A 262,057-nucleotide genomic window follows, 5' to 3' on the forward strand; every position below is an offset into this window, starting at 1 on the left:
ATAATCTAACTCCTGCCAGGTGTTTAAGAGCATCAACTTCATTATTAGACCTACACCTTCAATTTTTTTATTTTAAATCGTCCAAATCTCATACTTTCTTTTGTTACAACTTTTAATGAAATTTCAAGCAAAAAAGTTAGAGGAGTGATATCTGAGAGATCTAGCTGGCCATGCAGTCCGTACTTCATCAGATCTTACATCTGGGGAAGTGTTGCTCAGGAACATGGTAACATCTCAATATAATTGTGGTGGAGCACCATTTTGTTGGAAATGAATCCGGCAGCATCTGAGGAACCGGAAAATTCTGAAACAGGTGGACGTAAATCTGCCCTGTCACAGTGGGCTCCATGAAAATAATCAGTCTGATTACACTATTTTTGTTTCATCATAACTAGACATTGACTATGGGTGTGTCCCTTTCATTTTTGATTACTGCATGGGGTTTTAAGTACATTAAATTTGACAGTGTCTTTAACTATCCTGCACAAATGAAAAGTTGTCTCACCAATAAATAAGATATCTAACTATAAATAAGAGTTGTAACTTGTATTCTTGCAAACTGAGTGCTTATAGTAATGTTGTAAACAGTAGAAAGAGATATTTGCAGTCCATAACTAGGTCGCCTAATAAAGTTAATGGGACGGGCAGTGAATGCGTCGCTTACTTGATCCATAGCCTCATCACAACTGAAACCTTTGATGATTTCTGTCTCTTAAAGTCATACCTTGGAGGACATTACACTTTGACATAAAAGAATTGATATTCCATTCAGTTTGTACAAGCTGTTAAACATGTGTACATGATTGAAACTCCATTAACAAAAGCATGCACTGATTGGTTTTTGTGGAATCCACATCTTGATGGACTACAATCGCATTGGAGTCAGCTTGTCTGCACATTATACGCATATTCTACTGAATATTGAAAGTACACTGAACAATTCTTCGAGATTTATGCTATCATTTAGTACTAAGAAGTTAGGACTGATTTCCTAAATATAGGCCATTGTTTTTGGTTACCTTTAGCCCAGACAATCTCTAAAGTTTCAGCTATGTGTATAGATATGCAATAGGATTAGTAAAGTTTGTTATTACGTTAAACTTTACTTGTGAATCATTAAATAATATTCCAAACGATGTTTATTTTGAATATATGTTTAAAATATTCAGTTTTTTATCCATATTTTGCGGCTTTTTACAATAATGTTATTGTAATGGAAATAATTTTACATTAATTGATAATTACTTTTTAATTGTTGTTTTATTTTTACAGGTTATTATTGATAAATTAACCATCACTGCAAGTACTAACAATTGTAAGAGATGTGTAAATAATTCAGTATATGGTGGAATTATAATACAAAAAACCAGTGAATGCAAGTGTGCGAATGGCGATTTAAGAACAGAAAATTTAGTGAAGGATATAAGTAATGAAAATGAGTTACCTCAGCATAAAGGAAAGAAATTGGTTTGTGAATTTTGCAATCAAAGATTCAGATGTAAATGTTATTTAAAGAGGCATGTTAACTGTCATGCTAAAGAGAAAGAAGATAATTCTAACTCTTGTCAAAAGTCTCTTATTCTTGGAAAAAATAAGTTAAAAACACAACTTATTACGCACAAAGAAGAGAAAAATTATGTTTGTAACTTTTGTCAAAAGTCATTTAATCGCAAAAGCAATTTAGAAATACATCTTAATATTCATACAAAAGAGAAGAATTATATTTGTAACTTTTGTCAAAAGTCATTTAATCACAAAAGCAATTTAGAAATACATCTTAATATTCATACAAAAGAGAATAATTATATTTGTAACTTTTGTCAAAAGTCATTTAATCACAAAAGCAATTTAAAAATACATCTTAATATTCATACAAAAGACAAAAATTATATTTGTAACTTTTGTCAAAAGTCATTTAATCACAAAAGCAATTTAAAAATACATCTTAATATTCATACAAAAGAGAAGAATTATATTTGTAATTTTTGTCAAAAGTCATTTAATTGCAAAAGCAGTTTTAAATTACATCTTAATATTCATACCAAGGAGAAAAATTATGTTTGCAATTTCTGCCATAAGGTTTTTAATTGGCCTTCTAATTTAAAGCGACATCTTAATATTCATAACTAATGAGAAAAATTATATTTGTAACTTTTGTCAAAAGTCATTTAATTGCAAAAGCACTTTAAAATTACATCTTAATATTCATACCAAGGAGAAAAATTGTGTTTGCAATTTCTGCCATAAGGTTTTTAACTATAATTCTAATTTAAAGCAACATCTTAATATTCATACAAAAGACAAAAATTATATTTGTAAATTTTGTCAAAAGTCATTTAATTTTTAAAATATTTGTTAAGTTCACAAGTGAGATTTCTTATACAAATCACACGTTACATGTGTTTTTGTCAAATTCATTTTCACAAATAACGTTGATCTTGAATGAATCTAATACCTCATTCTGATTTTGTATTAAAGTTTACTTGCATATTTAAAACAAATAGGAGGATTCCTGCGCCTGTTGTTTGTATTGACCTCAAAAACCTTTTTTTTTAAATTTGTTATCAACATGTAAAAAAATGACTGCTTCTTTCATGTGTCAATTTCTTAAAAATGTTTTCTTATCTTATCTCCTGGTCGTGAGTTATTTTCCTCTTTTTGTTACACACTAACATTGTTAAAAGTTCTCATAAACTCTAATATGAACAGAAACTAACATTTTGAAATACATGTCTCAAACTGTTGTTATTATTGCTATTATATTCTCAAATATATTCTATTTACAATAGAAAAAGGTTTTGGAAAGTATAGGAGCTGCAAACTTAAACAATAGAGGGCAGAGACTTGAAATGCCAGGTCTCTTACCACACTCTGAAATTTGATCTACTTCTGTACCACTTTAACTCTTTACTGCTATTATTACATTAATGCTATCGTCGGTTCACAGCTGACCCACAAATTGAAATTCTCACAATCTTTCACAATATTAAATTTTTTTTTTTTTTGGTTGACAAAATTATTGACCATATTTGCAATGCAAAAACATACAAAGGTGGCTATTTTGTGGTTTTATATAAAATTTAATGAGATTACCTGATTGTAGCATGTAAAACATCATATTATTTAATATACATTATTTCAAATATCTATCATTGCATTTAAGAAATAAAATATTCACCATAATGTTTAGAATATATATAAATTAATAAAACTAATTTGATCTAAATATGTGATATATGTATGAAAATTACAAACATGTTTTTTGATAAAAAGATTAACATTTTTAATGATTTTTTTTCTAATTACCGACTACTAATGAAAGTCTTTTACACGTATTATAAAATAAACGAATTAATTAAAAATTTAAATAATCGATAAATCTTCTCTGTATCATGAAAGTTGAAGATGTCTGATTCTTGAATGAAATGTATTTGTAACAATAAATTGTGGTATTTCAAAACTAACTGGAGACAAATATGTATTGAAAAATTTTTAATGAAGAAAAAATTTAATAAATTTTATTCAAGATCTTCATTTTTGCAACCATTTCTTATGAAGTTATTTGTACTTGCATACATGGTCTCACACTCACTACAGACGTTGAGATGTTTGTTGCCATTGATTGATGGGCACATATGTCATCGCCTGTGGTTTTTCTATAGCAATTCAAGTTCGATTTTTCCTTTTTTAATTTTTAATACATTTCTAATAATAAAGTCAGCGATGTTGGAAGTCTGGATTCTTCAAGTCAACGTCTCATATGAGTTAAGGCAAGTGATTTTCTTAAATATATGTCCATATTTCCAGGGCTTATTTTTCATGAACATTCAAAAGGTGCATAGATCCTGAAAACTGATAAGCATCTTGTCTAAAATTAGATACTTGGTGGGAGAATAATTCGACCGTCAATTTGAGATTAACATTTTAATTAATTTGAAAATATGAGCGGTTTTGTCACCATCTAGTATACTGGAGTGTACTTTAGTGCCGTTAAAACTAACAGAAATAAAAACCGCTGAAGGGACATGGTTTCCCTGATTATAACACTTCCAGTTCCATCACTTTCTGTAGATTCCTCACATCTTCTTTACTAGAATTAAATATACCAAATAAATACAGTAGTCCATTAAAGCTTTTAATTCAATATTATCAATGTGATTAACAAAGGAAGTTGCGGAGCAGTAGTTTTAGTGATACTTTAATAATTTTATGTTCTAATATAATGTATAACATTTCATCAGTAAACAGTAATTCCCAATAATAAATTGAATTAATAGAGATTCAAGTTTTTAGCAGTTTCTTTTATTTGAGAAAGATGAGTCCTAATAACATTAGTTCAGTACTCCATTTATAACAATTTTTTTCATAAACAGACTTTTGTCTAATTTCCTCTTCAACAATTCATCTGATACACTCATCGAGTTTTTGTTTTTAATTTCACATACATTGTCAGGACTTTCTATGTCACATTCACTATCGCTATCATATTCACTAAATATAGGTTCACGGTCCTACAGATCATCAGTTCATTAAGATATCTTCAATTTCATTTTCATTCAAGCTTTTACTACATTCACAAGAGGTACTTATACTCAGTAAACTCATAATTTGTTAAAAATGTAAAAAATACAATGACGATTTTATTACCAAAAAAAAAGTAACATTGCTACTATCATCGGTTTGATTGTGAACTCTCGTAAAAAATAAACTAATAAGTTTTCTATGTACATGGCACATAGCTGGCCTTGAAACACCCTTGAATAGAGTGGACAATGAAATCGGGGAAGTAGCAACTGTCATTGCAACATAGCCAACAAAAATATACCTCTCAGGTTAAAAATGACCAGATGACAGCAATTAAGAGTTAAATGTGTATAACTTTGCAATTATTTTGAATTTATGCTTGTAAATTTACCAAAATATTTTTCAAAATATATAATATCAGGAAATATAAAAAAAATTACATTTTTTTTTAACACCTAAAAAAATTAAGAATCTTTAAGATTAGATGATACTTTGTTGCTACTGGTATATTCCGATACATCTATTTAAGAAATATTTCGTTATATATTTTAAGAAATATATTTCAGCAATTACATTTACCATTTCTATTTGAATCTTGCCCGATCTTTTGTAAAGGCAAAAAAATCTCTTTACTATTTATTTTTTCCACACAGAATCTTGCCTTTCTAAACCACCCTGGTATATTTCCCAATTTGTTTATTGATGTGCTCTTCTCTTCTTTGTATTCTCTACAAGTTTTATAACATTTTAAAGGTTACTGAAAGGAGAGACATTCCACTGTAAATTTTGTCTCCTCTTTTGTGTCAAGGATGAATTGGGGCAGAGTGGCCATTCTGGCAGGTTTTTTTTGTCTTCCAAATATTTTCTGTAATAGATCATTGATTAATTAGCTAATAATCATAATTTTAAAAATTACACAGTTATTGGGTCCTCACGCGGATGCTTTATTAATTTTTAGAGATCTGTTTATTCTTTATTTCTTGTTTATTCAGGGGACCGAGTTTTCTAGTTTAGTTACTGGTTACAAATAGTTGAGCTTTTTACTGGATTTTTTAGCAGATTCAACAGTTTTTCAAAATTATTGACTAAAATTTTACTATCGCAATATAATATTTTTTATTAAATTTTATATGTATTCAATTTTTTATAAAATAAATATCTTTATGAAATAGAGTATTTTATTGTAATAAAAAAATTAGTTTATTATATTTCAGTTTTAGAAATGTATAATATATAAATTGCGATTATTATGTGACGTTAAGAAATAATATTTTGTTCATAAATTAAAAGATTTCAGAATTATATAGTCTGATTTTACAATATGTATGTGAAATGAAAACTTAATCTTCCACTTAAATATTTAAGTGGATTTAACTATATTTATATACTCTTATTATTTAAAAATTATGTTTTTGATTAATTTTCATATGTACATTCAAAGTTATTTATTTTTTTAATCAAATAAAGTTCTACAAAAAACAGATTGCTTTTTTATTTAAAATGTACACGATTCCTTTTCGTAAGAACAGTTGGTTGTATTATATTATGACCAGATGCATTTATCCTGTACCAGTTAGATAATTAAAGCTAAATTAAAGCTACCCTCTTTGCCTGATCTACATTGTGAATCTGCATAGTCTTAACTTTTCCGTTTAAATTTTTCAGTGTCCCAGCCATGGGGGTTTAAATGTGGTGGCCTCATATAAAAAAGTAGATTGTTATGAGGTTTGTTTCATTTATAAAAATCTCGTTTTTCTACATTTAATGGTATGTCATTGTTATAATCTTAGGCATATATGGACAATGTTGTTAATGATAATTTTTTTTGTTTTTTTTTTTAACTCATTTTTTCTCTCTTCTCCAGTCTATTTCTTTCCAGACCATCTTCTTTTTCTGTTTTCCAACTCGTGATTGAAAATTAACTTTCTAAACAGATCTTGTTTTAAAAATGTTTCAACAATACCTACGTCTTGGAGAACCTTTTTAATCGCTTCAGTCTAATTAATTTATTTTGTTTTTCTTTCTGCAGAAATCTATTATTTTTTTTCAGTATTCTATTATTACTTTTTAAAAAGATGAGACAAAAGAAACAGTTGTGTACCCTTTTTAATTAAATTTTACTCTGGTTGGGTTTTTTTATAACTTTACTTGTTCCTATTTGGTTTAAGTTGTTTTGAATTTCTTGAACCTCTTTGTTTTATACTCTAAATTACAGCCTCTCCTAGTTTAGATCCTTCTAGGTTCTTGTTTAAATCCTACTAGGGTTTTTATAGAAGAACTCTTTACTGTTGTCTTCTTTATGGTGCTTTTGTGTACCCTTTTTAATTAAATTTTACTCTGTTAGATTTTCGTACAACTTTACTTGTTAAAAGTTCCTCTTCGGTTAAAATTGATTTTACTTTCTTCAACCTCTTTGTTTTTTACACTTAACGAGTTTTCTTTACCATGTAGTTTTTATTTTTTTTTACATATATATATAAACACACTTCACCACCAAATATCTGTAAGAAATCCAAAACAAATGTGTGTTATAAAGAAATCATAGTTAAACTCCCAATTAGATATTAAGAAAATTAACATATTTCCCCGAAAAATTTTTGAAGTCTATTTCTAAGCATTTTATGAAAGACATCCGTAAATTTCAAGGTAAGTTTTAGAGAGATTTAATAACAAAGCTACCCATTGTATTGGGTACCATGATTTTTCTTTCGGAAAATTTCGACACATCCGTCAGTATGAACATCGCGGCGATGCAGTAGAACACTACCGATAGTAACAACAATGCAATCATAACGTTCAGTGTATTGCTAGAGACAAGATGGTGTTTTCGCTACATGAACGTGTTTTCACTGTTGAGTCTTACTTCAGTACGAAATCAGCGGTTGCAGTGCAAGATTTCTTTCGCCATAAGTACCGAGATAAACCAGCTCCTAACAAAACATCAGTATTAAGGTTAGTCGCAAAATTTAGAGAGACCGGTTCTGTTAATAACAAGGAACACAAAAGATCTGGGTCAGTGTTGAATACAGATACAGTCGCTGAAATCAAAGACCGATTATTCGCCTCCCCAAATAAATCGATCAGACGTTTGTCTGCTGAAATTAATTTGTCAAAAATCGACTGTTCATCGGGCGACCAAACGATTACAATTACGACCTTATCGCATTAAAACGGTTCATCGACTTCATGATCCCGACAAAGAAAAACGGCTACAATATTGTCAACGGTTCCGTCGATTTCTGCGTGAGGGAATTAATGTTATGGATTTGTTATTTTTCACAGACGAAGCACGGTTTCATTTGGACGGCTACGTAAACAGCCAAAACAGTAGAATTTTGAGCGCTGAAAATCCCCACTTTTATCACGAAAAACAATTACACCCGCAGAAGTCGGGCGTGTGGCGCGCGATATCACGGAAGAAAATAATCGGTCCAATTCTTTTCTAGTACACCATTAATCCAGAACGATATCAGGATATTTTATTTCGGTTCATCGCACTCTTGGAAGAGGAACTCAGACACTGCCGGCTACAACATGACGGTGCGACATCGCACTACGCAGGTTCAACTTCTGATTTCGTCGAGGAATTCTTTGGTAATCGTGTTATCGGTCGAGGCTTGTGGCCACCAAGATCTCCAGATTTGACTGCGGTGGATTTTTTTCTACGGGGTTACCTCAAAGAAAAAGCCTACAGCAACAAACCACGAACACTTGAACGATTGAAAGTCAATATCGAACAAGCTGTATTAAATATCCAGCCACAAACTTTGAAAAAAGTTGCAAGAAACGCCGTATAAAGAATTGAAGCTTGTATTCAAGAAGATGGCGGCCACTTCGAATATTTATTCTAAATGTAAGGTAATGGATGGTAATAATAAAAATTACGTTTACATTTGCACATGCCTTTTTATTATTTCAATACCTACCAAAATAAGGTTGGGTTGCGTTTTATACGGGACACTCTGTATATTGTAGACTGGCTTAACCGTGAAATACGGTGGTCGGGTAGATATGAAATTTAGAAATAACACTAATCATTACCTCCTTACGTACCATTCGTGGTTTCTATAATTTGCATCATAAAAGATGTGGCTCTGTTATTTTCTTTAGAACTGATGACTATTGCAGCCATCAGAGACTGCGCTATTATAAATTTTCCAGATCCTAACCGGGTATCTAATACGGAACTTTTATTGTAGCAGGTAAGCAGCTGCTTCTCTAATAGCGTGGAGGTCATGCTGCATCTAAAAAAAAAAATAATTTTATTTCTTTTTAATCCCTGATTTAATATTTAAACTAATATAATAATACTTAATAACACAATTTTATGTGCGCGCGTGTCCGGGTCTGCATTTACATGTATTGTATTTTGAGCTTGATTACGTAATAAGTTGATTATTAGGTGTAATTAAATAAGCGTAAATTTTGTTATAACTCTTTCTTGTATAGGTTAAATGGAAATTTTTTCTCGTTCATATTTAATGTAATTATAAGTTCCGCAAGATTGATAATATCTTATTTGATATTAGACAACGTTTGATAAATGGACAACGTATAAAGCGAAAAAAATTTAAATGGAATAATATTGTTGTTTAAAAGTAACGGTAAAGATGTCGTGACATTCGTTGCCATAGTGGGGGATGACAGAGAAATATGTGTGTCCCGCAGTTGTGCTGTATAAGTGTACGGGAAAGTGTAGTACGTGTGTTCGTAGACTCAATTTGTAAGACTGTTACTGACTCGAGGGAACGTCATCCAGTTTACTTCTTTTTGTCGCGATATTACTGATTAAGGTGAGTTTTAATTACTTTTTTTTATTTTATTACAATTTTTGATACGATAATTTGCAGATGTTTTTTATTTTTATGTATCTATTCAAATAATTTATTAATTTAAAAATGTTACAACCCAGTTTACACTCATTAATTTAAAAAATAAAAAATAAATAATTATTTATTGTGTTTAAATTTTCTTCGTAACATTAAAAAAAATATTTACCGTTAATTTTTTTAATTGAATTTTTCTGTTTTAAAATTTATTATGAGGCACAAAAAATCACGTTGACTGTATCAAACAACCTACTAACATGAAGAAGGAATTATGCATCACAAATATACACGAAAATTTTTTTTTCATTTTTAGACATTCGAAGCGCATTGATTTTGTAGAAAAACTGGCAGAAGAGTAGTATTTTAAATAGAATAGAATGTAACGAAATTCTCATTGGTCTTTCACTCAGGAAGACATTTTTAAACAATGAAGGGTTATTTGAGATCGGCCCATTAGATCCTGAGATTATCCATGATAAACTAGCTGTGCCTTCATATAACTTACATAATAGTGTAAATGAAATATAGATCGACAATTAATATGGATTTTTAAATAATCTAACAGAAAAAATCACATTGGTAGTGGGTTCTATAACGATCGACTGTTGTACTGAAGATCCTGTGTTCGATTCAGAAATCGGGTTCGGCGTGTTTAAATGATTATCATTTCATTTCGTTCATTACGTGCAACTCTAACGGCGCGAAATAAAGAAATTCCAAAAAAACTTTCTTGTGATCAACGGATCTTCGAAATTTTTTAAAAATTTAAGTAATATAATTCAACTACGTACTCGTTTTTTCAAGATAAAATTTTATATTCTTAATTGTTTATAAAAATAAAAACGATTTTTTCCCTTTAAATGAATTCTAAACGAAAAGGATACAGCGGTATTATTTCATTAGGTGGAACAACCGACTAGTATATTGAAGGTCCTCGGTTCAATTTCGGGCATAAGTTTGTCTTCCTCAACATCTGATAAGTCTAAATATAACCCGATATACATAGCCCGTATCTAAACAATAACGCGTAATTAAACAATCGTGCAGGAGTTATAAATTAAAAATAAGTAATTTCATCAGAGGGTTAGATACCGGGATTTCGGTTCGATTCCCAGCTTGTGTTCATTTTTAGTTTTTTAGCTATTTATCACACTGTATCGTATTAACTAAAAAGAAATAAAGTCATTAAAAGATTTAAAAAAGTGTCGAAAATTGTTACGGTAAACTTAACAAAGGTTTTGTTAAAATGCATTTTGAGCAAGAAAATTAAAACAAAAAATACAAACATATAAATATCACGCCCGAGCGCGCACTCACACGCACACACGCAGAGAGAGCATGAGAGTGATTGAGTGGGCGATGTTGTGGAAGGGAATAGAAGTTGTTATAACTGAAAGTTACTTCAAATTTATTGTTAAAATAAATGTAATAATTTTTTTTAGTTTAATAGAAAGCTTAGAACTACGTAATTAAAATGCGCCTCGATTCTGTCGCATGCTAAAAATGAACGATTTGTTAAAACATTAAAATAAAAATATTCCTATATATAAATAATTCCCTTAGAATAAATTACTATTAAGAACCGGGTAATCGACTGTAACGTATATATAAATTTGAATGTTATAAATTTTTATTTAAATATTTAATGGCTATTTTAATTATTGCGAATTAAATATCTTTTCAACAAGTAAAGTAATGAAACATTAATTCTTTAATAGACAGCTTGGCACCGGATAATTGACGATGATAATGACTTTTTTTTTATAAAATGATTTTGGTCGTAATAAAATTCTTAGATGTTAGAAAAATTGAAAACGACACACAATGTTGGATAAATGATTATTAGAACAACCGGTTAATCGACTGCCGTTCAATTAGTTCTCACAAAAACGTTTTCCTGCATTTACACCCTCAGGCTGTTCCATCATAAAATTGAAGATTATAGGAAAGTAATTTGAAAGTCTAAATTTTTTTTAGCCGTTTTACAAAAAGCGAATCAAACTGTCAAACTTATAATCCGTCTCCATCGATAGTAATTTTTTTTACGGGGCCCGATGCATATGACTTTTTTTTTGGCGTCTTCTTACTCGATCTGTTGCAAGGAGGTCTTGTTAAATATAAATAGTTTGAATATTTAATGTTTCCTTTTTTTATACGTGAATGGAGCCAACCGGATGGAAATTCAAGCGACTTCGATTGTCGTTTAGTATTTTTATTTTATTTTACCTGTATGTAACGGTTTGATTACTTTTTTTTTAATCGATCCGTTTACGTAAGCTGCAAGGTAACATTTTTGAAAAATATTAAATCTGTAAAAGAATGCAACATAATAAAATGTCTTATGTGAATATATAAGAAACGGAAAACCGACTTGGTTACCCTGTTTACGCTTTTCTTATTTTACAATATCCAAGTTCGATATTTATTTTTTCGTTTAACGCCTAAAGGCTCATGCCCAAACTTAAATTTTTTTTTTTAATAATATGACGGTCTAGTAGATAAATATTTTCGTACGTAAAAAATTAACGGCATTTGGAACCAAAACGTTTCGGATATAAGTCGGTTACGCGATACATTTAATCTGAGAATGTAAAATGAAATGTACATCTTTTTTGTCAACCAGAACGGTAGTAGTAAAAATTATTTCCTTTTTCAATTGTAATACGTATTATATGTGTCGGCTGTTAGTTAAGGGTGTCAATTGACCTAACAATTTCTAATGGAGTAAATTTTCTGTGAAAAAAATACTCATCCCGTACATTTTATCGGTCGGTGAAATCAAAATAATGAATCCGCGATAAAAAAATATTTTGTTAAGTTTCGAAGTTTGTTGCGTAATTAAAAAATGGAGGAATCTCTTACTCGTACATATTTTTAAAGCAGTGAGGGTGACGTTGCGTCTGAAGTTCGTCAGAATTCCGTCCTTTTTGTACAGTAAATAATTCTGGGTTCGATTTCAGTTTAGACTTGGAATTATGTTATATTATTATCAAAATTCGTAAATAAAAAACCCTCTAGTAAAAAAAAAAAATGCGTGAATATTAAGCGACGGTTACCGGCCTCCGTGGCTTGTGGTAGCATCTCGCCCTTTTATCCGAAGGTCCCGGGTTCGATTGCGGTCAGGCAGTTCAGAATTCTCAATAAAATGTTATAACAATTTTTCATATTTTTCTCAACCGTATGCATCTAAATTGCTAGTAAAGAATTCAACAGTCGAACCGAGACCGTTAACAATACATCTTTTATCTCGTACTTAACGTTTTCATACGATTAATATTTTTAAAATACTATACTTACGACATATGTCGTCTATACTTACGACAATTTTCACTTACATTATACAATCGGATATAATGAAAACAATTTAAAACGTATTCGTAAATATTAATCAGATTTTATAAACGATTTAATACTTTATCTATTATAACGAAAAAATGTACGGTAAGAGGCCTCTAATTTGGTTAAATCTAATTCTGTCGAGACGTTTCCGAATTAATAGTTATATCTCTTATTTCAGCTGCTCGAAATGGATTCCTTTTAGGAATACGAAGGTTCTGCAAGAGAATTTAAATGCAAATTATTTTCTGTATTGGAGGATTTTTCTGTTGTATTTGGTTTAACCTTTCGTGGTCGTTAAATGTATTTTACTTGTTGTCGTGCTTCTATTTCTGCTGTTTTTCAGTGAATTAACTTTTCCTTTATCGTATTTATTTTTTGCTTTACTTCGTTTTTGGACAGTCTTTATATTATATAAACGTCAGGTGGGACATCCAGTAACTCTTTATTTATATTTAGTTTTTAGTTGAATTTTAAATTTCGTTTTTTTTCCATTAGTTTCTTTTACACGTTCGTACAAGCTGTATATCTGCTTCTAATGATGGATTTGGGTTATGACCGTAAAATATTTTAAACTGTTAATTTGTAACAGAATAAATGCTAAGCAATAACTGTATATTCTATTTTTAATACTTTTTTTTAACTTCTTGTCTGTTATTAATGATTCTAATATGTTCAATTAGCGTAGACGAAATCTTTCACGTAGGCGGTGGGATTTGTGTTTGTAAAATATATTTTAATTTTGTATACCTGCTTTAATTTTTAGTTATACTGCTATTAAATTCCGTACCGTTATATAAAGGATAATAGCCCCGTAAAAATCCCTTGTTATTTTCAAAGGGTGTACATATTGTTCTGCCGGATCTATTATAAACTTTTCTACACGTGCAAATAACGGAGAAATGTAATATAAAAATATGCCTGAAATTATTTGTTTCCGATTTACGACTGGTGAAGGGAAGTGAAAAGGTTTTTCTTTGTTCGATTCAACTAACAACAATGTTTCTTTTCTTCTTCAGAATACAATGCTTTAAAAGTTTTACCGGTTTATTATTCATTTATCAAAGTTATCGGAGGTCTTACCAAAAATACAGGGTTTTACCCCAGTTTATTGAATTTTATACCAGATTTCCGAATAAATACTGCAGATACGGTTCTCCGAACTATTTTATTGCTTTTTTCAGGTGAAAAACAAAACAATTCAATTTTGTCCCTTAAATCTAATTCTATTTTGCGGTAGTTCCACACCGAGTTGGGTCTCCCCAACTACATACAAACCAACCGTTTTTAATTGCAACAATTATATTTAACGTTAATTAAACCAGGTTAGCGAGCTAAGCGAGTGTAGGTTATTACTTTTTTTAGTACAGCCTTTTTTTTTACCAGGATATTTCGAAATCTGTTAACCTTAGAGATCGCTATCGGGTAATTTTCTATTTTAATTTTTAGTTATCGTTTCAATCCCCGCCACAGCTTATTTGTGTTTGTCGACATATACCGGTGAAATTCCGAATGTATCATAATGTCAGTGAATATTTAAATGTTTAACCCGAGGTATTTGGTATGTGTCTACATTCACCACAGAAATATCGGTCGACATTCTTAAATTTCGATCTTTCACGTTTACCTGTATATTACACGCGTGTAGTGCGAAATAACAAAACATTGTGTGCGGGTACTATGTGAATTATGAGGGATTTGATTAGGGTGAAAGGGGTTTCTGACGACAGATTTGTTTTATAACTCGTAACTTACGTCTTAAACAAAGCTAGATTATGTATCAGATTTAATGAAAATCAGAGGCGATTCCATACAGACAATTTAACTACGGTTACTTTTTTCGTGCAATTCTAAATCCGGTATGAAAATAATCCCGTTATTTAAAGGTCGTTCTGTCAAACGGGAATACAGATCTACGTGAGAATTAGGTTAATACATTAAAATACATTCAGTATTACACAAAGTGAAGCGTAGAAAAATGTTATTTGCAACAGAAATAATGAAAGAAGTTTGTAACATAAATTTTGCAAGCATATATAGTGTTTAGTTTACGTTCCTTTTCTATCTTCAACGGTTTTTATTTTCCTTAGCCTGATGACATTTCCATACGGAGTAAAATTAAAGTTTGGAAACTAGTTTTTATTTTGGAACCGTGGTGGAATATTAGAAGGTAGAAATAAAGATGGATCTTCGTAGTTCTGATGGATGAGTTTGAAATATTTTGTCAGCTGTCTTGGATCAGACATATTGAATCAATTTCTTTGTTTAAATAGGAAACGATACGTCATTTTAATGTAATGTTTTCCGGAAACAATGGCGAAAGTCAGTTATCATCAACGCTTTTTTTTTTTATTTATGAGCAATGAAAGTTGGAAGGACGGAAAAATCGCGATAGAAATAAAACGAGTTAAAACCCCTGTAGTAACTTTTTTGTTTCGTATACCCTTCAGAATTACATTTGATAACGAACTTAAAACAGTTAATGTTGGAATTATGGCCCAAACCCTAATAATAACAGCCTTCCGATAATTATAATAAAAAATAATTTGCAATACTACTAGAAATTAAACGGCCTGGTCAACTGAGGTATTGTTTACTTTAATTATCATATTTAATTTAAAAATTTACATTTAAATTTTCAGTTCTAAATCATTTAATACAACAAATTTAAACAATTTTGAAGTTCAAAAATTTATTACAGATTTAGAAGGAAAATCAGTTGTTATTTTAGTACAGTGCGAATTATTAACTAATATAATGATGTACACACTATAAAGGCAGAAGAAGAGGAGGAATTTTTACCAGGTCATGTAAGTATTTATAATTATTGGATATTGTAACATACATGATGAGGTTGGACAGAACCCTGAAAAAGGAACTAAATTATGAAATATAGGTAATAGGAACTATAGTAACTAAAGTACGCACGCCTTTGACAATGAAAAATGCATAACTTATTTCTTTGCAATGGCGGCAGAAATATTCAGTAATGAAGTAGAAGAATAAATCTATCTTTTCCTTAATGAATTTCTTTAGTTCACAACTTCACCCATCTTGGGAGTGAAGAAATAATGAATATTTTTAATATCTCAATGTTCAAGGGAGCTAGGGCCTCGGTTAATGGCTTAAAACCTTCTATGGGGTAACACATATGTATTCTGAAATTTGAAAGTAATCAGTCAGCTTCCTCTCGCATGATGCATGAGCAAACAGACAAACTATATATATATTCCCAGTTTAAATTTTCAAAATCGGATGATTGTTTTCTGATATAAGAGCACCTCCAAAAAAGTGGTCCAGGGGCACCCCGTTTGTTAATAGTTCATAGTAATGATTGGGCTAGCCTCCCATGAGGTGTTCGTATACCTCACCACTCTAGCCTCACATGCATACCCCAAGGGAAGGTCATTATTGTTAAACAGAAAGAAATTGTTCAAAATTTAATATTACACATTATTTTTGTAATATTTTCAGTCGACTGATATGATGCATTCAGTTCAACCTCACCCCACACAGTGATGACTCACAGTTCATTAAAGATTGTGCTTCAACCGGAAAATCTCCACTACTACAGATATATACTCATTTTTTTTTTTTGAGATTGAAAACATATCTAAAAACCTTCTCAGTTATGCTGAGAAATGTGGGTAAAAATTTGGTTGAAATTGATTAAGGAGTTTTTTTGTTTATCCCAAATAAACAAAAACCCTCTGCCTCTTTATATAATAGTATATATAGAGATTGAAGTATTATCAGCAAGTACTGCTTTGTTAAAGTGAAGCTTAATTCTAAGAATATATATTAAATTAATTTTAATTTCACCCAAAAAGATTTTTAATTTGAAAAAAAATTGTAGATTGCTGGCATGCAGAAATAAGAAAATGAGTGAACAATCTCATACACAACCCAGCAGCTGTTTTTAACATATGAATAGATGTTTTTAACAACTTTACGTATTCATTCAGAACAAATAAATTTTTCTGCTTTTCTAAAATAAATTCTAATTTTCTTATCATTAAACTTTAAAATCCAATATCTTCATTGTTTGCATACTATCTAATTCATAAACTGTTTACAATGGTAACTTCACTCATCGTAAAGTTCTTGTTCAGCTATTATAATTATTATTACTGTACATCCATTCTCAACATTGATTAATTTCTCGATGTATGGAAAATAGCTGAAACCAATCAAACTTGGTAAACTAACTGATGGTATAACATCATATCGGCAGCTTAGTATGAGAAGTGGGCAGCAGTAACTGACTCGCTAGACACAATCAATGTAATAGATGTCCTGTGGCTAGAGTTGTGAAGGACAGTTAAAGCCAGTCACTGTAATCTGTGCAGATGGGTGGCGTCTGTATAATTAGTTCATGTTGGATTTTAGAAATGAAATCTTACTGCTGGTTCATATAGTTTAATAATTTTTTGAAGTACGTCCTATATTTTTGCAATTGTCTTTGTTGTTAAGGCCTAATTTTCCATTTTTATTCTCAAGCAAAGGCTGGATAATTTGTATTTGGTATGTTTTTAAATTTTTGCATGTGGTAAATTTTTAATATTATTTATTTTTATATTTAATTTAATAGACATGCATGAGACCCATGAATGCAAATTCATAAGTACATATAAAATAGAAAATAGTGTTTTTTTTGTTTTACATCGGAATTGGGAAAACATGCCTAAACCAAACGCTCAGTAGCCTGTACATACTGAGTGTGAGGTTCACACTCAGTATGTAGGCTCAACTTCAGCACTACGTGCATCACAGGTACACCTCACATTCATGAAAATATTTACACACCACATTCACATGATATTTACAACTCAATATATACTATACAAGTAGATTCTTAACTCCACACAGCTATGCTGGCCTTAGATGGCAGGAATGCATTTCATGGGAGTCGTTGCTGATGGCAGTGTCAAGGCACACCTGTCACCTGCCCCCAAAGACTGGTGCCCAGCACTACCCTCAACTGACATCTTTGCTGCTCACCTCATGTTCTTCCTTTAGTAGTTTCTGGTGGTGCGCTTCACCAGAAACCACTGTGAACACATGGTCCAACTCTCACCCAACAAGAGCATCAACTGCATGACCCCCAAGCGAGTCCAAACCATCACATGCCAATTCTTCCTTCCACCTGGGACACATGAAAAAGATGTGCTCCAATGTGTTAGTTTCTTTACAATACTGACATTGATCCGTACACCTCCTTCCAATCCTGCAGACGTAGACCCCAAATGACCCTTGGTCTATTGACCAATACAGCAGCTACTTCTGGGATCAAAATATAGCTCTAATGTACTTTTGGATTCTTCCACCTCCTTTTTTTTTTCCTACTCTCCCCAATCGGATATCCAATTAAGTATACTCAGTCGGGGAGAGTGTCCTTTTACTCTCAAAGGAGGCGTCCCCCACCCGCCGGCTATACGTCCGGCACGGCAGGTTGGCTTCCCCGGTCTCGGATCTTTTGTTTTACAATGCCTGCCTCTAATCCCCCGCTTTAGAGCCAAGGTCCGGCTATGCCGTCCCCCAGCGACTCAGCAGGGAACCGGGACTCGGTCTTTACACCTTTGGCCTCTAATCGACAGCGCTGACCCCACAAAGAGCCTAGGCTCCCGCAGGGATGACCCGCCGACCGGGACTTGGTCTTTTATTTTAACCCAAACTCAAACTCCCCTGGAGTTCACTCCCTTCTCAGGTACCCGCACACTAAGGCGTACAGGCCCTCCATGGAGTGACTGTCCGCCCTACCCTACTGTGTATACGCCCATTCTTCTGTCTTCATCCTCTTTGGCCCGCAGGACCTCCCCGGCGAACCTCCGGAACCATTCCCAGTTCTCATTGTTGTACCCCAACCGGTTTATGAGATTTTCTGGTGTAAGACCATTAATTACTATTTAACCTCTGTTAACGGCCCATCTTGGACATATGAACAACGTATATTTACCCGCGGTCTATTTTCCCATCCTATACAGATACTGACCGAAAGAGCCGTGCCCCGACAGTAATTGTGTCATGTAAAAATTGACATCTCCGAGTCTATTGTTATTCCAGGTTTTAATATTAGGGATTAGGCGTCTGGTCCATTCTCCCACTCTGGACCCTGCGCACTCTTCTTGCCATTCTTGTTCTATAATCCCTTCCATCTCTTCTTTCGACATACCGCTGTGTCTGAGGGTTCTGGCTTTTATCTGAAGGTCTATGTGTAGGACCCCGGTCAGTACGCACAGCGCGTAATACGATACCGTACAGTAACTAGCAGCTACACGCGGCAATGCCAGTCTATGGACACTTCTCAACTTCTTTTTATTTCGCTGTATGTTCATTGCCGCCCCCCATATGGGAGCCGCATACAGTACCGCGTACCCGAGAGGCCCAGGCAACAGGATTTATTAGGAGCTATTTCTAATTTGTTATCCTCCATCCATTCATCTATTGTTCTAAGCGCTTGGTTTGCCTTGTTCTCCAGTTCATTAATATCTCTGTCTTCTACTAATATTGCGATATCATCCGCGTATCCTACTATCGATACCCCTTCGGGGTAGTTCAGCCTGAAGATTTTATCATAAAAACATTCCATAAGGTTGGGCCAAGGACAGATCTCTGCGGCACCCCTACGAATACCTGAAATATGTATTGTTCCGGATGTAGACATTGTTTTTCCTCTATTTCCTCTCTAAGTCTATTTTCTAACAACCTTTCAACTACTTTTCCCATATTATTTATGTGCGTAATCGGTCTATATGCTTTGTTCTCTTGAATTTGTCCTGCCTTTGGGAGGAAGACTGTTCTTGCTTCCTTCCAGCATTCAGGGAAGCTTCTACTTTGTAGGCCGTAGCTGGCTACATAGACTATTTCCCAAGGTACGATTCTAGCTATTATCTTAATGATGGCCGCTGGGATGCCATCTGGGACGGGCCTTTTCTTATTTTTCAATTTATTTATAGCTTCCATGACCTCTTTTTGTGTAAATCTTCCTCCCTGGCATTCTATCACCTCTCTATTATATTGCTCCTCCGTTCTGGGGAATAACTTTCTGATCTGCAACGCAGCCGTTTCTTCATTCAGTGTCGGAGCTTGTCTCCCAAGCCGCTTGGTTACTATTTTGAAAGCCTTTCCCCACGGATCAGCATTCAACTCCTCGCATAGTTCTAACCATTTCCTTCTTTTGGCCTGCTTTATGAGGAAGTTAAGCGTCTTTCTCGCTTGCCTATATTTCTCTGTCGCAATGTTACATCCTATTTCCGAACCAACTCTAGCTCGCAACCTCTGGGCCGTCCTCTTGTGTCTTTGCATAATTCTACGCTGTTCCTCTATCTCCCTGGACCACCAGTAGACCATATTATGTTTAATATTATTTCTCCTCGGTATGTTCGCCATCTCTTCTTTAACTATATTTTGGAATATTTCAGGTGTTATCTGAGTACTATTTCTAATTCTATTTGCCGCATTATTAGCCACTCTATATATCTGTTGATAAGACAGTCTGATATTGTTATTTACCTGTCTTATTTCTGGCCGTTGCTCTCTGAAGTTAACAATGATGGCTCTGTGAACGCTGGCTGTTTCGTCATTAAGAACCATGAAATCAGCTGCATCAATGCGCATCCTTCCATCAATTATAACTAAATCCAGGACCGATTGATGCCCTCTTGCTTGGTAGGTGGCTGTTCCGTCATTAATACATGTCATTCCTGTCGCTGCCAGAAATTCCTCCAGGAGTTTTCCTCTAGCGTTCGACGAGACCGCTCCAGCTAGAACAGTCCTGCAATTAAAGTCTCCAAGGACTACAATTCTCTTCCGAGTTCGTATAATGACTTGTTGGAGGTCAAGGAGTCTGTTCTTAAGAGATTCCCTGCTGCAGTTAGGGCTGATATATACACCTATTATAATCTTATCGCTTACTTCAACAGCAATGAGTCCGTCACCTCTACCATACAGATCATAATCCACATTTCCAACAATCTTTCTAATTACCACATCACCATTCCCATCGGTCAGCCACTGTTCTCTGGCCGCCGAATACACATTAGGTTCGGTGGCCACCAGGAAGTCCGCTTCGTATCTAGCTGCTATTTCGATACTCAAATCACTAGAGAGTAGGCTCCTGTTATTATTAACTAGTATTACTTTAGTCATGACCTTTGTTACAGCACGGGTTCCCGGTCCTATGTGAAGTGGCTCCACAGTCCAGGCATATGGTCGCCTCCTTGCAATCTTTAATTACATGGCTGGGTTTACCACAGTTGAAGCAGAGGTTTGAACGGTCCTGGCCTCTGCACTCTCTTGTGCTGTGACCGACATCCCAACATCGATAACATTTCTCTATATCCGTCCGGATGTAGGCCCTGCAACTCACCCACCCTACTCTCAGCCTTGCTGCAATTAATTTCGTTGCATTCCTTTGACTTGTGACCACAGGGGCATTTTTTGTGTTTCCAAATGCCTCCCTTAGTGATGTGACCTGAAAGTTTTCTCCTTGTCCTAGTACCTTCTCTACCACTTCCCTGACCTCTCGCTCAGTAGTGTCGCCTAGCATGTCTTTTACGGGACGACTGTTCTGCGGTCTCCTCTTGTCCTTATATCCACCTGGAGATCCTCTGCTCTGTTCTTCAGCAGGGAGGAAAACTCCCCCGCCTTCTGCGCCCCACTAATTCAGACCTCTAGTTGTTGATCCCTTCCCTGTTTAATTGACAGTATTTCGCCGGCCTCCTCAACCTTAACCTTTTCTTTCATGGTTTTCAACAGATCGGCATAAGATTTACCGGGGGCCCTTACTACGACCGTTTTACTTTCAACGACCGGGAGGGGTTCCCCTTCTTGTTGATACCGACCTCGGACTTGCCCTCCCTTGTTCGCTCAGGCTGGGGAGTAACATCCTCGGCAAGGTCTTACCCTTCCTCATCATGTATATTACTATTTTTCTCACCATGATGCCCGCTGGACCACTGGGAACCACAAAGACCGCTGACTCCAGATTACCTACAGCTCTTCGTAACGCCTTTATAATATGAGAGGCCATTGTCTTATCTCCTTCTCTAGAGTCATGGATTACCGTGTACCTAATTCCGGTATTTGTGATCTTTCCATCTTCGAGGATGGTGGAGTCTTGTAAAAAAAAACCGAAACTCAAAAAACTTTGCACTTGTGTCCATTAACCATACCACTATAATTTCCGATGTCCGTATCCAGTAAAAAATCAAAAAAACCCAATCAAAAAGTAAAATATCGCGGAGCTAGGAAACACGTCTGCACTCGGTGCCGTCCACAACTCTAATCGACTTCTTCCACCTCCTGCTATTCAATAAACATACGGGTCCTTCCCTTCTGTGATCCTATCCCTTTTTTCCTTGGCTATGAGGTCAAATGGTGGCATTCACACCACCACTAGTGAAGGATCCAAGGAAACTGTCCTATATAATTGGGCTACCCTGATTGCCAACTTCCTATACTTGCTGTTCAGTCTGAAGGCCTCCCACCTTACCGCCATCACATACAATATTCTATGTGATAGCAGTAGTATCGGCTATATATCCAACACCACCGTAGACGCTAATATCCTGAGTTTAGATGCCCTGGTACCTGCAACATTGGCCAATAGCCTCATCAGTGTTGAGAACATTCGCTCCGCCTTCGTGGCCACCTAAAATAGATTTATCATTGTTTTTGTTAGCTTATTTTAAAAACCTTTGGAATCATTAGATAAAGATTCGTCAACTTTAACAGTATAATTAAAAAATAAATCTTGACTAAGAGTATTACAAATATTTTGTTCTTAAATATATCTTAATAATAAGGTAGATCTATGTTGTTTTTGAAGCTTATGGAAGTTTTTCTCATTAATAATTGTGTAAATTCTCAGTAGAGAACTGCTTCAAAAATTACATTTTTTATAAATATTTTTGGTACATGAGTATCAACAATATTGTTAATATGATTCATTTTTTTGTTTTTATTACAGCAAGTAGATTTACTACAGCTGAAAGAGGAACTACTTGATATCGAAAAAGATCATTTAGCAATTGAAGACACCAACTTGAATAAGACAGAAAATTTAGAAGTTAAAAATGAAGTGGTAAGTAAGGATATTAGATTCTGCATACAGTGAAAACACCAAATGTCCAGATGAACCTTTGCAAGGCCAGATCTGGATAATTGGGTAAAAATTTACTTTAATAAGTTTTAATACATATATGTTTTTGCTAAATGAATTGAAAAAAGTTAAATTAAAAAAACCAGTAAAATTAAGATCGATAAAAAAAATCCCTATTGAAGTGAAGATTTATTTGAAAAAATTGAAATTATAAGTTAAACACAGAGAGAGAATTAGAGGATCTTCTCAGCGGGCCTACCTTTTTTGGAAATGACTATGATGAATTTCAACAATTTTCTGTCTGAATTGAACAGGATTGTACGTCTCACCACTTTTCTTATGTAAACTATGAGCATTGAATACAGTGATATTAAAAAGTTGGCAGAACTGCTTTTATATCACCCGTTTTGTCTTTTTCTTTTGCATGGATAAGCTCTCAGCATTTGATCCACCTTATCAACTCAGTCTATAAAAATATAATCGTTGACAACATTTGGAACTATTGTCTTCTTTCCTTTCCCAACTACTTCTACGCTCTATATGTTTATTCGTCAAACCCAAGACATCTCATTTATCTTCCCACTTCAACATCATTTTACCCTCCTTATCACACATTGAATGAATTTCATTTATATTTAATTTTAAAATAGATTTATATTGTGTTTGAAGCGTATGGTGTTTTCTTATTAACAATTGCGATAATAAGTTCACTAGAGGACTGCTTTGATAATTACATTTTTGCATAAGTATTTTTGGTATTTTTTAGTCAACAATATTATTAATACATAGTTGCGATTCATCAGCAAAAATTCCTATATCATGATCCATATCAAATCCTGGTCAGGCATGACATTTTTCATATGTTATAAAATTCCATTTCCATGCTCCACAAAAGCGTCATGCTTATGTGTTGATATAAAAAATAAATATTATTTGCAATCAGACTCGTATGATAAATGCTGAATATTACAGAATTAATATTTTTATTATGTGGTAAGTATTTATGAAAAATAAGATTAGAACTTCAAAATTTTATTTAATGTTTTCTCTCATGTTCATGATAAAAAATTTCAACAAAAGCAATATTGATACCGTCAGTAAGGTTAGAAAAAACTAAATCATAAGAATTACAGCAACAGATTAACAAATTCATTGTAAAAGATTACAATTTGTAAAAAACAATACCACCTTACAATTTGTGAATAGCAGCATTTTGGATAAAATTTAGCAAAAGAAACATTTTCTGGAATAAAACTTTGCACATTAAAGGCAACTAATAATAATAATTATTATTATTATGTGGCTATAATAAATTGTGGCTGCACTATTTATATGTGTGGTAAGCGAATTATATAAATAATTTTTTTTTATTTTATAAATTTTACAATAAATCATGAACATAATTACTTACAGCATTAATTTATTGTTTTTTTATTACAGCAAATAAATTTAGTAGAACTGAAAGAGGAGCTTGACATTATGAGTAGTGATAATGAAAAACGATCCCTATCAATTGAAGACACCAACCTAGTTAAATCAGAAAATTTAAAAGTTGAAAATGAAATGGTAAGTGTAAGATTTTGTATATAATGGCACACCAATTATCCAGATGGACCTTGCAAGGCCAAATCTGGATAATTAAAAAGGGTAATTTAAAAAAGATTTGTGGTATACAGTGCACATATCATTCTATATTTAATGAGTAACACACCAAGTAAAAAAAAAAACAAAAAATAAAAGTAAACATTTCAGTAAAATTAAGAAGAAATTTAGAGCATATGTACAATGTAAGGAAAGAAAGATTTAGTAATATGGTGCAACAAATACAGTGTGTAGAATGTAGAAAATTACTTTTACGAAGGCCAGTATATTTTATATATATATATGGTTTTGTTAAATGAATTCCAAAACTGTAGTTTAAAAACCCAGTATAATAAAGATTGATAAGAAAAATACCTATTTAAGCACAGATTGGTATGAATGGTTCAAATTTTTCAAATAATATACTAGTTTTTTTTTAGTTTCCTTGTCTGGATTTAAGCCGTCCAGCTTGTTAGACATTTAGAAAAATGGTGTCCCGCTGTATTATGTTGCAGATCATCTTGTGTTTCTTTCATTCAAATCGACTTTAATTTACTTACGTTGACAATGTTGGAAATTTTCTTAGCAAGTCTATCTTCACTCATCCTTTGTAAGTATCATATATATTTTTGCTAAATGAATTGCAAAAAGGTCGATTGAAAAACCCAGTAAAATAAACATAAATAAAAAATTTCCGGTTGAAGTGAAGATTTTTTTTTCCAAATAGTGTATTTTTTTTTTAATTTCTTAATTAGGATTTAAGCAGTGTAGTTTGTCAGATATCTTGAAAATCGGCATCTTACTGTATTGTTTTTTGTTATGTCCTTGCATGTAAATTTTGGATTCTATGCAGTTCATTTGTGAACTCGTATATATAAATTATTTAGCAGGTTAAACTTTTTATAGTCCATTTTTTTCTCTCTGTACATAAATGTCTATATGTACGATATAATATTCTATCAGCCTCTGCAAAGCACGGAATTAGAGAAACACTCTTGCCTCTAATTTCTTACTTCAATATGCTTTCAGGCCTAAGCTCATTCTCAGTGATAACTTTTATAAATTCTTTAACTATTCACAATTTATATAATAACCATTAGCTTTTTACATTGTGTAAAAATTGTTTGTTTAAAATAAAAATTAATAAAACAAATTTTAAACTTCTAAAAATATTCGAAATGTTTTTATGGATTTTTTATTTTTAACAAATATTTGTTTAGTCAATAATGAAAAAGTATTACAATAATTATTAATTTATTATATCTTATCTTTGGATACAAACTTAATTTTAATAAAAGTGTCTCAATCAAATTCTGTTTGCAGATTTATAAGGCTGAATTCACGTTTGTATATATATATATATATTCATCTTCAGTATTAATTTTTTCAACTATTTCCAAATTACCTTCTAAACTATATATCAGTTTTAAACTAAATAATATACAAAATTATTATAAAATTGTCAGCAACATTCGAGAAATTTTTTTTTTTTTTTTTTTTTTTTTTTTTTTTCTTTGGTTATTTTACCTCTGCAACTATAATTATTGCAGTACCAACAGGAATTAAAATCTTTAGATGAATAGCCACTATACAAGGAATAACAAAAAAAAAATCACCCCAAATAATTTGATCTATAGGATTTGTTTTTCTATTCACTATTGGAGGATTAACAGGAGTAATCCTAGCCAACTCTTCAATTGACGTAATTTTACATGATACATACTATGTTGTAGCCCACTTTCACTATGTATTATCAATAGGAGCAGTATTTGCCATTATAGCAAGAATTATTCACTGATTCCCACTAATAACAGGTATAAGAATAAATAAAAAATGATTAAAAATTCAATTCTCAACCATATTTTTAGGAGTAAATTTAACATTCTTTCCACAACACTTTTTAGGACTAGCCGGAATACCACGACGATACTCAGATTACCCTGACAACTATATAACATGAAACGCAATTTCATCAATGGGATCATTAATTTCAATAATCAGAATTATAATATTTATATTCATTATGTGAGAAGCAATAGCATTTAAACGTATTACAATCTTTAAAAACAATAAATCATCCTCAATTGAATGATTTTCAATTACACCACCCCCTGAACACTCTTTTAATGAATTACCACTAGTATCTAAGCCATTCTAAGAGTGGCAGAAAATTGCCATGAACTTAAAATTCATTAATAAATTAAAAAAAATTCCTTAGAAATATCATCATTAATAAAATTTAACATAATAAATAGAGCCAGACCAATTATAGAACAACTATTAAATTTCCATGATCATACCATAATAATTCTATTATCCATTACAGTAACAGTAACAATTATAATAGCAACAATAACAAAAAATAAATTATCAAATAATATATTAACAGAAAATCAATTAATAGAAACAATTTGAACAACAATACCAGCAATTATCTTAATTTTTATCGCCATCCCATCAATTAAAACCTTATACCTAATAGAAGAAGTAATTAAACCATCAATTACTATTAAAACAATTGGACATCAATGATATTGATCATATGAATATTCAGACTCTAAAAAAATAGAATTTGAATCATACATAAAACCACAAACCGAATTACCTTCATTTCGATTAATTGAAGTAGACAACCGAATAGTTATCCCATTCTCAACACAAATTCGAATAATTGTATCATCTTCCGACGTAATCCACTCTTGAACAATCCCATCAATAGGAGTGAAAATAGATGCAATCCCAGGACGACTTAATCAAATCAGACTAATAACTAAAAATCCAGGAGTATTCTTTGGACAATGTTCAGAAATCTGCGGAATAAATCACAGATTTATACCAATCACCATAGAAAGAATTAATATAAAATCATTCATTAAATGAATAAAAACATAAAATCAATAAACATTAAGTGACTGAAAGAAAGTAATGGTCTCTTAAACCAAAATATAGTAAACATCGAATACTCTTAATGAAAGAAGCTAGTTTAAAAAAAACATTTAACTGTCAAATAAAAAATACATTCTATGTGCATCTTGATTCCACAAATATCACCAATTATATGAAACATCATATTAATAATAACAACAGCCTCAATCATAATAAATATAACAAAATTATTCTTTATAACTAACCTAAATACAAATAAAAAAAATAAAAACAAAAAAAAAGAAAATTAAATATTAACTGAAAATGATAACCAGACTATTTTCAACATTTGATCCAATAACTAAACTTTTACAAAGAAATTGAATTATTATAATAATAACAACAGTAATTTTACCAAAATGATACTGAACCAAAAAATCTCGAATAAATATAATTATAAAAATAATAGAAAAAAAATTAATAAATGAATTTAAATTAATAACTCATCAAAAAGAAATTTTAATCATAGTAATATCAATCTTTATATTTATCATAATCAGAAATATAATAGGATTAATCCCTTATGTATTTACATCAACAAGTCACTTAGTAGTATCTATATCAATTGCATTACCAAGATGAATCATAATTACAATTTACAGATGAAAAAACTTCACAAATGAAATATTTAAACATATACTCCCAAAAGGAACACCCTCAGCTATTTCACCAATAATAATTATGATTGAAACCACAGGAAATTTAATTCGACCAATCTCACTAGCAGTCCGATTAACTGCCAATATAATTGCAGGACACCTATTAATAACCCTATTAGGAAATACATCATCTATTAAAATATTAGTATTCATTATACCAATTCAAATAACCTTAACAGCATTTGAAACAGCAATTTCAATAATTCAAGCATATGTATTTGCAACACTTGTAACTCTTTATTCTAGAGAAGTACCTTATGAAAAAAAATCACCCATTTCACATAGTAACAAAAAGACCATGACCAATTATACTATCCATAAACGTAATAACATTATTAACAGGAACTGTGAAATGAACTCAGACAAAAGAATACAGATTAATAATTTTAGGATTAACCTTATCAACAATAACAATAATATTATGATGACGAGACATTACACGAGAAGCAACATTTCAAGGAAACCATACAAACAAAGTAAAATCACTAATAAAAATAGGAATAATTATATTCATTATCTCAGAAATAATATTCTTTGCATCATTCTTCTGAATATTTTTTCACTCAAGACTATCACCATCAATTGAAATTGGAATAAATTGACCACCAAAATCTATTAAACCATTTAACCCTATAGAAGTTCCACTATTAAATACAATTATTTTAATCTCATCAGGAATTACAGTAACATGAGCACATCATAGAATCCTATTAAATAAATTATCAATATCAAATAAATCATTAATACTAACTATCATTTTAGGATTATACTTTACATTTTTACAAAAATGAGAATATCAACAATCAACATTCACAATAGCAGATTCAATTTATGGATCATCATTCTTCCTAACTACAGGATTCCACGGAATCCACGTAATCGTAGGAACAACCTTCATCATAGTATCAATAGTACGATGTATAAAAATACATTTTTCAGCCAGTCATCATCTAGGCCTAGAATCAGCAATCTGATATTGACATTTCGTAGACGTAATCTGATTATTCCTATACCTTTCAATTTACTGATGAGGAAAATAGTAATCTTTTTAGTACAAAAAGTATAATTAGCCTCCAACTAATAGATTAAATAAAATTAAAAAGATAATTAAAATTACAATAACAATAATTTCACTAAGATTAATCATTATTATAATAATAATATTTACAATACTAATTTCTAAAAAGAATAAAATAAGACGAGAAAAAAATTCACCATTTGAATGCGGATTCTCAAAAATATCATCCACACGAAAATCATTTTCTACTCACTTCTTTCTAATTGCAACAATCTTCCTAATCTTTGACATTGAAATTTCAATAATTATACCAATATTCTCAACAAAAATAATAATTATAGAAGAATGACTAATTTCATCAACAATTACAATCCTAATTCTAATTTTAGGACTTATACATGAATGGAAAATAGGAATACTAGAATGAAGAAATTAAGGAGAATAGTTAAATATAACATTTACTTTGCAAATAAAAATTATTGAATAATCAATTTCTCTTAACAGAGTAAAGAAGTAAAATTACAATTAATTTCGACTTAAATTTAAGGATAATCCTCATACTCAATTTAACTGAAGCTAAATAGAAGCTATTCACTGTTAATGAAAAAATTGATTATATCCAGTTAAAAGAATAAAAAGAAAAGGAGCCGCTAACTACCTTTCAAGTGTAATCACTTTATTCTTATTTATATAGTTTAAAAAAAACAATACACTTTCAATGTATAAATAAATAAATTTTATAAATGTCCAGAGAAAAAATTCATAATAACAATTTCAATGTTAGGCTTTTAATTAAGCTATCTAAACAAAAAAAAAATAAAAATAAAAAAAAAAATAAAAAAAAATAAAACTTAAGAATATTTAAAATAAACCTATCAAAAAAAAAAACCTAACCATCGAAAAAATCCAACTAAACCACCTGAAACAAAATATTCCATCCAACCAGAATCAACTAATCTATAACTAAAATAACAAAAACTAAAAAAACGATTTAAAAAAAAACCTGAAGAATAAAATCTTAAAAATCATATAGAACTAAAAAAATAAAAATAAATTAAACCAAAATAAAAATATAAAAAACTTAAAACATCATAAAACAAAAAAAAAAAAAAAAAAAAAAATAATAAAGGAATTAACTTAAAATCAAAAGACAAAACAAAAAAAAAATCATCCTCAAATAACCAAAATATAAAAGAACCAACAAATAAACAAGAAAAATATAAAAAAGAAGAGAAATATTTATAAAAAAACTGTAACAAAAATTAATATAAGGAAAAAAAAAGAATTAGAAGAAAATAAATAATAAATTAAACGCAAACTATAAATAAAAGTAACACCAAAAAAAAAAAAAAAAAAAAAAAAAAAATTCTATAATTAAATAAAAAAAAACTCTAAAATAAAATCCTTAGAGTAAAATCCAGAAAAAAAAGGAAACCCACATAAACAAATTAAAGAAACAAAAAATGCTGAACTTACATAAGGACATTGCCTTACCAATCCACCTATAAATCGAATATCTTGACTTCCTAAAAAACAATGAATAAAAATCCCAGAACACAAAAAAAGTAAAGACACAAAAAAAATTGATACAATTGCAGAGATACAATTTGATACAATTGACCTCAATTGCAAAAAATTGCAAAAAAATTAAAGAAACCCAAATAAGCAAATAATGTACCGTATAAAAAAAAATGACAGATAAAAAAAAAAAGGAAAAAAAACAATGGATTTTCATACTTAAGCAAGATGCCTGATTAAAGGATTACTTTGATGAAGTAAATTAAGTGAAACCTCACTCATGCTAAATTGTAAAATCCAGAATTAAACTGAAACTAAAGAAATCAAAATTCTTAATGCATCACACATCCTTTTACAAAAAGATAAGCTAAATTAAGCTTATGGGTTCATACCCCATCGATGAATAAATTCTCTTTTTAATTAAAATAAATTTATCAAAAATAATATTTATCATAACGATAACCATAAGAATTATCATAACAATATCCTCCAACAGAATAATATTCTCATGAATATCTATAGAAATTAATTTAATTTCTTTTCTACCCCTTTTAAAAAAAAGAAATAAAATAAATGAACAATCTATAAAATATTTAATTATTCAAAGAATATCCTCATCAATTATAATAACCTCAATAATTATTAACGCTATCATTAATTGCCCCATTAATGAAAGAATTTTAATAATAATGAGAATTTTAATAAAAATAGGTATAATCCCATTTCACCTATGAGTACCAAGAATCATACAAATAATAAGATGAGAAATGTGTATAGTAATAATAACTATACAAAAAATAATCCCCACAATTATTGCAACCCAAATAACCAGAATTAAACTAATAATAATATCAATAATTATGGCACCAATCTCAGGAATAAAACAAACATCACTTAAAAAATTAATAGCATACTCATCAATCTCAAATTCACCAGTAATAATTTTTTCATTAATAATTTCAAAACAACAATTTATTTTTCTATTAATTATATACACTACAATCAACTTAACTATAATAAACACATTTAAAAAAAATAACATCAATTTTTTAAACCAAATCAATAATCAAACAAATTTAACAAAAATATCCCTAATAATCTCATCATTATCAATAAGAGGCATACCTCCAACTATAGGATTTTTAATAAAATGAATAATTATGAAATCAACAATTTGTATAACACCCATAATCCCACTCATTATATTAACCTCATCAATTTTATCAACATTCATATACCTAAATATAATAATCCCTACAATAACCAAATCAAATAAATAAAAAATAAAAAAAATAATAAAAAAAGAATCAATTATCCCAATTATCTTAAATTTAATAGGAATTCCAATAATAATAATCTTTAAATTAAACTAAAGAAGGATTTAAGTTAAAAAAACTATTAACCTTCAAAGTTAAAATTATTATTGTAGATAAGCCTTAGCAAATAATGCACCTCTATATTTGCAATATAGAATCATAATTGAATACAAGACATAATGAGAGGTTTAAACCTTAAATAAATTTACAATTTATCGCCTAAATCAGCCATCCCATTCTTAATGAATAAATGAATATTTTCAACAAATCATAAAGATATCGGAACCCTTTATTTTATTTTTGGGCTATGATCTAGACTACTTGGAACAATAAGAAGAATAATTATTCGATTAGAACTAATACAACCAGGATCAATAATTAAAAATGACCAAATCTATAATACCATCGTAACATCTCATGCATTCATTATAATTTTCTTTATAGTTATACCTATTATAATTGGAGGATTTGGAAACTGATTAGTTCCTATAATAATCGGTGCACCAGACATGGCATTCCCACGAATAAATAATATAAGATTTTGATTACTACCACCATCAATTTCACTTTTAATCGCAAGATCAATCGTAGGGTCAGGATCAGGGACAGGATGAACTGTTTACCCCCCTCTCTCAGCCCAAATTGCACATTCAGGACCTTCAGTAGACCTGACTATTTTTTCACTTCACATCGCAGGTTTAAGATCAATCATAGAAGCAATCAATTTCATTTCAACAACAATAAATATACGGCCAAAAGGAATAACTATAGAAAAAATACCCCTTTTCTGTTGATCAGTCCTAATTACAGCAGTTTTACTACTAGTATCATTACCAGTATTAGCTGGAGCAATTACAATACTACTAACAGATCGAAACTTTAATACCTCATTTTTTGACCCCACGGGTGGAGGAGACCCAATTTTATATCAGCACTTATTCTGATTCTTTGGACATCCAGAAGTATATATTTTAATTTTACCAGGATTCGGATTAATCTCACATATTATTACAAATGAAAGAGGAAAAATAATAACATTCGGACATCTGGGAATAATCTATGCAATATTAGCAATCGGTATTTTAGGATTTATTGTATGAGCACACCACATATTTACTGTAGGTATAGATATTGACACACGAGCATATTTTACCTCTGCAACTATAATTATTGCAGTACCAACAGGAATTAAAATCTTTAGATGAATAGCCACTATACAAGGAATAACAAAAAAAAAATCACCCCAAATAATTTGATCTATAGGATTTGTTTTTCTATTCACTATTGGAGGATTAACAGGAGTAATCCTAGCCAACTCTTCAATTGACGTAATTTTACATGATACAATTGATACAATTGTGTCTTTCCGTTTAAAGAAACGGAAAGACCCAAGATAGGTACAAAAAAATAAATTAGATAATTTCCAAAAACAAGAAAATAAAACTCCCTTCTAAATAACTTTAAAGCATCTCTAAAAGGCTGTAATAAACCAAACAAACCAACCCTATTAGGACCCCTACGAAATTGAATATAACCCAAAATCCTACGTTCAAATAAAGTAAAAAAAGCAACACCCAAAAGAATAAAAATAAATTAAAAAAAAGAACTAAGAATAAACATTTACTAACTGTAAAAATACATTATTAAATTCTAAATTTAAAGCACTTAAATCTGCCAAATTAGTAAATAAATTATTATATTACCAAAAATCCTTTCGTACCAATCAGAATAAATTTAAAGAAGATAGAAACCAACCTGGCTCACGCCGGCTTGAACTCAGATCATGTAAAATTTTAAAGGTCGAACAGACCTAAAACTGTAAAACCTACCCCACAGAAACTTTTAATCCAACATCGAGGTCGCAAACAAATCTATCAATAAGAACTCTCCAGATTTATAACGCTGTTATCCCTAAGGTATCTTAATCTTTTAATCAAAATAAAGGATCAAATAGACATAAAAAAATGTAAAAAAAAAATAAAGATTAAAATTTTATTTGTCACCCCAACAAAATTTAATTCATAAAAATTTTAAAAATAAACTAAAAAAAAAAAAATTAAAAATAAAATAAAGATCTATAGGGTCTTATCGTCCCTCTTTTAAATTCAAGCTTTTTAACTTAAAAATAAAATTCAAATTAAATCACAAAAATAAAGTATAATTTTCGTCAAACCATTCATTCCAGACCTCAATTAAAAGACTAATTATTATGCTACCTTAGCACAGTCAAAATACTGCGGCTATTTAAATCATTGAGCAGGTCAAACCTTAAATAAATTACAAAAGGACATGTTTTTGATAAACAGGCGAAATTATTTCTTGCCTAATTCATAAATGAAATTTTTAAATCTACTAATTTAATCATAATTAAAAATAAAAAAATTAATTTAAATCCAGTAAAAAAATAAATATAAAAAAAAAAAATAATTTAATCTACAACGAACTTTAAATGATGAAAGATTCTAATCCAACAAGAAAAAGAAAAAAATAAATTATATATATATAAAAGAGCTTATCCACCTTAATATAAAATTTCAAAATGAAAAAAAAAAAATAAAATTAACAAAAAGAAATTCTCGATTGAATCAATTTACCAGATAACCAGATATAAAAAGAAATGAATTTCATATCAAAACAATCCCAAACTTATAAATAATTATTCCACAATAAAATACAGATTAAGATAGATCTTCACTATTCGGGAAAAAAAATAAATTTAAAAAATTAATTAACCCTGATACAAAAGGTACTAAAAAAAATTATTATTCTAAAATAAAATTTAATTATCCAACACTGTTCAATTAAGTAAATTAAAAAAATCAAATAAAAAAAAAGAAAGACACAAAAAAAATTTAAAAAAAAAAAAAAAAAAAAAAAAAAAACCTATCAGACTCAACTGAATTGAACAGTAATAAATCTTATTGTAAATAAGAATAAACCAAAGTCCGATTCTAGATACACTTTCCAGTACATCTACTTTGTTACGACTTATCTCAATTTATGAGAGTGACGGGCGATATGTACATAATTAAGAGCAAAATTCAAAAAATTTATTAAAAAAAATTACTATTAAATCCAAATTCAGATTTAATCAAATTAAAAAATCAAAAAACAAAAATTAACGTAACCCATAATAACCTTCTTATAACTGCATCTTGACCTAACATAAATCTTAAAAAAGAAAAAGAAAATAAACTTTCATTACACTCAACGACAGAGATATACAAGAAAAAAAAGGTACAAAAAATCGTGGAATATCATTTAAATTACAGGTTCCTCTAAAAAGATTTAAAAACCGCCAGATCTATTAAATTTCAATTATAAAAAATATACTACCTTAGAAAAAAATTACTAATTAGGAATAACAGGGTATCTAATCCTGGTTTAAACTCAAATTTACATAGAAAAAAAAAATTTATTATATAAATTTCACCTAAATACAAAATATTAAAACTAAATAAGACTAAATTCTAAAAAAAATTAACTTGAACCTGAGGAATAACCGCAAATGCTGGCACAACATTTTTTGGTTCTAAAAAATATAACTTAAATTAAAAAACCTTAACACTGAAAATAAAAATAAACCATTAAGGATATTTAACCTAACAAAAATTTACATGCGTTATAAATTTAAAGCCAAATTTTAAAACAAAAATCAATTTTTTTTTTAAACCATATTTTAAAGGAACCTTAAATAAAAATTTACAAACAAAAAACCAAATAAATTACATTTAAAAAAGGATCTCCTCCCTTGTGCAAATATAACTTCAAGCTACCCCTAACTGAAGTTAAATTAATTATAGCTTAAAACAGTAGATAAAATCATAAGCTAATAATTTTAAAAAAAATATTAGATAAAGCTACCCCTAACATTACCTAATCGAAATAAGAAACAGTAGTTAAATAAATAAAAAAGTGAACTTAAAAGTTGATATTCAAAAGCCACACAAATATTAGATAAAGCTACCCCTAACATTATCATAATTTTCTATAAAAATGTTTTAAATATACAAAAGTGAATGTAAAAATTTACATTCAAAAGCCACACAAACATAAATAATTAAACTAAAATGTCATAATTTTTTATAAAAAAAAAAACAACGGTTCTAAATACATAAAAATGAACTTAAATAAAAAATGATCTTAATATTGCTAATAAAAATATTATAATAATAAATTTGTTTTTAAAGGACCAAAATAAATATTTAAATAAAACATATGTAATTATCTTATTAAACTAAACCTCAAAATAAAAATTAGACCATGAGGTTTTTTTTTTTTTTTTTTTAATAATTATGTATTTTTATATATACTTATTATAATATAATTATATTCCTTAGGTTTTTTAAACTTTAAAATTTATTAAAATGAATAAAATTATTTTTAATAAAATCCTATTTAATTTAATTAAAAGTTGTTTTTAATTAGATCCTTATAAACTAATTATTTAATTAAAAATAAGAACGATTTTTATTAAATATCTAATTGATGCATTTAATTAAATAATTTATTTTAGATGATTATCTTTACAAAAACTATTTTACATTCAAATAAAAATCTATATTACATTAAAATTCTTAATTAAATATAAGAGGTTATTTATTATATAATAAATTTTTTAATTTATATAACTCTTATATATTAAAATATTATATTTTATAAGATTAAATATTAAAGGGAGAAATAGATATATTTAAATAAATATATTACTATATATAATATATATATTATAATATAACTATCTTTTTTCTTTTTTGTAATATAATAATTAATCAATTGAATGATATAATATAAATATCTTATTATAACGAAAAAATTTTTGTTGAATAATTAAACTTAAAAATCAAAATTTGCAAAAAATTGCAAAAAATTGCAAAAAATTAAAAAATTTTTAAATTTTTTTTTTTTATTTTTAAAAGATTTAAAATCTTCATTAAATCTATCTTTAAATGATCTATTTGTTTTATATATCTTTTCTTTTACTTCCTCTTTTTTCTATTACTTCCTCCTCCCAAATCTTTGAAATGGCTCATTGGACAAAGATTCATTTCTAATTATGCAAAGGTGAGAGAACTGCTTATTTCGCAGAGTTGGACAAATCACATCATACTGATAATATAAAAAGAGTTTGAAAATCTGGGTAAATGAATCAAATTGCAAGAGAATTAAGTTGAAAGTTAAAAAAAATTCTTCAAAACCTTCTTGAACAACCGCCATACTTGTTTTAAATTGACTTATAAAATTAATTTTCTCAGATTTAAATTTGTGATTAATGTGTTTGCTATTTTGTTATTTTTTGCAACATACACTTTGAGAAAATAAAGTGTATAATATATATATATATATATATATATATAAATAACAATTGTAATATTCTATTAATAGTGAATTCATATAAAAATAAAATTAAATCAGTTTTGTTCTTTTTTGGCTTAATTTTGACATAATATATGGATTTTTCTAAAATTTTTAGCAAGATAGATTTTAATGGTATTTACTACCAAAAATATTTATTTTTAGGATATGTGATTTGTATATAAGTGGTATTATTACTAAGTTCCAGTCAGAATAAAATTTAAAAAAAACATTTATTGGAAATTAATTAGTTTGTAATTTGGCTTTTTATCTTTTTTTTAAAAGGAATCTGATATCTTATTGAATGATGATGTTTCACCACAGGTTAATCTTAATATGAAAAGCAATGAACTTCGAATAAAAGATTTTCGCACAGTGAAGACAAAAGATGGGATGGTATTTTATCCATGTCGTGTAAGTATTGGCTATTGGAACAAACAAGATTTGTCTTCTTAATTTCATTACTATGTATATATTTCAATGTGTTCGTTTTTAACAAAATGTTTGTAACTGTATTTAGTTCTGTTTAATTAATATCGATTTATTGAGATGTTTGTGAATGATAAATGGTCAATGTGTGAGAGCAAAGTGTGTTTTTGAAATTCATTGATGACTGAAATATGTGCATTTTAACCTGTTGATGGAGTTGACATTTTGTAAGCTTTGGGTGATTTGTTTTTAATTGTATTCAGTGTTCATGTTTCAATATTATTCAGGTAGGCAGTTTAAAGCGGACCTGGTACAGACTAAACATGGTTGTGACATAAAATCTGTAAATGAAAAGAAAATAATATAAAATCTAATTTTGTGATTACATTAGGAAGACTCAACATATCTACCATATTTTGACAAAAGATATCCGAAGTGATCACCCTGCACAGCTGATGCATCAATGCTAAAGTACTCATATTGAGTGTCACCTGATGCAAACTGTTGTCAATGACTTCAGTTATTTATTGTGAACATTTGCCTTCAGTTATTGATAGTGTAGGACTTGCAACTAGACAAATCGTCTAGTCAGAATTGCACTAGACAAATCGTGTTGACAAGGAAAACCACTGTTCTCGAAAATTATTGCACTGAAGCATGAATAGTTTAGTGGATGCACCTTTTGTTGCTCTTCAGATGCCTGGAAAATAAACTAACTCCTGCCAGGTGTTTAAGAGCATCAACTTCATTATTAGACCTACACCTTCAATTTTTTTATTTTAAATCGTCCAAATCTCAAACTTTCTTTTGTTACAACTTTTAATGAAATTTCAAGCAAAAAAGTTAGAGGAGTGATATCTGAGAGATCTAGCTGGCCATGCAGTCCGTACTTCATCAGATCTTACATCTGGGGAAGTGTTGTTCAGGAACATGGTAACATCTCAATATAATTGTGGTGGAGCACCATTTTGTTGGAAATGAATCCGGCAGGATCTGAGGAACCGGAAAATTCTGAAACAGGTCGACGTAAATCTGCCCTGTCACAGTGGGTTCCATGAAAATAATCAGTCTGATTACACCATTTTTGTTTCATCATAACTAGACATTGACTATGGGTATGTCCCTTTCATTTTTGATTACTGTATGGAGTTTAAATTTGACAGAGTGTCTTTAACTATCCTGCACATATGAAAAGTTGTCTCACCACTAAATAAGATATCTAACTATAAATAAGAGTTGTAACTTGTATTCTTGCAAACTGAGTGCTTATGGTAATGTTGTGAACAGTAGAAAGAGATATTTGCAGTCCATAACTAGATCGCCTAATAAAGTTAATGGGACGGGCAGTGAATGCGTCGCTTACTTGATCCATAGCCTCATCACAACTGTAACCTTTGATGATTTCTGTTTCTTAAAGTCATACCTTTGAGGACGTTAAACTTTGACGTAAAAGAATTGAATTCCATTCAGTTTTTACAAGCTGTTAAACATATGTACATGATTGAAACTCCATTAACTAAAGCATGCAGTGAATGGTTTTTGTGGGATCCACATCTTGATGGACTACAATCGCATTGGAGTCAGCTTGTCTGCACATCATACGCATATTCTACTGACTATTGAATTTACCCTGAACAATTCTTGGAGATTTATGCTATCATTTGAGTCTACTAAGAAGTTAGGACTGATTTCCTAAATATAGGCCATTTGTTTAGGATACCTTTAGTCCAGACAATCTGTAAAGTTTCAGCTATGTGTATAGATATGCAATAGGATAAGTAAAGTTTGTTATTACATTAAACTTTACTTGTGAATCATTAAATAATATTCCAAACGATGTTTATTTTGAATATATGTTTAAAATACTCAGTTTCTTATCCATATTTTGCGACTTTTTACAAAATAGAATAATGTTATTGTAATGGAAATAATTTTATATTAATTCATAATTACCTTTTAATTGTTGGTTTAATTTTACAGGTTATTATTGATAAATTAACCATCAAAGGAAGTACCAAGAATAATTGTAAGAGTAGTGTAAATAATTCTAACTTTTGTCAAACGTCTGTTATTCCAGAAAATAATTTAAAAACACAACTTATTAAGCATAACGAAGAGAAGAATTATGTTTGTACCATTTGTCAGAAGACTTTTAATCAAAGTTCTGAATTAAAATCACATTTAAACGTTCATACGAAAGAGAAAATTTATTATGTTTGCTAAATCTGCCATAAGGTTTTTAACTGTAATTTTAATTTAAAGCAACATCTTAACATTCATACAAAAGAGAAGAATTATATTTGTAACTTTTGTCAAAAGTCATTTAATCACAAAACCAGTTTAAAAACACATCTTAATATTCATACAAAAGAGAAGAATTATATTTGTAACTTTTGTCAAAAGTCATTTAATCACAAAAGCAATTTAGAAATACATCTTAATATTCATACAAAGGAGAATAATTATATTTGTAACTTTTGTCAAAAGTCATTTAATCACAAAAGCAATTTTAAAAAACATATTAATATTCATACAAAAGAGAAGAATTATACTTGTAACTTTTGTCAAAAGTCATTTAATCGCAAAGACAGTTTAAAATTACATCTTAATATTCATACAAAAGAGAATAATTATATTTGTAACTTTTGTCAAAAGTCATTTAATCAGAAAGCCAGATTAAAATTACATCTTAATATTCATACAAAAGAGAATAATATTATATTTGTAACTTTTGTCAAAAGTCATTTAATCAGAAAGCCAGTTTAAAATTACATCTTAATATTCATACAAAAGAGAAGAATTATGTTTGTACCTTTTGTCAAAAGTCATTTAATCACAAAAGCAATTTTAAAAAACATCTTAATATTCATACAAAAGAGAAGAATTATATTTGTAACTTTTGCCAAAAGTCTTTTAATCTCAAAAGCAATTTAAAAATACATCTTAATATTCATACAAAAGAGAAGAATTATATTTGTAACTTTTGTCAAAAGTCATTTAATCGCAAAGACAGTTTAAAATTACATCTTAATATTCATACAAAAGAGAAGAATTATATTTGTAACTTTTGTCAAAAGTCATTTAATCACAAAAGCAATTTTAAAGAATATCTTAATATTCATACAAAAGAGAAGAATTATACTTGTAACTTTTGTCAAAAGTCATTTAATCGCAAAGAGAGTTTAAAATTACATCTTAATATTCATACAAAAGAGAAAAATTAGTTTTGTAAATTCTGCGAAAAGGATTTTTATTGTCTTTCTAGATTAAAGCGACATCTTAATATTCATAACTAATTTCAACTATTTCTTATGATGTTATTTGTACTTGCGTTGTCATTGATTGATGGGCACATATGACATCGCCTGTGTTTTTTCTGTAGCAATTCAGGTTCGATTTTTCCTTTTTTAATTTTTAATACATTTCTTATATTAAAGTCAGCGATGTTGGAAGTCTGGATTCTTCAAGTCGTCGTCTCATATGAGTTAAGGCAAATGATTTCCTTAAAGATGTGTCCATATTTTCAGGGCTTATTTTTCATGAACATTCAAAATGTGCATAGATCCTGAAAACTGATAAGCATCTTGTCTACAATTAGATACTTGGTGGGAGAATAATTCGACCGGCAATTTGAGATTAACATTTTAATTAATTTGAAAATATGAGCGGTTTTGTCACCATCTAGTATACTGGAGTGTACTTTAGTGCCGTTAAAACTAACAGAAATAAAAACCGCTGAAGGGACATGGTTTCCCTGATTATAACACTTCCAGTTCCATCACTTTCTGTAGATTCCTCACATCTTCTTTACTAGAATTAAATATACCAAATAAATACAGTAGTCCATTAAAGCTTTTAATTCAATATTATCAGTGTGATTAACAAAGGAAGTTGCGGAGCAGTAGTAGTTTTAGTGATAATTTAGTAATTTTATGTTCTAATTAAAACAGTAACTCCCAATAATAAATTGAATTAATAGAGATTCAAGTTTTTAGCAGTTTCTTTTATTTGAGAAAGATGAGTCCTAATAACATTAGTTCAGTACTCCATTTATAACAATTTTTTTCATAGACTGACTTTTGTCTAATTTCCTCTTCAACAATTCATCGGATACACTCATCGCGTTTTTGTTTTTAATTTCACATACATTGTCAGGACTTTCTATGTGACATTCACTATCGCTATCATATTCACTAAGTATAGATTCACGGTCCTACAGATCATCAGTTCATTAAGATATCTTCAATTTCATTTTCATTCAAGCTTTTACTACATTCACAAGAGGTACTTATACTCAGTAAACTCATAATTTGTTAAAAATGTAAAAAATACAATGACGATTTTATTACCAAAAAAAAAGTAACATTGCTACTATCATCGGTTTGATTGTGAACTCTTGTAAAAAATAAACTAATAAGTTTTCAATGTACATGGCACATAGCTGGCCTTGAAACACCCTTGAATAGAGTGGACAATGAAATCGGGGAAGTAGCAACTGTATAATATTAAAACATGAACACTGAATACAATTAACAACAAATCACCCAAAGCTTACTAAAATGTCAACTCCATCAACAGATTAAAATTCACATATTTCAGTCATCAATGAATTTCAAAAACACACTTTGCACTCACACATTGACCATTTATCATTCACAAACATCTCAATAAATCGATATTAATTAAAATTAACTAAATACGATTACAATCATTTTGTTAAAAACGAACACATTGAAATATATACATAGTAATGAAATTAAGAAGACAAATCTTGTTTGTTCCAATAGCCAATACTTACACGACATGGATAAAATACCATCCCATCTTTTGTCTTCACTGTGCGAAAATCTTTTATTCGAAGTTCATTGCTTTTCATATTAAGATTAACCTGTGGTGAAACATCATCATTCAATAAGATATCAGATTCCTTTTAAAAAAAAGATAAAAAGCCAAATTACAAACTAATTAATTTCCAATAAATGTTTTTTTTTAATTTTATTCTGACTGGAACTTAGTAATAATACCACTTATATACAAATCACATATCCTAAAAATAAATATTTTTGGTAGTAAATACCATTAAAATCTATCTTGCTAAAAATTTTAGAAAAATCCATATATTATGTCAAAATTAAGCCAAAAAAGAACAAAACTGATTTAATTTTATTTTTATATGAATTCACTATTAATAGAATATTACAATTGTTATTTATATATATATATATATATATATATATATATATATATATATATATATTATACACTTTATTTTCTCAAAGTGTATGTTGCAAAAAATAACAAAATAGCAAACACATTAATCACAAATTTAAATCTGAGAAAATTAATTTTATAAGTCAATTTAAAACAAGTATGGCGGTTGTTCAGGAAGGTTTTGAAGAATTTTTTTTAACTTTCAACTTAATTCTCTTGCAATTTGTTTCATTTACCCAGATTTTCCAACTTTTTTTATATTATCAGTATGATGTGATTTGTCCAACTCTACGAAATAAGCAGTTCTCTCACCTTTGCATCATTAGAAATAAATCTTTGTCCAATGAGCCATTTTTTCAGATTTGGGAGAAGGTAATAATTAATTGAAACCAAGTCAGGTGAATACAGCACATGCTTCCAGATGACTTTGTCAAAGTGTAGATTATCATTGAGTTTTGCAACTACTATCAGAGATATGTGTACCCGCACATTATTGTGGTAAAAGAACAGTATTTTTTTGGCCAATGTGGCAGTACATATCAATCAGGCTAGTAAAACATCAGAACTGTAATGATCCTCGTACTTGAAAGTTCATGTATTACTAAAGAATAAACCAAAACATGGTAAAAAAATGCAATGATGTCAAATTAAAAATCAACATTAAGTGCTTACATAAAGTTTCACTCATATAACTACTCCACTAAATACACTCTGAAAGGGCGAGTAAAACTAACTTACTGCTTCATGTTTGATTTTATGATCTTCTAATTTAATTAGGTTGGTCCCTTCAGTCACAAGAGGATCTGTCACTTTTTCAAAATTATCACACCGATTACTGATCGGCTCAAGAATGAAAGAGAAGAAGAGGTTTTGCAATATTTTCTTCATGCAACAAATATACACAAGTGTTACATAAACATGATATTACCACTGAAATAAAGGTGATAGTCAGCCACATACAAGTAGCTCAATTATTTATACTACAGAAATTTATGTACAATGGACATCAAAACTATCAGAGAACATTACCATGACTGTGCCCAGACGTACTTTAGTTCCTTCACATGAAACAAAATCAAACTTTAAAAAAAAACTAGGGAAAAAGTTTAAAGCAACCGACTAATGGTCTTTTAAACAGAAAATTATAAATTATATGTGACTCCATTCACTAAAAACATTAAAAACCTAGAGCTACAATTTTAATACATTTTTTTTAAACTTTACAGTCCAGTACACTCTTCTTCAATTCTGAGAAGCCCCTTATTGAACAAAATGTTGAAATTCATCAAAGTCACTCCAAAAATTGTAGGCTCTCTGTAGGAGATGATTCTCTCATACTCTGAGAATGACATTTCCTGTCGTATATTCCCGATACAGAATAAAAATTGCACCTAAAAGATGTATTGTTTGTTATGCAAACAACATAAGAAAGGAATCACAATATAACTGTTGGGAATGTGATGTTGGTATTTGACCTGCCCCTTGTTTTAGAAATTTCCACACTAAGAAGGAAAACATTTTCATATTTCAAAAACATTAAAATTCATTAAAAAAAAAAAAGTGTATGACTAGTATTAAACTGAAATATAGTAATAACTCTGTGAACTGGCAAACATGAATCTAAGTTATTATTCTGTGATCTTGAACTTTGAATGGCTAAATTCATAAATATTTATGAACTATTTCCATAGAAAATAATTAATTGTTTTCACAGTAAGAATAGAAATATATACATAGAAGATTCACAACATGTAAACTTATTTCACCATGGCTCAATGAGATAATGATATGTATCAGACTACACTTTGTTTAGTTTAGTAGAGACTCAGAAGATCCATTCCTGAGACATATGGTTAATTAAACCCCAACCACCAGAGTACACAGGTATTCACTGCTAAGTTTTTAAATCTGTATAAAAGCAACTGACTTTTACTAGGATTTGAACCTGAGAACTTTCGACTTTGAAAATCAGCTGTTAAAACAACTTTTTTGTGATGAGTTAAACACTAGATCAGCCTGGTGGGCTAAATATAAATATTATTATTATCTTTTATGACCGCATAGGATCATTTTAGTCAGTCTGTTATGCATGTCTCTTTGATGGGACTGTTTGGGCCTTGTGGTCCTCCCATTACTTTTTTATACATTTTGATTTTTGTGCCCTTTCTAGTGTTGAAATATTTTTGTTGTGAGGTTTTATCTTATGAGTGTTTTTGTTCGTGATTTTCTCATTTAATTTTATCGTACCTGTGGCGTCTACTGATGTAATGCCAATTTCCTTCAGATCCTATCTTATTTCTCCGAATCATCTGCATCCTGCCTTTGTATTTTCCGAGTCGAGATTGTACTGCATTAGCAGTTTCCGAAGTCTTGAATACTGCATCCTCATGATTATGTCGAAAGAATCCTAATCTCTTATGCATATCAGTAATGGGTTCTAACTCTTTGTACATGATTTTGTTTGGCACACTCCCACCACTGCCCATCTTTATGATACATTTTGTCCATGCAAGTTCTTCCAATTTTTTCTTTCCATCTTCTGGAATCTGTCTGTCATTGATTGTTCGTTCAGGTGGAAGAGTGTTTGCTGAATAAGTGGTTTATGGTTTTATAACTGTGTTTTAGTGTCTTATTTTTGTATTTTTTGATAGGCATTTTTATTTTAAGTGTACCAGGTTCATTTTTGTGCTTCAGCTAGTTTATTCTTCTTATTCAGATAAAGGATTTTTCATTTAGATTGTTTGTTACTATTTCTCCAAGGTATTTAAATTGGGTTACTAAATTTTGGGTCCAATTTTATTTGTAATATTTTGAAGTACTAATATCCGTGATTTAGTTTCATCAATGACATTTGCTACAAGTGCCAACTCGTCAGCAAAACTAGGACAGTTTGTTTCAATTTTTCCACCCATTTTAACTTTTGGGAGACACCTTTTTGAGAGCTTGAGCCATTCCCTAATTACAATTTCTAAAATACAGTTGAACAGTAGTCGTAAGAACTCATTCCCTTGGCGCAATCCTGTTTTGATCTCAAAAAGTTCTGAGAGCTCACCTCTGAATATTACCTTTGACACTGTTTGTAAGGGTCAGTTTTATCATGTTTATAATTTGATAAGTAGTTCAAAGTGTCTTAGAATTTTTAGTAGGGATGCAGTTAATTGTTAGGGTCTGTTTTGCCCCCATTTTTATGTAGTCAATGGATGAGGGCTATCGTCCACTGTTCTGGTAGTTCTTCTTTGATCTAGATGTTGACAAACTGATGAAGGACAATTTTTGCTGATCTTCATGCATATTTTCAGATCTTTCGAAAAGTCTGATCTTCTCCTGCTGCTTTGTAATTCTTCATCTCACCCAGTGGTTGGTAGATTACTTTTATTGTGGGAGGGTTGATGTTTTCTGGTGGTGTTGGTGAACCAACAAGTTTAAGAACTTGTTGGTTCTTCGCAATTTAGGATATCGTTAAAATATTTAACAAGGATTTCCACATTGTTTATATTTCTGTTAGCCAGTTTCTTATATTGACTTCAGTGTTTTTTTAATAATGTAGTCTCTTTATTCTCCTTAGGGGTCAGGTGGTTTCTTTTCTTTGTTTTACTAGATTTTGGTTCTGAGTTCTATCACTGCTATGAAGAATAGGAAAAATGTTTGAAGCGTTGCATGGCTTCCCATGGGAACTATTTTGAAGGTGATAAGACTCCATGTATAATTGGATTGCAAATAAAATGTTTTCTGAACCAATCTCATTACTTTATTTGTAGACCTCGTATGCGTAACATATATAACACTACATTAACATATAATACAGTACAATACAATAATTGTAATATAATACATTATATTAGCATTGCATACTACTCAAAATCATCTATTCTCATTTTATTTTCCTACTGTCTGTGTTTCACAACCTGAAGTGCTACAGTACAAATATATTTTTTTTAAATTTCTTTCTACTTATATTTATATTTGATACAGACTTCTTTTCTCCACAAAAGCTCTCTTTGCTTGTGCCAGCTTACTTTGTATGTGATTGTTTCTTTTACATAGTTTTGCTGTCTAAATAATAAAATTCTGCAAAATGTGGCATATAGTGTTCATCTATCTTTAATATTTACCATATTTAATTGTGTAGGATACAACCCTCATGTAAGATATATACCCAAAAAATAATGGTGTGTAGTTTTTGAGGAAAAAGTTAAGACATAAAATTTTCAATTGATTTTACTTATGTTTTGAGCAATAAAAATTAAATATTATAACATTTACTTAATTTATCATTAAATACTAGATTATATACAAAAATTATGGTACATTAATAAACACTAAAAAATATGGAAATACTGGTAGGCTAACAGACACATATGAAACAAAAAAGAACAAAGACCCTATTGTAGCAACATTGTACCATCATTTTAAAAGGCAAGCAAGTTGAAATACTAATATAGTAAATCTGAAGAAGGATTCTTTCCTATTTTTTAATCTTCATCACTGTGTGAATCTCCCAACTTAATTTGACAAGGGACAGATCATCTTCATCGTCCCATATGGCAGAATCTTCACTTCCATCTACGCTATTAGAAATACAGCATTTCTTGAAGCTCTTTACAACTAAATCATTTGAAGTAAGATCCCATGAAGCCAAGATCCATTCACATATTAATATCAAATTCAGCTTTTTCACTTTTCCTGTAGGAATCGTTTCATGCATTGTGTCACCATCCACTCTGAATAAAAATATTTCAAATGAGCTTTGAAAGGCTCATTAAACATATATTGGCTAGAGTAATAACATCATTCCAGTAGGAATTTAAACCTGCACTGTTTTACTTCATCAAAGTCTTTTTTTCACATTGTCTGTTACATGTTCACAGAAACTGTCCATCACTAACATTCTTTTCAGTTTTTTTTTAAATGAGCACCAGGCTCCCACACACATTTTATCTGTCACTCTTTTAGAGTTTTTCTTTTAAATTCAATAAGTGGTGGAAATTTTTTGCCATCTGCAAGTACTGTCAGCATGATTCTACATTGCTGTTTTTCATTATCACAAGTACACACGCATGAAAAAGCTATTTTCATGTCGTAACTGAATTACTTGTCTCTTGAAAGCCAATAATTTTTCCTCAAAAACATCTTACAAATAGATGTGTTTTCTTATTGATAATTCGTAACTATAGATAAAATGATAATACCATTCTCGGCTTGCTTTTAAATCAGTATTTTAAATTTCCTCGTGATTTAATTACCTCTTTTAATTGCACCATTTCTGTTAAAACAAAGTCCTTGCTCGCATAAGTCTTGAATGTAAGAAAACAAATTTTTCTTCTACTTGAGGAAACTTCTGAATTCTCCACAAAATACTCTTCTACTTTTACTGCTATCCATAAGCTTCTCTTTTTTCTTTCTCAAATCTGTTTTACATCATTCTGGAATATTGTATTTATGGCCTGCAGCATGATTACTGACTTCCTCAGCTAAGCAAGTAACTTTTAATTTTTCACTAACTGTATGCAAACGTTTGACAAAACTCATTACCTACTTGCTTAAAGTATAAACTGAACACAGAATTTGAGTATTGTTTTGTATTTAGTTGAGATAATTTGTGTTCTGTATAAAAATACAGGATGATGAATAACAACAATCTTATAATAACCAGAAATGAGATAAACAAAAATGCTTCTTTTAATAAGTACTATATTAAGACAGCATTATGATACTTATTATTAAGACAATATTACCGTATGCTTATGACAAGTAATAACAATACAGCCTATATTGTGAATATGACAACATTAAATTGCTGATATGGTAAATTGAATAAATACTCAATTTGTTTATATTACTATCGTATATTAGTATATTATATCACAATATGTAGCCCAATGGTAAATGCAGATATTGCACCCTCATTTAGAAATCCCCGCATATCACATGCACCCATAGGTTTTAAAAAAAAAGTGCATCACATGCAAGTAAATACAGTAATTCCTCATTACCTCCTTTCCATTGTATTTTGTTGTTTTTATTTAACTTTATTTATTTTCAGTCTAAATTTTCTTTTAGCATTAAATCCTTTTAGTATTTGGTTTCTACTATAAACCACATTGTGTCCTTGTTGCTTTTCATCCTCCGCACAGAAGAATCAGTATAGAAAACTAAAGGAAGAATTTTGAAGTAGGATAACTACCCAAGGAAAAAGAAATAAAGATGTTCTTAACTTACACTCAAATGTTTACTTTCAATTCCGTCTTCTTCTATATGCAAGTTGAAAAGCAACAAGGATAGCAGGCTACATCAATCTCACTCTTTTCTGAATCAGAGCTTGTCTCTTCATCTACTCTTAAATGCTCCCTGATCCATGTTCTGATTGGAAATAATTCTGTGTGTTTTTAACGTGGTTACTTTAGATAAAATCCATGCAATAATACTCAATTTATTCTTATGCATCCTGTTAAAATCATTTTGCAGGTCAGAATGACCTTTGTACCATACTCCTAAAACCAAACTTATATTCTCATGTATTGTACTCTCTAATCCATTAGACATTAAATTTTGCTTAAGCATTAATATTTTTTGATAATGCAGTAATTCTTACTTGCCTGCTCCAGCTTTCTTCCTTTGGTGTGAAAATAGCAATGGCATTTTATTTTTCTTATATTGAAAAACAGTTCTTTAGTAGTAAATTTTTCGTACTGGGTAAAGATTATTCAATAATATTTCATATTATTCAATTCTGCTTCTAGACAGCATAGTAATTCGGGTGATCAATTTCTACTCCTTTATTCATGAAGTACAGTTTGGAAAATCAGAGAATTTAAAATTGTTTAATCATTTGTATTATGCCAGAAGTCAGGGAAACGAGTGAGTATGTGTTTCTGTAGATATTCATGCATAGGTACAATATAAATCTGAGCTTCTTAAAAAACTAAAACATTAAAAAATGATAGATGATTCTGATGGTAATAAGCACTGCGTGAAAATTGATGTTTATGGTATTTATTGGTAAATGAAGCATTAAAATCTGGTTTAAGGCACTTAACCTTTACAGCTTTTTGTATAACAGTTGCTACTTTTTAATGATTCATCATTCCCATCATTTCATTTTATTGACTAGAGAAGTGTTCTGTCTCTTACAGACTATACTGTAGATAGAAAACAGGTTCTACATTCTGATAATTTTAATTATTTATGGGTGTGTGATAATCATATTTTCACTGATATTTAAAAGTCCAGGCTGTTTAAAAATGTTATGGACCAAACATTGGTGTGTTCATGAAATGAAGATTTGAATTTTCGATTATTTACCCTTTATGGGCGGAAACCCATATATGAGTATCTGAATGTGACTGGCTGTTTGTTTTCATGTAGTTACATATAAATTCCAAGATATTGCAGGAGATGTTCAGTTATCAGATGAGTTCAGTGACCGTGCATGTATAACAGGACATGTGCATTTTTTTGTTTTTCATTCATTTTTAAGTAATTTGTTTACAAACTGTTCCTTCCAAAACTTCATTTCTGGCTTGCTTCGTTTGAATTCAAACAAAATTTTCAAGACAAAAATTCAGAAGGAAACGATTAAAAATATTTTTATTATTATTATAGAATATTATACTATTCCCTGCCTAGGTGCACTACTTTTTTAAAATTGCTGTTTTTTTATTCAAATCAATGTTACTGTTATTACTCAGTGTCTTTTACATGAAAAGAACGTAACGTAAAACATAACCAAAATCATCACCTATAGTTTGCAAATTCTAGTGCGCTCAGTGAGACTTGTGTTGTTTTTGCATAAGCTTTTCCTCACAAGATAATTAAACAGTGTTCCTTAACCATATTGGTGGCAGAATTCAGCAAAAACACAATGTATATGTTGTTTTTATGCATGAATTCATGTTTTAAGTTACTTTAAATAGTTTTTGCAAGAACTTTTTTTTGAAAATATCTTCTGCCTACAGCCATAAATCATCGCCGCCCGCAGAGGGTTAAGAATGTAAAACATATTTTTAAGAACATTATCATTCTTCAAACCTACTTAATCCATTTACATGGTTCCCACAGACAGGAAAAGTCAGAAAATATAAACGTAGTCAGGAATTTTTAGAAAAAGAATTTAAAAAAAAAATAGTTAGGAATTTTTAGGAAAAATTGCAAGATTTCAGAGGTGGATTTTCCATTAACAAATCTCTTAAGGAGAATTTACACGAAGAGACAATAATTTATCAATGAAAAGCTTTTTTGTAATTGTAGATACTAGTGACAAGGAGAATATTTTCATTACCAAAAAATGCTCACTGCAGTGAGAAGCTTTAGAATATGATATGAAGAATGTCTTCTAGAAAAAATAAGAAATTCCTCTCAAGAACAAAATAGAGCCCTGAAAAGGAAAATGCAAGCAGAAATTAAAAAACTGGAAGAAGAAAGGAAAAAGTTGAGACCTACAATCTTGGCAGAAGAATAACATAGCTGCCAAAATTAAACTTTTAGAAAAGGGCAAACCATTAGGAATCTAAAGATATTGAAGTAAGGTTACTCTGTGTTTTATACGTTCATAATAGTATGTTTGTAATGTGATCTCATGTTATTATTTTAATTTTTTGGTATATGTTAAAATAATAATGACAAAATATTTTTCAAGTAAATGTTAATAATGTTTGTTTTCTGTACAAAATAAGGTGTTCTGTTCTAGTTTTCTTATCTGCATTACTTTTAGTCACAAGTTTTCCTTTAAGTTATCATATATATATATATATATATATATATATATATATATATATATATATATTCTTTGTTAAATTGATATCTGCATTTCTTAGCATTTTTATACAAACAAGTTGTTAAATATTGTTTTTTTATTTACTTTGCATAATAATGTAAGCTAGTTTTTGTGAAAAGTTTTTAAGCAATCTTAGATGCGAGCCAATTATTTTTAAAAATTGCTTTAGTTCATTTTTATGCAAGAAACTTATTAAATATTGTTTTTGTTTTTTTTTTGTTTGCAGTGTAATTTACTGGAACAATTTATCACAAAAAATAGCCTAATTTTAAATATATATTGTAAAGAAAAAAAATAATTAAAAAATAAAGTTTAAAAATCAATGTATAGTAAGTAATAAAAAAAGGCGTCAGTTGGGCAGCTATGGGGATGGTGTAGGCTGCAGTAAAATGAAATATATATTTTGCAGGCGGCAGTAACATAACATTATGAGTCAGGAAAGGTTTACTAAATTGGTGAGGAAAAATGAATCTTAAAATTCGGTGGAAACCCTTAGTTCTTATTTTCAGATTTGCAGTCCCATGTGTGAAATTTGATGGAGTAGTTGTCGACTCAAGTAAAATGCTTACTACTAGAGTGTCTTCTTGCCTTAGATCTTCATGACAGAAAATTTCATGAATAAAGAATATTGGTTTGTTGGATTTCATATAAAAAGAAATCTTCAAAGATGTTATTTCAAATGATGTTGATTTTCTTAAATTCAGTAAATATTATTTCTAGGTTTTAGTAATGACTAAAGAAGATTTGTTTTCAAAATATAAAAAAACTTTCATAGATGTTTTCATTGTTTTCTAGAATAATTGAACATTAGTCAGAACAGGGAAAATAAAGATTTAACATACTCTTAGAAGCATTCATTTTATAAAAAGTGAGAAATTTATAGATAGTTTAACAGAGAAGGCTAAGGCGCAGTACATTTTGCTTTGTATTAGAAATAACCATCAAAACATACATAGTAGCAAGTTATATTCAGGTCTGTGGCCAGTTGTCAAGTTAATTTTTTTATTTTATCATAGACATCCAACAGTAGTAAGTGGTTTTTCCATGAATAAAGTCCACCAAGTAGAAAATATTCATAAACAAGTCACATTGCATATAAGAATGGAAAAAGCAATTAGAATTTTGAGATCATTCAGATTGCAATAACATAGGAAAAATAATACATAAAAAGTTCTTTGAAAAGATATGGCAGTATCTATCTAGATTCATAGATAAATGCATAAAAGAAGGAAGAAAAAGGACTAAAAAATAAAACTCATTTTTAAAGATAAAGCAGTTTGAAAACAGAAGGAATATTCTATATAAGTACTAAGAGGTGGAGAAGGAAAATAAAATAGAGAATTTTATCTTATAAAAATTAATTATAGTGATATAAGTTATTGTTGAAATATCAATGAACATAAATTTAGAGAAAAATTCAGGCCAATGATTTGGATACTTTCTAAATTGATTTTATAAAAGAAAAAAAAAGGTAAAATGTAGATATTTATAAATGAATTTTTGTCTTAATTAATTAAAGCATGCGAGATTGTTATTCTAATTTATTCTATTTTAAATTTTGTAGACAAAACCCATTCTAATTCATGTGGAAACAAAAGCAGGTCATGGTGGGGGAAAGCCACCTGCTAAGGTGGTAAGTTATTTTGCTAAATCTTTTTTCAATATTGTTTTAGATATTCACTGAAAATATATTGTGTTAACAGATAATTTTTTAGTATTAAATGGGATTAAGTTTCTTATTTGTTACCGCTAACTGGTAAGTAAGTAAATCGTTTATCATACTAATTTATTAATTGGAATTAAAAAATAAGTTTATGGCATACGACTAGTTTCAGGTAATAAATGCAATATATCTTATATTACCATAATATTAATAATGTCATAAATGACATGATTAATTCTTCTAGGTATAACAATATATCAACATATTGTTTCAGAATTCTTTGATAAATTTTGATAGCAGGCTTACTTAGCAGTAATCTATTTAACAGTAAGATACCTATTTTATTTTCAAATTGATATAAACTATCTCAAACTGGCTGCAAGCCTAATTAAAATAAATGATTAAACAGTAGGTTTCATCTTTTCTTGAACCAACATTCATGTGACAATGCTACACAGTGATTTTTTAATCCTGTTACCCAATTTTAAATGTAATTTAAGAAAGGGAAATTTAGGTGGAATAAAAAAATGTATTTGTTACTTACAAAAGAGATTTAATAAAAAGCTATTACTTACATAATTGTTGAATATGCTCAAAATGCCCACCCCTTGCGGTTATATATGCACGGACTCTTTTTAGCATATTAGCAGAAACCTTTTTAAGAGTTGCATTGGAAATAGTCGTGATTAAGTCTGTAATATTGACTTTTAGTTCATCAATAGTGTGAGGATTGTTTTTGAAGGCCTCGGACTTAATATAGCCCTACAAAAAGTAGTCAGGAGATGTGAGGTCTGGGGACCTTGGAGGCCATGAGCCCTTGCTTATTATTCGATCATCAAAGAACTCTTGCAGAAAATCCATGGTTTCTTGAGACGTGTGGCATATAGCGCTGTCTTGCTGAAACCACCAATACTGTTCTTGAGGTTCCAGGAGGGACACAAATTTGCGCACAATATTCCTGTATACTTCACCATTTACTGTCTGTTCAAAGAATATGGGTCTGACTGTTCACACAACCATCGAGATGGATCCAAGCTTCTTCAATAAAGAAGAAGTTTTCTTCAAAAAACAGTGTGTTTAAAAATTTGATTCCGTTATAGTTTACAAGAGACCTAAACTAACAGCAATATTGCAATCGCTTATTTAAATCTGGAGGCTGAAGCTCTTGGGCTAATCTTACGCAATATGGATACAATTTCAATTTTTTAGCAGCTTTCTGAACACTCTAATATGACAATCAACTTGCTGGAAAGTTTTCGTAAACTTTTCCGTGGAGAATTGAGCAGTCTTGTTTTCACATTCTCTAAAATGTCATCTGTCAAGCGAGTTGGTCGACCACTACGTTTTCTGTTGCAAACACTACCTGTCTCTCGAAATCAGTTTGCTAGCTTAGAAATTGACATTTTTTCTGGCAGAGGAACACCAACAAATTTAATTTGAAATGATTCTTTTACACTCGCATACAATTTCGTAGCAAAATATTGTTCAAGAATGAAAACTCGTTCTATGGTAAAAGATATTCTGTTTGTAACACAACTGGAAACGGCACAAAAGTTTATACAGCTCAAGGAGAATCAACTCACACTGCTGTATCTATACTGGTTGGGTAGCGCTACCAACTTCATGTCACAAAACAAAATTTCCCTTTCTTAGAAAAAAATTACCAGACATTAACAATTGGGTAACAGGACTAAAAATCACCTTGTACTAATTATATATACAAGTACAGTTGACTCAAGTACACTAGTAACACAACTGTTCAATGATATTAGGAAAACATTCCTACTATTGAACTTTATTCAGAATCTTGCAACATCATAAAATACTTGTTATAGTAGCAAACTTAGTGACAGTAAAATTTAAATAAATAAACAGAATAAAGAAAGGTACGAATTCATTTTCTTTTCACATAATTTTTTATTAAGCATCAAGCAGATTTTCAAATAAATTTTGCTGTAATGCCTGTACTTCTTACAGGCTTTATATAGTCAACAAAACATTACGATGTATTGTTCTGTTTTTCACACATCTAAGGTATTGTTTAATCTTTCTTTTAGTTAAAAATACTTCTTAAATACTTTAAAATATGTATAAAAAATTATATATATATATATAAATTTCTTTTCACCAAAGAGTGCAATTTTTGTTTATTATTTATGTTTTGTTTCATATGCATAAGTGAATATTTTTTATAAACATTTAAAAGTTGAAATTAAGAAGGTTCAAATTTTAACCATATTGAATTTTATTTCACATCTTCCTAAGTATTTATAATCAGCTATCTCTTTTACAGATTGAGCAAAGTACTGATATCTTGTGCTTTTTATCAGAAACACTTGGTTTGCAGTTTGTTGATTGATAGTACATTGAGCAGAGAATTTTAAAATCATATTTCTATATTTGACTTGTCTCACTTACTTACCATACTATTTTATTGTAATAATATTTTGTAATATATTGTCAATTTTATTCTAACATTAAATAAACTAGAATGTATTTAAAACTGTCTACAATTTATTTACCCTTTTAGCCCTTGCTATTTATGTGTTTTACATACAAACAATAGCATATAAAAGTTTAATTTATTTTTTTTACTCTTAGCACTGTATGCCCGATGTCTAACAAGTAATTCTTTGGTGATGAAAAGTGAGATGAACTTACATTGTTAAATTTAAGTTTATATCATTTTCATTACTAGGGACTCTACTCTTTCAAATCTGAAGAAATTTTAAAAATAAATTTTCTTATTACCTATGATATTTTCGCTTGTTCATGGTTCGAGAGGTAGGTAGCACATGTAAAAATTCTCAGAAATACAATTTATTACTCCTAAATAATTTATAATGTATAAAATAGTAATTAAAATTAATACAAAATAACTTAGTAGCAATTAAATTTAAATACAAAGATACAATTCCATTTTTTAATAACCTATAGAAACTAATATTGAATAATTAGTAAAATAGCAATCAAAAAATCAATTCACTTAATGCAAGAATTATTCATTTTTTTTGTATGCTAAAAACTTGATCTCTGGATATTTACCTAAAAATGCCTAAGTGGGAAATCACACTTGTGACATTGGTTTTTCCATCTACTACCCAGGAAGGTTGCCTTTGTGTACCCCCTACTTCCAATCTTATTTTCAATTCCTATTTAGTTGTGCATTTGCCTTCTTAGATGATGCTGATTGTCTTCTATGGCTGTTGTTGGTGTCCTGCTTTCAATGGGCAGGAGTATTATTATTGCAAGAGACACAGAGTATGTTCTTATAATCATTGTGAGTAGATACTGGATAGCCAATTCCCAGTCAGTAGACAACTCAAAATTGAGGGAAACAGACTGGTTTCTTTTAACACTGCCTGCCTGCAATCTTTGCATCAACCCAAGGTCAAAGACTTCATTCTTGAGTTAATGCCTTCCATAGAACATCTAGGAGAGCCCAAAAATCTTACTTAACCCGATATTACAGCGCAGGCTGTTCTGCTATGCACATACCTAACAGAAGTATTACATTCTTTGTATAAACATTGACACAATGATGTCATTGGCAATATATTAGCTTGTATGTGGTTTTAGGTTTAGAGAGAACAGTTTATGATCTTAAGGCGACAAACTAAGCCATTGTTACTTGTAGGGAGACAATTTTGGTCATGGATGCCCAGGTAGTCTCTGGTTCAAACCAGATTTTCAGATCAAAATTGATAATCACAAGCAAGAGGTCAGAGATTGGGTACTCTTGTCACTTTCATGCAGATGTACAACTAACTCTATGTTACTTTATCATGGCGTGGAGCAAGAGAAGTACCATGGATGTTAGGAACCTTGATCTCTTGCTTCCATCATTACCAATTTGCTGCAGGGCAAACAAATTTCAGCCTTTTAGCACAATTCTCAACCTTTTTAGCTCCATGACCCCCCAAAACTAAAAAAAACATATGATGAATACTTTGCCAACCTCCAACCCAACCCAATGAAACAGAGTTAAAACTATTTAGCTGCACTGACAGCAACTGGTATGAACATGAATTTGACATATATAAACATGAGCAATCTATAGGTTCCAGCTTGATGTGTACATGCTCCTTGTATAATATTCGCTGTGAGAGCATCATGTTCAAACAACCATATGTTATGTTTGAACACATCATGCTCTCGGATGTATAAAAGAGGCATAAGGGATTACAGAACATCAGTTTAGTTTTATATGTGAAATGTGTGTACGGTGCCTTTAATTTCATTGAAAATAATTGAGGTTTCAGTATATTGTGCAGTCAAACTGTGTTACTGTTTTTTTTTTCAATTAGATCTCATGCAAAATGGATAAATCTATAAAAAATCAGGTGGGGCCTGTGTCAGAGCGCACAGCCATTGGTTTAATGTGAAACGTTACAGACTAGATGAAATCAACCAAACACTAATCAGGTCAGATGGTGGCAGGCCGTTTGGCTTCAGGAATATCAAAATCCATCTGAGCGCGACGGCATCAGGATTTTATTGACAGGTATTACATAAACGAAATGCCACTACATCTTCGCCAGGGAAATTAATCTGAAGAAGAGGAATTTTGTAAGCTTTCACCTGCTTTAAATCTCTATCAAACCAAAGTCAATCACAAACACTGCAGGATAGACCAAACCAATCATTTTCAAATACTGATTTTTGTTTGTCCGCTGCATACCAATGGTCCTGCATCACATCAATTTAACTGATGTTGATATCAATCAGCTCAGGGATGTATGGGTGTTATCTTTACTCATTCCATTAGTTTACGTTCAACAGCTCGGCATCATTCACTGAGTGTGCCATGCCAGCTTTGCAACGCTCCCAAAACAGTCTCAATCACTCAGCACCGGGCATTGGGGTACCTGTGCATGGCCCATAATCTCTCCTTTCTAACAATATTTGTAATTATATTTTCAGCTAGCTTTTGCATGGGCTGAGGCTGATATATTGAATTTTTTACATGTTTTTTAATTGTATATACATAAATATTGTCCAAAATACACTTATTACTTAAATTGATTTAAGTTGTGAGCTGCACTTAATGGAAATGAGTAAGAGTATCAGTTTTGACCGATCTGCGCTGTGCCTCCTCCCCACCAACCCGCTCACCAGTGATGCAAGCTCAAAGTCATATCACCGAGCTGACCATGTAAGTTATAATATGACACTGCAAATTTCTGTTCTGATACCCGTATGTTTCAGTGTGATTTTAAAGACGTTTCAAGTCAAAAACATAATGAGGCATCTGTATCAAGTGAATCGATTGGTAAAAAGACAAAATGTACAATGACAGTTATTTAAATTATGGTTTTACCTTATTGGATGGAAAGCCACAGTTCATGGTTTGCTTTCAAGTCCTTACCAATGAAAGCGTGAAGCCATCAAAATTAATTCAATACTACATTATAGATAGTACATTTGAAGAGTCTTATCTGGTAGCATTAAGAAGCTAAAATGCCCTAACCCTATATTGCCTGCTGCAATTGATATGTTTAGAATTTTAATAGGCATGAATGAAGAAAAAATTCAGCTTTCTAATGACAGTTTTAAAACGAATTGATGACATGCCTGCCAATACTTGCAATCAGATAATTCAGCAAGTGAATGTTTTAGTATTCCATCAGATGAATCAACAGATGTGGCAAGCATTTCTCAGTTCTTATGTATTGATATATATGAATGTGATACGTTGTTTTGTAAATCAATACCTGATCATGCAACAAGACTATACCTTTTTGATGTTTTTTATGAAGCTACTAAAAAACTATACATAGAATGGACAATATGTATTGCATTATGTATGTTGATGGTGCAAAGGCGATAACAGGCAGGAAAAGTGGATTTCTGAAAAAATTAAAAGATTGTCTTATACCAAGGGCAGAATGAACACACCTGCTTCCTTCACAGACATGCTCTTGCTATAAGAATAAGCTGGAAAATCTCAAAACAAATTCTTTGTAAAGCTGTAAAAATGGTTATTTTATATAAAGTCTACCATTACAAAATAGGTTGTTTGCTAAACTATGCTATGAAATGGGCAAAAAGAAAAAAAGTTCTTCCATACAGAAGTCAGATGGTTATCATGGGAGAAAGTGTAACCCACTGGAATTGCAAGATGAATTAATAATATTTTTTCAGGATAAACAAACAGCATTATCAGTGTTTTTACACAGTAATATATGTTGCTGTTAGCTTGCTTAATTGATGTATTATCATGTTTTAACAGGTTGAATATGAATTAACAAGGTTATGATAAAAACATTTTATTGACAAAGTTCACACTCTCATTAAGAAGCTTGATATCGATTATTCGCTTTCAAAACAAAACTTTTGATACAATTCCAATCACTTCTGATTATATCGAGAAAAATTTGAATGAAGACTATATTTATTCACGATAAAATACATTTGTGCGAGTTAAAAATTCAGTTGGTGGAGTATTTCCCAGAAGATAGATTTCTCAAAGAGATGGGTACTGAATCCATTGTTGCAGCTGCTAAGTTATCAATTGAGATCCATGACCAGCTCATCAAAATGTCTGCCAATAAAACATTACAACTTTAATTCACGCCTAAAAGTTAAGATATGTTTTGGTTTTCTCATCTAAGTGAATATGGAAATTTAGTGACAGAAGCATTGAAAATATTAATCCCTTTATTACAAAGTTTTCTGTTTATGGTCTTGCTACAAACTAAATATAGGAATCATCTTTTATCACTTGAAAACAATTTGCTTTTGTTTTTTTTAACATAGATCTCTGTATGGAAAAAAATTTAATTGAAAAACAAGCACAACCCATCTCATTAATTTATTTTGTTTACATGTGTGCTAACAAATGTAAGTAAAGTGATTTTTTTCTCATAAAATGATTTCACTATTTTTTGTAGTTTTAGACTAATTTCACGACCCCTTTCATATCACCATGATCCACAAGTTGGGAAAAACTGCTCTAAAATAATGCAAATAGAATCCAGTATATGATCAGACAAGGTGTCCTTGACTGAGCCCATCCAATGCAAATATCTTAAAATTAAATAGGCAAGAACGTTCAGTAGCTTAATAATAATCATCAGTATAAAAAGAATTCATTCTTGTTGCAATAGTCAGAAAACATTTGTACTTTCTGCAAAATAAGGTAAGCAAAAATATGGTTACTTATAGAAAATGACATCACTTTTTTTTAAAGTAACATAATTATTAACTTTTTTATCAATCTACAACTAATGACTTTTATGTGCTTTGTATAACTAATATTAAATTGTTTAATATAATTTTTACATTAAAAATCTATCACCACTGCCAACTCAAAAAAAGTCTAATCAATAATGAGCAAGTGTAGTGTTGCAACAATGAACTTTCAACAGACATTAAAGAAATTGTTACAGGTTGCCTGATGCATTATAGTGTACAAAAATGCCATAACTAGTAATACATTTTTTACTAGGCCATCAGTTTTTATTAAAAAAGCATTATATAATTCAGTTTCATTCTGAATTATGCTTGCTTAATTTTTAACCTTAACTCACGTATAAGTGGGAGGAAATTATTCACAAAAAAATACGATGTATATAAATAATAACTTAGTGTAAAGGTTATAGTTTGACAGAATAAACTGAACTCAAAATTGGCAGTTAAAAACAAAAAACATAATTCTTTTTAATTAAACTTAAATATTTGTCACTTTTTCATCATTTAATCTGTTTACTTGTGACTGGAAATGAGCAGGATGTTTTGTTTTCAATATATTGATCCAATGTAAAAATTGCTCTCTTATGAAAATGTTCAAGAGAAATATATAAAGCAGTTAAAAATCACAAGGTGAGCTTCTATGAAAAGAAATGGATCCATAAATATACACAAATGTAAAATTAATTTCTTCTTAAATCCACATCCACAAACAAGGAAAAACCTCCAGTAATAAAGATGTATGAACTAAAAAAAAATCTGAAAGGTAATACAGTATTATAAATCTATTGCTCTTACATAATCATAGGCTGAATTTTTGTAACTTAAAATAATTGAATTATTTTTCAAAATAAATATGACCGGAAGTTAGATTTCCCCTCAAAGCCCATTCATTATTCCCCCTTCAACTAAAAATATTCCGATGCGCAAGGCCAAGAATTAAATGTCCTAGAGTTTGAACCCTCCTTACCTAAAATGTCCATGTTCCCATTAAAATCTATAAAAAAATTGTGTTGTTAATTATCCTTCTTCAAAATACATTTTAACTCCAAGCTTCCACCTGGAAAGGGCAGAAAATTGTGACATTTAATCATTCATACCTCCTAAGCAAAAATCATGATATATCCAAAGTTCAGGCCACCACCAAACTCTTCATCCAACCCCCTCTATGTATTTTAGATGCCATAAAGATTTAAGTGAACTGGTTCTCTTGCCTTCACAGAGCTAAACATACAGTTGACATTTTGGCATACAAAGTTTATCAAATTAGTTTCACTTTGTTCACCACGGGAACTTGGCTAGATGGTTCACAAAAAAGCAGATGTATATAAATTACTCCTTCTAGATTCTATTGAGAAACTATGCATGTACTTTCTTTATTTCATACAGGTGTAAACCCACTATTATAACAAAAAAAAAAATACTGCGATCTTCAAAATCTTATCCTGTTTTACCTTCTAATAAAATAACAAAACTTTGGTGTTAACAATATTTTGTCTCCCTAACCCTTTCAATTAACAATAATTGAAAATTTATATTAAAAGGGTTTATTTTTTAATGCAAGTTATATTCAACTTTCAGGAGTTTAATACCCAATGCTAAATTGAAAAAGTTTTCTACAAGTAGAGAGCAAGCTCATCTTGACAGAATTTGGTTCCTTTTGCATCTTAACACTGGCTCCTCTCAATTATCAAAAATAGAAATATTTGAGCCTACTTTTTCAACTCATTTTACCTTTATTGCACTGTAGATGTCAGAGATCATACCTCTAGCCTGCCTTAATCAAATATTTAAATATTCAAAATGTTTTACTCTCAAAAAATTAATTTTTTATACTTAAACCCTCTTGCTTACCTTAAAAAATAAAAACTGAAGTATAGCTTAATTCATCAAAATTATTCTTGTTTGAAGGAGAAATATGGAAAAAATTATATCAAAAGTTCAAAATTCCTTGCCACTTCTGAATTCAAATTGCGTTACTTTGTACAAAAAAAGGCAGTTTTTGTCCAGAATGATCTAGATTACACTGCTATGAAAAACTCCTATGAGATCAGGCATCTCTTGTCACCATCAGCCTTTATTTAATTAAAATTACATCTTTTCCATCCTTCCGATTAGGGAAAAACAATCTTTAATTAGTCATTCCTAGAAACTATTTATTTTTTGAGCAGGTAAAAATTTCAATCATTTATAGGCTTGCCCATATAAACCTCATGATGATTAAAATAAGATTAATAATTATTGATAACTACTAACAAGGGCTATTCGGAAAGTAACAGATTTGAATAACCTTGTCAAACTCTGCCACTTGTGAATTAAGTATTTATTTTTCAACTCATCATTTTCAAGAAAACGTGATACGTCACAGAGAGGCAAATCAGAGCTGTATGGATGTTAAATTATTAACTACTATTTGGCACTGGTGCATTCTGTATTCATCCATATCCGCTATCGATCCCATATCAAAATTGTTCTTTTTTTTGTTATAGTCACAGATCTGTGGAAAGAAATTTTTGGAATTTTCCAATTGATTTTAGTTTTGATACACAATGAAGTCCATTACATTGAATGAAACTATAACATCATGATGATCCACTTTGAAACTGTGAACCTTATGTTCACAGGATGTTTTAACCATAAGTGTCTTAAATTTTTATTGGAATCTCAGTGCCATATTGTCGATTTTCTTGAACCCATTTCAACACTTCACTTTTTATTTCCACTCACTTGGCATGTTTCACTTACTTCCCACACAGTTTGTTCAAAATGTCCTTCTGACCACGCCATGTTCTAGTCATTTTTTCTGTTGGTGGTAGTCCAAATATTTCAGCATTCCTAATCCCACTCTCTTCTGCATATTTCCAACCGGCAATTTACAGTTTTCGGTATATGAACGTCGCCTGTACTAATTTCAAAGTTTAAATAATGATAAACAGATAAAACACTCGTAAACTCAACTCTATAAATGATTATTTCGGTGAGATTGCTTCAGCGGGATTCCGCTACTAACAGCCCATATTTTGTGAAAGTCACACATGTGATCTTGCAAATCAAAACAGCATGCAGGACTTTCATATTTTAAAAAAAAACACAATTTGTATCTTCATTATTTTTTATACACCAGAAAATACAGTATATAAGTTATTTATTTATTAGGTACTTCAGACCAATCTCCAACTACAACTAATCTACTTATTTATTATAAAGAAAAATTTATACCCCGTGAGAAATTCCGTGACTGATGAATTTGAATCCAGAACCTTCTGAATAAATTACAGAAGAACGAAGCTGGCAAATGAAGAGTTACATGAATATTTTCTTGAAAATTAATTCCAAATTTATAATAACTTAACATAATACGAGTATAGTGTTAAGCAAAACAGATAAAAATATGTTCTTGAACCAATCTGCCATTAGTTTTGTCCAAGATTCAAGATACTGATAACTCAATTTATGTTTACATTACCATTCAATCTATTAGAATACTTTCTTAATTTTGTCTTAATCTCTTTATAAAAATCACACCTCTGATAAGTAACAAAGAAAAAATAATCATAGGAAAGAAATTGTTAAATGTGCTATTAACATACCAAGTAGAAATACTAGCACATCATGGTCTCAATAGTAGGCGATTATAACCTCATAAAATATAAGTAACATTGTGAAATAATAAGTCTGTCCAGATTCAGGTATGTGATTTCATTTGGAATTTAAAGATTACTTTACAAATTCAGAAACTTGTGATCAATTAGCTGATCTCTCTGATTAAAAATCATTTTTACAATTCCATGACAGAAAAACAGTATAACAATGTTATCGAGCTAATGTTTTCAACTACAGGCAGAAGGAAAAAATTATATAAACACACACTTAAAATAATATGTATATATGTTCCAAAACATAAAAACTGTCAACTAAGTGTTTTCTTGTAAAAGTTGATTAAGAAATTTAAAAAATGGAAACTAAAGAGAATTAATTGTGAAAATGCACTTTTATTATTAACAATAATGATATACATTTTGATTATGAACAGAGAATCTTAAAGATGTGTCCATAAGATCTAGTTATTGAATTTGTACATTAAAGCTGAAAGTGAATTGATTAACATTTAAAATCATATTCTGTAGATAGCAAAAATGAGAAATTTTATGGATACAATAGCGACAGTCACCTTCTGTGAGGTAAATAGACATATGCAATTTGTCAGCTAATAGAAGGATATTTCATCTATATTTTGACAGGAAAAATCCAGTGGGCCGTGATTAAGGTCCTACACGATCCAGAATAAGCCCACAAACAGGATCTCTTATATCCTGGTAGTTCCACAATAACAGGAATACCACAGGAAACAAATCCTAGGAATTGAAGGCATAAAGTATGGATAAAATTCCAACAGCTGAAATCGCATTCAACAAATCGGCCCTTATCAATCAAGTCACACATTGTTGAGTGGTTTCACCGTACATTGCTGTTGGCACTTATCAATATCTGACAATCGCAATACTCAATGGTACATTATAATTTAAAGCTCCCCTGCATCAGTTTTTAACTTAAAATGCAGATAATTGTTGTAGACTGCATTCAACCATGTAAGTTTGCCGTATGGCTACAGCTAAAAAAAGGACAGAGGAATAAGGTTTCAACACTAACATATGTATAAATAACATACTCTATCGACTTCACATACGAGACGGATTTTTATTTTAACCCAATTTTTTCAGTAGCTGTTTATAACAAAATTTACCAAACAAAAATAATGTTTAATTGTGAGTAAATTATTACATAATTGAACTTGTCATTTATTTTTAATTATCGGTCATAGCAAGAATTATAAATTTGCACATACATACGTCATAACAGATAAATATGTAACATAATATCGTTTAAAACAAGCTGTAATATTACTTTATTATAATTAAAATATAACATTCCACTGAGCTCAGGCCCTAAGACACTTATCTCACTGCTGCTGGCATAATATGAAACGTTTTTCAGAAATACATCATATATATATATATAATATCCTACATTACAAAGCTCAGCCCCCTTCACCAGACAACACCATACCATAACAATATTAAAAATAACCAAAACATAACTTATAACCTCATTCAATAAAAAAAAATAAATAAAAGAAATAAAATTAAAAAAATAACGCAAGTAAAATAAAAGAACTACTGTATAATACAGAGTAAAATACACACACAGATTTAATAACAGAAAAAATTAATTACTATGGCGGGTCAGTAAAGCTTAGATTATTAAGGGAGTGAGAAGTGTTAGAGCCATGAGACTGATGAACACAGCTATATCGCTTTAACATATTGTTCGACTCTCCCTGTGCACGCTCCAAGTGTGTACGATATAAAGAGCGAGACAGCGGGACATTATGTATATAGAAAGTGAGATTAAATATATTTATAAATATATATATATATATATATATATATATATATAGACAGTGGTCAACAATATCTCCAAACGCCTTTCATTAGAAAACTAAATTTATTACATCCATGAAATTAAATTGCATTAAGTATTGAAATTCCCCTGCTCCCTCCCTCCCCCCAAATTAATAATGTTCTTCAAGAGTTTTCACCCTTGCGTTGCACTTAGCAAAACAGCCATTTAATAATCCTCAGTCCACAGCAGCCACTGAATCGCACAGTCAGCCATTATTTGTCCAAAGCAGTGTTGGTTTTGATGGCAATCACACATTCTTCACCACAAGACTTCAAAACAGTGCACTGAAAAAAAATTTCATTATAATTTTTTTATCTTTAATTAATTAAATTAAATAAAGTAATTACAAGCTAATCATCAATCACAACCATTATAACATGAAAATGTTTGTAGAATGTGAGAAATTCCTGGCCGGGTTCTCAAACAGAATCTTGTTTGCAGTTTTTATTAAAAGTTCCAATTAGTTGTATTTAGAGCATTTTTCAAGTCTGTTATGATGGCAGTTGTTATAGCTAGACGGGAAGGATATTTTACACAGCATTAATAAAAAAATTCCCTTTCGGCACACCAGAAGGTAGAGGTAGATTTCACCAGTGCTAAGTAGGGGATAAAAAAGATTTCAACTTAAAGTTCAGAAAAACTTCAAATTTACTCAATACAACAATCGTTCCATGTGAAAAAAATTCACATGTTTAGCATATGACAAGCCCCATCTTACAATTCAAGCAAAATTTTGGTCATCCCTTACCATAAGGGTTGGTCATATCAAAAATTGTTTCAGACAAAAGTTTTAAGTAATGTTTAGAGGACTAACAACAGCTTTAAACAGATTCGATACTGTGTCTATTATGATTTTTGGTATTTGGCTATCTGTATTTTTATGATTTTTGTGAGGGAGGTATGATTTTTTTTTATTTATTCGTAACCCCATTTTTTCCATTCCCTGAGACAATGGTTGGTGATATCAAAATCCTTTACTTAAATATATTTTTAGGCCCTTATCCAAAGAATAGTAGGAACTTTAAACAAATTTAATATTTTACTTAATAAGAAAGATACAGCGATATTTTTTTTGCAAAAGCCCCCATTTCCATCCCTATGGTCCGATTTTTCCCATTAACAAACTCAACCAATATTTTGGGTCGATATATTTTATGTATCAATTTGAAAGTGATTGGTGCAAAATTACGGCAGTAATCATGTCCTCAAGAAAGTGAAATATATATATATATAAACTTTTGAACTAACTATGGTTTTGGGGTCTTTTCTTTCTTTTTCCTGTTTAGCCTCCGGTAACTACCGCTCAGATAATACTTCAGAGGATGAATGAGGTTCTCAGTTCGACCATTTCTGAGATGTGTGGTTAATTGAAACCCAACCACCAAAGAACACCGGTATCCACGATCTAGTATTCAAGTATTCAACTGGCTTTACTAGGACTTGAATGCTGGAACTCTCGACTTCCAAATCAGCTGATTTGGGAAGACGCATTCACCACTACACCAACCCGGTGGTTTATGGTTTTGGGGGTCTAGGAGATCAGAAGTTAAATCATGGTACCCATTACAATAGCTAGCCATCTTATGAAATCTATCTAATAATGGTTATTCTAGTATTCATTTTAATTTAAACAAATAAGATAAAAAAGAATGTTCTACATAAAATATATCCTGACATTTTCCTGGTAAACTGCAATTTAGGACATGATTAAGGTAAATTGATTTTTGAAGTTGTCTGCAGTATGTCTTTGTCTATTCACCATAGCCTATTTTTGAAAAGGAAAAAGAACTTATCTTTTAGAAATAGCACAACATTTCTGGAAGCCATCTTTCAATTACTTCTTTTCTCTTCGCATAATTAATGGATGGCTTCCATGACTACTGTTTTATCTTTAAAAAAAATTGTGGATTACAAAATCTTACACTATTACAATTCTTTGGATGTAGATCCCTGAACTAAGACACTAAGCAAAATCCCAGTAGAAATATCAAATTATCCACCTTTAGCAGGTAAAACTAGGTAAGGCTAGGGACAATGAATGCTATTTTTAAATATAAATGTTAAAGTGACATTCCTTTTCACCTCAAAGGAAAGACAATGAGACTATAAAAGAAAACTACTCCAAACAGGATCAGTTATTAGTGAGAAAAAGTAAACTTGATTCAAAATAATCTGCTGTGGACTTACAGAATTAGCAGCTAGTTGAACAGATTTACAAATGTCAGACACAGACTTCTTGCAGCTGAACAGAAAGCTTGTCGATCTGCTAAAAAGCAACTTTTAACAACAGCAATGTGCAAAAACAAAGGTTCTTGTGGGCCAAAACAAATGTTTTACTGGATCACTTAACTTAAATGCCTAACTAGAAAAATGTTATGTTTTCAGACGAATTACATTTTAATGTTTAGGGACAAAGAGTTCCATACATTACAAAAGCATCAGATGAAAATAAGACTCTGGCTCATATCCAACAATCGGTTAAACAACCCCAGAAAAAATATTTTGGGATGACTGACAATGTTATTATTGTTCTCTACGCTGACCTAACCCAATTGAAACCATCAAATATTCATTGAAGGTAGCCACTAATTCTCAGCTTCCTTTTAAGTATAGCACTAAATGTTGATTACGAATTTGACAACAGATTAGGAAAAAATTTGAATCCTAATACAAAAACATTTCCAATCATTTACAAAAATAAATTGAATTAAAAAAAATAATAAGACAAAAAATGTAGATCTACATCATCAACAAAATTACACTGCTTATTTATTCATTTTCAAAGTCAACTTCCAAAAATGCAGAAGTGATTACAATGGAAGATGAAGAAATCCCGGCTGTTCCTTTAGATGCTTTAAATTGAATCAAATTAAAACAATTAGGTCATAATTTTGATAATAATAATATTGTTGACTTGCTTTATGAAGTTCAAAGTGTGTTAGAAAAGGAAGTGATTAAACAAAAGACAAAATCAAGCATTAAAGCTAACAAACAAAAAGTATTGAATACTGCATTTGGTATTTCCAATATTTTTCAAAGCACATTAAAATAAAAAATTAATTACCCTGTCGTTTACAGTATTTACTTACATATTCAACACTTATTTCAGTTTAACAAAATTTATTACGAGTTCTGAGAACCTGTTTCATCTTTTTATTAATGTTTATTTCTTCCCCATTATGTCTTACTATTAACAGTGTTATTACAGTAATACATATGTTGTTACTACATTTGTGTAATATTAATGAAATAAATTTCTTCTGTACTTCCCATGTTTTACTTTTATTAAAAACATTAATTTCCATACACCTTTAATGAGAATTATTATGATAAACTCACTTAGAATAACCAGAAATGGGGCTAAATTTGCTATCATTATTCAGAATTATTTTACTTTTCTTAATTCCTTTAAAGGCAAAATTTCAAAAAATCAAGTTGAGATCTTCATTTGTTCAGAGAAATTTAAAAAAATTGTAAATTTATTTGTTACTACATTTTAATCCTTTAAATTCATAATTTCAAAAAACCCTTCCACAGTGTACACTTACCTCAAAAGAAGAAAATAAAAATGTATGAACAAATTTTCATCAATTTAACTTCAGCAGCTTTTTGCTAAGCAAAACTGATTACAGGTAAAAAAAAAAAAAAATGGCACTAGATAAAAGTAGATAGTGAATTGGATTTTTTCTTCATCATCCTCAGATTTTTAGTTGACTTTTTAAAATACAGAGATACAAATTAAACAATTTATCTAAAGTATTTCAGTAAATTTTCATTTCTATTTCTATATACTGAAATTGAAGTATCCTTATTTAATAAATTCCATTTTTTAAGATGTGAACCTAGGAGTTCGACATGTTCTTTCGACAAACACAAGTCATGAATTAGGTTGCTCAGTTCTGTTCGTGATGAGGTGAGGATCAGTATTGGATTCTTCTGGAATATAATTAATATCTATTCAAGTTGAGGATTCATCGGTTGAGCCTTCTGGGGAATCAGAAGTTTCTTTCCAAGAAGTTTGAGTGATCAGAATCGGTAAATCAGCACCATGAATTACTGGTCTCAAAGCTGAACGAACATTTGGTATGCAATACTACTGCTTTTATTGTTTGAATTGAAACCAGTAACATTTGTTAAACAAAAATAGCAGTCATCATAATGGTTAGTAGGCTCTCGTGCCAAATCATAGGTACGCCAAAAGACAAATGTTCTTTTTTTCCTTTTAACCACTGGATTAGTTTAATGTAGCACTTGATGCATGTTACATGTGTAGCCCAGGATTTTTCTTAAGTCTCCCAAGGGACAGTCAAAATAATGTTTGTAAGCAGTTTTCAGCAGATTCGATATTGGTTTTTGTTGACTTTACATGGTGAATTCTCTGCAAATATAACAAAAAATATTTGGGGAATTTTTATTCATTGTAAAATTCAAAATGTTTATGTATGTAAATGAAAGTAAAACCGAAATAATTAAGTACTTCTGTAAATACTTAATTATAAAAATAATTAACTTTTATTTTATAAATACTTATTTAATCACTTAAAGTACTTTATAAAATTGTTTCACCATAAGGTGCAATAAAACAGTGAAACACACATACACAACTTAACAAATCTTGATGTAGAATACATCAAGTTTTTCTGTCATAAAAATCTTTTACTAAATTTATGGTATCACTTATGAAACAATCTTTATAATATATGTACAATAAAACCACTACCACAACTAAAGAACACAGCAAGTCATATCAAGAGCTGAACTCATACTGAAGAAAATTTCATCACATTGAATTCACATTACTTGACTCATTGACATGTCTGGCTTGACATGAAATGACACCATTTAACTGTTATGTATCAAATATAGGTCTACAGCATGAATAAGAAAACATAGACATAATAACTTATTTGTTCCACAAATTATGGAATAAATAAATTTAAGGGGTTGTAACTTAAGAATGTTATGCGATGGATTATTTTGGAATACATGTTCAGATTCAGCACAAATAATACTATATAGAATATCTACTTCCTTTTCATCAGTTCCAAACTTTATGTTGATCAGTGTTATAAATCACTCATAACATGTTCTTATATATATATATATATATATATGCATACACACACACAAATGTTCCAACATATTAGGCAATTGACTTATATGTATCAAATGAAACAAAAATAATAGGAGGCTCGGCTCCTAAGTGAATTGGGAATAAAAAATAATTTTTAAAATTACATAAATTCAGATACCAACTTAAAAATTAAAATGTGTTTTAATCTAATCATTACCTATGATGCAGCAATTCTGTATGCTAGTTTAAATTTGTACATTCAATACTGCATAAGGAACAGTAAAGAATGTTTTAGTCTATAAAACACACAAACAAAAAAGTTATTAAAGGGTATACTGGAGCATCACCAGATAACACATACTCTTTCTCAACTAAAAACAACATAGAGGGTCATGCCACAGCAACTAGTTTAAACTGATGGCCTTTGCCATGACAACAGAATGTAATTTTGCAATGGCTCAATTCATTGCCACAATTTTCAACCGACTTTCAGTGTATTAAATGATTAAGTGATTTATCAATCGGTCATATTATGACACAATTTAATTATATGGGATATTCTTGAATATCGTTTGAATATTCACTTTTAATGAATATTCACAATTTCCTTTTTATTATTACAATAAAAAGTTGTTCCCAAAAAATATTTAAATTGAGCTAAATTTAGTAAATATTAAAATTGCATAGTCTGATAAAATAGTGTGATTAATTCATAGTTGATAAAACATTGTTTCTTCAACAGGTACTGAAGCAAAGAAAACTCAGCTCCAGGCATAAGTGAAGAATATTAATTTATGAGCACTTTCAGCACTGGAAAACAATAAGTCAGTCAGAGACTCTAGGCTCAATGGGTTTAAATCCTTGTAAGGCACACATTTTATCATCTAACAAAGTACAGTCTATTACAATACAATTTAACAGATGGGACTGCTGTAATTGTTAATCACCATTCAAAAATTTGCAGCTTTGCAATAAAAATATATTCATTATTAAACATCTGCAGCGTGGTTTTAAGGAAATTTATTTTCTATAATACAGCAGAAATGCATTTAAATATACTGATGTGAAATTGTGAATAATTATGTATCCATTTACTCGTATTTTAAAGTTTAGAAACAAAATACTAATGGATTGTTAATTTTTGCAAAAATAACCATTTCAAATTTGTAAATGTACAAAATATTACTGATTATGTTTATGCTGCTTATAGTTTAATTGTTACAATATGAGTTGCCAAAGAAAAGTTTGTCACAGTTATAACCAATTGATAGAAAGGATTGAGTTTAACAATTAACCATTTGTTTTCTGTAATTGTTATAATTAGTTCAATTGAAAAAAAAAAAAAAAATCGGAGACATTTTGCAAAAATACATTATTTTTCATGTCTTCTTGGAAGTTAGAATTCTAACTTCCGAGGAAGGGGCAGTCGAAGAGGATGAAAGGGGAAAAACAATACTGATATCTGAATTTAAGAGAGCATTAAAAGATTTGAATAGCAGAAAGACTCCTGGAATAGATGGAATACCTGTATAATTACTGCGCAGTGTAGGCGAGGAAGCGATTGACACATACAAACTGGTGTGTAATATTTATGAAAAAGGGAAAGTTCCGTCAGACTTCAAAAAGAGTGTTATAGTCATGATACCACACAAGCAGGAGCAGATAAATGTGAAGAATACAGAACAAATAGCTTAACTAGCCATGCAAAAAAACCTAAATAGAATTCTGTACAGAAGAATTGAGAGGAGAGTGGAAAATGTGTTAGGAGAAGACCAATTTGATTTCAGAAAAAGTATAGGGACAAGAGAAGCAATTTTAGGCCTCAGATTAATAGTAGAAGGAAGATTAAAGGAAAACAAACCAACATTACTTGGCATTTGTAGATCTATAAAAGGCACTCAATAATGTAGACTGGAATAAAATGTTCAGCATTTTAAAAAAATTTGGGTTCAAATACAGATAGAAGAATGATTGCTAACATTTACAGGAACTAAACAGCAAAAGTAATAATTGAAGAACAGAAGAAAGAAGCCGTAATAGGAAAGAGAGTCTGACAAGGATGTTCCCTATCGCCGTTACTTTTTAATCTTTACATAGAACTAGCAGTTAATGATGTTAAAGAATAATTTAGATCCGGAGTAACAGTACAAGGTGAAAAGATAAAGATGCTACGATTTGCTGATGATACAGTAATTCTAGCCAAGAGTAAAATAGATTTAGAAGAAACAATGGACGGCATGGATGAAGTCCCACAGAAGAAATACAGCATGAAAATAAACTAGAACAAAACAAAAGTAATGAAATGTAGTAGAAATGATGAAGATGGACCACTGAATGTGAAAATAGGAAGATAATAGATTATGGAGGTAGAAGAATTTTGTTATATGGGAAGTAGAATTACTAAAGATGGACAAAGCAGGAGCAATTAAAATGCTGAATAGCACTGATGAAACGAGATTTCAGTCATAAATATAATTTATATCAAAAATTAATTTAAATGTCAGGAAAAGATTTTTCAAAGTATCTGTTTGTAGCGTTGCTTTATATGGAAGTGAAACTTGGACGATCAGAGTACCTGAGAAGAATAGATTAGAAGCTTTTGAAATGTGTTGCTATAAGAGAATGTTAAAAATCAGATTGGTGGATAAAGTGACAAATGAGGAGGTGTTTCCGCAAATCAATGAAGAAAGAAGCATTTGGAAAAATATAGTTAAAAGAAGAGACAGACTTATAGACCACATATTAAGGCATCCTGGAATAGTCGCTTTAATTTTAGAGGATCAGGTAGAAGGAAAAAATTGTGCAGGCTGGCAATGATTGAAATATGTAGAGCAAATTGTTAGGGATGTAGGATGTAGGGGTATACCAAAATGAAACAACTAGCACTAGATAGGGAATCTTGGAGAACTGCATCAAACCAGTCAAATGACTGAAGACATAAGACTTTTCTAGTTGGTGGTTTGTAACACAATTCTTCATAGATAATGTATTTTAAGATATAGATTGGTTTTTTGAACTTGAAATTATTGGTAAGCTTATTCTAGCATAAATCTGTATCATATGTACAATAATGCTTAAAATAAAAAAAAGTAAAATTAAAAAAAAAATTCTAAATTAAATGGTACTTCTTGAGCAACAATGCCTCTTATAAGATTGATATGAATTTTAATGTAGAACTTGAAATTTATTCTTCAAGATAATTTACAAACCTAGCCCAAGAAAAAAAAATCTGCTTCAAATGCAAGTGTAGCAGACACAAGAAAACATTTTGAAAACATTTTGTTTGTCTTGTGCATGAAATATTCGGTTTCATTATCATGAAAAATTAATATAACAGTCCAGAGGGAAACATCTATTAGTATCACTGCTCTTCTACCAGGCATTATTTTAAAGAAACTTAACATTGTACCAAACTGAAAAACTCATCATCAATAATGAAATTACTGCTAAGTAAAATGATATACATATTTTAAAACTACTTTAACAGCTATGAAATTACTTCTTTTACTTATACCTAAACTGCTAGAAACATTTGGCTTACTCTCAACCACAAATCACCTCTTTGGTGAAAGTAAACACAAAGTGCTATTAACTTACAATTCCCACAATTGAGAATAAAATCAGAATATTAAACAAAATCATAATTCTTTCTTACATATTAAAAATAATTTTAAAAATAAAAATGTTTCTCCGACAGGTACTGGGTTAAAGAGACAACTTTTCCCAGGCATAAGTGGAGAATTTACTTTTTGAGCACTTTCAGCACTGAAAAACAATTTTGTTTATCAGAGACTCTAGGCTCAACAAAATAATTTCTTTTAAACGTGTCTCTGTTTTAAATTTAGTCTGCAACAAACTAATGGAGTTCATTAACTGACACAAAGTCCCAATGTTGTCCAATTTTTGTCTAGTTTGCTCACAAATATTTCAATATATCAACAGAAGTTAGGGATACTGTTATGAATTTTGATTTTAGTTTTATTGCCTATACAAAATAATACTGATTGTTCCATTATTAGATTTCATCAAGTATGCATAATTTTTCTTAACATTTGACAAGACAATTTAGCTAATGATAAATTTAATATTGCAAAAGAGAATGTTTATCTTTAAGAAAGGCACAATAAAATAAATGAAAATTAAAGAATGAAGATTCACTGGAGTTTAAACAATACTATGTTCAATTTACTGATATAATATTACAGATGTTATAAATGCTGAATTTTAACAGTATGCATCACTTGGTAAAAAAAAAGATTGTTCATTCATGATAATTTTGCAAAGGTATTACTGTGAAAGAAGTGAGAAAATAGTAAAAAATATGAAATGGAACAGCAAAAAACACATGCAAAATGTACCAACACAAGCAGTTTCTAAATGTGTCATCATTAGATGGAACCACAATCCAGATTGACATTTAATCAGCTGCAGCAAGGTAGTAAAGTAGATATATGCTAAGATTAGAAATGGTAACTATGGTCATGTAATGTTTTAACAGCAGCATGCTGTAGTGGCTTTTTGTCCTAAAATGGATTTCCTGCAAAGGATACCCATAAGGAAATATTCTCAGTTTAGAGAAAAATAGTTTGTCATAAGTGGTGCATAACTGGAACAATAAATTAAGTCAAGAATTAAAATATTTTCTTTTGTTTAACTCAATCCCAAAGGTTTTTTCAAGTTTTTAATTTCATTTATATGTGTAAACAGTTCCATTTTAAGTGGCAACTTCTTTTATGTACTCCTCAAACTTTTAATTTATACTTTACATAATTTTTATTGTCCAAAAAATTACAAAATAAAACTACTTTTACAATTATATTTAACTTTTAATACAGAGATAAATGAAATAAGGTTGAAAGTTAGAGAAAGTGAAGTTGAAGTAAGATATGAAATTTAAGAAACTAAAAAAAATTAAGGGAAACCCCCAACAAAACTTAAAAAGAAAATATTTAAAAATAACCACATTATACTACCTAAAGCATCATAGACGAGAACTACATAATGATAGTACAGTTTTAGACAGTATATTACACACACGCTTATTATGTGTGTGGGCATATGCACATACACATACATATATATATGAAAATGCTTCATCCATCGATTAAAATTCTCATAATTTGGTTATATATTTGGCGTGATTGAAAGTTTACTATTACATTATTTTATTTTCCAAAGTGATTGGAGTGACAGCTTATGTACAAATAAAATAATTCTTTCATTTTTAATTCAAAATTTAACAAAGCTGTTTTAATATATAAATTTGTAACAAAAAATTCTGTTAAAATGCAGTTTTTAGTTAATCATGAGAAATTGAATCCAGCTTGTTCATAGAATTCAAACTTCTTTGGGCTAACTGCACGAAATCATCTTTAAATCACGTTAACTGTTTAAATATCAACCTCCTCCACCTGCTAATAGTACTTGCCCCCACTACTTAATCTACAACAAATTTTAATGTTTTAACAATAAATTTAATATTAAGAGACATATCATGAAAGAGAATTACTTCAATACAATTTTTATTACTAACCTAACCAATAAATATAATCCAAACAAGAACCAAGATGTGTTACTCTTATCAACAAAGATTTTCACATGACTTTGTAAGTAAATTTTCCTTATGCCAAATTCACTTAAATCATGGTTTAAGCTCAATAACTACTAACTGTGCTTTAGGTTTTCATAATTTATAAGATATAGATGCAAATACTTGACTATTCGTGATATTTGAAGTGCTAACAAAAAGTTAACAAAATTACAAAAATATGTACAAGTTGAGAAAACCTAACACATCCAGATTAAATATAAACTAAATATACTAATAAATATTTGAAGAGTTAAGTTTACAAAAATTAATAAGTATATTATTTACTCTTTACTCCACCTAAAACAGAATCTGAATATAACCAAAAAACAGTTACAAACATAAAAATTTAACTTTTCCTACCAAAAGCTCTTTTCCAGCTTCATATTCAGCTTTAAGTTGTGCTCCAATTTCTCCATCGGGTACTTTGAGATCTTCACGCAGATCACCATTGTCCGACATGAGGCACAAATAGCCATCATCAGAGATATCCGTTAACTGCAAAAAAAGAGCAGAATGGAATTAATACACTCACACATAACATTATTATCTTAATGTAGAAACACACTCCAAACAAATTACTTAAATTATTAAAACAGTATGTAACCACTGTGCTTAGTGTACAAGCAAATGTCTAATACTAATGAACTTGAGTGTGGAAAAGACTAAATGAGAAATTGTAAATTTGTTATGAGTAATATATATTCTAAAAATGAAACTTTATCTATTCATTTCTTTACTCAACACAGACCATCAGTTACTCAGAGCAGCTGAGAATGAATTCTCAATAGATAGAAAACAAGAAAATGTAAAAAAAAACAAAAACTTCCAATTAAACTATAACAAAAAAAAAAGTAAAATTATACAGGTAAAACAAAAAAGTACACGAGTTTATTTATTTTTGGATTTTATATACTCATATACAGTGTTTCCAAATTGCACAGCAACCTCTGTTGGAAGACGTTTTGATAGCCAAAAATATGAAAAAAATTCATATAAACTTAAGTCGGGAAACAATTTGTTAGTGCATTTTTCAGCTTGCATTTAGTCTGGCTGTTTTCTCCCTCTGTGAAATTAAATTGTGCTAAAATTCTTGAGGTACAAATCGAGAAATAAATTTGGTGCTTCCTAAGGGTGTTGATCCAAGAAATTAAATACAAATGGTCTTGGACTTCAATCTCACTTGGGTATTAAGAAAAGTGGGATAAAGCATGAAAAGGTTTTGTCGGCAGACACACTTTTTTAGGTTTGGAATAAATTAATTATAAATAAAAATTTCTAGTTAACTTGATTAAATTTAATTGTTAAAATTTAATTCTGAGAAAATTTATATAAATTATGGAATAGGCATATTAGAAAATGCCTATTCCGTATTCTAAAAGCAAAATAAACAATAAAAAACAATATTGAAAATTAACTAAAAACAACAAAAGTGGATAAAAGACAGAATAATAATAAAATATTTGAATACTGATGCATGGCCTTGAGAAATATTAAGACTTTTGAAAACATAGTCATATAATTTCCTAAAATATTTTAATGTCAGCCCCAATTTTAAATTTCTCATGCAATACAACATAACAAGCAGTCTACAAGGATGTTGTGCACGGTTAATTGGCAGTCACAGCAAACACAAACAAGCACCAAAAGGGACAACCTTCTGGTGAAACATGAAAGCAATATTGTCATATTGCTTTCATGTTTCGCAATCTACTGCTATCAAACGTTATGGGAGCAACAACTGTACCCATTCCATGCGACATGTGTACAAGGAGTTATTACCACCTGACCGTGATACAATAAATGAAATTCTGTCAATGGTTAATTAGAAAATGTGAACATCCCGATTTCCTAAATAATCTAATTACTGATAAATCCTGTTATACAAAAAATGGTATTGCAAATTATCAAGATACACACTTTGGCAGAACAAAATTCCCATGAGACTGCTAAAAGTCATTTCCAGAGAACTTTTAATGTAATTTTTCATTTAATATGTGGTGTGAACTTCTTGGTGATAATCTCAAAGGCCTTTTTTTCTTACTGCCAAAGCTCTGGAGAGCAGCACTTGATTTTTCTTTGCAAACAAATCTGATGGAAATCCTGGAAGATATGTCACTTGCAGATAGAGAGCAGATGTGGTTTTTCAATGATAGCGAACCTGCTCACCACTGTTGTGATGTGATGAATCATTTAAATAAAACTTTTAGTTAGCAATGGATTGGTTGAAACAGACCAGTAGAATGGCAATCTCGATCTCCCGACTCCCAAGCCAGGAGACGTTCACCTTTGGGGTTGCATGAAGTCATCAATTTATTCCACTCGTATTGACACACAAGAAGAATTGAGACATCGTATAATGGAAGCTTGAAGCTACTAACTTGGAATAATGATGCTATTAGATGTGCCCGGCTAGCATGGATTCGCTGAGCTTCACTACACATTGATCAACTGCTTTGAAGAAATGTTTGCAGCTTTACCATTTAAATATTTAATCATTTTTAGAAAAAACCAAAAACTATGGGATTTTTATTTTTTTAAATCTATTTTTCATTCATTTTTTTGTTATTCATAAGGTTTCTATTTGTTTTCATTTAAGTAGTAACATTGATGAAAATTGTTCTGTTTAAAATCATATTGTTTTCCAAATCCAGTTTGTGTTTTATTCTAATTAAAGTTGTTTCTAACAAAGCACCAAATTTACCCCTCGATTTATACCTGAAAAATTTAGTGTGGTTTAATTTCACAAAAGGAGCAGAAAGCAAGGCTAAAAATTTCACAAGCTGAAGCTCACTACAATCAAACTGTTTTCTAATGTACATTTAAATATACTTGTTTTCTTACTTTTGGTTATAGAATCAACTCTCCTGAAAGATTGTTGTGCAATTTAGAATCACCTAAAATATAAAAAAAACAAAAAAACACCATTTCCTTCTTATTCTTGGAATTTGAAGAAACATACATGGAACGGAACACACATCTACACCAACTTTCTTCAATAAGCAAAAAAGCTGGCAAAGAATGCATGACTTTCTTGACTTTGTTCTAGAACAGTGATTGTCAACCTTTTCAGCCCCACGACCCCCAAAAAGTAAAAAAAATATAAAACAAATATTTCTTCTAATCCCCCCCCCTACACAGGAACCACAAGATAGTTAAAATTATTTAGCTATGTTGATAGCAATGGGAATGAACATGCACGTATAGTGCATAAACATGAGCAATTTACAGATTCCAACTTGTGTACGTGCTCCTTGTTATTTGGTTTCCTTGCATAATAATCACTGTGAGAGCATTATTTTCAAACGTGCATCTGATATGTTTGAACACACCGTGCTGCCAGCAGTATAAAAGAAATGTAAGGGTTTACAGAACATCAGTTTAGTTTTGAATATGAAACGTGCATCTGGTACCTTTCATCTGGTTACTGAAAATAATAATTGAGGTTTCAGGTTTTTTTAATGTGGTCAAACGGTGCAAATTTTTTTCCAGTTAGAGTTTTATCCAAAATGGATAATTTGTGAAAAAACAAAGTAAGCCATCTACATCCAGTGAATCGATTGATAAAAAATACAAGATTGTCAATGACAGTTCTTTAAATTACGGTTTTACCTCGCTGAATGGAAAGCCACAGTGCTTAGTTTCCTTTCAAGTCCTCACTAATGAAAGCATGAAGCCATCAAAATTAATTTGACACTTTCATAACTAAACATCTGCATCATAAAAGTAAACCCTTGGAACTTCTTGAAAGTAAATTACATACTTTAAGAACTCAACAAAACCTCTACTTGTAAATTAAACCATACTGATATAAAAGTACACTTGAAGCACCTTATCTCATAGCATTAAGAATAGCTAAGATGTCCAAACCCCATATTGCCTGCTGCAATTGACACGGTCAGTATTTAATAGGTGTGAAAGAAGCAAAAATAATTTTGCTTTCCAATACAATTTGGCTCTACCCTTGAAGTGATACAAAAAATATTTCTTTCAGGATGTTTCAGTCACTCAGTTTTTTGTGTAGGACCCCTGTAGTAAAAAACAAGGTTTGGGCAATTACAAAAGAATAAATTTCCCAGCTCTTATAAGAGATCGATAGCTCATTTTGATGTTATTTTAAAGCTCTTGGAATGAGTTTTCGTATATGTCAACTGGCAAGGTTTTAAGATATTAATAGTTCAAGGTCACCAAAAGATTTGACCTTGAATATATCAAAGTGAATTTTTTTTAAATTTGAAAAATATATTTTTTGCTTCCTAATGTTTTGTACATGTGGTAAACATTTCATAATGGGGTTAAATGGAATCATGCTATAAAATAACTGTAATAATTAGGGTACAACAGAATATTCCAATTGTTCCCCTATGTAGCAATTGCTAATTGAGATTCAATCAATGTAAATCCTCCCCTTCCAGTCTTGGTCACTTGATGAGGCACTCCTAGTACCAGCAAAAGAACGTACATGTTTCATCCTGTTGAGACAAGTAAAGTAATATTCAGTTGGGATCATTTCTTGGAACAAAAGGATCAGTGGTGCACTCCCCAAGAGGATTTTAAAGTGCTGCAAAAAAATTTTTTTTTCAGAATTTTTAATCACTCTAACTGAGCTTGCCTTTCTCTACTAGTTTGGAGTTTTATGACTAATTCATCACAGCCTTGGACCAGAATACAGTGACCAGCATGGAGCCATCAACTTCTACAGCTTCAAGTAAAATGTACTGTTGCAATCCATTTGAAAAGTCAGGTCATAATTCCTGTAAGAAAAACCTGATAAGTGTAAGCAAGAACTTTGTGCAAACATTTACTTTTCTTAAACAAGGTTACAAAATTTTTGATACTTGCCACAAGCAGTTAAAAGCATCTGCTAAAAATAATGCTGAAGAACCTACTTCTGATGAAGAATTTCAACAATTAGATCCTTTGTGTCCCCCAGAAAAGGATGAAGCTGTAAATGCTCTGAACAAAAGTTTGATTGTTTTAAATGAATTGCCTATTCAGAAAAAAACAACTATGTGAAAGAAAATATCCTCAGGAAAAGCTTAAGAAAGCAGTAGTGTTCAAACCTAAAATAATGAACATGAATTCAGATTCTGAACAAGAGGTTATTCCTCTCTCCTCTGACTATGAAATTATCAACCAATTGAAGGAAAAATTTAATACTACAGATAAGAGCACCAGAAGGCAAATATTTACAATGCTCCCTAAAAGCTGGACTTTAAAATGTCATGTCCTGATTCTAAACCTGGCAGAACTTTACATTTTGAAACAGCAGAAAATCTAACTGATTTGTATGAGAGTGATGCCCAGAAAAAAGATTTTATCTCTCTTAAAATAAATGGAAGACGAGAGCATGTTCAGAAAAAATTAATTCTGTGTAATCTCCAGGAAGCTTTTGCATTGTTTAAACAGATGTATCCATTGCTGAAAGTAGGATTTCTGAAGTTCTGTGAACTCAGGCCTAAGTACTGTGTTCTTGCAAGTGCAAGTGGAATCCACACTGTTTATGTTAAGTACAACGCATCAAAAGCAAAACTTATGGTTATGCATTGAAAAATGAAAAAACTAATAGAAGGTGGCAGAAATTAAGTATTGTAAAGATATTATAACATAAGTAGTGTGTATTAATCTAACTGTGAATCTTGCTACTTTGAAAATTGCAAAAATTGTCCTGGGTTTGAAGAAGTCAAGGGAAGGATTGAGGAAGCTTTTGGAGCTCATCTGCATTGAAAACATCACCTACAAGTTGAAAAAAAATCTCTCTAGACATTAGTCAAATCTACTGAAGGATTTGTCAGTATACTTTTTGAAAAACTTCCAAAACTTCTTTAACACATTTCTTGCTAGTTGAACAAGTAACCTTGCCTACATGAAAGAAGGTGAATAACTTGTAATCTGAGACTTTGCTGAGAACTATTCATTCATTCTCCAGGATGCAGCCCAAGGTTTCTGCTGGAACAATGTACAGACAACAGTTCACCCCTTCATAATCTATTTCCAGGATCCAACAACAAAAACAATGATGCATACATGTCTCAATTTCTGACTTTCTCACACTTGACACAACAGCGTGCATCTTTCATAGAAATATTTAATGGTTTCATGCAGTCTCATTTTACTACAAAATCAAGTGATCTATTTACTTCAATAATGGTGCTGCCTCAGTACAAAAACAATTTACTCAACTCTGATACCATGACTTTGGTATCAAATCAGAGTGGCATTTTTTACGTTTCATGGCTAAAGTGCATGTGATGGTGTGGGAGGGACTGCTAAACCTTCAACTGGTGAGATGATGTCAAAATGACGGTGCGCATCTGGTCGCTACATGATTACTCCTACCCTTGATCACATAATGAAACATGCTTTGCAGTAGCTGGTTATTTTTTAGTTATAGATTGCACAGCACTGAGAATTTTTAGTGTGATTTTTCTCAATCGAGTGTCCGATATCAAACTGATGTGGGTTCACAATTTATGTAAGTACAATCTCCTTTTGTAAAATTATCAAATAATGCGGATTTTTGCTTAAATATTAATTTCTTTGCATCTAGTTATTTCAATTTTATTAGCAAATCATATTAATTTTTTCCAATGTAAAAATTAACATGAATGATCACAATTTCAAAGAAGCAATTCTTTGTGAACTGAAAGGATGGGAAGGCAAGGATTTGGATATTGATGAACCAATTACAAGTCAATATAGGGAACAAGGTGCAGACGGTAGTCAAGAATGGGCTAGAAGTGGTTGATGTAGGAAATGGAACAGGCTGTTGAACAGAATGACTATTGTCAGTGAAGATGACAGATTCTGAAGTAGAAGTTCCAGGAGGTGGTGAAAATGTAGGGATGGGGAAGTAGATAAAAATGTTTATCTGAGTAAATAAAATTTTAAATGGTCTGACTAGAACAGGGAGTAAATGTTCAAGTTGCAACACATAATATTATTACGAATTGGTAACAGGTGTAATAGTCAAAATGAAAGTGAAATTGAAGTACAAAATTTTAAAGTTTTACTGTATTAAAAAGTGGTTTAAAGTGTATTAAAGATGTTTTAAAAACTTTTATATATTTACTTATTAATGATATAAAAAGTAACAAAAAACTATTGGGTGTCAAAATTAAATCACCTCACCTTATCTGTCTGTGAAATGTCACCTCACTTTTGGCTACAGGAAGTCTTCACATGACCTACAATGACCAGATCATGACTCCACAACACTTGTATGACTGGGCAAATGGACACATTGAGTCAATACATTTCCATTACAGTACAATTGAACAGCATAAACAAGAGCCTTTGAAGAATATGACAACGATAGCAAGAACTACACCAGGTATTCAAAAACTCCACTGTTTTGTTTCACTGATCAAGAATCAGGTGCAAGTGAGAGTATATTATAACCTCTCAAAGCAAGAAGTGAACAATGCTAACTAGAAGTTGTAAAAGTGAACACTGTAATTCTTCTGTAAATATATTTAGAAGCTATACAAACTGCAGTTAAGTGGTAAGTATGTACAAGTTCATTTTATTTCACAATGATCACATTGTAATCCCATTATGAGATGTTTACCACATGTACAACACATCAGGAAACAATTTTTTTTTTCAATTTTAAATGATGTATTTTAAAAAAATACATCAAATAATTATTTTTGTTACTTTGAACTATTACAATCACAAAATCTTGCCAACCTGATATATCACATGTATTTCAAAGAGCTTTAAAATGACACCAAATTAAGCTCTCTAGCTCTTAAATAGGAGCTGAGAAAATTAATTTTTAAATTACCTGAACCTTGCTTTTTGCAATTTTTTTTACGGGGTCCTACATTAAAAAAAAATTCTTTTGCATCACTTTATTGATATGATCAATCCTGTAAATTTTGTTGAAATTGGTGATGGTCAAGTTGTGAGGCTTGTTGATTTGACATGGAATGACCAATAATATAAACATTATTTTTTCTTGGAAAACAGATAGATCAGAAATTAGAAAGAATTATAAATTCTTAAGTTCAGGGAACCACCATTTAAGTTCCCATGTCATCTGCATTAATACTTGATAGTTGTATTCTTCAAATTTAAAGTTCAAAAAATTTATATGATGATGCCCCTTTGTCCGATGGGATCAAAAATTAGGCCAATGCTGGGATATACAAAGTGATTCAGGAGGAAAGGGAAATAATTTGGCAACTGATTCTAGAGCGTGAAATAAAAGAAAAAGTTCATACAAACATATGTCCGAAAACACTTTGTTATAGTTTGGCTAATGAAAAATTTCACCCAGATTTCAAATCCCCTGGTGAAATGAGGTCATATTGAAATTTTTAAGGTGTAAACTTGATAGTTTCTTATGTTTTTTGACTGCCTTTTTAAATTGGTGAATGTTTTCACATATAATTTTTTATTTAAGTAAAGTTGATGCTAACATGTGCACCAAATACTATATTCCTTAACAAAGACACAAATTCTTAAAAAAGGCAGAAAGAAGGAAAATGAAAGGTATTCATAATTTTTTTTTATGCATTTTGATATGTAAAATTGGAAAATGAATTTTGGTTACATCTAGAATATGTCAGCAAGCAATATTAGCTGGCTTTCACTACCAGAAACCAATCAGCTTGACAAATACAAACTGCCACTAAGAATATAAACCAATAGTTTTTTAATCATAAATATTTTACCTCCTCCCAATGAACTCGCTATTAATCTATATACTAAATGCCAGACGTGATGTTCAAAATTGTGATGAAATGAAAAGCAAAAACCTAAATGTTGCATCTTTTAGTTAAAATACTGGAAAAGAAGTGCTAACTATTTTATTCATAGGCCCAGAAATTGATACCAAATATTATCCTGATACTTTCATGTACTTTATTATTTGACGGAAAGTAAAAATTTGTTAATGACTGGTTTTCAGCAGGGAAATTTGAAGTGAGCTAGGTGGCGGTGGCAGTCCTGCATGCATACAAATATCAAGATGTGTTGTCTACTTCCCGTGTCAATTTCAAACTGATTGTAGTCACAGAGTGTCAGTAATTGTTTACAGTGTGTTGGATAATCGCCTACCATAGGAAAACTATTGATCGCAGTTACACAATTCAGTTTTCTGTTTAAAAAAAAAATCGGCTTCCCAAACTTATAAAATGTTGGCAACAGCATTCAATGTGTGTCAAGTGTAACATGTTTTAGTTGGCCGGACAAAAGTGGGTCAACTGAGTACATCAGTCAATGCTCATAGTTAACATAACACGTTCAGCATCGGAGAAGATTGTTTTGTATTAGTGTGGGCAAATTGGGAGAACTGCTACACATTTCAAAAAGCAGTGCACCCAACAGTCTTAGCAAATGGTTGCTTATGAAATGGTTATTGATGACTAACATTAAAAGGAGTACAGCTTATTTGTCTGCAAAAAATTGTTGGCTCACTATGAGGAAGGAACATGCGTTTTGTATAATTTGGGTAACTGTTAATAAGTCTTAGATTCCACTATGACCCTTGGATGAAACAACAAAGCTCTCAGAAGAAGTTAACTCTTCACCAACTCCCCCCCCCCAAAAAAAAGCTAAAGGTGCACAAAATGAGGGTAGTCATGATAATCATCTCTTTTGATCATGAAGGATTAATTTACCAATATCAACAGACTGTAAACAATGCTCTCTGGTACATCAATATGATGAAGATAATGCTAACTCACCAGGAAAATGCCCTGGAAAACAACTGAAATAATTTCTGCTGCATTACAATAATGGACATCTCCCCCATGTCTGCAAATCTTTGAATGGAAAAAATTAAAATGGTTCCTCACTCATCATACCGCCCTGATGATTTAGCATCATGCAACTTCTGACTGTTTCCCAGGTGAAGAAGGATTTTAAACGACAAAAATTTGAGACAAAGCCATGGAGGCAAAATGCAAGATGCTGTGAAAGATGTCCTGGATTCTGTAATTGAAAAGTGTATCTAGCGTTGGAAGCAGTGCGTTGCACTTAGCAATAATGTTTTGAAAAGGACAACGTAAATAAAGTTTCAGAAGTTTTTTTTTAACTACAGTTGTTGTTAATTACTTTTTGGACACCCTTGCATTAAAAGCTCTTATGCACAAATCTTTTTACGTAGATAGAAGTATGGTCTGGTGAAATTCATTTAACTAATGTACATTAATAGAATTATTAATTCTATTAATAATTATAAAAGAAAATAATAACAAAAATTAGTAACAAATTGAACAACTTCTCTGTAAATGGAAGAAATCAAATCTTTTTTTATATGTTTCAAGTGAATTTATTTGCCAGTTTTCTCCTCTTTCTTGATTTATTATTTACATAAATTACTGTTTTGAAATAAACAGAATAAAATTATAAAACAGGACACTTTTTTAATGGTAACTGCTATACTTTTAGACATAAGAAAACCCATTATGATCGGTTTTTTAAGAGATATTGTTATCAGCCAACGTGTTTATGCTTTCTTTGCTGCCTTTGATGAATTTACATAGCAGTTATTTTAAATAACTTCTCCAGCCTATGTTAAAGAACACAATCTCATAAAATTTAGTGAATCAGATTTCCAGAAGCAACCACAACATGAAAATGCAAGCATTGACAGATTCATAAGAGTAGTTTATATACAGTCTTATGACTGATTCTTAATAAACAATTATTTAGTTTTATAATTATCACTAAATAAAAAACTCTTTAAATAAGTTTTTTATTTTTACAGCAACAAAAGATGTCCAATAACAGTTAATGAATGATAATGAATTTTGTAGCACGTGAAAAATGTCATGCCTGATTAGAACTTGAAACCAGAACCTCCAGATAAAAAGTAGAAATACTCTCACTCAGATTTAGAGAAATAAAATATTATTAACACAAAATACTATTTAATATAGCATTTAGTTACAATTTTTGACCTTCAAATTCCTATAATTGAAGAAAAATAATATTATCTTGCTTTTGGTTTGTTCAGTTACAATGGCGAAGATACAAAGGGTAAACCCTTATTTTTCTATTAAAAATTTATATTTTATTATAAGTAATTTTTATAATGAATTTTTTCCCAATTTTGTACAGTGTAATAATAGTACATGTATTTAATCATCCTATTTTACAGATAAACTGTTCAAGTGAAGGGCTGCATGAAGTTCATGAAATGTTGTCAACAGCATATTTATTCCAATTTAGATTTGACTTTAACTTTTCACTCTGGTAGCCCTTCAAAACAAAAATGACCAAACAAATAAAAAAACAACCACTATCAACTGTAATTCACTATAGCCAAGCCAATATAAATATATACTAACCTGATAATCTTCACGTTTTACAAATGGAACATCCATGTTATGAGTAGAGGGGCATATATCTTCATATTTTTTTCCTGAGAATATATCCAATCCAACCAAATGTACTTTAGCGTGGCCGTGTTTACCTGTCTTAGAAGTGGACATTTCCACTATCTTACATGGGCGAGACTGCAAAATAATAATTAAAACCAAAATTTAATCTATGAACCTATGCTCCTAAATCCTCTAGCCAAGAGTTGTCCTGACCAAGACTATTAGTCAGATCATGGTATTGGTAAATTAACTGCAAATATTTATAAGCTATTGCACCAATTATTCAATATTAAATTCTTTAATGTAAAAAAGAACAAAAGAATTAAGTATTGGCCTCCTAATGTGCCTTTTAGATTTGTATATTAACTAATTTTAGCATTAGGAAGTCAAAACATACTTTAAGTAGATAGACCATACATAATTGCCCTAAATATTTCTCAAGTTTTATTTCCATTTATATGTTACCACGAAAAACCAAACTTAGAGAATTGCAATATTCTCGGGTGATGTAGACATGCCAAATTCATCTATGAAAGACCGAAATATTTGCTTTATTATTAAACATTCAGACCTTTGTCTGTATATGTCGATTAACACAGATAAGCTCTAGTAGTTGTAAAATGGTTTATTAGAAATTAAAAATCACCCAACACCAACCTCTAAGGTAAATAGATCACGAAAAACCCTAGTACAAAATTAAACCCCTAGTAATAAAACCCTAGTATTAAATTTAAACCAAACATAACCTACACTTGCTAACCTTGTTTAATTAATATGTTAAATATACAAATTATAGATTTTATTCTAAAACATTAGAGGCAATTTATCAAAATTCACTGCATTCAGCATGGACTGATGGTGAAAGTTGACAGAAATATTGAACAAAGGGGAAATCATCTGACCATTTATTTGTATTGTTATCGTTCATCAATGCAGTTAACATATTCTGTATATCCATTTCAATTTATAAAATGTTGAAAATTTGATTAATTGCCTCAAATGTTAGAGAACAATACATATAATTTGTATATTTAATGTTAATTAGATGAGGTTAGCGAAATCCACAGAGTTGATCTAGTGGTGAATGCGTGTTCCCAAATCAGCGGATTTGGAAGTAGAGTTCCAGTGTTCAAATCCTAGTAAAGGCAGTTACTTTTATGTGGATTTGAATACTAAATCATGGATACCGGTGTTCTTTGGTGGTTGGGTTTCAATTAAACCACATCTCAGGAATAGTCTAACTGAGACTGTACAAGACTATGCTTCATTTACACTAATACATATCATCTCATTCATCCTCTGACGTAATACCTGAATGGTAATTCCTGGAGGCTAAACAGGAAAAAAAAAGAAAAAAGATGAGGTTAGCAAAGCGAATGTAGGTTGTGTTTGGCTTAATTTAACTTCCTTTTTTTTATGAGAATTTCTCATAATCTATTTTACCTTAGAGATTAGTACTGGGTGATTTTTTTTAATTTCTAGCTAGCTTCAACTCCCACCAAAGCTTGTCTGAGTTTGCCAACAAATACTGGCAAAGGTCCGAATAAGAAAATATTTTAGTCTTTCACAGACGTATTTGGTTTGTGTCGACATTCACCAGAGAATATCACCATTTGCGAGATATCAGTCTCTCACAGTAACATATACACTGTTAAGAAAATTGTGCGTTATATTGCTATATACAATTTGGGAACAAAGTGGCAGAACGTTTAGTCTTCATGCTGCAAAAATAATATTCTAGCCTTTATTCAAACTGACAATAATAATTTTTATGTTTACTATACACACCATTCTATAAACTGCTTCCTGGTCATGCAATTAGTTAACTGTCATGTCTTCTCTGCTCCAATTCATTGTTATATGAAATTTTAAACCAAAAGAAAAAAGATTTTAATTACCATAAATCAAACATTAGTAAAACACCCAACCTCGAACGTGATGTAAATAGCTATTGAGCTATGCTAAAACTACTTTTATATGTCTGACTTTGTCCACATCACATTCTGCTGTTTCCATTAGATGTAATGTGCCTGTTACCTATTGGTAAGATTTTTTGTAGCTAAGTTTTGTCTGGAATTTGTCCCCAACATATTTTTTTTTTATTTCAATGCACAGTCCGACATTGTAGAATTTTGTGGCCAACAGGTTGGCCAAAAAATAACGTATGGAAACAAACCTCAACAGAAAACTAACAATTACTTTAAATCATTGCTGACAAAAAGCTGCCAAATCAAAACAGTCTGAAATAACATAAAAGCAAATAAATATTTAATGCAAATGTCAAAAAAATTCATCGTCATCAGGGTTCTTTCAGCTCTTTTATTATAACTTTGGTTACGATCCAGGAAAGTTCAGCAGTATTGCTAATATACTAATACCAACTGTACATCGATGCATCTAATTGGTGTAATCACTAAAAGGTGTGATAACTGAGCTGTTAAGTGGTTTCAGTATTTTCTACTGATTTATCAATATCATCATAAGATTATCTCCCCTGAGGTCGGTCCCATGCACCATGTTAATTTCATCCCCTTCTATTTCCCGTTAAACTATGAACTTGAAACTTCCCATTTAGATTGTCCTAATTTTTATGCTTGTTATTTACTTTTTTTTTTATATATCTTCTAATACTGTTCTAATTAAGTAATCTTCCTTCTCTCAAGATATGTCTCAAAGTTAATTTTGTAAAAATTTGTAATTTTTGTAAGTTGCCCATTTAACTTTCAATATACACTTTACATTTGCAATATTTAGTCTTCTAAAGAAAATTAAGGACATGATTCCCAGATACCACACTTTTTTTTTAAGGATAGTCTCATATAAAGCCCGTATCCTAAAAATGTTTAAGAAAAGTCTCTATTTCCCCTAAAATTATTTAGTTCCAAAGTTGAGATTTTATGTTTTTATAATTTAGATTAACAATTAGTTTTCATAAATCAATTTAGATTTATGTGGTTTTTGTTTGAACATAATACCTTCAAAAACAAAGATATAATTAAATTTCTACAAAACTTCAAAAAAAGTGAGAAATTGGGCAATATGGCTATACAAAATTACCAAAAAAAACATTACAAAAAAAATAATCCCAGTTTCAACGCTAAATGTAATAAGACTGAAAACTTTATCAGCAACTACCTTTGGATGATCCAAACTGGACAGACCCCTATTCTGTTAATGAATTCTAATCTTGAAATCGTCTGTAGCATATCCTATGCTTTATCTCCTAATATCATGTTCCCTGTGAACCATACACAATTTATTTTACTTTCTCTTACATTAATTCCTTAATTCTCTTCCACAGAATTTTTTATCACGTTTCAACATACATGTAAACAATACTGGAAACAGCAGAATCAGGCAGTCAGTTTGTGCATACTCTACATTCGCAAAGTTTTCTAAGAATATTTCTGAGGCTATTTCCATTGAATTTGTTTGCCATTTTACACAACTGACAAGAGCAAGTGATCAATTTCACAATCGAATGATATACTTTAGCAGGGTTGTTGAAGGGAGGGGTATCTATAAAACCAGAATGGTAGCTTCCAACTAACTTGACCCCATTTCTGAGTAAACTACATCTAAAGATTTCTTGTAGTCACAGCAGCAGTAGTAACCACATGGCAAGTTTGCCAATCTCATAATCAAGAGACGTTGGACGTTGGGCTCGAGTCTCACATTGTTTTTTTTACTTTAATTTTTCAAACATCTGACAATGGAAATGAAATTTTTTACAGAATGTCTTCCACCAAAGAATACTGAAGAAAACCATTATGCTGCAATTTGCATTGCCAATGGAAGAGTACAATTTTTCACAACTAATGTACTATCATTAAATTAAATACTTTAGTTACAACATTATTTTGAGAAAGGTATACCTGTTACATTTTCAGACTTTTTGTTTGGATTTAAACAAAAATGAATTTTAAATATTACTACGTTTTAGTTAATTTTAATTGTATGAATTTGCTCTTAGTTTTATTTGTTACTGCCAAATGAGCTTTTTGACCTCCAATTTTTAGGTTTTACTATTTTCTCTGCAACTACTAAGATGCAGTTCTAGGAACAAATTTTTCCATCATTTTCTTATATAAAATTGCATATACAGTCTGTTAAATAAGTTTTTTTTAAAAAAAAAAAACTTTTATTGAATATTACAATATTATAAAACTAATCTTCGAAGGATTTTCCTTCCTTCTGTATCAACTTTTCCGAACTTCCACCTTCCACATTGAGAAGGCTCTGGAATACACTTTCAAAGCGTCCCCAAATTTTCTTTTATGGACACTTATTGTCTCAAGTTGGTCCTTTTTAACAGCCTTTCATTTTAATTTGAAAATGGTTTAGTTGGGTGAGGGATGACACTGAGCAAATTTCTGGCACACTGTCATGGTGAAGGGGCCATAAGATACCAAGCTAAAGTTTGGGAATCTTCCTCATATTTTCAGACATCTGATTACTTGAAGTAGAGGCAGTTAGCTGCTTGCCCTGAAGATAGAAAACTCAAAGTAAATAACACCTTTGATGTCAAACAAAACTGTCACAATCACCTTTGTGATTAAACAACTTTCATATGCCATGCCATTTTTTGATTTCTGTGGCATTTTAATTTAGGTGGAAACTCAATTTTATCATGGTAACTTCAATTTTTAATAAATTCTGTAATTTGTTTGTTATGGAAGGGATTAACAGACTAAATTACAGCTTTTAACTGTAGTCACTATGATAAAATTACTTCTTGTGGAAAATTAACTGCATTTAGAATAAGAATTTGTGTTTAGAATACATAAATTCATTGAACAGTCTAGAAATATCAACATGTTTCAACCTGTCATGCACAATAACATTTTTTTTAAATATTGAATATTAATGAGTTCTTTTCAAAGAATTTGGGCCAATGTTTAACATAATGCTAATTGTGAACATATTAGACCACTGGTTAACCTTTTACAAAGTTTTTTTTTCAATTTTTCCCATAAAAGGATGTGAAAATAATATTTACTACTTTTCAATGAAAAAATGTATATTTTATTTAATTTTTACATATATAAAAAAATTGGCTGTAACTAAAAGCAATCTCAACATTGTTCTGCTGTCGGCTAGTTAGTGGTAATTTGTTGTAAACAAGCATTATTATTCTAAAATTATACACTTAACAAATAAAAATACTGCTTGTTATACTAAATAGATTAATGTTTTAGATATTTTTTCATATCATTCGGCCATTAGAAGAAAACTGAATAACAGTCAATACCTATCTAAATATATTTCAAGTGACCAACAAGAAATATTACTAGAGATCATTTTTTAACAGAAATGGAATTTGTAATAAAAATTTTTTATTTCTTAATATGTTTTGTTTTAAATTAGTACAGAGGTATGAGTATTACATCAAAAGGCAGTATAAAAATACAACTGGAAAACATTAGGTTGACTGGAGCACATGAATCTTAATATAAATGTCTAACTATCAGGTAAGAATACCCAAGATGAGGTTGATGCCTTTACAAGGAAACTGTCATTTCATAATTGTATATATTTTCATTAGATACATACTTCCCACAATATAAATTTAGTTAGCCAAGTGCAAGCTGGATCACATCATATATGTCATAACTAAAAAAAAGAAGCATTTTAGCATAATACCACACGAATAAAAAATATAACAGTGAAACTGAAAATGTGAATTAAACCTGAAAACAAACAAAAATTAACAAATTGTAATATTAAAAAGTTGGTGTTACAAAATTAGTTACTAACATGTAAAAATCATGGATGGTTTTTACCTTGAGCATAACAAATCCATTTTTGCGTAGTGCAGAGCATTGCATAGGGTAGGTTACTGATGCACCAGAATCACCAGTTTCAAAGTGAGCATCATCGATGTCTGTCATTTTCTTGGTAAATTTATTGGCTATTCACTAAAAAAATAAATTAAAACAGGTTCTTAAAGCAATTAAATTCTAACTTTGTAAGCTTGTTTAACGCTAAAATTTGCCAAACTTGTTATTTGAACGGTACTAAGAAATGATGAATCAGTAATTTTGGTAAAGAACCATAAGGGGTTTTAAAAATAGTAGGATAACAAATCTACTAATAGCATCAACACACTTACTCATTATAGCACCTCAAAAAGTCAAACTGAATTTTAAGAAATAAATTAATCCAAAATTAGTATTTTGATTCAAGCTTGTGCTGTTACCATATGAATAGAAAGAAGAGATATCTAACAACAATCACTAATATCTATTCATGTAAACTTCTAATTAATAGTATATACAAAATACACTTCAATGTGATAAATCAGAACAAGAGCTCTCCACAAAAAAAGACAGCTCTATTGTACATTATTATACTAATACAATCATAGTATCTACTATAATATTCACAGTAATTCCTTCAATTTTTAGTCTGGAGTCACCAGTATGTAACTGATTAAAAAAAAGAGAAGTTGAGTGTAGCATGGAGATCAAAGTGCCTTGCCAGCACACACATTTAGAAAAGTACAGCTGCGGCAAACAGTAAGCGATTCAGTTTTTCCATTGACTGACGACAATAGCAATGGACAATGCACGTGTTCTGGCTGCATTTAATACATAATGTAACTAAGAAAAACCTAGAAGAAAGTTGCTATTCTGGCAAGCATTTTTGGTAGGAACTGACTTTAATGTAGTTATACATAATTAAAGCAGGATATTTCAACCAGCTAAAGCACAATAAGAAATTTAGTCGAATAGAGATTTTGATACATTATACTCATCGACTGAAACTGATGCAATTTTTTTTTTTTGAGAAGCCATTTCAATATAATAAAAGAATAGCTATAACATTAAAATTCTTGGCCACTGGAAGCAGCTACACAATCTTGCATACCCTTTCCAGTTACTAGCCTTCAATCTACCATGATAAATAATTTAAAATTAAATAAAAGCTCTTTCCAGCTGTAGAGTTGAATTAATATTTTACACTTCTTGTTATAAATTTCCTGCATCAAACAACAGACACGTGAACAACTGTTCACATCAACAAAACTGTTTGAAGAGAACTCACTTTGCCACTGGTCTAAAATTCAACAAACAGTCTATTGTTACACAACAACAATCTGCCTTGCGCAGCAGCCACGGGAAATGGAACTCAGATTTAAATGCTGTTGAACACAACTCTTCTGTTAATGTAGCATCAGAAAAAAATCTATATCAATAAGGAATGGAGCTTCTTTCTAGAAATGAAACAAATGAACACCAAACTCTTGAAACTGTTGCCACAGGGAATAATCATCTTCTTACTGTAAGTTCATTCACCAAAATACTCATTCAGTTTAGAAATTCAAATAATTTATAAATTGACAATTAATATTTAACATTTAAAAAATTAAATTCTAACAATATTTGAAGTTTAATATATGAAAAAAAGTGATTTTTTTTTTTAGTTTGAAAATTAAATACAAAAAGCCCAGATACATAAATAATTTAATGTAAAAATGTTAAAATTTCTTTTTAATGGTAAGTATGCTAGCCAAAAATTAGTCGTGTATGTGTCGACGCCTGTCATCACATATACTGATCTTCACATTTTGCTGATTGGTTATTTTAATTGGATTAGCATGACTAGAATTAATAGTTCATAATTAAGAAATAGCCCATTAATTTTATTTAGAAACATAATAGTATTGAGAAAGTTAACATTGTAAAAAAATAATAACCACCACCAACTAAAGCTAAATCTTTTAGTTCATCATTCAGAAATCAAGTAATTAAAACTTTTGAATCCATTGATTATTTACACACTTTACAAGACAAAAAAAAGGATTTGTTATCTTAGTTGTAAGGAAGGCTCATTGAAACGACAATGAAAATTTGAGGAAAGGGGTTCCCCTAATAATTTACAATAATTAACAGAATGAAGTGCTTGATAACCAATAAGAGGACTAGATCAAAATTAGTTGTAATCTCGTACGGATGATCTGTTAGTATTAAGATTCTATGTGACACTAAGGACTGAAAAAAAAATTCAATTAAAAAGATGTTATAACATAGTTAAGTGCAAATAGTATAGTCAGATTATATTCTTGGATAGTGTTTTAAAATCTATGCTCAGTAAGTTTTGCTTACAAGAACATTTTTCTAATTGAGAAGGCAATGCTGCTGTGAGTGACTAAAGAAAATGTAAACAAGAACTGATAAAGGTAATGATCAACAGCAACTTTAAGGAACTAGTAAATAAGATAGTTTTGATCATGATCGTTAACAGATTAGTTTTATAATAAACTTGTCAGCCTTGGTACACAAGAAAAATTCACTACTTGATTAGACATCTATTATCAATACAGAAGTTCATAAAACTAGAAAGAAAAACTAACCTCCCATTTCCTGGTTTAAGGCATAGCTGTGAACTACATTTATTTCAAATGGTGTTTACATATATAATCTGATGTTATTTAAGAGATAATATGCTTAAAAAATTTCAATTTAGCATTAGAGAACATTACATATAAAAAAAATTGCTACTGTCACTAATGACATTAGAGAACTGACAAGACTAGAATACAACTTTCTGGGCGTTTTGAAACAACCACAAGTGAATACCAGAAATATTTGAGCTAATGACCATAACACTCACAATTGTTTTGCCCTTTATCTCCATCAATTTTCTTTTGCATACATTCTTTGGAGAAGAAGACAGATAGGCTTGCCCCCTATACAAAATTAATTTAATGGTTTCACATATTTAAAGCACAAACCACACTAATACTAAATATATTGGCAAAATATTAACACAATTCTTTAAACTGTTTTAGCACAGTACGGTAACTCACATAGAGGAAGAAAAGATACATATATTATAGTTTATGTACGGAATTTGAAAAATATTGGGTCAATATGAAGAGTAAACAAGGTTCTTATAAATCTCTTTGTAGAGAATAAATGACTGAAGTTTCAAAAGAAACTGAAAAAAAAACAATTATTTACTTCAAAAGATTTTTTAAAAAAGTAAGAAATTAATAAATCAATTTTTATATATATATATTTTTTTTATTTATTCTGTTCAGCAATAATACATTTTTTGGCATAACAGAATTTTATTAAAGTTGATACATTAAAGCAGTCAGACATCAGATACTGACAAGTGTATAGTCACATTTTTGATTACGCACACCAATTAGATAGTCACAACTGTTAAACTGGTCTAAAAAAAGTAACTTCTGTTATATTATGGTCTCTGGATAGTTTTGAACTCTACATTCAGTATGTTTTGCAGCTCCCGAAAAAAATTCCACAAGAAAAGAGGTATAACTCTTGTATGTGAACACTTCTGGATATACATGTAAAAGATAGGCAAACCTCTTTTCTAATTCTATTTATCCAATTAGAAAGAGATAAAAAATAGCATCATTAATGTAGAGATAAAATTCCCATAACCTTTCTTTCTTTTTCCTGTTTAGCCTCCGGTAATTATCTTTAAGATAATACTTCAGAGGATGAATGAGGATGATATGTATGAGTGTAAATGAAGTGTAGTCTTGTACAGTCTCAGTTCGACCACTCCTGAGATGTGTGGTTAATTGAAACCCAGCCACTAAAGAACACCAGTATCCACAATCTAATTTTCAAATCCGTGTAAAAATAACCGACTTTACTAGGACTTGAACGCTGGAACTCTCGACTTCCAAATCAGCTCTGAAAAGACGTGTTCACCACTAGACCAACCCGGTGGGTAAAATTCCCATAACCTGGAAAGTTTTATCTGCACAAACAACTTACAGAAAGTGAAAGAACATTTGAATCTAATAACAAGAATATTCAAGAATTGCTAGTTGCATGTGAGGTTAAACTTGTAAACACCTTGCAGACAAAAGAAATCATGGCTATAGACAACCATTATTAAACTGATGAAGTGTATAATGATGATTCAAAAAACGAAGAAAGCAAAAAACAGTGGTATATTATGTACAGTGAATGTAGTAAATATTTCTTTGTTAGGTAAAATTAAACAAATAAGAAAAATGTTTACAGTACTTCATTATAAAATCTACGGGGTTAGCAAATATTTTACTGAAAAAACAAAAATTAGTAATAGTATTAGTACAACAATAATGTTTTATTTACTTTAAGACTAACTCATGCATTAAGATCACCAAGTAGTAACATGGGATGTAGATTCAAAACACACTACATTCCCCCACTTTTGGATGTAGACATAACAAAATTAACTCTTTTTAAATTATTTTAGTTAAAAAATTCATCAATCTGTACTGGACTTGCATTGGTTAAGTTTTAGAGCAAATGAAAGTAAAAAACAAACACATTTTGAATAATACTACAAAATTATAATTTTCTGTTTTGTTAGAAAATAACGATAATCTACATCCTATCAGATTAATGCTTATTAAGAAAAGATCTTAAGCGAGACGTTTAATTACTTTTAAAAAAATGTTTTTGGCTAAAACACAAAAAAAATAGAATATGTAATTAGTCAATGTGCAAAAAACCAAAATAAATATTGCACAATAAACTGTGAGAGTCATTTTTCATTTTTAAACACATAGCAACAATCATGAGATCAAAACTTATGTCTCTTGTAGTAAGAAGCTGTAGTAATAACTGCAATAACCTGATATTAATTCAGATTGGGAGTGCTATGCAACCAACAAAAAATATTTGTTAATTTTTATCTTAATTTATGCATAATTTGAAGTAACAAAAGAAAATCTACAGACTGGAAAAATAAAATTCAGAAAGCTTTAGATCTGATTGAAAGTTAGTTCACATTATATATTGTGGTGGTTTCTTAATTCAATTTAATACTGAAATTGGAAATTGTCTGCAAATACAAGTCAATGAATAATGTCACCTCTAAGTGTTTTAAGAATAAAAATAAGCAGTAAAAAACCTCTCATAAATTCCTTGGAGGAAATAAAAATAATTATTAAGATCACCTTTAATTTTTTTCCTCTTTTTATCCTTACAGCTTACATAACAGTGAACCTACATCCAACACAATCCAAACCTATGCACATATAATTTGAACCATGGGATTAAATATAAGCAATCTGGGCTAATAAAAGGTTAAACAAATACATTAACTGTAATGTAATTCATAATCAATATTGTTATAATGTAAAAGACTCACACACAAACACGTAAACAATGCAGTATGTTTACTGCATAAATATTCACTGCAAAAAAGACTGTCTTAAGTTTGACAGTGAATAATGTTTGTAAATTAAATATGTGTAATCATAAATTATTTTTGGTAGAAATTTTCTTCGTTTCTGCAAATTTTTTTTAATCAGTTAACTTTTTTGGATTTATATTACTTTATTAAAAGTTGTAAACCCCAATTTTCAGTGAAAGAAAGTAACGATAAAAATTTTGGAAATATGAATATTGAAAATTATTTTTTAAGTCTACTCTAATATCTTTAATTATCCCTTTTAAGTCAAAATTTTACATGATGGAAGGGGAAACAGCTCCTCTCTAGTCTCAAAATCATATTGATATTTAAATCACTTTTTGTATCTGTAACCAGTTTTGAAGTAAAGCAAACATTTTTTTGTTAATTAAGAAGTAGGTTGTTTAACCCTAACCTTTTAATGTTTATTATAATACAAACAAAATATAATAAACTGCTAAATGGTAAGAGTTTTTAGTAGTGTGACATGCTAACAAATGTTTAACATCAGAATAAAGAAAAGGAACTAAAGATGAGTAAAAGTCCAACAATGCAAGAAAACAGAATAAAAAGGAAAAAGGTAAGAATTAATTTTACCATTTAAGGAGGAATTAATCATTTTATATACAAAGCATGTGTGTGTTACTACAAGATTAAAAATTGTTCTTTGCCAATCTCTGTAGTGTTTAATTTTAACCTAAAGGTTTTGGTCCATATCTTCATCAGGATAGGTATTTTAGGTTACAAAAAAATTCAATTATCTTCATAAAAAAAAACTTAACTGGGCATCAATATGCGTTTGCCAGTATAAATGTATGAAAAAGTTATAAATGAAGTTTTCAAATTAAACCAATTTTATAAATCCACAAGAGTCAATCATCAAAAGTTTAAATTTTTATACAAAAATTTTACCAATATAACTGAATTACCAAAAAATTAACACTTATTTATTTTCTAAAAATATAATTTTCAATTTGACACTGAAAACAAAAATGGCAAACTCCACAACTGAATCTTCAGATTCTAACAAATGACTTCAATACAATTATCAACTTTCAGCCAACAACTTAATCATTTACATTAAAACAATTTTTTACTAATGACTTAGCACTTTAGCATGACATATGTGATGTGTAATAATGGTGATGTCTGCATCATGTAGCAAAAAGAACCACGTTTTTTGCCTGAAGTTGATATACTTGATAAATTCTTTGCTACTGGTTGCAACAGTATTCCATTGATCTTAAGTGAAAGAACACTTTTTCTGCATGTATTTGGAAGGAAATCTTTAAAATTACAGATATATTTTGTTAATTATTTCTCTGCTTTGACTTAAGCACAGTTATTTGTGGTTTTCCATACCACTCTCTCTTGCTTTAAGATTACAAATATCTCTTTTGCCCTTATTTGTCCATTCCTATTGTGTTTTCTGTGAAAGCTAATCAAATAAAAAAAAGGATTTTTGTCTTCACAGTTCACACAAACATAAGTAGGCTAGCACGAAGAGATACTGGTAATGGAGATATGCAAAGGGGCTGGATCTCCAGCTGCCTTGGCACTCATATCCAACTGATCAGCAAAGTAATGTCATAAGAGAAAAAAAAGTTAGTTGGACCTCATATTATTAGGGTTGTACAAATGAAGTGTCAAACCATATGAAATTTTGATTAGACATTGCACCATTTGATGGCAGCATTCCATTGTCCTGTGACCTCATTTAAGGCAATTGACAACTTAATTAATAAAAATGTTAACGAAGGGGGTATTCACTCTATTCCACAAAGTTTGGTGAGATAGGTTACAAGATTTTTGATCTAAAATCAGAAACAGGAAATTTGCTAAAAGCTCCTGAATTAAATTTGAGGGAAACATTTTTGCAATGAATACTCACACATAAAGAAGCATGGACCCTTCACTACACTCCTAGTTGAAACGGGTGTGTATGCAACGATGTAGGAGGTAGGAGTGGAGAGCCTTGCTCTGTAAAAGCGAAACTTTATCGTTTGGCTGGATAAATCTTCACAACTATTTTTTTTTTGAGACTGTAAAGATGTATTGCTTGTAGTTATTTTATTAAATATACACTATAAATGTTGCAAACTATTGCCAGCACTAGGAGAACAGGAACAAAATCATTAATCAGCCAATCAGAGATGTGACTCCTTCATACCAACCTAACACATCAAACTGGGCAAAATTTACTGGGAAACTTAGAATATCCCCTATACAATCCAGATTTCTTATACCCTGCATTTTATTTTTGTTTGGCCATTGAAAGAGGCACTGAGAGGGCATCAATTTCACAGCAACAATGAGCAAGATAATTGTGCACAATTAGCTCATAACATTTCCTCAAACTTTTTATGAAGAAGGGATTCAACTAAAAGCTTCCCACACATTGGGAAAAATATGTAAAACTTCAAGTAGATTATTTAAAAAAGCAAAAGTTTGATTTAAATTTGACTGACCATGACATAAAAATTACTATTAAATAAAATAAAATGGAATTCTATTAAACCAATACTTTGACTAGTTGAGATTGGAAATGGCTGTAGATTCAATTTTTTAAATATTTTTCTTAAGCTTGGCATTATCATACATTAAATGACAATGATTTGTCATTACAATTTAATAGTGTACACCCATCTGATGCAAACAAGGATTATAAGTTAAACAAGAAATATCAAACAGTGACAAAAACTTTTCTTCAAAGAAATAGGAGGTAAGACCTATGAAATTCCTTCCACAATTTTAAATACAGCCTATCAAATACCAGGTATATTAAATCCATTATAGTTCACTCCAAATGTGAGATCATCATCTAATAAAATTATAGGTTCATAGATTACTCATGAAAAAAGAGAAAGAGCAAAAACTCTTCATATTACTTTGTAATTCTTTTCATTTTCCTTCTCACAATGGAAAATAAATGTTAAAGAATTATTTTAAGAGTAATTTCTTCTGCATTAAAAACTACAAAGGTAAAGACAGACATCAAGGCTAAAGATCAAAACTGTATAAAAGGATTAATTATTATTGCAGCAGTCTTGAGGTTGATTTCTGTATACAGCCTGTCAAATACCAGGTACATTTAATCTATTACAGTTCACTCCAAATGTGAGATCGTCATCTAATAAAATCATAGGTTCTATATTATGTCAAAATATATAAATATAAAATGTATAACATGTTTGATCTTGTATATTTAAAATGTTTAGAGCTAGAACATTTTTTATTGTTTATGTAAAAATAAAACTGAATATGTAAATAAAGGCAGAGGTACATTTAATGCAAGTGAGGAACTTATAAACCAATTATTAAAAATTTTGATCTTCCATTAAGTGGCAGTATTTGAATTTTTGTTGGGAATAATTTTTATGAGCTGGAATAACATCACAGCTGGATGGCACATTAATGACACCACCATGTCATAATTATTTACAATATTCCATTCCTGAGAAATAATCTTAAGTTGAAGCCTTCATTGTTGTCATATTTTCATAAAAATATAATTTATATTTGCTAAAATTAATTTACTGCAATTGACCGGTCAATATGAATTTTATTGGTTAAAATTAATTTACTGTAATTAATGACGAAACAGCTACTCAATTCTTTCAAACAGGGGTGCACACAATCAAAGTGCTAATGTGATAGAAATGAAATTATACACTAAGGTAACGAGGTTAGGTTTGTTCATAAAAGACAGTTGTGAGTCTAAAATATTGAGACATGGAACATAGTTCATCAAATCACAATGAATTTGCGCATTGTTGTTTTATTCATTTACTGCTGAAGTAAAGATAAATACACTTCTGTCAAGAAAAATCATAACACATTATTCTTGCTGAACACATCTTTTGTGAATGTGACAAGTGTACCTTATAGTAACGCTCAAGTTTCCTTAAAAGTTTCCAACTACTCACCGCAATGCAGTTCAAACTCTAATCAAAAAATTTTTATCAACTCTATTGAATATGCTGATGAAAGTGGAAGACCACCTAACTAAACGAACAGAAACTGCTTGATATTTCAGTAAGTCCATTAAAGTCAATGCATAAGTCAGCACAGTAAGATATTGGACTTAACTGAAATTTACACATCTTGCTAAAAGACTAAATTATTGTCCATGTTTTATTGACCAAAACCTTCGATATTAAGGGTTTCTTTTAATGAAAAGCATGATTTCATCTGAGAGAGGTATATTAATTTGCAAAATATACAATTATGATCGACAAACAACTCCTATGAATTACACGAATCACAAATTTGTGTCGTTGGTGTGAAAAGAATGTAGATTTTGGAGCCAATATTTTCTAAAAAAATATATCTAATAGTGAAGTTTGTGCCTTTTTAACAAACTTCATTAGTCAGTTAACAGAAGTTGAAATCAATCATGGCTGGTTTACAAAGATGGACCACAACTAACAGGTCAATGACTTCTTTACTAAATGTCTTTGGTGAACGAATCATTTTGAGAGGTTTGTGGTCAGCACAATCACTCAATCTGACTCCCCCACATTACTTTCTATGAGAGACAGCAAAATAAGCAGTGTATCGCAACAGACCAAGCATGACTGAAGAACTAAAAACTACAATAACAGCATACATACGAGCCATTTCAGTACATCAGCTGGTAGGGTTTAAAACACGTATAGTGTTGTATTGATGTTGAAGGAGGTCATTTTCAACACCTTTTATAAACTATTCCAGTTACTGTAATATCAATTTCTATAAAATAACACAAAAATAAAGTAATAATTAACAATGTTTTGACATTACACATCCATAATTCCAGCACACAGCAACTTTCCGAATGCACTGTATGTTCATAAGTGTACTTTGATAATATGAAGAATGCAATGCAACTAAAATAAATTGAGGAAGGTACCTGGATCAGTATTTTTTCTAAATTACACAAAGATTAAAAAATGACCTTACCAAAATTCATGAAACAAATAAAATGTATCGGTTTAAATAATTTAATTTTGAAAAAGACATAACTGTTTAATAGCAATAATATAGCAAACTGTCAAACTTGTAAGATAAAACAATGTTTTGATAAAAACAATTTCTTCATCAAATTTTCATCATTTTTATTAATCAAAACTGATATTCCTCAATAAGACAAACAACATTTAACATTCATTTATTTTACCATTCAATATATTTTTTCATAAAAAAAAATATATACTTATACCTGTGTCCCGCCTACACACACACACACATGTATGCATATATATATATATATATATATATATTTAATATGAGGCATATTCATAAAGTAAGGGCCATTTGTTTATATTTAAATATTAGCAAGTCTGAATACAGTTTTAAGCATGCAAGGCAATGTATCAGCTATTTGCAAAGCCACTGCAGTTGTTTTGACATGGTAGTCGTTTGCCTGCCAGTAAATGCAGATCACAATGTCTGCGATAATCGTTACTCCTGCCAGTTGTGAAGTGCGCGCTGTGATTTGATTTTTGTGTGCAAAAGGATCTTCAGCTGCTGAAATTTATTGGGAGTTGTGTCTAGTGTATGGATTTACAGTAATAAGTAATGGAAAGCTTAGATATTGGTGTTGAAACTTTAAAAATGACCAAACAAATGTGCATAACACAGAGTGGAGTGGTAGGCCCAGTATTCAGACAAAGTTGTTGAAAAACTGAACCAAAAACTGCGATTGACTGTGATAAGTGCTGTGCTGATAAACTGACTGATGAATTTTCACTTGTTTGATGTACCTCTATCTACACAGTTGTCACAGAAAAGCTCATATCACAAATTGTGTGCAAGATGGGTTACCAAAAATGCTCACCAACCAACACAAAGAGCAAAGAATGTGCAGTGGACAAGCGTTTTTGGTCCACTATTGACAAGATGGAGATGATTTGTTTTCCCACTGTTACGGGCAACAAGACGTGGATATCCTACGCCAATGCAGAATCGGAACAACAAACAATGCAGTGGCACCATATTCAAGTTCCCCAAAACCAAAATGTTTAAGCTATCTTGTTAACAGAGTCAAAAATGTTGGCTACTGTTTGTTGGGACAAAAAGGCGTTATTTTGGTTGCTTTCATGGAATGTGGATCAACAACTATAAATGACGTGTACTGCGAAATTCTCACCAAACCGAGAAGTGGCAAATTATCGTCCAGCGTAATCCAAGGCAGCAATATACTTGGCTTCATACTGCTGCCTTAACCAAGAACATTCAAAATTTTCGTTGGGAACATTTTGACTATCCTCCATATAGTTCCGACCTTGCACCTACTTCCTCTTCCTGCATTTGAAAAAGTGGCTTGGTGGGCAACGGTGTGAAAATGACGAGGAACTCAAGACTGCCATTGACAACTGGTTCAATTCGCTAGTGGTGAACTTATATAAAGAGGGGTTAAAGAAACTGGTGCAGCGTTACAAAAAGCGCTAAGAACTGAATGGCGATTATGTAGAAAAGTGAAGCAGATATGTAGTAAACTAAAACTGCAAATAAAAATATTTTCTCATGATTTAATTTTGTTTAATGACCAAACGGCCCTTACTTTATGAATATGCCTCTTATATACATACATATATGTATATATGTGTATGGGAAGGGAGATTTCAGTAAAAATGCATATGAAGTTAGAACAAAGGAAAATTGAAAAAAAAAAAATATTTTAAATAGAAGCAAACAGAGAACCAGAAACTATAAGGGGTGATGATAGAGGAGCTTCACAAATAGATTAACTCAAAAAAAGTATGCAGATAAACAGTAGAAAAATAAAACAGGAGTTCCAAATGATTTCAAGAATTTAAATTATTGTGAATTTCCACCACATTATCCTTTACATTATACCACAAATTTTGCACGCTTAGAATCTCTAAGCAATGCTGCATAAATTATTATGGATGCACGCAACAGTTGCCCATGGAGTGTTGTATTTCACTTGACAATTGATTTCACTATACAACTTGGGTAATTCCTACATTAATCCAGTGTGCAACAAACATACATAGTATAGAACTCCTTAGTCAGAAGTAGCTTTAATGTCTACAAATGGCAATAACTCATTCTGCCCTCAACTGATAACACACAATTACAATAGATAACAAGCTCCAAAAAAATTGGACAAGTGCAGCTTCTAAAGAATTTACGCTGTTTTTTTCATAGCTTAGAATTCTTATGTATATAGGAATAAAGCATAAATTGGCTTGTGGATGTTAAGAATAAACAAATGAATATGTCTACCATGAATGGTGTATATATTGGATAGTACTTTAGCACTTGCTAAAACACAGTATAGTAGAATATGGAATACAATTTGGTAGAAAAATATTGGCTTCAAGAGGCATTTGCCTGGTTTATAGCATGTGATAAAATAAGCAAACTAGACAAAAATGTATAAAAAAAAAATTAATTGTTCATGCACTGAAATTGTGAACAAAAATTATATATTTAATACCTCTATTAATATATAATATTAAACTATGTATTTAATATCTCTCAATCATCCATGAAAATTCACGATTTTCATGGAGTGGTAAAAATATAACCTTTAAAGAATTTTCTATAGTTCTATCAAATTTTTTCAGTCATCTTTCAAGCTTTATAACTTCTGTTAAGCAACAACTTTTCTATGCAAGACATAGTGTCAATAGGATTTTAAAATATTTAAATAGTCATGAACTATAATTACGTAAATTATAAGAATAATTGTAGTTAGCTAGAGGTCATTTAAAAGTGGAAAAAATTTTGAAGGTACATTTTAATTACACTAAGTTTTCATGTAAATTTTTTTAAGAATATGGTTTGGTAATTAACACAAAAAATAATTTCTTCCTTTTGGTCAAGATTAATCAATGACCAACTCACTCCATTCAACACCATGTGCAGCAGCTATTATGAAGAAATTTGCAATTAAAGAAACAAATATATATATTTAATAAGTTATATGCTAATTTCAGAACACAGAATTAGCTATCTATTTGGTTAAGTTATTATATTCAAATGCTATAGTAGCCAAGCTTCATCTGTTTACATATTTTTAGTTTAACTAGACTAAACTGTTGTCACAACGTGATGCATCTTAAGACAAAACAAAACATCCCAACACAAAATAATACTCTCCCACTTGTAACTCCTTAAGCATAATAGTCTTCTAAGACTTTTAAGCTTTGCTCTAAAACTTTTACTGAATATAGGAGTAATCCCAATTATCAAAAAAACAATAAAGCAACCATAAAAAAGAGTAAAAACATTTTTCTAGAAAAAAAATCTACATTACAAGTTGAATCTTCCTATACATTTACTAAATTCCAGTAGTTATTAAGCTAAAAAATATTAATTAAAAGGGCAATACTACATAACATAGTTTAAAAGCAAATTTCCAATTAATTTAAATTAGGACAAGTCATTCATCTTCAATGTGAAAAAATTTAATTATTTACCCATAAAAGTGTCAACATTTAAATCAAGAATGGTAAATTACTATGAAAATATCTTTCACTCTAAAAATAAAACCTTTGCATTAACTATAGTTTAATTTGAAACAGCAAAAAAAGTGCATTAACATATTCATTGGTGTGCATAATTAAATGTTAGATGAACACACACAACTAATTAAAATTTTCCCATTTCAATACCAGCTAATTATGGAAATTTTCACGGTATTTACAATAACTCGTGTTTTATCACAGGTTTATAGAAAAAATGTCAAACAAGAAATATAAAAAACCTGAGAATGAATAATTGTAAAAAGGAAAAGTTATCCATGGCATATTCGTTCTCTTTGCCTATCACATTGTCATCAATTCATTATGATATGAAAACAGCATTTTTAATGAAATACGTACATCAATTACTAAAGAAAAATTGAAAAAAAGTCGAGTAACAGAAAAACTTCCTAACTGGTATGCATCTAATTGTCAAAAAAATACCTTAAATACAACAGCAAAGTAAAGTACGTAGGGGATAAGTTTTTATAATTAAGAATACAATAGTCACAAAAAACTGAAATTACATAAACTGACAAATTAAATATTTTCTTAACTATACGCCAACAATACGTAGAAACTTGAAATATTAATAACGTGCAACATAAAAATGACTTCAGGACAACGAGGGCTGACATCAACGTGATCTAGGCTAGACGAAAGCCTGCCGGCAAGAGAAAAATGTGCATCGTCGCTAAGATCCATAAATAACACTTAAACTACCAGAATAAGTTTAGTCAATAACATTTACAAAATCATATTTAAAAATAAATAAATATTAACATCGAGGCGAAACAACATGGCGGGAAAGAACATGCAGTGTCAATAAACCCAGTTAACCGGTCATCAATAACCACCTTTAATATCCTTCAAAATGAAATTACGAACACAGTTTGCGCACTAATAAACAGAAGTAAGCAATTACAATATTAATAACACGAACTAAAAAGAGATGTATAAGAAACACAAATAAGAGATTAAATGTTACTTGCACTCACATGTGTCCAAAATGGGTGAAGAACTGTACAGGATCTTAGTAGAAGGCGCAGGCGCAGGACGACCACGTTTTATTTTCAATTGGTCCTCAGAGGGGTCTTTACAATTGCTTCCGTTGACATCTGGAATTTTTTATGATACTATGAATTTCCAAACTGTTTTGTAGAATGTAAACCGTTCAAAAAAATCTTTTAATAGGGAAATAATTTAAATGTTTAAAAAAAAGAAGAAGAGGTATAAAAATTCAATCATATAGTTTCGCATGCAGTTAAGAAACCTCAGTAAAAGTGTTATTTTTACTGCTTAATTACTATTTAATTATTGAGATTATTCGCATAATGCGAACCATACATTAGAATTAAATGGAACTAATGAAAATGTATTAATTATAATGAATTTAGAATTTTAAATTCATCTGATTTTACAATCAGAAATAATTTGAAATATTTTTTTAACAGTCATTAAACATTTTTCATACAATTTTATTTCCTAAATTATAAATAACTTTTGAAAATTTTGCACCAATGTATATTTTGCTATGGCTGTGATGAAGTTTCAGGGTCACGTTCGCAAACGAGTTTTTTTGTAGTAAATAGTACATAACTTTATTATTTAACGTTAAATTTTATTTTTAAGCCAGAAATAATGGTAAGAAAATATAATAATAGATTTCTATTGATAAGCTTGCGTTTATTTACTTTACATTTGGATTTTAGCACTCAAAACAAGATCTAACCTCATAAAATTGTTTCTAACCTTAACGTTTAAATGCTGCATATCTGTGTAAGTGCATAATCTGTTTCAGCATATTTTCTACGAAGGTATGATTAGTAGGTAATCTCTAGTAATTTCAGTTATCTCATTTATATGTATTCTTCTTTTGATGTGATAAACTGGTTGATATTCAAAATGGAGGGTGTGGCAGTAGATGTAATAGATGAAAGCAGTGAATGACTAAGTGTATTTGATAAAGAATTTAATTCTTGCATTCTATTGATTTTATGGATTTTGATTCTTTTGCAGTCCTGGAAGTTGCTCTATATCAGAAGTTGTTGATAAACCTTTTACGGTTTGAGTTATTCAGCTCAGTTTGAGTAAAGTATTACTACGCATAACCAAATATTATTTAATAAAATGTTATTTTCCTGCATACTGCCTGTGCAGGGAAGTTTTTTAATTTGTTGTCTTATGAAGCTACATTTCAAGTTTGAAGAACAGCCAAAGTTAGACATTTGTATATTGTATTACTACTAATTTAGATTGGACCAGACATGAGCACTTATATAAAAGCTATGGTTTTATAACTTATGTTTGTAAATCTTACCCCTGAGTGTGTGTTGGCTTGAGATGATCGGATCACATTTCTTGTTCAGTACCACAGAAAATCTGTTACTACATTCACAGATTGTATGCAGTGTAGTGTAATATTGTGTACCATGCTTAGGACAGTAGAGGTTAGTGTTAAAGGGAACACTTAAAGGATCTTCATTATTTTAGTTATTTAATTAAGATTATTTGTCTGCATAAAATACTATCCTTACTTGGTGGTATTGAATCATTGAAAGAGTTATATCCACTGTGTATGATACATGTCTGAGTATCATTTGTTTATTGCTTGTCTAATAATGACTGAATATACTGTTATTGCTAATATTTGCTAACTGTTGAACATCTCATTAAATCGCTTAATAAATATTTTAGTAAAATATTTAGAAATTTGCGAAAGATTTTGTTTATATTATGTTTAATATAAAGTAACATAACTGACCAGTGACATTATTAGTATTAACTTTTTTTGTAAATTGAGACTAAATACCCAAGTTTTTAGTTAGCTGTTTCAGATTCTAAACAGCTATTTAAACAATTTTTAATTGTGAATTGTAAAAATTTAGTATTCAATTATTAATAATAATATAAATTTTTCATTAAAATGTAGCCATAAATTTTAAAAAATCGCTTTACTCTTTGCAAATTATTATTGAAGTAAGATTTATTGTATTTTCAAAATAAAATCTTATACTTTGGTAAAGACTTAATTTTTTAAAACTATTAAAAAAATTACCCATTTCAGCATATAAAAATTCTTTTTGATTTGTAATACAGTATTAACATGATAAAAAAAATTATAGATTTTGCTGTTAAAATTAGTATTATCCTCAGACTTGTACTGAGAACATTATGAAACTGAAGTAATTTTCATTGTTACATCATGAACATTTTATTTAGGATATATTACTTATTTCAGTAGGTATTGCATAGTTTTATTCAGTTATTATACAGAAAGTTTCTTCTATTTTTATTTTATTGCAAGGATCAATGGGGTTTCTATTTTATTATAGATTTCAGTAATTTTATTACTGTAAATAAACATAAACTAATTGCTGCAGTGAAAAATCATTGACTTCATGTGTATATTTATTATGAAATTAAATTCACCTAACCATACTGGTAAGGTATGGCCATACAAGAATATTAAAAATATTCCATAGAATATTAAAAATATTCCATAGAATATTAAAAATTTTATGAACTTGACTGTGAATGATGTCCTTCACAACAGTGCTGTTTAGTAGAAATTTCTGTTTTCTATAATTTAATTAGTAAACTCATTATTTCTATTCAATAGTGGCCAGATTTAAATTGTGTATTTAAAAAAAAAAAATATTAATTCCTATCGTAACCCTTTATATTATGATTTAAATCATCAGTGATTTTTATTGAGATCAACTTGTGTTTTCTAATCTAGCTGTTTAATTCTACCTGTTTGGGTAACTTTAAATTTTAGCAGAAAAAACAGACTTCAGTTTTAAAAAAGGTAATGCTTCAGTTTCTTTAACATGATCCCAAGTGTATTATATATCAAGTTGTACTCATTTTTATTTTTACTTTAATCTGGGATAACGGTAACTTTCCACTCAACAATTGTTTTTCATTAATCATAAAAGTATATATTGTTTTAAATGGTTTAGGGAAAGTCAATTTTTGTTATAAATGTAATTCTTCATTTCAGTGTTTTACATTTTAATATGTACCTGTGTTTCTTTAGTTAGGATAAATAAAGTGTAATTTTATCTTGTTCAGTAAGAAAATTCCTTTCATCTTTGTTTTTCACCATTCTAGTTGTTCAATTAATTGAAAATAGTTTTACCACATTATGTGCTTTATTTTCTAGTGATTAATCTGCAACAATGTCTGGAACTGCTAATGATACTTTTCAAGAAGATTCCTGCAGCCAATCTGTAATTGGTCAGTTGTAGTTAGTTGTTAGATGGCACCACTGAAAGGAGAAAATAAATTAAAATTAGAACTCTAATAATAAATATAATCTAAAAAAACTTAACCTATGTTTGCTTTGCTTGCTAACCTTCACTAGCGAGCAAAGCAAGCGTAGGTGAAGTTTGGTTCGATTAAATATACTTTTAGATTAATTTATATATATATATATATATATATAGTTATTTATATAAATTTATTATGCAGTGCATCTTCAACTTACATTGGTATTATGTTCCCAAAAATTTCCACATATAATGAAGTCGTATAAATGGAGACGAGACTCACATTTAATGCAGAAATACAGGTTAGCTTCTTGTTAAGTTATACAGTAAATGATATACGTAAATTACTGTACCCAAAAAATACTGTACTTTATGTTACTATTTTATTATCACAGTGTCATTGTATTATTTTAATGATATTTATTGTATTATTTTATTACAGAAATACAGGTTAGGTTCCTGTTAAGTTATGTAGTAAATTACTGTACTCAAAAAATACTGTACTTTATTTTACTATTTTATTATTACACTATCACTGTATTATTTTAATGATATAGTACAATGTATGTATTTAAAAAAAATGTACTATTTATTTATTTTCTCCTTGCAGTGGCACCATCTAACAACTGACTTACTTCAGATTGGCTGTGGGCATCTTCTTGAAATGTACCCTGTTAATTTGTGAAAAACTTATTAAAAGAAAAATAGTAAAAATAATTCATTTAAACAGCTTATTATTGTCATCAATTATCTAAGTAAAACAAGTGCCACGTAGAATGAATCAAGCACTTTTAAAACTAAAGAAGTCAAATAACAACTATGACTAAGAAAGAAATTCATTTTTCTTCTTCTGTCCTTAATTTTTGTATTGCAATAATTTATCGCACCAGAAGATTTAAAAATTATTTGATAGCTAACATGTGTATGTGCAAAATGTTAAATGGTTTCTGATGTGATGTGCTTTACATTTTATACAACACAACAATAAATAATACATTATTGCATATACAGATTTGTTTTTCTTAGTTATTTTTTGATGTAAACTCTTCAGATTTTTTTTGTACTTCTACAAGTTTCTACAAGTTGTAAGTTTGAAGTTTTTTTTTTTGGAAAATTCTAATGGTGTTAAAAATCTTATTTTTTTGGAAGCAAGAAAAATCGTGTTGAATCTATAGTATATCATGTTTAAGATGGTAGTTGATAAAACCAGTGCATGTATAGACAGCAAGGTCATATGTACATATTGCGGTGTGTGTACACACAAGGGAAGAGAATATTTGTGAAGTATTATATGAACCCTGTTCAAAACGTCTCCGACCATAGAACTAATTACTTTCAATCATGAAGTAGTCATCTATTACTCCATACACACAGCATAGTGGTTCTTCCATTCTCTTGTGGTTACCAGTTATGCTGTCATGTTTGTCATTATATCTTTGTGATTGTTAAATCGAGACCTTTCCAGCTTTGATAAAAAAACCACATTTGTGGTTTTTTTAAATGAGGAACCTAAGAAAATCTGTGCTTCATCAAAAAATTCTACATAATATGTGATAAATGGACATCTGACCATTGTGGCAGCTGTAATAAAACTATGCTTCTTTGATTCTCATAACTCTGATTTCATACACCAAACTTCATAACGAAGATGATACAGAAGCTTCAGATAATAATGTTTGTTGTCATTTTGGCTTTGTGCTGTATATTTGTATATTTAAACGTATACTTGATATCCATCATTGGTTATTACAGTTTTAAAGAAGTGAGGATTGCAGTTGGTTCACTTGAACATGTCCTACGCAACTTCAAAGTGAAACTCTTTCTATTCAAGTAAAAACATCTTGAAACAAATTTCACAGGCTTTTTGTGTGTACCAAAGTTGTCCATTAAAACTGTGTATGGAACCATTGCTAATCCAAATGTCAGTTATATTATCATGGCAATCGGCCAACAATTTTCCATTATCAATCTGCGCACATTATTATGGCTGATAAGTATGCCATTTACTCTCAGTTGAAGTATCAACTATTTTGAAAATGATTAATGCTATTTATTAATTTATGTAACCTCCAAAGCACTGTTCTAAAAAGCCTGCATAATCTTATGAAATGTTTCATTTTTGTATCACCTTGCAAAGAAGGTGGATGTTCTTTATATTTTATATCTGAAGCTGTAATCTTCTGAATATCTAACAGATATTTGTCATAAAGCGTTAAATTATCATTTTCTTATCCATTACTATTTGCCTGTTATCAGTTGGCAAGGTATATTAGATTTTTATTTTTTGTTTTCTGGTCACATAACATTTGTTTTGATTTCTTTTCTATTTGTTTCTTATATGTTAGTACCATAATCGTAACAAATTACTGTAAGTGAGCCTGACTTGAATGGCCAATAATTCTTAAAAATGGAACAAATATTCCCAATGATGTCATGCATAACTATAATTGTGAGAAAGAAGTGTTATAGTTTGTCAAAAATGCCAAGCTAGACTGGTTTGTAGTCTCAAATCGAGAAAAACTATCAAATGAAGTTTTTTTTATAATTTGTTATACTTTATGCAGTTTGAATTGCTTACTTTGAATTAGTCATCTGTTAGGATATTTATTTTATTTTGCTAGAATTAGGTAAAAATATGTATGTTTTATGAATTTGTAATCACCTCCAATGTAAAATATATTTTTTTCTTTATTAACTTACATATTCATACAAGTGCATTGTTTCAAAACAGAAAGAAACACATTAATTTGTTTCTATAGATTGTTTATCCCAAGATCTTATAACTGATGGATGTGAAGCACATCAAGTGCAAGAGGCACCATTTAGATTGATTTCTCTGAGGGAATTGATTTTAATTTTTTGGTAGATGATTAATTCATCACTTAAGCTTGAAGCTTGTGTGTGGGAATATGAAATGAAAATTTTGAAGCTTATGAATGCCAAGCCCGACCAGGATTTGAACCCAGGATCATCCAGATGAAAGGGTGGGAATGATTTCAATATTCAGCGTACAGTGAACAGAATGAAAATCACTTAACTATCAATTGAATTTTAAGTGGATTAACATGCTTAAATGTTAATTTCTCAAAGAAATTTCATCAAGAACTGCCAGAGTGTTAAGGGAATCTTCACACATCATTGTGAAAACAATTTTTTTGGATTCAGGGACTCCGAAAATGGATTTTGCAATGAAAATTTCAAAATCAAATTTTTGGTTGTTCACATTGATGTTCAATATACACTGTGCAACATACATATAAGAAAGTAAAAAATTAACTAGTGGAATTACTAAACATAAACGGCCAATGATTTCTAACAGAAATTCAAATTGCAGTTTGGTTCAAATGTGTTCTGATAGCTTTCATATATATGAGGTGCTACCCAAAGGTTCAGGGAATTTTACCATAAAAATAAAATAGCTTACCATAACTTTTAATTTCAACTGTCTCCTTCAAAGTAATCCCCTTGGACATTGATACAGTGATCCCAACATTTTTCCCATGATTCCATGCATCCCTGGAAGTCTGAAGATGTAAGTGTTTGAAGCACGTTCTGCGTTTCTTCCTGAATCTCCTCAATTGTGTTAAAACACCCTTTCAATAGAAATTTTATTTTCGGAAAGAGAAAAAGTCGCACGTGGCAAGGTCAGGCGAATAGGGTGGGTAGGGAATCACTACCGTCTTTTTGGAAACAAAGAAATTCCAAATGGCTAGCGATGTGTGGACGGGTGCGTTGTCATGGTGCAGAATGGGTGCGTTGTCGTGGTCAGCTGTTGTTACCCCCACAGATCTGAACGTTTGCGCCTAATGCTTTCACGTAACTGCTTCAAAACTTCACAATAGAACATCCCATTGACAGTTTGACCAAGAGGAACAAATTCCTTATGGATAATGCATTCGATGTTGAAAAAACAATCATCATAGATTTCATGTTGCTGCGAACTTGGTGTGCTTTTTTTGGCCGTGGTGAACTTGGCGACTTCCACTACGACGGCTGCTGCTTAGTTTCAGAGTCATACCTGTACACCCATGTCTCATCACCGGTTATGATGTTGGAGATGAAGTTAGGGTCATCTATTGCTGAATTTTTCAATTCACTACACAGCTACACAATTTTGTTTCTGGTCGCTATTCAACAGTCTCTGTAAGAATTTTGCACCAATGTGTCTCATGATCAAATTGTCCAACAAGATGCGTTGCAAGGACCCATATGACATTTGTACGATTGCATAAACATCATGGATTGTTTGTCTGCGATCTGCAACAATAACCTCACACTTTTGCGTTGTTTTCTGGTGTTGCGCTTGTTGATGGTCTTTCTGAACGCTCATCATCATCATCGACTGTCGTTCATCCATCTTTGAATTGTTTGTACTACAAAAATGTTTTACTTTTACTCATAGCATTGTCACCAAATGCTTTCACAAGCATGCGATGGGTTTCTGCACCAGTTTTTTTAAACATGAAGCAAAATTTGATGCAGGTTCTTTGCTCTTTAAAATCTGCCATTTAGAACTTCGCTGAAGCAGTCAAACACAACCGCACGAAAGTCAACAATGCAGCCTCTCACCGTCACAGCTGTTGGAACACAGATTCACAAAGAGTACTCTGTTAGCCACATCTAGCGGCAGCAGGTCGTACCAGCAATGGTTCACACATGAAATTCAAATTCCCCGAATTTTTGGGTAGCACCACGTGTATATATATATATATATATATATATATATATATATATATATATATATATATATATATTTACACACATACATACATACATAGTCAAAAACCAAGAGATCAATGGCGGGGGATTAGAACATAAATTTATATAGGAAACATTATTTACTTTAAACAAAGTACATTTTCAAAAAAAACTGTCTAAGCAGATTTTACATCCTAATGTAATCATACTCTAAGAAGAATATAATACGTTTGGATAGTATTTGGAGTAGCACTGGTTATATACAGTATAATTTTAAAAGATTACAAAATAATAAATGATTTTATTTTAATAATAATAAATTTTAAGCTTTGAGAAAATGACATCTGTCATTTTGTGTCTGTGCCACAAATGGCTACTAAGCCATACAGCTCACAGTTTAGTTAGCTCCTAAGTAGCTCCTAGAACTTACCTGACGTGTGAGCGGACTAAGCACATGCTATACACCACCGGTTTACATGTCCCAACCACTCACTTGTCCTATGTTTACTAAAATGAGTAGGTGCACCCTGTTTGCTACTAAAAATATATATACATCCATAAATTAAAATTTACTTCATCTAGACAGAAATTCGCTGTCATGTGTAAGTCACTGAATGCCAACAAGTACCTGTCTACCATATTAAAGAGCTTGGAGACTTAATTGGCTGGTTGTCAGCCTTATATCTGTAGGTTAGCTTCCAACAGCAGTGTGGTAGGAGTCTTTGCCTTAAGCAAACTACTGATGTCAGTTGAACATAGCAACTGCATCAAGGAACTCCCACACAGTTCGATAATGTGGCTCTCATGGCATTGACTCGCTGCTTGTGAGTGGCCCTTAACCTCTAATTTCCAGGGTAGCCTAGTCTCTAGCCCCTTCAAGAGCAGGGTAGTCAAACATCAGGTGTTCATTTGACTGGACCTCCCCGCAGATGCACAGCTCGTCAACTGCTAGGCAGAACCGAAACAGATATTGGTTAAAATTAACATGGTTGGTGAGCACCTGGGCATCCGTTGCCCTTAAAAACGAACTCAAGGCCATACCATCACACCAGATCCTGTATAAACTTGTACAGGAATCTTCCCTTAGTTGTAGTGTCTCATTCCAGTTGCCATTCTTCCACCGTGAGGCTCTGCTGCCTCTTCCACAAGTGGGAGATGGGGAACTGAATGAAATTTAGATCAGGTGCATTGTAATCACCGTTCTGTTCTAGTACTGGCCCGGCCTGAAACCGCATCCCAAATACCTTGGCCTCCCAGCCTCTTTGCAATCTCTACATGGCTGCCCGAACTTTCATCACTCAATCGATAGGGAGAGCCTTTCCCAATACGGTGGTAGCCTTGTAGGAGGTTGTTTTAAAAACACCAGTGCATACAATTAAGGCTTTTCACTAGGCACTCCTTAAAGTTTAAAGATGTACTCTATTCATATCCAACCTATGCGCCAAACGGGTGCCGCATAAGAGGTCATGCTTTCGAAGACATTTCTGTACATCATGTACATTTGACGGCCAGACAACCCATAATCCTTCCAAGCTAAGTCCTAAGTTTGTGCATCACTGAGACAGCATCCGCCACTACTTGCCTAATGTGGTTGCTAAACAGCAACTTCTCATCAAACAAAACACCTAGGTACTTATGAACTCTCACTTGGCTGATTACTTAGCCTTTATACTTAATGTGTGGGTTTCGACTGTATGATATTTGTATGTATAATTTGTCTGCCCCTTTGAGAAGCATAAACTTTGTCATGGGCACAGAAATCTCTAAATTTTAAATGTCCATCCAGCTCTCCACGGTTGACAAGTTTTCTTGCACTCGATCTTCCAGTTGCGGTCGTGAATTACCACTAACTAAAAGAGACAGTCATCGGCGAAAGCCTGGGCTGTGACCCCTTCTGGGAATGTCAATCCCAGAAACCCATCAAATACCGGGTTCCACACAGCAGAATGGAACCCTGCGGGCTTCCCATCGTGACAGATTTTTCCACAGCTAGGTGCGCATTATTAAACAGAGCCGTATGATTAGACAAATCACATACTACAGCTTGCAGGGCTGTGGAAACATTGCAGCGTTCCAACTCATAAAGGACAGAACTCCAACACAAGGAAGGAAATGCTGCCTCTATGTCTCTTTCCACCTCTATAGCACTTTCCACCTTGGCAAGAGCATGTAAGATGCAATCCTTGGTGCCTACCCCCTTTCATGAAGTCATACTTGCCTTGATTTAGAAAACAGTTTACCTCAATGCTTCCCCAGAGACGTTCCACCACTAGCCTTTCGAGCAACTTGCCAATTACCGGTAAGAGGCTGATGGGCCGATAACTGCTGACCTCACTACGATCCTTTCCTGGTTTTAAGAGCTCCCTCACCAAAGCTACTTTCCAACAAGTCGAGAAGCAGCCACAGCTAAGGCACCCTGTGAACAGCCTGCCAAGCAGCTCTTATGACAGGCAGCAGATGGTAGAATATATCCAGGTCAAGTTGTCAATCCCAGGTGCCTTTTTCAGTGCCATACCACTAAGTATAGTACTAAGTGCAGAACCATTAAGTATAGTAAAAATTGTATTTACCTTTTTATAGGATTATAAAAAAAAATTTATAATATTTTAGAAATTAATTTATCTACTCTAATAATAAAGCCACCCCAAAAACAGGAAACATAACATTTTCAAAGATTGCTATTAACTGTTTATGCTCATGAAAATTTTCAATATAATACTCCTTTAAAGTGATATAATTTGGCAAATTACTGTCTCTGGAAAAATTTGTGTGGTCCTGCCCTTTTTTTCGATAAAAACTTGCTTTTTACAAATTTTTGCTTTAGGGATGCATTTTATAAACAAAATGTGTAATAATAAAACTTAAAATACATAACAAAAGTGAAACTTTTATTATTAATTTCCTCATACATTGTATCATTTATGAGAAAATTGCATTGACTGTTTTGATTGAAAACACTAATGGTGTGCGCAATTTGTGGATTAGGAATAAATTTTATACAAAATATATGAAGTAGTAAGTAGTAAAGAAAAAGTGATAACATGTACTAATAATAATAAAAATCTACATTAAAAATAATGATCCTAATCAAGTTTTTGGACCTGGTCTTTTTTTTGTTTTTAATAAAAATAAAAGCACTTGCACTAACCGCACCATTTCATACTGAAAATGAATGAAGAGGGATTCTGGATTCTTATTATATCCTATGACAGCTATGGAGCCTACTACTAAGACAATTATAAAATGTTGCTCTTTTAATTTTTTATAAAAAATTAAAAGAGCAAATTGTATAGGCCTATATGTGAGAAAGTATGTGCCTGTGTCAGCACAATTTATTAAGCTGTATTATTGATTAAGAAGAAATTTTAAGTTTTACATTTTTCATTTGTTTTTATATTCTGTTAGATGTAACTTGCAGTATGATTGAATGATGCTAGCTTATTAAAGAATAAGAAAAACTTATAAAAAATTATTATTGTTTTTGTATCAAAATTGAGTTCCTTATCTTACCTGTGCAGTCGCTAAATAAAATTAAAGTAATCCTGTTGAAACTAGTGGTCAGTTTATTTCTTAAATTTTAGAAACTTAAATAAAATTATAACCATTGAAATGTTTTTTCAAATTTTGTTAAAACTCTTACTGCAACAGTTGCATGTGTGTACAGGGATCCCTTGATTTACACGATTAATTCATCCCTGAAAATTATCGCATAAATTAAAACCACATAAATCAAAACTGTTTTCTCAAAAAAGGTATACAGTACAGTACTGTACTACTGTGCAGTGCAATATCTGTAAATGTACATATTTAGTAGGATAAATTTGTAATTCTTTTCACAGGTAGAAGACAAAGAATTTTTAGGTTCAATTTTTTTAACATCTAGCACTGTTGGTATTATACAATTTATATAAAAATAAAGTATCCACTTACCAACAGTTGTGAATATTGACTCTCCAAGCGCTTTTGGATTATTCCTCCATCATCAGGGATTATTGATTAATTACAAATTTTATAGTAGTGCATATAAATTTTTATAAATGGAAATTAAAATTAAAAAAATAAAAAAATAATTGCGTTCATAATTGTTGAATGTCAATAGTTAAAATAATAAAATATCATTATCAAATCTAATTTTTTCATTTATAAGTTTATTATTATTCATATATATATATGAAAGTTTTCCTGTATCTAGTTTTATGAATGTTTTAGTGTATATTTCAAATCACAATTTTCACATTTAAGACTACATACAACTTGCTTTTCTAGATCGCATTTATTATGATATTTTATTGTTTTAGAAGGATCCTTATTATTTATGTAATTTATTATTTTATTATTAGTTTTATACAGTGTTTTTAATTTAAATGTTTTAAATATTTTTTTAAACTAATAATTTATATTATATTTTAGTGTATTCTGCTATAGTATTATTATTTGTTAGTTTTACTTTGTCCTTTATGTATATTTATTTTTTATTTTGTTTATAATTTATTTATTACAGTTATACGATGTGTTTAATGTTTTACATTATTCTTTAGTTTTACATTTTTGTATTTTAAGTATTTTATTGCCCTGTAAATGAACTCTTTAAACAGTGATATTAAATTTACTTTAAGCAGGGAAAATAATTATAGCATTGATTACTTGGATATAAAATTTAACAAAAATTTTAATATTAATAATAAAATAAACGTTAATATGTTTACAAAAACAACCAAACAAGACATTGTAATACATTTTAACTCTTTTCATCCATGGAATCAGAAAATAGCATTTTTTTAAATCATTGATTTACAGAGTAATAAAATACTTAAAACACAATAATATGAAACTAAAGAATGAAATAAATAACATTAAACATATCACATAACTTATAGATACATAAAACATAACTAATAGATAAATTATATACCAAAATAAAAAATTAAATTTTCATAAAGAACAATAATGATTACAATCTAGAAAAACAAAAAGTATATAGTCTTAAAAGTGAAAATTGTAATTTTAAATGTATTGGTATGACAAATCGTTCACTCTCAGTTAAATTTAAAGAACACGTCAAGTGCATAAATAATAATAATAAAGATAGATTTAACTTTGCTAAATACATTATAGAGAATGATCATAATTGCAATCCAAACAAATTTTTTGAAATATTGAAATACACTAATAACATTCATAAAACTAGTATATAGGAGAAATTTCATGTATATATGAATAATAATAAACCGTATATATATAAACAAATGAGATTTGATAATGATATTTTATTCAAGCAAATTATACAATAATTATTAATTTGTTAGGTTGGCTAACTGATTCAATTTATACTGCATAACTGTTTTAAACATCCTACTGACAAGACATTTTTCTCTTTAACTTTGACTTATTTTAACTATTAACATTCAACTGTTATGAACATAATTTTAATTCTTTTTTTTTTTTTTCATTTTAATATCCATGTATAAAAATTTGTATGCACAATATAAAATTAATAATTAATCTATAATCCCTGATGATGAAGGAATAATCCGAAAGCGCTTGGATAGTCAATATTCACAATTGTTATTAAGTTGATATTTTATTTTTATATAAAAATAATTTTTAGACCTTTTGGCTAAACATACTTTTAATTACGGAATACAAATCGAATTCAGTACGGTAAATATGATACATACAGTAGAGCATTGTAGAAACAAAGTAAAAAATAGAAGAATAGTAAAGTACAAAAGAAAAATCATAATGCAATACAGTATTATTTTTAAAAAAATAATAATTACCTTAAAAAACATATATAAGCCTAAATACAATAAGAACTATTAAAAAAAACTTTTGATTTATTTCAGTTTTGGTTTCTTAAAATAACTCCAGTTTACCCTGCTTTACTGATAGTTGCAACTGATTTAGCACCATCTTGTAGCATTTTGTATCACCTAACAGTCCATTTACAACTTTTGTATTTCGTTCTCGATCAGGATCATTTTCAGTTACATAATTACAGAATTTTTTGATATATGCTCCTAATGCCTCCTGTAATCCTTTCTGTTAATTGTGGTTGAAAAATGGAGAATGAGGTTGAAGGTTCACCAGTGTTGGTTTTTGATGACCCTGATTTAAATTATGTGTCACTGCTACTCATTTGAATTGTCACGTAGCTGCTCATTTGGCGACTCGGCTAGTGCTAACAAGTCTTAATTTTCTAAAAGTGGTTTATCTCCTTTCACAATTTCATTTGCATCTTAACCATCAACTTGCGCTATACTGCTGGCAAGTTGCACAACTTCATTTTTAATAGTACCTGTAATTCCTTGCCCGTTATCATTGAATGCGGTTTGATCTTGATCATCATCTTGATACAGCTTATTCCATACTCCACAAAGCATACTCTCTTTGATTTCTTCCCAAGCTTCGCTAACACTGCGTACAGCATAAAGGATGTTATTCTTTTTTTCAGAACGTTTGCAAATTACAGATCTCATTACTTGAACTATTTAGTCACAGAAACCACATGAGAAAATGTTTTTTTAAGATAGTAAGTCTTGAATGTGGCTATCACTCCTTGATCACATTGCAGTATCAGTGATGTCGTTTTTATAGGCATATAAACTACTTTTGCTTGTGAATTAATTGCTTCCAATTCCTTGGAGCTTGGATATCCAGGAGTGTTATTGAGCAGTAGAACAGCTTTGTGTGCGATATTGTTTCTTGTGCAAAAATCTTTTGAGTTGCAGGCTAAAACAATTCTTAGACCAGTCAGAAAAAATTCACCTTGTAACCCATGCTTTTTGGTTGGATGTCCAGTACACAAGAAGAGATTGTTTGTTAATTCCTTTAAAAGCAAGGGAATTTTCTGAGTGATACACAACAACAGTTTTTGTTAACTAGTCCCGCTTCGCATGATTGGTTTTGTAGGAAAGATGGATGTTAACTTTTCTGTATTTATTTAAAATGTTTGATTTTTTTGCTTGTTTCTTTTAATTTTGTCATTGTGTTTTTGTAGACAGAACAACAGATGGATTGCGCATTAGATTTAATGCGTAGGCTTCCACCCCAACAAATAGAAAAAAATTTAAGTGATTTAATTGACTTAGTACCTAATCTTTGTGAAGATCTGTTGTCATCGGTAGATCAGCCTCTTAAAATAGCAAGGGACAAAGAATATGGAAAAGACTACCTTTTGTGCGATTACAACAGAGATGGAGATTCATATAGGTATGCAATTTAATGAATTTAAATGACTGTCTTGTTAGCAGTTAATATACTTACGTTAGTTTTTAGTTGGTTTCCACACCATATTGGAAGTTAAGGCAGTGTGATCATACTTTGTAATCAAAGAGATGTGCAGTTAGCTGGATAATTGAAATGCTTATTTCTTACTAAAAAACATCATCCTTATTTAAAAAAGTAATTGCCTTTGGAGTTAGTAAAATGAAAGTCATTAAATAATAATAATAGTAATGTAGAATTGTAAAATTCTAATTTTACCATTATTTTCAGTTTTAATTTAAAAAATTATTGTAAAATTAAATTAAAATTATTGTAAAATAGATCAATAGAAACCAAAATTTAATTTTCTAAATAAACTTAATTCATATTATAAAAAACAGTTGTAAAATCTTTTTAATTAATACTAATTGTTAACTAAAAAGCTAATAATTTAATATCACTTATGATGATTTAAATGTTACTTATATCAATTACATATCATATAAGTGTATAAGATATTACTTGCAAGTTTTGTGAAATCACATATTATTAACTAAATGCCACTGCAATGTTACCATTATAATAATCTAAATATTAATTTATAAACAGATTAATTATAATTTAGTATTAAATTATTATTGATTAAAATGTAAATTAGTGCCCACAAACGAAACATATTTTATTCCAGATGTAATGAAATAAAATTTAATTCTGCTATTATAATATAGGTGTATGGAAGGAATATAAGGTACCAATACAATCATCTGAAAAATATAAATACTTTTCTATAAAACATTCCTTTAATAGGTCAACCATTTTGAAACTTTAATAATCTAATATTATGTGATAGTTTAATGGTATGAAGCATCACTTTAATTGATATTAAGAGTTTTGTAATTTTTAATATATCTATTTCTTTGAAAGTTGTGACACTCCTTTTATTACAGCTATTGAATTTACCTGAACAGATGTTAATGCACGTTATAATAATTTTTTGTGATATTAATACTCTTTATTACAGTTATTTGAGCCCTCAACTCCATTATGTAAGAAAGTTTTTTAGAAACACTGTTTCATTACAAAGCATTAATTTTTACTTCAGTATTACCAGTCATAACAAGTAAATACAGGAACTAAGCTTTAGAACATACAAATTCAGTATGATAAGACCATGATTATGTTTTTTAATGGTGATTTGTGAGGCATCAATAGTTACACTTTCTACTGCTGCACTGATACTGTTTGTGATTTTTGAACAAAGATATACGTATTTGTTTTTACTCTCTTTATGAAGAGAGTTCTTAAAATTGTGTTAAATTGACATAGCGGAATTATTTTGAAGACTATTCACTATCATCATCACAAACACTACATAAAAGAACTGATGAGTTATCTACATACTAGTTTTGGAGTTAATAAAAGCTATTGTTATCTCATTGGTGTAGCGTAAAAAAGGAGAGGACCTAAAATTGAACTACTTCATATTGTATAAGTTCATAATTAGGTCTGTATTTCCTAAAATTCATCAACTATGTAAAGCACCTTGGTGCAATTTCATGTATTGGTAATAAAACTAATTATGTTAGTTTTACCTCTTATACCCATTGAATCAAATTTTTCTAGAAATAATTTATATAATGAGTCAAAAGTTTTTGGCAAACCAAGAAAAGTTATTCCCCTTATCAAAAAAAAGGAATGTATTAATTAATGTACTGCTGAGATTGTGAAACATCCTTGTATGAAACCATGTTGATTTATCGATCAAATTATTATATTGTGTAATAAATCAATACAGAACAAACCACAGGGTGTATTTTTTCAAAGGTATAAATCTTCTGTACTAAAAAAAAAAGCTGTAAATAACAAATAATTCACAATAAGTGTTTGAAAATTCCACTATTGACATCAATATATTTAGCTGTAGTTAGTTTTTAAAATAAACTTTTTAGATTTACATTATTGGCAAAGTTGTAAGTGTTTAACCTTTCATCCAGATGTCCTGGGTTCGAATCCTGGTCAGGCATGGCATTTTCACACGTATTACAAATCATTCATCTCATCCTTTGAAGAAATACCAAACAGTGGACCCGGAGATTAAAAAGTGTTAGGTCTAATATATTTATGTGTGCATAAAATGTAGTTGTTTAGGATCAAAGGAATGTAAGAACCAGTACTTCTTTTTGGTTCTGAATAACTAAATCCAGTGTAACTAACATATAGTTTGTTGCTCTTAAGTATTCGTTATTACATGAAAATAATACTTATAAGTTAAACAGAAATTTATTGTTTCCTTTTGATTTAATTATAGGAATTTTTTTGGCTTAGAACAGAAGAACCTAACTGCAGTTTCCTTATTTTGCATGAAAGCAAAAAGAATGCTGTTACTTTTTTTTTAGCCACATGATCTTTGTACTTAAAAAACCTTATTGTAGACATAAATCAGTATTTCTATCAAGTGATAAGAAAAGTAGTGGAGGGATCCATTTTAAAAGACACCGAGCAGTGTCAGGGTTACTAACAGATATTATTAGGTGCATATGTTCCTGCGTAGTGTTGTCTAAACCTACACTCTGGCCACCCAACCTTCCTGGTACTGCTGATTGAGCATTTCTTCAGGAATGGGGTAATACACCCACACATACAGTCGGACACTGCAGTCAGTCAATCGTCCAGCTTACACACATACAAATGTCATACATCACAACAGACAACAAGAACACCTATCTAATGCTTCACAGCGTCACAACATACATGCCAAAAGAATACATACATCAGACTACTTATGGAACACATCAGATCACAACTCTGATTTTCCTGTGGTGTATCACATCAGACACACCACAGGAAAATCAGACACTTGCAACTTACCTATCGCCCAGACCACCATCAAACATGCAAGCAGAGTGCCCCCAGCTTCAGCACGCCCAGGCAACCCCCACACGTGCGGAAGACCCCCTAGGCACTCAGGCGGGAGCCTACCCATCCATGCACTTTCCAACAAACAGACTCTTCTTATGCAGGACTCCTCCCAAGCTAGCAGTTCCTCTAGCATTTATAGTACATATCTTCTGATTGCATTCCAGTCCTTCTCAGATCTCAACATTAGCTGCTGAGTCTCTTCTCGGCAGAACATAGTCTCACAGCCCAGGGTGACCAACATTTCCTTTCATAGATCTGTAAATTTAGGACACTGGTAGAAGACATGATAGGCAGTCTCAGACTCCTCCTCACACTCAGTACAGGTGTCAGTAAAGTCCAGGTTGAACCTGTATGAGTAGGCTCGAAAGCCACCATGGCCACCAGAAACTGGGTAAGGCCATAGTCGAGCAAGCCATGTACCACCATCCCCTCACATCTCCAATGAGCCTTCATACCGATCCCACCGCTTTTGCCAGGATACCATGAAGACTTCCATTATTTCTTGATATAAACATGCTCTCTCCATAGAAGTCAGTAGTTCTCGTTTGCATGGTCTCCTTTGCAGAGTAATTGCCAGATCGATGGGGAGTATCCCAGCCCGAACTTCCACCACCTCTGGAAATTGTTCTATATGTGCAAGTTACTCTCAGGCAACACCTTTTATGCAGCAATTCTAGCTTAGCCCTGTATTTTCCATATTTGGTAATGCTTGCTCATAACTATAATCAATGTAATATCATCGAAAAAACTACTCCAACTAACATTCTCCTTCGTCGTTGAGTTGCCCGCCATTGTTTGGGAGGAGACCAGCAATCAGTCTTATCACCCGCTCTGACTTTTCAGAGGCTTCCAGAACATAGATGCCTAACCGAAGTCTGGCATCAGTCCAATTCTGACATAGTTTATCGCTGGCTTAGCTACAATTCTCCTTCCCTGAAGCGTCATCATCAGCATTGGTCTCCTCTTGGAAGATCACAACATCCCAACCCCATAGGGAGAAGACACCCACCTTGTGATGTTACCGGTTGCCACACCACCCCCTCCATTCTGAGCCCTGAGGGGCTTTACCGGAGGTTGTCTTTAGGCCCTCTAACTGATTACATCTCACAGTCATCAGCCAGGCCTCGATCGGGATGCCACTGATGTAAATGCCTCGGCAGACATTTTCATCAGTAAAATACATATCAAATTTCACCTTTACATAGGCCTCCCTCCTCTATGAATCATGAGACCTTGCCGTTGGTGAGGGGGCTTGAGTGCTCAGGGATACAGAGTAGCTGGACCGAAGGTGCAACCATATCGGAGAGGTATCTGTTGAGAGCCAGACTAAGGAATGATTCCTGAAAGAGGGCAGCAGCTCTTTCAGTAGTTGTTAGGGGCGTAAGTCACAATGACTTAAACGGCCATATCAACATCACTCAGTCCTCTGAGTACTGCGCAGCTGAAAGCAATGGAAAACTACAGCTGCTTTTTTTCCAAGAAAATGTGGCTCTCTGCATTTTCACATACCAATAATGGAGGCGCCTTCCTTGGTAAAATATTCCGGAGGTAAAATAGTCCCCCGTTCGGATCTCCGGGTGGGGACTACTAAGGAAGGGGTCACCAGAAAATTAAAAAATAACATTCTACGAGTCGGAGCGTGGAATGTTAGAAGCTTAAAAAAGGTTGGTAGGCTAGAAAATTTAAAAAAGGAAATGGGTAGGACAAATGTGGATATAGTAGGAATTAGTGAGGTTCGGTGGGAAGAGGAAGGCGACTTTTGGTCAGGTGATTTTAGAGTAATTAACTCAGCGTCAAATAATGGGCAGGCAGGAGTAGGTTTCGTGATGAACAAGAAGATAGGGAGGAGAGTGGAGTATTTCAAAACGCATAGCGATAGAATCATTGTAATAAGGATAAAATCAAAACCTAAACCGACAACGATTGTTAACGTCTATATGCCTACAAGCGCCCATGATGATGATGAGGTAGAGTGTGTATACGAAGAGATTGATGAAGCAATTAAACACGTAAAAGGAGATGAAAATTTAATAATAGTTGGAGATTGGAATGCAAGCATTGGAAAAGGCAAGGAAGGAAATATAGTGGGTGAATACGGGCTGGGCAAAAGGAATGAAAGAGGGGACCGACTTATAGAGTTTTGCACGAAGTATAATTTAGTAATTGCCAACACCCAATTTAAAAATCATAATAGAAGAATATACACTTGGAAAAAGCCAGGCGATACTGCAAGGTATCAGATAGATTATATCATGGTTAAGCAAAGATTTAGAAATCAACTCGTTGACTGCAAAACTTACCCTGGAGCAGACATTGATAGCGACCATAATTTGGTGATAATGAAATGTAGATTGAGGTTTAAAAACCTGAAGAAAAGGTGTCAGATGAATCGGTGGAATTTAGAGAAGCTTGAGGAAGAGGAGGTGAAGAAGATTTTTGAGGAGGACATCGCAAGAGGTCTGAGTAAAAAAGATAAGGTAGAAAATGTAGAAGAAGAATGGGAGAATGTTAAAAAGGAAATTCTTAAATCAGCAGAAGCAAACTTAGGCGGAATAAAGAGAACTGGTAGAAAACCTTGGGTTTCAGACGATATATTGCAGCTGATGGATGAACGTAGAAAATATAAGAATGTTAGTGATAAAGAAAGTAAAAGGAACTATCGGCAATTAAGAAATGCTATAAACAGGAAGTGCAAACTGGCGAAAGAAGAGTGGATTAAAGAAAAGTGTTCAGAAGTGGAAAGAGAAATGAATATTGGTAAAATAGACGGAGCATACAGGAAAGTTAAGGAAAATTTTGGGGTACATAAATTAAAATCTAATAATGTGTTAAACAAAGATGGTACACCTATATATAATACGAAAGGTAAAGTCGATAGATGGGTGGAATATATTGAAGAGTTATACGGAGGAAATGAATTAGAAAATGGTTTTATAGAGGAAGTTGAGGAGGATGAAATGGGAGAAACAATACTGAGATCTGAATTTAAGAGAGCATTAAAAGATTTAAATGGCAGAAAGGCTCCTGGAATAGACGGAATACCTGTAGAATTACTGCGCAGTGCAGGGGAGGAGGCGATTGATAGATTATACAAACTGGTGTGTAATATTTACGAAAAAGGGGAATTTCCGTCAGACTTCAAAAAAAGTGTTATAGTAATGATACCAAAGAAATCAGGGGCAGATAAATGTGAAGAATACAGAACAATTAGTTTAACTAGTCATGCATCAAAAATCTTAACTAGAATTCTATACAGAAGAATTGAGAGGAGAGTGGAGGAAGTGTTAGGAGAAGACCAATTTGGTTTCAGGAAAAGTATAGGGACAAGGGAAGCAATTTTAGGCCTCAGATTAATAGTAGAAGGAAGATTAAAGAAAAACAAACCAACATACTTGGCGTTTATAGACCTAGAAAAGGCATTCGATAACGTAGACTGGAATAAAATGTTCAGCATTTTAAAAAAATTAGGGTTCAAATACAGAGATAGAAGAACAATTGCTAACATGTACAGGAACCAAACAGCAACAGTAGCAATTGAAGAACATAAGAAAGAAGCCATAATAAGAAAGGGAGTCCGACAAGGATGTTCTCTATCTCCGTTACTTTTTAATCTTTACATGGAACTAGCAGTTAATGATGTTAAAGAACAATTTAGATTCGGAGTAACAGTACAAGGTGAAAAGATAAAGATGCTACGATTTGCTGATGATATAGTAATTCTAGCCGAGAATAAAAAGGATTTAGAAGAAACAATGAACGGCATAGATGAAGTCCTACGCAAGAACTATCGCATGAAAATAAACAAGAACAAAACAAAAGTAATGAAATGTAGTAGAAATAACAAAGATGGACCACTGAATGTGAAAATAGGAGGAGAAAAGATTATGGAGGTAGAAGAATTTTGTTATTTGGGAAGTAGAATTACTAAAGATGGACGAAGCAGGAGCGATATAAAATGCCGAATAGCACAAGCTAAACGAGCCTTCAGTAAGAAATATAAGTTGTTTACATCAAAAATTAATTTAAATGTCAGGAAAAGATTTTTGAAAGTGTATGTTTGGAGTGTCGCTTTATATGGAAGTGAAACTTGGACAATCGGAGTATCTGAGAAGAAAAGGTTAGAAGCTTTTGAAATGTGGTGCTATAGGAGAATGTTAAAAATCAGATGGGTGGATAAAGTGACAAATGAGGAGGTATTGCGGCAAATAGATGAAGAAAGAAGCATTTGGAAAAATATAGTTAAAAGAAGAGACAGACTTATAGGCCACATACTAAGACATCCTGGAATAGTCGCTTTAATTTTGGAAGGACAGGTAGAAGGGAAAAATTGTGTAGGCAGGCCACGTTTGGAATATGTAAAACAAATTGTTAGGGATGTAGGATGTAGAGGGTATACTGAAATGAAACGACTAGCACTAGATAGGGAATCTTGGAGAGCTGCATCAAACCAGTCAAATGACTGAAGACAAAAAAAAAAAAAAAAAAACATAGGCCTCAAATGGACATCTTCACATCCATGATTCTAACTTAACATGATTCCCTCAAAATAACTGACCGAAAACAAAAGTACAAACCCCACACCTAGTCCAGATTTGACAGCAGCATTCGTGACTGTGAATGCCTTAGAAAATGAACGAGTTTAAAGTTAAATCAATTTTACACTCATACCAATCAAAATTATGTTTTACGCAATATAGAAATTCAGACCTGCACTAAATAAGTTGACCAATTTAGGTCACCTAACAAGAGGAACGTAACCTCATTCCGGTCCTCACAGGAGCCGGGAACAAATCCCCTACCCTCACTCAGTCCCATCATGGAGTCTCACGCAGCATGTCCAAGTCACAACCACGACCGCCACTGGCGGAACGAAGGCATGCCCCCAGTCACATGGCTACCATACCCCGGCAGCGCAGTCCCCCATCAGTGGGAGCCCCAAATTGAATCACAAGCAACACCAATATAACCATGGTGACAATGCCAATACACATCTACCTCCAACCAATCCAATGCCTAGGTCGGAACCCTAGCCATCCGGGATCACACCACGATCGAGTACCTTGTACCTTGATTAAACTCCCTCTACAGACCTACACACCGCAATGGAGCGAAAAAACTAGGCACTGTGGACTACTCCTCGCAGATCATGCAGTTAATACGGAGATGCAGAAAGGATTGTATTCTCTCAAGTTCCCTAACAGCTTGTGAACGTTCGATCTCATATCGGGGACAGATGTAGAGGACATGGTCCACTGTATTATGAGTCCCACAATCTGGGCATTGACTCAAATCCACCAAACGAAATCTAGCTAACTCCTGAAAGGCACCATGCCCGGAGAGAAACTGTGTAATATAACAATTTAGGGAGACCCATCCAATCGCACCTAAATCAGACGCTATACGAAATATAATTGCAGATATTATGTGAACTATGATACCATATGAATTGCAGTTATTTCCCTAGGCTTCGAGGCAAGATTTTCAAATCCCTCAATGAGAGCTGTGAAAATCGCTCAGAAGAATTCAAGACGAGGTAATAATTTCCTCTTGATAGCTGCACTGTTATACACTTCGAGTTTGCTAGATAGGAGAACAAGCCATCTAGTTCCGCCATTGTGGGCCATGGAGCAGAGCTGCCAGTGAGAAAACTCTTCAATAAGTGGGTTCATACCTTCCCGGGTGGTCACCCCCTTTCACCACTTCTGAACCATCATTGTCAGAACCTGTATATCAGGAGGTCGAAGGAAAAAGCTCCAGCCCCCTTCTCTGTCTAGGCTCTTACCTATCTCTCTAAAGTTGGTCATGGTTGGAGATTCCCTGACGTAACAGTATACGAACAAAGTGATAAACTATCCAGATATATTGGACACAAGCCCACAAGTGTGATGACTAACTGCAGCGAGCCATGGGCAGCTGAAGACCTTCTGTATTCTCCTGTCACTCTTTGCTCCTCTTCGGCCACTACGGGATCAGATGTATGAAATTAAAGATCAACACACAGTTACAGATTACAGCCCTCGCTTTAAAAGAGCGTGAGCAGGACTAAGAGTAAATGCCGCTTTGCTCGTAACAGGGATTTGCAACCAGAAGTCATTGCCATGATGAGGTGGGTTTTTGAACACATTGTTGTCCAAATTCTCTGAATCCCCATGAAAAGGGTATGAATCGTCATAACAATAAGGGTACAAAACCGTTGTAACAGTTCTCAGACAGCAAGATTGTGTAACTGGAGAAGGTACACACTTGACCACCAGCTCAAAAATAGCCGTGAGAAAGACTTTATACAATGCAAATCTCTGCTCGTGAAAAGAGACTGGAGATTAGGAAATCACAACAGCCTCTGTCTTCTCCAGTGCTAATGCCAACCCAACTGGCCATCCAATCTCTGATCATGGCAAAGGAATTACAGATTTTTGTGGCCGCCTCCTACCATTTGCTCGCTATGACCACTAGGGCCAGGTTGTCAGCATATCCGAGTAGCATCTCATCCTGTGGAAACGCTAGATGGAAAACACCATTATAGGCCAGGTTCCAAAGCGTCAGACTGAGTACTGACCCCTGTGGCACTCCCCTATCAAGGCACCTCAACATGCCCATCCTGAACCTGGCACACCAAAGTACAGCCCTCAAGATATTACCGAACAGTCCTGCTCAGGTAATCAGGGTAACCCGAGGCTCATCAATGACCGCAGTATCTAGTTGTGAGAAATGAGGTTGAATGCACACACATTCTGCCCCTGCCACCTCACAGACAGACAGCGGGCACCGCATCGAGAGCACATCTACCACATTGGAAACCATACTGGTTCGGGGAGAGCCCACCCACCTCCTCCACCACTCCAGTTATCCTATGCTGTAGCATATGCCCCAGCACCTTGGCCAGCCCATCAATCATCGCCAAGGGCCTAAATGATTATGGGAGCTCCTTCCCCAGCTTGAGGACTAGCACCAGTCATTGACATTTCCATATTACAGGAAATATACCCTCAGTGAGACAACTATTATATGCATCTGGGAATGCATTTGGTTCAGCCCGAGCAGCCACCCTAATCACCAGATTCAGCAGCAAGTCTGAGGCTGGCGCATTATCCAGAGGTATTTGTGATACTGTGGCGTCAAGTTCCTCGCTGGTAAAAGGAGGTAGGGGCTCCACTTCACCCCTGTCGTCAGCCATAAGATCGTCACCATGGGGAAGGAGCCCCTCTATAATGTTGTGAACTCCCTACACATTCCAGGTTGGGAAGACTAAGTCTTAGAATTCTCTTTAGCAAGATCACATACAGTCTTCCCCATGGATCAGCCTCCACCTCTGCAATCGCCATCTCCAACATCATCGTTTTGATTCATGAATACAACTGACTAGTTCCCTCCTGCATTCCTTATAGTGGGCCACATATATCACTCTTAAGGAGTGCAAATACTCCCTGGTCATAAGTCTCCTGGCTTTGTGACACTTCACTCTCCTGGTGATTTGGAGGGCGACCTTTTCTGTTATACCCGCGTGGTAGTTCGGACAAACCTCCACAGTGTAGCTTTCTCCTCTGCCGTCCTATCGCCATGGATTCCACGGAAATCAAGCACCTCTTTGAAAGCCACAGGATCCATCTTCCTGATGCTCCAGCCAGTGTGTGTAGGTAACCCATCGCCACCAGATCTATTTTCAGAAATCGACATGTGTATAGCCTGATGGTCATTAGCCATGAACCTATCAGACACTTGCCGGTCTTGTATTCTCAATGCCAAACCTAGTATGGCAAAAGGGATATCAACCACTGACCCAGTCGTCCCCCTCCTTTAGGTGAAGGTGTTCTCATAGTTGAGATACTGAAGGTCCAAGATTCATTAGACTAACATGGGTATCTGTCCTGATCGACCCTCAAGTGGCCAACCAGGCATTAAAATCTCCCACCAACAGAGTCGGCTGATGTGTGGCAAGATCCCTTGTAAGTGAGTTAGAATTTCTTTGTACCGCTCTACGCTAATGTTTGGCAAGATATAGCAACGTTAGTAGTATATGTCACCAACCTTGGCCCTAGCATTTCTTATCACCTCTAGTGTACCACAGATTGGAAGAGACATACATGTCCAAATAGCCTCCTTCATCTTCCGATACAACCAACAGCCCAGAGCAGGGAAGATGAGAGCAATATCTGCACCCATCTCTGTGACACATCTGGCTAGCATATCTTGGGTCAGCGACACATGGTTCAAATTGATCTGTACGATCTTCATTTCCGGGTTGCTCACCGACTGGTTCTCCTAATTGCTCCCCTTTATGGTCTTCGTTGGGTACATGGCTACCAGTCCGGTGCCTCTCTACATTGCAGGTAAGACATTTAGAGATCTACCTGCAGTCTGCTGCATGATGCTCGTCTCCTCCACAATTAAAACAGGCACTGTTTCTGTCTGCTCCTTTGCAGTCCTTCGCCGTATGGCCTGTCTCATGATAGCGATAACATCATAGTCGATGTTGGGCTACATCCACTCTGCAGGAGATCAGTTCCATTCTCACTCTGCCCCACTTCCAGGAGAGCCTGCCTAAATGCAGTAGAAAGTCCTTGGAGGATCTTGTCTGTCTGGATATCATTTTCCAGATCTCACATAGTAATGGCAACTTTATCTTTATAAGGATGTTTCCCTCTTTTATTGCGGTCATTAGTGCCTGCTTAAAGGCAACAGTAGCTGCCTTTTCCTCCTTAACCTTGATTTCAACCCTGTCACCAGTCTTGAAGATAGACAATATTTCTGCAGTTGCTGATACCGGGACATCTGTCCTAATAGTCTTAAGCAGGTCTCTGTTCTCTCTGTTCACTCTTCTAGGCGGCAGGGAATTTACTCACTGGCGCAGTATTGTGATTGCAGCGTTCTCTGTCCTCAAACTCCAAGCTCTTGCAGACAAATGTGGCTGTATCCCACTCATAGATCTCAGAAAAGTTCCTATACAACCCCCACTATTCTGCGTAACCTTGACAAAGACATCCAACAGGCCCTGGGCAAGATCACTACCATCATCTGAGTCAATAAAGGTGATATAGATTTTATTCAACATCAGTGACTCATCACATGCTGCACCAATCAGTCTTGCCTCTAACATGACCGAGATGACATTCCCAACTCTAACGCCAGCCTTAGGAAGGAGCCAAGCCATTTGTAGATGCCTGATGGCAAGGGTATCCAGCACTCTACCCCCCCCCCCCCCTTCCGTTCATGAATGTCCACCATTGCAACCATGTTAAGCACTCCTTCTTTTCTGTCAGATATCCTTAGCTGTCCTGATCGGACAGCTAGGATAAGCCTTCTTAGGCCAGTTTTTTCTCAAGAAATTGCCATATGGGAGAGGAACCCCATTGTCCAGAGCGTCCAGTATGGGACAATCTATATTTTCCAGAGTTTGAGTGGTGGCCTCCATTGTTTGTCTTTACACATAATAAAGCGAGGCTCCCTGAACCATTTTTTGGAGCTCCTTAACAGCAATGTCGAGATCCACTTCTACCTCCTTAATGGATTTTCTGACAGTTTTGATAATATTCTTATGGAACTCCTTTACTAGTTTGTCCAGTCTTTTCACCAGGTCCATCAACTCCAAAAGTACCTCCTCCTCCTCTGTGGACTGCCTAGCCTTGCCCCTCTTTACACCACTCCTGCTATCCAAAGCAGGCCTAGGAGGAAGTCACTTGATCCGTAACTTTTTGCTGGGCAGATACCATAGTGGTGTTGGGATCTGTTCAGATGCAACCTCCATTCCATTGCAACATGAAGTTGCCGGCTCCACTGCAAGTTTGGTAGCTACCTTCTGTATTTCCTTCATAATGAAGGACTGGACAGAAAAAAATATCACTTGCTCGGTAATACACATCTCATTCCGAGTCCAATGAGGTGTCACACGCTCTTTTTTTTTAGGATGGTTGGGGTGGTGAGGTAAAATGTATGTCTTCAAATCTGAGGTCGGAATTTGGGAGGGTAAAAAGTTGGGGAGATCAAGATTTGCACAGATATGGAAGGAAAAGATATAAAATGAATGGGTGAAGAATTATAGGAAAAAGGAAATTCCCCCGAGTAATTAACATTAGCACTTAGAAAAATCATAAGAATTCTAAGTTCTTGACCCTTGCAAAGACACAATCAAATTAAAAAAATATATATATTATACTTATATTTATACTATGTTCTTGCATGCTGTGCAAGCACTCAATATTCTATAAGTTGATCATTAGTTCTTTAAACCAGGACATTCACAGAGGAAATGTGATTTAGTGCATGTAATAGATCAGAAATGCACAAAATGTATAATATATTATAAAATGTATATAATTATAATATATTTGTGTTTATATAAGATTCTTTGGGTTGATACACTGATAACAAATGATTTTAAAAGCACATAAATATGAAATTGTGGAGATTGAGCGAAAGAAGTTTTTAAATTTTAAACCCATGCAGAAGGAAAGAATTAGAAAGTTGAAATTTTGACCCAGATGAAAATGAAGTTCGTTGACTAAAGGTTTGTTCTTCAGTTCTCTAAAAACTGTTTAACAAAAGTTTAAATAGTTATAAGGAATGATGATTTTCCACATTTTTGTATTAAAAGACATTCAAGAATGTCTAATTCAGTCTTCCAGTTTGAAAAGAGTACCATGGGCTCAAATAATAAAAGAGCAATATCAAATTTTATTTAAGTTCATAGGAGGAAGGAAATAAAGATTTTATAAGCAGTAATATTGATATTGTCTGTGAGGGAAAATAATAAAAATAAAAGCAAGCTTGAACATTTTTCATAACAGTATTTATATGTATCATTTATATTATGTTATATATTTTAACTCCGTTTTTGTTAAAAAAAAAATTGAATTTAAGGTGTATATTACGTTGTTATATTATCATTATAATATTAGTATGTTATTAATTTAAATTTTCATGTATGTAAATATTATTTTATTGACACCAGAAAAATTAATCATATATTGTAACAAATATTCTATAATAATTTAAGATATAACATGTTATTTCAGTTAATTTTATCAATTTAAGTAAAAAAGTTAAAATTGAGTAATTTTAAGTAAATATAAAATGCCACAATTGTTATAAGACCATTTTAATAAAGTCTATTGAATTTTTTTCTGTCAAAATTAATTGTGGTTGATGTTAATTTTGTAGTTTGATATTGAAGTTAATGTGAGCAGCTTCAGTAACCACGTTCTAAGTTTTCAGTGTAATTTTCTTAAATTATGACAACTATTTCAAAATATGAATATCCATGTTTGTCATTTTAAAAGTACATTATTTTTAATTCTTAATAGAAATATTGATTTATACTTAAAATAGCTTTTTTGTGAGAATATAGAGATCATTCGGCTAAATAAAAAAATGTTTGCATTCTTTCTTTTTGCTCTCTTGTAAAATAAGCAAATTGGAGTTATGTTCCTCTGGTTCATAGTAAAAAAGTAGGTGAAGGGTTGTAACTTCAGGTCTATATGTATTCACTAATTCAAAATAATTATTACTCTTATATGTTTATAACTCTTATTTTATTTAGTTTCTGTTTTTGACTACCTAAAATTGAAACATATTTTTATATGTACATTACAATAAGAAACTGCTGATGTCTAGTCTATACACAGCTCGTGCATATGTAATTTTAATTTTCAGATATTTTATAATGTAGTAATAATAATAAATTATTTCTTAAAACTAGTTCTGATATATTCCTATTTTTGATAAATTGTCAAAAACATTTTCTAACATTTTTTTTTTATCTGAAGCTAGATATTTTATAATTATGTCTTAAAAGGAGAGAGAGTGAGAGCCTTAAATGTAAATACAATGATTTATTTCAAGATTCAAGTCTCTTAAGATAATTTGATGATTTATTTAAGATAATTTCTACTTGTTTTAGAACTTGTGAAGTGTATTTTGATTTTTCATTTTCATAAATTTTGCAGTAGTGTAAAACAAAATGCAAGTAAAGTATTAGAACTCCTATGTGATCTTAGACACTTAGGAGCAATGTCTTGCCCATTTTTTCTGTTTTCTTTGGTATTAATAAATGTCGTGCATCTAAATCACTCATATATAATTTTGAAAGAAGATTTAATTAAAAAGATTTTATTTTGTTGTTGTCGAAACAATATCATGTTTTTCTTGATAATTCTGTAAATGTTATGGATAGCATCTCCCTTCAGTGTATAAAAGTTTAGTTTTTTAAAAACCTTTCTCCAAGTCTGTCAAATGTATAGTCTTGTTGTACTGGTTGATCCAGTAATTCTTCCAGCAATCCTTCTAGATATCTGGTGATCTTTTTTTGAGGGGGATTAATTGGCAAGTGCAAAAAGATTTTTGTATCATACCTTATTAGCGTTATTTTTATTTTAAACCTTTGTAATCTACTGGAACAGATTTTTAAATATAGTTTCAACTTTCGATTTATCTTTATAATTTATTCTTTTATTTTCATGATCCTACTCTCTAAGGTGTTCCAGGTACTATAGAATTATTTCTTTATAAGAGTACGATTACTGTTTTGCTGTCCACAGTGTAATGTTAGGTATATTTATTTTTGTTTTTAAATTTGTTTACGTTATTTATAAAAAGTTTAATCTCATAGGTCACCATGGAGCAATACATATGATCCTCCACTTGAAGATGGCTCTATGCCGTCAGAAAGGTTGCGAAAATTAGAAATTGATGCAAACAATGCATTTGACCAGTACAGAGAAATGTATTTTGAAGGTGGTGTCTCATCTGTCTATTTATGGGATTTAGACCATGGATTTGCTGGTAATTATTATCTGTTGGTGTTGTTCTTTTCTATATTACTGAACTTTGTTTTCATTCAATTATATTTAAGAACCAAAGCAACATGGTATATGTGTTGAAATTTAAGATATCATTATGATCTATAATTATGTCAGCAGAAATTGGCTGAAAAATATTTTTATTTTTTATGTTGTTTTGATGCAGATAAATGTCAGTAATGGATTTTTAATGTGAATTCAGTGTTTTAACATTATTTTTATCATTTTCTTAAGCTTTACAGAAGTTTATAAAAAAATATTTTTCTTATTGAAATTTATATTCTATTATTAATTTTCAACCACTTTGTAAGTAATTTATATGAGCACGATTAATAATATTAGTTCAATATCATTGAATGAAATAGAGTGAATATTATACTTTTTATAAAAAATATTGGTAAAATAAGATCATATGTCTTTGTGCTGTCATCATCCTAGCTTTGAATTGTCTCCTCTTAAAGAAAGAAATAATTATTATATAGCTATTAATACAGAAATCCTCTACTCTCAACTTAATGTATTCTGTTTGAGTCTTTATAAATCAGATTTTTCAAGAATTGGGGAATATACTGATCAATTATTGTGTGGTATTTTTCTGAAAAGTTTTTCATGTCCATCCATTTTGCAAGGATTTATTTGATTAAGAAGGAGCATCCTCTATCTCTTCCTCTAAGTCTGAAGAGAGTGTATCCATCCATTCTAGTCTGATGCTCATCCTTTTTCAGTTCCTGTAACTCCTCAGTGGTCAGTTCTTCATTGTGTCCCTCCACTAATTCTTCCATATCATCACATACGTCCAATTCCATGGATCTGACTAGAGAAACAATATCCTTCACTGTAGAGGCCCTTTCAGTTACTGCTTGTGACCAAAATTTTCCCAAACGGAATTTATTGTTCTGTGGGAAACTTTCCCCCAAGCTTTGTCAATGAGGAATGTACAATATTAAAATGATCTTTCCAGAACTCTCTGAGTTAATTCTGTCTCATGGGTTACTTGAAAGCACCTCTGGAATAATGCTTTAGTGTAAAGTTTCTTGAAATTGCTCATAAGTAATTTCAAGACCTGATGCATGGGCTGAATGAGTCATATTAGGGGGAAAGGAACTTTACAGCAATGAAATCAAATTCAGGTAAAACATAATCCTTCAAGCTTGGTGGGTGAGCAGGAGCATTATCCATTAGGAGGAGAGCCTTCAAAGGCAGTTTGTTCCCAACTAAATAAATTTTTACACTTGGCCCTATCACAACATTAAGCCATTCACTGAAATATTGCCTCGTTACCCAAGCATTGCTATTTGACCTCCACATCATAGGCAGCTGACACTTCTGGACTTTATTTTTTAAATGCCCTTGGGTTTTCAGAGTGCTATATCAATAAAGGCTTCATTTTGCAATCTCCATTAGCATTGCCACAGAACAAGAGAGTTAGTTAGCTTGTCCTTCATTGGCTTGTGCCCTGGCAATGACTTCTCTTCTTGTGTGAAATAGTTCCTGTTTGGCATTTTCTTCCAAAACAGGCCAGTTTCATCATAATTGAATCTTGTTTGGGAATAAAACGCACACTTTCTACAAACTGTTTTACAAATTCATTAGTGATAACTTTATCGGCACTAGCTCCTTCTCCATGCCGCACAACACTGTGAATACCGGCGCTTTTTTGAAATTTTCAAACCATTCGTAGCTCCATTCGTAAACACCTCGCTTTCCTGGCTTATTCCTGCCTTATTTTTCATGACATTGGCGTGTATCATTTTAGCTTTCCTGCAAATAATTGCCTCTGATATGCTATTGCCAGCACACTGTTTTTCAGCTATCCAAAGCAAAAGTAATTTCTCAACATACTTGGTATACGCAGCAGTTAAAGTCATAAATATGCATGATTTCACCTTCATAGTTTTCAGCAATCTTTTTGTTCAATCCATAGTGATCCTAGTCTTTTTTTTTAGTTTTATGTTTCTTTTCATTTGCCTTTATACATTCTATGATTAATAAAAATAATACAATTTTACTAAAAAATAAAAATCAGAAGAAAATTAACAGAAAGTTATAGAATGAAAATTGTTTACTTCACAGCACCAGCCGTACTGACAGTCAACCGATTACACTACTGTATCATACTCGCATTTATATTCCCACCCATATTGCCCATGCATTGCAATGCAATGCTCATGCATGCAAGCACACTGTTCAGTACAATGTATTAAATTTATGGTATAAATTCAGCTATTATTATAAGCAAAGTATGTAACAAATTATCAGTCATGAACAGCATTTAAACCATTTCCTAGAAGTTTATAAAAAATATTCACTAGTTTATTTAACATAATTAACTTGTAAAATATAAATGTAACCTAACGATAGATTCTAAATTAAGAAACCAAATGGAATAAACTTTATTGCCTCCTGTTTTGCAGTTATATTTTATTATATGATATCCTTACTTGTATTATCAGTCAATTAATAATACATCAACTCTGAATGTAGTTGATTATTAATTTAATTTTTCCTCGGAGATAATTATTTAAAAATGACGAAAAATTCACACAAAAAGTTTGTCGTATATCAAATGGAAGTCGTATACTGAGCAAAATTTGTCACATCCAAACAGGACATATTCCAAAGCAGATGTATACCGAGGTATCACTGTACATCTTCATTAATAAAAAAATAAAACATCATTGATAGAAGTCATAAAAATTAGAAATGAGTATTAAATTACATGGAATGTTACTAAATATTGAAAGGAAAAATGAAATCAGCTGTTGTATATTTACTTGCATTACTAATATTAAATTATAAAATGTTATAGGTAAATTAAATTTTAATGTTAAAACAATAATTAACAACAATAGTAATGATAACATAAACAAAAAAAAATATTGTATTTACAACAGGAAAGCCTGATTTTAACGGACTATTATTCCTTTAAATTGTAGAATGTGGTCTGTTTTTACCCAATATTAGGCACTTTTCACCAAAAGGTTTGCCATTGTATAGCCACTTGACAATGAAACAGACACCAGATCATTTCACAGCTTTTTCCCCACCAGATAACACTAAGAAAATATCGGTTACAGGTTCCAACATCCTCAATGTGGGTTTAAAGTAGGATTCAACTCCACTCACAGTACTCAAAATATGGAAGAAGGAATTAAGGTAAAGAAAAGCAAGACTATTGAAAAAAGGTAATTTATTCATTGATAAAATGCAGTATGAGATGAACAGTGCCGACCAGAAAAATCTCAAGACTGTGAGGAAGCAGAAGCTCATTCATTCTACAATGCACTGGGAAATCAAAGCACTTTTATCTAGGATGGAAAGAGTACATTACTGATGAGTGATTTTTGACTGGCCATTTTAAATGTATGCTGTAATAAAAATTGCTTTAGTTTGAGAAATAAGAGAGCCATCCGAGAGTAGAGTAGGTTCAGCATTCCACTTGATGTTATCTTACAGATTCTCTCAGAACTACATTCCTTATAAATTTTGTTAAAAGCTTTTATTTGTTTTTCTAGCAATTCAGTAGAGTTATTCTACAGATATATTCACATTTAAACACTTCCATTGAGCTCGTTGTACTTTTTGGACTACATAATGTAATTGTATGTACAGATTGGCCCATAAGTAGTATACCATACTTTGACACACAGTAACTTCTAGCAGTATAAACATGAAAAGAAAACAGATGGCGTATTTTATAACACGAACACTTTTAATATTGGTTTTCCATTGTCTGATCAACTTGCATGCTATTAGTGAAAATACAGGTCAGTAATCGCAAAGACAAATTTTCAGACGATTTTGCACACAGTTCATGAGGACAACAGTAAATATCTCAGTAATCAGATTTTTCAGGTCCTGTAAGATGTTGTAGTGATGGCCACCCATTCAATTGGCCTGCAACGTTCAATCCAATGTCCAGGTAATGCCTTGTCCAACCACTTCCATATTATTGTGGCATAATTAGACGGGGAGCTCCAGCCTGCTGCCACCACAACTGATAAAAGAGGTTGTTGGAGTAAAGTGTAAACAGTATCCCTAATGAGCTCCAGGTAATTCTCACCATTGACGCTATCTTCAAAGAAGAAAGGGCCAATGAATTCCTTGTTCATGACACCTCCCCAGATCATGAAGCTGGGACTTTTATCATCATACTCGACAACCATGTTTGATTCTGCATATGCCAGTAAACACAATTGTTATGTCGTTTGCACTACCGGACAGGTGAAATTTGACTTCAATTTACATCACACTGTTCCGACTGTGGGTCATCTTCCAACTTGGTAAGCCACTCTTCAGTGAACTGCAGGCAGCGATCAGTAAAAAATAAAAAATAAAACTTTTGGAATATTGCAATGTGACACATCTCTGCTATATGTTAAAAGTTAAAGCTGTCAGAAAATGCACTTCCGCTTGAAGTTATGGCGATTCAAACTGGTCTACTACTTATGGGCCACTCCATATAATGAAGCTGTTATTTTTAAAATTTCTGACACTTAATAAAATATTAAAGTGTGATAGTTATATTCCCTGATCACTTCAAGACAGCAAAAATGATTCCACTGCATTATGAGTGTTACCTCCCAGTGATAAGTTACCGTCCTATCCTGTTTATTATTAATTTTTTTTAAAGGTGTCAAAAAGGAATTATAAAGATAAACCAGATTACTTGTTTACAGGATCTTATTATGTGTCTGTAAGAACTGAGATGTAATAAAAACATTTTTTGTGCAATTAGTTCATTTAATAAATAAGTAGTGAAATGGATTTCTCCAGATGTTATTCTTAGACATAGGTGAAACTTTCTGCTGCACTCATAAAGTAGATCACTTTAATTAAGTCTGTCAGTGTAATTTTTAAAATAGGCACAGTTTTATAAAATATAAGCAAAGGAACCCATAAAAAAACTGGAAACAGAAGTTTTAAAAATTTGTTTTTTTTATTTTATTTAAAAATAATAATTTGAGTATTACCAGAACACAAAAATTACTTGTATAGTAGTTAGCTCAACTAGCATTTTAACATATTGAGAGGATTTCAGCTCAAAAGAGGGAAAATGCTAATCGGCTGTCATCAAGAACGTTGTAAATCAGGAATCAGCTGGATTCTTGATATACAAAGAATTGCTTTTTTTTCTTTATATATATGCAGAGGGTAAAGTGTGCTTTCATGAAATAACTATAGAATTATTGGCTCATCCATAAAGTGATTCTGGTTTTTTGGAAAATAGTATGTGGATATTCCAGATTAATGGACGAGTTTTATAAAGAAATGGATGGTATTGCATTTAAGAAGTAGTTCACCAAAACCTTATAGAAATATGAAAATAATTCAGTTATTTTTTTGGACAATCCTCCTGCATTATAGTATTTGGTCCAAGAATATTCAAAAGTCATCTTACCATAAAATAGAAATTCTTAAAATATAAGGATGTGTTAGTGTTTTAAGAAAATTTATTAAAATCAAACTCTTAAATCATATTTAAATCTAAGCACTTGGTTAAGATAGAAAACAGAAATATTCTAATATAATCCAATAAAACATAGAAAAATCAAACTTATTAATTTCATTTTCGAATAATTATTAAATTGTTGCGTGAAATTGATAGGAATACTTTTTGAAATGGCCATACTGCTGAAGCAAGTACTGTAGGAATTGAATGGATCAAATAAAAAACCAAATAAATTAAGCTGGAAGAAGAGAATTCATGTAGAAAGAAGTCAGACAACAGAAAACTTTAAAAACAAAAGAATATATTTTCATTAAGTTGCATTGGTGGTTGCGATTTTATTTTTGTGATGTTTTATAATTTTCAGTTAATTAAAAGTAGAATTTTTCTAGTTCTATAACTTTTATGATGAGAAAAAGTTTTATTTTGAGTATTACTTATTGTAACTAGTAAGAGGTTTGTAATATGAAATTTAATATTATCTTTTCAGGCGTAATTTTGATAAAGAAAGCTGGTGATGGTTCAAAAAAAATTAAAGGTTGCTGGGATTCCATTCATGTGGTAGAAGTTAATGAAAAACCCAGTGGTAGAAATGCACATTATAAGCTTACATCGACTGCAATGCTTTGGTTGCAAACAAATAAAGCTGGTTCCGGAACTATGAACCTTGGAGGCAGCCTTACTAGACAGGTTAATTTTAGTGTTTAATAATAATGATTATGGTTTTGAATTAATATTTAATTTTTATTTTAATGCATTTACTGCTACACTATTTATGACTGTGAGATTGGTACATTGCATCACTCAATGATTGCAATTCTATGATCTAGGGTTTGTCTGTTTCTGTATATCATGGTCAGGATGAGCATGTTTGAAGTACTTTAATATTACAATATTATACTCAGATTTTATTTCTGATGCATTTGAGTTTAGCTATATTTTTTAAAAATTTTAGTGTGTATTTGTGTGATTTTCTTTTAACCCAGAATTGGCTAGCCGTATGTTACACCATTACTGGCTGGTGAGTGCTTTGCTTACCATTCAGCTTTTTCTCTTCTGTAGTTCGATTATTGTCAGTTTTATGCAAATAAGTATTGTTTAATACTAATCCTTTATTACTAATGATATAAAATTAATTTTCTGTTATGTACTATTTAATAATGAGTATTATTTTCTTACGTAAATGATATATTTTTTTAGGGTTGCTTCTGGAGATTTTAGGTATATTTATCACCATATTTGCGTAAAACACATGTAATTTATTCTTACACTTATTTTTATTTGTTATATAAAAAACTAATATATAAATTTCCAGTTTGAAAATTAAACTGTAATAGTCAACATGTTATAAATTATAAGAAAATTTGTTTTTATACTACCAGTAATAAAACAAATCTATAAATGATTTTTGTTACATTTTTGAAAAAATGTATCCCATATAACTAAAATAGTTATAATAGAGTAATATTATAGCTAATCATCGCTTTCAGTGTCTAGTCCCTTCTTTTTATTGCATTTTGTGCAGATTATAACGTTATGTTCCCTAGGAATAGCTGAATGACATTTTACGAACTAACTTTGGTTTTCCTGTTTTTTTTTTTTTTTTTACGTGGGCAATAAGAGAATTTCTGCGATCTTCTTCGGGTACTGCTGTAGGTAGTTCTTCCTCCTGTGACAAATTAGCTTGTCTTTGTACTTGCATTTTTATAACTGGATCTAGATTTTTATTGAAGGTCGTGTTATTACAAAAACTTTTGTTAGTTCTATAGATATAATTTTTATGAATTCTTGTCTTGAAATTAGTTTCTGTGTATTACTTCTAAAAATTTACTATTTATTGTCACAACATTTAGAAGAGAAAAAACATGGTAAGTGACCATCTGCAGCTTATACGTGAAACAGAATATGTACTAACCATTTCATCCAGGACATCTACAGTTCCTTTTGTATGATTGTAAAACGTGTTCACCTCTGGCTTTAAATTTTTATTTTGAGGGTTTATAATGGGGTCATAATGCATGGTGGAAAGTAAAAGCACATTTTTGTTCTTTTATGGCACATATGACACCAGAAGACGATCATTTCTCAGATAATCATTTTTGTAGATAAATATTTTGTAGGTTACTATTTCATGCAAAATTTCATCTGAAAAAAAATAGTTGCCATGCATCAAGCAATGTTTTTTCGTTTTCTGCTATCTTTTTTACTCCAGGTAAATACTGAACAAGATTATGGGATAGAGTTTGCACATTTTTTTGGTGAAGTACTGTCTTTACCTAGCACATATATAACTTGAGTGAGTTAGCTCTTCATGATCAGAACATACTGATACTTCTGAGTCTGTATTGTGATCGCTTTTTTCCAGATGATCAATCTCGCTTTCATCGTTCAAATTACACTTTTCATCAGTTTCATCTAATTTTTTTATGCTTGTGGACATCGTAGTAATAATAAAATTGCAAATAATAAAAAGAAAGAAGTAACTTACTATGATACACTTTCGCACAAATGGATAGATTTTATTAATAGAATACTAACACAAAACAAATATATTATCTACACTAATAAAATGAAATATGAAAGTACAATATGTTTTACTAAAAAACAATATATATGTAAAACAATAAAATAATCTATATATAAATAAACTTGTATAAAAACTTAAGAAAGTATTGCAATGTAAATATACACTTGAAAAAAAAACTGAATTTTTCCAAAACACAGTTACGAAGCTACTGAGTGCTGTGCTCACTGATATGATAATGAATGAACAAATTGTGAATACATCAACAAAAAATATAAGCAATAATAATGACTAATGTCTCTAAACGTCCAGTACAAAAAGTACATAGTCAGTCATATTTCTAAGAACATTAAGAAAAAAACTATAACAAAAAAGCATGTAGGAAGAGCACAATGCTCTCTAGCCAGCAACGGCAGATTAATAACTTTAATTAAAAGATTAACTGTTTAAATTTTTTGATATGTTCTACTGGAAAGTTCAGACATTCATTCTGGATTTATTTCTTTGCCGCTTTTTGTCATAAATTTTATACAATGTGTCCATTAAATAGTAGTAGGGTTTTAAATGGTTATAGCTTTGGAACAAAGCATTATAGAGAGATGAACTGTATGTTAAATGAAAGAGAAATATTCCAAGTTTCTTACCTGTTCAGGTTTTGATGTATGCTCCCTTAGTTGCCCTGCAGATGTCAAGATGATATTCAGTCTCTTGCCATACACAGCAGAGAACATCGGCATGGTAGAAGAAAAAGCTTCTGTGATCTTTTTTTTTAAGTTGTCCAGATTTCAAATTTTAACAGAATACTCATGTTTTTATATAACCCCAAAAATAGAAGTCCATGGGGATAAGATCTGGAGATCATGAGGCCAGGCAATCCACCCTTCTCATCCGATTCTTTGCTGAGGAAATATTTCATTAAGAAAATCCTGCATGATTGTGGCAAAATGTGGAGGAGCACTCCATCTAACTGGAAAATAGAATTCTTTCGTATTTGGGGGGCTGTAAACCTTTATAACATCTTCCAGCCTCAAAGATATTCCCAGTTATTGTTTTTCAGCAAAAATGAAGGAGCCAAAAACTGTGTCTCATCCAATAGCACACCACACATTCAGTTTTTCACTCTCATGCTTATATTTAGTAACAGCAAGTAAGGGTTTAGTACACCGTATTTGAACATTATGCTGATGTACTCATCCAGAGATATGAAATGTTGCTTCATCACTGAAAATTAACTTGTTTAAGAATTACCATCCTGCTCTAACCTGCCCAGCTGTCTAGAACGTTTCCACTAGGATTTCTTTGGGCTACACAAGAAACTTGTTCATACTGCTTCAATTGTTTCATCAGACACTGATGGCCATCCAGAAAGAGTCTACTTCAGTAGGCTGCCTGTTTATTTGGGTTGTTTGTCCCATTGCCAAATGTTATTTTCATGCGTGGGGGTCTTCATTTCAAAAACATGCCCTGTAACCCACTACAATGTCTTTGTGAGACAGTCTAATAACTTATATATTCACCAGTAAAATAGATCTAAAAAACGTGGTAACAATAAAGTGCCTTAAAAATAGAAGTAATTTTTTATACTCTGTTAAGATAATATTTATGAACTGCTTTAACATCTGAATATTTGCACTAGAAAGTTGAAACTGTACTGATGTGCTTAAAAACCATTCATAGTTCCATTTTTTAACAATACGCCCAATTTTTTTATTTTTAAAATTACTTGTGTGATAAATGATGATAAACACAAATCACTTGAGAGCATGAGTAAAAAATATATGCATTTTTCTTTTGTTAGCAGTTGTAAAGTTTCTAAAAATGTTTTCGTAGAGCTTATAACAAAAATAAAGGCCAAATGACAGTTTTAAATAAAGCTATGCATAATGTTTTTTTTTTAAGGTACTTGAGTTCACTTAAGTTACTTGAGTTCACTTAATTCCATTATGTTATCAATGATTAATAATTATTAATAAATCAATATATTTAAATTAAAAAAAAATAATAAAATAAGATGAAGTCTGATTCGAACCGATGTGGTGCCTTATCCTTGTAAGGCCCAAATATTTCATTAATTTTATTTGGCTATAACTCTAGAACCAATGAAAATAAGTACCACTTATGATATATTGTTGAAAAGCTCTCAATGAGGACTTATTACTGCAGTTAAGAAAAGTCCTAAGTTTTTTGGATGTTGGGCTTTTTCAGACATTTTTGGTTCAGTCGATTGTAATCGAAAAGGGGTGGTGCACAGTCAGGTGCACCTCCCCTTTTGACATCTGTTTTAGATGTTGCAACAGTCCTAAATCTAAAATTTCGACATCTACGGCTGATAGTTTTTGAGCTATGCGAGATATTAAGTACATATAGATGTCACACCGAAACTAATCAAAATGGATTAGATATGGTCAAAATGGATGTTTCCATTGAAATCTGAAAACCAAAATATGAATTTTGTGTTACAAAATGATCACTTTAAGACATCATTTAAAACTGCTGCGTTCCAATTATTTATGAGTTTATAGCAAATTATGACATTCATTATCTTCTTTTATAGCAAATTTTCACTAGAAAGTTTCTCCTGCAAGGCTGGCAGTTTATTATGAATTAATTTTACTGAGGGTTTCTTTTAGTTTGATGATTAACCTGGGAGTTGGTGTTATTCCTTTCTTGTTAACTGATATTTCTCATTAAATATACCTCTTCACAACATATATACATTGCCCCTTGTGAACTGGAAGCAGCTCTATATAAATTATAGGGAGTTAGATTATGGTTTTCCAAAAAAAAAAAGGAAGTTATTGAAAGATAATGTTTTATTTTAACGTATCTCTTGCTATGAGTATACAAATTCAGTATTCAGGCTCTCTTCATCAAACTTCTTTTACCTTTAAAACGTTTTCTTTCTTAATTTAAAACCATTAAGGAATTTAAAGTCAGGCAAGACTGAAATTTTACTGTTTTTTGAGTCTGTGAATAAAGATTATTTTTTTTTTTAGTTTTAAATAGGAGGAAGATTATCTACTTTTGTAGAATGACTAAGGTAAAAAAGATATTTTTTTAAATTGATGAAATGTTTTGTAGGTTTGAAGTAGAAAAAAGATTGTTTTTATTAATTAATCTTAATTTTTTGAACAAATATTTTTATTATGGAAAACTAAAAGTTGAGCTTCTTTGTATCAATGAAACAATCCCTAGTATTACTGTATTTCATTTCCATCATTGTAGCTTAGAAAACCCATCCTTTTATTATAATTTCTTTTTAAATGCAGTATGAAAATGCTGTTGCCCTTTAATATTTTATAAACATATTAGTCAAAATTACTTGAACAGCAAAAGATTTATCAGATAAATGCTATTGATACTGGTTTTCTTTTTTAACTAGATTCAATTACAGCACTTTCAGGGATGGTCTGTTTAATATTAGACATGACCTAACTGTCAGAATGTAAAATAAAGTAAAAATGCTGTGTTTTGTTAATTTTAACTCGCTTAGAATTTCTACAAAGCTGATTGTTTATTTAAAACATTTTTTAACAATATAACATTGATATTTATTTGGTTTGGACTATTTAATCTAGAAAAGATAGAAAAAAAATCTGGATCAGTCTTGGCATATCAGTTGAATGAATACATTTTCCTAGATTATCTTTTGCTGTTTCAGATGCTGTAAACTAGTAACATTGGATGGTACTATTAATAAAAACTGGTATTCCCCATCTCTTTTCAAAGGATGCTAGTATATCCAAACTTCTAAATAATTTAGGTGGGGGGAGTGGTGGTAAATTTATCTAGCAAAATCAAATCAAAAATATTGCAAATAAATAACAGATAAACCTGCTGTCAATTTAAAAAGTATGTATACCCGAGTTTGAAGACAAATAATTTTATTGTATTATTTTATCAAGATTTAGCTTGTTTTAATCTTATTGTTTTAATAAATTAATTTAGCTTGTTTTAATAAAAATTGAATTTTTATTTTGAAGTTTGTTAGTGTATGTTTTTTTGGGTTAGAACAAAAATGAACATACCTACCCTTCATGCCCAAATTAAATTTTGTACACTAAAAATCAAAACATAATAACACGGATAATATAATAATATAACACAGATAAAATGTTTTTAAATGCTTATAAAATTCAAATTTCACCTATTTTTAAAAATATTTTATTTTATAAAATTATTGTTATCATCACAAACACAGGTTCGAAAAGCATTTTTTCAATTTGGCTTATCCCATTCAATTTCTTCAGCCATACTTGAAAAATTTACATGTAACTTCCGTAGTTTGTAAAATAAATAGTACCTTAAAAAAGGTATTCAGCAATAACTGATAAGAGTAGTTAAAAAACACATGAGTAGTTAGAAAACAATTTATTATGTAATAGGGCATCACCGCAGTTCAGATGTGCTGGTATCTCATATTTTCAGTTATTAATCGAATATTATCAATAATTTTTTAGTTTATCAAGCCTTTTTATTTTTTGTGAAATCCTTTTATAATGTTTAAAAATTTTATATTTATTTTCTATTGCATCAGTATTTATTAACAATAAAATTTTGTATAATATTACTATTTTTTGATAAAAAACATAAAATTTTTTAAATAAATTATGGTTAAACATTATTTTGTCATTGAAACTCTGTTTTTATTCAGCATTTACTGAAGAATCTCAGTTAATTTGGCCTTTATACTCAAATACATTTTGAATCCAAAGTAAATTAATCTGTATTATAATTTTTTTAAGGTGTTATTAACCAGTTTATTTTATTTCATTTGAAACTATTTTTGAATTGTAGAGGGAAGAAGATTCAACTCTCTCTGAAGCCTCACCACATATTGCTAATATCGGAAAAATGGTTGAAGATATGGAAAACAAAATACGAAATACTTTAAATGAAATTTATTTTGGAAAAACAAAAGATATTGTTAATAGCCTGCGCAGTATTCAACCTCTTTCAGAACAACGAGTGCAGGCTGCTCTGCATCAGGATCTTGCAGCTGCCCTCCAGAAGAGACAAGCAAAAACAAATGATAATTGAGAATACAAATTTTTAGGTAATAAACTCATTACAGTTGTACAAATGTTAACCCATTTTCATTAATTAGTAATTGTGATACTCCAAAAGTGCCTCATTCATACATTTTTTTAAGCAGTCTTCATTGATATTCTAAAAAGTGATAGTATAAGACAGGTTGAAACAATTTGCACATTATAATGTCATACACTAGCTAAAGTATATTAAATATAAATCCATTACAGCAGTCATACAGTTTATACTTACAGCATAATACAATATGTACAGATATTTTACTGTTAAGGATACTACCTGAAATATATATGTGGGGTATTCCATTTTAATTCAACAAATATTCAAAAAATTTTATTGGATTACTATTTTTTATTTTGATGATATTTGGTATATGTTAACTACCCATCTTGTAATGGCCAAACATTTTTGGCCATTACATATTTTTTTTGAGTATTAGACTATTTACTAACTTGCCAACAGGTAAAAACAGCCATTTTTTTTTTCACTTATTCTACGAGCTGTAGCATTCTTATTTTACATCATACAGAGCTCAAAAAGGGATTTTTTGAAAGAGTAAAGATGGAACTTCATCTTTGTGTATTCAAAATTCATTTTTTTACATAACCAAATCTTGTAATGTTTACTGAAGTTACGTTACAATTTTTTTTTTTTCAAATATTGGGCACAAAATAAATAATGACGGGCTTAGGGTAACAGGCCTATCTTTTACCTTTTTACCTTTAACTCTTAGATACTAGTAGTACTTATAAAAAAAAATTGGACTTACCAAATGTCCTTCATTAAAAAAATGGCCCCCAAATCGTAAGATTTTGAAAATTTCTCATTTTTGGGGCCCAAAAATCACATGTGGAACAGGTGGCAAAAATTTGAAATGTTTACAGTAGTAAGTACTTTTTTATGTACTTTAAAAGTATATAAAATTTATTTTTGTTATAGGGGTTGACAGGTAATGAAGCCATCAAAACCGCTAAAAACACTGTTTCTTGTAACTGTGAACAATGTAGCCAAAAAATTCACAGCATGTATTTTTTCAGATAATAATGTAGGTCTACTATATAAAATATTTTGATATGTCTATAATGAGATAGCTTATTACTTCTAGATAGTTTGTTACTTAGTAGTTTGTTACTAAGTATGACTCGTACACACAAACTCACATTTAAACATGAAAGTAAATAGACATGCATGGACATGAATGTTTGCATAATGTAAACATTGTAGAAGGCTCAGTTACTGTTTTGATTTCAATGTGATATCTTGTATTGTTGCTAGTGTTAATTTTATTAGCAGTGGACTTCTCTGTTATGCGATATTTTTTATTTTATTAATTAGAGAAATTTTTATTTTAGCTATAGAGAAAATGGGATAAGACAAAGTGAGGTGCAGTTGGTAGTTTTATAATTTATACTAATTGTATTGTTATTGTAAGAACCCTAGCATTTTATAAAAACGGATTATGGAGTGTTCAATTGGTATTTACATTGAAGCAGTATGTCACAAATTGACTTAAAATAGATCTTCAGTATTGTATGATATTTTACAGTTTACTGAACAGCAAATAACATTGATATCTTTAAGAAGTGGATGTAGTTAAACTAAAAATATTTGTACTTTTCATAAAACCGAATATTTAGAAAAATATTTTCATATTAATGGGAAAAGTTGCTCTGACCCATTTAGCTGTCGCAATAAACCGGTTAAGAAATTTTCTTCAAGAAGTATCTTTGACACTTTCAACAAGCAATCCAAATTTAAAATTAATTCCAGGCAGAACACTGTACAAAATGCTTAAACAAAATACAAAAACCACAAGATTATACAGAAAATGAACTGGAATGTTAAGATATACTTGAGCCTCAATGTGTTGTAGTGGAGTCTGTGAATAAAGCTTGTTCAACACTTTGCATTTGCTCCATTAAGGTTCAAAAATTATCTAGCAGCACAAAGGAACTAATTTAAAAAATAAAGTTACAAAAATAGCCGAGTTAATTACTAGTAAATTAAACGATTTCTTTGATTTAAATATTTTCACAGAAGAAACCAGTTTAGTACCACAAAATTATGTTGATTTAGGCAGAGAAGATATATGAAGAGGCATATGAAGAATTAATCATTAAAGTAAAGGTTAAAATGAAAATGGTTACATCATCCCAGGAAAAAATTAATATTTTAAATTTATTACCAAGCAGCTGGAGCATTCAAAAAATTCAAAATGAATTTAGTGTTAGTCAAGTGTTTAGCCCTTCAGTCCAAACAATTAGTTAAAACAAATGGAATTTTGCCACAAATCTGCAAAAAGAAACCCAGTCACATAATTGATGAAAATGTTATTAAATGTGTTCAAGATTTTAACCAGAATTATGAGCGCAGCCGAATGATGCCAGGCAAGAAGGATTGTGTCTCTGTAAGACAAGCTGACTGGAAGAAAATTAATATTCAAAAAGCTTATCTTATGTAACTTAAAAGAATTGTACACAGCCTTTAAAGAAAAAACATAATTTAAAATCTGGTTTTTTCAGAATTTGCTGATTTAAGACCTAAATTTTGTGTTCTGGCTGGTGGGTCAGGTCTCACACTGTGTGTGTGTCACACCCACCAAAATGTAAAACTCATTATGTTATCTGCTCTAAAAATGAAATTTGATTACAGAATTCTCCTTTCAACCATGGTATGTGATATAGAAAATGAAACGTGCATGCTGTACAGTGTGAAAAATGTCCAGGCACTAATGAAATACTCAGATTACTGCAAGATAGTTGGGATGATTTTAATTCTGAAATTATCTTCAACCAATGGGTTTCTGTTGACCGCTGTGAACTAACTACTTAAATTATTCCATTTCAAGAGTATTTAAATAAACTTAGAAAATTTAAATAATCAAAAAGGCATCATTTTGTTGCAAAGAAACAAGCTAATTTCCTGAACATTAAAAAGGAAAACTTGTTGGAGGGTGAATGTATTGTAATGGGAAACTTCTCTCATAATTTTTCTTTTGTGATACAGGACGAAGTCCAGTCATATCACTGGTCAAAAACTTATGCCACAGTACATCCATTTCTCATTTATTTTAAAAAGGAAGGAAAATTACAACACCAAAGCTACTGTCTCATTAGTGAGTACTTGAAGCATAATACTACATCGTTCTTCTGCTTCCAGAAGCAGTCATAAATAAAGTTAGAACACTGTTACCACAAGTTAAACATTTTTTTTATTTTTCTGATGGCTCCTCAGCCCTGTATAAAAATTATAAAAGATTTTGAAATCGCAGCTGAACAGCATTTTTTTGCCTCATACCATGGAGAAGGACCATGTGATGGTATTGGTGGAACTTTAAAAAGGACTGTGACTAAAGCAAGCCTTCAAAGGACAATTAACAATCAAATTGTTACACCTTCTGAAATGTACAATTATTGCAAAGACAGTATTAAAAATATATCATTTATTTTACCCTCTAATAGACTAAAGAATACCTCAGTTCAACAGTCCCAGAAACAAGAATCTTTCACAGTTATGTTCGAACAAGTTAGAAATGTATTCTGAAAGTCTGTGCGACCTCTGAATCAGAAACATTTGCGTTAGTATCAGTACACAAGGACATAAGTGTGTCTGATTGCTTTATACGTTTACCAAAGCCAAAATGTAAAAATTATATCTGCTGTGTATATGATGGCAAATGGTGGTTAGGCGAAGTCATTGATGTCAAAATACATGAAAATGAAGAGGAATATTGAAAACAATTTTTCCATCCGTGGGGTCCTGGTACTTACATGCGTTCAACTGAAAAATATTTTAAAGATTCTCATGCCTTTAGAGCTTTTTCTATGAACTACTAGAAGAGGCCATAATGTTACACCAAAGATGAATAAAGACTTATCAGTTCTAGTCAATAAAAAATGGCAGGAACACTAAGTTATGTTAAGTTTGTTATAAAAAAGTGCAAGATTTATTCATAACTTACATTAGCAGGAGTAAAATGAGGTAAAGTAAATTGAACAACTTGTTAATGTATTTGAATTATCATTTTGTAATTATTATTTATCATTCTGTAATTGACTATTTATTAATTTATTCATTCTGAGTTTAATTTTAATTTTTATAATTGAAAAAATACATAATATCAGTATTTTTGGATATGTTGTTTACAGTTAGAAAGAACAGTGTTTTTACCGGTTTTGTTGGCTTCAACACTCATCAACACATATGAGTAACAAAATAAATTTTATATACTTTTAAAGTATATAAAAAGTACTTACTGCTGTAAACATTTCAGATTTTTACCACCTGTCCCACATGTGGTTTTTGGGCCTCAAAAATGAGACATTTTCAAAATCTTACGATTTGGCGACCATTTTTTTTAATGAAGGAGACTTGGTAACAGTCCAATTTTTTGTTTAAAGTACTACTAGTACCTAAGAGTTAAAAGGTAAAAGACGCCTGTTACTCTAAACCCTTCATTATTTATTTTGGGCCCAAAATTTGAAAAAACAACAACTTGTAAATGTAGCTTCAGTACACATTACAAGATTTTGTTATGTAACAAAATGAATTTTGAGTACACTAAGATGAAGTTCCATCTTTACTCTTTCCAAAAACCGTTTTTTGACCTCTGTATGATGTAAAATAAGAATGCTATAGCTCGTAGAAAAAGAGACGAAAATGGCTGTTTTTACCTGTTGGCGAGTTAGAAAATATTCTGTCATGCCCAGGACTCGATATTAATATTTCTTGCTAAGCATATACGTAGCTTTTCTTTCCTGAATTGTAACTCTGCTTCATATAATTATTATTACTAACAAATAACTATAGTATTATATATCAGTATAAAAATCTTTACAATTTCACAAACTGTCTTCATGTATTATATTTTCTGGTTGTAGTGGATTTTTTAGCAAGCACATAAGCAAGCAAGTTACAAAATTGGAAGAATAAGACAGAAAGATAACTGAAAAACCAGAATATAATGTAGATTACTGTTAAGGTGAACTTAATGTGACTGGTTCTAAACATATTTTCCTAGCATTCATAGAATTATGAATGCATATAAAAATTATTTCTAAGGCAGTAGTCTGCTGTGCATGTTTTATTTTTAAAAAGCAGAGAAAAATAAAATTCCACTGATTGATTTTACATAATATAATTAACAAACTACTTGTATCAATCTATAAACTCAGGCTCGAGTTGATTGGAGAATTAACAACCTCCTCCGACTTCAAAATAAGTCTTGTTGTTTTTCCATATGCAAATCTCTCAAATATCTTGGAAAAAGTTTATAAAAAAAGTGTGTAAAGCTCAGAGAAAGAAGATGTCAGAGGTCAAATGGCTTTGTGAGAAATTCCAAGATTTCTATGCTGACAAACTGCTTTAAGCTTTTCAATGCCAAACTTGAATACCAAAAAGCTATTGTTAAAAATAAAATATGTTTTACAACTTCTTACTAATAATTAGGAATCAACTTGTGTTCATATTCATACAATATTTTTGATCAAGTATTTGATTTCAGTCAAATCAAGATTTACTTATATATTTATTCATTAAAGAAACTAATGTAGCATGATTTATAGTTTAAAAGTTCTTCCTTATTAATGTTGTGTACAAAAAATGATTTAATATACTGTTTTTTAGGGGGGATTTTTTTTGTCTTGATTCGTACCAGTACAAAGACAGTTTACCTCAGCAGATTAAAAAAAAGTATATAAATAATAAGTCTGGCTCATTAAGCTCAGTATATGATGTTTACATGGATTTTAAATTAAACATCCTAAACAGTATATAAGAGAAAGTCTGCAGGACAAATTTATTTTTAAATATTCCAACAATTGTAATTATACGTTTGGAATCTGGCTATTGAAAAAAGAAACCTGTAATTTTGAAATGGCTGTTAAGAGATGGCCTTTAATAAGAAGAACTATTTTAAAAATAACATCTGTTCTACAAAAACATTGTTACTGATATAAGTGAACTGTTAACATCAGATTAGAATGCAATCTTCCATTGAAGAACTTAAAGACAATACAGTTATATCATTATTTTATTTGTATAACCCCCTTAGTCAAATGTTTGCTGAATCTTGCATATCATTTCAACTTGGACTTTTGGAAGAATTTGATGCGGTAGCTTTATCCGGCTTATTCTCTCATAATACACAAAGTAATTGTATAGAAGTGTTTAATATGATTTTATACAAAAAGGATAGGACAGTGATAGATTTCATCTATCAAGCTAGACAAAATTACACATGTAGAAAAAATTATCATTTGCTCTGTGCTTAACCACCCACCCTGCCTTCCCAACTCAGTTTTTCTCGGAAGAAAAAACAAGTTGAGGCTAGATAGTTTTGAACAAATTTGCTTTGTATGTTCCATCTTAACAAAGATCAAGAAAACGTGTTTCAGAAAAGAAAGAGTTGCTTTATAAAACAATTTACACATTTTGTAGGGTCCATTCAATTCTTTGATGACAAGATTTAATAATAATTGGTGTCATACTAGCAGAGAGTTAAGCCGTGATATGTTAGATGTATTTGTATTGTGTGTGATATAATTGTTTAGAAGGAAAACTTTACAATCCAATTCATATCTAATTTCCTCCTGTCTGAAAATTATATTTGTCATCTAGGTTTTTGACTCTAAGTATTTAGATCATTTTTTTTTAATAAACTTTTTTTTCTGATGTATTCATACAACATAAAAGGTTTTATGTTCCTTCAAGGTTTTTCAGTCATCTATATGTTAATTTTAAAACTATTGTGAAATCTTGGGAGAATAAATTCTAATAAAGTTTTTTTTTATTCCATTGAAATCTCTGTTTGTGCAGATCTTGTAGTAAAGCACAATTTTTTATATTCTATAACACTTGATAAAGGTTGAGAAAAATGTTTCTTGCTCATTTTCAATTCAGATTTAAGCTGTTGTTAAATCAACATTTTTCTATTCGAAAATAGTAGTTTTGTTTAGAAAAACAAAACTACTATTTTCCAATCTTGAAACCAGCCCTTTGTAGCAGTAAAATAGGTATGTGATATTTTTTTTTTATTACAATTTCTTCAGCTTTTGTTACATCATAGACTGTTTACCTATAGGTAAACATATCCATCCTATAAATTACAAATAAACATGCAACACCACCTCGCCAGGTATTGTAGAAGCAGCTCTGTTTTTCATTCAGTAGATGCTGAGTTCAAATCCTATCGGGTTTGTCATTTTCACATGCTACATAAAATTCTTCTCTCATCGGTGGCTATAATTTGTAAAAGGAAATTAATAAAAAGTATCGTTTGAAAAGTATCAATTTATCAAATTACTTAATAATGTCATAATTATATGACATGATTAATATTATCAGACATAGTATTAACATAAACCCTTTGTTTTCCTATCAGTCAGTTGGTCAGTAAGCTTTGAAATATAGCACAGTGATATTGCTATACTAAAATATCATCAATAAAAATAAAATAACTTATAATTTAATAAATTATGCTAAAATAGTACTCCATTTCATAAAAACAATAATAATGTTCATTCATTTTTTGTTCATCTGATGATCTCTGTAGATGTAAGGTTGTGAGTAGTAGTAAAAGTTTTATAAAATTTAAGAATTTTGCCATAATTTCATTGTAGAATGCAGTTGTGTTGTTAACAATTATCTACTGAATTATTGGGTTTTTTTTTATCAAAAAGCTTTCCAATTTATTTTTAATTATCAGTTTAAACTGGTAGCCTTTTTAAAAATATAATTATTTTATACAAGTAAATGGAAGAAATTGCCAATATATTTAAATCTTTAAAAAAAATTCTGTATAAATGTCTAGACTCTTATTTGATCAATCACTTGTACAATACTTTTCAGAATTTTGAATACTTTCTGGATATAATCCAAATTGTTAAGCTGAGATGCTATAAAAAATGTGTTTAGCCATAGTAAACTATTAGTAACATTTTTTTAAAAGAAACTTGGTTGTATAGAATTACAAAGAGTTTTGCCTAGTTTATTTACTAGTTGTTTTACTCAAATTTCTTGTATCAGAGCTTCAGAGCTACCCCTGTAATATCCAAAAAACTGGCTTCAAAAACAATCAAAATTTGGTGTGTGCAAAAATGCTCTAATTTTTTTATACCATTATGAAACAAAACTATATGCTGTATTGATTTTATCCTTATGTAAAATGAAAATAGTATATTTAAAACTTATAACATATATTTAAAGTTTTGTAATAGTTTGCTCAAAAATTCTGCTATCTCTTGATTCTTAAGCACATTGAACTTAGTGATGTCATCTGTTAAATTAATTAGCTTAGAGTGTAGAATGAATTCAAAAAGTAATTAAAATAAATAAAAAAGAAAAGTCTGACGTTTGACTTTGAAGTATATGTCAATATTTTGATGTACCTAACAGTTAAAAAATTTACTAAAGCATCTTTCGCTTCATGTTTTCAAAATAATATGTTTGTTGCAGTTTAATTTAAAAACTTGCCATCAGAAGAGAATGATTCACACACTTTTAAGCTTTGGAATGCACATCTCTACTAATAAAAAGCCCAACTGATTCTTTATTCATTTTTTATGCTAAATGAAGAATAAACAAAACTGTGAAGCAGAAAAAATAACCTTGTAGCTCCTAACACTTGACTGCACTGAATGTAATACAATCTTTAAAGTAAAAATTAAATAAAAACAGTTAAAATGTAGAAGTATAGATGGTAACTTCATAAAAAAATACTAAATACAACTATTTAAGAATTATGATACAGATATTTAAAGTAACTGATGAGAAAACAAATAACCTAGAACTATGTATCATGTAATGGTGAAGATAACATGAAATCATCAACAGTATATATTACGTTGTAGAACACCACGCAACTATATTCAAAAAATATTATCATTCTACAAAGTGAAAAAATATTATATGACTAAGCTAAACTAAATAAAATTCATATATTTAACATTTTGTTATTAAAAAAGGTGCTAAGCCTTGTCTCACGAAACCATGCAGCAGATGTAAGTATGAATTTACCATGTATGAGTTATATCTCAGTAGTTTAGGCTGAAATATTCTGTCACTCCCACATGCAAGTGCAGTTATTGCTTTATGCATATAAAAATGTACTGTAAGCTATTACTTGTCTGGCACCCGTAGCATGTTGAGCAATTAAAAATTTTGTTGAGTCTTTGTTATTGATGTTTAATAATGATGACATCATTGTAATGCTTCATACCATTATTCAATTCGATAAAAAAAAGTATTTCATCTTATTTTATCATGTTAACTATATGGTACGATACAGGTTTATATGAGGTCTGTAAATAAACTAATGAGACTGGTTCATAAAAAAGTTTTATTTACATTCCAATTATACAATGGACTCCTCCAATCACCTTCGAAATAGTTCCCTTGGGAAGTCACACAATGCTTCAAACAGTTTTCCCACTCTTCATAGCAGTGTTGGAACTCAGAAACTGGAATATACTTAAGATGGTCGATTACATTTTTTTTTGTTTTCTTCTGTTCCAAAATGGTATCCTTTGAGGTGTTTTTAAAGTTGGGAACAAGAAAAAGTTGCAGGGACTCAAATCAGGTGAATAAGATGGTTGAGGAACTACAGGGTTGTTTTTCTTTGCCAAAAACTAATTAATTGTGAGTGTAGTGGTAGTGTGACAAGGTGCATTGTCATGATGTAGCATCCAGTTGTCCTTGATGGCTGGTCTCATGCGAACAACTCTTTACCGCAATCTTTGAAGAATTTCTCCATAAACATATTGATTTACAGTCTGTCCTGTAGACAAATACTCAAAAAATCTCTGATTCGCTCAACATTGTTGTCGCTTTCTGACATTAACATCTTCCAGAGCATGGATTTTCCGCAACTGATTCCCGGTCATCTGAAAATGCTTTAAACCACCAAAAAACTTGGGCTTGTAACAGAGCGTCATCTCCGTACACCCTTTTCAATTTAAAAAAAGTTTCAGTAGCATTCTCACTGAGTTTAACACAAAACGTGATTGCACAACATTGCTCATAATTAGTATCACTCATTTTTGTAACAACAAAAACTCGTTTCATGAAAAGTTTGTTTATGGCTCACATGGCAGCAGTACTCTAAAAACATTAATACCTGATAAAAATCAGCTGTTCATATAACCATATGTTTACTAGTAACTTTGCAGTGTTGCCACTTTGACTGCCAAAAAAGAAAACTAGTCTCATTATTTTATTTACAGGCCTCATAGTTCATTTTTATAAGTTTTATTCACTGTTATTTTCATTAATTTTAATTTACCATGTATTTTTGTGCCAATCGGATATTAACAATGAGTGATTCTGTTCTGAAGCAAAAAGTGGGAAAACTCTTTAAGTAGCTCTGAAAAAAAAAAAGTTAATAATCTATACATAAAACCTTAAAACAAGATAACCCTGTAGCTGTAGTCAGGAACATTACTTCGAAAACAAATAGCACAACAGGCATTTAATATAATAAAGAAATACAAATTTGATGGTAAGGTAAGCTTGTTAGAAGTCCTTAAAAAACCCAAAAAAATTCATTCATTTTATTTCAATAATGCATTTCCTAATTTGAACAAAATAAATTCTTTATTGATTAAATTCAAAGATATTTCATGGTGTAGGGAGTATTTAAGAGAAATAAGCGATTTTGTGAAGAGGGTCAGACAGTTTATTATCTGGATGAAACTTGGGTTACTGCTAGAAAAGGTATGGGTAGATAAAGAAATAAATAGCAGAGAAGATGCTTTTATGAAAGGTTTGTAAAATGGAGTAAAAAACCTGCTTAGAAAAGGTAAATGATTAATAATAACTCATGTAGGAAGTGAAAATAAGTTTTTAAATGGTGGTTTATGGGTATTTGAATCCAAGAGTATCAAGATGGACAATTTTATGCAGTGGATCTGGCATAATAATGAATAATGTACTGTACCATCACCATTTTTTACAATTACCATTAATTACTTTTCTTTTTTTTTTGTAAGTTATTTTTACTTCATTTTTATGTTGTAAGTAAAGATAAGTGTTTTTCTTGGATGGATTGTGCTAAATTAAATTATATTAGAATCATCATACTGGTTTCATATTTGGTTTGCTGCACGGTTTCATTAGACTAATTATCGTTAATTTAAAATAATTAGATTTACAAAAAGCTAATAAATCTAATCATCCATTAAGAAAAAAAATGAACTGCAATTTATCTGATCTCATGGTGAAGTTGATATATTTAGAACTTCAGAAGATGTGATGTGTTCAAACAAAACTAAAAGTTTATTAATTAAGGTTTTTAAATTTTTACAAGTATTAAAAAAATAACAAATAATTGGAAATTTTGGCAGTTAATTTGATGAAAATACTTAAAGTTTTATCTCCTTTAGTAGATAGGGCAACTAGTTTTTTTTTTTTTACATTATCCAAGCAGTTTTAAATCCTGCTGCCTGGCAACCTTACTACAACTGTTCAGAACACAAACACACCAGCTGTGTTCCAGCCCTTTGAAAAAAAGGAAAGTCACATTAGTAAAGTAATATTTAAAAGTATTCTGGAAACTGTGTACATTTCTGAATTAATTGAAAACCATCATATAAAATGTTAATTTCATCTCCACCAGTAATAAAAAGAGTACGAGGTTTGATAAAAAATGCAGAATTTTTAAATGTTCAATGCTATATAAGTCCAATTATCACATTTTTTTTGTTTTGTTGGTCCCCTTTCGTTAGTTTGTATATTTACATTGGTAGCCATATTGGATGCTTAGTTTATTTTTGGCGTTTGAAAAGGCTGCTCATGTTTTTGTAAGATTGATGCTTTTTAACTTGTAGAAAAAATGGAAAAGAGAATTTGCATTAAATTTTGCTCCAAGAATGGAATAAAGAGCAGCAACCACATTAGAAAGGCTGAAATTTTTTTGGCTATTCTTCTATGAATAAAACAAGTGTTTACAATTGGTACAAACATTTCCAAGAGAGCCGTAAAGACTTTGAAGATGACAAATGTCCTGGATGTTCCAGGGCACTTGCCATTTCAAAGTCTTCAACAACAAATAACAGTGTCGAAAAAGTGAAGAAAATGATTATGGACAATCGCCGAATCACTGTATTGGCATATCATTTGGCTCGTGCCAAGCAATTTTTTCAGATGTCTTTGACCTGAAATGTGTGGCAGCAAAATTTCAAGGCAATTTCAAAGCAATGCCCAATGAACATTGCTTTGAAGTTGCTGAATGAAATGAAGGAACTGCTGCAATCCAGAACTGCCCAAACAGATCATAACTGGTGGTGAATGAAGGAACTGCTGCAATCCAGAACTGCCCAAACAGATCATAACTGGTGGTGAAACATGGGTGTATGGGTATGACATTGAAATTAAGACCCAATCATGCCAATGGAAGCTTCCTGAAGAGCCAAGACTGAGAAAAGCTTATCAAGTTTGATCCAATGTGAAGGTACTGAACATAGTGTATTTTGATTTTAAGGGCTTAGTTCTTGCCACCAGGTTATACAATCAGTAAGGTGTACTACCTGAAAGTTCTACCAGTTTGCGTTAAGCAATCTGACAAAAACACCTAGATTTGTGGTAAAACAATTCATGGCAGTTGCACTATGGTAATGCACCTGCTCACACTTCACTCCTTGTTCGTGAATTTTTGGCCAAAAACAAAACATTATGTTGCCTAAGCCTCTATATTCGCCATAAATGGTTTCCTGTGGCTTCTTATTCCCCAAGCTGAAAAGAACCGTAAAAGGACAATTTTTGCCAACAATAAAGAGACAAAGTCAGAATTGCTGAAGGAGCTAAATGCCATACTGAAAATTGCATTCCAGAGGTGCTTTGAAGATTAAAAAAAAAGTGCAGGCACAAATGTATTGTATCTGAAAGGGTGTACTTGAAGGTTATAAAATCAATATTTATGAATAAGTAAAGATTTTTTGAGAAAAACCAAAATTCCACATATTTTTTATCAAAGCTCATATAATGTAAAAGATATTTCTCTTAATATCTCAACTGAATTCAGCTTATTGAAGAATTCATCTGTAGCCTTTCCCCTGCTGTTTAGAGGAATGTTAAATGGTTCTATTTTTTTTTTCCCCCCAAAATGTACATCATAAAGTGTATATATATACACACACACACATACATACACACACACTTTAGAAAATTACTGTAGAAAATCCCTGTTATATGCTAAATATGGGGCCCATTAAAAAAAAATATTTTATGAACAAAACTAGTTTTCAGTTTTTTTTTTGTGGTAGCACTACTCTATCCCTCACTGGAATTGGAATCTCATATCAGATTTGATTAATTTTTTTTCTTTGATGGTTATTTAAAATAATGGAGAATATTTAGAAATGAAATTAATTATAGTGCATGTGAAGCACATTAATATAGAAATTTTTCTGCATTTGAGTGTGAATTAGCCAATATGAAAATATAAATATACATAGAATGGTATTTTAGTGTGCTGTAAAATAAAATTTCAGTATTAACATTTTTAAGTATAATTAATAAAATTAATATATTAGTTATTTTTTTAAAGTATGTAATTACAAACATAAAAATACAATTACTACAATTTTATGTAAATCCTTATACAAATGATTTAGGATGAAAGTGAAGTAGTTTGGGAACTGATTCTAGAGCTTGAAATAAGAATAAAGTTTATATATATATATATATATATATCTGAAAATGCTTTATTATTGAAATACTTTTAATTTCCCTACTCTTCTGCACATTTTATCACGTTTTCTAGTATTCATTTACCTGATACTCTCACTTTCATTTGTCATTTTATCTTCTTCCTCATTGAATCCCTTCTCTATCATAAACTATATCTTTTCCCCAGTTTTTTTCTGTTAACATTTTTATTTTCTCTTCACTACTCTCAACATTTACAATTTCCCCTGCATCAAAAAATCTTCTATCTTTATTTTCCTCAACAGTTATATCTTTATTGCTGATAGTATTGCACTTTCCTAGATTTGTTTCAGTTTTTAAAGAATCTTATCCACTACTTACCGGCTTGCTAGGACTATCATAACTTCATTGCAGCTCTATTGGTCACACCTTTCAATGAAACTTTACTGCTGTTGTAGAGGTTGTCGAAGTCCTCACTATAATTTACTGCTTTTGGCATTACTTTTATGCAGTTGTCTTTCTCACATAATAAAAAATGAACGTTGGTCTTAAAAATATTCAAGAAATTTAATAAAACCATAGAATTTTAATCAGAAAGTTATAAGCAAACAGTCATTTTAGATTATTTATTGTATTTTCTGTATGTGATCAATTATTTATGAGAAAACCACCAAGTGTAGAATTTGATAAAAAATGTTGAAATAAAACAAGTTGTTTTTTAACAGTTTGATTACAGATACCCTCCTCCCATTTGTGGTTTTATTTTAATAATTGGTACATATATTTTCCCAGGACTAAATGTCGACCAAATTTAAATGTCTGGGACATTATCAGGGGATATCCTTTATTACATTAACTGAGGAAACCAGTTATTACATTAACAGATTAAGTAGCATAAGTATAATGATGAGACATTGGCATTTTGATAGAAAACACAATCTACTTGCAAATGTGTCATTTCCATAATCATGTCACTAGTTATTCCACATCAAGCATGCTTAGCATGTGTCAAACATACTTAGGCTTTTTTTTTTGTATAATATTTTATTTAAGTTTTGATCTTGTAAGCTTAAGTTTAATCTATCACAGTATTAACAAAAAGCTGTAGCAATAAAATTAATTAGGAAGATTAATACTACTTACTTTTGGTAGTTATCATTATCATCTTCATCCTCATCATCAGATTTTAATGTAGGCTGTGATAGGTTTCTTGGTTGAGATATTCTACATTTAATCCTGGATGGGCATTTGGATCTAAGTTCGGTAGTGGTGGTGGCAGTGGAGTTCTGTTTTCACTATTTACCTTATTTGAATGAAATCATCTGAACTTTGATTCTATGCCTCTGCGCCTGTGCTTATACGTTCTCTTGATTCTTTCTCTGTTTTTGCTGTTTTAGTTAGTACTTTATACTGGCCACATTTGGGAACTGCATGTATAGCATCTAAAAATACAAGGGTGATCCAGAAACTTATGTTTGTGCTAGCATGGAGGTGGGTGGGGATAGAGCTGCCATCTTGGCGTCAAAATGTTTCTACACTCAGTATGCATAAAGCTGTCGTAGCGTGTGGACTGTGATTTTTCTACTTTGTTGTTGTGAATTATTGAAATGTGCACTTCAATAGAAAATCACACGAATTGTGAGGTGTGTTCAGTGAGTAGGTTTTTAGTGGCAAAAAACCTCAAACCACTTGAAATTCATCGGCAACTTTGTGAAGTATACAGAGATGGAAAATGAGTGAGTGAAGGTGGGGTGTGAAGCAGTGGTGCAATCAGTCTAAAAATGGCTGCACCAATGTTCATGATGAGGACCGCAGTATTCAGCCTAGCCTTGTGAGTGATGAATTGATAATGAAAATCACCACATTATGATTATGGAACTCTCGATTCATTTCCCCCAAATTTCATGACGTTTACTGCATGAAATGCAGTAAACTTGGAAATCAGGGAAACTTGGCTATCACAAGTTTTGTGCAAGATGGGTGCCAAAAATCTAAGGCGGCAGATTTCTACAGACAAGGAATTGAAAAGCTTCTGCATCGTTATGATAAGTGCCTTAATTTAAATGGAGACTATGTAGAAAAATAGTTTAAGATTGTTCCTTTCAAATGTATATAATAAAATTTCTTTTTTTTATTTGGTTGGTTTTTTATTTCAAAACATAAGTTACTTTCTGGAGAGCCCTCATATATAGATGCTACATATTTTTTACATAGCAATAGCTCTTCAGGTATATCATTCAAATTATATAGAATATTTTGCTTTATATTTCCCTTTTTTTACTGAATATGAAAAATTGTGACAAATAAATAAATATATTTAAAACGGATATTAAATTTTTTTTTATAATAAACAATTCCTTTGTGAAATTAATATTTTCAAAAATTAGCCAAAGCATTCATAGATATTGTTAAACCATAACTACAATATAAAAGTAGCTCTAATTGAAAAAATTTGTTTTATTACATAGGCATAGAACTTATTTTTCTTTAAAATATTGTAAATTGTGATAATAGATACAGTTATTAGTGTATGATTTAGCTTGTTTTAATTTTGGTTAAATTTGTTCTAGGGATTAATTTTTAAATTGCTTCCTGATTTTTTGTATCTTAGCTCATTTTACTTTTGTTGGCTGTGTTTGGATAATCATACTTTTGCGTACTGCAAACAGTAACCCCTTATTAGTTGATGAAAAAAAAAACATTCAACCCCTTATTAGCTGATGAAAAAAAAACCATTCAACCCCTTATTAGCTGATGAAAAAAAAAACATTCCTAATTTGTTATAAATAAACAAATATGGTTTATTACAAGTTGTTTCAGTAAAATTATATAAAAAATATTACTCCCTTTTGTTTATAAATAAAGAACAATAATAAATATTGTTGTCCTGCACATTACTATTTATTTTGATTAAATATTTCAGTACCTAAATATAAAAGAAGTAATGAATTTGGGAAAAAGAAAACTACAATTTAAATAAAAAAACACACTTTTTGTATTTTTTATGTTAATTAATATGGGTTATTGAAATAAATTTATTAATATAGGTTAATTAATGTTATTTATAAATAAATATGCCGTACCTTAAATAAATAAAATATAATTCTCCTGCTTCTGTTTGACAATGTTTTTTTCTGAAAATTAGCATTGTTGGTTTTGATATACGTCCCCTTAAGAATCATTAAGAATTTTTTTCTTGGGAGGTAGTGCTCTTATCCCTCATACATTTATATTTTTATACTGATTTTTATTATTTGTTTATCACTATTTCCTGTATCGTAGATTAAGTGAAATTAATCGTATCAAAGTGCCTGTTAGTGATGTTAAAAATTGATTTTTTAATTAAAAGCTTGGGACAATCACTGGAAGATTATTCCTACTGCACCTATACAAATGTTAACATGAATTGTTAAAAATGGTACACTTAGATTAAATTTGTTTATAATATTTTTATGTGAAAAAATGTTCATTTGTTTGCTAGTTTTGTAATCATTCTAAATTAGAATAGTTTTTAAAAAAAAATCAGTTTTATTATCACATTGAAAAAAGAACTGAATTAAGTAAAGAACACTGCACTTCTAACTTGTAAATAACAAATTTAGAGAATGATTACCATATTCAATTAAGAAGACATTTATACAAAATATCTGATATGGACACCACATGACTTACTTGTGCACCTATTAAATTACATATACACTTTTTTTTTAATGAAAAGTACATCAAATTTTATTTCATTAATAACTTATGATATTTTTTCATAATTTTTTTTTTATTGTTATTATTGAATTATTATTTATCGTAAAACCTTTTTTACAATCAGACATTAATAATTATATATTTAAATTTAAAAAAAAGATGTTTCCTTTGTAAGATCCAAATATTTCATTTATTAAAATTTTATTTGGCCATAACTCTGGAACCAATGAAAATAAGTACCACTTATGATATATCATTAAAAAGCTCTTAATGCTTACATTTGTATAGCCCAGGACAGATAGTGTTTCCTGTTGTAGATAGAATGTATAATGCAGAGTATTAACCTCAGCAGCAGTCTGTTTTTCATGTTTTCAAAGAAATTCTCAAAATCTATAATTTAAAAAAAAAACTTTTCCAGGAATTTAACATCAAGCTAAGCAATAAAAAGTTAGCAAATAATTCACTGAAGTGATTCAGAATTGACATTTATATTATAGGTTTATCTACTCAATAACATCATGGATTGTAAAAACCATTGTAGAAAAATAAAAACAAATATTTCCCTTTTTAATTAAAAGTTGAAATATTACATTCAAGTCATTCTTTTTTAAAATTTCCTTTTTGTTAAGGTTATTAAAAACTTTGTGATACAAAATTATAAGTCCTGTTGCTCTTCCAGGACTGAATCAAGTAAGTCCTTTTGTACTATTTATCATATATTATGCTCATTTTATTACAGCCATACCAGCTTTAATAAAAATTGCATGAAAAGTAAATCATATCCATGACTGAAATATATTCTGTCTTTTAATGGGAGATTTTAATGGTTAAAAAAAGTTAACAAAAATTATATTTTGTTAAACATTTTTCATATATGTTTATTGTTTCTGTAACTGGAAGTTAGGCTACCATAATGTTTCTCATGTTTTAAATAAATTTATTGATTAAACATTAAATTTAGGAACACTGAGTTACAAATGTTTACCATAAACTTTTATGAAAAGGTTAACTGTTTGAATATCAATTTTTGCACATTCATCACAAAGAGTGCTGGATAAGATAAACAATCTCGTAAGTAAATACAGTTTTAAAATGCTTTACTATCATCTTTAAGATCTTTATCATTGAATTTTTATGATTACATTGTGCTTTTTGTTTATTAAGATTTACTTTTATCATATTTATTCAAGTCCCTATCTATAAAACCTTTTTAACTGTAATTTCCCCACGTAGTTCACAACCAATCCATGTAGGAAAAGATTCTGATTTAATGTAATGTCTTCAGTCATTTGACTGGTTTGATGCAGCTCTCCAAGATTCCCTATATAGTGCCATTCATTTCATTTCTGTATACCCCCCTACATCCTACATCCCTAACAATTTGTTTTATATTTCAAAAATTGCCTTCCTGCACAATTTTTCCCATCACCTGTCTCTCTAATATCACAGCGACTATTCCAGAATGCCTTAGTATGTGGCCTATAAGTCTGTCTCTTCTTTTAAATATATTTTTCCAAATCCTTCTTTTTCATTAATTTGCTATACACCTCTTCATTTGTCACTTCATCCACCCATCTAATTTTTAACATTCTCGTGTAGCACCACATTTCAAAAGCTTCTAATCTTTTCTTCTCAGGTATTCTGATTGTTCAAGTTTCCCTTCTATATGAAGCTTTGCTCTAAACATATACTTTCAAAAATGTTTTTCCAACTTTAAATTAACTTTTGATTTCAGAAAATTATATTTCTGACTGACAGCTCGATTCGCCTTTGCTATTTGCATTTTATGTCGCTTCTGCTTTGTCTATCTTTAGTAATTCTACTTGTAATAACAAAATTCATCAACCTCCATAGTCTTTTCTTGTCCTACTTTTATATTCAGTGATCCATCTACATTATTTTACTACATTTCATTACTTTCATGTTGCTCTTGTTTATTTTCATGCAATAGTTCTCGCATTGGACTTCATCCATGCCATTCATCATTGTTTCTTCTAAATCTTTTTTACTCTCAGCTCATTTTACTAAATCATCAGCAAATCGTAGCATCTTTGTCTTTTCACCTTGCATTGTTACTCCAGGTCTAAATTGTTCTTTAACATCATTAACTGCTAGTTCTATGTAAAGATTAAAAAGTAATTGGGATAGGTAACATCCTTGTCAGACTCTGTTTTATTGTGACTTCTTTCTTATGTTCTTCAATTATTACTCTTGTAGTTTGGTTCCTATAAATGTTAGGAATTGTTCTTCTATCTCTATACTTGAACCCTAAATTTTTTTAAAAATACTAAACATTTTATTCCAGTCTATGTTATCAAATGCCTTTTCTAAGTCTATAAATGCCATGTGTGTTTTTGTTGCCATGTAATCCTTAGGTGCATGTAAATGTTTTAAATGAAATATAATCTTTTTTTTCATATTTTATAGTAAATAATGTGGCTTTTTAAGACATAAATATATAAAGGAGTTCATTCTGAAAATTTTTGACACATTACACTTGGAAAATTCACACTCTTGCCCAGCACCAGTGTATTATGTATATGGTTATATTGGAAGAATATCCAATTATAGAATGGCAGGGCCAAGCTAGACATCATCTGTAATGATATTCAAAAAGGTTATTTTTTTGGTTAGACAAGAGAATATTTTCTTACTGCTGTTCCTTATTTTTAAGTGCTTGAATCCAAACTAGACACATATATATGAGTATTTTAGGTATGGTGCATATATTTGTTAATAGGAATGAGCAATATCTTTGGTGGTGGGGGGGGGGGGGTTCTTAGCTTTTCTTCAGTCATTCTTCATATTTGAAAAATTGGAAAAATTATGTTAGTAGAAAAATAAATTTAGGAATAAGAACATGGATAAAAAATAATTTTAGTAATTTTTTGTGGTCAAATTTAGGATATAAAGTCCCAAATTTTTTTAATGAAATACAGATGTTCCAGGAGATTTCCACTGTACTAATATATATATTCTTGTGATTTAAATATCTGAAGTTTATGTAATAATGAGTATGTAATAATTCAGTTTATTTAGTTGATGTAATAATTCAATTTTGAATTACAGCCAATCAAAAATTATCTCTCTTATTTGGTCTTAAAAATAAATCATTGTAGTACTGCACTTACTATGTTCACAATTTACATAGCTACATTTATGATTTTAAAGTAATTTTACATAAAGAACTCAAAAAAATTGTTTTTTTTTCACAGAGTATGTAGGAATATAAAAAAGAAAACAATTTTACACCTCTTTGTGAAAAAATTTGAAGAAAAATATAAATAGCTATGCTACAAATCTAGTAAAATTTTGAAGAATTATTTCTGAATATAAGAACATACCTTGAAAAAGGATTAATTTGGTTATTGCTACATTTCAGAGAAGGGATTATAGGTCTTAGGGAGTAAAGGGAATCTGATATTGTCGTCTGAAGATCTTTGACTTTTATTTCTAAGGTTAGAATACATTTGTAAATGAATGATTTCAGTTCACAGTACTCAAAAGAATTGAATTAAGTAAACTTTACATATAAACAATGACTATTAGTTGTCCTTTAATGTGTTGATTATAATTAATGATTAAAAATTTTATGATTAAGATTATTTGTGATAGGCCCCATGAATCTTAATTAGATCATTGTATTGTGAACTTATAAACTGATTTACAACAGGCAGCAGAAACATACTCATTAATTTAGGCAATATTATCACTTCCTGTGGGAATATTTATAAAATATTGGGTGCTAATTTGATAGCAGTTTGCTTGTTACTAACTCGCATTATAAATTAACAAACTATCATTCATTTTAAAAGATTTCAAGTATAATCCAGTAGTCCTATATGTTAATCTTTAAACTGGTTGCACATAATCAAAATTCACCCTTGAATCAAGGTAACAATTCTCATGTAGTATATTTTTATTTTAACTTCTGAAAACATATGTTATAAAAAAGTGGATAGCCTTAAAGTCTGCCTCGCATTTCACTCCTAGCAGTTAAGTTTTAGCATTGAAATAATTCATTAAGTCAATAGAAGATTTTAATTTAGAATCTAAGATTTAAGATTTTGTGAAAATAATTACTATAAAATCATATTCTGCTTTACACTTTAATTTTTCTTTGTCCGCAGCATTTATATGGGCTGAAATTATTGTCCAGACCGGTGCCGATTGAAAGTGAGTAATTTTATTACGATATGATATAGTTGAATCTGCTGAACTCGTTGACTGTGGCACTTAACTGATGTTAATTTCTTATTGTGCAATTCTTTCAAACTGCCTTAACAGTTTATTTATTTATTTAAAAACGTTATTATTGTATTTACATGATTGCATTATATTTTAATGTAATGTAGTACCAGAAAGTTGTGTTTTTTCTTTATAAACTATTTATTTCTTTAGTTTTTATACATTCCTTTCTAGGATTCTGTAAATTCTAGCATGTTGTGTCATGAACCAATGTGTTAGAATTATAATGAAAGAATAGAAAAGTAATTTGTATTGATAATTTTTTTTTTAGATTTCTATTTGAAAACAAATTTCTTATTTTGTTACTGGTTTGTTAGTTTAAAAATGAACCTAAGCCATTGGTAACAAATTAATGTACATTTTGGATATTTTTATGGTTATTTTCATTTTATTAAATTATACTATTGTTTATTTTATGAATATATCTGTATTTATTTTTTTGTTTGTATTAATTATAAAATCTTGAAATACTACCTGTCATATTTTGAGATTTTTTCCATATTAATTTATTTCTGCTATTCTTAAAATATAATGCAATCTCTTAAAAGTATATTTAATTGTGGTTTGAGTTGCGTTCTCTCTAAAATAATATTATTACAGTCTTATAGTTTGTACATAAGGAATTTTTTGTTACGGCATTTACTACTGATTATTATATGAACTGAAATTATTTTGTGAATTTAACTTTCTTTTACATCCGTGTAGCCATCCTATTTGTTTTTATTTGAAGTTATAGAATCTGTGTACTGATTTAGATAAAGTTTATTTGAAACTTAATATACGATGTGTGTATATAATGTATATGTATAGCTTGGCAATAAAAACAAATAGATTATTATTATTATTATTATGGAACAATTTGCATTATGTCGATATTAAAAACAGGTAATGCTTTCTAATTTACAGTGCTACTCGTTCTGTAAGATTTAATTAAAGTAGGTAAAGAAGGCATTGCATGAGATCTATATTGTTAATTCAAGAAAAGCGATTTTTAGTTTTTTTTATCGGGCCTCATTAATTAATTTATTATTAAGGTTTACTTTAAAATAATTTATATTAGAAACATGATGTACAGTACATTTATATTATTATTATTGTTAAATATTTTAATATTATTGCTATGATTCAGTATTTGTTATTATAATGACTGTTATTCTTCATTATCAATATTATTTTTTATTCAATTATTGGTTTTTTTATTATGTATAAATAAAATTATTATATCTGAATAAGTATGCATTTTAGCATGCTATCTATAAAATAGATTTTTTAGTTATAATTATTTTATTGTAATCTTCCTAAAAATTATTAACAAAGTTATATTAAATTATATGGTTATTTTTTAAAAAAACATTCTCTGTGATTTTCATTTATTATTGCTTCATTTTCCGTTCAGTAGTAATATTTTTTTTTGGCTAAGAATTATAATTTTAAATTGTTATTTATAATAAATGAGATTAATAAAATTTAATGCATACATTATTATTGTATGTGATGTGAATCATATATCTACTTAAAATAATTTTTCCACCTGTCAAAGCATAACAGAAGCCAAAATATGTCATCATTTTCCTCATTATTTGTGACCCAGATAGCTTCTGGTTTCCAGGGTCCCATTTTGGATTCTGTAGCAGCAGACTTTGTCGTTGCTCTAGAAGTTAATGTATAAAAGATAGTTTTTGAACTGTCTGCAGAAATGTTATCTCGGTCATACCGTAAGTGGTGGTGGTGTTTTTGTGACAGTTCTCTACTAGTTTTTCAGTCTAGGTCTACAAAAGGATATTTTTCCTAAACCTTAGGAAGACTACACTTAAAGTCGACACAATGATTCTGTCATTAAGATAAATAGACCAGTCATTGTTAGGTGTTATTTGAAAATTATTGGATAAAATTGTATGTTTATATTGTTATTTCAGAAATCGGATTACTGAGGGGCATTATGATGTCATGAGATCAAAACTCAATGAAGTGTAACATTGTCACTTGTACCTCCAGTAATTAAATTATGATTTTTAAGTAGATACAAGAAAGTAGGGTTGATACTGTGTCTCCCCCTCATAATTGTATTCCATAAACCACTAAGCTGTGGTTTAACAGAATAAAATATTGGAATTGTGTTTCATTCTTGTTTAAAAGAGTGTTGAAAGTCAAGGTGCTTGATACAGACATATTTGTTGCTAGTTTTAACATTCAGTTACCCAAGACTCCAATCCCTATTATTAATTTTATTATTGATCATGAAACTATGGTTATTTATATGCACTAATGACTTAAAATTATATATGATTATTAATTGTAAGTACTAGAGGAAAATGCTACATAATTATATTAATAATATAGAGTTATTTATTTTACTTTTTTTTTAGATTTATTTATTTTATAGAATTAATATTCAGCTGCTACACAACAAAAAATGAATATCATTTTTATCAACTGTTAATTTATATTTATTGGGCAGCTGATGAGCTCATGAAACGAGTAAATTGTTTTCTAGAATTGGATGATCATCACTATGTATACAGGATAATAATAACCAGAGCAAGGAAGAACTTTAGACTAAAGTTTATTATTTGTATAAAGATTATTTTTACCTTTCACCATCCAAGAGGTACTGTTCTTAAACCTTATGAGACCAACGTTAGAGCTTTACTTTTACAATTTTCTGGTTCAGACACCATGAGGTCAGCAACATGTGAAAAACTGAAAAGTCTGGTGAAAATCTGTCAACTGTTTGACAGAGAGCTCTTTCTGCTGAATACAGTGATAGTATCCAAGAAATGGAAATTGTCTTCATACAGGTCTGTGTGATACGTCAGTAGATTTAATCGTTTAACCTGCATACAGAAAGAGCTCAAAAGGTAATGGAATACCTATATTGAGTTTGATGTAGCCACACTTTTCCACAGATTCTAAAATGTCATAATACTAATATTTTCTTATAAGAATTAATAACAAACAGTGTATATAGAAAATGATTTTTGCGCTGCAATAAGAATTGTATTGCACACAGTATTTTATTATGGTACGCATTCTTTTAATTACTTATTTTAGTTTAATGAAGTATTTGTCATACAAATATATAAATTTGTTTCTCATTAGAGCAATGAGTATTAATTTTAAAGGATTTTTTTAATGAAATTGTTAAATGCAGATGCAAGAATTATTTTGGAGTATGTTTCCTGAAACTTGTGTGCAGAATAAATCTGGTATGTAATATTTATTCATCTGCATTTGTAAAAATACTGGGCTAGGAGTTAGGGTTTGCTCTGTTCATACTAGTGCTTACCATTAAAAGTAAACTGGAGTCTCTGGGGAAATTGTCTAAATATCCTCTTTGGTCAGTTTACATAACTGTAAACAATAAGGGTCATATAGTAAACATGACTTAAAATTTATAACCTTTAACAATGAATATTCAAGAATTGAAAAAACAAGATATAGCTTAAACAGATTAATTTCTGTAGGTAGTTTTCAGTCATTCATTAAAACACGCATAAAATATTAGATATTAGTGGTGAGTGTGGTACCATCTAAGCAGCACAGAAAAATACCCACATTTACTCACAGAAAAATGACTGATTGGTGTAAAGTCACCTATTTCAAGAAATATGTTGATGAAATCATTAACAAAAAATTAGATAGTAGTGTGTAAGAAGACTAGCAGAAATGGATTCAATACTTAAGGAAGAAATAATAATATGTGAAAAAGGATGCAGAGAAATTGCTGTAGAACTGTTAATTGTAAACATTCACTACGACTCTGATAACACTAGAGAAGTGCCTAACCACAATTTGTATAATCTTTTGTTTTAATAAGTTTTAAAATTTTACTTTCTTTTATATGTTTTTTTTATCGTGACATCACAGATTCAGTTAACTTTAAATTCTACTTTTGGTATGTTTGTAAGTATTTAGTTAAGATATTTTAATATCCAAAAATATATTATTCAGAATTTTACAAAACATCAATCTCTTAAAATATAAACAATTTAAAAAATAAATTGTACAGTTCAGTAGTGTTTGTAATGTGTGAAACATTTTGCATCACATATGAATTATTGTAACCCAACTACATGGCTCTGTCCTTCGTCATCACGGCTAAATTGAAAACGCTCTACTTTCAAATTTTTCATTTGTTTAACGGAAAACTCAAATGCACAAAAACTTTGCAAGGATAACAGCGATTGAATCTGACCGTTTGCCTTGGGTACTGATATTTTTTATTTCCCATACTCTTATGAAACAAGGTTAAAAATTTATCAATGAATCTAATGGAAACAATTTTTCTCTGCAAATCATATGAGATACGTAGTCATGAAGTCAGCTTACAAAAAATGTGGTAAAAAAACTGTTACCTTTTTCTTTATTAATTGGTGAAAAGTAGCATGATTGTTTTTTTTTACTGTATTATATTAAAAAAAATTTAAAAAACACTAAAACCACTGTAATCCAATTTTCATAACTTCTTACTAATAGATACTTCAAAAGCAGGATTCCTTTTTCGTTTTGTGTACTGTATCAAGATTTTTCATTTATAATATTATGCATATCGAACTATGCATATTATGCGTTTATAGTGAACTTATAACATTACCACAATAGATAACCGAAAATGATTAATTTAGAAACTCTGCCTCTTGCAATTTTATTTTTGAGAATAATTTTGTAGCGGCATTAAACCAGTGAATGTTGTAATATGGTCTGAGTTATAAAAACTAATGTAAATAGAAATAATCTTTATTCAAGAGTGCTTCATTCAAAAATGCATTGTTTATCTTTGTAGACTTTGAAAAATATGGGAGGAAAATAAATAGAAATATTCCATGATTAAATATGTTTGTTTTTAATTTAAAGAGTAACAAATATTTTAAATATTAAAGAATGTGAGGGACAGTACCATGTTTTACTACAGTCTACTTAAAAAAAAAAATATGAAAAATTATAATAATTTCCTGAAAAAATTTCACCTTACAGACTCCTTTTTATGGTTTGTCAAATATTTTCTCGGAATAGATTTTTCTGAGAATTTCCATAAACAGTTTTTAATAATCGTTCATGAAATTCTGTCACTGAATTGTTTTGCCAGTGATAGTGATCGAACATTTTATTTACCCCCTTTAAATGGGATAGGCCATATGAGTCAGAGAAAGTGAATATAAGTGTATGTGTACACAAAGAAAAATATTCCAAATCGCTCTTCTGTCATAATTTTCAAACTGATTTCAGGGTTACATCAAGTTCGATGAAGAACTCTTCTGGCATTCTGTTTTATCAATCGACTATTCTGTTTAAGATTAGCCAAGATTCTGCTGTATGCCATTGAGGGACTGAATTCTGTCTACTACTCATCACATTTTTTGGAACTGTAATATGAAAATATTTGTAGAAAACATTTATGCGTTTATATAATGGATCCAGAAAACCTATTACCTTCCTCTAAACTGGCTTTCTAGGAAGTGATAAAACGCTTTGAGCAACTTGTGCAACCATATCTAACCACTGACTGAACGCAGTTGGTTATTCAGATTTTCAGTCAGTTTTTAGGGATTCAGATCAATTGTGCCTTTTGTAACATATTATTTGTGGTTGTTGCATGAAGGCAAACTGAGAAGAGAAGCGCTTTTTTAGCGAATTATTTGATCATTTTCATTTCTTAAAATTTGTCAAAAAATTAAGGTGAGAAAATTAATCAAAGCGAGTAAACATGGTGAACTACAAAATTTTTAATAGAATAAATACATTTTTCAAATTAGTATGTTGTAAACCAAAATCGGAAAGGAATGGAAATAAATTATTACTTTTTATTAAATATAAAAAAATGTTTCATAAAAATAAAAAAATATTTAAAAAATTAAACCTATATCAATAATACTGTAACAAGGATTTAAAAGATTATTGGTTTTGAATTTGTAAGTCTGTACTAAATAAAAACCTACAACTTTTCTTGAACAATTTTTGGAGGCAAGTATGTAATGAATGATGAATTGAAAAAGGTTTGTGTTTAATCTCTTGTTTAACTTTATTTTGGACAGTTTTATAATTTTTATTTTAAGTTTATTTATTTTTGTATAAAATATGAGTAGGGGTACGAAAAATGATATCCTTAATGAAAACAAAGCCGTTTACAAAAAAGCAAAGGTGAGAACTTAACTAATAAAAGAAAGAAAACATACGTATAGCTGCTATATACTAACTACTGCCAAACAAACCTCATAGGTTTGTTTGGCTCTATGGAAAGCATATTTTTTATCTTAATTTCTCAGTTTTCTCCTTTCAATTTTCGCATGAAAATAGGTAATTATAAAAATTTCATCAGACATAAAAATATTTTACAATAACGTGAGCGTTAGACTAGATAATAAGTTGTTTAAAAAGTAGATCTTATAATTAAAAAATTTTTTTTATTATCTTGGAAAAAGCTTGCAGTGGGATCGCTTTGGACAGCTGCTGTATTAGTTGTCTGTAGCGTAGGTGTATCCGATAATAAAGGTTTAAATCAAAATTAGTGTTGTTGTGTAATAACTAATACCTCCAGGAATGGAATGGAATGGAATGCAAAGTTGGCGGGAGTTTATTTCTCCCTACGGATCGCAGAACCTGGACAGAGTCCCTTGCTGCTGGATGATTCTAATCGGCGTGTTTTTAAAAGGTTTATTTTAAGTGACGGGTCTAATTTTTCAAGTTTTGTTTTATTTAATATTTAGTATTTTAAGGACGGATTTAATTGCATTCCAATCCGTTGTTGAACCAGCGTTATCGAACCCATTTTATGGGCCGACCGCGGAAGGCTAGGCTTATGCAACCTGTCCTCCCGACGTAATTCCCCTTCAGACCGTCCACTGAAGTCCTTTCGGTGCTAACGCTTCATAGGCTAGCAGGAATACGCCACAACGGGGCACTAACAATATGGAGGGAGCAATGCGCCCCCTTTTCCGGAGGAGTCGTAATTGCTGATTTGTGTTAATTTTTATGTAAGTTTTAAAGGGAGGGTTGTGTAGAAGCTCTTCATCCACTTCTGTTATGGCTGCCTTTCAGGACGCATCTCTGCTGGGCTTTGTTCCGGACTCCAGTCCGTGATGTTGGGACGACTAGAGGGTCTTCCTTCTTCTTCCGATGACCTCTTCATTCTTCTTTGGCCTGCACTTTCCGAGAATTGGTAGTAATCGAAGTTACATACCGTTAACCTTAGTATTCCCGAAGGGCTGAACGGGGGAAAGTGCAGGTTTCTTCTTTCTTCCATGCTGGGCTCGTTCCCTCATTCTTCTTTCTTGAAAGGAAAGGGAATAGGGAACTTACAATTTGGTGGTACCTATTCGCGATCGCGGTTTTGGGGCGGCGATTGCCTTTTCAGAAGCAAACAGTAGTTCTTTACTCTACATAATATTAATCTCCAGACACACGTGTGTCCGGGAAGGGGTTGGGGAGACCGCGTGGCCGCAAGATACGGGGAATGTTTATTGTGGTGGCTGTGGGTATCTGCAACAAAAGAACCAGAACACACAAGAAAAAAAAAATGAATTTTTATTTTGGGATGACACGATTAAAGGAAGGCCGTTTCCCTCTCTATTTCGGTGAGTGCTTGGTCAGAGACAAAGACGGCACGACGAGTCGTTCCACACCCTTGACTACCGCCTTAGCCACAGGTGCCGGCACCTCCGGTTTGGGGACTGCCTTTCCCCCACCGGCAACGCGGGCCCAGCTGCGGCCGTCAACAGTCGCGGGCTTTTTGATGCCTTTGACTTTGTTCATCTGCTCCTTATAATAGGGGCAGCCCCTGTAATTAGCCGGATGCGGCCCCTTACAATTTACACATGAGGCTGGTTCCTCGCGTGTTTTAACGCATGTGGCAGTATCGTGGCTTCCACCACACTTCACGCATTGCTGGAACCTCTGGCAGTAGTTCGAAGACTGCCCAAATTTCTGGCATCTGTGGCACTGAGGCGGCCCCCCTCGTGACACAAAAGCAGTCACTGCGACCTTGCAGTAAAAAATGCTGCTAAGGTCATAAATTGATCTGGCGTTAGAGGTCCTTTTCAGGGCCACTAGGCAGGTTGGGGTTTCCCGACCGTCCCTGGTGAGGAGCTTCTTAACAGAAGTCACCTCAAAGCCAAGGGAGGTCAGTTCCTCCCTTACTTCCTCCGGGGTAGCCCCATAGGGGATTCCCGGTATTACTATTTTCAGCTCCCTGTCCTTCGGGAGCTGAAAGGAGTGAAAGGCTCCCTATGAGTGCAGAAAACTCTGCACCGCCCGGTAGTCTGCCCAGCTGCAGCCTTATTGACAGCCCGGTGCTCTTGGCAACCAGGCGCCCCCCAATCCTTGACTTTATGTCTCGCGATAATGCTGGCCACTCCTTTGGGCAGCATTATCGGCGGGATTTTCTCCCGCCTGACGGTAGCAGGCTGTGATGGGCCACCATCATCAGCCTGCGGGGTGGCGGCTGCTGCAGCCCGCTACGGGCTCCGTCTCCATAGGAGGCACGGAGTCCTGGCGTTTCTGGCGCCAGCCCCGCTTTCCTCTCCCATTCGGACAAATCCGTTGATGGCGAACGGGGTGGAGGTGGCCTTATTTTTCCTTCCATTCTAGGAAAAATAAAGCTACAAAAATTAAACTTAAAACTACACTTCCTGTAATAAAACACCACACAAAGAAAAATGAAATTAGAAATTAATCTTTCCTTTTATACAGAATAATTTAAAATTAAAATATTCGATATAACTTCACAATAGACCTATACAAAATTTGTATAGGCTATTAAAAATGTATTATTAAAGACTTTACAAAGTTCAATTTTCATAATACAAAGAATCAGTAGAAATAGAAATCTATTGTAATCTTAACTGAATGAAGACAATGGCCTGCTGCTATACAGGCAGGTGTGGCCCGGCGGGTATCCTAACAACACTCGTCTACATGGTCAGCCAGGTAGCCAGTTGATCCAGGTATAAAGTACTGCAGAAACCGGTCCTAGTACCACTGCACAGACACACAATAAATCACAACCTTCCACTACAAAAGCCAAGGATGGAAATATACCTCTAGGTTGAGATCAAATAGATTACTAGAGAAACATTTTATCCTAGTTGACAGGAAACAACAAAAAAATATTTTGGATTGCTTTCTTCCAATTAGATATTAGTAATAGTTCAGGGGTTTGCGCTTCGGCGAGCTGATTAAACTGAAAAAGAAGGCTACACTGTAAATTAAAAATAAAGACATCCGGAGAAAGCCTTAGCGAAATCTTTTACAAAAAAAAAAAACACCAAAATAAAACGTGGACATTTTATTATATCCTAGGAAGAAATTAATAGAAGTGCTAAATACTTATTGGAATTAAAATCTAGTCGTTTGATTATTATTTAATAAAAATCGTTTTGATAGTTATCTACAAAGAAAAATCGGGAAGTTTCGCAGACAGACTGACAATTCATTTTCGTCGATTCATGATCAATTAATTACAAAATGAACTACAAGATTATTTTTAAAACCGATTGTTGAATTATAATCGGAGAGTAGGCTACTTTGATCAGAAATTCACTATTGATATGTATTTAAAACGTAACCCATCGAACTATTACAGCTTACACTTCTTTGTTATTTATTAGTAAATGGTTCACTTTTATAACAAATATTACATTACAGCTATACCGTGTTGGAGCACCGACCTTTTACTATTTAGCTTTATTCCGTATACGTTGGTTTTGTTGACGTCAAACGAAAACTTTTTACCGATCTTGCCAAGTTTTTTAATTAATTGTACTAGACCCCTGAAGGAGATGAAAATAACTATGTCGGGCAGGCTTTATTTTATATTAGGATTTCGTTTTAATATACTTTTCCTGTCACGTGACATTTAAGTGGTAATATATAACAATTTTTTCTTTTGGAACATTTTTCCCCAGTTATTCCGGATTTAGCATCTAATTCATTCAAAACTGATATTAGTTGTTTTTATTATATACTAAATATTCAAAATTAGTACGTAATCGTAAACCATTTTCAGAAAAATTCTCGTGTAAAGTAATTTAACCCGACTTAGAGTAAGCTAATAGTTGACAGCTTTACATGATGGCCTGGAAATACATAGTGTGTATATGCCAGTTAATTTTTTTTTATATTGATTCACGAACACTCGGTGAATAACTTCTATAATAGTCATTTCCGGTTTAGAGAATTGCGTCATCAGAAATCGTATGGCTTCTTATTTCACTACTATCGTAATAAATATTTATTTTTACTCTTTGTGGATGTTAATAGCGTAGGCTGTACTGTGTAGTAATTTTGTAAATATTAACGGGAATTTTTCGTGCAGTAATAGACCTTTTTTTAATTTGAACAACCTAATTCGCAAGCAATAATTTAGAAATAGTGAGAGATAGCACGTTTTTTTAACTTACTACGAGTATTATCTCTATAACAATTAAATTTCTATTAGGTTTAATCCAAATTATTAGTGCACATTCATTAACAATGAATGTCATTAATCAGAAATAATATTTACTAAAAAACTAATTTAAAATACACAGACTTTAAATCTGTGTTTTTAAAAAATCACATCGTAGTAGGGTTATAGGAATTTTACATCTAATAGAAGTAAACAGTAATTTTGCCTTCACATATAATTAGAAAACATTCTTCGTATAGAAAAACAAAATTAATTGTTACGTTTTTTGATCGAAGAAATCTATAAGTTTTGGCCTGTGTACAACCTGTACTTGCCTATTTTTAACAGACTTTTTCCATTTAACGATACTTTGAGTTCATCAACGCTCAGAAATGCTTTTTCACAACCTTAATGGAAATAAGTTCCTTTATTATAGAACGCACTTCAATAAAATAATACGTTTTCGTCTTCTTTCACATTATTTTAAGGAATAAATTTAGACTCGCTGCAATAAAAATACTATTTTTTATTCATATATATTAGCCCAATTCTTGCCTAGAGAGTTTTACTTTTCGATTTGTTATCCTTATATTAAAATAAAAAATTATAAAAAATGTTGTGTAAAAAATGCCGCCATTGAAAGATAAGATTTATAATTAAATTAAATTTTTGTTTTAACTTTTAGTATACCATCTAAAACTTGATGAAAGAATACCGAAGTACTGAGACAAGCTATGTACGAGTAATTGCTTAAATTCACTTCAAGGTTTCATTTTAAACAATGTGATTCATATACGTATATTATACTCTGCTGTGTTCCATTTATCGGACGCTAACAATACGTCATTTAAAAACAAAGAGCAAAAAACGCCCTCGGAATGTATATTTGTTCGACACCGCACGTGTTTTTTAAATTCCAAGGGGCTGCATGAAGTACTGATATACGTACGTATTCTCTAATGTAGCGATCGAAATTCCCTGTACAGTGATTTCAAGGAAAAATGCGTGATGATACACTATTAAAAGCTACAGAGAATATAAGTCCACAAAGAATGTAAAGTCGCTTAATCTAAATTTATTCTTTAAATTACGGATGTTATTAATCATGTTGTACGATTTTAAAAAATAAGACCGGCTTGGAATTCTTTTAATATACTTCAGCTGTCGACTCGAGGTGTAAACTTATTTAGGAGTAGATCGCAGCAAATTGTTTACAATTTGTATTATTAAAAGATATTCATGTGCGGTTGGTTCGATTAACTCTTATTATATATCCCTCTTCTGAACCGGTAAAGAAATCGATGATTTAAAAAATTCTACTAGAAAATGTGTTTCATATACGATTATCTTATTAAATTTACCTGCTAGCTTCTGTAAAAGTTGTGTTGGTGTTTTAAAAAAACCTTTTTTTAATAAAAGACGTGAGATATTCTGTCACTGCCCGACCCCTTATTCTTTTAGATTTTTTTTGTTGATATAAATAAATTCAGATAAAAATGTTCATATAGTATTTCATCCGTTATAAAAAAATTCATCATAATAAATCCTACAGACTGTACGATATAATTCAAACTCCGTAGAAATTCATATTTGGATTTACTTAACACTTATATCCTATTCTTAAAACATTTTAGTCGATCAGGAATGTAAATAAATATATGAGAGAAAACTTCTATCTTTTTCAAGCGCCTAACTTACTTCAAAATTGCTTAACATCTTTAGCTTATTTAAATTGACAGAAACAGTGAAATAAATTAAAAAATAAAAGCTTAAATACGATTAATTATATTTTTAATTAAGACGAATTGTTAAAAATAAATTAAGAAATGATGAATTACAATAAATCTATACAACAGTAATGTATTCTGAAGTTTAGTTCAATAAAAATGGGAAAAAATATTAATAATAGAACAAATTAAATTTAAAGTATTTAGAAAGAAAACGAATAAATAAATTATGTATTTTATTATTATAGTAAAATAATAATAATATTGCAAACATTCATTATCGTGAACGTGTGTTTTGTCATCTTACGTCCGACGCCTTTAAAAATTAGTTGCAAGATTTTTCTTAGGATAATTTACTACAATATTATCAACTAATTTTTTTAATTCATTTTTTCATGTCCAGTTAGTCATAAAAAATAAGTTGGTCGTAAATTACAATGGTACCATACATTCACAGAAAATCACTCCTATCGTCTCATTTCAAACATACTTTTTGAATAGACTGAAGTTTAGCAGATTTCCTTTATTATATTCCTTGAATTACTTATTCAATTTCTTATCTTTTATCGTTAAATAAAATTTTATTTTCAAAACTCCGTCGGCTTTGTTTTTATCTAGCTGAAAACGTTTAATTCTATCTTGCTTAAAAATCATGTTTCATTTTGTGAATGAAAAAAGATTTTTTTTATTTAGCGTACTCTACCTTTATTAAATCGTAGGAAGAGAAGATTTTCTGTTGTGTTGCACTGTATCATCTACATAATGTTTTTTTTTTAATCAATCGGTTATAGACGGTGTTCCGTAAAAACCAAAGAAATGATCCGTTAAAATCCGGAATTAGGAATTATCCTACTTTAAAAATATGTTTCATATTTGCCTTCTATACCTCGGGAATCTCTGTTAAATATTAATGAATATTTTGTACATATTTCATTTAAATATTGAAATTGCATCCTCAAATTGTGAACGAGAGATAATACTTTCTAACTCGAATCTTTCTAGTTTTTTTTTTTTTCATTTTTTATGAAGACAAATTTCACTAATGAAATGAAATCTCAAAGGTTGTCAGTAAAATAAAATTATCCAGTTTTTTCTGTGAGGCGAATTACTTTTCAAACTTTTCTGTAAAAATGTGATGCGAGTAATGTTACTGCTTCAAAGGTAAAAAATACTGCAGCAAACACATTAAATATATACTGCTAGCTGAATTACTCGTTCATTTTTGGAGAAAACACTGAATTTTTAATTCAATATTTTATTTTGTTGCTTTTTCAAACTAAAGATACATTCTGTGTCTTCGAAATCATCATGGAATTCATATAGTCCAAGTCAATACAAAATCAGATGTGGGATCGGAATAAATGAACGGTTATTTGATGTTAGCTGTCAGAGGTTTTCTTTTTCACATATTTATTTGATGTTTCAGCGATTTCGAAATACCAACAGGAAATACAATGCCGTTTCTCCAGTCATCCTCTTAAGTACGGTTTAGAGAGAAATTCCTAATGCATTTTCATAGAACATTTTAATCGGCGCATCTGTGCTGACGTTTTTCTTTGACGAGTTTAAAATTTTCACAGGAACTGAGAATATATGCTCATGCTATTTCCGGATTGCGCTCTGAGTAATCGCAACTAATAACCAGGCGAACACCTAATAACCGAGAAAAACGAAATCTTCGTTTCTAATTTCTCTTTTAGTACATGACTTCTCCTTCTGTCAAACTAGTGTAGATTCAAGACATTTTGAAATTAACTACCCAGTGATTTTGCTACGATCGTATAATAAGCCGAATTTAATAGTTTCTAAATCAACTTCAGTAATTATTGTCGTGATGTTTTCTGCTCTTACAGCACATATTTACTTTAACTGTACGTCCGTTTTTCCTCGTCTTTACACCGATTTCTCTTTTGAAAATTGTATCGCAGAATCCGCCCGCGAGTGTTTAAAGTACTATATTTTTTTGGTTTTTCGTTACAGTCTAATTTCGTCAGAAGGAACCCGACCGTTTTCGTTTGCTACAAGAGAAGAAAATTTCCAACAACCGACTACGGATCTCTAAACAAACCTATAAACTTCTCAAGTTCTGCCTCGATCTAGTCATTTACGTAACTAACGAATGACCTTTTGATTTTTCAGGTTCTCGTTGTCTTAATAAATTGCGTAGACAAAAAACTCCAGACAAATTTAATGAACTTATTTATTACTGTAATGAATATTCATTGTCCTTCGACACGGATTAACAAACGCAACCATTTTAAGGAGAGTCTAAAAAGAAATCCGAATGCTGTTTACAGATGTTGAAGTTTCTGTCGAAGATGAGTCCTTGGGAACTGCGAAATACACCCGTAATCTATCCCTGGCCTTTTACAGCATGATTCAAAGGGAAAGCCGCATATAAATGCGTTGCAAGTTTTTACTTTTCGCCTCGATCGATACCCACCTCTTTTCACCATCAGAGTTGGGTGAAGAGAACGTCTCCTTAATGGTATCTTATTCTGTGAGGGGAGAATTCGTCCCATGTTTCAAATTCTCAGCTTTCGTGATCTCGATTCCCCTGTTCAACTTCGTAATTTAAACCCTTATTAGATATTAATCAAAACAAATTTCTTGACTTTGTTTAGATAACCCTTTGGGAATAAGTAAGTTGAATTCTAGCTTTCTTGCTATCTGAGAAATGAGAAAATTACTAATAGGTAGATGATGATTTAAATATCTACCGAACAAGAACGTGTCGAGATAAAAATTTAAAAACTTATACACGATATCAGATCATCCTTTATAAACCGACAAGGATCTGCTCGATCGCATGATTTATAATCGTGCAGCACGTTTTTTAAAAGATAAATGCTTTTTGTTCGTGTATAATGAGTGTTTCACGGAGATTGTCATCGTTTGCCTTAGAAACAACATGAACCTTTACTTAAAATAAATTAAAATAATGTAAGCTTCCACTGGAGTTGTGAAAAAAATAAAGCAGTTTACTAATCATCAATTTTTTACTAATCTAAGAAAGAATAGATTTCAGGAAGGACCCCAAGATACCGTCGGGGCCCGAACTTTTATCGCCATTGATCCTGGTCACTGCCAGCCTAAGTTCTTAGTCGTGAATCGTTCTTCGCATATGCAGTCAAATTGCGAGATCCCGTATTCAGTTAAGATGAACAAGTCCCAGACGGCGCCAAATACACGTGATCGAGGTAATAGCGGAAGCCGGCGACCAAACTTTTTCATTACAAGTCCGAAAGCAAGCCCTCATGGGTCACTGTCGAGGCCATCCACTAGATTGTTCCAGGCTTGTATTTTGGCCCTTTTAATGGCATAGCTCAGGTTGTTCCTTGCAGTCGTATACTGCACTTCACCTTATCGCAATTGTGAAGAGACCCTTCTTCTCATTCTTTGAAGGAGCCGTCTGGAGAGTGTGGCCTCCTTCCTTAGAGTCGCAACATAGTCAGACCATCAGTGCACCCTTCGTTTCTTAGGTCCTGCTCTGAATTTGATTCGGGAGCATTCTTCTTACATAATTCGAGAGAGATCTTCACTGTCCAAAATTGCCTGGCATCGAGTCTTGTTATCAACAGCTCTGGCGAAAATGTTTATCTGGTGAGCCGACGGTTTCCATCTGCAGGAGACCTCGGGTGTGGGACGGTCAGAGTGTATAAAAAACGTTATAGCCCGGTGATCGCTGTCACAGTCTTCATCAATTATATTCCAGCCCGTAACACGGGAAATGATCTCTCAGGAACAGCGATAATACCTAAAACCGAGCCACGCCCCCTGCCCGTGAAAGTAGCGAAGCGAGGGGTGTTTACTGCTGCTATGTTGGTCGCCCCCAGCATCGTAGCAAGAATGGCCTCTAATCGTGGACTTCATTCCTCCCAACTCAACACTGTCTGCGTTCAGGTCGCCGGACAAAAAAAAAACAGGTTTGGCCGAGGATCTAATTTTATTTTCTAGTTCTTCTATCCTGCCTTCAAAGGTTTCTAGGTCACAGTTAGGGGAAATATAAGATATCGCGTGCAGGTCAGCGGCCAACACCAGCACGAGAAGATATCTCTACTACCAGCACGAGTAACCGCAAATTTACCAGATACGTTGCTGATCGCTACATCTCCATCAGTCGGTCCTGGGAAGCAATTTCTCTCCGGTTAGGTTCTAACGTGATTAAGAAATCTGTTTCGATCCAGCGCTGCTGCTCATGCTAAGTCGTGAGAGGTAACGCTCCTGTTTGTATTCAATAGCATGACGTTCATGATCGAATACATCTATCGGTAATGCGGTCCTCCTTTTCACATAGTAAGTACGTGGCCGTATTCTTACATTCTGCGCGCCAGTGGCCGAGTTTACTACAGTTGTAACAATTTTGCGTTCTATCCACTCCTTTGCAAGTGGACGCAACATATCCGGCGGCCCAAAATCTAAAACAGTTGTCTTCGGGCTCCCTGATGATCGCTTTGCAATGAACCCAACCGACTGTTACTCTTGCTTCTGTCAATTTCTTTGCCGCTCTCAAAGTTGTTATCAGCATAGCGTTCTTGGTTAAGGCAAAGGCCTGTCTGACTGATGACACTTTAAACTCATTCCTGTCCCCAATTACCTTAGATACTGCAACGTGGATCTCTTCTTCTGTAGTCTGTACGTCAGTGTCTTTGATACGTACAATAGTGCGTCGACTATTTCTGGTTTTCAGATCTACTTGAAGTTCCGCGGTCTTAGAATGCAAGATCTTCTTTAAATCTTCAGCTTTTTGCGCGCCTTTTACACGTATGTACTATTAGTCTCCAATCCCCTTTCTAAGAGACAGGACTTCGCCCGCCTCTTATTGTGTCACTGTGTTCCTAACAGTTCTCAATAGATCGGCGTATGATTTCCCCTCCGCATATACCGTAACTACACCGCTCTGCTGTCTTGCACCGCAGGGATGGACCTCCATCTGTCGGGCTTCTTATCTTCGTTTGGCTTAGTATCCGTAGGTATGACAAAAATTCGACTCTAAAAGTATATGCAAGTAGTTTCCGTGCCAGGGATCCCAGTCTGCCCGCTGGCAGTATGTAGACAGGCGCTGGTGTTCCTCACCTATCTTCCGAATGGCCACGAGAATCTCCAGTAGTGTTTTTTCCTTACTCTCCGAGGAGTTGTAATGCACTATGTATTTACTCCTACCAGCCGCAGGGACCTCTCGACCCATGACGGTTGATTACTCTTTAATTATATCTCCAATCCGAATATTGCCACTACCGCACGGTGACTCTTTGGCACGTTGTTCATCGGCTAAATCGCGAAAATTGACTGTCGCACCAACTTCGGCATTCAGTTCTTTTATCTGTGTCACATTTCTTGTGGCCTTCCCAGCCATCTCTTTTGTCACTAAATTCACCAACTTTGCGTCGGGCATTGGCTCTTTTAAAATCGCAGTCAGATTTTGGTACCCGATCTCATCGGTTTGAGTCTTCTGTGTGACGGTCGTCAATGGCGGCGACATCTCTGATAATCCCTAAATACTAAGGCAGTATGTATCTTAGTAAGTTTGAAGATGTATTTACGAACATTCGCACCGTAATTCTGTTTAAGCAGTATAACGAGACCCCCTAGTTTATTGGTGATATCTCCCAAACTACCGGGCGCGGAGGTTCCTCTTCTTCCGAAGACAACAGTCTCGGTCGCTTCAGTTTCCTATGCTCAGGTTTCCCGGTCGTCTTCGTACTCCGACCTGATGCAGCTGTGGAAACATCAGTTAAGCTGGAGGCGGGGATACCCTAGGTGACCTGGCCGTGTTATCACTTTTTTTAAAAACTTCTTCTGTTTCCATTGTTTCATGAGGGTCTGCCATTTATTTAGTTGCCCACATCAAAAAATGGTTACTGGTAATATAAATTGAATAATACCAGCGCAATGAATAGTTTTACTATCAAAGCTATATTAATAGTCTTGTTATCTGATAACTTATTAGCTCAAACTAAAATAAAATTAAAATTAAATTACCTCTTAAATACTTTTATTATCACGGTAGATAACACTAACCAATGTTCCAAGTAAACTGTCCACTTACCCATTCAAACACACCGAAGTCTATAACACTCAATTATGAGCCTTATTCCTTTTTTCAGCCACAATTCCTTTTTTTATTAATGTGAATTATTGTCGATTAGTGTTATATTTAAGACAGTTTATTTTATATTCTAGCAAACTGAAAGTAATAAATCTGCCTTTGTTGAATGTACTTTAATATGTATATACATATATAAAAAAATAAACCCAACTTTTTCATTCGTATAAAAACTGTCGGTATATAAAATCCTAAAGAAAGGCGTTTCCTTTTAGAAGGAAAAAAGTTACAGAACATTATAAATTTATTTTGGTATTAATTACCTACTTTATTTTCCTTCCGCATTCTTTGTTGTTCATTGTTTTTTTTTAAACTAATTGTACTTCATCTTACACTGAATGCTTGAAATAATTAGTTATTCAACAGTGTAATTAAGTCAATAAGATTAAAAATAAAAATTATTCATAATTAATAATAATTTAAAAATTGAGTAACCGTTCTTGAGAGTCGACTACCGAAAGGATAATAAAAAATTACGGGTAAATAAAATTATTTTATTGTGCCAAAAGTTTCTTAGATAACGTGATCGTAGTAATTTTTTCGTAGTGAGCGCAATCTACAGAGTATATATATATATATCTTTTGTTAAAAATATTATATTTTTCTCAGAATAAAAATTAAATATGCTAAAATAGAATCTATAATTGTTTCTGCATACTACTGATGACATAACTTTTATTTATTATCCGTAGTTTAATTATTTATTTAGTTTTTAACGGAAAGTTGACGTTTTAAAGCAATATTTTGAAAATGTGTCTTCAAAGTATTTAACCAACAAAAATCAGTGGAGTTATATTAATCGGAGTTTTTCTGCACCTTTATTGACGTTTTATTCAAATTTTACTTATTTGGAGTTTTTTTATAATGAATCCGAAAACAGCTCACTTTTTGAGCTTTGATACAGCATTTGAGGGATTATTTTCGGTTAGAGGACTATATATTATCACAGAATCTACTATTAATTGTTACATCTGAAACGAGGAAACGTTGACCCCCCCCCCCCTTACTGCCACCGGTATCATGCGATAATTCATATATAAAATAGTAATAAAAAATCTCGTCATCGTTTAAAAAAATTAATACATTTATAATTTAGTAAAATATATTTTATTAGATTATAAATAAACCAATTAATTTATTTATTTAGAATTAAGAGTATTCGTAACGAAATAAAAGAATTATTATACGTACTGAAACACTGTTTCGTAACAAATTAATGCAACAAATTTGCTAATATTGTAACAAATCGATCCAAACCATGTGCTCTATATCTTCGTAGTCGCGAAGATATCACGTTTTCATAAAAAAATATAAAGAATGAGAAAGTAACAAATTTACAGATTAGAGATTCTGTAGATAAAAATAAAATATTTTCGCTTATAACGCTTTAAAGTTTTAAATGATCTGGTTATAGATTTCCCAAATTACGTGTGACTTTCTCATTCAGAGTTTTAAAAATAGGTTTTTTTATTGTTGAACTCGCTTAAAAATTTTCTAAAATAAAATTCCTGAAAATGTTTTAACGGAAAGCAACAATCGCAAAACTTAATAGGCTAAAATTTTTTGAATATTTTATGAAAAAATATATCTCCGAATTTCCTAGCCTCAAATTCTACCGCTTATATTAATCCGTTAGTAGTTTAACGAAAAGTACTGATTGATAATTACGCTTAATATTATATATTTTAGTTGAGAACAAGGCATATACTTCTTACTCGTGTCCTTTAACCTCTAATGTGTTTCTCAGTTTGACGATCACTTGGCTACTAATCCGTTTATTTATTGCAGTGTTTAACATTCTTGCTTATCCTTCTACCTACCGCACACTCAGTCGAGTTTTTAAATTTATATACCGGGTGATCATTTGAAAAGTTACCACATTTATTATTCAACAGCTATCAGCTTCATCGTACTTCTGTTTGCAGGCGTGTATACCATTCTCGGGGGGAACCTTTTCAAAATTACTTTCAAAGGGGTGGAACCTACTGTCTCCTCTACACCTATCCCAACTCAAAAATCTTAAATGGCAATTGTAATATTTAATTACATTATTTGATAACTCGAAAAAATAACGAATTTTGGTGAAAAGAAAATTAAAATCCGCCCATCCCTTCGATCGGTAGGTGCGAAAAACCATTTGGGATAGTACATTTTTAAATCTCAGTCTCAACAAAAATAACTATTAAATTACGTGATATTACTTCGTAAACCGTTTGAAATAATCATAATCTGTGGATTAAAACTGTGAAAATTACTTTTTAAATTACCAACAAAATTACGTCCTTAAATGATTTCTAAATTTTCAAGAATCATATCTTTTCACCTTGTACTGTTACTCCGAATCTAAATTGTTCTTTAACATCATTAACTGCTAGTTCCATGTAAAGTTTAAAAAGCAACGGGGATAGGGAACATCCTTGTCGGACTCCATTTCTCATTACGGCTTCTTTCTTATATTCTTCGATTATTACTGTTGCTGTTTGGTTCCTGTACATGTTAGCAATTGTTCTTCTATCTCTGTATTTGAACCCTAATTTTTTTAAAATGCTGAACATTTTATTTCAGTCTACGTTATCGAATGCCTTTTCTAGGTCTATAAACGCCAAGTATGTTGGCTTGTTTTTCTTTAATCTTTCTTCTACTATTAATCTGAGGCCTAAAATTGCCTCTCTTGTCCCTATACTTTTCCTGAAACCAAATTGGTCTTCTCCTAACACTTCTTCCACTCTCCTCTCAATTCTTCTGTATAGAATTCTAGTTAAGAATTTTGATGCATGACTATTTAAACTAATTGTTCTGCATTCTTCACATTTATCTGCCCCTGCTTTCTTTGGTATCATGACTATAACACTTTTTTTGAAGTCTGACGGAACTTCCCCTTTTTCATAAATATTACACACCAGTTTGTATAATCTATCAATCGCTTCCTCACCTGCACTGCGCAGTAATTCTACAGGTATTCCGTCTATTCCAGAAGCCTTTCTGCCATTCAAATCTTTTAATGCGCTCTTAAATTCAGATCTCAGTATTGTTTCTCCCATTTCATCCTCTTCAACTTCCTCTTCTTCCTCTATAACACCATTTTCTAATTCATTTCCTCCGTATAACTCTTCAATATATTCCACCCACCTATCGACTTTGCCTTTCATATTATAAATCAGTGTACCATCTTTGTTTAACACATTATTACTTTTTAATTTATGTACCCCAAAATTTTCTTTAACTTTTCTGTGTACTCCGTCTATTTTACCAATGTTCATTTCTCTTTCCACTTCTGAACACTTTTCTTTAATCCACTCTTCTTTCGCTAGTTTGCACTTCCTGTTTATATCATTTCTCAATTGTCGGTAGTTCCTTTTACTTTCTTCATCACTATCATTCTTCTATTTTCTACGTTCATCCATCAGCTGCAATATATCATCTGAAACCCAAGGTTATCTACCAGTTCGCTTTGTTCTGCCTAAGTTCGCTTCTGCTGATTTAAGAATTTCCTTTTTAACATTCTCCCATTCTTCTTCTACATTTTCTACCTTATCTTTTTTACTTAGATCTCTTGCGATGTCCTCCTCAAAAATCTTCTTTTCCTCCTCTTCCCCAAGCTTCTCTAAATTCCACCGATTTATCTGACACCTTTTCTTCAGGTTTTTAAACCCCAATCTACATTTCATTATCACCAAATTATGGTCGCTATCAATGTCTGCTCCAGGGTAAGTTTTGCAATCAATGAGTTGATTTCTAAATCTTTGCTTAACCATGATATAATCCATCTGATACCTTGCAGTATCGCCTGGCTTTTTCCAAATGTATATTCTTCTATTATAATTTTTAAATTGAGTGTTGGCAATTACTATATTATACTTCGTCCAAAACTCTATAAGTCGGTCCCCTCTTTCATTCCTTTTGCCCAGCCCGTATTCACCCACTATATTTCCTTCCTTGCCTTTTCCAATGCTTGCATTCCAATCTCTAACTATTATTAAATTTTCATCTTCTTTTACGTGTTTAATTGCTTCATCAATCTCTTCGTATACACACTCTACCTCATCATCATCATGGGCGCTTGTAGGCATATAGACGTTAACAATCGTTGTCGGTTTAGGTTTTGATTTTATCCTTATTATAATGATTCTATCGCTATGCATCTTGAAATACTCTACTCTCTTCCCTATCTTCTTGTTCATTATGAATCCTACTCCTGCCTGCCCATTATTTGAAGCTGAGTTAATTATTCTAAAATCACCTGACCAAAAGTCACCTTCTTCTTCCCACCGAACCTCACTAATTCCTACTACATATACATTTATCCTACCCATTTCCCTTTTTAAATTTTCTAACCTAACAACCTTCTTTAAATTCGATTCCTGAAAGAGGGCAGCAGCTCCTGAAAGAGCTGCTGCCCTCTTTCAGGAATCATTCCTTAGTCTGGCTCTCAACAGATATGGTTGCACCTTCGGTCCAGCTACTCTGTATCACTGAGCACTCAAGCCCTCTCACCAACGGCAAGGTTTCATGATTCATAGAGGAGGGCTTAAACAAATAAGATTGATTTATTTTCACACCTTCTTTACATGAATACGTAAACTAAACAGATAAATTTACTGCGGTTGCAAATGCAAAAGGACATAGAATTTAATTGAGACGTGAATGTGTTAGAACTATACTTTTGATACGTTAATGAAAGCCTATATGCGTTTTTATATTTTTCTACCTGAAGATAACTTGCAAAGTTAATGTTACGCAATATTGAAATTAGGCCTACATGTTTCTTTTCCCATATACTGTTTACATATGTAAAAAGAAATCCGTGTGAAGCGGTAAATAATAAGTAATTTTCTATTTTGCATGATATCCTTTATTCTTTAAATTTACCCAAACATTATATCAATTAAACTACATCCTATTTCCTAAAAAAATATTATAAAATATGTGAAGATAAAAGAAATTCTACAGAATTTGTAGCGCTTCTACTTATAATAACATTCATTCAATTTTTACAACATATAATTAAGCTTTTGATTCTCTACGAATGTAACGACATTTAATTCTCTTTCTTTTTATATGTTATGATCTAAAATGAATCAAGTCTACACTACACCATCGTGGTATTTTTTTTTTAATTAAATTTTTTTTTTGTATTTTTCAAATTTCTTTGTAAATCAGGTGCTCGATGAGAAATCGGTAAGAAATAGTTTCACCGAAAATCGATGTTTCATTAAATATTTAATAGCGTACTAAGAAAGGGACGATGATACACAGAAACAGGAGAAAAGTCTCGGAATAAATTAAGCTTAAATACAGGAGTGCACTTGTAAAATTTCAGTACAGGAAATTTTGAGATTGCATTATAGCAGATCGTAAGAATATAGCTCACAAACGGCTGGCCATATAACAATGTTATGAAAAACGCGCATTCATTTCGACTTTTCCACTGATAAGAAGCAAAACTTTCTTTATCACATCAAACGACGTGAACGAAATTCGACGACGAAACGTCGTTTTATGAATTAGGTTTTTAGTGACTTTGTTCCGTTTGCCTACGGATATCCAAAACCTAGGACCATTTTCGTGCGGTCTGATTTTTATAATTTACAGCAATGTCTTTCATCACACACTATTTAAGGATGTGATAATATCTTTTATTAAGAGATGTGGTAGCAATGTATACTTAATGTTAAACAGAACGTTGGCCAGACTTTACGATTAACAGGTTTTATGTGAAAGGACAATATTTTATTTATTTCAAAAAGCAGTAGCGGAATGTCGTTCCGGCACCAGTGCACCTATGCTTGAAGATTAAATGAGAGAATAGAGTATTTCGTGCGTAACCGCTCAACGACAGAATGGTATAGCGTGTGCGTCAGGTATAGGTCCGCGTCAGGAGTGGAGGTAGACCGTGTGTTGAAGGTTAAAACAGGAACTGCTCGGTTGGCTTATTTTAATACTGAATCTATTATACCTGCCTAGGTTGATTTTTTTCTATTCTTTTGGTGCGTCTCTTCTTATTCCGTTAAGGTAGTTTTTTTTTTGATTCGATGAAGTCGCTTGAATTTTTTTTTCATACTTTTACAAGCTGCCTGTTTTTCCGTTTATACTAAATTATATGACTACTTTAGCCGAATATTAGGGCAACATTCTTGTGTTTTGTCGATATTAATTCTGATTATTCGTCACGAAAAAAAAAACACAACATAATAAAATATGTCCAATGCAGTTTGTTATTATACTAATACGTAGTCTTTTGAAATAGTTTATCAGTAGACAAATGATAAATTGCATTCGTACAATTGAACAAATAAATATTAATAAGTAAACAGTTATACGTAACAGAAATGTAAAAGCAAAAAAGTATTAAATAGAGATAATATGAAGGTTACCATCCCACACCTAAAGATAATGCACAGTTAAACTCAAGAAAAAACATCAGTATTTTTTTGTTTATCATAATATTATTTATGTTGTATTGAGAGTTAGCCTTTCCAAATATTTATGTTACTGAGCTCACTCGGTACCTCAATTGCGAATGAACTAATTGTAGTGTCTTTAATATTAACCCCATATTTTTAATATTCAGTTTCGTAAGAATAGCTAAAATTTGCTGCTTCTATGTTGACAGCATTATCATTTAAGAAATTAATCTTATCTTGTAATATTATTCGTCTGTTTATTTTTTAACGTTACATAAACCCTTTTTAAAAGCCCACCATTTTTTTGAAAGTGAATTTGAAGTTAATTTGCTAACATTTTAATGTTGCTAAAAAATTAGTTTTACACGAACATTTTATTTTCCTATCACATTTCTGCTAACATGAGAAATCTAATTAAGTTATTAAAAAAAAAAATAATAATAATAATAAACCAGAACCGTATAAAGTTACCTTAATGAGTATTTGTTAACATAACTCTACTTTATTTATGCCCGTCTGTAACACAGAAAAAGATTACGTAATAAGGATCTAAAAATAATATTTTTTCACTAGCCTCATACAATATGGATGTATGGTTTTTTTTGGCCGTCACCCGTATTCCAATTCACAACTATTTCAGTCAGGAATAGTATTTCTTTAAAAAATCCTGTATGTTTATTTTATATGCCAAAAAAATAGAAATCTGAATAATAATAATAACCATAATTATTCAGGGAAAAAGTGATAGAATTATTAATAAACATAGATTGTGACTTTTCTATTTAATTTTGTTGATTGGCCTGTTAAAAATAAAATAAAATATTAATTAAAAACTTTTCAAAGATGAAATTTACCGACATTCGTTTAGAGCTTAAAACTGTATGCTTCCTTCCAGGGTTAAAGCAATATTGCATTTTCCCTTTTACCTTACTTAGGTTGAAAATTATTTCACTGTAATAACATAACATTAAGAAAATATTTAATAGGGGTTTTGTATTTTTTCGTACACTACAAAATTTCCATGTCACATTTCCTCGCATTGAGCCCGTGTGTTTTAGTACAGCCAATTTGTATTTTTATTTGAAAATCCTTACCTACCGATTGATGTTTTTTCCATATGTTAGGGATGATGAGGGAAGCTTAACTCCAGATTTTTAACATCCCCCTCTCATAGATTTTTGAAAAACGAAATACTCAAAAGGTTTTTGAAATGCGTTTTTCTCTGAATCTATGCATTTTAGAGAAAGGTTTTTCAAACAAAAAATGTAGAGGACATTCTCCTCTACAATTAATGTCTTAAAGTTATGCCGTATAATTTGAAATTGAAATACTAGGTGGCGCTGAAGTTGTAAAAAACATGTTTTTTCGGTTTTTTCACCGGAAAAAATTGTTTTTCGTCTGTATTGCATTTGAAAAAGTTGTTAATCTAAAAAAAACAGACAAGAATTATTTAAACAATTTTCTTGCACGACTTACCGTTTTGGAACTGTAGCTTGTAAAAGTGTGAAAATGTTGTGATTTGGGCACGTGTTCGAAACCGGTCTAGTAGTTTACAACTTTTTTACAACTTCCCTCATCACCCCTAACGCATGGACAAAAGATCAATCGGTAGGTAAGGATTTTCAAATACAGCCTATTTTGATGACAAATTGCCTGTACTATTTTTTCAGTCATAAAAAATAGGGTGAAAACCGTACTGTATAAATTACATTTATATATTACGCAGCACTTCTAAATGAGGTAATTTCATTTCTGGTGATGGCGGTTTATAGAACTGAACTCACAAACGATTTAGTTTGTATTCTTGATTGATATTCCCAACTTGGTAGAGCTGGAAGTTACTGTTGTACATTTTCAGAAAAAATTTGTTTTGAATGCATTAATTTTAATACGCTAGCTTAAAGTTGATTTTGTTGGTTCTTTTATAAATCTTCTATATATTTTTTTGTTTTTTTTTGCTGTTAATGATATCGCAAATGATAAGCTTGAAAGTTGTGCATGGGATATGGAAATGTAGCGTATGAAAAATGCCGTGCCTGTCCGGGATTCGAACCCAGGACATCCGAATGAAAGGCCGAGACGGTTCCACTCGTGCCACGGCGGCCGGCAATCTTCTATTTCTTTTGAAACTTTTATACTGAACTTCTAGACAATACTAACAACTAACTGATTGTTAATTTCGAATGAACTGTGAGGAAAGTATTTTTATTTCGATCCAATTAGAATTTCAAGTACGTTTGCCGACTATATTGATGATATTTCTTCAAATGTTCGTATTTTTGTGCCGATTACGCTTTTTCAGACCACAGCTGTCATATTGCACAACATGCAACGTCATGAAAACAGACAAAAAGAGAAAGATTTCTTTTATTCTTTTAAAAATATGATCGATAAAAATTCTATTAAAAATTTGAGAATCTTATTGTCGGAAGAAAACGGTTAAAACATAAAACGAAAAACGTAATTATTGAAGAACTATAAAATTTAGATTTAAGCTAGAAGAACCTCCGAGAAATGTTAAAATTTAGTTTGTGTGCTAACTTCCAAAATTATTTGAAAAAAAACAAACGAAATTATTCGAAATACAAAAATATTATACAATGAAATATTTAATATTTGTTTAATATTTAAAAACCATTTCATCTTGCAGAGTATTGAATCAGTGAAGCAGTTCGTTGAATCAATATTTTTATTTTCCATTGATATCCAATAAATTGAAACTTCTGTTTCGAATACAAACAATAAACATTCAGCGGTTACTGATAAAATTCCTGCCAACTATTTTAAAAGAAGTCTTAGGTACTGCTATGTCCCTTTCACATATTTAATTAAATCTTTCAACAGCAGAATTTATTTCCCAGTTGCCTTGGATAAGCTGTGTTTTGTTGTAATCTTCTGTACTGTGTTTATTTATATAGAGTATTTCCCAGTTGTCTTAAGACTAGTGCATTTAATTTAGAAAATTATATTCTAATTTTCTTAAGTATTTGAAAAATTTATGCAAAATGGGCTTAAAACTGAAACACGGAATATGAGAGGTATATTTCACATTTATGAGATATAGAATAGCGCGCGCGCGCATTCATACTACAAACATATATTTGTATTATAATATAGACCCTGACTTGAAGATTTACGAAATGGGCTTGGTGTTAATATTTATGAATGGTCTGACTCAAAATATCAAGCCATTCATTATTGCACTTCCGCAGATGATGCGACTATATCTATACCAGAAAATATACACAAAACCGTTGCTATGTACTTTTAAGGTAGACATACCATTTTTAATCGCGTGGATTGCATTTCCATCAATAAAAAAATTTCTGATTGCTATTGTGAAAATTACGGGTATCTTATTACAAGATAAATTCTCGTGAGACGATCAAATTAATTTCGTCCGTAAAAAATCAAACTAAACTTTGTATTATTAAGTAATATATCTACTATTTTTAATTTTAATATGAACTTTAACCACCTCTACTTTTCATTTAAAATAAAGTTTTGTTATAAAATATTTTATGATGCCGGTCTGATCAAGGTTCAAGGTTTTTACAGCGGATTCCCTTAATCGCCTGGCAAATGCTGAGAAAATCCCTTTTTTATCCAAGGAAAACTATACCTAACGATCGTCCATTTTAAAGGATCAAATCCATTTTATAGATATGAATTCTTAAATATCGATCAAAATAAAATATTTATTTATAATGTTAATCTTGTTGGGGATTGAAATACTAATTTTTTTTAACCTAAACAACACATTTGAGAAAAATGCTGACATCTTAACACCCCCTTAACTTATACGAATACTATCGCCTCAGTCTCATTCCACCCTGTAATACAATTAAAATAAATAATAAAATCAATTTCAGTCCTTCGTACACTAGTTACAACACTACACTTCATAAATGTGGATTAATCTATTGTACCCTTAAATTCAGAAGTTGTAACCCTGACTTTCGTATTTATTCTTGAACTGATAGAATTTAGAAAGTGGATAGGTAAAAAACGGTTAGAACCCTTATGTATTTTTTAAGTGTTTTATAACGCTTTCTCTGTATAAATATTAATGACAAGAATAAAATGCATATTGAACATAATATGGATTTGTAGACTTCCTGTAGGAGATCTGACGAACTGTTTTTGATTCAATTGGATTCTTCCACACACCAAATAATTCGAGGAAAGATTTCCTTTAGGTAGTTGGGCCTGTTCTCTGATGGCTCTTAGATTTCTGAAGGAAACACCGGTTTTTGTTGCAGGATATTTTTTGCTGTTTAACTCGATGAATTGAAAACCATTAAAATTAATCATAAAAGCGATTCACCCGTTTTAGCTGAAGCTCCCCCCGATATACCGAGGGAAACTATGGGTAGAATGAGTGATCACCGATTAAGATGACCTCTTTCACCCCTATGGTCAGGTTTACTTCTAATTATTACAAAATATTAAAGTAGATTATTTACGGACAGTTTTTTTTTTAAATTTTGTATAGCAGTTGGTGAAACACTAATTGATCACACCACTTCGAGCTTGTGTATATACAGCGTAATTCACGAAGAATGTAACACAATTTCAGGACACGTTTTACTGGTAAAAATAAAGAAAACAGATCGTATAAACGTAGGTTCTGAAACCCTTCGCTAGCAAATATCGGCTGGCGAGAGGTCTCGCCCTGATTTCTGCATCTTCGGTAAAATTAGGCCAGATTGTAATTCTTGGGACTCAAATTAAGGGGAAAATTTAGCGGTTCTATGTGAAATCTGACCTGAAAAATATTAAAAACTCGGTCCCAGAACTGCATGTTTAATAGTTTTTTAAATATCTGAGATGAAAGACAAAAGATTGGGGTCAAAAAACAACCTATTTTATGTTTGACGTAAAATAATTTTGTTAAACGGTTAATAAATACATAAAAGTTTTAGACAAAACTTGTAGAGAATTTTATTTTGAGTAAAATGGTTTAATTAAAGTCCACAGAAACTAAATACAGACTTAAAGTTTTCGAAATTTATTAATAACAACAGATATCAAAATGTGGCAGATTTTAACTAGGTATTTCATTTTCATTTAAAACCACTAAATTTACCCCTGTAATCCGTAATTCTGGGTTCCCAAGAATTAAGAATTGGCTTAATTTTACCAAAGGCGCAGAAATCAGGGCGAGATCTTTCGACACTCGCTAGCGAAGCTTTATATATATATATATATATATCTGAATTTAAATATATATATACATTCCTAGAGGCGCATCTAGTATGGAGTAAAGAAGTTTAAGAACGGAAAAGCTGAAAAAGAAAGGAAAGAACATCTATTTTGTACAAGCTCATCCAACATCGGTTCCACATCTTTTTATCCGGAACTGCTTTTATCGAATATAAACTTTCTTGATATTTAGGATTCTAATTTTCTTCGCAGGGAGAAATTTTTCTTACCCCCCTTTTACGGTACAGTTTTTATTTATTTCAATAAACTCTTTTTCAGAGAAGTTATTTTATTTGCGAATTGTTTTATACCGATAGAATTTACGAACATAAAATCTTTATTTCGCTAATGCGGTTAATTTTAAGCCGTGTTTACGTCAGCAGTATTTGAATAACAATGGAAACGACTTTTCTAGAAAAAAAACCGAGGAAAAATCATTTATTTGAGTTACGCAATAGCATAGAGGAAAAAATACGACACATACATAAAATAAAAACGATAATAAGCTTACTATCTGATCTTGTATACCTGAGTAGTGGTTTAACACAGAATAGTACTACTACGTAAATATTTGACGTAATGTTTTAATGCGTATAAAATATACTGCTTAACAGTTGAAAAGGATGCCCCAGATAGTAGCCAGTTAAAAATTTAAGGAAAGAATCTTTATTTTTTATTAAGTTGTTTGTTATAAGTTATATAAATAAACAATTATAAAATTATATTAACGCTATTATATAGCGGAATTATAATATCTATTCCGATTTCTTAAATAATGACAATTACCTAATAAAAATATTTACTGCTATGAAAAAAAATTCACGTTTACATGATAAAACAAACCACCTTTCAGGCGGTTGATTATCTGCAATACACAAAATATTTTCTCGGTAAAAATTCTTTGTCCAATTAATCTCAGAAAGATGTAGGATCTTCTATCGCTCGAACTGTTTAGCTTCTCTCGAGTAAGTTACTTTTTTATTCACAGTTTCTTCAGCGTCTCAATTTCACTCGTATCAAGACAATTCAAAACTGATTAAAGCTCTGCAGATATTTGTCGAACTTCAAAAACTTTCTGTAAATGTTTGGACGATTCATCTTGTCTGTAATTAAACTACCTAGAAATTCCTTATCTGGCATTGTATAGCTGGATATCTATGTGTCGACTAGAATAAACCTGAGGCAAATCTAGGTGGAAAAATTTGTTGTTCAGTGCTGCAATATGTTAGATAAAGTACAACTCAGATGTAGCAGCCTGACACATAAACATAACTTCAATACATCCTCTTAACTACAACCCATCATCACCGTAACAAAGCCTCTAACGAAAAACGGTTGTACTCATACAACGTAGTGAATATTGAAGAGAAAATTTTGACTCGAACGTAAAAATCATTTCCCTGGAAATGCGGATGCATGTTAGTGCAGTGTTATAAAGAGCTTGGATCAAAACTGGTGTATTTATGAATCTTTATAACTAGGTTACGAATAAATAGAACTCGGTTTTTTTTTGTATTTTTTTTGCGAACTCGACCGAAATATTATTTAAGGGTGGCCGATTCTCACTACTACCTTTAATTAATAAAAAAAATAACCGAGGGACTTACTTTAAGTCTCTTTGACACCTTTTCCTGTTTCTTTCTCTCTATGTAGCTCTTTTATTAAATTTATATCAGCTAATTCATTACACTGTGAACCGATGCAGTTTAATAGTTTGTCTTTATTCCATAACCATATTGATGTGAAAATCAATTGAAAAACGTTGCGACTTCAGTTTGTAAGCATTATGCTTCACAACACTAGCAGAAATTCTCGTAAACAGACTGCAAAACAAAATAATCAGATAATTGTAATTCCTTGAATAGAGTTAACTCGTGCACATTTTTATGCTCATACGATTATTATTGTTTTATCATCTTTTTTTCGATGAAATCATTCAAAATATCTCATCGAAATAAATATCTCATTCAAAATATTCCCTCGATAGAGTTCTACTTCGAAATGAATCTATTTAATTCCAAATAATCAAACACTAGCTAAAAATAGTAATTAGTAACAATTTCACGATGTATGTTTTAAAATAGTATAGTGAAAAGTGATTAACTGCAGGAAATCGGTGGTACAGGACTTACTTTTTGAGATAATCATCTTTCGCGTAATACATGGGCGTTTCGAGCAGTATTAAAATATCTTTAAGTTTAAATAAAAAAAATCTTGAAAAGTAATCTTAAAAAAGACTTACTAAATCATTTCAGTAAATTCTGTGTTAACAACAAAAACAAACGCGCATTAAGATTGCTTATCGTATTAATATAGACATTATTAAACTATATTAAAATGATAATTATTTTATTATTACAGACAATTTCGCCTAAACTGTAGCGTTACTGATAAGATATCAATGATTTTTTTTATTACGAAAATTAATCACGTGCCTAAAGCCACTGGTTGTTTCGTTGGTATTTTTACGCATAACTATACCACGTGTTCATCAATCAACATAATTTGTAAACAATTATTAAACGTTAACGATACTGAATTCATCAGGCAAGCGGTTAACCCTCATACATTGTTTTTATTTTACACAAAAACATATGGGAAAGAAAAGAGAGTAAAAGTGATCCAGAACAAAAAATGAATACAACATATCGAACAGGGGTGAGCGGAAGGTCATTTGCTAGCTAGCTAGCTCAATGACCTTGAGTTGAACTGCGTTCAACTTAACCGCTAGCACAGCAACAGATGTAATTGCGCAGCTAGCTAGACAGCAGCTGTGACGTGTCACTACGTATATTAATGTATACACTTGTGTAGTTATTACATCCTTAGAATGAATTCGTCCCAATAATAAAATAATTCGCAATGTCTGCTCTCGTTGATAAAGTTAAAAGTAAAATATTATTTTCAGTTTGTTATAATGAGATTGAATGTATTTTATTTTAATTCACCGTGATATAAAACATATTAAAAAACAAAAAAATACACATAACGTGTTGATGCTCCGTCGAGCCGATAGCAATTCTAAGAAATGAGCCGGTAGAATAGCACAGCTAATTGTTTAGGAGCTTTACTTTGTGAGATTTTCCAAAATTCTAAAATACTATGTACAAGTATAAAGATGTGAATTTTAAAATCACGATAATCGGCAGAATTTTTTTTGATAAAAGTAATTAACGAACTTACCTTCCTGAAGATAACGTCGAAGAAATAAAGTTCATCCCCTCTATATGCATTCACCAATAAAAGAGGACCGTGGGGGAAGTAGGTCACTGGTTCTTATAATTATCAGACTGATCATAATTTAAAAGTTCAAAAACTTCAAAAATTATAAAGTTCGGTCAATACTACATATTTCAAGTACAATACCAGTTGTGTCTCTGCACATTGTGTAACTTGCGTGCATTAGCCATTTTTGGAGTCAATTTATTAGAAAGTTTGCATTTTCAAATCTAGACGAGCTCACCGCGAAGTAGGTCGTTCGAGGCTAAGCTAGTCATAATTTAAATCTTTATCTTCAGAACAGTTTTGCCTCCCGCAGTCGTATGACCGTATCGAAGTAAACTTATGTGTATCTGAAAGATTTTTGTCAGCGCTGACAAAAAGCTAAAACAAAATTTTCAAGATAGTTATTTAATTTTAATGTTTATTCAGTTTGATTGTTTATAAGCATTTCATTTTTATCGCGAATAATTTTGGTAAAAATATTGCGCGATCCATTTCACGCAACATTTTAATAATTACTGTAAAAATAAAATCGATAAGTTTAATAATTAATTTTTCTATATTTTATCAGATCATATTAGAATATTCTTCTTTTCTTTCTTATGCGAGTTCTTTGATCCGGTAGCTAATTTCACTTTTATCCCTTTCTTTTGTGTAATTATAGTTTTATTGAAAATATAAGATCGATGGGTTCAATTTTTATAAATTTTCTTAAAAAGTAACGCCTTTATGTTTTAAGTAATTTACATTATTTTTTTACGGTCAGACGACTTTGAAATATTTTTGGACCTAACACTATAATATAGGAGCGTTGTCCAAAAAATAACTGAATTATTTTCATCTTTGTAAGTTTTTTGGTAAACTGTTTAAACTCCATACCGTTCGTTTCCTTGTGATATTTTTCCGTTGTTATAGACTGGAATACCAACAAATTATTCTCAAAAAAGTCTAATCGCTTTTTACACGAGTCACTGTGAACGTTTTTCCTTCCTAATTAAATCACACTGATAGACAAAAAAAAATTTATGTTTCTCTATGTGTGATACCGTTTCTTGAATTGCTTTTTTGCGTACATTACAGATCGGTAAGTATAATTTTTTTATCACCCTTAGTTTTACATAAATACGATTCAAAAAAAAAAAAAACGTAAAATATAATTGTAAAATTTATAATTTTGCATGGCTATACCTGTGTTAGAATGATTTCGCTGATGCTTTTCTTTTATAAATAGCCTCAGGCACATCCCGAATTAATATTCAAAAGTAATCGGCTAGCATGTTAGTATTCCGTTTCCCTTTATAGCGACTTTCCATCACCGAAATGTTCACCGTGCTCATCATTTACGTCTCCGAGGTTGTCCGGAAAATAATCCAGATGTGAGTGAAGAAAATACATTTTCACAGACATATTACATCCCATAGCTCTGTCTGAAATAAGAAGCTGATTAACAAGACAATATAGTCGGATTTTTGTTTGCCAAGAAAATTTTTCCAAACGTCTTTAAATGAAGCCCAAGCTGCACTTTCTACATTATTTAAAATCTAGTTAAATATATCATCTTTGAAGAACTCTTTTATTTCAGGACCAGCAAATATTCCTTCTTTAATTTTTCCTTTACTTACAATCGGAAATTTCTGCCTGATGTACAAAAATCCGGGATTATCATTCTTCATTGCTTTTACAAAATTTTTCATTAATCCAAGCTTGATTTGGAGAGGGGGTAAAAATATTTCTTTGGGTTCAACTAAGGGCTGATGAATAATATTTTTCTCATTTGGAGTTAAGTTGTCACGTTTTTTCCACTCTTTGGTAACATAATATTTATCCCTAGCTCGGCTGTTCCATTCGCAAAAAAAAACCATTTACTTAGTATAGCTTATCTGCGTGCCTAACAAAATAGCTATAAACTCACCAGATACATAACAAAAGGCATCCACATCATTTACACAATTTCGAGGCATTATGACACTGCACTGTTAACAAACTTAAGACGGCAATAAGACTGAACAAACTTAATTCATTCCTAATTCCAGTGCTTAATACAAACAACACAGCTGTGTTTTCTGCTACATGTTTTGACCTGCACAGACATGGATAATCTTGTCCATGAAGGCTCTCTCTTCAGTATTAGATATGATGTCGTAATATGTGACTACGATTTAATTTAATTCTTTGTCTAGTATTGTTTATTTATAGCTTTCATATTATGTTAACAAAGTTAAACAATAAAAAAATGTTGTAACAAAATACAATATAGGCATTAAAAATGCTAATATACGTTGAAAAAGGAAAAAACCCTTAATTAAAATAAAATTTTTTTTCAAATATGGTGGGTGATAGATTCAGAGTTCATATTCGTTTTCAGCACCAAAAAACAGATTAAAGTCATGTATCGCATATTAGGAAACAAAAATTATGTTTATCAATGTTATTGACGTCTGTCTGTAGTACCTTCATGAAGGCATATTTTATACTGTTTGTGCTCACATTAACAAAAATATTTCCTTTTGTTTGTCAGGAATCCAGCTAACATTCATCTTAAATGAATATTTTTCTCATTGATATTTCTGTCGCTTATTAGTGTGAAATAATTACTATACAGCAAAAAAATTTTCCTCAGCAATAAACAAAAATTTCTTTTTCTTCATACGTAAAGAAAATTTAAGGTTTTTTAAATCATGATAAAGAGTCGTTCTATAAAATGTTTGTAAGCCTATATCCTCGTTAATTTTTAAAACATGTTGATTATAGGAAGCTCGTTTAAAAAATAAAAGTAATGATCTTTCTTTGAATGATATTTTTATCAGTCAATTATTTTGTAATTTTTCTTGATTCGTTTTCATCCTCGGTCGGGTAACATTTTCCCTCGAGTTGAAATTCTCTCATGTTAAAAAATGCTAGTCGAGCTAGTCATTTACTAGTCCTGTACTAGTCATTTTCGCGTTTTGGTAATACTCAAATTATATATTTTTTAAATAAACAACACATTTTTGTGACTCTGTTTCCATTTTTTAACGGTTTCCTTCGCTTATATTTTCTAAAGAAGTCCATATTTTTAATTATTACTCCGACCTACAAAGCGGCCTATTTCTGTGAATGGAGAATAAAGTTTCATCTATAACCAGAAATATCATCTGCAGTTATCCAATTCATTATTTGTTTATGTGATTAAATGAAATAGTTGCATATAAAATGTTTTTATTATATCTCAGCTTATGCCGACATTATAGTACAGTAAACAAATAATCCTTTACATTCCTTTCTGACACCTTTAAAAATCACATAATAGTAAGCAGGACGGCAATTGACCATCTCGATTACGATTTGGTCTCATAAATAATGGGATTATTTCTGCTCTTTTAAAGCGATCAGAGTATGTATCTATCCATTGAAATATTTTATTACATATCAGAATTTTTTAAAATCGCATTATACATTTCAGTTACATTATGCGGCACCAAAAAGTACCATGTGTACAATGAAGATGTTTGAATGTGTATATACCTACTAAAGAAAAATATTATGCCCTAAACAAATTTTTCTAAATTGAGGCGCAAAATAAAATCGGTTAAATATTTCTAGATTCCTTTCGGGTGCAAAAGTTAATAGATTCACTGCTGATCTGAAGTACGGATTACGAATTTTAAGCAAAGATCCTTTAAATCAGTTCTCAACCTTTTTAGCTGCACGACCCCCAAAAACTAATGTGAATCTGTAAGTAATGTTGGATGTGAATTTATAAGTAATAAAAACATTCTATTAATGAAAAAGTTCATGCTTTCATTAAAAAGCTTGATATCTGAATTATTCGCCTTCAAAACAAAGATTTTGGTATGTTTCCACTCACTTCTGAATATATTGAGAAAAATTTGGATGAAGACATTATTATTCACTACAGTTTGGATATCATGAAGATGTATTTGCGTGAGCTAAAACTTCAGTTGGCCGAATATTTCCCGGAAGATAAAATTATTTCAGTTAAGATTCACGACCAGCTCATCGAAATATCTACCCATAAAACGTTACGATTCACATCTGAAGATTTAGATACGTTTTGGCTTACTCGTCGAAGTAAATAAGGAAATCTAGACACAGAAGCATTGCAAATATTAATTCCTTTCGCCACGTCTTATCTCTGTGAAAAGGGTTTTTCGTCTATGGTTGTGCTAAAATCTAAATATAGGAATCGTCTTTTACCACTTGAAAACAGTATACTTTTGCGTGTTTCTAATGTTGATCCATGAAAGGAAAAACTTTAAAATGAAAAAGAATGGAAGTAAAATATTTATAATAAATGATTTTTTCTCATAAAATGATTTCATTATTCTTTACGTGTAAAATTGTAGACTATTTTGCGACCGCCTTTCATACCACTATGACACCTAGATTGAGGAAAGCTGTTCTAAACTGAAGAGTCTGAACATTTTTAGATGAAATCAACAATGGTATATTTGAAAAAATATGTCAGTTAAAATAAAGAAATAAAATTAATTTTAAATGTCCTTTATGAAAATACGACGAATATCTCTAAAGTAAAGACCGCTGGGAAATGTCTGTCCTTAAGGTTGGCAAACCTGTATCGTTCATGACCAGGCTAGTAATGTACACACTGCATTGTTGTCTACGGGTCCATTCCTAAAAATCCTCAAACTCGATATCCATAATACTTAATTTAATAGTAGACAGAACTTTCGTTACTACTACATCCATACAGCGTTTGATATATAATCTCAAGAACACCTTAGGGAAATTTCATAAATGATCTCCCAGCCTAACCGCAGTCGAAGAGTAATAGACGAATCTCCCGTTGTATATTGCTTTTTCTTTTTCCTCAATTAAATTGAAATATAGAATAGCTAGCCGGCCCGTCTAGCCAGTAACTGAACCCTCGGGGTTCATGTCAGCCCAGGTGAATGCCGGAGCCAACGCGGGACCTCCTGGAGCCAAGGGGCTTATCCCATGACCGCAGAGCTCACCATTCCCAATTTACCAGGGGACCGGAAAATTTATTATTATTTTTTTAACGTAAATTTAATTCTATTATTTTTCTAATAATGTTTTCATCATTATTTCTTTTTCACCATGTTTTAGTAATTTAGAAGCGACGAGAATTTTAATACCATTATTTTAGAAAATTGCTCGACTCTTTTGTTTATGAACATTCAGTGGACGGCGTGCAAAGAATATTAGAAAAAATAAATAAACAAGACCAAACCGATTTACATATTAGGATTGCATGTCAATACTATGTACATTGAATTTTTTTTACAACTATGATAATTTAACTTCAGCTTTACTGGGGGTGACAGAAAACAAAAATAGATTCTTTAAAAAATTTATTTTGCATTCAAATAATAGTATTTCTTATATTGAAGCTTCTTCTTAAAGCCACTTGAAGCTCCTGGGAAAAATTGCTATAACGACACGTTTTAATATTTTGCAGCGACTATGTGTGCGTCATTTCTTATTCTGCGATTTCAATAATCTATTCACTACGTATCTACATATTTGCGTTACCTTAAATTAAACAATGTTCTTTTTTATACTTGAATTTATTTGGCCAGACGGCCTCAAAAGGAATTTTTATTTCAACGACGGAACCTTTCCCCGTCACGGCTTGGATCAAACCCACCGAAGTCAACGTTCCATCGAAAAGAATTAAAAAACTCTAGTCTATTACGGGTTACTGTATTTTTAATTCATAACCTTAATTCGGGAAAATCAACGAAGAAGTTGATTAAGAAGGAAGGAATTATTTTTCAAATAATATTTCTAAAATCCATATTTATATGTTATATAATTTTAATTATAGACACTTTTTACTCGTGTAACTCGCACACTTTTTACCAAGATTTTTCATTTTAGGTGCTTGATTTATGCTGGGAAATGGCATAATTACATAATTATGGCAAATACATAATTTTATAATGAAACTAAAATGTGATAATCAGCGGGAAAGTTGTATTTATTTGATTGAATAGTTTCTTTTGAATAGTATTTAAAAATATTATTAAAAATTCAGGTGCGTGAATTACGCGAGTAAATACCGTATTTTTCCTAGTACTTTAGATTTTCAAAACTTTTAATGGAATTTATTGTTATGAAATTGCAAATTTTAATAATGTTCTTTATTGAATTGTTATAGAGTTAGTTCACTGGCTCGATTCTCTAAACACTTCACCGGAGTTCCTGTGTAATTATTTCCTGCATTATAAACGTCAATATCTACACAACTGTGATTTAACAACTGAATTTCCTTCCTTTGTTATAAGTAATTCCTGCAGTACTTTAGCGGAAATACTAAAATAATCTCAGTTTTACAGCTATGACTCGATTACATTTCTTTGATACATATAATTTTGTAATAATACTGCAAAAACGGAAATTAAGTATTTGTCATCCAGTGAATAACGACTATCTGATAAGCAAATTAATTATTTTCTAACGTTTCGCAACAATTTATATTACTCCTTTAACACTAAAATAAATTTGTAAAATATATCAAACTAAATACAATACAAAATATTATTTGCGTAATCTTTAATCGAAGATTTTGAAGCTTAATTATTCGCTTCATATGTACAGTAAAAATAATCAAGACGGTTTTATTTTAATTCTCAATATATTTATCTTTGTTTTAAAATACAGATTACTTTTCATAATGGAAAATTTCCAAAAGACTAAAAACAAAGTACCTTGTGTATTTTTCGACCTAGTTTGAACTTACACCCTTGTGAAACGTAAAAAAAAATCTAAAAATTTATCCGACTGCCTGAATAATTTTTTATTATCATTTTCAATAGATTTGGGAATTGTTTTTACTGACAGTAAAAACTGTCAGTAAAACTGTCAGGTTATCGGCTATTTTTTAATGATGGATATTTCATTTCGGTCGAGAAGATTATTTATCGAAATTAAAAAAAAAAGAAGTTGTATGTTCGTTTTGGTAAGGTGATCAGGAACGTGTTTGTAAAAACGGAAAACGACCATTATTACTTCGGATTTAGAATAGTATTTTAAAGCAGAAAGGGATTTCGCGTTAGCAAGGTAAATACCAGAATTTCTCCAATATAAAAGCACGTTGCGTTGGTTTGTTTGTTTGCTGTATGTGCTCACATTTTTATTTCGAATGAAGCGCATGAACAATGCATTCGTTCGAACGACTTATACTTCTTGATATGAATGATTTATCTAAAATTATATTTGTGTTTTGGGAATAAAAAAGGTAAACATTGGAGTGAGAATGTTAAAAAATCACTATTTAAAAATTTTATGTATATATATATATATATATAAATGCGAATTTTGTCTGTTAACAACAGCATCACGCCAGAACCAGCCAACCGATTATTTTCCAATTTTCAGAATGCATTTGTACTATCCCAGGGAAGGATAGTTAGGGCCGTAGATCCAGGCCCTAACCCCCTCGGAAGTGAACCTCTGAATTAAAGATGTTCATTAAAGAAAAAAATTTTTTATTTCATTATTATATTTCTGTCACCATAGCAACAGAAATATAATAAAGTAAAATGATTAATTTTTTTGTAAAATATCTGTAAAATATTTAATATTGTAACAACCATGTGGATAACGATTGCGTCGGGGTCCAGGAGGCGAAGCTCCTTGTTTAGACGGTCGGGTAAGCGAAGCGAGCCCTGAGTGGCTAGTAATAGTATCGAGTATGTTATTACATGGCTTGTTGTAGTGCTTCCTTCTCCACAGCACTTATGTAAAAATTCGAAAGCATTTTGATTTGAATATTCCTCTTCGTTCTATTGTATTAACAATTGTGTTTAATTTTTGTACACACTTTCTTATTCAGTTGACCAAAACAATTAGACCAGTTTTTCATTTTAAAAAATCATCATCCTTATCTGAGATTTCCTTGATAATAGCCAAAACTGAATTTTCCCAAAAACATACAAATTTGATAAGGACAGCGAGAAAAGGCTAGTAATTAAGAAAGCATATTTTTTTAAGAATTTCAGAAAGAAAGAAATTTTAAGTTAGATTAAAAGGCGTCCAGTACGGTAGGTTTTCTAATTTTCTCATAATTTTTTAAGAAAATTTCAGTATTATATGAAATCTCATGGTTTACCAGAAAATAAATGGGAAATAACATAAAGACTACCTTATTATGAAATTAATTATAAGAAGTCATGTGCAATTGTATAATGCGAATACATTGTATTGTCTGTAATAACAATAAATGGAGTTACGTCATTTCTAGTTAATTTATTGAAAGAGCTGTAATTAACTGCAATTTACTATTTTTCATTAAAACAAGCTGTTGTTCTTTTGTTAACATAATAAGTGTGGAAGCTAACTGACACAAATTTTAAAATTTATATTATTAAAAATGTATGATAAATAATTAGGTAAAGTAAATAATAGGCTAATAATTTTATACACGATGAAAGAAAAATATTTCTAAATCGACTCCTCTGAATAAACTATCTAAGAATTATGATATACGATTTATTCTGATGAATTCGGTTATTTTGAATCAATTCATGGAAAAATAAATTCCTACAACTAATTTAAAAAAAATAAAATTGTTAAACGAATCATACCTTAAAACCAGCCGATTACAAGTTTGTAATAACCTTGTAAATTATGAGCAATAACCTTGCATGTTATGATTATCATGATTACACCTTCATCGTGGCTAATATTATTACTTTTTTTTTTAGTTTAAATCTAGTACAAAACAAAATACATAATAATAAATGTCAATAATTAAACTGAACTCGTGGCTTTAATCTTTACAGAGACATTTTATGTTCACTTCTCGTATCTATGAATTTTTCTCGGTTAAGTGCCATAACCTGACAAGATTAAGAGTTCTGATATGAATCACAATCTATTCCCAAAAACTTAATAGTCGTTCTCAAGAACAAAAGATCCTATGAAACTTACTGAGGAAAGTTAGGAGTAAAATATTCTCCCTTGTCTCCTTCTCTTGGCCGGTGTATATTGCATATCAACATGCCAAGGCAGATGATATTCAGCTTAAAAACTGACACTTCACTCCAAACTACAGGAATTAGAACCTTAAATTAAATACATGGACCTAATTATCTTTTACAAAACCTGTTTTTCAAATTACTTATGCCTATTTTAACTAGTTCCAAACTGGAACCGATTTGTCTAAGGTTTTGGTGTTTGTATATGTGTTTTTCTGTACAGCAATATAATGAACTGATTACTCTTCGAGAAAACAACTCTGACTTGTGCCTCTTGCACTTTTTAAAAGCGTCATTCATAATTCAGTAAAACTTTCCTGATTAGTTTTCTGTTGCCCTGCGTGATTCAATTCATTAATGTTATCTATGATCAAAAACTGAGATAAGTTCCCATTTTGACTATTTTTTAACTTGACTCGTTTTTATAGTCCTGTAAAATAATAATAAAATCTGTACAGTAATTAAAAACAATAATTGAAACAGAGGTATATGAGAAAGATGATTCTTTTAAAATGATAATGTATAAATTCTTTACTCAGAAAATCTGAAAAAAACATATAATATTAAGATAAATGTGAACGAAATTAAAGTCATGGTCCGTAGTAAAGGTGGATAGTCTAATAGAGAAGTACTACTAAATGTAAAGAGGTTAGAAGAATTGAAGGTGTCCACATATTTAAACAATAAAATAATTAACGAAGGAAAAGAGTAAGAGATATTTTAAGTGGAATTGCTCAGGAAAAGCTACATTTAACAGTAAATTGAAGCTATTGATTGTAAAAATATTAATTTGCAAAAGGTTCCTCAAGACCTATGTGTGGAGTGTAGGAATATATGGGTGTGAAACCTAGAGAATAGGAACAGAAGAATAAAGCAGGCTAGAGGCATTTGAGATTTGGTGCTATCAAAACATTTTAAATATAAGATGGATCAAAATGCAAAAAGAGGAGGTTCTTACCAGAATAGATGAGGGAAGAAACATTTGGAAAAACATCAGAAAACGAAGTGATTAGTTTATTGATCATATTGTTTACCCAGGAGGAAATCGTAAAAACTATAATAGAAGGCTAAATAGAGAGGAAGACCAAGACTCTATATATATACCAGAGTATGGTATATATATATATATATATAGCAAATAATTAATGATATGCATTTGCAACTCTTATGTAGATATTAAACCGAGGGGAAAAAGGTGTTGTGAAGAACTGTTAACCAGTTTTTGGATCAATGATCACTGAAGAAGAAGAGCACTGCATGACAACTGCTTCAGAAAGGCATACAGTAACAAACAAAAATACCGAATCAAACCATAAACTATCAATTATAGACCATGAAAAAAGAGTTAAAGTTGAATAGTAATACGACCCGACAAAGCGTATCTATTATCTAGAAGAGGTAGCAGCACTAGTTCCGTTTATGTATTCCTAGAAAGAGGTAGTGTTTACAGATAGTGATACAAAATGTTTATTCCGAGCACACGATTACATAATGTGTTTAATTGTTATTGAACACCTCAGACTTCCAAAAATTAGTGCAATAAATAAAGTATTTATTTGTCATTTAAGATTAAATTACGTTACTTTCTATTTACTTTAATTATTGATTAATAAATTATTCTTTCTTGCTAGCTTCATAATAATAACAGTACAACTAATAAAATATTAGTTATAAATTATGTTTTAAAATAAATTGTTACGTAGTGTTTCTAAAAATATATTGCGTAATAGATCATTAAATTACGTAATAGTAATGAAAAATAATGCGTTATCTTACATTACTATTACGGGAAGTTGAAATAAAAACACTATTAAATATTCTCAAATACTCATTTTCTCATATTGTACGAGTAATATGGTAATCAGTTTCACATGAAAAACAGTTCAAATTAGTTCATCGACCGTCTGGTTTTCCAGTCGGCTTTGCTGCGTGGCGAAATTTTTAAAATAGGCGCAAGTAATTAAAAAAATAATTTTTGTAAAATTAGGTGTATGTCTGTATTTACATTTTATTTACACTTAGGTAAATAGAAACCGGGCAAAGAATAAAAAGAAAGCATATGGGTCGGCCTTAAAGCATAAATAACGTCAATTTGTAGTCATTATTTTGAATAAGAATTATATAATATTTATTCAAATTTAAATCAGCTAAAATTAAGTTAATTTATTGTACTCGTCACGTCGGATCTTTTACGAATGAGTTTTGATATTGAATAATTCGCTTCGTATAATAAAAATGAGCCGGTTCATAACAATGAGGCCGATCTTATTTTATTCCCTGTCCACTTTTTGTTTAACCTATATAATTTTATTTTTTGGAGGATTTTCTTAAAATAATTTAAATAAATTTTCTTAAAAGTAAAATTAAAGAAATTTATCCTTGTTCTTCTGCTATTTTTTTAACTTACACGAATTTACGCGTTCAAGTACACAAAAAAATGCCGACTGAAAATATCTATTCGCTGTCTGATCGCTTGATCTTTCTAATTAATCTTACAAAACTTGGACGTTTCTGGACCAAGGTTTTCCAGTTATCGGCTATTTTCTAAGTAATAGTTGTTTCAGTCAGGAATTTTTATTTTAAAATTAAATAACAGGTGCGTTCGTTTTGGTAAGCCGAGTACCAAACTACCTCTTTCGAAACAGTATTGCTATAACATCTAAAACCTCAACTACAGTGTTGGATTTGCCCTGTCCTATCTCATGCCACTCAAACACACATATGGTCGGTTTGTTATATCAACGACCGTAAGGGAAGTTGAGATTAAGCTTACGTCCAGGGCGTATTTATGTATATAAGGAAAAAGCATTCCATCCTTCACTCATCGATCTTTATACGAATATGCAGATCCGGATATTTAATGCGTTTGGATCATGAAATGGAAAATATACGGATAAGATTCTTACGACAAAAAAAGTACGGCTGTGAATGAGTAAAACCGAATAATGAGAAATTTTAGTTTACGAAGTCTCTTGATTTCTACAGATTTTTTTGTTATTGTAAGTAGTCATAAAAATTCACCCGTTCGTTTCTTCTCTTTCTATATGAAAATGGTCAAACTTCTCTTACGGTCACTTGTATAATTTATATTACACGGTTGAATTATCGATAAAGTTTAAAAATAAAAAAGGTGTTAGAAGTAGAACGCAGTGTAGAAGTTTGCCGTGTTATAGTTTGCTATTGAGCAAACTAAAACCCAATTCAACTTATTAAATTAAAATACTGTCTTAGTTATTAAATGTCTCTACTAGTGATCCAAAATAGTAGAAAGTAAAAGGGAAAAAATAATTTAAGATTTTTCTAACTGGGCAGACAGTGACCTTGAACCGGTAAAGAAAAAATTATTTGTTTGTCCAAGACATCTTTTTAATTAGCTTTAATCAATCGCTCTAGTTAAAAAATAATATTTGGGCTTATTAATATCATCATATTCATGTCGTATGAATATTTAATGTATTGTTCTTATCTATAGATAATTAATTAATACTTATATCTGGCAGTTGTAAAATTGATAAGCTTTAATTAAGTTTTTCTACTGATTAGAATTTACTTAGTTGTTGATGAAGATAATTAAAATACAGTTATTTAAACATCAGCAAAAAAAAAATATAATAATAATAATATTATAATAATAATAATGTTCAACACAATCGTTTATTTTTAAAAATTGCGTTATTAAGTATGGAAAATTTTAAGTCTATCTTATCGTTATACGAAACAACTGCGCATTAATTAATTTATTATTATTACTGTGAATAATTCAACCAATAGCTAATTTATCTATCATTTGTATACTCTGTTTATTTATTTTTTAAAGTGATTTTAGAATGTAATTAATGTAGTCCATGCAACCCTGTAGTAAAATAAATAATAATAATAGTAATTATATACCACGCATGGTACATTAAATATCCCAAAGGGTGTTGTATACAGAGATTTATTGAACTGCACTGAAGAGAAAATCATCGAAGAGTTGCATGTGCAAGGATTTGTTGCGTGTCGACGATTGAATAAACGACGAAACAAAGAAATTGTTCCCTCCGCGTCGCACGTCCTGACCTTCAATAAACCGAAGTGTCCGGAAAAAATTAAGGCAGAATTTCAAAGACTGAATGTACGTCCTTTTATACCGACTCCACTGCGATACTTTGGATGTCAACAATTTGAACATACTGTAGCGAGATGTACCAGGAAATAAATCTGACACTGTGGTGAGCCATTGCATCCTGATGACCCATGCAAAGGCTCACCTGTATGTGTCAATTGTCATTGGATACCATTCTGCGAGACCTAGAAATTGTCTTATTTACAGGGAAGAAGTAGCTATTCAGGAAGTATATCAGGAATATAATATTCAGGAATATATATATATATATATATATATATATATATATATATATATATAATCAGGAAAGAAATAATATCAGAAATATCACCGCTCTTAGCAAACACGGTCGAACATATCATCAATCAAAAATTGAAGGGACGATCATCAAGAGGAAACAGTCCAAAACCGACGCAGAAGAAAGCAGAAGTTTCCGACGAAAAGAATTCTATAAAGCCGAAGAATGAACCTACAACTAGTAGTACACAAGTGAAGCTAAAAAGCAGAAAACGAGAGAAAGCATCTAAGGTAAAAGTTCAGCTAGAAAAAGCTCCATTCAGGAATCTGCGAAATCAGAAGTAAAGATATTAGAAAACGAAAAATTTGGAAAAAGGAGCCTCCGAAAGCACGAAGGCCTTTAGCTGAGAGGGAGAGACATTCGGCCGCCCTACATGTTCTAGCGGTGATTGCTCTAGTCTGGACTGTGATGTACCGCTGACCGCGCCAACGGAGCCGGTGTCATCCGATACCGGTAGCAGGAGATCCTCTAAAGGGAAACCAAGGCGATAGAATTTAAGAAGAGATTGGTTTTTATGTTTCTATGAAGAATTTATTTTAATAAATGTTGTATTTTATCTTTTGAACATGATAGTTTTAACATGTGTTTTGGTGTTTTTTGAACAGTTTCATAATAAATGATCTGTGAGATGTTAAGTGGTAAGGACCCTTTACACCCTTGTCATTTTGTGTCGAAAAATTTTTTTAATGTGTTTTTTTAATTACAGTGAAATGTTTTCTTGAAGGTTTTTGACAAATTTCGTAAGAAATGGTTAGAAAGTTTTTAAAATAAAAAGGGCCTTACTCCCTTGTTATGTTGTGTTTTGTGAGGTTTTAATAACCTTCGTCGTCTATTTATAGATGCCCTTTTTGACAAGAGGGTCTTTGACTGCGCTAGTGTTCTTTTGTAGGGGAGGAAAAGAAATTTATATATTTTTTTGAAGTGGAAAGGGACTAATTACTATAGCAGTCGATGCCGCTAAAACATAAAAAAAAAATATGCCCTGAGGTAGATAATGCCCACTTCCGGAACACATACCTATGTTCCACGTCTAGGGCGGCAACAGCTGTAAATACGTACAATACATATAGCTGGCTAACGGGGTTCCGAGTGTTTTCCTCGGAAATGTGATCATTTTTGACCTGTCTAACGTCTTCAGGTCACTATGTTGGATTGGATTTTCTCGGCCACCTGCAGATCATGCAGATTGTAAATGATTTGGAAATGAACTTATACCACATTTAGAGCCGGCGGTGTGGCGGCCGGGGTTAATGTTATTCTAGGTGTAACGGAGATCCTTCCGTTGTTCACATGCCCCCTGCGATGGTAAGCATGTAGCGAAGGTACCGATGTATTTTTTCGTGAGTAGGGGGCCTGGAATCAGTACAGAGATTGCGCATCCGCTCTCTCCAGGACATATGCCGGTTCCACCACAGTACCGGATCGGACCTCCGAGGTTAGTAGCCCTGGAAAGGGGACGTACCCCGCGGCTAGCCTTGCTACAGAAGGGATCAACTTTAATGCGACATTTTGAACAAGTCAACGTGGCACATAAAAACCCTCAGTTAAAAACGGCCGACTCGCCAGAAGCGAGGAGAAAATGTAGAAAAGATACTGACAAAATTAGAAAAGATTTTAGGAAAACTTTGTTTCGCAACAATGCACCTAAACTAAGACATTAAGTGATTACAAGAGAGAATGGAAACTTCCAGAAAGTTAGCCCATTCTTAATCGTTCAAGAAACTACAAATTGTGTTGGTGATCCTGTCAAGGAAATTTATAAGACTTTTAATGGTTTGTACATCGAAACTGTAAACGATAATCAAAGCCAAAAAGTTCAATCTTCGAAGAAGATCGGTGAGTTCCCGGTGTCTGTGCAATCTCATATACGCATTGTTGTTACTGTTTTTTAAAGAAATAAACATTTTCTTTTCATGAAAAATATTAAAAATTAAATCGTATCACTATTTCATTTAATTTCTTTAAAAAAGTTAATTTGTTTAGAATTTGATTTTACATTCTTTATTAAACGATCTTTCACTAATTAAAATGTTCTTGAGAATTACAATACTATTATCTAAATTTTGTCAGAAATTAAACTACAATATTCCATCGCCTTATCTACTCTCCTCAAATATAGATTTTTTCGATATCTTTTTCACTTTTCATCGATCTAATTTCTTTTACGTAGTCTCAAGTAGAGTGATTTTTGCAGTTCAGATGGTTGATAAAAAAAAATCTATTAGTATTTACTACCTTGATTTTTCACTAAGACAGATTTAATACTCTTATTAAATTATAAATAAAAGCTTAATTTGATTAATTTCTATTAAAATAATTGTCCCTTTATGCTCTGCATAAATATGGTACAACTTTCTAAGCAGAAGATGATCTTACATTTTATACTGAATAATACGATCATCTCAGTCCCTTTTTTCTTTTTTTTATTCCATGTTGTCCCACAAATCGTTTACACAGTTAATTTTTTCTAATCTCAGTCATTAATTGACTAGAAATAGACACATTAATGTAATAATTTGTAGTCTAAATCGTCCACATTTTTAGCGGAAATTATAGGGTTTTTGGGGAATCTCAGCCGTTACAACATGCATTTTACTTCGTTTGAATAAAATTAAAAACAAAATAAACATATTTGTTCTGCGCACCCGTCTGAAAATGTCACATCACAATATATTGACTCCAGTTACTATAAATTGTAATCAATCTTTAGCATAACAGGGGGTAAGCGTTTAGTTCAGGTTATAGGTTTGAAATTACATACATATAATAATGGTTTTTTAAATGTTTGTCATTTCACGGGAGCTAAAAATTTGGTTCAACACTCAGTCCGATTGGGTTTATTTCTAGTCACACTAAACATAGAGAAAGTAAAAAAATTATAAAGCTTGTGATAGTCGATAGCTTGCGAGCAGATTACGCTTTTACGAATCAGCAAACCGAAAATAAATAGAAATAATGTTCAGTTTCCAAAGTATAACGTTCTTTTTATCACAGGTATCGATTGAAAATGGAACCATCAGGTATTCCCAAAAAATCAATTGTTACCGATTCTTCTTTAACTTGTAAGTGCGTTACATCAGCATCGCTAAGAAAATTTTGGTAGAGATGTGCAAAGAAACAAATACTTCAGTGGAAGTATCCCATTTTCTGTCAAGAGAAAATATGTATATGTTTCTCATGTATATACAGAATGGCGCTCGAAATAATCCAACATTTGTTTTGCCAATAATTGTTTAGGTTAATAATTATTGAAGTGTTTTATGTCGGTAGAAGTGACAGCAGTTTATGAATATTACTTTCCGAGTGCGCTGTTTGTGTCTCGTTCCATGATGGCTGACAAAGGAAGACTGACTTGAAAAGCGCGTAAAGACTGTTGTTTTTAACGAAACGAAAAGTGTGATGCTTAATCAAAGACGGTTTCGTGCACACTTTCAAACTCAGTGGTCGCCCTCATTTAAAACAATACGTAGACTTTACGAAAAATTTAATAGTGACGGTTCAGTATTTGAGAGTAAGCGCAAACGGCCTGCCAATGTCGTTCTTCACAGATTGTCGAAGCTGTTAGACCAGAGTTGCTGACGAGCCCGGGCAAATCAACAAGAAAACCAGCAGCACAACTTGCAATTTCTAGGCGATCTGTGCAGCGAATTTTAAAAACTAATTTGCATTGTATGCGCACAAAATAACAGTGTTGCCTAAATTAACGACTGACAGTAAATATCAAAGAATGACGTTCGCTGAATGGGCCGCGAACCAAGACGTATTGTTAAACAATGTTTGGTTTTCATATGAAGAACATTTTTACCTAGACGGGGTTGTTAATAAACAAAATGCGCGTTTTTGGGCTTCCGAAAATCCACACGTGCTTCATGAAAAGGTACATTACCCTCTATTAATTACGGTATGAGCCGCTATCTCAAGTCATGGGGTAGTAGGACCATTCTTTTTTGAACAGACAGTGAACAGTGAACGTTATCTAAACATGCTGCGTAATAATTTTGTTCCTCAGCTTCTTGCAAAAGGGTTTCAATTAGAAAACTAGTGGTTCATGCAGGATGGAGTCAGACCATACACAGCTAATGCTTTAGACTTTTTGCATGAAACTTTTAACGCAAATGTCATTTGAAACCGATTTCGTAATCGTTTTGCGTGTATTCAGAACTGGCCCCTGAAAAGTTCTGATTTGAATCCGTGTGATAATTTTCTTTGGGGATTTCTAAAGGAAAAGATTTTCCCTAAACATCCTCGTACAGTGATGATCTGCGGGTGCTGATCATTGAGGCGTGCAACGAGATAACCGAGGATATGTCGTCGAGTTATTAACAAGACAGGAGTTGGTGTTGAAGAAGTTGCTAGACGTGATGGTGGTCATATTGAATATGTGATAAGCACAATATAATCTCCAGGTATATAGTAAACACGTATTTTACTTTTCTATATTGCGATTCAAATAAATACGAGTATATATTTAACAAAACCAAATGTTGGATCATTTTGTGCGCCACTCTGTACATTGAACTACATTTCAACTAAATTTTAAGTAGTAGACGAATCGAATTTATTTTTGTTTTTTTTTCCAAACAAGCCAAAGAAGATTCACTTACTTCAGATATTTAAAAAAAAATATATTTTAAGTATATATATTTATCGTAAAATATAATGGTACTTAAGGTTAGAAAAAAAAAATAGTCTTCAGAGAAAATATCTTGTCCCTTTTGTTGTAAATATAGATAATTCATTTTATAAATAACATTTTTTTATTACGATATACATAATTTCTTTATCTTTTATGATATGTCACGTATTAATTTAATTAAATTTTTAAATTGATACTTCACTTTTAAACTGAAGTATTTTAATTGTTAATCTCATAGTAACCAGTTGGATATATGTTTATCCGTTTTGAAAAAATCTCGGCCTGACCTAGAGCTATAAATTTATACATTATTCCAGACGTTCACTCCCAACTTCAACACATTTGGTATAGTAATTTTTACGTTTATAAAATAAGCTCCTGCCTGATTATTAAAGCAGTGCTGTGCTACTGTTATCGACTCCACATCGTTTAAAAGTTGTCTTATCTCCAAATTCTCTTTAAAAATGGGAAAATTGGAAATGGCGGATGAGATGGGTGATCTAAAAATATAAATTAAAATTCTTCAAAATAGCTATCGTCTTTTTAGCATTGTGCACGGTCTAAAAGAAAGACCGTACGCAACCATTCTTCACCTCTCTTCCCGTCTTTTTTTAAATATTAGCAATCTTTTAATCCTCTATGCTAGATTTGAATATTTAACTAAATTAATTTTTAAACCTTAATGCAGTCGGTCATAAAATTCTTTCTTATCCCAGATAATTGTTGCTCTGACCTTTCCTGCTGAGTTTTATATCATGAATTTCTTTCGCGTGGAGAACCCCGAGTATCGATATCGTTACAAGATGTTCGATCTATGGATCACAGTTGAATAAATATGTTTCAATATGAGTATTAAAATATTTTCTCTTGATTTCTGAAATTGTAACTAAATTAGGTTAGAGGTATTCATTAACTCGTTTTCATTTTTCGTCGGTATTCAAATATTCCGGTTCCTTGGTCGAAAGCAAGTGTAAACCTTACTGATCTGATTTGAATGCACGACGAACTTTTCACTAGTTGAAACCGAAAACTTCTCAATTCTTTCTGAATCTTCAATTTTAAAATTACGCTTAGATTTTGAGAAGCGGGTCCGTTTAAAAACCAGTCGTCATTTCCTCGTATCTCTTCTTTTAATACGAATAAAATTCCCTTTAAGCTTCTTTCTTCTCCATTTCTAGAAAAAATTTTTCTATTTGAAATCTTTCTATTTGACCGACCAATTTTTAAAAATTCTTCTATAATATCATATTTTAGACGACGCTTTCCTTTACTGGCTTCCAGTTATCCTTATCGTACAGTAATATATTTTTATTTACTTTTTCTGAATGTTTTCCTCTTTAGGTATTTGTGGTGTGCAATGTGTGCGTGTAGTGGTCTGGTATGGATGATGTTTGCTTGTGGAGACCAAATGTGTGTGTGGGCGCTTACCGCCCTCCAGAAGTAATGCTTTATTAGCGGTTTCCCAGGAGGTGGGGTCGTCAGGAGTGGAGGTTTAGTCGGTATTGCGCAGGAATACATACGCATTTTCTGTAACAGCTTGCGGAACCTGTTAGCGAGTCCGACACTGCTTCGGCGCCCGTAAATGGCGTTCCTCCACCTCAAAAGAAAAAAAAAACAATATACTCCAAAGAAATGTATTTAAGAACTCAATGAAACAACTGCATATTCGATACTAAATTTAACACTAGCGTTTGAATTACATTTAACATTTTTGGCCGTGAAATCTTATATAGCGATCTGTTTTTATATATTTTTTTTATTCCTTCCGTCTTTATTGATTTTACTACCCAAATTAAATCTTCTTCTGCTTCTACTATGTTTTCCTACCGTAATACGGGTAGGAAAACATTTAAAAGCAGCCCATCTCAAATTGTTTCCTACATTCCCTAACGTGTAACATCACCCATATACTATAGTTATCATAATAATCGCTAGGTGAGTTAAGTGATATAACCTAATAAAATTGTTGGTGACCTTACATAAGAAAAATATTTACTCCTTAAAAAATAGTACAATCATTCCTAAAATCAATAAGCACTTCATGCCAAGTTTATTAAGGAGAGGAGTGAAGTATTTTCTTGCCTTCGTAGTGAATCGAATACATTATTATACGATGATATATATATATATATATATATATATATATATATATATATATATATATATATATAATAGCCATATATATACTCTTGACTTGGAATCAGCAGGCGAAGCCCACTGAAATTCAGATGATATTCTGCCGTACAAGCAAGGCCATTCTATTCGCCTCAGGGGGTTGGTTGTGTAATGAGTATCATTATTCTCATAGAAATAAATTTTCATAAGCGTCACTTGTACTTTAAACGCTGCACATACATCACAGTCAAGAAAGACTGAAACAGTTTAAAGCAGAAATTAATGTATTCCAAAAATTAATGAAAACAATGAATGTCCCCACTCAGTAGGGGCGCTTGATTTATACATGGATAATTATAGATTTTTCTTATACCGTGGTACGTACGTAAGGTATATCCAGGGGTTACCGAGTAAAATTATTTACTTGGATAAAATACTGAGGGTTCTCAGTTCTATGTTAGAGGGAAAGAAGTTATGCGGTAATCTTTTAGTTTGTTTTTTCACAAAATGTATTCTATAACAGATCGATGCTACAGTTGAGGCTTGCGCGCGTACAGGATCGATTAAAGAAACTCAGGAATGGTTTCTTATTACGCATAATTTTTACCACTGGTGTACTTAAAAGGGATAGTTTACAACGCAAATTCTCAATCTTTGAACGAACAAAAATATTTTCAATTACTATTTAGGTTTTAGATAGTTACAAATTGCGTTGTAACCGTGTACAAAAATGTGTAGACGCTCAAGGAACCTGCTACAAAGTGTAAAAAAAAGAATAGTTATAAAAATAATTTTTCTGTAAATTGGATAATATCTATAAAACAAAAGATTTCATTGTGTTACTTTTCTCATTCTTTCCGTTGTATCAAATCATATGAAAATAATTGAAGGTGGCATCTTTTAAATAAATCACTCCGTATTTAATTTCATACTATCTGTTTTTGTATCAAGATTTGTAATTTTTTTTTCATTTTTATTTATTTTAAAATTCAACTTCTCTTCTAAAAATGAATCTATCCAATATTAAGCCGATCACTATTTTTTGAAACTGATTTTTAGTTTCTGTCAAATGGACCATGTCACCAGCAAACTTTGACATATCTATTTATCTCCGAAAATTATTAATCCTCTCTTAAGTTTTTCAGATAATAATATTATTAATTGTAAAAATAATTTCAGGTGTTACTTCGTATTTAAAACTTTAATTACGAAATTTCATTAAAAAAATTCGTGTATATATTTAATCACCTTACAGTGTTACACCTTGAGTAACGAAGTGCCAGTATGTAAACTAGTCTCAGCTATCCACTTTGGACTACTCAATATTGTCAAATCTATGCTCTGTGTACTACTGTGAGCATGACTTGAGGACGCTTGGTGTTTTCAATTGGAGAATACAGGCATAGGATCGAGATAAATGGCGGAACTATGTTTGAGAAGCCAGAGGTCACATCAGTTTCTAGCGTCTAGGAGTTAGAAAGTAAGTAATCTAGAAATTAGATTATCCAACAATAATTTTAATAGTTTCTGTCATTTAATTCGTTATGATAATCAACATCACTGGAATATGATTTCCCTATTGTGAAACAGCCTGGAGTGAAATTCATTTTACTCCTACATAAACTACTGTTGCCACTTTGAATAAGAAAATAGTCTCTTTAATTGATCATTCTCTATTTTAACTATAATCCGCTGTGAATGTAAATAAGGCATGTGAATATTAGGAAATTCAAATTATTGCGAAGAGTCCTCATGAAGCATCTAACATCTGCCTATCTCAGCTACTTCACAAAACAAACGCCGTTTTTTTAACTAGACTTATCTCGACATACTAAAACTACAAACTTCTACGTATGTGTCAAGTATTTATACTTATTAGATAGAAACAAAGCCTGTCATTAAGTCTGACCAGGGTTGTAGCGCAATAATGTAACTATTAATTAGCGGGCTTCTAAGTGTTGAGTTATATTTCTGTTACTGATCGTCAGAACTAAGTCTGGATACTAAGTCTTAGAAGTGCTGTAAAAATAATAACGTGTGATTCAGGCTTCCAAGTTTTAACGTGTCCGGTCTTTCCCTCAACGGGTCGGTATAATTTACTGATCAATGCTATTCATAATGTTATATCACGTAGCTGATGGAAAACGTCATGCTCCAGTTAGCTGTGATTTAGTTACTGCTCTTCAAGCTTCAGTTGACGTATTTACTACCGTAAATTTTAGACGTCAATACGGTTCTTAGCAACTGTAGTAGCGAGTGTGTCGGCTTCTGGTGGATTTCCTGCCGCAAGGAATTCCAGAAGATAAACGAGATAGAAAAAGCTGCGGCTTTATCTGTTTTTTTTTTTTTTTGTAAAAGAAGTTAGTATTTTACCCACCTTTGCTGGCTGTGTAGTCGATTCTGATTACATGTGATTGATGAAACATCGGTTGAAAGCGGAGTTCCAGAATGAAGGTTAGTTGTTAAATTCAAGTTGCAAAGCATTAGTAATGCTCGGCCGGTTGATACGATGATTAGTATGCTGGCTTTTATATTAGCCGATCTTGGATTCGATTTCTGTTAAAGTTCTGGCATTTTTCACCTATCATTCCATCGATGTTTATCTTTCTCATAAAAGTAAAAGTAGTATCACGTCCAAGGTTAACACCACCTTAGTATAGAAGTATTAATAATAAAATAATATAAAAACTGCCAGTATCAGATGATCACAAGTTGTACTTTGCTATTTACGCTTGCAAAACACAAAATTAATACGTGGATCTCTCGATGCTCCTATATACTTCCCTTTCTTTTTCCTGTTTAGCCTCCGGTAATTACCGTTAAGATAATACTTCAGAGGATGAATGAGGATGATATGTATGAATGTAGTAAATGAAGTTGTAGTCTTGTACAGTCTCAGTTCGACCATTCCTGAGATGTGTGGTTAATTGAAACCCTACCACCAAAGAACACCGGTATCCACGATCTAGTATTCAAATCCCGAAATCCTGATTTGGGAAGAAACGTTCACCACTAGACCATCCTGGTGAGTCCTATGTACTTCCCTAGATAACTGCAAATGATGACTCGTCACGTTCTCTTGTAGACGTTATGCGGCGTTATGGCACAATTTTAAACTGAAGTGCAGAAATGCCGGTGTTTAGGTTAATATTTTTCATCTATTCCGACGATTACCCTTTCATTCCCTTTACATTCACGTCTGAATTAGTTTCATATCATATACTGAGTATCTTGAAAGTCGGTTTACTGACAAAAATTTTAAAGAATATAAATGATAATTTCTAAATTAGTGACCAGATGTAATTATTTATTTAAAATCTCGCAAAATTGTTTGCAGCCTACTTTTTCCAACTTATCATTAATGTTCACACTTTTTTATTTATTAACGTTATTTTTCTAGGCTATTTTGTGAAAAAAAGAAACTATTTTTCATAATTACAATTAAAAATCACATACCAAATGCATTTCAATGTCCATAAGTATAAAATTTTATCGGAACCCTCCTTACTTATAAGATGTACTTTCTGGATATTGCTTATGAGACGTGTAGAATTGAATATTTATTGTAAATATGTTTTTAATTTGATCGTTCTCTTCATTACACATTTCTCTGTTCAGTTTTACAAGTCTCAAAAGAGAGTTATTCCTTTTTTCTTGTTAGATCTTTTCCAACCTCTTCATGTACTAGTTGCAGTTTATTGTATATTAAATTTTTTTTGCACCTAAAAATTTTTTAATTTCTTTTTTTTCTGTACTGGTGTCAAATAACCTTTCTGGTTTTCACCCATTACAATTAATTAAAAGTGTACATCCGTACATACTGTACATCACGAATATATGCTACAACTACTCTTCCTGTCATTATTTTCGACTTTACTACAATTCTCGTTCAACAATCCTTTTGCTACTTTTAACTTAGTAGTAACTTAATTTATAAAAGCTGTATTTCGTATCTTCATCAACGTTTGCATTAATACAGTTTCAACCTTCTCCCTTGAAATATATAGAAATGCATTTCAAATAATACATTTAACATAATAAATAATATATTTCGAATAATGTATTATATCGCATTAACTACAATTTGTTATTTCTTGAACGGTTTTGCTGCTTTTAGATATCTTTCGAGGCCGAAATCTGTTTGAGAATCTATTCTACATTTTTTTTTATATTTCCTAGCTTTCCCGAATTCTTTTGCTGTCAATGTTTACCAAGTATTAAGTTCATTATCGTTTAATATCGATGACTCATATCAAACAAGCTTTCGAACTGTCTAGTAATTTCGAACAGTCTTGGTCGACTGCTAATGCTGAAGCGTCTTCGTTTCTTAAACAACTTTGTGTACAGTTCGTATGTAGATCAGACTCGGGCTGTATAAAATAAAAATAAAAACTCTTTATGAACATCGTCGTGATGCTTAATTTTAAGATAACTTTGGAATCAGAATCGTGATTCTTTATTTATTTTTACTTTTCCTTAAATCGTCTAGTAATTTCTTGCGGAGCGACTTCGTTATTTAATAAATACTCCCGCTAAATAATGCATACCTTATTCTGGTAATATAAAAGCCCACTTGTTCCACCTTCTGCCACTACGAATATACAATGGTGCAGAGCTAAAAGCGATTGTACAAAATAAATTTTTTTGCAAAACAGGTACGACAAAGATTCTGCAAATTTGAAGGTTTATTCTGTCTTCCTTTCGGTAATAAAAGTTGTTTGTGATACGCAAGTCAAGACGTAATTTTCGTCAATAATTTTCAAGGTGCAACAATTAATAAAAAAAATTTGTCTCCTGCATTTGTAGGAGATATTTTCCGAAAGTTTGACTTAATAAGGTTTCTTCAAGATCTATTAGGTAAGTTAAGTAGACGTACCTTTTTTTGAAGATGCCTCTGTAGCCAAATAAAAAGTGTTATTGTTGTAAACAAGCAATAGTTGTATTGTCTTTTAAAGTTTCGTTGTTGAAAAGTCGTCTTTTTTTGTTATATAAAAGGTATTTTTTTTTTTGCTTTCTGTACAGGCAATAAAGAGATACAATAAGCTTTATCAGTACACGTTCACAATATTTATCAAATTTTTACAGAAGTAAAACAAATTAGTTCAACTATCCTTGTTTGTGTATATTCGCTCATTTTGAAGAAAGGAACGTTTTATAAAAGTTACAGGATGAATTTTAGGTTAAGTCTTCCAAAAAAAAAAAATAAATAAATAAATAAAGTTATAATAATAATATTTATATAAGAGTATTATAATAATAATTTTTAATATTTATTCGATAGTTTAGGATACATTTAAACAAAAAAAGCAAAAAAAAAAGTTCGGAAAAATCAAAACCAAAGTCTAAAAAACTGGATATAACTTTTGAGGAAATTCTTTGTGAAATTTCATAAACATGAAATTTCCCACCTTCTCAGGATGTTATTTTGAAAAAATATTCGAAAGATGAAAATTAAATTTCTTTAAATTGCAAAAATATCTCTTCCTTGTGCATAACTTAATTAAAGTAAGTTACTTACTTACGTAAGTAAGGTACTTTGAATCGATTTGATCATATAGGCTGCAATCTTCTCGATGGAGTTCACCATCACAAAGCGTTCACTATCTTGAGTTACTGATAAACATGTGTATACTCATGGTTATCTCACGATTTTTGTTTCTAAAAATGCATTTAAAAATTGAAGGGGAAATTTCTACGAACATTTGAAAATTATATCTATTTTAATAATCAGGCACGGTTAATAAGAATTATAAAAAATTCTTTAGAGCTATTGTATTATTTGACATGATGTAGTCATATTTATTACATTATTCTTTTCTTCCTTATTATAAAGAATGAATTTAATGAGTTTTGGACAATAGTCCAAACTTTCTTGTGATAACAATACATTCGGGTTTTCTTTTTTCCTAACAAATAATTTTATCCTTACTCTCGAGTAAGATATTTAACTTTCTGTTATACAATTTTCTAAAATATTAATACTTCAATGTACAATCACAGGGTATAGTAGCGTTTCTCAACCTTTCAGTATTTGCGACCCAGTTTTCAAACATAATTCTCTTCACGCCCCCCCATCACATACAGTAATAATGTATACAATAATAATGTATTTTTGACGCTAAAATTACACTACGTTCTTAATTACAAACCTTAAAAATTACCGAGAATAAGTAAATTTATTGATATTTGGCAACACCGATCCGCTGCATTGACGAAACCAGAATCGATGCCTCTCTATTGCTCTCTGTCTTACTTCCACCATATCGGACATTCTCGCGGGTTCAAGAGAAATTCCGATTTGTCTCGAACATTCTGGAACGTCTGCGTAAAAGTGTATAAATGCTGCAACTAGTTCAATTTCAGCCAGTCTCAGTCTAGTCGATCCTTCTATCGCTATTATCTATCGTGAATGCGTACGTTGTAATTTGCGAATTAACTGCAATTCACTATATTTAATATTCACCGCAGTAGATTTATGCAAAATCGTGGATAAATTTTTAAGCCAGCACTAGACGATAGTGAAGCATCAACAATTGCACAGACGAGCGCGGTTCCAAAAATAAAATCAAGAATGCTTAAATTTTGGATTTACCAGTACTGAAGTAAATGAAGAAGAAAGGACTCTGTGTGTCATTTGTTCAAACCCCCGAGAATTCTTCGGATTAAAATTAAAGTCTTATGAAAAGCAAACATCATTAAAAAAAAAAAACTTTGTGAATGAAAAAGCTTTATTTGCCTCTTACAAAGTTTCATGTAAAATAGCCAGACGTAAATTGGTGAAGAGCTTATTTTACCAGCTGCAATTGAGATTGTAAAAACTATGTAATAATTTCGCCAAACAATTGTAGTTCATGGCTCTATCAAATGATACTATTGCCCGTCGAATCTGAAGATGTACAGCATCAGCTTTTCGGGAAGTTGCCTGACAAATTGTTTTTAATTCAGCTTGATGAGGCAACAGATAGCAATAACGATGGTCATTTCATCGCCTATGTTCGATTTTGTGATGGTATGCTAGCAATAGCAGAACTACTTTTCTACAAACTAATAGAACTCAAAGCAACAGCACTCGCAATATTTGCTATTTTAAATGCCGCTATAATCGAGGCAAACGTAGAGTGGAAAAATTGCGTCGAAATATGCACCGATGGTGCTCGTTCAATGTCTGGAAGATTCCAAAGTATAAAACACTTTTGAAACAAAAATCACAGTATGTTAGAACACATTGCATGATCCACAGAGACGTTCTGGGTTCCAAAGAAATGAGTCGTGGTCTGAATATTGTGCTAACGATGGTTGCAACCGTAGTAAATTATACAAAAATGAGACCCCTAAAATCAAGACTCTTTTCTGCACTTTGTAAAGATATGGGTACAGTACATTCATCGTTATAATTTTATTGCGAGGCAAGATGGTTATCACGTGGGAAAATATTTGCAGTGTGATTGTGAAGAGATGAAATCGTCATTTTTCTAGAAGAGGAAAACCGACCGGAAGTCGAGAACTTTCGAGGCGGTAATGGAATTGAAAATTAATGCTTTTTGTAAAAACTGGAATTGTGGAGCAGAAATTTAAACCAAAAAAAGTTAAAAATGTTTGCAAACGTAGATGAATGTGTTAAAACTCATAAGGTTGAAGAACAACATGTAAAAGTTGTTTTTGTAACCACTAAAAATCATTTAGCTAAGCTGGCAAAGAATCTTAAAAAGTATTTTCTTGCTGACGACAACTTGGTAGCACGTTACAAGTGGGTTAGGGATCCATTTCAAAATACTCCCGAAGGGCTCTCAACTGCCGAAGAAAAGGCTTACATAGATTTCACGGCAAGTGGTGAAAGCAAAAGACAATTTAGTAATAAATCACTCTTTGAAATTTGGTCAGGGGTGGATGATGACTTTTCTACACTGAAAACAAGAGCATTTCATATACTATTACCAATTTCAACATCCTACCTTTACGAAACCGGATTTTCTGCAGTGGCTACTTTGAAGACAAAATATAGATCTAAGCTAAATATAGAAACAGGACTGAGTGTTTATTTCTAATATTAAACGTTCCTTCGAAAAACTTTGCTCTGCAAGACACGCGCAAAAATCGGATGAACCTTTGCGCATATGTGTTGCGCAAGGTCTCTAGTATGGCCTTCAATCACACCGCGTCACTTCGTTTAGTTCTGAACACGCAGCTAGCACGTAAACATATCTTCAACAATAGCATCTCCCGCCAAGTGTGAAGTGCGTGCGGTAATTCGGGCTGAGGGGTGTAATGCGGCTGAAATTCATCGACGAATGAGTAATATGTACGGTGAAACTTGAATGAGTGACAGCAAAGTGCGACAATGGTGCAGGAACTTCAAGCAGGACGTACAGATGTTCATGATGCAGGCGGTCAGGGAAGGAAGCGAGTGTCAACCGATGATCTCGTTGAGCGAGTGGATGAGGCAATTTGAGAAAATCGTCAGTTCACAATTTCTGTATTGAGTGATTCGTTTCCTGAAATTTCAAGGGTAGCTTTCTACACCATTGTGAGTGAGAAACTTCAGTACCGCAAACTGTGTGCGAGATGAGTTCCCAAGATGCTGTCCGACCATCTCAAAACAATGAGAATGGACGCCTCCCTAACGTTTCTCCTGCGCTACCAGAATGAAGGAAAAAATTTTTTGAACAAAATTGTCACAGGGGACGAGACATGGGTCCATTTCGAAACTTAAGAAACAAAAGAACAATCCAAACAGTGGATACATTCTCATTCTCCCAGTAAACCAAAGAAGTTCAAGCGAACCTTCTCCAGCAGAAAGTGTATGGCTACTGTGTTCTGGGACCGAAATGGAGTTCTCTTGGTGGAATTCATGGAATGTGACACAATCATCACTGCAGCCTCATACTGCGTGACTCTTCAACGTCTACGAAGGGCAATTCAGATTAGCGGAGAAGAATGTTGTCATCAGGTATTGTCTTTCTCCATGACAATGCTCGGCCGCACGCTGCAGCTGTAACAAAGAAACTCCTGCAGCGTTTTCGTTGGGAAGTGTTTGATCACCCACCATACAGCCCGGACTTGGCTCCATCCGATTTTCACCTCTTTGCTCACATGAAACGATGGCTAGGGGGATAACATTTTAGCACAGACATCGAGCTGCAGACCAGCGTAGAAACATGGCTGAAAACACAGGCGGCTCCGTTCTATCACGAGGATATTGAAAAGTAGGTACCACGCTATCGGAGTGGCGACTATGTAGAGAAATAGCGTAACTATGTAAGTACTTGTTACAAATAAAACATTTTTTATTTTCACTGTGGTTTTAATTTCGTGACCGATCGGACCTTGAAAAAGATAACCGTCGTATTTAAGAGGATGGCTGAAAGGTACAAGGAAGGCTTTGCCATTTAGTGTATCCATGTTTTGGCGTGAATTAAAGGATCATATAACCGATTGTTACTTTTGTTTAACAAGTATGTCTGGAATTTCTAAAAAATCTTAAGATACTGTAAAATATCCTTCATTGCAAGCTGCAATCAGGTCTGTACCTCACAGTGAAATTATTCCAGTTCCTGAGCCACCTGTGAATGTATGTTTGTGAAAACAGCGATGAAGAATTAGGCAGTACTGAACAAGATAACAATGGTTTTGATTTTGAATTATCTTCCAACAAGCCACATCTTATATCGCAAAGTGAATTAAATGACTTGGTTAGGGATTTAAATTTATAAAAAAGTCAAGCTGAACTGTTAGAATCAAGACTGCAAGGTTGGAATTTACTTCAGAAAAAGACAACAGTTTCGGGCTTTCGAAACCGAACAAAAGAACTTTCTCAGTACTTTATTGATGAAAATAATTGGGTTTATTGCACAAATATTGATGAGCTTATGTTGCACTTAAGACAAATTCATAAACTGAGGACTGGCACCTTTTCATAAATTCGTCCAAGTATAGTTTAAAAGTGGTTCTAGTACACAACGGTAACAAATACCCTTCAATACCAATCGCTTATGGTATTAATTTGAAAGACATTCTTGAAAAAATAAATTATAAAAAACAAAGCTGGAACATATGTGGCGATTTAAAAGTTATAGCTATTTTGTTAGGCATGCAGTTAGGCTATACTAAGTACATGTGTTTTCTTTGCGAATGGGACAACCGAGCTAGGAATAAACATTATTTTACCAAAGAGTGGAAGAAACGAGACAACTTAACTCCAAATGGGAAAAATATTCATGATATAATAATATCATAATATTATTCATGAACCCAAAAAAATATTTTTATTCCCTTTCCATATCAAGCTAGGATTAATGAAACATTTTGTAAAAGCAATGAAGAAGGATAGTCCCGGATTTTTGTACATCAGACAGAAATTTCCAAATATAAGTGAAGGAAAAATTAAAGAAGGAATATTTTTTGGTTCTCAAATAAGTTCGTCAAAAATGATATATTTAACTCGATGTAAAATAGTGTAGAAAGTGCAACTTAGGCTTCATTGAAAGACGTTTGCAAAATCTTTATCGGCAAACAAAAATGTGACAATTACCACGATATTGTTGATCAACTTCTTACTTCATGCAGAGCTATGGGATGTAATATCTCTTTGAAAATATGTTTCCTCCACTCACATCTGGAGTTTTTCCCGGACAACCTCGGAGACGTAAGTGATGAACACGGTGAACGTTTCCAAAAAGACATTTCGGTGATGGAAAGCCGCTATAAAGATAAACGGAATACTAACATGCTAGCCGATTACTATTGGATATTAATTCGGGATGCGCCTAAGGCTATTTATAAAAGAAAAGCATCAGCGAAATCATTCCAACACAGGTATAGCCCATACAAAATTAAAAATTTTACAGATTTCAACTATGTTTTCCCTAATTTTTTTTAAACGTAATTTATTCAAAACTAAGGGTGATAGAAAAATTGTATTTACAGATCTGTAATGTACGCATAAAGCGATTCAAGAAATGGTATCACACTTAGAGAAACATTAAAAATTTTTTTTGCCTATCACTGTAATTATTAAACTTGTTTTTAATTTAGTATTGATAAGTTAATTATTAAACACATTGTGCAGTACTGATACAACCCTATTTATAAGTGTATTATATTGGTATAAATGTGTATTTTATTATTTATTATGTCAGAATGTATTTTGTTTTGCATTCCTTTCAGTAAATTAAAATTTTTTTTAATATTTTCTTTTCGATATGCTCGTGGCCCCTAGGGGACGCGCCCCACAGGCTGAAAAACACTGGGCTACAGTATACTGAATCGTGTGCCTGCACGTTAAAATGTAACGTTATATTATCAATATCATGGCATTTTTCATTATATATATTGAAATAAATATAATCTCAAATTATATTTAATTTTTGTCTTCATGTTAGTTGTGATAGTCATTTTTCACTATTTTTTTAATTTTATAATTAAATTTAGGAAAAACAAGAAGAAAAGTTACTCGCAAAAAACAGTCGATAATAACTCTGTTCGGATCATTGACAGTAATTGGACTTTTGATGAATTTTTTGGCCCTTTATCTGACTTGAATGACTCACAAAATTTTATTCTTTGTAATCTCCTTCATATTGAAATTTAGTGTGACGGTGTAGTTATTTTTGGCTGAAATAAATCGAGCATAATGAAACTCTGAAACGGTAAGTTTTTTGTGGCATCTGACTATTATTAAATAATTCTGCCCAAAATATGAAGAGCAATAAATATGAGACCTATCGTGTAATGAATGTACTAGATGAAGACGGGTTCAGTATCGAAAAACATATTCTCTCTTTTTCTTTTTAACCTCCAGAACTACCGTAAGGTATTACATCAGAAGATGATGATGTATGAGGATGTGTGAATGTAAATGAAGTACAGTCTCACGTCGACCGTTCCTGAGATGTGTGATTAATTGAAACCCAACCACCAAAGAAAACCAGTATCCACGATCAAGTATTCAAATCTGTATAAAAGTAACTGCCTCTACTGGAATTTGAACCTTAAATCTGGACTTCGAAATCAGGTGATTTGTGAAGACGAGTTCTCCGCTAGACCAAACCGGTGGGGTATCAGAAAACGTACTAAAAAAAAAGCTATTTTACCCCTCCAATTTATCCGTGGAACGTAGGAAGAAAACTACCGACATGACATTTATGGAAATCAATAAGCCGTATTAGAATAAGCGTTTAAAAGATAAAATGAAACGATTAAATGTGTAATGAAATAAATGTTTTAAAGAAAACCTGGTTGAAGAGTAGAGGAAGAAGAATCTTTACAGAATTTATTCTGTTCAAGAATCGGATGATGGGAGTAAAAAACAATGAAATGAAAACTCAGGACCATATATGATTTATATAAGCGTAAAAGAATACTAAACACACTTCCGGCCAAGTACTAAACTTCTTTAAATATTATTCTGACAACGTGTGAAATAAATTATACTCGTATATTTCATATAAGAAATACATGAATACGATACAAATTGGATTAATAGTAAATTATTAATCTTACTGGCATTTTTTTTATAACATAAATTCACAAATCTTTTAAGTTACGTTACACGTGAAATAGTTCATCTCTTAAGAAACAATTATTTAATTTGATTTATTTCTTTGTTCTTTCTCACAGTCCGAGTACTTTTATCGAATTAAATTGTCGGTAAAAATAATTTCACTTTGTTGGAATTAATACAGTAATGCGTTAAATTTTAATCGGTGAACTGTTTATTAGTGATAAGCTCAATATATTCATTGATTATCAGTATTATAATCCGTGCCCTCAATACAATTTACAAAGTAGATTTATTGAAATTATTAAAAAACAAAAATAGGCACATTTTCACGTTATCGCTTACATACGAGTTATATTCTGAGATACACCGATAATATAGTACATTTTTGCCGAATATATCAGAATCGAAGCGTTAAAATTATTATTTTTTAATCATAAAAAATAGGTTGCTCTTACTGGTACGGACAATGTGCCGGATGTGCATTGATAGTTCTTTTCACAGCTTGTACCAGACCAGTGTTAACTATTTGTAAGTTAGTCGTGTTTCAGAGAGGGGTGACCGCGTAGCGTTAGATCGACAAGGGCTGCTCGTGCTCACTGCTCACGTGTGTTTAGAGCCGCTTGCGCGTGAGAGTTGTTGTATATTGATTGTGACGCAATTTGGTCTCCGCCATTCTGTTAACTGTGGTGGAAGAGTCGAGTGGCATTATTGTTATCAGGTGTCAATCATGAGGTTACAATATCATCCTCGGACTTTACGGTGTGGTAATTAAACTCTGGTGGGGGACTGGTGGGGAGTTATACAGACACAACTGCTATAAATACTCATACTAGAGCTAGTGATCGTCAGTCAAAAAGAAGTTTGGATTATTAAGCTAGGTTAAGGAGGAGGAGAGTTTTCTACATCGAGCGGTAACTGGTTTATGGGTAAGTTGCAAACAGATATAATTTTATTTTTTTCTTGTTTCGAGTAATAATGTATATTTTTTATTAGGAGCAGTACCAATTACATCATACGTAATTTTTTTAACCTGACTGTACTTCAGTAAATGGTGATTGCATGACGTCAGTGAAAAAGACCTCGTGGCATTGAACAGATTTCACAACTCACGAATCGTATTATTTGGGTTTCTCCCTTTATTACAGAATTACTAATCAAAGAATATGATATTAATATATTGTTTACTGTTGTGAATTACGTTTTATAATATTCGAATTCTTTTTTGTCCGTATGCGTTTGCTGAAGTAAATGTAACGGATAACAATATTAGGTAATAGGTCTGTAATAACCTGTTTTAGTTTGTTATTTCCGGTTGGTTATAACCTAATTTTATTTTTTATAATTTGGATATTTACAGTTACCGAACTATCAGTTTTTAAAAGTAAATCAGTGAATCAAATTGTACACCCTAGCTTAGAGATAAAAAATAATTATATATATATATGTTATCGTATTGTAAAAAACAAAGTGGTTCGTAGAATTAATTATAAAAAAGGGAAACGTTAAAGATTAATTATTACAATTAAGACAATTGTCACTGCATTACAAATGTTTTAAATAGTTTTTATTTTAAAAGCAAAAGAAAACTTTCTTGTTAAAAAAACAAGTTTTTATAAATGTATAACGTGATTCGTCCATGTTAAAATGTATTCGTGTTTTTTTCTTTCAAGAGACGTCTAGCCTCCCCTATTTTACCGTTTGACTTATTTTTTTGAATACTAGATCGTGGATACCAGTGTCTTTTGGTGGTTGGGTTTCAATTAACCACATCTCAGGAATGGTCGACCTGAGACTGTACAAGACTACAACACTTCATTCAGATTCATCATATCATCCTCTGAAGTAATACCTTACGGTGGTTCCGGAGGCTAAACAGAAAAACTGTATCATAAAAGTAAACAATTTTTTTTAAGGAATACAAACAATTCTTGTAGCACTTAATTTCTTAGGTTAATAAATATATTCGAATGATTTTCTTAAAGTTGGGAGTTCTAAAATTATTAAAATAAAATGCTTCTTGGCACAGTTCAAACATTATATGATCTTTATATAAATAATTAGTAAACCGTTTTTATTTCCATCAACATTTAATTTATTTTTTCTTCTTGGATAATAACGCTTTGAAGAATGTGCATTGTACATGTACAACGCAACATTCAGATCAGCTCAACTAGCATTCGTAAATAGACAAATCTTTGTTTTAATTTGGAATTTGAATTGCTTTGAGCTTTAATTGGCGCAAGTTCAAAATTTTGCCATGCGCAATATACACGCGCATTTGGTTTAATTCCAAGAAAAGGTATATCTTTCGTGATGATTATTATTGTAAACATGAAATATAAACGTCGGCTATATCGAGTTTGTTGATACGTTGCAGAGTATTCATAAAAAAATTAATTCCTTGTTCATGTTCACTTGAGGTATTAATATTTACTAATACGGTTTTCCGCTTCGTATTTTCCACGAAATAAGAAAAATGAATATTCTGGTTCAATAATTATGAGCAATATAATTAGTATATTTTTGATTATTACAAAAACAATAATACCTAAATGAATTTATTTGATAACTAATCAAAGTACGAATTACTCATTTCCTGTTATTCCGATGACTCATTCTTTTGTAAAAACCTCAGGTATAAATCTGAAGCAGGGAAAGGTTTTGTTCTACACAATAATTTACAGTTAGCTATACCCTTATCCTTGGTTCTGAGGCTTCTGAATTATTTTACGTGATATTTTAAAATATTTTATTACCGTTGCCGAATGAATAAATTATACTATGTTGTGTTAGCTGTTATAAAGTAGGTTTTAATTAGTTTCTTTTTTATATTATCCCTATTCTGTAAGTAATTAAACTTCAAGCCAGTTATTATGTCTTAACGTCCATTTAACTTTTCTGGCCAATGACTAGCGAGTTTTTTTAAAGTAATTTATTTTGGGTTTATTACTTACTGGAATCTTACCTTATTGTTTGTGTATTACATAAATTAATAAATTTCTATGATAACCGACATTCCTTGGCATTAAATAATTTTTATCCTTGGGGTTTCATGAGTGGACCGATTACCATTCGTACAATTAAAACCTTTTATTTTGACACGACCTGAGAATCTTTTCTCAAATAAAATGTCAATTTTACAATTACTGTACAAAATTCTCATGAAAAAATGTAAGTTTTACAATTACTCTAACAGTACACTTAAATTGTTTTTCTGTTGTATTATGCTATAAATTAACTACCTGATGAGTTTTTTTTTTACGATCAATATTGAGACAAAGCTATTCTCATCTGATTACTCTGGATGTACTATTGTCTTCACAGCTGATTTTTTTTTACATTATGTATTAAAGGTTTTTAATTTAATATTTTTTTTTAGTTACCACATTCCTGCAATACTGAATTTCACAACTTTTAATTTTACAAGTAAAGAATTAATACAAATAATCGTGCAGTATGTCATGTTATGTGTAATATTTATATTTACTCTGAAGTAAACAAATTTTATTTTTAGAATGCAGCAAGCAGAAATTGTTGCCTTGGCAACAGTAGTAAATAAAATATTTTAGTTACTTTATTCATTAGCAAATGGGAAGGAAAAAAATTGTAATATGGCATTAGATGTTAAAAACGACAGAAAAGCTGGTATTAAAGTTTGAAAATTCATTGTAGAGTACTGTATATTATTACTATTTATCATTTATAACTAATGACAATTTAATGTCAATAGTGCTGTCTTTAGATATTTTTTGACAAAATTGAAAAAAAATTTGGCTTCAGTAAGCTGTTCAAGATAGCAATCTTGACAAAAAAACAAGTTATGAAAATAACAAGCATGGAAAGCAATTTTGAAAACCAAGAAAAGTAGCCAAATTACAACAGATGCTGTGGCTTAGGAATTTATGCTTGGTAGCCTATCCTACCAGTCAGTTTAGAAAATGATGAAATCTTTGTCACTTTAATAATAAATTACATTGCATATGATGGCTTTTAAAAATATTTATTTTTTATAGTATTTGAAATCACGTTTAACACTCTTATGTTTGATTTTATAATCTTTTTTGAAATAATAATTGTTTTGTTTGCAGAGCGAGAGAAAAATTTGTTAATATCGGAACCCCCTGTGGAGGCCATTGGCTGCTGCAGGGATGAGAATGGTTATGTGCCAACAGTTGGTCGCTGGGGCTGCGAATGGCCAAGTTGACTCGAGACCGAAACTGCAAAGTGGGGGCTGGGGGGAGAGTGGCCGCAAGACCACCCTCTTCCTCTCCCTCAATGGGATACACCTCGGGTGGCCCTGACCCTGCCTACTGTTGAGGCCTATGAAGAATTGGCATTGACTGTTGAGTTGACTGTGCAACAGCTAATCAGTGCTCACAAATATAATACAGTTGGCAACTTTGTCAGGTAAAATAACTTTTATTTTTTAATTGAATTAAAATTACAGTTACTGAAATAATTTAGTTTCACCATTACTGAACACAATTTTAAATATTTTTAATGCTTTAACTCTGGTAAAACATGATACATCTTATGCCTATCATTTTTCAATTCTTTTTAATGTTTTAATAGGTTCTACCAGGCGTATAAAAGGAGTAGGGAAACCAGCTTGAGACATTTCTACCGGGGTTACAAACCAGTAATAACTGAGGAGCACCACACTTGTGTAGGTCTGGGAATTGAATTGTTACGTAGATTATCAGCTTTAGACAGTAGATTTCCTGGTTTGTCAAACCTTCTATATTTGGTATCATGTGAAGAAGCAGTTGATAATGCAGACCTGTATGTCAGTGAAGATCCAGATCCACGGTCCACAGAGAAGGAACATGTTCTAGTTGCACTCAAACTTCTGATTGCAGGGCGTCCTGGAATACTGCTACTTGATCCTGGTTACCATGTAGCTCGTGTTGTAACTGTCATGGCTGATGAAATGTATCCTCACACAGGTACGCATATATATTTTTATGGTTTTTTTCACAATTATTTTCAGATTAATTCACTACACAAAACATTTTTCATGTACAATTTACTCTATCATCTGCAAAAGTTACAAACTTTTCTCCTGTTTGTCTTATTAAATCTTGAAAATGTTGTACTTTTGTACGTCATACAATATTATAGAGCTTTGATGATTTTCATATTAATATATAGGTTATGAATTTTAAAAAAAACTTATTTAAAACAGTTCAAAAAGGTGCAAATAAAAATGAAAACAATAATTGTCAAAAATGTTTACCTCTCCTGGTGTAGTTGCAATATAGTATACACTAAAGGCAGATGTATGATAATAGAAGCACACTTCACCCACCTATTTTTTTTTTTGAGATCCAGGGGTCGTGAAATGTTGAAATACTAAAAAACTAGTAGTAAATTTGGATTGTTCGTGTATATAAATGACTTTTCCCTCTCTCTCTGCGCGCGTGCGCCCTTGCAATTTTACATAGCATTTATTTGTCAATAACTGCAGATTGATTGGCCGAAAAAAATCTTAAAATTTGGCATGATTAATTCTATATAATATGGAGCACTGATGCTGTTAAGACTTGAGAGATGATAGGATGATGCTGTTAAAACAGAAGATGAGTTAAATGTACCCTTACTGCCAGGAAAATTGAACAGTACTGGTGCCTTTCTTTTTGTTTGTATTGGAAAGTATTGAGAAGTTTACAAAAACATGCTAATTTTTGTTTTTTAATTATAGGTTGGTTTACGCAGTCAAAAGAAGGTGATTCTAAAAAAGATTACAACTACAGTTTTGCTCCGAGTAAAAAATATGTGATTTGGCGAGTTCGTGAAAAACGAGGCCTGTCTCCAGAAAAAATGTCTCATAGTGTGATATATATTGAAAGACCCTTTAAAAATGCTGTTAATGTTGCTGAGCGGCGAAATTTAGTATACAATTTCAGAAGTTTACTTCAACGTGACACAAAGGGTCATCTCACTGCTGGTATCTATTTCCCCATCTCTGAATCTGGTCCTAATTTCTTCACCATCTTTTATCAAGAAAATGGATCCAAAAGGAGAGAAAAGCTGAATTTTAATTTGTTCAAGAACACAGACACGGTTAGTAATAATCAGTATTTTTTTTGTTCTTGCTTATGCAAGTTTTAGGAATTAGAATATAGCACTAATGGCAGTAATATTACTGCTGATATTTATGGTACATATATATTTATTTTTTTTAAATACATATATATTCTTTTTAATAATTCATTAACGTACTACCACTGTGTTAATAAAATTAAATATTACAGGAAATATAAATCAAAAACACATATAAATGTTATAAATATAAAACAGTAATACAGTTATATACTTAACCATAAATCTCTAATAAATCAATTTTTGTGGTATACCACATAGTTTGTATTGATTTCTTTAACTAATTAAAACATATTTACTTATATTGTCGAAATTGTTTCTGTTGTCCAGAATTGGGCAGCAGAATTTGCAAATATGTAAATAAAAAATTTTAAAAGAATAAAAATTTCAAGAGGTTGACAAATTATTCAATAGTTGAATTCAGTACCATTTGAAGATACTATCTGAAAATGGAACTGTCGAACCTTCAGTACGTCTTTGCACAGATTCTCTTGGTAATGGTTTTACTTCACAAGTATTATCTGTTAGCCTTATCTAAAATGTCTTGATAAGAGTTTTGCTTTTCTTCTGGCCTATATATATATTACAATATTATATATTAACATCTCTACTATACAATATGTAGGTATGTGTGTTTTTGCCAAAATGTTTTAAATTACTTTAATCTTCAGTCAAAAAGATTTATTTTTAATTTGTAGCCGATAAATGTTTAATTTATGGTTAACTTTTGGTTAACATTACTGTTAATATTTAAATCTGGAGTGATTCAATTCTTTTACATACTACAGTAATAATTTCATCATTCCTGTTACTTAAAGTAGTGATGTACAGGAAAAATAATTTCACAAGAAGAGTTCATTTTTATTACAAAGTATTTTTTGTTATAATTTAATTTAGTATGTAATATTCTGATGAGAAAGCACAAACTGAATTGTGGTGCTGTATCGATGGGAACTGTATTCTACTAAATAACATGCCAAACTCAACATAATGTTTAAATTGATATTAAAATATTTAAATTTTTTCAGAATTTGGATCCTGGAGTCGCACGAAGCATAACACTTTGTAACAAGCAACTAGGCTTAAAAGAAATGGGACTGTCTAACCTTTTACACATCTTGGCACAGATTATCTCTGACAATGGTTTTATTTCACAAGTGTTATCCATTAATCAAGACATCATAGATATGGCTGATGATAACTGAGTTTTGCTTTTCTTCTGGCCTTCATTAATATTATATATTTTAATTATCATGATTGTTTTATTCATTATTTTATAATACATTTTTCTTTTATTTTACAAAGTGATTCATTAAAAACTAATTTTGTAATTATGTAGGGAGGATGCATATATTTGCATATATATCAATAGTCATTTTTACCTTTTATGGCACAGTCATTTCAACTTTCATTCAATTCTATAAATGTGATTGTCTGTTATTTGTTTACTGATTTAAAATTTTGTTGGTGATTTGGTATATCTTTTTGCTTTAATATATCCTTACATTAGTTAACATTATTAATTATATTACCTTTACATGCTTCTATACAAAATCATTGTGCTGTGTGAGAGTTGCTTGGATCAAGTAAAAATAAACAGTTTAGAAGGGAAACATAATTGATTATTTGAACCTTTTCCAAGTTTCCTAATTCTAATGAAAGATGTGTATGGAGGTTGTTATGCAGTTGAAGTGATTGAGATTTGAATGCAAGAAAGCATAAAAAATTGATTATAAAGAAAAAGAAAATTTGATGCAGATTGGATTGTTAAAGCAGATAATAAGGAATTTGAATATAATAAATAAAATAGTAAAGAAATAAACAAATACTTGACACATAATTCATATTTTAAATACAGAACTTTCTTTCGCTGGCAAGAAATACTCATTAGAATTTCATAGTTTAATTAATTTTATTTATGAATTCCTCCATATCTACTTGTGTAATTAACAAGTGGGATATTAAAAAAGTTTTAATAGTTTTAACTATTGAAAAGTGAAAAATTTTTTTTTTCATATATGGACTTTGGCCATATGATGTAAATTTATTTTCTGCATCAACATTGTTTAGGTGCACTAATACACTAGAAATAAATTTAAAAAGTCAACTATACATAACATGAAATAGTTATTTGTAACTAAATAGTAAGAATCATAATAAACTAGTAAAAAAAATTGAGCATTATATGCTTAATCTGTACAACAAATTTTATCATGTGGAAAAATTTAACATTGTATGCAGAGGAGGAAATTAACCGTGAAATCTGATAAGATTTGAAACATTGAACTGTGCAACTTCCAGTCTCTCAGTATGTTTTATACTGTTACTTGCTTATTTTAAAGGCATTTATCATTAAAAATTTTAAAAAATATCCAACAAAATATGATTCCTTCATATTTTGCAATTATATAGGAGAGTACTTCTAAAATCACTGGATAATTTCATGAAGCATGAAATTAACCAGTGATTTTAGAAGTACTCTCCTGTATAGTTACAGGTGAAATAAATCTTGCACACAGTTCAAGTACTATATATCACCTTGGAATATGGTTCAATTTACCAGCCTGATAAAATTCAATTTTCCCCATCAAAATCAGAATTTCATCTGAAGAGTTCTACTTTGGGAAAAAATATTTATAGAACTTTGTGAATGTAATGAAAAGAAATATTTAAATCATAAATGATTTAAGACCAAAAATGAAGAATTTATCAATAAAGTTGGGTAAATCTTACCATTGCAGGCTGACCAGGAAGCTTTAAGAAAAATAAGTAGCTGGATACTTGTTAATTTTGGAATGTTACTACTATCCTTCCTCATATTTTTAGGATAAGGGAGGATAGGTAATGTGACACTTGGAATGCCTTAGAAAGTAAAGTATAGGCTTTTTACCCATTATTTTGGTTTTTTATTTTAGATTTAATCTATGAAATAGAAAATTATTTTCACTTTGAAATCAACTGTGTAAATATCTATTGCTTTTTGACCAAGTCCTTAGGGTCTTTATAGAGGAAAACATTTGAAGTTTGGTTCTGTTTAATGTAACTTACATTAAAATACATTGGAATGGTTGATAAGGATCAAGAGATGTCTTGAAGCCAGTGAACTTCTCTCCTACTGAAAGAATTTACTATAATGATCAACTTCCAGCAACCATGATCTGGCCAGGAATGTAATTGTAATGCTACAATACATATAGCAGCTACGTATTCTTTTTCTGCCCTCAATAAACTTAGACATATGAACCAGTTGAACAAATGTGGATTGAATTGTTATTTTTAGTAATTACACCAATGTCGCTGGTGGCATCATGGGCAGAGGCAACTTAGATGTCATACTCAGGTTTAAAAGTGATATCTGGTAAAGCTCATCAGGGGGTAGGTATGGTAGGGGCATCAGGGGCTAGGAAAAAAGATTTCTTTTGTATTCTTACCTGTTGTCAAAATGAATAGTGAATAGAAACAAATATTTTTACACAATCACTTTGCAATGGCTTAAGAAATTCGCTTATATTTTATACTAACTAGCCCTAAAATGAATATTTTTATTTTCTGACTCAAGTCTTCTTGCACAGCTTCTTACTGCTATTATAATCATCCATTGCCCAATTTTACTACATGGTCCAAGAGCTTCAGACTTGCTCAGTTTTACAATTGTACCTTTTTTGTTTTTATACCCAATTAAGTTGACTAATTTCTTTCTCTCCAAGCTTTCCTACTTTCTAAAACTTATTTCCTTATAGTTCCCCTCTTTGTTAGAAATTACCATGATTTGGTCACCTTCATTTACATTAATTTCTTCAATTACAGGAGCTGCTTGGTCCGGATGAATTTTAAATGTTACAATTCGGAATTTTTAAATTTTTTGTATTAAATACAAAAATATTGTGATTTATAACTAAGCGTATATTCCCAGCCTAAATTATTCATAAATTAAAACAGCACAAGGGCATAAATTAAAGACACAAGGGTAACATTTTATAATTGTTAGTATATGGCTAATATACAATTTTTTCTTTGTAATTTTTATATCTAAACTAGAAAGAATTGTTAGGAAGGGAGTTGCTCTAAATTGATTTATTCTTTATAATGGATAACCAAAGTTGGTTAAACCTTATAGGTTAGGTTTTAAATTTACCTGAGCTTACCATCAGATTCTAAAACATTTTCTTGTTTCATTTTTACTATCTCCATAATTCACCCTGCTCTAATATTCACAAAATAAAAGAAAATAGTACTTAAGGTATACTTAAGGTAATAAATAACCTTCTGTAATAGAATTTGGACCAAACTCTATTTGAAAGTTACTTCAGAAGTCAAATCTGAGATTTTATAAATTATAGTTTGCCTCCATTTAACGAGTTTTTGTGAAGGTAATTTTGTGATTAGGAAAAATTTGTTTTGTTACCTTAACATAGTGGGTTAAGTCACTTACCTTAACCACTCACTAACCACTTAACCACTCTGTACCCTCAATTATTTATTCTGACCTAATCATGGATTTATCACTCACTCTCTACCCTATAATTAGGCTATATCGCATTTAAACTGACATAATCAACTAAACTCATAGTAACTCTTAATAACCTCATTTTGGACTTAACACCCTTTAAACAGCAAGCAGATATTTAAAAATTTATCATCAGATGAATATTGTTTAAAATTTTTTAACTATGTAAATCGGTTGGACAATTTTTAATTGGTTCACAATGTTAAATGTCAATGGGTGGATAATAAGGTTCTAACCTAAAAGTATTGTGTATGATTGCAAGGAAAAAAAAACAAAAAAATTAGTATTGTATCCAGGTCAGGCATGGCATTTTCACATGCTACATATATTATCTATCATTCATCTCATCCTTTGTGGCAAATACTTAAAAGTGGTCCCAGAGGTTAAAAAAAAAATTGTTACAATTCTTCTAGTAAATAATTTTTTGAACTGTTTGTTATCTTTGGATAAGAAATAAATGACAGTTGTAAGAAGAAGACCAATGAATGGTATATGATTTTGAGATAAAACAAGGTTTCAGTGTCACTTCCCTGTGGTACTTTCATATACTTGTTGAAGTAATGACCTATATTTTACTTATACATTCTTGACAAATTTGTAAAATTTCAGCTGTCTGTCTATGGATAATCGGGTATAAATTTATTCAGTTGCTGTAAACCAGTCATATGATATTACTATACCCAAGTTTTTTCATCAGCAAGAAATATGAAATTAAATTGATTGCTTTATTGAGATTGCAAAAAAGTTGGAATCTTTTTCTTATCTACACTATGTACGCTTCTTAAATATTTTTTTGAAAACTAGAAAATCAGTAAACTATTTTTTCTTAGTCATAATGAAAGTTTGTCTATACATAATAGAAAATCTACGAAAGATTTAGACAATGAAATTTAGATTCATAGACTATGAAATCTATTTTTCATATTTTATATGAAAAATTTTGAATTTGATTACAATTTTGTAAATTAAGGGCAAAACCTTTCTTAAAAAGGGAAATAATAGATGCTTTAAAGCAGCTAGTAATTAATTAAATACTCCATTGTTAAAAAAGTTTTTAATTAAATATAAGAAAACAATATCAGATAACTTCTTTTAAAGTACTGGCTGATAGAAATATTAATACCCACTGAATATTTATTTTTTATATTTAGTTAATAAAATTGAGTGGCAGGGGATGTATGATTGAATCTGAACAGGCAGGTGTTGCATGTAATGTATAAATGAGGTGATAATATGGTATGATGTATTGAGAGTGGGTGTGAGCAAAGAAGTTTATAAACATATTTACAGATTTTGTTTGAGAGTAATGAGAACCTACAGGACTGTGATTTATGTCTGTTCAGTTTGCTTACCAATTAATTGATTTGTTTGTGAAAAAAGAGAATGTATGTATGGAAAGTATGATTTAAGTTATAGTATGAATGAATCTAATTGTGCCTAGAAGTTGGAGCAAGTTTGTGTGCAATGTTAAAATTTGAATATACTGCATTTGAAGGCTTGAGAATGAGAGACATGCATGAGTAATTATGTTAGATTGCTGATGGTTTAATTTTGAGTATTGGCTTATCAGGTTTACAAATGATTTGGGTGCATTAATGAAAGATTATATATAGTATGTTTTTTGGGATGAATATCTATGAGAAAAATATTTATTTTAATATTTTTAGGGATGTTCTGATTTTTCCCATATAGGGTTTATGGGTTACTGTAAACAGCCTCTACTTTGGTAGGCTCTTGAATTGTTCTGATTTATTAATTTGAAAAAAAATTAATAGTTTAGTAGAGTTGTGGTATGGTGTGAATCAATAAAACAAAAAATGGTATATTGTGAATCTATATGTTACCTTAGACACTATGGGTGGGTCTTTGCATATAATGGATAATGAAGCTCATCTATGACTTATGGGGGCATTTGGATGATGAGAAATTACCCCACAGGGAGGATTTGGATCTACTCGGGGTGCCTCCATGTGATCCTCACTGGCCAATGCAAGTGTGGTTTTTGTAACTCCAGTGAACTCATCACTCAATCATGTAAACTGGCAGCAATCTACATCAGAATTTGCTGCCAAAGACCAAGGGCAGCAAATTGTTATGTTTTTGCAGTCTTGTCTTTTTGTGCACACAGCTTTGGCAAAAGCTGTGTATCTACGAATGTTGCAAAGCGGTGAGGTTGTAGTACTTATGAGTACTAGCTGCTCAGTAACCCGCCTTAAATGGCTACAATAAAAATATCTTAAAATAGGGTTTCAGAACCCAAAACAATGGTTCCAAACATCTAAATACTTAACCTTTAAAACACAGCAATGCATATGTATCTTAATAAGATATTCACATAATATTTTAAAATCCACTTTTTTAAATAGTTTATCAGCTAAATTATTTAAATATACCAGAAATTTCATTTTCAGACAGAATGTTTTTGAATAATATAAGTTTATCTTTACTCATATAATTCTAAAACATTTATTGATGATAAGATAAAATTAGTAGAAAAATCCTATCAAAATAAATAAGGTCATAGTAAGTATATTTTATCTATAAAATAATAATACAAAATGTAAAATAAAAGTTTGATAAAATTATCCTGAATATCCTTTATTCTTGAAAAAGTTAAAAATCAATCTTCAGTGTGGTTTTAAGAAATATGTATTTTTTGACTAACCCAATCTCCAATTTTCAGAATAAAAAAATCCTTTTCTGTATTTTTATGATCTCTGTAAAGCTTAAAATCAAATTCTGCATTTCTAACAAAAATATTTGGTTAAATAAACTGGCTAACAAATACATTTGTTAAATAACAAAAACTCTAAAATCACATCAAACCACTGCATAAATATACCTTTGAAATTTCATCTTCACTTAATATAACTCTAAAAAATGTTAAGGGTCATCTACTGGCTCTTACTCATTATAATGTTTATTAATGTTCTTCAAAATATCGCATCAGTGAGATAATTCAACCCATATCTTCAAATATAGATAAAACTAGCAATTTTTTTTTCTGGAAGTACTGGAGAGTACTCCCATTAATGATAATAATATTTCTCTGTTGTCCATAAAGTGAACATTTTAGGTCTGCTGTTAGGTGATGAATTTTAATGGGATGACCAAATTGATTTTGTTAGCAACAAGATGAAACCATACTGACCTGATTTCAGTGTTTTTTAATCAATCATTAATAATTACTCTTGATATCATTGTTATATGTCCATTTTTGTAATTTATTTATATATTGTTATTTTTATTGTTTTTAAACTTGAAGGAACTCTATTGCAGAATCACCAGTTACAATCATGTCAAGGTAATATAATATCTTTACTTTAAAATTAACTTTCATCTAAAAAAACATTTCATTTGTAAAAACCAAAAAAAATTAGAGGATAATCTCTAAATATAAAAATGAACTGACTAAAAATCTGATGATGCATTTTGGAGTTACCAATTTTCGAACTTGACTACACATACTATTTAACTGGATAATAGTGATCTAAAAGTCACGAAATAACTTATAATTTTTTTAAAATTAAAATATTTCAACTTGATAATTGAGGTAAATAAACTTGATATTTGAGGTAAATACTGAAACAGTTCCTTTTTTAATCCACTAAATAACAACAAACCTACATTTGAGACATGATCTTTAAAGTATATCCAGTATGTTTTATCAGAATGATATATTTATTATTGTGTATAGAAACGTTTTCTTTGCACAATTCCTTACTTAATAGGGCTAGCCATTGTTCAACAGATTCATTGAAAACTAGATTATTTTGTTAATATTAATAAAGTTGTTATTAATTACATTATTTTTACAAAGTTAAGATATAGATAAATTTATTATATAGCATTTCTAAGATAAGACCTTACTGATTGTGTTTTAATGATAAAGCAACACCTATTATAATTATAAAATATTCTTTTCCATTAAGTGAATTTGGAAATATATGCAGTTAATACTCATTTTTCTTTAAATTTCAGTTTCAAAGTAAGAGTAAGTTATAAAATATTTAAGTTAAATGGCTATTTTAAAACAATAAAATATTTGTAGTCTTTTAAGTTTCCAATTTAAAACATTAAAGGTATAAACATAATGTTACTATTCAACATTATGTCAATATTTATATAACAAAAATAGCTTCCAATAAACAAATTAATGCTGACTTTTTTTGACATTTTTGAAACTCTAAGCGAGTATGCCAAATGGAGTTTCCGAGACTGACGTCTTGCACAAAATAATTGATAATTAAATATACACTCATCCCCATGATGAGTATTGTTTAGATCATTATGTAAATAGAAATGTGAAAGCATCGTCACTAACCATCATGTATGGTACTTGTTTTTTATTCCTACTGTTTGGCAGAGGTGATTCCCATGGAATCTGAATATTATTATCTGTCAACTTTTTATAAAACTTTGTAAATTACATGACACCTGTATCAGAAATTCTTCCATTAACTTCCATATCAAGCATAGCAAATTTGTAATTGGCATTAACCAATCCCAACAATACAATACTATGTGACCCTTTATAATTGAAGTTCTGCCAGAATTAGGTGGTGGTTATCTTGATATGTTTCATAACTAATGCTCCAAGACAGTATGGGAAATTCCAAGACAGGTAAAAATCTCTTTCAATATCTAACCATTCTTGTTCAGAACTTGGAAACTGAAACAAAATATTCCAATTATTGTTTTAGGAATGTGAACAAACAAAGCAATTCTGAAGTAATTCAAGAGGGTCTGCCTTTAAAAATAAAGAAGTTAACAAAAAAAGGTAAAGTTATACCACAAACCAATCTTTTACAGAAGGCATATGCTGTACTGTCACAGCCTGAAGATTCCTGTAAAATTTTTGGGCCAAATGTAGCCAACAAATTGAGACTTTTGAGCAAAGAACAATGTCTATATGCTGAAAAAATTACTGAAACATAGTTTTTTTTGAGGGTAACAGAAATTGAGCTCGTCAATTCTGAATTTTAATAGAGTACAGAATTTTCAATCTCCCTTGTACACTTCATATGCATCTACTATGAGTACAGCAAATACCCCTATGCCACAAGATTTTGAATTTTTTTAAATTATAAATATTACACTAATAAATTCCTCTGTGTAATCTATTTGAAATTAAAAAAATAATTAAAAAGAAATAATTTCATAATTTTTTTTTAATATTAATAAATATGATAAATAAATAATGGAATAACTAAAATCAGATAGACCAATAAATTGTAATATTAAATGTTTGTATGATAATATATTTTTATTACAACAAACTTACCCGCATGTATTTACTTTGCACATAACTCTGCATGTTTCTGGTATAACAATCCATAGAGATTGGGGGGAAATCACACATGAAAATTTTAAACCTTCTACCAGTTGCACAAAACCTCAATGGTACTGTTAATCTTTCTTCTGCACTGATTGCTTCTCTCATTACAGTATTTCCTTTTAGTTATCATTGGTCTTATTACATACAATAAAATTTTAAAACTTGCTTCATCCATTCACAAAAAATGTTCAGATCCTCTTGTGCGGAAACTTTAAATTAGTTTAACAAATTCATGTGTGAAAAACTTGCTCATTTTTTCAACCATTCTTTACACCACTTGTTACGTTTACTAAACATAATATTATTACCGCAGCACTAACTTTTCTGTGTGATAACATGATGGACAGAACAATACCATGTGGAGCAATTCTGTTAATGTCCTAGTGCATACTGTCATAGTTGTTCAACTTGTATGTGAATGTACATACACGTTGTAACTTCTCCGCTGCACACTAAACTCTCAGTATTGTTTGCACAAATATCAGAAACAAACAACACAGAGTAAGTAAACTTCGTATGAACGTCTGTGGTTATTACTTATAGAATAGGTTGATTAAACATTCTACCTCCCTACACTGTCATGAATGTTTGCATATACTTTTGTTTCCCAACAAGTCTTGGTTCAATGTAGTGGGGCTTTATATATTTATATATATGAATGCAATGCCCAATGTAGAGGGGGGGCCTTAAAGAGAAGATCTGGTGCATGTACTTCACGAATCAAATTTTATCAACAATATTAAAATAAAATAGGGAAAAGTAGATTTATTTAAAATTCTTTTTGAACATAAAAAAGTGGAACATTAAAGCAAATTTCAAATTAATCCAGATTTTTAATGATTTTAAGTCAAGATCAGGCTCTGTGAAGTCCCAATTACTGGATTTCTTCTGTAATTAAAGATAACACAGTATGTTATATTTAATTTAATAAGTAATATGTGTAATTTAACAAGTATCCTAAATATGATACTTATAAATATGATTTAATAAGTGTTATCTGATGAATATGATTTTTTTTTTGGTTTCATCAGAGAAAATGAAAATATAATAATATAATCTACAAATATATTTCATTTTAAATAACTGCCATCATCATTATTATTCTTATTGCTAACAGCATTATTACAAAACTAATGAAGACAGCCATGCTTGGGTAATACCAAAATCTGAAAGAAAGAAAAGTAATTGCTTATTGTCCATTCTGTTGGCAATTTTCCCTATACTAACATTTGCATATAGGTTTTTAAACTTTTCACTTACTGATATTTTTATAAACTGGTATAGTGTGAAAAAATATTAGCGCTTTTATAGTCAAAACAACATTCCAATATTAAATTAAACTGGGATACTATATAAATGAAATAAGTCTACATTAAAATAAAGTAAAGTGTTGTAAAGGAATTGATGTTAAAGCTACACATTTCAAAATATTCTTTATTTAAAGGGCTTTTAAATTATGTTGAATAAACTTTTATGAATATAATAATAAAATAGTATATGAATCATACTCTATATATGCTTAGTATTAACATTTATATTTGAGCTTAAACATAACAACAAATGGATGGTAATTAAAACTATTGATGACCCATCCATCGCTAGTCTGTCAATTCCTATGTACAGGATTAGTTTTGAGCTATCAGTTCATTTCTTATAACTGTAGAATAGAATATAAATAGTTATAATACAAAAATAATTTGTACATTATAATAATTTATGAAATACTGAAGAGTATTTATATCTGTGTCTTTTAAAGTACATTTCTGTTAAAATAAGTTTTTAAACAAACATGAACGATTCTATGTTCTACATCTACTTCTACGTTCATAATATGTAAAAGGGGAAATCATAAAAAAGCAGCAAAAAAAGAAACTTTTTTTATACATGCTTTTTCCATTGGTAATAAATACCCAAAATTCACCATAAAACAATTAGAAGAAATAACATTGGAATTTGCTGAAATATTGGCTGAAAATGTTCAGACCAACAGAAATGAGTCTGAAAAATTAGTAACCCTCAGCAACAAAAGAAAATGTAATCAACCTGTAAGAAATCAGTGTGATGTGTTTGTAAAAACCACCATTACACTAAAAAGTTCATGAATTTTTGGGAACAAAGAACTTCCAACAGCAACAAAAGTATTATGTGCAGTTAATGGTGATAGAGGCAGCATATTTTAAAATCAAATTTTAATTTAAAAAAAATGTAGTTAGTTACTTTGAGAGAGGACATATTAATTTGGATAGGGGTACTTAAAGGATATTAAAGAATACAGGGTGGAAGAAAATTTTTTTACCTAGACAAAACTTGGGTAAATGAGGAGTAGACTAGTTCGAATTTGGTACAACACGAAAGTCAACTGTACAGGCCTTTTTACAAGGTTTAGGTATCTGCTCATAATCTCCTTCAAACAAATGACAGTGTTTAATAAAGCTTCACTTTAGTAATGAGGATGGTTTTTTAGAAAACAGTTTGCTAATTTTTGAATAAAAAAATCTAGTGACTATGAACAAGAAGTGACTGATGATGTATTCATGCACTAGATTAAAATAGTCAAACAGCTATGCTGGAAAATAGTATGATAGTGAAGGATAGTGTTCACATTACATATCCTAAATGTCATGGGATAAATATGAAACTATAAAAACTGATCAGTACTATATAAAAGAATATGAACAGAAACATGTTGTTGATGAGATGGCAGGCAACAGTTTCACATTGTATTAAGATTACTATCTTTTTTTTTGTACAAAGTATGGTTCAAAAGTTGAGATTTCTTCAACCCCACTGCATAAAATTTTGTTGCCCGAGTCTGTAGCCACTTTTGTATTGAATATCTTAACTCTTCACTTTCCTTTAATAAGCTGATAAGATGCAAGCCAGGTTTTAAGGTGTAGGACGCGACTGAAGTCACTGGGGTTGGGATCTCCATCTGAATTTTTGAAATATTTCTTTAGTGCACGCAGCCGTGTGAGGACGTACATTATCATGAGGAACAATTCCTGATTTCAGCATTTCCCATCATTGGATGGCATGAAGCAGCTTAGAAAGTGTTTAACAATATAGTTATGATGTGATGCATGTTCCAGGTTCCATGAAATCAATCAAAGGCACATCCTTCTGGTCCCAGAACATAGTTGCCATGATTTTCCTTAGAGACTGGGCCTGTTTGAATTTTTTCCATTTAGGTGAACTGCCAGAATGATGCCACCACATGGAATGCTGTTTTGTCTTAGCACTGACGTATGAAATCCACATTCTTGTCATCAGTGACAATATGGGAAAAAGTTAATCTCCCTTGTGGTTAGAGCGGTCAAGAAAAGCATATGCAGATGTCATTCTGTAATCTTTGTGAGCACTTGTCAACATTTTCAGCAACCATTGTGAACAGAGTTTATAATAGCAAGTGTCAGTCAAATTCTCAAAAATGTTGTCTTTGAAACTTCTGAAAATTCTAGAGGAAGATTCCTAATCGTAAAAGGATGATTTTCTCTCACTTCTGTGTTCATACATTCAATGAGATCATCAGTCTAGACACTAGGCATGTCGCTTCTCTGTTAGTTGTGAATATTTTAAGATCTTCCTTAAACTCATGACACCACTGCCTCATTTTTCCTTCACTCAATGTAGTAGGGCCGTATGCTTCACACAATTTATGATGAATTTCAGCAGCATTACGTCCTCTTGTGTTTAGAACTCTAATCACTGATCGAATTTCACAACTGGCATGATTTGATGCTATTGCAATTTTAACATTTTGTCTCACAAAGGCAAATGATCTGGCAGCAGTGTGGTAGTTACATGCCCAACAAACCTGGTAAAGCTACTGTGCATGCACAAACCAATCAGTGTTGCCAATCACTATTTATAACTCATCAGATTTTATTTTTGAACCGCACCTCATATAATCCTATGAGTGCAGAATGATATCTGCACGTACTTTTCTCAATCGCTTTAATCACAAGAGGGAAAAATTTTTCCCATATCATCACTGATGAAGAATCATGGAATTGGTACGCCAGTGCTGCGATAAGATAACAATCAATGCAGTGGTGTCATTCTGGCAGTTCACCTAAACAAAAAATTTAAACAAGCCCAGTTTCAAAGGAAAATCATGGCAATTATATTCTGAGACCAAAAGGGTGTGTTTTTATTGATTTCATGGAACCTGGAACATGTATCGCATCATAATTCTACTGTGAAATATTTTCTAAACTGCTTCGTGCCATTCAAAACCAATGGTGGAGAGTGTTGAGATCAGGAATTGTTCCTCGTGATAATGCACGTTCTCACATGGCTGTATGCACCACAGAAACAATTAAAAAATTTGGATGGAAAATGTTTTATCATTCCCTTACAGTCCTGATCCCAAGCCCAGTGACTTCAGTCTCTTCCTACATCTTAAAAACTGACTTGTATTTCGATTTAAGGAAGTGAAGAGTTGAATATCTTGGGGCAAAAGTGGCTACAATCCCACGCAATGCAGTGGGTTTGCAAAAACTTGCTTTACGATATCAAAAGTGTCTGGAACAAAATAGTGATTATAAGAAAAATATACTAGATATGTAAGTATTTGAAACCATTAATATATTTTTCATTGTATCAACTGTTCTCATTTTGTTACTGATCAAGCCTTACTTTTGAATCATGGCTCGTACATCAACCATCACCTTATATTTTTAGTGATATTTGTAGCATAGGAATTTAGGTAGAAAGTCTAAAAAAAATCTTTTTAGTTTGTATTTACAAACTATTTTGCATCCTTTTTTCTTATCATGTGTTTTAAAAATGTATCTAAAAAAATTAAACCTTCTTCTTGCTATAAGATTGTACTGATCTGGTTTTTAACTATATAATATTTGCATATTTCTTAAAATAATATTTAATTTGATATTTAAATGGCAAGGATAGCTTACTTCCAGTATCTTACACTGTACAAGGGCTATTCGTAAAGTAACTTCCGATTTGTTACTACAACACAAATTGAAAAAAAAAAAAAAAAATTATTTTATATACTTTTCTACATAATTTCAATCCAAATTAAGGCACTTATCATATTTGTAAACACGTTTTTAAATACCCTGTCATAAAACTCTGTCGTCTTGAGAATTAAGCCAGGTTTTTAAACCTGGCTTAATAATGATAGAATTAAGCACTGTTTTTAAACTCATCATTTTCAAAACACGTCGCTAAAAATTTCTTCATTTTCGGGAAAAGGTGATAATCAATGGGAGCCAAATCAGGGCTGCATGGAGGATGGTTAAACAATTTCCATTTGAAACTATATTGTGAGGAGTTGAAAAACATTGTTACTATCTGGCTTAATTGACAGGCGGCAGATATTTATGACAAGGTTATTCAAAAACTTATTTACAAATATGACAAGTGCTTTAATTTGGATAGCAGTTATATAAAAAAGTAGCTAAATAATGAAGCTATAAAACACATACAATAAATTGTTTTTTATCAATTGGTATTTTTTTAACAAGAAAAATATTTACATATTAAATTAGAAAGCAAGTATGCTACCATATATCAAATGTGATGAGTTAAGTGGTGCAGAAAATATCTGGCTTGTAAATTTCTCATGGACTATCACTACTGATAATACTGTATAACATGATTAAAAAAGTTGTCACAGAACAGATTAACTTAGTAAATAATAGATCACACATTTTCAACATAATAATAAAATGTCTCAACGGTAATTGTAATCTTTTTTTCTGGGTTTAAATAAGTAATATTATGTCATATATCTAATTATACAGAAAAATTATTATTTCTGAGATAGCAGTCTTTTATTTGTCCTTCTTTTCTCTTTTTTAATTACATTAATTCTTTTTTTAAATCAGATGCTGGGCGTCTGATACATAGTATACATTTTTTTAGTAGGGGCTAAGGCTAATGTTTGAAACTATTGCAACATAACTACTGCAATGTTAGAATTTATTTACATTTCTTAATGTTCCTGTTTACTACCAACAGTTGTTTCTAAACAATTATGTTTAAAAAGAATCCCTTTCACATGCCTTAAAATCACCAAAAAAAAATCAGCACTTATGTTTGCCTTCTTTAGTATGACTATTGTTTATTTACTTATATTTTATTAACATTTTTCAGATATAGTTTTGTGCATAAGTTAACATTTTTCAGTGAAGTGTGACTACAGTGAATGTGAAAATAACCTGGCTCAACAGTAAGCAGAAAAATTAGGTTGATGTGCAAGCACTTCAAAGTAATAACATCTTTTTTCCCATGCAAGATAACAGATAACATTTTCTTACTTTAATCTGAAAAATAAAAAACAATTTATGTATAATCAGATTAGTGTTACTGACCATACATAAAGTTTTCAGGGTTGAACAATGTACATTACGTTTTGTGAACCCAAATAATTTAAGGAATATTCTTA

At 31.1% G+C, this 262,057-nt stretch overlaps 3 protein-coding genes and 3 pseudogenes across 8 annotated transcripts; 5 read left to right on the forward strand and 1 right to left on the reverse strand.

The window, feature by feature from the left end:
• Positions 1–15,002: 15,002 nt before the first annotated feature.
• Positions 15,003–26,530, forward strand: LOC142317883 (cytochrome c oxidase subunit 1-like; annotated as a pseudogene).
• Positions 26,531–26,586: 56 nt separating this feature from the next.
• LOC142317884 (cytochrome c oxidase subunit 2-like) lies at positions 26,587–27,640 on the forward strand (annotated as a pseudogene).
• Positions 27,641–27,978: 338 nt separating this feature from the next.
• Positions 27,979–28,999, forward strand: LOC142317885 (cytochrome c oxidase subunit 3-like; annotated as a pseudogene).
• A 36,109-nt stretch (positions 29,000–65,108) lies between these two features.
• Positions 65,109–108,660, reverse strand: eEF5 (eukaryotic translation elongation factor 5). 2 transcript variants are annotated; one of them, XM_075382133.1, is made up of 5 exons: positions 108,535–108,660; positions 93,674–93,808; positions 87,858–88,025; positions 76,918–77,052; positions 65,109–66,177 (listed from the first exon to the last, which is right to left on the reverse strand). In XM_075382133.1, the coding sequence occupies exons 2-5, from the start codon at positions 93,779–93,781 to the stop codon at positions 66,106–66,108; spliced, it is 483 nt and encodes a 160-aa protein (XP_075238248.1). In that variant the 5' UTR covers positions 93,782–93,808; positions 108,535–108,660; the 3' UTR covers positions 65,109–66,105. The 2 variants fall into 2 exon arrangements, with proteins under 2 accessions (XP_075238248.1, XP_075238249.1); XM_075382134.1 differs by lacking the exon at positions 108,535–108,660 and adding an exon at positions 108,394–108,517.
• A 402-nt stretch (positions 108,661–109,062) lies between these two features.
• On the forward strand, positions 109,063–175,385 carry cpb (F-actin-capping protein subunit beta). Of its 5 annotated transcripts, none has more exons than XM_075382138.1 (6): positions 109,063–109,180; positions 123,509–123,720; positions 139,235–139,407; positions 145,364–145,563; positions 152,195–152,453; positions 173,917–175,385. In XM_075382138.1, the coding sequence occupies exons 1-5, from the start codon at positions 109,178–109,180 to the stop codon at positions 152,435–152,437; spliced, it is 831 nt and encodes a 276-aa protein (XP_075238253.1). In that variant the 5' UTR covers positions 109,063–109,177; the 3' UTR covers positions 152,438–152,453; positions 173,917–175,385. The 5 variants fall into 5 exon arrangements, with proteins under 5 accessions (XP_075238253.1, XP_075238254.1, XP_075238250.1 ...); XM_075382139.1 differs by lacking the exon at positions 109,063–109,180 and adding an exon at positions 109,247–109,353; XM_075382135.1 differs by lacking the exon at positions 109,063–109,180 and adding an exon at positions 109,286–109,315.
• A 53,932-nt stretch (positions 175,386–229,317) lies between these two features.
• LOC142317887 (uncharacterized) lies at positions 229,318–247,418 on the forward strand. The gene is made up of 5 exons (XM_075354428.1): positions 229,318–229,398; positions 243,903–244,105; positions 244,271–244,644; positions 245,400–245,761; positions 246,829–247,418. Exons 1-5 carry the CDS (start codon positions 229,318–229,320, stop codon positions 247,003–247,005), a joined length of 1,197 nt encoding a protein of 398 aa, XP_075210543.1. The 3' UTR covers positions 247,006–247,418.
• The last annotated feature ends 14,639 nt before the right edge of the window (positions 247,419–262,057 follow it).

Source organism: Lycorma delicatula, chromosome 1, assembly GCF_047948215.1.
Source record: "Lycorma delicatula isolate Av1 chromosome 1, ASM4794821v1, whole genome shotgun sequence".
Taxonomy (NCBI): domain Eukaryota; kingdom Metazoa; phylum Arthropoda; class Insecta; order Hemiptera; family Fulgoridae; genus Lycorma; species Lycorma delicatula.

What these genes read in the sequence shown, in the direction of transcription:
- eEF5 (XM_075382133.1), bottom strand. Translation starts at nt 93,781, where the DNA reads ATGACAGACATCGATGATGCTCACTTTGAAACTGGTGATTCTGGTGCA. An exon ending in TAAAACGTGAAGATTATCAG is followed by an intron (nt 77,053 to 87,857) that starts GTTAGTATATAT and finishes CTTTTTTTGCAG; the next exon opens with TTAACGGATATCTCTGATGA. An exon ending in AAGCTGGAAAAGAGCTTTTG is followed by an intron (nt 66,178 to 76,917) that starts GTAGGAAAAGTT and finishes ATTTTTTTTCAG; the next exon opens with TGCACTGTTTTGAAGTCTTG.
- cpb (XM_075382135.1), top strand. An exon ending in TTTAGACCATGGATTTGCTG is followed by an intron (nt 139,408 to 145,363) that starts GTAATTATTATC and finishes TTATCTTTTCAG; the next exon opens with GCGTAATTTTGATAAAGAAA. An exon ending in GAGGCAGCCTTACTAGACAG is followed by an intron (nt 145,564 to 152,194) that starts GTTAATTTTAGT and finishes TTTGAATTGTAG; the next exon opens with AGGGAAGAAGATTCAACTCT.
- LOC142317887 (XM_075354428.1), top strand. Translation starts at nt 229,318, where the DNA reads ATGTTATATCACGTAGCTGATGGAAAACGTCATGCTCCAGTTAGCTGT. An exon ending in ACAGTTGGCAACTTTGTCAG is followed by an intron (nt 244,106 to 244,270) that starts GTAAAATAACTT and finishes ATGTTTTAATAG; the next exon opens with GTTCTACCAGGCGTATAAAA. An exon ending in TGTTCAAGAACACAGACACG is followed by an intron (nt 245,762 to 246,828) that starts GTTAGTAATAAT and finishes AAATTTTTTCAG; the next exon opens with AATTTGGATCCTGGAGTCGC.